This window comes from Watersipora subatra, chromosome 10 (genome assembly GCF_963576615.1).
Source record: "Watersipora subatra chromosome 10, tzWatSuba1.1, whole genome shotgun sequence".
In the NCBI taxonomy this organism is placed as follows: Eukaryota; Metazoa; Bryozoa; class Gymnolaemata; order Cheilostomatida; family Watersiporidae; genus Watersipora; species Watersipora subatra.
In genome coordinates this window covers 849,399-1,137,756 of record NC_088717.1, presented here as the reverse complement: position 1 = coordinate 1,137,756, position 288,358 = coordinate 849,399, and the positions used below count along the sequence as shown (strand labels likewise).

Genomic DNA, 288,358 nt, shown 5'->3' with positions numbered 1-288,358 from the left:
TGGTGCAAATACTTTTTTAATACTCGAAAATACTTGGCATTCAGGACATATATATATATATATATATATATATATATATATATATATATATATATATATACATATATATACGATGTTGATGCTAACTACATTGGGCTAACAAACACTGCATTTAAAACACCCGATAACAACCACAAAGCGCCGTTCACACAACGAAACAAAAGAACTGCCACCAAGCTCAGCAAGCACATATGGCAATTAAAAGGCTCCAAGACCAATTTTTCCATCAACTAGAGAATACTGGAGCAGTCTATTCTAATCACTAATGGCTCTAAAACTGTGCCTTATGTCTAAAAAAAAGCTATACATCATGTGCAGGCAACATCTAGCATTACTAAACAAACGTAATGAACTCATCAGTGCATGTAGACACGCTAGCAAATTCTTACTGTCAATTTTTAAAACCGGATGTTTCTATGAATCCTTTAAAAACCATAATTATTCAGCTACAAAGTTTTAGGAGTTTTAATAGTTTTAGCTGTATATAAGAAACCAAAACTGATACAAACACTATATCTGAAGATTTCTTTTACCAAGCATGAAACTAATTGTAACTAGAAATTCCCCTATCATACAGCCAACGACCAAAGTGATATTGGAAAAAGAAAGGGTACTATTATCTAGATTTCAATTCTTAAATTATAAATTTTAAATTATCTAGATTCTGGTAAGTTTTATGGTTAATAAACTGAATGCATGTTTACCATTAGTGCAAAAATGTAGTTCTGAGAAAACTGGTGTTAAAGTTTGAGAAACGAAAACCATTGCGCAATTTTGTTTATATTTCAAGACGTCATAGCAACCAATATCAAGAAATTGTGATATTTATTTAGATTTCTGTATTTATACGCAAAACGTTATGCTGAATTTAAAAATATAAACAGATTTTAGCTGGTTGTCATAAAAATAGATGTATATTTATAAAAAAAATGTAAGCCTGTTACTAAATTGTGCGGATATTAAAAACGGCTTGGCAGTACCGCGATATTAGGCACAGCCATAGTATCATTAACAAAATCTTTAGAAAAATAATAACAGTAACATATTGCACACTGTGTGTCACTGCATACTTGGATCTTGTAAATTTGAATGATTATTCTTATAACTAAATCTGATAATAATCTTATAAAATCAAATAATTATTCTTACAATAAAATATTGCAATAATTTTATAAGAATCGTTAAAAAAATATCATAGTCATTTTCTTCACTTTTACTGCTTTGGACATCAGTTGGAATACCAAAGTACTCACTATGCGTGTCCAAAATGTCAGAGTCCGGCAGAATCGGCAAAAAAGAAACGATTACTTTTCAATACTTCTACGTTTATTACAGAAACCTTCGGCAATTGGACAATGCCATAGACTGGTGAAATGTGCACGTTTTTCTTTTGAGATGCGCATGGCTTAGTTTGATGGTCGGTCTTAATTTTGATTAAAAAGGCTTGTCAAATTTTAATGGGGATTTTAGGCCAAATTAATCTTTCTATTTATATATAATCCGATCAGATGGGTAAGTTTTAGGATATTGTCCACAATTTTCAAAGACTTGGTAACATATTTAAATAGGTTTATATGTGTTTTGTATCATTATTATATTTGAACGACTCCAAACAAAAATGGTTAAATTTCTGGATGAGATTTCTGTAGAAGGGTTTGGGTACGGTCGATGATGAATAATTTTCGTGAGTTGTGTGCACATATGCATTTATCATAAAGCTTCCAAACAATCACTTCGTTCGTGTTTGGTTATGGGATGAAGTGTTTTATCTAAAATTATAGTCTATTTTATTGATATATAAATAAATATATATATAATCGTTACAAATACTTCAATCCTATTTTCACAAAAGGCGCCAAAAGGTCGTCATGAATGACAAGGAATCATTGACACTAGATATTGATGTTGGTGTTCCACAGAGGTCACTCATTGCGCCAGTATTATTTTTAATATATATAAATGATCTTCTTAGACTTTTTCCAAAAGGCTTTGCCTACGCCAATGATACTGTTTTTGTCAGTTATCACAAAGATGTGCAACTTCTTGAGACGAACTGCAATCTCATCATGCAAATTATCAGACACTGGTGTACAGCAAATCATATGACAATCAATTTACAAAAATCACACTTTCTTCTTTATAATACTGATGAAAACTTTCGAAACAGCTTTACTCTTAAGTTTAACAGTCAATCCATCACTTGTAGACATGAGACAAAATTGTTAGGATTTGTTTTGACAGATCGACTCTCATGGAATAATCATGTCGACACTATTTGTAGTAAGGTCACGAAGTCGTTGACTCTGCTCCAGTTTTGCAAGCCATACATGAACTCAAAATCTGCTATTGTATTTTATTATCAGTTTATATTTTGCCATATTATTTATGGTATCCACATTTAGTATAATCTAGCTCCAAGATATGTCACTAAGGATTTATTTTTGGTGCAAAAAAGAGCATTTCGACTCATGGCAAATTTACATCATATGCCTGCATATATTATTCCAACAAATGATCTTTCCACATCTTTGCGTCTTCTTACTCTGCCTATGCTACATGTTTATTTTACTTCAATTCAATGTTTCAAGATTTTTCATGGTTTGCGTCCTCGTTTTTTACATGACAATTACAGGTTCTCAACTCATTTCAACTTACGTGTTATGAACAAATTGCATACAATCACTAACAATCATTTTGAAAATGTCATTGCCAGCTGCTTTAACAATCTTCCACCTAATATCTGTTCTCTTAGCAGAGAAAAGCATTTTAAACACTATTTGTCAGACTATTTATTCAATTTTAATGGCTAACTGTTGCTTTTTTTCCCCTTTTTTTTGTTTTACTATTGTTGTATGGCCTAATTTGAAAAACATTTCTATTTGTGAAATGAAATTAATGCCAATAAAGTACTATATATATAAGTATATATCATAAATATATAAACCTAGATTGGCCAATAGGGGAAAAGCCTGTCAGACTTAAATAGCATGACGTAACGTCATTGTATTGTACCTCATGCTTGACTGCACTGTTGTTTCCAATGGAGCTAATGAAGAAAAGGTGACAAAAACACATTTATTTTCACATAAAAACCTTCTTGTATACATAATCCAGTAAACTAAAGCAGTTCTGTGATAATATCTGATAACCACCATATATTAAAAGTATAAAAGCTATGAAATTTTGCACACAAATCATGAGCCATCAGTGCTTTATTTGCCACTTTCTCCTATCCCCATTCTCTCTTTTCCCCTTCTCCAAAGAAGAAGTGAGAAGGGAAAAAGAGAGAAGGGAGAAAGGAGAAGGGGGGGCAAATAGCCCACCTACCTGAAGAGCCAGACCCTGGCTAGGGAAAAAGACTAATATCATGTTGAACTAAGCATGACTAAATATGATGAGCCTATGAAGTTTTGATCTGATCAGGGAAATGGAATCAATGGCTTTCTTAGCTAGAGCTGGAACGAGACCAAGGAATGCAGGGTCGAACCAGAGTCAGGGTCAGCAATGAGGGTCAAGATCGGGTTGAACCGGGTCAGCACGCGCAATTTTTTATTCATTTAAGGTTAAGAGATAGTTCTATTACAGCCTAATGTTGTGACATCAATAAACTAAGATAAGAAAAACCATTATCACATCAATCATTATATTTTGTGGCTTGGTTTATAGATGTAATCTACAATTTATGGATAGACATTGGTGGATCGATGCTATTCAACGGGTGATAGATTAATGGCATGATTTGGCTAGTGTTTCTATTACAGATTTTATTTTCAACTGCTATTATAACCAACAAGAGATTAGTTAAGAAATACTTTACAAATATAGAAATAGATAACCCAGCATAGGGGAAAGCAAAAATCCATCACTTTCCTAAAACTTCTGGTATTAGTGAACGAAACTAAAAATAAAATAAATTTGTTGGATTGAAGGTTCTTAGATGCGCTTTTAAGTTTCTCATGATGCCCTCGTTGTAAATGCCTCAATAGTATTGAGGTGGACTTTTCTTTGTAGCTTAAGGGTTGACTTGAAAAAAAATTTACTTTACAGGTATTTGGCATCAAAAGATTCACCATGTCTTACTCTGGTGTGTTGTAGGTGTCAAATATGTGGAAATGTAATTACAAGCTCTTAAAAGCTCAAAAAACGAAAAGCCGCCGTAGATTGGAATCTGTTTATTTCTCTGACGTAGTCATTACAGTTTGGTTATCGTCTTATCACGTGATGTTCTCACGTGAATTGAAACGCCAATAAAAAGCTCAAAATAAAACTTATCGTAGCACTAGTTTATGACAAACACTTCGGGTTTTACCGAATACCCCGTATCAAATATAGATGCTCGCTACTTTACAGTTTGGTTTTGGCATTATTCAACCGTCAAGTCGTAATCTGATCACGTGACCCAATACTTCGAAGATAATTTCTGCAGCACTTTTCGATTATCACAGGTGACCAACAGGCTCGTCATAATTATTAGACAATGATATGTACTTCTTCGAGCTAAGGTTAAAAAGTTTAACGATTTTTAATGGTATAAGTTATAAGATATCAGTGCTAAAAGTGACAGTATTAACATGACAATAAAACAGACGTGTAAGAACAATAGAGATGGTTTTATTGAATGTGTGAAGTATATTTGTGAAAATATTTCGACGAATGAGGTTGCATGAAAGTGTAAACAGAAACCATCCTGTAACAGCTACAGCCCATTTGAGCCATTTTGGAAAGTGAGTTCAAACTACAGTGGTCTCGTGTGGCTGCGATTAACTGTTCGTTTTTTAGCTTTTAAGAGCTTGTAATCACATTCTCATATATTTCACACCTACAACACAACAAAGTAAGACATGGTGAATCTTATTATACCAAATAACTGTAATGTGAATTTTGTTGCAAGTCAACCTTTAACTTGCTTTTGCATATTGTACAAATAACTTGGTATTTTCCTTTCGTGACTGGTTTCTTCATGAACTCCCAGCCCTCCGACATGTTGACTATTTCTTACCAAAAATGTTGTAAAACCTATAGTCCAAAGACTATTGTTGCAGATGTAAAAATATAGTCTTGACTCACCTTGTTTTATTTCGCCTGATCATTCTGCGCTAGGACTATATGCGACTCCATTTCAATCGCACTTTAAAAGTGATATACAACCGCTGTTGTTTAGCCATAAACCTACTCGTGTCTTTGTATAGGAAGACCCGAGGGTCGGGTGGCCCGACACGGGCACCTCTGACCCAGTGGGTCAAGACCAGATGAGCTACTAGTGCCAGCTCTATTCTTAGCTTCATAATGCGCCCTAATCGAAATATATCTCTTTACTATCTCACGAGCTAGGCTACTAGCTTGATGATTACACTTAAACACTAGCATGATGTTGAACGTCAGCAACTTCTTTATGGTGGCAATTAGTGTTAGCCTGGGAAAGTTTTTCACCAATCCAGCACTACTAAGCAACACTCTCGTCGCTTTCTCACTGTGGTTGCAAACCTCAATCACCACAGGCGAAGGCAAAGTCAAGCCACCACGATTCTTAACTGTGATTAGGGAATTTGTTGCTTGGTTTACATCACAGTTGGTAACATCCACGATGCTAGTGATACAATCATTACACTTCAGATTTGGTGACCTAGCCAGCTACATAGCCAGCTGTAAAATAATCATTCTGTCTCATTTTTGAGTTAAGACATACTTGCATACTCATCATATTTAGTCATGTTTATTTCAGCATGATATTAGTCTATTTACCTAGCCACGGTCTGACTCTTTGAGTGGGTGGGCTATTTGCCTCCCCTTTTCCTTTCCCCCTTCTCTCTTTTCCCTTCTCACTTCTTCTTTGGAGAAGGGGGAAAGAGGGAATGGGGATAGGAGAGGGTGGCAAATAAAGCCCCGATGGCTCATGATTTGTGTGCAACAATTCATAGCTTTTATAGTTTTAATCTATGGTGGTTATCATATGTTATCACAGAATTGCTTTAGTTTACTGAATTAGGTATCCAAGAAGGTTTTTATGTGAAAATAAATGTGATTTTGTCACCTAATCCTCATTCGCTCCATTGTTAACAACAGTGCAGCAGTCAAGCATGAGGTACAATACAATGAAGTTACGTCATGCTATTTAAGTCTGACAAGGCAACTGATGGGAATAGCTATTATTGGCCAATCTAGGTTTATATATCTATGGTATATATATTTACAAAATGGTAAAGATGATGCGAGTGGGTCAGCTGATTTATGGCTTGTAGCCAAAATTTAACTGCTCTAAAGCAAGGAAATAGAAATCTGTTGAACACGAAATACGAAAAAAATAAACTGTTAAAAAAATAACCGCCAAAAAATAAAAGAAACAGATTTATTATGTTTACAGCATTTTTCAAAGAATTACGATACAACATCTAAAGGTATTACAGACAACATAAAGTGCCTGCCTTATTTTATTGAGGTAATAATGTGTATCTGTTGCTAAGCTGCTGTTACCTGTTGCTTATTCGTATTGATTACTCGTTATTTTACTTGATATCAGCCAAACAATTTGCTCAAAAAGGTTATCAAAGTTCATAGTTAAGGTTATACATCAAACTGGGTGAAGACTACATCAGAGTTGCCAGACACTTTCAAAGGCAGGAAGCATGAACATAAAATTACGTGAAATGTTGAAGAATTGAAAAGATCCCTGTAATAGTCTTAAATCAATTTCATTTTCTTGGTCAAAGTTTATTTCACGACTGAAAAAGTAGACCTGTAATAAAAATGTAGCAATTTTGAGAAATGTGAACAAACATATGTATATCTTCAGTAAAAGTGAGAAATCACTTTTTTACATTGTCTTGAAAAAAGAAGTGATGGTAACTTATGAAACGATGACGCTACTAACTGCCTTTCTCGACTAGCTGTGCTAACCGTTATTCTACATCTGACCTTATGATCTCTATAGTTTTGTTTAAAAGAATTGCAATAAGTGTTTGTACTATTGCCAAAAAAACTCATGTATTTGAGTCACATGTGAAATTTCTGTAGGAAAATACACAAAACGCAAAGACAATGCGTCTCAAAGTTTAGTTATAAGTTAGAATGCCGTAAGAAGAAGCTGAGAAAATGCAGTAAAGTTCTATTCTTGTTTCTTCTTCAAATCTCCAAATTCAATTTAATGGTTCTTGCATTACCAAACTCCAAAATGGTTTGTCATGAAAATGTATGACTAAGGGCTGGTGCTTGCAGCAATCTGTTGAACAGGCGATGCAATCATAAGAGACGAATGAAGTACTGAACTGTTTCCATTCCCTTAAGAAGTCTACACCAAATAAGGTGGTTTGTTCAATCTCAACTGGCATGATTTACCAATCTTCTTCCTATAAGTATCAGCAATGTATTCACTTCTCAATTTCGAAAAATAGATGTAGTAAAACCAACGATATACAGCCCCCATAGGGGCTGTATATCATTGGTAAAACTGACTCAGGTGATAGTAGGACAGTAAAACTAATACAAGTGCTAGTAAGATAGTAAAACTAATACATGTGCTAGTAGAATAGTAAAGCTAATACAGGTACTAGCAGGGTAGTAAAACTAATACAAGTGCCAGTAGAATAGTAAAACTAATACAGGTGCTAGTAGGATAGTAAAACTAATACAGGTACTAGTAGGATAGTAAAACTAATACAGGTACTAGTAGGATAGTAAAACTAAGCAAGTGCTAGTAGGATAGTAAGACTAATACAGGTGCTAGTAGGACAGTGAGACGAATACATGTGCTAGTAGGTTAGTAATACTAATACAGGTACTATTAAAACAGTAAAACTACTACAGGTGCTAGTAGGATAGTAAAACTAATACAGGTGCTAGTAGAAGAGTAAAACTAATACAGGGGCTGATAAAACAGTAAAACTACGACAGGTGCTAGTAGGATAGTAAAACTAATACAGATGCTAGCAGGATAGTAAGACTAATACAGGTGCTAGTAGGATAGTGAAACTAATACAGGTACTAATAGGATAGTAAAACTAATAGAGGTGCTAGTAGGATAGTAAAACTAATACAGGTGCTAGTAGGATAGTAAGACTAATACAGGTGCTAATAGGATAGTAAAACTAATACAGGTACGAGTGGGATAGTAAGACTGATACAGGTGCTAGTAGGATAGTAAAACTAATACAGGTGCTAGAAGGATAGTAAAACTAATACAGGTGCTAGTGGGATAGTAAAACTAATACATGTACTAGTAGGATAGTAAACTAATACAAGTGCTAGTAAGATAGTTAAACTAATACAGGTACTAGTTGGGTAGTAAAACTAATACAAGTACTAGTAGGATGGTAAGACTAATACAGGTGCTAGTAGGATAGTTAAACTAATACAGGTACTAGTAGGATAGTAAAACCAATACAGGTGCTAATAGGATAGTAAAACTAATACAGGTGCTAGTAGAATAGTAAAACTAATACATGTACTAGTAGGATAGTAAACTAATACAAGTGCTAGTAAGATAGTTAAACTAATACAGGTACTAGTTGGGTAGTAAAACTAATACAAGTACTAGTAGGATGGTAAGACTAATACAGGTGCTAGTAGGATAGTTAAACTAATACAGGTACTAATAGGATAGTAAAACTAATAGAGGTGCTAGTAGGATAGTAAAACTAATACAGGTACTAGTAGGATAGTAAAACTAATACAGGTTTTAGTAGAATAGTAAAACTAATACATGTACTAGTAGGATAGTAAAACTAATGCAGGTACTAGTAGGATAATAAAACTACTACAGGTGCTGGTAGGATAGTAAAACTAATACAGGTGCTAGTAGGATAGTAAAACTAATGCAGGTACTAGTAGGATAATAAAACTAATACAGGTACTAGTAGGATAGTAAAACTAATACAGGTGCTAGTAAGATAGTAAAACTAGTACAGGTGCTAGTAGGATTGTAAAACTAACACAGGTGCTAGTAGGATAGGAAAACTTATGCAGGAACTAGTAGGGTAGTAAAATTAACCCAGGTACTAGTAATTTAGTGAAACTAATGCAGGAACTAGTTGGGTATTATAACTAATACAAGTTTTCGTAAGATAGTAGAAGTAATACAGGTCCTAGTAAAATAGTAATATTATTGTAAATGCTTGAAGCGGATACAATTGGAGTTACTGTACCATACATGCCTCACCTCATCGATATCAGTTTCATGTGTTTCAGAAAAGCAGTCCTGTCCAAAAGAATCATCGTCATTTTCATCCTCCTACAATTAGCATTTAAACATTTATTATTTCTTTGTTATTTTTTGTAGGGCAAATCGTAGTATGATAATTAAACCAATTCAGATGCTAGGAGAATAGTATGACTACTACAGTTACTAGTAGGATAGTAAAACTAATACAGTTGCTAGTAGAATAGTAAAACTATTACAGGTGCTAGTAGGATAGTAAAACTAATACAGGTACTAATAGGATAGTAAAACTAATAGAAGTACTGGTAGGATAGTAAAACTAATACAGATGCTAGTAGGATAGTAATACTAATACAGGTACTAGTGGGATAGTAAAACTAATACAGGTGCTAGTAGGATAGTAAAACTAATACAGGTACTAATAGGATAGTAAAACTAATAGAAGTACTGGTAGGATAGTAAAACTAATACAGATGCTAGTAGAATAGTAATACTAATACAGGTACTAGTGGGATAGTAAAACTAATACAGATGCTAGTAGGATAGTTAAACTAATACAGGTACTAGTAGGGTAGTAAAACTAATACAGGTACTAGTAGGATAGTAAAACTAATACAGGTGCTAGTAGAATAGTGAAACTAATACAGGTGCTAGTAGTATAGTAAAACTATTACAGGTGTTAGTAGGATAGTAAAAGTCATACTTGTACTAGTAGGTTAGTAAAACTAATAGAGGTACTAGTAGGATAGTAAAACTAATACCGGTGCTAGTGGGATAATTAAACTACTACAGGTGCTAGTAGGATAGTGAACCTAATACAGGTGCTAGTAGGATAGTAATACTAATACAGGTACTAGTGGGATAGTAAAACTAATACAGATGCTAGTATGATAGTAAAACTAATAGAGGTGCTAGTAGGATAGTAAAACTAATACAGGTACTAGTAGGATAGTAAAACTAATACAGGTTTTAGTAAGATAGTAAAACTAATACATGTACTAGTAGAATAGTAAAACTAATACCGGTGCTAGTAAGATAGTTAAACTAATACAGGTACTAGTAGGGTAGTAAAACTAATACAATTACTAGTAGGATAGTAAAACTAATACAGTTAGTAGTAGGATAGTAAAACTAATACAGGTGCTAGTAGAATAATAAAACTAATACAGGCGCCAGTAGGATAGTAAAACTAATGGAGGTACTAGTAGGATAGTAAAACTATTACAGGTGCTACTAGGATAGTAAAACTAGTACAGGTGCTAGTATGATAGTAAAATTAATGCAGCAACTAGTACGGTATTATAACTAATACAAGTTTTCGGAAGATAGTAAAAGTAATACAGGTGCTAGTAAAATAGTAATATTAATGTAATTGTTTGAAAAAGAAACAATTGGAGTTACTGTACCATACATGCCTCACCTCATCGCAATCAGTTTCATGTGTTTCAGAAAAGCAGTCCTGTCCAAAAGAATCATCGTCAATTTCATCCTCCTACAATTAGCATTTAAACATTTATTATTTCTTTGTTATTTTTCGTAGGGCAAGTGGTAGTATGATAATTAAACCAATTCAGATGCTAGGAGAATAGTATGACTACTATAGTTACTAGTAGGATAGTAAAACTCATACATATGCTGGTAGAATAGTAAAACTAATACAGGTACGAGTGGGATAGTAAGGCTGATACAGGTGCTAGTAGGATAGTAAAACTAATACAGGTGCTAGAAGGATAGTAAAACTAATACAGGTGCTAGTAGGATAGTAAAACTAATACAGGTGCTAGTAGGATAGTAATACTAACACAGGTGCTAGTAAAATAGTAAAACTAATACAGGGGCTGATAAAACAGTAAAACTACTACAAGTGCTAGTAAGATAGTAAAACTGATGCACGTACTAATAGGATAGTAAAACCAATACAGGTGCTAGTAGGATAGTAAGACTAATACAGGTCCTAGTAGGATAGTAAATTTAATACAAGTACGAGTGGGATAGTAAGACTGATACAGGTGCTAGTAGGATAGTAAAACTACTACAGGGGCTAGTAGAATAGTAAAACTAATACATGTACTAGTAGGATAGTAAAACTAATACAGGTACTAATAGGATAGTAAAACCAATACAGGTGCTAATAGGATAGTAAAACTAATACAGGTGCTAGTAGGATAGTAAAACTAATACATGTACTAGTAGGATAGTAAACTAATACAAGTGCTAGTAAGATAGTTAAACTAATACAGGTACTAGTTGGGTAGTAAAACTAATACAAGTACTAGTAGGATGGTAAGACTAATACAGGTGCTAGTAGGATAGTTAAACTAATACAGGTACTAATAGGATAGTAAAACTAATAGAGGTGCTAGTAGGATAGTAAAACTAATACAGGTACTAGTAGGATAGTAAAACTAATACAGGTTTTAGTAGAATAGTAAAACTAATACATGTACTAGTAGGATAGTAAAACTAATACATGTACTAGTAGGATAGTAAAACTAATACAGGTGCTAGTAGGGTAGTAAAACTAATACATGTACTAGTAGGATAGTAAAACTAATAAAGGTGCTAGTAAGATAGTTAAACTAATACAGGTACTAGTAGGGTAGTAAAACTAATACAGGTACTAGTAGGATGGTAAGACTAATACAGGTGCTAATAGGATAGTTAAACTAATACAGGTACTAATAGGATAGTAAAACTAATAGAGGTGCTAGTAGGATAGTAAAACTAATACAGGTACTAGTAGGATAGTAAAACTAATACAGGTTTTAGTAAGATAGTAAAACTAATACATGTACTAGTAGAATAGTAAAACTAATACCGGTGCTAGTAAGATAGTTAAACTAATACAGGTACTAGTAGGGTAGTAAAACTAATACAATTACTAGTAGGATAGTAAAACTAATACAGTTAGTAGTAGGATAGTAAAACTAATACAGGTGCTAGTAGAATAATAAAACTAATACAGGCGCCAGTAGGATAGTAAAACTAATGGAGGTACTAGTAGGATGGTAAAACTATTACAGGTGCTACTAGGATAGTAAAACTAGTACAGGTGCTAGTATGATAGTAAAATTAATGCATCAACTAGTAGGGTATTATAACTAATACAAGTTTTCGGAAGATAGTAAAAGTAATACAGGTGCTAGTAAAATAGTAATATTAATGTAATTGTTTGAAAAAGATACAATTGGAGTTACTGTACCATACATGCCTCACCTCATCGCAATCAGTTTCATGTGTTTCAGAAAAGCAGTCCTGTCCAAAAGAATCATCGTCAATTTCATCCTCCTACAATTAGCATTTAAACATTTATTATTTCTTTGTTATTTTTCGTAGGGCAAGTGGTAGTATGATAATTAAACCAATTCAGATGCTAGGAGAATAGTATGACTACTATAGTTACTAGTAGGATAGTAAAACTCATACATATGCTGGTAGAATAGTAAAACTAATACAGTTACTAGTAGGATAGTAAGACTAATACAGGTGCTAGTGAGATAGTTAAACTAATACAGGTACTAGTAGGATAGTAAAACTAACACAGGTACTAGTAGGATAGTAAAACTGATACAGGTGCTAGTAGAATAGTAAAACTAATACTGGTACTAGTAGGATAGTAAGACTAATACAGGTGCTAGTGAGATAGTTAAACTAATACAGGTACTAGTAGGATAGTAAAACTAACACAGGTACTAGTAGGATAGTAAAACTGATACAGGTGCTAGTAGGACTGTAAAACTAATACAGGTGCTAGTATGATAGTAAAACTAATACAGGTACTAGTAGGATAGTAAAACTAATACAAGTGCTAGTAAGATAGTAAAACTGATACAGGTGCTAGTAGGGTAGTAAAACTAATACATGTACTAGGAGGATAGTAAAACTAATACAGGTGCTAGTAAGATAATAACACTAATACAGGTGCTAGTAGGATAGTAAGACTAATACAGGTGCTAGTAAGATAGTAAAACTTATGCAGGAACTAGTAGGGTAGTAAAATTAACCCAGGTATTAGTAATTTAGTGAAACTCATGCAGGAACTAGTAAGGTATTATAACTAATACAAGTTTTCGTAAGATAGTAAAAGTAATACAGGTGCTAGTAAAATAGTAATATTAATGTAATTGTTTGAAACAGATACAATTGGAGTTACTGTACCATACATTCCTTACCTCATCGCAATCAGTTTCATGTGTTTCAGAAAAACAGTCCTGTCCAAAAGAATCATCGTCATTTTCATCCTCCTACAATTAGCATTTAAACATTTATTATTTCTTTGTTATTTTTCGTAGGGCAAATGGTAGTATGATAATTAAACCAATTCAGATGCTAGGAGAATAGTATGACTACTATAGTTACTAGTAGGATAGTAAAACTCATATATATGCTGGTAGAATAGTAAAACTAATACAGTTACTAGTAGGATAGTAAAACTAATACTGGTACTAATAGGATAATAAAACTAATACAGGTGCTAGTAGAATAGTAAAACTAATACATGTACATACTAGTAGGATAGTTAAACTAATACAGGTGCTAGTAAGATAGTTAAACTAATACAGGTACTAGTAGGGTAGTAAAACTAATACAGGTGCTAGTAGGATAATAAAACTAATACATGTACTAGTAAGATAGTAAAACTAATACATGTACTAGTAGAATAGTAAAACTAATACCGGTGCTAGTAAGATAGTTAAACTAATACAGGTACTAGTAGGGTAGTAAAACTAATAACGTTACTAGTTGGATAGTAAAACCAATATAGGTGGTAGTAGGATAGTAAAACTAATACAGGTGTTAGTAGGATAGTAAAACTAATGCAGGTACTAGTAGGATAATAAAACTACTACAGGTGCTGGTAGGATAGTAAAACTAATACAGGTGCTAGTAGGATAGTAAAACTAATGCAGGTACTGGTAGGATAATAAAACTAATACAGGTACTAGTAGGATAGTAAAACTAATACAGATGCTAGTTGGATAGTAAAACCAATATAGGTGGTAGTAGGATAGTAAAACTAATACAGGTGCTAGTATGATAGTCAAACTAATACAGGTGCTAGTAGGATAATAAAACTAATACAAGTGCTGGTAGGGTAGTAAAACTAATACAGGTGCCAGTAGAATAGTAAAACTAATACAGGTGCTAGTAGGATAGTGAAACTAATGGAGGTGCTAGCAGAATAGTAAAACAAATACAGGTACTAGTAGAACAGTAAAACTATCACAGGCGCCAGTTGGATACTAAAGCAGCTACAGGCATTTTATTGAGAGTTAGGGTGCTGCTCTTGCTGCCACTAGTGTTTGCATAATAGCTTGTCATCCCAATTAACAAGTTTAAAATTTCCTACAAAATCCAAGACAGGTACCAGTGACTGCACAGATTCTTTTCCTAAAATTCGTTGGTGTTTAGATTTCTTTTTGACTGATCTGGCTTTTCTTTTCCTTTTTTTGCGGCTTTGTTGAGCTAAGTTGTTCTTCGCCATTTCTTCTTTTTCTTTGAGAGAGAGAAGGTCTTTGTAGCCTTTGACACCTGTAAACATTTTTTGCATATTCTGCAGTATTGTATGCAGTGAAGATTTACAATTCTTTCATGCTCAAGCTCTTCTTGAATGTGTTATTGTTTAATTACGCTTTTTCAGAGGAATCATTCAACATTGCAAATAGACTTTCTTTGATTGGCTCACAAGGTTTTTACTTTGCAACTTGCATTGATCTATGCCACTTCACAAGTTAATGTGAAGTAGATTCAAACAAACATTTAATAAGCATGACTTGAGTTGGCTCACTACCACCTGTCACCACCTGTCACCACCTCTCACCCTTCCCACTCTCATAAGAGAAAAGAGTTGACAACGGATAAGTTCTAGTAGATTAGAGTTTGGTCAAATAGAGGCAGTGGTATATCCCTGACCATAGTCAGCATATTTAACTCTTCTGTTTTGAAGATAGTTTTGCATTTCTTGACTGAGGTGAAGAGGCCATTTTCTTGGACATATTCAAAGCAGAGGTTGAAAAGTTTGCTACAGAAATGAGTTTTAAAAAGGCTATATCTAAAAACAAGAAGGCTGTCTAACATCTAAACAGCTCTCTGTCTTTCTCTCCGTCCCTTTCCCTCTCTTCTCTTTCCGTCTCTCCATTTTCTTTTTCTCCCTCTCTTCTCTCTCTGTCTCTCCCTCTCTTTTTCTCTCCCTCTCTCCCTCTCTTCCTCTCTCTCTCTTCCCCTCTCTCTCTCCCTTTCTCTCCCTCTTTTTCTCTCTCCCTCTCTCTCTCTCCCTCTTTCTCTCTCCCTCTCTCTCCCTCTCTCTTTCCTCTCTTTTTCTTTTTCTCTCTTCCTCTCTCTCTCCCTCTTTCTCTCTCTCTCTCTCTCTCTCTCTCTCTCTCTCTCTCTCCCTCTTTCTTTCCTCTCTTTTTCTTTTTCTCTCTTCCTCTCTCTCTCTCCCTCTCTCTCCCTCTCTCTCTCTCTCCCTCCCTCCCTCCCTCTCTCTCTCTCTCTTCCCCTCTTTCTCCCTCTCTCCTTCTCTCCCTCTTTCCCTCTTTCCGTCTCTCCTTCTCTTCCTCTCTCTCTCTTTCCTTCTTTCTCTCTCTCTCCCTCTTTCTCTCTGTCAAAACTGTAATGCTGAGTTGTCTGCTCACTAAAAGGCAATCCCCATCTGGTGTTTGGTAAGCTAAGGAAAATAGACCGCACATATAGTAAGTCACATTCAATTGCAGTTGAATAAAGTTCGTCATTAAAAAAAACAGTCTGAGCATGCAGGGAAAACAGCCCTTGGGACGCAACAACCCAACTCAGAGGCTATGCTGCTAAATCAACCAGCAGCAGGATAGCACACTTGCCTACTCTCCCTATACAAGTATTTAGTCTGGCTTTTTATGTTTAAACACCGGTGTCTCTCCAGATTTGGCTAGTAACTTTTACAACATTAGGGGGTCTACAGCAAATTCATAGAGATATTATCAAGTTAGTTTGTATCAATCATTTGCGTATGTACCTCTGCCGTCACTAATTTAAACTCTACCCAACATATGCTGAGATATAGTGTTCATCACTCTCATTTGCTCAAATCGGTTTCAATAAATATGTAGAATTTGTGGATCAGATGCCAACTTCATTCACATGTCTTTTTTTATTGAACAAAAGTGTCGCATAGGTTGTCTGGATACACTAGTTCACAAGCCAAATGATAAGAGTTGAGAACTAAATAATAACAATATCAGTAACGATTTCATAATAGTAATGATAATGATTATGATGATGATAGTTATAATAATAATGATTGTAGATTGCAAATATTCTAGGTCAAGCTAGCACAAGTTAGAGCTTTAGCATGCTAGTCACCTGAGTAAGTCAATCACCTGAGTAAGTCAATCACTTAATGTTCTCCCATATACTTTAGACACACATATCTTACTATCGTCACTTCCTGTTATTCTTTACCGTTATTAGTTCTACTATTTCATCTCTTATCCTTCTTACTATTTCTCTCATGAGAATATTCGTTATATGTTCAGAGTTAATTTGGTGGCAAGGTTGAACCAAGGCCATATAGAGTCACAAGGTCATTTGACACATTTGTCCTTTACCTCATGTACTTTCCCAGTATACGGGTACATGTAAGTAAGGTATACCAGCTTCACAGGGACAGTCGCTTATACTGACCTCCACTGTTGGTATAAAGATATATTATTATTTTAACGCTTCCATAAAACTTTTCAGACCGGGTCTCAATGTTTTTTCTCCATACTTGACAACTGTGTCTAAACTCAACTTGGCATTGAAGGCTGGAATTAATTTTTTTACACAAATATCTCTCTATGTGCAATAAATTTTATTATAAGAACTATTTTCTTTCAGCTCGTATATTGGCTATAGAAAGCAATGTCAGGCCTTAAAATAGTATTATAAAGATATACAGTTTTAGAACATTTACTCAATTTAATTCCAACTGACTCATTTTTGCTTATCCTGTTGCGGTAGCAAGACTCTCAACCACTACATCACATTGACTCACCATTCTTTGCTATCCGTCTGAGATAACCTGATATTTTGACCAACTGTTCTTTCTTATATTCATCTAACAGATTGATGCTTTGGTTAAAAAAAGCAGGCAGCCTTCCATCAGCCAGACAGTCTCGTAGTGCCATGATCATATCCATGAACCTACAACAAGTCATTCATCTGATTATTTATTTTATTTAGTTGTATCAGTATTGATTAGAATGATTGTTACTTGATTCGACTTCTAATGCGTATTATGAACTATAGGCTATGACTAAAATTATAAAACTTAATTCGGCAACCCGTTACGTAAATATCTTTAACAAAACTTGGTACTGTTCACAAATTGTTTAGGAATACGTAGGCAACCAAATGGTAACTTCTCAAGTTCTATTATGGCATCAACTAAACATGGAAATGAATTTTGGAATTTTATAATTTTGTTTTGAAGTATTTATTGTAAATATCCCATTTGTTGGGAATTTCAGCTTTAGTTTTTTCAGGTTTGTCAGCAATTTTAATTATACAATTGTGCTCTGATTTTGTTTTTCTCTAAGATGGCTGTACAAATAAAAATTAATGTAAGTCACTTTATGCTCTAGCAAAATGTTGAAGTAAGTTACTCTAAACTCTAGTATAAGTTGAAGTAAGTTGATCTAAACTCTAGTATAAACTGAAGTAAGTTGCTCTAAACTCTAGTATAAGTTGAAGTAAGTTGCTCTAAACTGTAGTATAAGTTGAAGTAAGTTACTCTAAACTCTAGTATAAGTTGAAGTAAGTTACTCTAAACTCTAGTATAAGTTGAAGTAAGTTACTCTAAACTCTAGTATAAGTTGAAGTAAGTTGCTCTAAACTGTAGTATAAGTTGAAGTAGGTTACTTTAAACTCTAGTATAAGTTGAAGTAAGTTACTCTAAACTCTAGTATAAGTTGAAGTAAGTTACTCTAGACTCTAGTTTAAGTTGAAGTAAGTTGCTCTAGACTCTAGTATAAGTTGAAGTAAGTTGCTCTAGACTCTAGTTTAAGTTGAAGTAAGTTACTCTAAACTCTAGTATAAGTTGAAGTAAGTTACTCTAAACTCTAGTATAAGTTGAAGTAAGTTACTCTAGACTCTAGTTTAAGTTGAAGTAAGTTGCTCTAAACTCTAGTATAAGTTGAAGTAAGTTGCTCTAGACTCTAGTTTAAGTTGAAGTAAGTTGCTCTAGACTCTAGTTTAAGTTGAAGTAAGTTGCTCTAGACTCTAGTATGAGTTGAAGTAAGTTGCTCGAAACTCTAGTATGAGTTGAAGTAGGTTACTTTAAACTCTGGTAAAAGTTGAAATAAGTTGCTCTAAACTATAGTTTAAGTTGAAGTAAGTCACTCTAAACTGTAGTATAAGCTGAAGTAAGCCACTTTAAACTTTGGTGTAAGTTGAAGTAAGTTATATGACATATATCTACACTCACTAAGGTAAGTAACAATAAATGTCTTTTTACTGCATATTACTTGCCTTCAGTTTTTACATATAATTTTGTTTCTACATTTTTTTGGCTATAAAACAAGTTTATAAAGGAGCAGTGTATTTTTACAAGAATACCCGCTTCAAAAAGAATTTCAACAAATGAAACCATTTTTGGAATTATTTAGAAAGATAAACTGTATAACGCGATCTTTTGTAAGTTAGCAATGTATACTGCTATGCAATAAGACGATATACTTATGCAGATAACACTTCTGCAGATTGAACAAAACATCTTAATTAGATCTGCAAAGTGGAATCAAACTTACCTTTCAGGTAAAAACTTTTCCTCCCATCGTAATTCAGGTACATGTGACAGAAAGAGAAGAGCGTTTTTGTAAATGTATGATTTGAGGCATTTTAGCTGTGACTGATTTGCTCTGAGAATCTTGAAAATTCGCAACACTCTCCTGCGAACCCTGAAAATGTTATAAAGAGAAGTTATTATTTTTTACTAGAAATGTATGCTGTGATCTCTTCGAACCCTTTAGCTCATAGAGATGAAAATAATTCTGACTCATTTAAACAACTGGACTAAGCTCACAGGTAAGCATAGAGTTCAACACTAGTAGTATGATACTAATTAACTGTTACGGTAGCATCTTTGTCATGGCAGTCTGTTAAAACAACCTCCCACTCGTAACACATCATCTTACTCACGTATTGCCAGCGTCAATTCCTTTAAACTCCTTGCTTTCTTTTCTTGAATAAGATCGCCTCCATAAATGCTGGTAGTTTGGTGTAAAAGCATTTTGCTTGTCAATTGGTTTAGCCACGAAATCACTTCCCTGTCTCCTCTTCTTCGATCTACAGTGAAATAGAACTAGTGTCTACAAGGGTAGATGATAACTATTAGGTATGGTATGTTGACAGTGGATAAGCAGCATTACAAGTTATAGCCTGACATCTTTACAAATATTTTAACGTTTTTAGTCTACGATTACCAAGCCCTGGTCTTATAACAAACATGTTCCATTGAGTAGTTACTGAAAGCTGCAAGTGGAAGATAATTCCAAGTTTATGGAAGAGTGTAGGAATAAACAAGTGCATCTCACATACTTTTTGCTTAAAAGTTTTTTTTTCAATATCTCGTCAAGCAACCTACATACATACATACATGTACATGTATGTACATGTATGTACATACATGTACATGTTTCGTCAAGCAACCCTTCTAGCGTTCCTAGCAAATCTATAAGTACCCTTAATACAGTTCCAGCTTGCCAAACTCCCACCAATAACATCACAAAGTCTTTGACCTTGCATCTTATTTCAAACTTGCTCATTTCTGCATTTGTTTTCAAAATTCTGGGCATAAAATATGACCTGAATATTTGTATTCATCCTCCCACACATAGGACAAACATCATTATCCTCTCACACATAGGACAAACATCATTATCCTCTCACACATAGGACAAGCATCAGTTTCTATTTCATGACACCAACATACTGCATCCGCCATTGCATGCTTCAGTCTATGAACTCTCACAATCCAAATCACCCTGACTCCTTCACATTACTATTAGATTACCAACTTCTAGAACACAACTGCTCAACTCACACAATAATTCATGATTTTTGTCTTTTCATTTTTGTTTTGACATGTAATGAAAAACACCATTTTGTTGCTGGTTACTAATGACTACAAAAAGTTATACGTACGTGTACATACATACATTTACATGCATACATGTACATACATACATGTACATGTATGTACATGTACATACATGTACATGTATGCTACTCAACTACATACATGTACATACATACATGTACATACATACATGTACATACATGTACATGTATATATGTACAAGTATGTACATACATGTACATACATACATGTACATGTATGTACATGTACATATGTACATGTATGTACATGTACATACATGTACATGTATATATGTACATCTATGTACATACATGTACATATATACATGTACATGTATGTACATGTATGTACATGTATGTACATGTATGTATGTACATGTATGTATGTACATGTATGTATGTACATGTATGTATGTACATGTATGTATGTACATGTACATACATGTACATGTATGCACATGTACATGCATACATGTATATATGTACATGTATGTACATACATGTACACATATGTACATACATGTATGTACATACATCACACAATGTACATCATCACAAATGAGCAACCAGACTTTGATTCGATATAATAAACAGACCATACCTCAAGTGAGAATCGTGGACGCAGTTGACAATGTCGAGAGTAAAGACGGGAACTTTTAAATCCTCACAAGACAAAACTAGAGTGGTGGCAGGACCTCTCTGCCTGCGTGACACTCTTACAAACACAGATCTGTCTTTGTCTTTGTATTCCAGTGGATACCTCTTCTTTATGATTTTGTCTATTTTGCTGGTGAAAAACTTTCTCACCTACATCAATATTAAAAATGCAAGGTCGGTTGAAATAAAAGAGAAGTTTTGGGTTTGAATCAATATTTAAGCACATATGTGCATATTTATGTGGTTGGGTTAGAGTGCATGTCTATCCATGTGTGCATGTGAGTGTGCATGTGAGTGTGCATGAGTGTGCATGTTTGCATGTATCCATGTGTGTGGGAATGCGCGTGTTTGTGTGTGTATGAGTGTGTGTGTGCGTGTGTGTATGTGTGTGAACCTGCATGCGTTTGTATGTCCGTGTATGAGTATGTGTGTGTGTGTGCTTGCGTGCATGTGTGTGTGTGTGCCTGCGCACGCGTGTGTGTGTGAACCTGCATGTGTGTGTATGTCCGTGTATGAGTATGTGTGTGCGTGTGTGAACCTGCATGTGTGTATATCCGTGTATGAGTATGTGCGTGTGAACCTGCATGCATGTGTATGTCCGTGAATGAGTACATGTGCGTGTGTACGTTTTTGAAATACAATCGGAGATTAACATCATCATTTACGTCACAGATGGGAGACTTGCTAAAATTGAGGATTTCCTTAAAGGTTGACTTGCAACAAAATTCACATTACAGTTAGTTGGTATCAAAAGATTCACCATGTCTTACTCTGTTGTGTTGTAGGTGCCAAATATGTGGAAATGTGATTACAAGCTCTTAAAAGCTCATAAACGAAAAGCCGCCGTAGATTGGAATTCGTTTATTTCTCTGACGTAGCCATGATAGTTTGGTTATTGTCTTGTCACGTGATGTTCTCACGTGAATTGAAAGGCCAATACCAAGCTCAATATAAAACTTATCGTAGCACTAGTTTATGACAAACACTTCGGGTTTTACCGAAGACCCCGTATCATATATAAATGCTCGCTACTTTACAGTTTTGTTTCGGCTTAAACTAATCGTCGAGTCGTAATCTGATCATGTGACCCAATACTTCGAAAATAATTTTTGCAGCACTTTTCGATTATCACAGGTGACCAACAGGCTCGTCTTGATTATCATACAATGATATGTACTCCGTTGAGGTAAGGTACAAAAATTGAATGAATTTTTACGGTAAGTTATAAGATATCAGTGCTAAAAGTGACAGCATTACAATGACGATAAAACAGACGCATAAGAATGATAGACATAGTTTTATTGAATGCGTGAAGTATATTTGTGAAAATATTTAGACGAATGAGGTTGCATGAAAGTGTAAACAGAAACCATCTACCACAGCTACGTCAGATTTGAGCCATTTTGGAAAGAGAATCCAAACTACGGCGGTCTCATGTGGCTGCGATTAACTGTTTGTTTTTGAGCTTTTAAGAGCTTGTAATCACATTTCTACATATTTTGTACCTACAGTACAACACAACATGGGAATTTTGTTGCAGGTCAACCTTTAAACCTCGTATAATTTATATCTTATAAATAATCAATATTATTTGTCACTTAAGATCAACTCTTGCTCTAGTCTAATAACCTTCAATTTCTTATATTTGTCTAACAGTGTATGGCTCAAATATCAGCAGTGAGATCTCAGCCGCAATCTCACTGACCAAAAGTTTCAAACTTGACATTTGCAATGCATTCTGAGATGGTTTTAATCAACTCTTGCACTGATCACTGACAGCAAAGGACAGAACTTAGATGATAGACTTTGGTTTTATGGCAATGGTTTGGTGAGCGTGTCGCTGATACTAACAGCCATAGTGAGAACCAGGCTGTAAGAGCTGTGAGGAACATAAATACTGAAGAAAATTTGTTCCTTCAAACCATAAAACAAACAGCTGCGAGGCAATCAAGGAATGTATGCCACTTATAAAATGCAGCAGGTTAGGAGCTGTCATCTGTCACCTTTTACTTGTCAGCCTTTTTTGTCATTTGCCATCAATCATCAATGCAGACAAATGACATCTGTCACATTTCACTTGTCACCTCATTTCGGTCAACTTATTCTTGCCACTTGCTGCTACTTACCTTAAGTGCCGACAGATAATGCTTCTCATCTAGTAGTTGATATAAAAAATGTTTCTTCTTGCTTTTCTTGAACTTTTTAGGGTTTTCTTTTCCTGCTTTCTCTTTAGGGATATCGCGCAGTTTTAATAATTTTAAAGTCGAAAACCCAGGCTTTTTGTCATCTTCCACTTTCCAAATACCTTTGGAGATATCTAAGAAGACCATGACATCAAAATCTGTTGCCTCTCCTGCTTGTACTCGTTCATACGCGCTGCCAGCCTTGAAAGGTTTCGGTTTTATCACCCTTTTTAGTTTTGGGTCATCAAACAGCAGTTTCAGAATCCAATCAACCAGATCTGAAAACAAATCATAGTATGATATTGAAATTGTAAGTCTTATTGAAATTCATAGACCAGCAAAATCCTTACTGTTACCCTGTTTACAGCTTTTAGCAAATCCTATAAACTCTGTTCTCTGAACAGATTCCCTTGTTTCCACTAACTTGCAGTTTTTCATGTAAATGAAAAACTGTACCTGCCGAACTGCCCTGCACAACCGCATACTCTAAACCTGGGATGGCCAAATGATTTTGGCAATGATCCACTACAGCCAAATCTGACAAATTAAATGTCCTCAACGAGCGCAAGATGTGCCTTTTTTCTCTTTCACCAAATAAAAGCTTGCAATAATTTGTGTATAGCTGAAAATAAAGCATGAAATACAAAATTGAAAAAATTTATTAATATACATAATAATAGTCAGCCACATACTCTACACTATCATAGACTTACATGGAGTCAACCACAAACTCTAGACTATCATACACGTACATAGAGTCAACCACATACTCTACACTATCATAGACTTACATAGAGTCAACCACATACTCTACACTATCATAGACTTACATAGAGTCAACCACATACTCTACACTATCATAGACTTACATACAGTCAACCACATACTCTACACTATCATAGACTTACATAGAGTCAACCACATACTCTACACTATCATAGGCCATTTACATTTTCATATGCTTATAATTCATGAACAAGCAAATGATTTTAGATTCATCTTAAGTTTTTTAGACTCTCACATCTTTTTCTAGGTCCTTGACCTATGAAGTCTAAGATACATAAATACTAGTAATACAGTTCAGAGGCTGAACAAATCATCGGAATCTCTCAAGCTTTTAATTAACTCTTACAAAGTTCTACTTGAATGACTTAAAAAATTGGGAATAAGACTTGAGATGTGTTCTGATACAATAGCATGCCCTGCTAAGTCTTCAAACAGATGATTTATTCTACCTCTTTTGCGACTTATTTCTTCCGGTGAGATCTTAGTGTTGTCATCTAATTTAGCAAGCTCCTTTCTTAGCTCTTCCATTTCCTCATCTTTCAAGTGACAGCACTTTGTGCAGGTTTCATAACGAGAAACTGTAAATTTAGAGTTACCTTTATCCATTTGTCACAAGCTAAATGAGATTGCGTGATTGAGCAGAGAGCTGGCTAGTACTACTAACATAAGCAAGCTATTGATTGAAATGAATGCGGACTTTTGTAGTCATAGTATTGATTGATTAGCTCTTACTAGATAATCAATTGAAAGAGTGTTGGGTTATTCATCTATAAGGACACGCCCACCAAGGCAGCATATACATACATCTATGTTAGTCGATTTGGGCTCAAAAGGCTAATTTTTTGTTAGTGTTATGACAGGAAACACTAGCTTCTTTGTTCAATTGCTTTGTAATCATTCTGTATAAAAATGTTGAGCTCCATAAGAGACTCGTCTGTAGTTTTCTTTTACTTCCCTCTCTCCCTCCTCTCTCTCTCTCACTCTCCCACTCTCTCCCTCTGTTTCCCTCTTTTTCCCTCTCTCTCTCCCTCTCTCCCTCTCTCTCACTTCCTCTCTCTCACTCCCTCTCTCTCCCTTTCCCTCCGATGTTGTACTGGTTTTTACTGGTTTGCTCTCACTTAGTGTGTTAGTACATGTGCTCTGACCACTAAAGTTTTTAACTTGAGCTCCCGAAGACAGTTTACATGTATTCAAAGCAACCATTCTCTGATCAAAATCTCTACTAGAGTGTAATCACCAAGAACACGTGAACATCATTCATTATAGCTACAGGTAGCCTATGTTTTAACATTTTGCATATCTATATTTTGAATGTCACCTTTTCAGTGTAATTAGATATTTTCTTACCTACTACTCTCTCATTGGTCAACAAGAAAAGGCAGTGACTGGCATGCCATCCGGTTTATTTCAAAGTCCGACAAAGTAAAATGGTCAAATATGTGCAGTGTAAGTTAGTCAGGAAGTTGATCTAGCAACAGGCAGCCTTCCAAGAGCACTAGGTTACATTGGAAGCGCAACTCCTATCATAGTGCACACACTGCTCTCCTCTTTTACTAATGACCTGAAGCAGACAGCCATCTCTACGCTGCAGCCTGCAGACATGCAGAGCTAATGCGCTCAAGTTGCACCATCTTTATGATAGAAAAAATAAATTATGTGTAGTAAAAAATGTTAGAAAAGCAACTTTGAAAATTATGCTTATCGTTTGGCACACCATTTCTATGGTGTAGGATCTTTCACCATGTCTTGTCTTCTCAAAAAATTAAAGTTTTTATGAATGTTTGATGCAAAATCTATGATAAATATAAATCAATATGCCGGTGTATCCATAAATATGTATAATTTTAAGTCTTTCTGTAACGTCAAGTCATACAACAATCTTTTGCAATCAATTGAAATATAGTGACAAAACACATGCGATTCATTTATAGCTAGCTGAGTATATAGCGTAGCCTTAGTTCTAAGCAACATATAATATAAGCTGCTGATAACTATATGGTGATTGGAGAGTCAATATGGATCAATTCTAGGCTACTATTTGAATGCAAAATCTAGGTAAAAAGTACCATAAGAAAACCAATGTTTATGTTGTAACTTTGACCAATCATTCCAGACAAAACACAATATCAAAACAAAACATTTTCGCATAGAGTTTGACCAGTGACTTAACTCTAGAAACTGTTAGAGTGTGATAAATTGGAAACTTCTCTACATACTGTCGGAGTTGTCTACACTCATTGACTCACTCATTAACTCTCTCTCGTACACCCAATTGTATACTCATTGTGCACTAAGTCATATGCTATCTCATACACTTTGGCAAGCACTCAATCGTAGCTTTGGTGTTGGACTCTCATACATTGGGTAGCTCTTGCAGTGGTTTACACACTAGGTTGTAGGCACTCCCTTGTACATCCTGTCGTTCCCTTAATTGTACACTCAGTCAAACACATGTTTGTACCCCTAGCTGTAGCTTTGCTTGTACAACCAGTCATACACTTGCTTGTACACTTAGTCATAGCCTTACTTGTACACTCGACTGTACACTTACTTGTACACTCGACCGTACACTTACTTGTACACTCGACCATACACTTACTTGTACACTCGACCGTACACTTACTTGTACACTCGACTGTACACTTACTTGTACACTCAACCATACACTTACTTGTACACTCGACCGTACACTTACTTGTACACTCAACCGTACACTTACTTGTACACTCGACCGTACACTCACTTGTGCACTCAGTCATATAATCACTTTTGTACATTCAATCATAGATTTGTTTCAAGTCTTATTAAAATCCCAAAGCTAACGTTATAAAGCTCGCAACTCCAACATGATGCCCGTTCACGCTGTCATTCCTTTTATAAGACCGTAAATCAGCTACACTTGCTCAAAAGCAAAATCAATTTTTTTTGTTACTGCTTAATGCCCAGCGTTGCACAGTAATAAAATAATAAAGACATTTTTGCACAAAAAATTTATTTTTAATCAACATATGCAGCATTTACCATTTTAATTTTTAAAATTCAGGTGTTAGTTTATTTTTGTGTATGCTATAAGGTTAATTAAGCTTATGTAATATACATGTACATATATATTTATAGCATTTTCAGGAAGTCTTAAAACTTATTTTTCTTTTAGTAGTTTAGCTTGCTGAGGGTTGGAGCATACAGGTTTTAACCAATCGCTATTAAAGGTTGGCAGGTGTAATAAGTATGACTACAATTAGTCCGCAGTTTGGCAAGAAGGCCATGTAGTGTAGTGGATAGCGCACTTGTCTGCAGATGAAATGTTTCCAAGTTCATTTCCAGTTCAAAGTGGTTTTGTTCGTGCGTATTTTATTGCTATAACTGGACATATGACGGACAGACAAACAAAATCTTAGATTTATGTATACGTATAGATTCATAGTTAGCATAGTTATTGTTGCGTTATTGCATTGATCTCTAGAAAAATATTGTTTTAGGAGCAAATAGTCAGTGAAGAATTGAATAAGGTCACTGGTGCTCCATAGCAGACATCTGCTCCAGGACAACACTTGTGCTGAACTTAAGAAGTTAAACAGATATGAGTTGCTAAAAGTTTGCTGCTCTTTAAATGAGTTGCTGGTTGACTGCTAACTGTTCAATTCTGTTTGGGTTCCGCTAGTTTGATACAAGTGTGAATCCCATTGTCGGTAGTTATCTCCTCCAGCATGTGAAGGGATTTTTTTCGATGGATCACACCAACTATAAGTGGCTTGGGCTTACAGCTGCAATTCAAGCTAGTTAACAATTATCCAACTAGTTAACCAGTTAACAGTTAATTGTAAGTGTAAGAAAAGTTTAGCTTATTTAAAATCCTTTTTTACTTACTCTTACAACCACGGTTTAAACAATGACAAAGGCCGTGTATTGTTGCAATGCCAGTTTGTAGAACCTTAAGAGGTGACTAACGACATACAAAAAGCTCCTGGTACAGCTACTAATAAAATGTCTAATTGTTTGGATATCAGTCGCCTATTGCGGTCTATTTTAAGCACAATAGCCATCATTTCAACTGTGCAGCAACCCGATGCAACAGATGTGCCTGTGCTTCCTAAAGGTTAGATAACAATGTATTCTCAATTCTGCATTGTCTCTCTAGTTGAAGTACTAGATAGCTATTTTAAAGAAATCTTGCTAGGAGTTCAGAAACTAGAAATACTTCCATCATATATAGTATGTCAGATGTTCTAGAAACCTCATGAATGGAGGAATGGTTAGCGTCTTACAATGAGCATCGTTACAATAAACACCAGGCTAAAGGGCTGGTACAGCTAAATCTATGTATTTTACACACAGCTAGATCTTCGGCAATCTTCCGACTTGATATGATTTTCATCGTTTAAGATGCATATAGACTCTCTATGCGAACCCTAGAGGCATGCATGCTGCTTCAAGAGAGAGACAAGTGTTGCGTCGAGAGAGATACGTGCTGCTTCCAGAGAGATACATGCTGCGTCGAGAGAGATACATGCTGCGTCGAGAGAGATACGCGCTGCTTCGAGAGAGAGCGAGAGATACGGGCTGCGTCGAGAGAGATACGCGCTGCGTCGAGAGAGATACGTGCTGCATCAAGAGAGATACCCGCTGCGTCTGTTGCTTGTTGGTTGAGTATACCAGATCTCACAATTGTAGATGTGTGAATGTGCGCATGTATTTCCTTTGACTGCAAACTTACAACATAAAATGAATGTATTAAGAGCCGTTATGTAATATGTATAACAAAGTGAGTTTGACATGAAGACTATTTAACAACTGTAAATGCAATTTCACCTAATCGGTATTGCTTATGATATAAAAAAGGAAGAGAAGATGTCGGCCTAATTATTCAGTTTACAAACAACATTCGATTGTCTCTCGACTCTATTAATTTAATTTTAGGCAATTTTTTAGATTTTTCCAAGACTTTTAATACCATAAATCATCAAATATTGCTAATTCCAATCTTGTTCTCCCAATCCTCTGTAGAGCTCATTAAAAGCTATCTCATGTGAAGCACGCAAATGATGGTCATAAACAACTGTCAGTAAACCGCCGTTTAAATTGCATGCGCCGTCTCACAAGGATCCATCTTAGGAACCACTTTAAGTTTCTTTTCTATATAAAAGACTTAGTAAATCATGCAGATGACATAAGCCTATTTTTCTAAAGTAAAAGCTTAATTCTGACATTGATAACATATATGGAGCGTTTACACTCATTAGACTCTGGTGCCTTGCTAACAAATTAACAATAAATTTTGATAAAACAAATTTCATTATTATTAATACCCTCAAAACAAGTTTACCTTCACCCAAAAAAATTACCTTAAATGAGTCTGTGCTGCCTATCCCTCTAGGGGGAGATAACTCTATGGTCTGTACTGCCTATAATTCAGTCCATAAAATTTCTAGTCGTAAAAAATCGATTAAAAATTAAATAGGTCATCAGACATGGAAAATCTTCGAAAGCAATGAAGACAAAGCTATGGGCTGATCCAGCAAGCCTCCTTAGTTCTTCCATGCAGTTGACTAGTTTTGCTTTACAGTAGCCTTATGAACAGTAAATTGGTGTTGAAGATAAGGGAGACCCGTCAGCTACCAACCTACAAAAATATTAACAATTCAGAAATAAACTTTACGTGTTATATTTCACTTGATTTCACAAACATGCTGCATTTCATGCTGCCTCCTTAATTAAAATCTAAAATTTACCAATTCAACAACCATACACCCACAGACTTTGTCTCTTGTCTCACTCTGTTCATGTGAATAAACTAAATGACAAACCATACTACGCTACTTACAGCCATAAGCTATCATTTAGACCCAATTTCCTGTCTGCGTGTGGCCAGAGACTCTATGTCTGTATGTCTGTTGCTACTGGCTTTCCGATGCATGCAACTCTCTACCAGTTTACAAAAGAGAGATAAGGGATACATATAACTTTGGCGTATCTCTCTAAAAGTACCTGATGGACTCACTCACATAGTGTATGTGCAGCCTTGAGTTGCCAACTCTTCACACGTGCTCCTTACACGTTGCCAACTCTTCCCATGTGCTCCTTACACGTTGCCAACTCTTCACACGTGTTCCTCACACGTAGCCAACTTTTCACACGTGCTCCTCACGCGTTGCCAACTCTTCACATGTGTTCCTCACACGTAGCCAACTTTTCACACGTGCTCCTTACATGTTGCCAACTCTTCACAGGTGCTCCTTACACGTTGCCAACTTTTCACACGTGCTCCTTACACGTTGCCAACTCTTCCCATGTGCTCCTTACACGTTGCCAACTCTTCACACGTGTTCCTCACACGTAGCCAACTTTTCACACGTGCTCCTTACATGTTGCCAACTTTTCACAGGTGCTCCTTACGCGTTGCCAACTCTTCCCATGTGCTCCTTACACGTTGCCAACTCTTCACACGTGTTCCTCACACGTAGCCAACTTTTCACACGTGCTCCTCACGCGTTGCTAACTCCTTATGACTAGGCATGCTATTGTACAATGAACCCTCATCATCTTTATACTTTTTCCTTGTTTTCAGAGAAAAGTATAATAATATATAAAAGTAATAATATTTGACGTAAACAAAACAAACAAACCAACAAGAGACGAAGTCATACATTATGGGTGAAACAGCCAGCCTATCCTCCAGTCATACAGATGAGCAAAGGTGTAGATACAGTTCTTACCAAAAGCGTATTATGAAATCAAAGAGGGAAATGCTCCTTTGTTGAAATCTGCGTTTGTCCTGTCAGCAAAGCTGTGATGTGGACCATTTTTACGGCACGCCTTAGGTTAATCCTAAGGATTTGTATTAAAGGTAGACTTGTAACACAATTCACGTTACAATTATTTGGTATCAAAAGATTCCCCATGTCTTACTCTGCTGCGTTGTAGGTGCAAAATATGTGGAAATGTGATTACAAGCTCTTAAAAGCTCAAAAACAAACAGTTAATCCCAGCCATCACGAAAACTCAGTCGGTTGGAATCTCTCTCCAGAATGGCTCAAATTGGACATAGTCAAAAAATATGTGCTTCTGTTTACACTTTCATGCAACCTCATTCATCAAAATATTTTCACAAATATACTTCACGCATTCAATAAAATCATGTCTATTGTCCTTACGGGTCTATTTCATCATCATTGTAATGCTGTCACTTTGAGCACTGCTACATCAAAACTTAGCCTAAAAATTAGATGAATTTTTTAAACTTAGCTCGGAGGAGTGCATATTATTCTCTGATAAACATGAAGAGCCTTTTGGTCATAGTCGAAAAATGCTGCAAAAATCGTTCGCGGCATTTGGCAAGAAGTATGGGTCACATTATCAGATTATGACTAGACGATTAGACCAAGCTGGAACGAAACTGTAAAGTAGCGAGCATCTATATTTGATAAGGGCTTTCCAGTAGAACCCGAAGTGTTTGTCATAAACTAGTACTACAAGGCGTTTTATATTCAGCCTTTTATTGGCCTTTTATTTCACGTGATAACATCACGTGTCAAAACAAAACCACGTTGAGTTGAGTACGTCATCGAAATAAAGGGATTCCAACCTACAGCGTTTTCGTCATGGCTGCGATTAACTGTTCGTTCTTGAGCTTTCAAGAGCTTGTAATCACATTTCCACATATTTTGCACCTACAACACAGCAGAGTAAGACATGGTGAACCTTTTGATACCATATAACTGTAATGCGAACTTTGTTGCAAGTAAACCTTCAATCTGAAGGACATTAGCGTATAATAAAGGATTGAACCCTGGAACATGCAAGGATGGCATTTGGGAGCATGCTTGCACACAACTGGAGAAAAAACACTGATGACCTCCGTTACAATACTTGTGAAAACTACAAAATACGTAAAAACTAAAGGTAGTAGGACACTAGTTAAGTACTTGTTAAGTACCCTGCTCAGATCCAAAAACTTATAGTTATTCACTCTCTGCAAGGTTTGACTAACAAAAATCATTTTATCAATAATCCCTGAATGGCTCAATTAAAGTATTTTTAGCGTAAACCTGAGCATTTGTTGTAAAACAAATGTTCAGGTTTCTACAAATTTTCAAACTCTCAACATGTCTTTGATTAGGGAATCTCAAAGCATCCTAACTGACAGCAGAAGTTGTACATGGCTAGGACTCCATGACCTTGGTCAGGTGTTTCTAGGTCAACGGTTGGATACCGTTTATGGTTACTAAAGGAATAAACTATGTTTCTCTTGATTTGAGACAGACAAACTAATGAATGCATTTTTCTCTATGATGCCATTGAGAATGTTTTAGAATATTGCACTTTCTGTTTTGAAGGTCAAGAAAGTGTAGTCAGTTTTGTACCCTACACAACAAAGAATCTCACATCCACCTCCTTTCTCCTCTCATTCACCGTAGAAGATAAGTCTCAGCAACTGATACTAACTCAGCGGAAGACTACCCAACACATAGATGCCTATGTGATACAGAAAAATAATTCTCTCCATAAAGTCAACTTTGAGGTAAAAAAACAGATTTCTGCAACAAAGACTTTGAAAGTTTCTCTTTATCCTTTTTGCTGAAAATAATGTCAGATCATTTTGAATTTGTTATCTTTTCTTCCAAAAAGACAGGAGTGGAATTTCAAGGTCATGACCTAAACAGCAGTTACAGTATCTTCCTGGTCAATGGCGAAGTTAGCTTCGGTGTGATTATTAGTAAAGAGAGTTATGTGCACCTGGAAAGGAATGATAATGGAATACTGAGGCTGGAAAAACATATTGGCTCTATCAAAGATGGTGAGAAAATGTGTCTAATACTTTTTAATCAAAAGCTTTGCATGAATGTAAATTTTTAAAAACAAATTCAATGAGAAACAAAAGAGAAATACAAATGTGCAAAAATATTTAAAAAATTATCACATGGAGTGGCTTCAGATTGCATAATATGCTTTTATAAATAAAAATAGTAAATAAACGCAAAGATCTACATTTTTAAAACATTTAATAACCTACCAAACTTCAAATCATGTCAGCAGTTTTGAAAATTAATTTTTATTAAATAAACTAAATATGTAAAAATCAATTGATATTTATACTTATAGTATGATCTCGATTGCCTAAACATTACTATAATTATGATATTTTCTTATAGTGGACATAATTAATTATCGTATTATAATGAATTCCAAGTGAGAAGTATTAATATATAGTCAAGTCTAATATAAATATTTATTTACGGAGACTACACTAAAATGGTTAATAATAACATAATAAAAAATGAGGCCAACTCTAACTGGATTAGTCTTAATAAAAGATATGCAAAATTCTTTTTAAAAATATGTTATCTTTTTGTTTCTTGTTTTTGTAAAAGTTGTCTCTTTCATTTCGGATTGCATAAAACTTCTAAGTCTCTAAAAACTAGAACTAATAAATATAAATAAATAAACAATGGAACTGTTTTCGTTCTTTATTTATCAGTCTTGTAAGTTGCAGTCAATTCTTATACTCAACCAATTAAATGACTTCCATAGATGACCATAGTATGTTGCCGACATTCGTCTTACACAAAAACTTCAAGGTGTTTGTTTCAGCCAACCAATTCTTAGAAAAGCTGCCTGTGCCAGGAAGAAAAAGGCCAAAAGTGAAAAGGTCAACAGATGAGTCAAAGCGTGTTGGCAAAAGTGTCGAGTTTATAATTTTCACAGAACATCTACTTTTTCTTAAGTACTGTGAGTTGTACTCTCCTACAGATGTTGATTGCGCAGAAGGGATGAGACAACTCTCACTCTATGCCATCACCATGGCAGTTGGGGTAAGATGAGTCTGGTTTCAAATGAAAAGCAAATCATGTCATTTACCTGCATGACAGTTAACAGCAGGTGAATGTTGTTTGTTATAGGCAAAACTCTATTTCGATCGAATTGATAACAAACGGCTAAGATTGCTGGTGGAACTAGGGTTAATTATACATGATGTAAGAAAGATTGATTCATATTCAAATGAAGAAAGGTCTCTTTTTTATGGTATCGAGACACAATTCATCAATTCTGAGGGAGAGCGTGAACTTCAAGTAAGTAATAGATGCTCATATGTGTTAACCAATCAGCTTGAAAATTCTTAAATGAATCCAACTACTTGGCTAGAAAGCTGCTAGAAGCCGGTAAAAGAAGGTAAATGTTTATCTATAAAGCTGGTAGAAACCAGTAGAAAATGGTAAAAGCTGCTAGAAGTTGGTAAAAGCCGTTAAAAGAGGGTAAAAGCCAATAGAAGTGAGTGAAATGAATGATAGTTAAAATTTGAAGTTTTTGGCAGTTTAATAATAGTTTATTACTTTTGGAGGTGTAAAAACGTTTGTAAGCTAATATATGTAAGTTAATATTCGTAAGTTAATATTCGTAAGTTAATATTCGTAAGTTAATATTCAAACATTAATATTCGGAAGTTAATATTCATATATTAACATTCGTAAGTTAATATTCGTAAGTTAATATTCGTAATTTAATATTTGTAAGTTAATATTCGTAAGTTAATATTCGTAAGTTAACATTCGTAAGTTAATATTCGTAAGTTAATATTCGTTAGTTAATATTCGTAAGTTAATATTCGTAATTTAGTATTTGTAAGTTAATATTCGTAAGTTAATATTCGTAAGTTAATATTCGTAATTTAATATTTGTAAGTTAATATTCGTAAGTTAATATTCGTAAGTTAACATTCGTAAGTTAATATTCGTAAATTAATATTCGTTAGTTAATATTCGTAAGTTAATATTTGTAATTTAGTATTTGTAAGTTAATATTCGTAAGTTAATATTCGTAAGTTTGTATTCGTAAGTTAATATTCGTAAGTTAATATTCGTAAGTTAATATTCATAAGTTAACATTCATAAGTTAACATTCATAAGTTAATATTCGTAAGTTAATATTCGTAATTTAATATTCGTAAGTTAATATTCGTAAGTTAATATTCGTAAGTTAACATTCGTAAGTTAATATTCGTAAGTTAATATTTGTAAATTAATATTCGTTAGTTAATTTCGTAAGTTAATATTCGTAAGTTAACATTCGTAAGTTAATATTCGTAAGGTAATATTCGTAAATTAATATTCGTTAGTTAGTATTCGTAAGTTAATATTCGTAAATTAATATTCGTTAGTTAATATTCATAAGTTAATATTTGTAAGTTAACATTCGTAAGTTAACATTCATAAGTTAACATTCATAAGTTAACATTCATAAGTTAACATTCATAAGTTAATATTCGTAAGTTAATATTCGTAAGTTAACATTCGTAAGTTGATGGTCACTGCAGGTAGACTCAGCTGATGCACTTGATCGTTTTGCTGAATTTCAACATGAGTTCTTCTCCACTTACAACAAAAGCTTTGATCAGGCAACACTGTTAACTCTGTAAGTATTATCTGTTTGATCTACAGCCAAGAATGTTCCTAACACTCTGCCACATGTATCTAAACATTGTGATACAACAGATAACTATACAGATACAGTGTAACTAAACTCAATGTTAGAATTGAACATCTGCCATAAATATTTATAGAAATCCGATTGGGTCATGCGTAGATTCTAAGCTATGTATTACATCTGCACTGATAAGCCTAACTTATATTCCATTTATTGGCCACAAGAAGTAAGGAGTGTTACAATCGATGTTAATTCTATGAGGTAAAACGTGTGCAACTTACATATTGAACTGACATCATGAAATTCTTCAACCATTTTATCAAACTTTTGAATCAAATTCAATGATTTTTAAAGTTCCTAATGTTGCAAGCACTGACATAATTTCTGTAAACATTTATCCAATGTGTGTGGAATGCAATGAGTTTTTGGCTTTTCCTTCAACTTATGAAGCCTATGAACTATGAAACTCACTAAGCAAAACTTGTCACCAAATAACTAAGGATGCTACATAAGCTTACAGTTTGAATATTTAGCATTTCTTGAAACTCTAGTTTCTTGTGGCTGTTTTGCATTGTATTTGAACAGTAGATTAACTCTGTCTTTTGTTTTAACTTTATTATGATTATGTTGAAATAAAAAAAAACTTTCACTCTATATTTCATTGAAAGCAATAGACATCATAGACATCTTGTTGTGATGAGCTTTGGCTTGTTTACCTAAGATTTAGTAAAATTGCTAAAAGGGCATTTTCTAATCTTGAATCTAATAACTTCATTTTAGAAGGCCTTCTGTTTCTTTCCCATTAGCTCTCACTTGGATACACCGTATGTAAATACTGGAGGTAGGGCTGCAGTAAATGTAATTTCTTATGTGTCATATTCTCAGCCTTTGCTCTTGCTTGCTAAATATTAGCAGAGCAACATCCAGCTATTAGGGATCAAATTGCAGGCATTTGGCTGTTTATGGGATGTTACCTCTATAGTTTTGTCAATTTCATTGTAAATCATGCCAGAGAGCTATTGCACAATTCAATTGTTCAAAGACTGCAACCAATCAACTTCTAATAAGACAAAGATTATGACAAACAAATAGAGAAAGTTGTCTATCTTGAAGAAGCTTATAAGTATGACAACGTCTGAATATTAAGTATTGTGGTACTTCTATGTGGTACATCTATGTGGTACATCTATGTGGTACATCTATGAGGGACATCTATGTGGTACATCTATGTGGGACATCTGTGTGGTACCTATGTGGGACATCTATGTGGTCTCCGTGGACATCTATGTTATCGACATTAATATAATTTCCAGCAAACATACAAAGCCTGGTAAATCATGGACAACTAGGGATCTTTCTTGGATGATTAAAAAAAATGTCAAGCTTATAGAAAACTATGAAATACTCCAATAAACCCTGATTTGAGAAGGAAGTATACCATGCTTAGAAATGATTTAAGTGCAAAATTGAAGAATGCAAGGTTTAGCTACTTTTCATAAGCTTTTGATCAATGTAGTAATTCTAAGCACATTTGGAATGTTATAAACAACAAGCTTTTAAATAAACCAAGTTGTGCAAAACGTAAACTACCATCAAAATTGATTAGCTTTAAAAATCCTTCTAGTATAGCTTCAAGTGATTATGATACAGCTAATGAATTTAACTTATATTTCTGTAGCATTGGAAAGCATTTGGCTTCTAAATTTAATAGCAATGCTACGCAGCCTGAAAGCAGTCCTGAAGCTGAGGTCAATAACGATTCTTTAGTTTTCCAATTTAAACATACAGGTAAAACTGAAGTTCTAAAACAAATATCAATTATGAATTCAAATAAATCTTCTGGACTTGATAATTTTTCTGTTAAATTTACCAGATCTATATCTTATGGTATAGCTGAGCCACTATCTAAAATAATAAATTCTTCATTTGAATCTAGGAAAGTTCCTGCACAATTATAAACTGCGAAAGTTATTCCATTAAATAAGAAAGAATCTTGTGACGAATGCGCTAATTATCGTCCTATTTCTATCTTACCTATTTTTAGTAAGATAATGGAAAAACTTGTAAATCATCAAATTCTTGATTTTTTAGAATCCAACAACCTTATCAATCAAAATCAATTTGGCTTTAGACGGGAAAGAGGCACATCGGATGCAATTTCATTTTTTACTGATCAAATTCTGGAGTCTTTTAATAAAAGTGAATGTGTAATTAGTATTTTCATAGATTTTAGAAAGGAATTTGACACCATTGATCATAATACCTGTATATGACTTGACAAGTTGAACAATTATAATTTTAATTCATTGACTATTAATTGGATCCATAGTTATCTGTCGAATAGAACTCAGGTTACACAAATAAATGATTCATATTTTAATTCCAGCGATATAACATGCGGTGAGCCTCAGGGTTCTGTGTTAGGGCCAACTCTGTTCTTACTATATATAAATGATCTAATTTTATATGCTGATGACACAAATTTGTTTTTTCTTCTTCTGATCTAAATGAATCGGACACAAAAATTAATTCTGATCTTCAAAGACTGACTAACTGGTGTCAAGCAAATAAACTAACAATTAATTGTGAAAAAACAGCTTACATTGTTTTCAAAAACCAACAAAACAGATTTAAATTTGAACACATATTAACTTTAAATGATAAAAATATTGTTGAGGTAGATGAAATTAAATTTTTAGGCATTACAATTGGCAAGAATTTGAGTTGGTCCTCACACACACGCAATTTACTGATTGACTTAAGACCTATTTCAGGACTGTTTTTTCGATTAAGCACTACTGTTCCAAGAAAGATTCTGATAATGCTTTACTACTCTTTTATTCACTCTAAATTATGCTACTCTATAGAATCGTGAGGAAAAGCTTCTTGGGTTCACCTTGACAAATTAATTAAGTTTCAAAAGAAAATATTGCGTATTGTTTATAAAAAGCCTTTTGGTTACCCAACTTTTTATTTATTTCACGACTCTAAGATTTTAACTGCTGATAGAATGTATCATTACAAATCACTTAATAGAGCACACAAACTGTATCATTCACAAAAATTTTCCAAACCTTCACATTATCGTACCCGATTTCAATCATCCTCACTTCCTACTCCTTTTTATTTTTCATCTGCTGGTCAACGAACATCTAACTTTGTGATGTCTGCACTGTGGAATAAATTTCCAGCGGCGTTGAAATTAATAAAACCTATTGGTGAGTTTAAGACGGAGATAAGGTTTCACTTTAGCTCTGCTTGGTGAACATTAGTGTCTATGCCTTATGCTGTCGACTTGGGCCTGCGACCGGTTTAGCTCTGCTATTTCGCACTGGCCCCATCATCACCGCTTTTGTTTGATTATTGATATACAATTGTTTGAAACTTTTCTTTGTTTTCTTTTTCGTATGTATGCAATTGTATGTACTGTGTATTTGATGAAATAAATCACCCACGCGCGCACGCGCGCACACACATCTATGTGGTACATCTATGTGGTACATCTATGTGGTACATCTATGTGGTACATCTATGTGGGATATAGACAATTACTATTTTTATGCAAACATCATCAACAGCGTTTAGTTTACATATCATAAACATTGGCCTGACGAATGGTAAACTAAAGAAAATTTTTATTTCAATATTTCAGCTTGACCTGATTTGATGTTGTTGTCGTTGCCAATCATTAAATCTTTTGTCTAATTTTTTTATTGCCACATTCTATTGGCTGGGGCTGGGTAAGCAGTATTCCAATTGGCTGTGACTGTGTCATGCTTTACTCTTATTGGCCAACCTGCATAGCTCAAGTTAAAGATTTAATTTCGACCTTGATAGACATGGTCTCGGAAACAACAAGTCTCCGGGAAAAACGACTATCGGAATAGCCTATGTGCAAGGTATATGTGACGAACATTACAAGGTAGCTGTGTGCCAGTATAAACCGAGGGAGTATGGCTGGAACACCGTTCAGATCCTCACTCATGAGATCGGACACAGGTGAGAATCAGGATTACCTCTCAACTTCCTTCTCCACAGTTTATCAAAATGTATAATCCATTATTATTCTGTATTATTAAATTTTGCAAGTATTTACGTAATATTGCATTAAACAACAACCCTTGCAGAATATTACATTGAAATTTATAAGTAATCACATAATTTTCCATGAAGCTCAAAAAGTAATTACGTAATATTACATTAATTTTACAGCTTCAAAATGAGCTGTCATTAGCTGTCATTTTAGAGCTGTCAAATAATGCTTTGAATTTATGAACTAAATGGTGGTAAAACTACAATTATTGTGCTCAAATTAAAAAAGACAATGCTGCTGAGTACAGATAACTCCTAATGCTAGCATTTTTTACAACTGATATTTTGCTTGAGGGTGTCATTAGCTACCACTCAACTATCTCTGAGTTTGTTATTTGTCATCTGTGGATGTTATAAACGTATCAAGATTAACATTTCATTGCTTGTTTTTACTGAACGAAGATTTTATGGTAATATTATGTAATTACTTATAAACCTGATGTAATTTTAGGTAATTACTTGTAAACTATGTAATATTATGTAGTACTTGTAAACTTGATGCAATATGATGTAATTACTTTTAAACTTGATGGAATATCATGTAATTACTTGTAAACTTGATGGAATATTATGTAATTGTTTGTAAACTTGATGTAATATTATATAATTACTTGTATAAAACACCCCTTATCTTGTATACCTTATCCATCTAAAAATTTAGATAGTTAAATAAATGTTGAAGGTTAGAAACATTACAGGTAGATCAAGACCAGGCAGAACAAGTTCTATAAGCGTGTCCACTACTGTATATGTAAGTGAGAACAGTTAAAAAGTCTTTCTAGGAAGTAACTCTTTATTTTGTTACATTTAAATTTTTATGTATAGCCTTTGCTTTTACATAGTTTAGGGGCTACCCATGATGGCGGGTATGAGGAGTGTCCGGAGAGTTTCAACTATATCATGTCTAGCCACAATCAGAAAACAAACTTGGTCAATCTTAACTATTTCTCCTGCTGTTCTCTCAGAGAGATCGCTAACACTGTTTAGTAAGTAACCATGTTCCTTGACAGCTACAGGTGTGAAATTTCAGCTAGTGTCGAAACCAAATTTTTGCTAATACTCTTGTAGAGCAGTTCATCGCTAGAAGATAACTGAAGGTGTGCCTAGACCGCATATGTTTATGTTTTGCCAGAAACATTTTGCAGTGTTTACTCAAATTAGACTTGATTTTTATGCTTTACATAAAACTGTTATTTTTATATGGTATCTGCACTGTTTATGTATTGACCAACCAATTATGCCTTCAAAGCACAATATCTTTGAAAGTGCTTTGCTTTATTTGTTAAACATGAACATGACTATCACAACGTAACTTACTCATTCCAATTAAAACTACAAAAGTACAATATTTTGTTGTTCACGCTTTACCAGTTGAGGGGCATATTTAAAGTTTAAAAACTTGTAGTAAAACAGTTCTCATCTTTAAATAGTTGCTTACATAAAGACTGTTATTAAATCTTTCTATTTCAAGTTTGCCCTGTTGTAGCAGCGAGTCTGTTCTGTTATAGTAGCAAGTCTGTCTTGTTGTAGTAGCTAGTCTGTTTTGTTGTAACAGCAAGTCTGTTCTGGTGTAGTAATGAGTCTGTTCTGTTGTAGCGGAGAGTCTGTATTGGTGTAGTAGCGAGTCTGTTCTGTTGTAGTAGCAAGTCTGTTCTGTTGTCCCAGCGAGTCGATTCAATTGTAGTAGCGAGTCTGTTCCGTTGTAGTAGCGAGTCTGTTCTGTTGTAGTAGCGAGTCTGTTCTGTTGTAGTAGCGAGTCTGTCCTGTTGTAGTAGCGAGTCTGTCCTGTTGTAGTAGCGAGTCTGTCTTGTTGTAGTAGCGGGTCTGTTCTGTTGTAGTAGCAAGTCTGTCCTGTTGTAGTAGCGAGTCTGTCCTGTTGTAGTAGCGAGTCTGTCTTGTTGTAGCAGCGAGTCTGTTCTGTTATAGTAGCAAGTCTGTCTTGTTGTAGTAGCTAGTCTGTTTTGTTGTAACAGCAAGTCTGTTCTGGTGTAGTAATGAGTCTGTTCTGTTGTAGTAGCGAGTCTGTCCTGTTGTAGCGGAGAGTCTGTATTGGTGTAGTAGCGAGTCTGTTCTGTTGTAGTAGCAAGTCTGTTCTGTTGTAGTAGCGAGTCTGTTATGTTGTAGCAGTGAGTCTGTCCTGTTGTCCCAGCGAGTCGATTCAATTGTAGTAGCGAGTCTGTTCCGTTGTAGTAGCAAGTCTGTTCTGTTGTAGTAGCGAGTCTGTTCTGTTGTAGTAGCGAGTCTGTCCTGTTGTAGTAGCGAGTCTGTTTGGTTGTAGTAGCGAGTCTGTTCTGTTGTAGTAGCGAGTCTGTTATGTTGTAGCAGTGAGTCTGTCTTGTTGTAGTAGCAAGTATGCCTTGTTGTAGTAGCTAGTCTGTTTTGTTGTAACAGCAAATCTGTCCTGTTGTAGCAGCGAGTCTGTCCTGGGGTAGCAGTGAGTCTGTCTTATTGTACAGTAGTAGCGAGTATGCCTTGTTGTAGTAGCTAGTCTGTTTTGTTGTAACTGCAAGTCTGTCCTGTTGTAGCAGCGAGTCTGTTCTGTTGTAGCAGCAAATCTGTTCTGTTGTAGCAGCGAGTCTGTCCTGGGGTAGCAGTGAGTCTGTCTTGTTGTACAGTAGTAGCGAGTATGCCTTGTTGTAGTAGCTAGTCTGTTTTGTTGTAACTGCAAGTCTGTCCTGTTGTAGCAGCGAGTCTGTCCTGTTGTAGCAGCGAGTCTGTCCTGGGGTAGCAGTGAGTCTGTCATGTTGTAGTAACGAGTCTGTCTTGGTGTAGCAGTGAGTCTGCTCTGTTGCAGTAATGAGTCTGTTCTGTTGTAGTAGCTAGTCTGTCTTGTTGTAGTAGCGAGTCTGTCCTGTTGTAGCAGCGGGTCTGTTCTGTTGTAGTAGCGAATACGGCGAATGTCTTGGAGACTGGGATGAAGGGCCAGAGTTCTCCGAGTTTGTAAGCTATATGCCAGGAGTGCAATATGACCGGTTCAATCAGTGCAAGTCTGAATTTAATGAGAATTATCTCCCCTGTCACACCGCAGATTTCACAGTTGAAAGTGATACAGAAACGGACCACAAAGCCAGCTTTCAAGTATGTAATACTGATAAAATTTGTCTTTTTAGTATAGGACTATCAGCTTCCTCGTTTCACTCCACTTATTGCAGCCTGACTATATAAATGTTTAGAGTTCTCAGCTTCTTTCAACAGAGCTACGTGAAGGAATACCGAGAAGCTGTTGGAGTTAACGAATGTTTGGCCCATTGGTGCTACAATCCAGCAAATGGAGAGTGCGAACTTAGCAAAACAAACCCTATCCTTTCTGGAACTTGGTGCGGAGTCGGCATGTGGTGCATCGAAGGGCAGTGCATTCCCAATACCAGCCTTTCAGCAGGACCACAAAGGCCTCAGTGCAATCGTAAGTAGAAGATGGATAGTAGTCGATGAGACCAACCAAAGAGTTGCTGCATGACCTATAGCTTGCTCTTATAAACACTGGTTAATAAATGTTAACAAGTGTTAACAAGTACTAGCCACTGTTAACCAATATTAACAGTGGTTAAAATTCGCCTTAATTAACACTGGTTAATGCTTCTTAACATCTATCAACATCTTTTAACAAGTGTTAACAAGTGTCAGACAGTATAAAAAGGTTTTAAATTTTGTAAATAAGTGTTAACCAGCATTAACAAGTGGTAATCTATGTTAATCAGTTTATTATCTGAATAATATTCAAAATATGGATTTGTGACCAATCAAAAGGATTAGTATGTAGTTAACTAGCCACTTGGATTTCACAGAGCAATAATATCAAGATGTACCTTCACTGAGCACTACTACAATAGAACTTTGACTATGCTACACTTCCATGCATATAATGTAATAGATAATATGTAATATAATATATAATGTATTTATGCATTTTGTAAATCAGACAGACATTGTTTCAATAATTATAATCCAAACAAACTTGGCATTTCCTATCATCTAATTTGCTTTGAATGGCCTTGACCTGTGATAGTAAAGTTTATATTTATATATTAAGTTTGTTTATTTCATTCAAATAATTCCTGCTTGGTGTAATAAATTTCGTGTTCTCAAGCACTCAAGCACCTTGTGAAGGATTATTATGTTTGTCGTGCTTGTTATGATGTCATAACGCTTAAGTTAATACAGGTGATCCTGTGATTGGCTAATAACTAGGAGTCCAAAAACTTGCTACTAGTTAGTTGGATGAGGCCACTTTCCCTGCCAGCAGTTTAAGAACCTGCAGTATATTAATACTGGGTCATGTCTTTGTAGTCAGCAGCCAGAGTTTGACCGCTGACTTTCGAGTTGAAGTCACAACTAAGGAGATAGTTACGACCAAACTCTATGGTAAGATTATAAAAATGTAAGCATGCTTTGCTTGAATACGTAGAATAAATTTACATCAGCTAGTTAAAGAACATTTTGTTTTGCATTGCTGTTATTTTAATACAGCTGCTTTAATAACACAAATAATCGAGTTACTAAAAATTTTCTTAAATGATTGTATTATTTAACCGATTTTCAATGTCAGGTTCAAAAAGATCATTGGTAAAAATCTCAGGCTACAGCTTTTGCTGATACATCACCATATTAATGCTTGTCTGCTGCCATTAGATCCTACATCACCTCAAGACAAAAATGACTGTTATTCTCTCAAAATTGTTAAGAGTACGTAGTTAGACAGCCTCACACGTGCCACAATTTTTTACTCCAGTTGCTGAGGATCCTGATAGCACCTAACAAAAACTAGATGCTTGCCTTAAAACAAATTTACGTTTGCTAAAAATTCTTTACTGGATCGATTTTGATCGCTTTTGGCCACGGGTCATCGATAGGGTAATTATCATGTCAGTCACGTATCGCTAAAGATGATATATAGAGAATAACTTCAAAAGGTGACATATAGAGGATAACTCCAAAAGGTGACATATAGACGATAACTCCAAGTTTATGGATGTCAGCAAATGATTATCCAATATTATATTTCACAATAAAGATGTCTGACATTCTCTTATCAGCAGCCTCTTTAGCGTGAGGTTAGCAGAATTCATTCTATAAAATTTAAAACACGACTGGAAAATTTGTAAAGAAGACGCTGATTTGTTAACCTCAGCTACTTAGCTGGAATTGTCTATCACTATATTTCCATGATGCGCATTTGGAGCTGTGAACTTGCTTGATGTCATCTTTTTCACCAACCTTCAACCGTGTCTTTGGACATTCGGACACGTAACGGTTGTTATTCTCATAAAGATTCTAAGTTGTGAAAACACATTAAATTGTCGATAAAAAGCAAAGTTTAAAATACTTTGGGAACCTGAGCTTATCTTTCGTTACTAAAATATTACTAATCACTAAATGAGTACAATGTATTTTAGTCCAATTTGGAGTAACGCTACTTCGGCTTGTCTCTTTGTTCCGCTACTTATGATAACAAAGTTAGCTCATCGGATTGCAATTATGACACATGTCACTCCTCTTAGTGACACATGTCACTAAGAGGAGTGACATGTGTCACTTATGATAACAAAGTTAGCTCATCGGATTGCAATTATGACACATGTCACTAAGAGGAGCTCTTAGAGTTGTGCTGGCTATAAAATAATGTCAGATGTCACATCTGACATCAGCAGACGGGTTTCAAGCACTATCTCAATTATTCTTTGACTACAAAAGTCATGCTATAATCAAAGCATGTTACAGCATCTACTGCTATAACTAAACTCTGCTTTTTAGAGAAATTGTAGCAATAGGTTTAAAAGTGGTTTATTTTACTGAAATTTAAAATAAGAAATCGCGAGAGATTTTTATACAGAAACATTTACAAAGCTTTTACTATAGATTATACTGTTGTATTGTATTGAATCAAATACATGCGTACTTAGATTTAAGTGGTAGCTTGGGTCTGTATTCTTATTTTGAAGCGAGCTAGTATACTATAGCATAGAGATATAACAGTTTGTATTCATATGTAGTTTGCCCTATATGAATATGAGAAAAAGCATTTCAGCATTTTTAGAAAACAACAATATATATCTCACTGGTTTGTACATTGTATTCCAGCAGACACTGTGGTGGGCTTCAAGGAATGTACGATACCTTTACAGACACCATTAGCCAATCAGGTCATCAGCTTGATTATGAGCTGATCTGATTGGCCAGTAGTAAAACTATATACAGTACTTATAATGGTAATCTATTTTTTGACATGGAAGACCTACACTGATGAATGTACTTGTAGAAACCGGAGATCTGCTAGGAAGGTTCGCCGGCGTTATAGTTGGAGCTGTCTTCTTCATAGTAGGCACCCTTAGCTCTTGTCTCAGGCGTCGTAGAAGACCCAGAGGGACATCAGAGGCTAAAAACATACCTAATGCTAGCTTTAACAACTCAGAGTTTCAGGCAATGATGGTCACCGTGCCGCATCAATATCACGTAAGTATAGGAGTGTAAACTTGAGAAGATAATTCAACAACTCTGTCCTTTTAAATTTGGGAGCCAATATGATAGTTGCTGGCAATTGAATCGCCATATTATTAGCACACATTCTAGAACATGTTAAAGTGGGCATGTCTCTAAAAACCATCTTTGAAACCTTCTCAGGCGGTGAGAGAAGATATTTGTGTCTGAATATATGGAATGGAGTTCGTTAAGCCAAATCTTTTCATTCTTTGAGTTACAGGAAATTTGTTCCTTTTCTACTTTTTTCTGACCTACTTTCTCAGATACTTTATCTGTAATTAGGTCAAAGATAGGCATACTACTATAAAGCATCAGAAGATTTTTCATGCTAGATATAAAGCATATCATCAAATATGTCTGGCAACAGCTTAAGTCAGACCAAAGACTATGAAGCTTAGAGGGAGAGGCTAGTTGATTGTAAATAATTTTTCATGAAGATGGAGCCCTAGGAAGGTATGACCTACGCGAGTCTATGTCCCCTATAATGCAAAGTCTTTGATTTGCAGTATTGTAGTATGGCATTAGCTTTGTAAAATCGCCTCTTCACAGTTGAGCTCCATCAAGCAGTTCTCGTGCAGTATACTTTTTACATTTCTCTGACCGAGCAGATCTAGTAGTACTAAATGCTGCAGTTTCCATGGAATTCCGTAAACTGATAAACTGCTGTTTGAAGTGAACTAAATTGCTATTTTGTAGAAAGCTCTAAAGAAACAAGACGTTCCTGAATATTATGATGTAAAAGGCTATCAGAAGCGGATACAAAAGTTATTTAGAAAGTAAAGGGACTCATCTGCATAAGTTGTCCTTAAGCAAATGAAACACGCGTAGCAATTGACATCGTTACACACTTGAGAGCCTGACTTCAACTTTTTCGGACGCCTATGAGTACAGAAAACCTTCTAACTTTAGCAACTGCTTCTTGTGGGTGCTAGTTCTAGTTCTCTGAAATAGTTTGTAAATGCATGTTTGCGAGTGTACAGTTACTATTTCTTTCAATATACGTATAAATTCTCTAAGACTGACTCTTTTGAAATAGTTCAACTGAAGAATAAATACATTTATATACTAACTCCATAAGATTAACTAAGAACATATCAACAAAAAAGATATGTCTATATTCAGATATACAAGCATGTAGAATGCTATTTAGTTATGTAATATTATGACAAAGATGAAATCTACACACAGAGAAGATTAAATATAGAGGTTGACTAGCTGCCCCTCCCGGCGTTGCACGGGTATTAATAGTCAGCTTATAAACAATGAGAAGTAATATAGTTGCCTGCCACTTGCTATTAGCCTGGCACATTGACAATGGCTAATTTGAGTAAGCTTACTAATAAGAGCTAACTATTTAACTAGCCATGTCCTTAGCTCTCCATGACGTTAAGGCGTAACGTCATTGTGAGTGGTAGCGTATTTACACCCATATAACGAAATATACTGCCCAATGAATTCATTAAGCTCGTGTGGCTTAACTGTTAAGGGTTTGGACTGACCAACAGGAAGCCCAGAGATCAAATCTGATATGATACAAATTCTTTTTTCCAATATTTTAATAGCTATAGCTGGACAAACATACAAACAGAAACACAGACAAACTTTGAGAAATATATAGATTGTCTTGTACTCGAGTAGTTTGTTTCTTTGTAGAGCAAGTAGAATAACTTGGTTGGTTCTTTTACAATACATCTATTGTACTCTTGCATCTGGTTATAGGCGGGTCCTGTTTTAAGTGTCAGCAGTATAGAACTCTGTGTAACCTAACCCCAAATAAGCAATCCTAATCTTTTCAAATCAAGTCTCAAGCATCACCTCAATTCACTCAAATATTCGCTGTGTATTTTTTTCATCTCAATAAATTAACTGCTAACTAGGGTCCAGTGCCATGACTAGCTACACTACTGTGCATGTGGGTCCTCATTGCACCTACTCTTTTTTATTTCTCCCAGTTCTTTTCTCTTTTTTTTGATAAAATAAAAACACCACTTTAATTCTGTTCTGTTACACACTCCTATATATGTTACCTATTACACAGCCCAGTCCTTTTATTCTAGGAGCCGTCATGAAACTATTTCCAAGAGGCCTACAATAATTTCATATGCTCCAACATTTTATCATTGAACAACAGATCTGTTCCCTAACAATTTTATACAATTCAACAAAGCATTACTTAGATTCTAAAGATTTCTAAAAACTATATCAGTAATTCACCTAGTCTTCCATATAACTTCAGAAGGGCAGGAATGCTGACTGTTTCATTAAGATTATCGTTGGGCGCGTTACATTTGTGCGTGATGCCAAGCTTTGCTTCCGATGCTCATCTGTTTGATGGAAACAGTGAGTAATAACCCTTGGGTTTTCCTGAACTGTATCTATGATCTAAAATAATGAGTACAGCGAGAAAAAAAACAGGAAACGCGCAGTTTGAATTAATAGTTCAGCTCTAAATAGACAGCCATAAAATAAATTAAGAGCTCTAAATAGTTTCCAGATGTGTAAGAGACCAATGCTGTATTGTTTGGTGATTTATTAATTATAGACAGTAAGTAATAAACTTGACAGAGTTATAGAAAGCATATAATGATTTGACAGAGTTATAGAGATTATGTAATGATTTGACAGAGTTATAGAAAGTATGTAATAACTTGACAGAGTTGAAGAGAGTATGTAATAACTTGACAGAGTTATTATAGCGATTATGTAATGATTTGACAGAATTATAGAGATTATGTAATGACTTGATAGAGTTATAGAAATTATGTAATGACTTGAGTTACAAAGAATACTCAATAAATTTATGTAATAGAGATGTCCATCTTATATTAGTTGTCAAGATTAACTCAAGAACTTAGCTTTTGAAACCTCAAATAGAAATACGAAACGGAACACATTTTCCATACAGAAGCACTTGTTGTTAGGCAGTTGAAAGAAATCTAGGTCCGCTCATATGCCTGTCTATCTATTGTTAGATATTCTGGGCAATGTGACATACGGATGTGGAGAAACGGTACTTAGCTGTCGCCCCAGTCAAGATGTAAATATTACCAGCGAAAGCAGCTGTTCATGCAGCACTAACAGAACACCTGACGACTGGGGGAGATATGTGAGTGTGATATGGGTAGGTATGTATAATACGTTGCTTTAGTTCTCTCTGCCTTAGCAACTTTAGCTAAAAACTGAATTCTAGACAACAATCAGCAAGTTTTGGTCAGAACCTCAATCACAGGTTTGAGATAATTGAAAACCAATAGCACAATTGATCCAATTTACGGCATGTGTTCAGTTTATATTCAGAAACCAATCAGGAGTGAGCAGTTTTATTTCAGCAGCAAAGCCCAGCGTCACCGTTGAGCTTTTTGTGGGTTACCTTCCAATTAGTAGATGTATGCATAGCAGCCTGCTGTTTTAAAACAATTGTTTTTATAAAATTTGATTTCAATTTAAAGAACTTTAAATTAAAAATTTCAATTAAAATTTAATCACATTTTTTAAAAAGTCTTTCAAGGAAGTTTTCAATTAAAATTCAATTCTAAATTTTATAAAATTTGAAAATAAATTTTAATTTAAAATTTATCATAAATATGATAGCAAACTTGATCATAAATTTTAAAATAAGAGGATGGTGATACAGGGGGCTTTCACACATAGCTGATAGTTGAAAGTGTTTACCTTGATGAGCACAGCCGTTTATTTTAAATCATAATGTAAAATTTACAATTCAAATATTATTAAACTGAAATTTTAAATTTAATCCTTCTACCATTTGTGGTCATCTGTCTACAGTTGTAGGCAAAATTATGCAATAAATGAAAACCAAGGTTCAATCTGGAGTTCATATCTACAGATAAATCTATGTTTTTTACTCACAATGCCTCAGGGAGTTGCTTAAAATTGTCAGTTTTGAAATCATTTTCCTCTAAATGCTGTGTAAACTAATAAGTACTTGATGTCGATAAGACCGTATGTTTATCACTAGCTGAATGTCCGGCGTTGCACTGGTAATAAAAAGCAGTTTATAAACAGCAGCAGGTAACTTATTTATAGTAATGTAGTAGCGATCAGGTAAGTTTCTTTACTCAATCAATTTGAAGTATTTGAAACTGATTGAAAATGTAAATATTTACTATCCGTACCTTGTGGTTGCGCGCATTTGTTAGGAAACTTGCAACTTGAGTGTAGCGGGTTCAAATTCAGTATAAAAGTGTTTTTTCATTGCTAAAACTTTATGGCTATAACTAGACAGACGAACAAAAGACAGACTTAGATATATTGACTTTATATAGATATATAATATTTATGAACGAATAATGAAAAAATTTAAATTGATAAAAATCTAGCTTCACTTCTTGAGAAAATTATTTAAAATTTGATGCAAGTGACTCTAATGTTATAAGTTGCTTAAACCTGCTTTAACCAGATTACACTTTGTCTAATTGTCTACTAACCATGTTATAGGTATTTAACCTAACCACATTCTAATTGACGCAACTATCTGCAAATTATATTATAGACTACGCAGCTATCAGCCAATGTTTATTTGCCACGCAACTATTTTTTAATCATTAGCTTACCTCGTTATTTACAAATGAGGTTATAGGTTAATTATCTACATAGTCATAATTATACTAATCATGGTGAAAAACATTCAGTAATTATCTATCATTAATATGCATCTAACCGTTTAAGGATTTGCACTCTACTGTGAACTATGTATCTGATACAGGTGCCTGTTATCGCATTATTTGATAATTTATCTACATGTATTGGACTAGTATTGACCAATAAAAAACAGTATTAAACATTTTTATTGATTGTGGATAGAAATACGTATGGTATTTGGTAAAATTGATATGAGTTCATATTGCAAGATAAAAAAATGAGTTTAACTTGATGTTAGTAATCAATCACTCAACTAGTAACCAATCACTCAACTAGTAACCAATCACTCAACTATTAACCAATCACTCAACTAGTAACCAGTCAGTCAACTAGTAATCAATCACTCAACTAGTAACCAGTCAGTCAACTAGTAATCAATCACTCAACTAGTAACCAGTCAGTCAACTAGTAACCAATCAGTCAACTAGTAACCAATCACTCAACTAGTAACCAATCACTTAACTAGTAACCAATCACTCAACTAGTAACCAATCACTCAACTATTAACCAGTCAGTCAACTAGTAACCAATCACTCAACTAGTAACCAATCACTCAACTAGTAACCAATCACTCAACTAGTAACCAATCAGTCAACTAGTAACCAGTCAGTCAACTAGTAACCAATCAGTCAACTAGTAACCAATCACTCAGCTAGTAATCAATCTGTAGCGAAAATGCCACGAATCGAGATGACGGCAGGTTTTGCGGTGGTTTAAACTGAACTGATCGTATTCTGGTAGATATGACTGTTTATTTTACTGATAACCAGAATAGACCGTGAAGTCTACAAAAGTACATGTCACAATAAAACTACAGTGTAAAGCATAATAACATAAAACAAACATTATATAATTGACATGAAAGTCACATTAAAACAAAAGCATTCAATTTAGTCAAATAAAATACATATAGGTATATAATAAAACTGACCTTTTGCCTCTGTAGGCCTGCTAGTCTCTCACTTATAGTTTTGTCACTTATTGATAATAAAACTTTTTGTGCTGGGTTACTTGCTGCCCACAGCACTAAAACTGCTACTGTGTGGCTAATCTGAAACTGGCTATATATATGTAAAGGCAAATGTGAGTCAGCAAACAATGTCACCATTAAGGAAACCAGTGGAAGTCGTTTAGAAAAACCGTTTCCAGTGCGCGCAGCATGAGTATGTTTTAATAAGCAGTGTAATTATGGCATAACTGATATTTTAATGTGTTTCGGCAAGGTTAATGTGTTTCATGCGTGGCCCGGTGGTGGCAGCGAACTATAGACATTACAATTAACTGTAATTTGTGAGTGCATAGGAAATGGTACTAGCTGACTTTACACTGCACACTCCCACCTAAATTTTCATTAAATTTAAGATGAAGGGTGTTCAAGTTTTGTTTTGTATTATGTAAATATAATTGACCAGTAATATGAATTCACTATTTAAGTTGCATATGATCATACGATAAAATGGACTATAAGCAATTGAATAAGTGTACTAGATAAAATTCTTAAGGTGACACAAGCAGGATCAGTTTCTGTACTGGTCTATCTATAACCTTTCTATTGTCGATAGGTTTTCCCTTAGCGTCCAGATCTGGTGTTGCAAGCATTACTGTTGTTTTTCTTACTCGTGAGTCAGCTCCGAAATGTAAGGCAACTATCTTTCCAGTTGACCAAAAGTTCCTAGGCTGGTTTTCGTCTATGATCAAAACAACATCTCCCACCTTGAGGTTTGGCTGCGGATGCTGCCATTTACTTCTCGTTTCAATTTTGCTTAAATATTGACTGTTCCACATTTCCCAGAACTCTTGTGCTAGCTGTTGGGTTTTCCTATACATGTGCCTTCCATACAGCTCATCCGATGTGAATTCTCCTGGGGGTGGTAAAATATTCTGAGATTTGCCCGTCAGTAGATGGTTGATCGTTATAACTGGTTCGGTGTCCGTTGCACTTATGGTTGAAAGAGGCCTGTTGTTTATGGCTGCTGTAATTTCCATGAAGGCTGTATGCAAACTTTCTGTGGTTAGTCGTCCGGAATACTTTGGAGTCATGCTGTTGAGGATACTTCGGATTGTGCGTATTTGTCTTTCCCACAAGCCCCCCTGATGACTTGCTGAAGGCGTATTCATTTTGAACTGTATTTTGTTGTCTAATAAAAATTGTTTGGCTCTGGAGTCTTTCATTTCTAATAGATCCCTTTCTAGATGATTTCTCCCACCAACAAAATTTGTGCCATTATCGCAGAATATTGTTCGTACTTGTCCTCTTATGGCTTGAAATCTTCTCAAAGCTTGCAAGAAACTATCAGTTGTCAAGTTGTCAATCAGTTCAATATGGATACCTCTGGTATAAGTACATGTGAACACTATGCCCCATCTTTTAATCTCTGACCTACGCTCTTTGACAAGAAAGTGACCAAATACGTCGAGCCCAACGTGAGTAAATGGAGGAGAAGGGGTGGTGCGTTCTTCAGGTAGCAATCCCATGATCTGCTCTGTCAGTCTGCTTCGCTGTAGACGGCACTTGACGCAGTTAAAAACAATTGATCTCGCTAGGGCTGTAGCTCCTGTGACCCAGTAGCCAGCTTGTCTGACTGCTGACACAGTCACATTAGTGCCTGAATGATGAGTGGACTGGTAATAGTGGCTGATGAGCAGTTTGGCTAACTCTGTCTTGGGAATGATTAGCGGCCGCTTTTCTTGGAAGGTTAAGATAGACGTCGACCTACTATTGACTCGTAGCAATCCAGACTCATCAAGAAATGGTGTCAAACTGCGGATTTTGCTGTCCTTGTTGATTTGTTTCCCAGCTGCTAACTTCTTGATTTCTTGCAAATAAGTTGTTTGTTGTAGTAGTCGAACTACAGCTGTCTCAGCGTCTTGTATTTGTTCTACAGAAAGTTTCAACGAAACTTTCTTCAAGCTCTTGTTTCTTAAAATGGATTGAACGTTTGCTATGGCCCTAACGAAACGTCTCCACGAGCTGAATTTCTTTGAAATCGTCTCAATGAAGGATTCTGAAGTACTTTTGGCCATTAGCGCTGTTTTAAGGTTCTTTACCTCTGGGTCATTTTTTAAAGTTTCTTGATAGTCTTTGTCACTCTTTACTTGTTCATCGATAGTGAGTTGCTGGAGAAAGGCTGGTCCTTTGTACCAATTGCTTGCTGCTAGTTGTTCGGCTGAAGCACCCCGTGATACAATGTCGGCTGGATTTTCAACTCCTGAGATATGGTACCACTGGTTGGTGTTGCTGCTCTCTCGGATCTCATTAACTCTGTTTGTTGTGAACATGCGGAATTGAGTATCACTGTTCTTAATATATCCCAAGGTGGTTGTAGAGTCTGACCAAAAATACTCTTGGTCAATATGTGTCTGCAGCTCTGTTCTAATAAAGTTGGCAAGTCTCACCGCTTCCACTGCTGCTTGTAACTCTAAGCGAGGAATCGTTAGCCCTTTGACAGGTACTACTCTAGATTTAGCAGAGATCAGTGCAACGTGCACTCTTTGTTCTTTGTTGATAATCCTCAAATAGGCACAGGCACCAAAACCTTGCAAACTTGCATCACCGAAATAATGCAGCTCACTTCTGAGAGCCTCTCCAAAACTAGCTGGTTTTAGACACCTTGGTATTTTAATGTTTTGGAGTTGGTCAAAACCACCATTCCATTTTCTCCATTTTTCTTGTAAATCAGGGGATACGGTTTGGTCCCAACTTTTCTCCTCTTTACAAGACTGCTGCATCAAGATTTTTCCTTGAAGGGTAAAAGGTGCGATAAGACCAATAGGATCGTACAATTGGGATACAGAAGAAAGAATGCCCCTTTTAGTAGGTGGCTTCTCAGTCTTATTGTTAGTAAAAGTGAAGGTGTCACTGTCTGTGCACCATTCCAGGCCAAGTGTTCTTTCTGAAGGTAGCTTGTCTTTGTAGATGTCGAGTCCTTGCAAGTTCTTGCTTACTTCAGTGTTTGGGATGGTTTCAAGCACATTTCTGTTGTTGCTGAGAAACTTGTGCAAACGAAGGTTGACTTTTTTGCATATGCTCACTGCATTTTCGATCAAGTCTGTGGCTTCCTGTTCGGTTTTGACGCTAGTTATGCCATCATCTACATAAAAGTCATTTATGATGAACTTTGCTGCTTCGGGATATTTGTCTGAAGAGTCGGCTGCTACCTTGTTTAGAGCAAAGGTAGCTACTCCTGGAGAGCTTGTAGCTCCGAATAGATGTACAGTCATCCGATACTCTTTGACAGTCTGCAAATCAGCCTCTACCCACAAAAACCGTAAATAGTTTCTATCTTTTTCGTCGACTTTGAAATTGTGAAACATCTTCTGTATGTCGCATGATATGGCTATAGGTTCGCGACGAAATCTTAATAAAATTCCACGCAAGCTGTTCATTTGGTCAGGCCCAGATAGCAATTCTTCATTGAGACTTCTGTTTCCATACCTTGCACTGGCATCAAATGCAACTCGAACACTTTGCTTTTTAGGATGAAATACAGCAAAATGTGGTAAATACCATGTCTGCCCTTCAGGTGTGCTTCCGTCAGGCACAGGTTCTGCGTGTCCACTGTTTATCATATCCTGCATAAACTTGCAGTACTCATTCTTTAGAGTGGCATCACCCTGCAATCTTTTGATGAGCTGTTTAAGTCTTTTCAAGGCTTGAGACTTGTTGTTTGGCATGTATGGAGTAGTAGTAAAAGGTAATGGTAATGAAAGAGAACCATCATCTGTCATTTTAGTTCCACTTTCTAGTATTTTGAGGAAGGTCATGTCATTTTGCGACATCTTACTTTGATCGCTTATGTCATGAAACTCGTCGCTTTGTGTGGCGAAACAGCTCAATGGGAGTGCATCAGCGCTCGGATTTCCTCCACATAGTGTCCAACCTAAAACTGTTCTTATAGCAAACGGCTCTGACGCATCTGCAATTATCGACTCATGGGGTGCTAATAAGTGAGAATTGTCTCGTCCAATCAGCATGTCTACTGTAACAGCAAGGTCCAGCTTTGGTGAGATGAGGTGGGCAATATGACTCAAATGAGGAATGGACTTTGCTACCTTTTCAGTTGTTGTTTGGTTCTCATTGTGAGGTATAGTTTTCTGCTCTAGCGCAATAATTGAAAAACTAGAGCTATTTGCCGCTGGTCCTGTTCCTTTAATGGAGAACTTATACTTCTTTCTGTACCTAGTTTCTTCTCCTGCCAAAGTACATATTGTAACCTTTTCTGGTTCACCATAGGATTTCAGCTTTATCTGATCTACAGCATTTTCTGTGATATATGTTGTGTCAGATCCATTGTCTAGTAACGCATAGACTGTCGTCTCATGTCCATTTTCTGATAAGATCGTTACTGGAAGAAGCATACTTAGTAGTCCAATTTGGTTGGGTTGTTTAGCCATAGCAACAATATGTTGCTTAGATGGTTGAGCTGAGTCTTTAGGGCTTGCTTGTGAACTCTGAACTACAGGCATATTTTCTGTTTTGTTGTACTACTGAGGCTTTTCACTTTCCCAATCGCTGCGTAATTTATGGAGACAATCTGGATGTCCACGCTTACAGACCTTGCACTTCCACCGATAGGAGCATTCATTGTGTTTGTGATTACCCTTTCCACAATGGAAACATAGGTAATTTTCCTTAAAGAACTGTAAGGCTTCTTCGTATGTGGCCTTGACAAGCAAATTACACTGGGCTGTATAGTGATTGTATTGATCACACTTCTTGCAATATTTGGTCGATTGTTCTGTTGTCATGCTTTTCCTGTCTTTCGATGTTGAAGCTTGCAATGTTTGCAACTGCTTCGAATTTGCTCTTCTATTTAGCTCCGAAAACTTGTCACTGCGTGTACTTTCTTTGGTTCCCAAGATGTTAGCTGTTGAAGCTTCCTCATTAATAAACTCCTTGAATACACTGAAGGGAGGGTAGTCATCATGGTCTTTTTCATACTTACGTATTTGGTACTTCCACTTGATCTTTAACCAGTCAGGCAGCTTCTCGAGCATTTCTTCGTTGCTTTCAGATTCATCAAGACTGTTCAACTGTGAGACTGTTTGCTTTGCGCTAAGTAGATGACTGAGAAAGTCTGCAAATTGTTGCAATGCTTGACCATCCCTGTTTCCTATTTTAAGCCAATCTTTGAGTTTCTTCTTCAGATGACGAGCTATGTTCACCTTTTTCCCAAATCGTTCTTGTAAGAGTTTTCTTGCTTCAGTATACGAATTTAATGAGTCATCCAGCAAAAAGCCTTCAACACATCGGCGGGCATCGCCACTGATAAACTTCTTGAGTATGCGCATCTTTCTAGCACTTGTTGTGATGCCTTCTGCATCGAGAAATTCATCAAAATCGGATTCCCAATCTCTAAACTTCATCGGGTTGCCGTAGAAGATTGTGGGTTCAACTATAGTACGTTTTGTAATTTTTACTGCTTCTGTGATGGAGTTTGTTAGTCGTTCTAGAGCACCGTACTCATGACTTGTGCTTGTGAGCTTCGGTGTCGATTCCTGTGAGAGGCGATTGCTTGTGTGTTGTGTTGGCGACGACTTCACAACTGACTTAGAGAAAACTGGCTGCTCACTTAAACTTCGAGAAGGAGACTGCATATCAATGGTTGTTGGCATCTCCACTTCTACTGATTGGTCAAGTTCAACACTGAGTGGTTGACTAGTAACTCTTCTCAGCGTTGGGTTCAACCGTTCTTGAAATGCTCTTCTTGCTTCTGCTTGCCTCTTCCTTTGCTCCTCCAGCATTGCTAGCCGTCTCTCCATCTCTTGCTCTGTTAAAGCTTTCTCCTCCTCTTCCTTAGCTTCGATCTCATCCAAAAGCGCATTTAATGATGCAACATTTTCTTCTCGCTCGCTGCGATAAATTGCTCTCAGGTTTTCAACTTGTTCATCTGTTTTATTATTACACAGAGTATAAAATTCTTCACAAAGCAATTGTATTTCACTACCATCATCTTTTTCAAGGTAAGACAAATAGGTATACAATGCATCATAATCAGTTCTGTCTATGCTAGAAAAACTCTTTTCAAAAGAATCTAGCTTTGAGCTAATCACACTGATTATTTCTGTTTTTAGTTGGCTGGCTTTATTCTGTTTACTTTTTTCAGATGGTTTTCTATAGCTTCGCTGTTTTACAACATCTATACTGCTCAAATGTGTCGTACTTTGTTCACTAGCTGCCATGCTTACAGATGGTGCCTCTGCACTTTCTGTTTCAGTTACATTTTCAAAAGAATTTGTGGCATGATTTTCTTCATCAGCCATCGTTACTCAACACGGTGGCACACCAAATATTATGTGTAAAATCAAAGTTTCTAATAGCTGTGATGAGTATTGCACCTGCCAAATCTGCACGATATTACCCACAATGCCGCGGCAGCAAACCACAAAATATGTAAGGATTGCGATGAGTTTGTGCCAATATTAATAGCCTAATAATTCATCTCACGCGCAAGCGACAATAGAACGGCTGACTAAACTTCTTCCACCGTAACCACAAACGCTGGTGACACTCTAGCTGCTTTTAACAATTAACGAACACAAATTTTCATGTAACTGCCTTTCAGATTAGCCAGCACGGTTTACAATATGATTCTAAATAAATCAAAACCAAATTGTCTAAACAAAGACTGATAGCAAGCTTGTTCCACGTTACTAAAGCTGGAGTTGATTGCAAGTTTGAAAAGAAAGCTTGCAAAAACACTGATTGAAAAATAAGAATAGAAGTAAATTGCTTATCTGTCCTGTTGAGGAGAGTTGGGATGCTGTGGTTTTCTGCTGATGCAATAGGTAACTGCCTGTTGCTGAGTTGACTGCTTTTAAGACGATAATGTCCTGTACTGATAAATGTTACGTATGCTGATTCTCTGGATATACTGATCGACTGCTGTGGTTCTTTCGTTCCACGAATAACTGATTGTTCAACAATTCTAACGATATGTCTCTTACATTGAATAGCTGACTGTTTTCTGATGATCCAGAAGATTTGTTGCTTCTGTGCTGATTTACTGATTGTTTCTTATTCCACCATAGGATAAGACTTCACTGTAGCGAAAATGCCACGAATCAAGATGACAGCAGGTTTTGCGGTGGTTTAAACTGAACTGATCGTATTCTGGTAGATATGACTGTTTATTTTACTGATAACCAGAATAGACCGTGAAGTCTACAAAAGTACATGTCACAATAAAACTACAGTGTAAAGCATAATAACATAAAACAAACATTATATAATTGACATGAAAGTCACATTAAAACAAAAGCATTCAATTTAGTCAAATAAAATACATATAGGTATATAATAAAACTGACCTTTTGCCTCCGTAGGCCTGCTAGTCTCTCACTTATAGTTTTGTCACTTATTGATAATAAAACTTTTTGTGCTGGGTTACTTGCTGCCCACAGCACTAAAACTGCTACTGTGTGGCTAATCTGAAACTGGCGTATATATATGTAAAGGCAAATGTGAGTCAGCAAACAATGTCACCATTAAGGAAACCAGTGGAAGTCGTTTAGAAAAACTGTTTCCAGTGCGCGCAGCATGAGTATGTTTTAATAAGCAGTGTAATTATGGCATAACTGATATTTTAATGTGTTTCGGCAAGGTTAATGTGTTTCATGCGTGGCCCGGTGGTGGCAGCGAACTATAGACATTACAATTAACTGTAATTTGTGAGTGCATAGGAAATGGTACTAGCTGACTTTACACTGCACACAATCACTCAACTAGTAACCAATCACTTAACTAGTAACCAATCACTCAACTAGTAACCAGTCAGTCAATTAGTAACCAGTCACTCAACTAGTAACCAATCACTCAACTAGTAACCAGTCAGGCAATTAGTAACCAGTCACTCAATTAGTAACCAATCACCCAACTAGTAACCAATCACTTAACTAGTAACCAATCACTCAACTAGTAACCAGTCAGTCGACTAGTAACCAGTCAGTCAACTAGTAACCAGTCAGTCAACTAGTAATCAGTCACTCAACTAGTAACCAATCACTCAACTAAAAACCAGTCAGTCAACTAGTAACCAGTCAGTCAACTAGTAACCAGTCAGTCAACTAGTAACCAATCACTCAACTAGCAACCAGTCAGTCAACTAGTAACCAGTCACTCAACTAGTAACCAATCACTCAACTAGTAACCAGTCAGTCAACTAGTAACCAATCACTCAAATAGTAACCAGTCAGTCAACTAGTAATCAGTCAGTCGACTAGTAATCAATCACTCAACTAGTAACCAGTCAGTCAAATAGTAACCAGTCAGTCAACTAGTAACCAATCACTCAACTAGTAACCAATCACTCAACTAGTAACCAGTCAGTCAACTAGTAATCAATCACTCAACTAGTAATCAATCACAAGTTGTCATGACCAATTCAGACTTGCCTTCAAGTATTTTATTTGCTAGGAAACCTAGATGTTTTTTCTAGACAGTGTTAAGATAGCCATATATGTAAACATCTCTCTTTTGTTTTTAGGAAGGAGAGACAACCAAAAGCTGCCAGATAACAAAGAGTTATCCCAAGGGTTGTTTGAATCTAACTTTCGTGTACCCGACCACAAAAGCAGCGGTAGTTACGTGTGTTGTAAGTGAGAGCACCGAATATAACAACACCTTCTATCTAAGCAAATCTTGCGGGCCTTTACCATTTCAGTCATCCTTTGCACATGTCTCGGTACGAGCCAAAACCACTAAGGCCTCGATCTTTAATTGTCCAAGACCTGAAGGGACTTCAGAACACTTTGACTACAAATGGTATAAAAGCCATCGTAGAAAGGATAGCTTGATCTCATCAGTTAGAAAACTCACATATTATACAAATAAGCTACCAATCCAGTACACTTGTGTGGTGACCAATAGACTGACTGGAGTAGAGGTAGAATTTACTCTCGGACTTTCAAGAAGTGAAAAAAAAGGAGAAATATCTATCGCGTGGATATTAGTACCAGCTGTACTGATAGTGTTAACTATTCCAGCCGTTTACCTCGCTTATCTATCTCACATCGGACATCGATCGAGCTTTTGTGCTAATAAGACTCTGGAAGATCAGGTTGATTATATGGTCACTCAAACTGGTGGAGAAGAAATAACAAATGTGTCCAAAGATAAGAACAAAAAACCAGCGAACAAATTCTTCAAGACAGCAATGAAAGGAATGTCCGATGCGGTCGAGAGAATCAGCAGCACTATCAATATTCAGGCCACAGTCATGGTCTCGCTGCCTATTCCAGAGAATCCCGAAGCAATAAGAATTTCAAAGATATTTCGCAACAAAAGAGCCCACATATTAAGATCAGAAAGAATATCGCCTATGTTTAAAAGGCAAAGCCGCAAAATTTGTAAGCAAAGTACAAAGGGATTCGCAAAAGATCACGATGCCGCCTGGATGCTACAAGGCATACACAAAGTGGAAAACTGGAAAATTCAAGCATTATCGCCAAGCAGGGGTTCAATAGATAGCGTGGAAGAGACCCTAAATACATCCTATCGACTAAAAAACTATAGTCGGAAGTTTACCGACCATGTACGACTGTTAACAAAAAATACGCTGCCATGCTCAGAAGATGAGTGGCTTAGGCAGCACAGAATGGAAGAATCTCAAATAGCAAACAGCTCAGAAGAGCCATTTACAAATGAGCAGCATATCATTGACCTTTCCGATCGGCTTATGGAAATGTATATGATCGCCAAACCTCACAAAACATACTTTCCAACAGTTAAAAAGATTGGAGATCCCTTTCACGCCATCCTCGTCGATAATTCCCATCCGAGTCATCGAGTTACTAAAAACATGTGGGACGAGTACATGGACAGGATGTTTGCCATGGCAGCAGATGTTGGCACTCTCAATCGCCTCTGCAAGAAGGTTCTTGAACGCACATTGGGTACATACGGCAATCCTTTGAAGATGAAGCGAATCAATTCTATGCTTAAGAGCTCCGTGCAGTAATATTCGATTTTTGAAAATTTGTCACTTTATTGTTCTTTATTTGATACAGTTGTGCATAATTTTACATTCTCATTAAAATATGGATGTTTTAATGATTCAGGAAGTGGCATATGTGATTGTTTTAATTGTCTACTTCTTGTTAGACAAAAGCAGGTCGATCAATTCATAATAAAGCAGGCATCTTTTAAACTGCCAATTCATAACAAAACCATGATTTATTGGCAGCTACTGTAGAAAAACTGACCCGCTTGAGTTAGTCAATGTTTGTGATAGTTGTAATTTGCTCTGGCTTAAAACACTGTCTTGATAGACCATGTATTTAACCTGTGGAATCACCTGGTGCTACAAACACAGTGTCACCACCAAATGTATAATACGAGGCATCCGGAGATGTAATACCTCTGTAGACTAGTAAACCCTGCAGTTTTAGAAATAAGTTAGCCATTTTAAAGTCTCTCTTTAAAGTCTCTCAACTCTTTTTAAAGTCCAATTCTGAAATAACAAACCATAAGGATTGTTGACTGCACTTGCGATAAAGAAGACCAATAGAAGAGTTTTAGTGGCATATCTTTTATCTACTCATATCATTAACCGATTATTTTATAACTAAATTCAAACGGAAAGGATTGTCCAAGTATTTTATTACCCTTGGCCATTTTAAATGAAATTTAACTAGCCAATATCGTGCTTAGACAAGCTCCAAGTCGTATTTAAAACAAACTAAAAGTAATCACAACAGAAAGTTGCCCTTCTGAATTGGCAAGTGCAGACCTGCCATACCATATCTTTCAGCCTTCTCTTTTCTACAGACATGACAAGAGTTTAAAGGAAACAGGCGGATTATAAAAACTAATAATTTATTTGTGATAATGTACTTAATACAGCAAAATCACTTGCTTAAATATTTGATAAACCTAATAAAACCCGTGGCATGTGAGCAGAGGGCTAGCGCCTAGCGAGATTTCACAGCACCTCGTTTCTTCGACTTTGCCGCCTCTTCATATATCATTGTGGTGAACGGCCTGCAAGAAATAAATACTGTAGATATCTTACAGGCAGCATTATATGCAGGTGCTATTACATTATATGCAGGTGCTACTACATTATATGCAGGTGCTACTACATTATATGCAGGTGCTAGTACATTAGGGGTTAAATTTACAATGCAGGTGACAGCCTACTATATGTCTAATACCTACTTGTCCATATCTCATACCTACTTGTCCATATCTCATACCTACTTGTCCATATCTCATACCTACTTGTCCATATCTCATACCTACTTGTACATATCTCATAACTACTTGTACATATCTCATACCTACTTGTATATATCTCATACCTACTTGTACATATCTCATACCTACTTGTATATATCTCATACCTACTTGTATATATCTCATACCTACTTGTATATATCTCATACCTACTTGTCCATATCTCATACCTACTTGTACATATCTCATACCTAGTTGTACATATCTCATACCTACTTGTACATATCTCACACCTACTTGTCCATATCTCATACCTAATTGTACATATCTCATACCTACTTGTACATATCTCATACCTACTTGTACATATCTCATAGCTACTTGTACATATCTCATACCTACTTGTACATATCTCATACCTACTTGTACATATATCATACCTACTTGTATATATCTCATACCTACTTGTATATATCTCATACCTACTTGTATATATCTCATACCTACTTGTACATATCTCATACCTACTTGTACATATCTCATACCTACTTGTACATATCTCATACCTACTTGTACATATATCATACCTACTTGTATATTCTCATACCTACTTGTATATATCTCATACCTACTTGTATATATCTCATACCTACTTGTACATATCTCATACCTACTTGTACATATATCATACCTACTTGTACACGCCACATACCTACTCATGTATACCTGTATATAATTTAGGGTTACAGATAGCCTGCGGCGTAACATCAACTCACCCCTCAACCATTTCAGTGACCTTGTAGACAAGCTGTGTAAAGAAGGCCAGACCTAATCCAGCAATGCTACGCTTGCTGAAATAGACACAACATCTGTTAAAAATATATATACAACAATTTGGTAAAGTTTCTAGGTATATGATATATAGCTACGCAACAGTCTGTCAAAATTAGGCAAGTGAGATCCAGTAAAACAGTTATGTACATCAACAAATGAAAAACATGGTACAACTTCCAAAGTTGTAAAAGTGTTAATTAAATTGATGGAAGTAGCGGATTAGGTGAGGATCTTGAAGCGAAATAGCAGATGAGCACCAACTAGTTGGACTGACCGACTAGTTGGACTGACCGACTAGTTGGACTGACCGACTAGTTGCACTGACCGACTAGTTGCACTGACCGACTAGTTGCACTGACCGACTAGTTGCACTGACCGACTAGTTGCACTGACCGACTAGTTGCACTGACCGACTAGTTGCACTGACCGACTAGTTGCACTGACCGACTAGTTGCACTGACCGACTAGTTGCACTGACCGACTAGTTGCACTGACCGACTAGTTGCACTGACCGACTAGTTGCACTTACCGACTAGTTGCACTAACCAACTAGTTGCACTGATTGACTAGTTGCACTGACCGACTAGTTGGACTGACCGACTAGTTGGACTGACCGACTAGTTGCACTGACTGACTAGTTGCACTGACCAACTAGTTGCACTGACCAACTAGTTGCACTGACCGAATGATTAACAAAGGAAAAAACACCTTTGAACATTCGCATAACATACAGTTATAGACCTGAGGAGCTTCCCGATGTACCTGACACAGAACATGACTCTGTAAGTTGGACAGACAACATGTCCAAGTTAAATTAAACCAGCTGATATTCTAGAATGAAATATTCACAGATGGCATTGCTGTTACAGGCCCCTAACTAGATCCTTGGGTGATCCAAGTTCAAACGATGTAATATGTGATAAAAGCTATAAATTATATTTTCGTGTTTGAAACAAAAATCAATGAATTTTAGTCCTCAGTTTCCCAATTACGAAAATTTCCCAACATGAAACCTCGATAACCTTGACATTCTGAGACAATTCAGTGTGATGAAAAGCAATTAGAAGCAACAAAAAAAAGGGGTGATATACGTAGGTAAGCAGCAGTACTAACAAACAGAAGCCACTATCACAAGCAGGAGGGCACAACTTCACAACTAAAATATTCATTAAACTCAGCATACACTGTAAATTATAGCTGTAATGAATTAAAAGCAACCCAAGTCGAATAAAAACACAACTGAGAACTTTTCTGGCGCTTTTAATGAATATGAACAATCGAATGCATCAACGATTTAAAAGTACATTTGTGTTCTGGAGAAAACGCTAAAGGATCTATGGATTCTCTGACCTAATAATATAAATGAAGAAAGAGAGGCTATTTTTTTTTCAAACTAAATCCGTCAACTAGGTGATGCTTGCAGTGGTGCTCTTTATAGTGACTCCAATTCGAGATGTAAATAGCATCTAATCCAGGGGTTCCCAATTAGGTTCGCTGGTTTCCCCCTTCCAGACTACGAAAACTCTATTTCCCCCCTATTCTATCAGGTTTCGCTTTGCTTTCAATCTGCATACTTCTTCATATTTTGTCATTTCTGCATTCCACAGCACAAAATATTAAGTATCACAGCATTTAGTAATTTAACTATTTTTATAAAGGTCTGGTCAGCATCTTATTGGTGAAAAGGAAGTAGAAAATCCCCAAAGTTATAGAAAGTATGATGAAACTATGAATCACAAAATAGTACACAATGTAATAATCACACAGTGTATTAACAACAAACATCAATATGCAGCATGTAACTATTATGCACAGCCTTAGCTCTTACTGAGCATTAAGAAGAATTAGAAGACTCCTTTGATGGATGATTACATCTATACTTAGAAATCAGGCTAAAATCTCCACTGTTTTGAAAACAGGCAACCTGCCAAATGTATTAACAACGTAACTGCAGTGTTTGGACACGTGCTTGCATCATCAAACGCACCGTAAAACCCCTATTTGAATGCCATCGTGCTCTATTCTTTAACCCTTCTCCTATAGTGGCGGTTTATTAGAGGTGTCGTTTAAATAGAGGTCGACGCTGTATTTTTCTTCTAGCTCATCAGAATTTTGGGAAGATCAATTTAACCCTTTTACAAGTGAAGTGATGCTAATGTCGCCGATATTTTGCACTCTCCTTCAGGCCGATCGGCATTACTCCTGTCGGCCTCGGCATTTTTGCTAAACCATTTTTCACATATGCTGAAGTATCAAACCGAGTTGAACGAGGAACTACTTTTATTATAAAATACTAGCGTGGTACTGTTATTAATTATTTCAATGATGTCGCTTTCAAAGTTTTGAAGAAAAAGACGTAGAGCTTTGGATGTAGAAAACAGACATAACTTTTTTAACGTTTCAAGGTTGGAATACACCATAACAACGGCGTATTATTATAACCATATTACGTCATACGGTGCCCCTGAAGAGTGTTCTCATCATTCATCAAAATGCTTTAAAGTTTTCAGGTAAGATTGTAAACCACATGATAGACATATCTAAAAACAATGGATAGGATTTAGATCTTAGTGACTTCGTATTTTTTATTATGGCTTCGTAAAGATCAAAGAATGTCAAAGTGACCTGTCAAATGGAAGTAGCGTTCAATTAAGAGGTAGCGCTGTAATTTTCAACCCTCCTCCTATAGTGGCGTTCTATTTGAGGTAGCATTTAAATAAAGGTGGCGTTCAAATAGAGGTTTTACAATAGATGAGAATAATATCTGAATGCGACAGTTATGCAACGGCATTAACAAAAATAGCACATAAGTACTCAATGACAAGATGAAAATATTATCAGTCAGAAAGATAAATAGGTAGAGAAAGGACAAATAGAACAAATTAAATAAACAAAAATACATAAATAAACTTAATATTGAACCATTACTTTATGCATAGCATGTCTTTACTCGTATGCTGAAACTAGAATTTTATGAGCCATAAATTATACGTAACTAAGTCCCCGTGTACTACATTTTTACTCGGTCAATTGGAACCACTCCATTGTTGTCTAAAAATAATCATTTTTCACTGCTGATTTTTAATAGTATCACAAATCGAGCTTGGTATCGTGGCAATAATTTTACAGCATATGAATGTCTATGAGCACTTGGAAACAAAAAATACTGAAAGAAAGACGTGGGTCATATTTCAACTCATTCTGTAGAAGCTAACATGAAGCAGAAAATGCAAAAATGCCAAACTTACCCGATTCCCATGCCAATAAATATCAGGACAGCCCCGTCATACATTGGATCATCCAAAACGTTGAAGGGAAAGCCGGTGACTCTTTCAGACAGAAGTATTCCGAAGTGGTCCCCTAAACAGAATACTCTTCAAGGAAGAAAGCCAAGAAAAATCATCTCTATGATATCACAGCATGAGAGAGTACCTTAATGATGTCCTTTTTAGGATTGATAAAGTTGGAGCAGAGAGCAGATTAAAAGCATGCACCGACTAGCAACTCATGAGAGTAAGATAGAACAGAGTCAAACTACTAACCATGCCAAGTGCCAAACCAGCCGAGCCTGAGGAAACTAGTAACAACAAACATGGCTCCCACTCCCATAATGCAGTAGCCAACTACCATCAGCTCGTCGTTAAATGGTGTCTCAAACTTGGGCTGTTTATCGACAGCCTCATTGATGCTAAAAAGCAGGTTTGCCTAGTTGAAATCAAATCATAGCATCTTTTTCAAAGTGCCACGTAAGTAAAGACAAACATTAAATAAGAGGTGGTACCACTACTAAGATGCACCTAATGAGGCATCAGACAAAAATCTCTAACTTTACTTTGTGTAGCTAATCTGAAAAAACAGTAATTGGCACATTTCAAAAAACAAAACACATGGAAAATAATTCAACTAAAATCTAAAGACGCAGCAGTACAATTATGTCTTATTATAAATGCTTGATATGATACGCTCTGCTAATGACACAAGATAAAAATAAGGTTGAAATCGATTGCATTGAGTTTATGTATGATGTACCTTTCTATTTGTAAACTTACTTCATTTCTTAATTTACAAAAAGACACTATTATGTTGAGTATAGTATAGTTGAGTATATATGTTGAGTACAAGGATGTATTGGAAACATACATGTACAAACATTTGATATATTTTATACCAAACAATAGGCAAAAACCCTCAATAAGTAGAAGCTAAAATTACCTACAGAGAATAACTCAAAACGAGTTACTAGTATTTGTGATTACTTACTAATAATTCCGCGTGTTCGAGCAAAGAATTTGGAATATGCTACAGAATACACATGCCACCTTTGCTGAACCAAATAGCTTGCTGACTGATTTCGTCTTGTATTCATAGGTGCAAACCTAAGAAATGACATGTATAACTAATGTAGGCTTCAAACAACAAAGATATCTATCAAAAAGTCAGCTTTAACAAGTAGACATACGAAAATATTATTAGTATGGTTTGATTGTCAAAATTAAGGTTAAGATGAATAGACACAAAGCAAATACATGTATATCTTTTTCTTTCAGTCAAAAAAGGTGGAAAAAATTTCTGTTGATTACTGTTCAAAGCATAACAAAATCTAGCAAAAACAAAAAATTGCTATGTCTACCAAAGCTGGAAACGCAATTAATCACACCGAGTCTTCTTCAGGTTCTGATGTGTAGGTATTATTAATTATTATTATTCATACAAGCAACCACATAAAGAAAGGTTTTATGTAACTCAAGCACCAGTTATGCAAATGCTTGTTGTATATAACTTACTATTTTTTACCTAATGATAAATACATGTAACGCTTATGAGGCAGCCGTTGCATGCTCATCCCTACAGAAGTTTTAGCAATAACTACATCCAGTTTTTTAATGTATCTATTAGAAATGTCCAAATGTATTTGAATCAAAAATATTTGTAACTGTCTATAGCCAACAACATTATTCAAAAAAGTCATAGCTTTGCTTTTCAGCTTGAGCTGTGTAAAAGAGCTTTGTTGAAAGTGCATGCACCTTCTATCTTCAGCCATACAGCTATAAACTTTGGGGTTTTCAATGCAATCATGAATCCTTCACATTAGCATATTATTGACTGAGAAACTATAGGAAGAATTTTTTTGAACTACCACATCTGCAAAATGAACATATTTTAACTAATAGATGGTAAGGCTCCTCTTTTTTTCTAAGTAATGAGGAGTTCAAATATTACATGACATGACAGGTTGCATATTTTTAGAGGGGGCAAACTAGGCAGATCTCCAACATCTAACCTGATTGCTGGCTGTTTATAGTTATTTTCTTCGTCATGTGCTTTACAGTAACAAGCTATTGAAAAAATGATGTCTTTTTTCTCTCAGGCATAGGGAGGACACTGTAGAAATTCATTAGTTAAAACAGGCATAGTCGCTTCTTTTTCACATTGCTCTGACGTTCACCTCTAAATTGAAGTGGCTGTTCGTTATTGAGAAAAGCTACGACCTATTTTGTTTTTGTGCTACATGCTGCTTAATTAAGGTGTACCGGGTTTGGAAAAGGAGCAGTACCAAGATTCTTGGTGAACTCTTATCAAACTGAAAGTTTGCACAAACCTTTTCATGGCATTACATTATTCACAAATACTTTCAAAATGTTATACACTGTAAACGTATTAGTACTTTCAGCGAATTAAAAACAGGAATAATAGGGTATGAGTTCGGCTCACCAAGTTAAACAGAAGAGGTGTAAGAATGATAAAAACAACACTCAAAATATTGCTTTGGTCGCTAACATGAACAAAAGTAGCCACGTCGCCTATTGACTTTGGAAACCGCCAAAGCGTTTCGGCGTGCGTTTCTTCTGTCATTTTTAATTTGTTCTTCTTGCACTCCTGACATTAACTTGCACAAGTACCCACCTACAGCACGGTACAAAGTCCCTTTTGGCGTAGCTACGATATTCAAGAAGTTGAATCGTATACAAAATACAGATTCAAGGCTAATACGGTAAAATATCAAGCGATTGTTCCCCCAACAAAAAGACAATTCCGAAAAAGCCGAAAGCGTATGTTGCTAGAAACTAAAATTTCGATATTTATGATGGCATGTTAGTTCCTAAAAATATAGCTTGTTATGTTGCAACTATAGATATTGAATACAATAAATAAAATTATTAATTATTTATTTTATGCAAGGTTATCCTGCTAATAATATTCATAAAATCAGAGCGGAACAAAAAGATTTTCTCACTATTTGGGCAAGGTTTTTCATGTGGTTGAAATTTGTGAAGGCGGGTGGTCGCAAAAATAGACGCACGCGTAAGCTACATACATGGCCTCGCTCTAGAAATTTGTAACTTTACGGTTTTGAGTGTAACCTATAGTTTTTATATAAGTCGGAGGAACCACATAACCCGCATTCAGCATAAAAAAGAACTTGAAAACTCAACTGCATGATTGGACGAATAACATTTTCTCGCGCGATATTATAATAGCGCGGGATTATAAAAAGCTTAGGACTAAAATGGTGAAGGTCAATCGTTTTTTTACACGGCTTCTCAAAATATACCCTGTGAAATATCCATAATTTATATGGCTTTACGATGGAACACAATCCATTAATAGTAGAAGTTCTTTTAATATATTTTTATATTTGAATGTAATTGCGTATGTAGTCTTTTGTGTTTAGTGTTTCGCAAATCTAAGGGCTATCATCCTATATTGCACACCTAGGTTTAGGGGTTATCTCGATATAATCTGAAATTACATAATTTAAAGAGTATAAACGTGATAATAATTATGAGGCACTATAAACAAGTTGCCTAGTTTTGTAGTGGAACAAGCTAAAATCGCGTTCATGGCAAAGAAAAACCTGTATCTAGGTAGATATCTAAGCTTATGTCTAACAAGGTAAACCTGGAAAAGCTTACTACACTAATAACATATTTGAGAATATGTCATAACATAAAATATCACTACATATTATAACATAAAATACTGTAAATACACCATCGACACACTAGTAACTTAGTGGTATTGTTATGTTGAATTAGTGAGAAATTGTGTCACACAATCCGCATTCGCCCTCACATCAGTGTTGAATTTGCTTTGTCATTTTACTTTATTTTGACTGTTTCGTTTGTGCACTTTTGCTTAGGTTCTGTGTACTAATTTGATTATTACTAGTTAAGACACTAGTGAAGGTGCTAAGCTGTTATCAGCAATACTGATATTTACCAGTAAAAGATACTTCTTTATTCTCTAAGTCCAACATTTGAAGCACACAGCCAACAAAATTCTAAAACAATAGTATCAATGACAAAATGTTAAAAACTGTCATGAACGGTACCCTTTGAATGTTACCTCGGATGGTCGTTCATGTTCTTTTGCTCAGTAGTCAGTACCATACGGCTGTGAGTCTTGACCGTCAAACAAGAATCAGACCGTCTATAGAAAAGTTGGCACAAAAGTTGAGATACTGTAGGAGCCTTGACAGCGAAGGATAAGTGTTAGCAGACGACGATAGAGAAAAAGACTCCGCAAACGGAAGGGAAAAAGACAGAATTATTGGAGCTGTTTTCTCTTATAGATGTCTCAGTTAGCGTGTGAGAAGATGTTTAGGCGCTCAAGTTCTATCCTTTGTGTTTATAGGAATGGTAATTGAGCAAACTTGTCTGGAGTACATCATGGGAATGTACTGGTGAAAATTGATGAATAACTCTTTTTATTTCTGTCATTTTGATTGTGTGTAGTAAGATTTGGCGACAGAGCTGAGTGCGTGTATTGCCACAAATGTCTTTTAATGGCTTTTTTGCAGGCCAATTGATGCATCTTCTCAGATAGATTACTTCCTCTGAAGGTTTCTAATCTCCTTGGGGATGTGTGTATGATGATTGCTTTTCGTGACAGTCCTTTGTTGTTCTAGGTGTTTTTGTTTGTTGTAATTTTGCGTACATCTTTTGCAGTTTAAGCGTTGTTTCCTTCTATTATCTGCTTTTGCTAATTTTTCCATACAACATAACAGGCATGACTGTAAAATTTTGTGCAAAGTATAAATTATCAAATGTTGAGCCTTTGAGTTAGGATGGTACAGAAACACATGATAATTAATCTCACTTTATTTCACAACAAGGTATAATGACTGATACTAACTGTAGCCCAAATAACTATTTGCAATATCCTAATGAACCAAATCGATGGTGAGGAAACAGCTACAATGAGTTGGCAAGTGTTAATTAATGAACATTTATGTCAAGTCACAAACATCAAATTTACTGAATAGGATTGCGAAAATTTATTACAAAACACCAGCTCCAGGGTTGCCTATGTTAAAGAAGGCTCCTTTACTATTGAAAGATTGATGGCAAAAATCTTGATAGGTGAAAAAGTTTAAAAGAACCTAATTTTAAGCTACAAACAACCAAACACCTGCAATAAATACATGAGATAGCCTTCATCAAGTTCCATTAACAAAATTTCGAGTCACGCAATTTTCTTGTTTTAAAGTTAATACTAGAGGAACTAAACGCTGTGCTGGATTCTATACTGATATGCTATGTCAAACTGTTCCAATGTTCAACATCTACATTGAATGTGCATCAAATTTCAAAGGTGAACCAGCAGATGGACTTGCAATAATCTATATATATTTCTCAAAGTATGTCGTCTGTCTGTCATTTCAGCAATAGCTATTAAATAGCTATTGCTGAAATTAGTATTAGTAAGTACAGTTTATGGTGTGAAATGTAAAATACTTTACCGAAGTTGTTTTCTCGCTTTGGAATGGATTAAAATCAATATACATTTATTCTAATGGAAAGAATTGTTTCGGATCTCGAACAACTCGGTTTTCAAACAACCTTCCGGAACGGATTATGTTTGAGAACCGAGGTTCCGCTGTATGATATTAAAAGATATACGTCGCTGAACATTATAAAGTTTTAAATTTACAGTGGTTTGAACCTTTACAGCTGTTTTATTTATGTTTAATTTAGTGGTCCTGCACAAAACTGTGTCCTCATGGTATGAAGTTTGAAAGTTACAGTTGTTTGACAAGTTTGAAAACTTTATTTTAATTTTCTCTTCTACTTTATTTCAACTACACAAAACACTTCTCTCATGATATTTAGTTTCAAAGTTAGAATGGCAAATGTTGTTACATGTTAAATACAAATAAATTTTCTGTTCAAAGACTTTTTTATTACCCGGGCAACGCCGAGTAGCACAGCTAATTTCAAACAATTCTACAATTGTAGAATTGTTGCATTGTATTTGCTTGTAGGCCTTTCATTAAAATAACCTCAGGCTACCAGCTGAGGCTACCAACCTCAGGCTACCAGCTGCTTAACTAGTCACATGAAATTTTCCATTTGATCCACCATGGCATCGAGGAAGCTATCCAATAAAATGACATTTGCTAATGAGGTTAGATTTACAAGCCACAAAGCTACGAATACATAATGGTCTAGAGAGCCTATAGGTCGATGTTGCGAGTCATGCGGTAGGGGTGACTCAGGGTTATAAATTTAATGTGGGTTTGTACATTTTTCATTTGTTTTAATGTTATATGTAATTACATAAAATATTTATTGTTTTGTTTTGGAACTAATTAATTAAAACAATGTTTTTTTTTTATAACAATATTCGCTCCAACGTGAAGGCTTTGTCTTACGAAGCTAATATTGGGATGGATCAACTCGGTATGTCAAGCGCTGACTGTACCGACTTGTTCTAACTGTATTTTTATTATCAGCTTATTGCTATAAATGATCTATCATCTCATTTTAGATAATGGCAGAAGATGATTTCATGGAAAATGATGGTGAGGGGCAAGCACCTGTTGACACCTTTGACATCGACAACTTGGCACCTATTGCTGTTCCCGACCCTTTACCCGTAGCGGCTTGTGGTGATGGGGAAAAAGGTCGGCTCATCATCAGCCACATAACAAACATCAATTTCAAGTCATATGCAGGAACGACAGTGCTTGGTCCATTTCAGAAGGTAAGTCTAGGAGAAAACATAATAAACCGAATTCCATCGTATGTTATCTCTTTTCATGTGGTCATTCTCTTTGTGAAAGATATTTGCTTTTGTCATTCTAGCATCTGGAAATGTCAGTCAAAAATAGGTTTCCTCTGCCAACATTCTTATCTTCTGGTTGGGTTCTGAGAATCCAACAATACTAGTCATTCTGTATATTTTCTTTTATACAGAGCTTCACCTGTATTGTCGGACCAAACGGTAGTGGCAAGTCGAACGTTATTGATGCCATGTTGTTTGTCTTTGGATTCCGAGCAAACAAGATTCGCTCAAAAAAGTTGAGCGTATTGATTCACAACAGTGAAAGACATAGTAACATCACGAGTTGTACTGTAAAGGTGCACTTTCAGCGAATCATCGACACCGGGGTTTGTATTTTAACTTTGTGTGACTGCTGTGTGGGTGGTAGAGATCGCTGGTAAATACTTCATTGGTTTTTGAAAGTAAACTACAGTAGACGCTCTTATATCGTAAATAATCCATTCCAGGAACATTTTCGTTATAGGGAATTTACGTTATAAGAACAGTAAAATATGTGTCAATTGCCTAATCCATTCCAAGATCTTTCCAAACTCTCCCCTTAAGCCCTGCAAAAAGGAAAAACTTTACTCAACTCTTTTAATTTGCGTAACTGCAGAATTGTTGGTTTGCATCAACAACTTTTCTCCTTTTGATGATCAATCTCCCTGGTTTTATAGACCATGCTTGCGGTAAATTTACAACAAGTTGATAGGCACTGCACATTTTTGACGTTCATTTACAACAATTTGCTTAATTTTCTAAACAGCGAAGTCTATTCTGCAAAGTAAAGCTAATAACAAATATTTTGTACGTCTAAAATAAGGCAAAACAACAAAATATTTTTACTATAAAAAGCAGTTGTACCTGTTCAGTTGTCTATCACTATCCAAGTGTCAAGGTTAGGATAAAGATAATTTTCGACGATACTCCAACTCGTGGCATTAGAGTGATAGGCCGACACTGTAATACCTGCACCAATCGATCGCTTTTGCATTTATGAATAATTGCGCAGCTATTCTATTCGCCCATTTGTCGACACATTTAACGATCTATTACGACAAACTAGAATGGCGCGAAAGTTAGCTATATAAAATATATATATAACACTAAACGCACGCTGTTTTTTCTTTCGCAAGTACGGCGAAATAAACTAACATTCAAATCGATTTGGAAAACTCGCCCGACTTGACACTTTACGTTACATGTATTTTTTTACGTAGTAGGAAGCAAAAAGTTCAGATAATTTTTTTACGTTACAGGAGTATCTACTGTAATCTCTTTTTCCGTGGTTTCTCCCACACAAGGTGAAAATCCATGAAATAGAAACTAATACAATCATATTTAATGAAGCCACTTTTTCATTAATTGTAAACGTGTTACTCTTTGCCTTAAGTTCATGTGATGTAATGATCTGACACTGAGCTACATCTATATACATATTACAGGTACTATTATATAATATATAGTATTACAGGTATTATTATATAATATATACATATTACAGGTATTATTTTATAATATATAGTATTACAGGTATTATTATATAATATATGGTATTACAGGTATTATTATATAATATATGGTATTACAGGTATTATTATATAATATATATATTACAGGTATTATTATATAATATATATATTACAGGTATTATTATATAATATATGGTATTACATGTATTATTATATAATATATAGTATTACAGGTATTATTATATAATATATAGTATTACAGGTATTATTATATAATATATAGTATTACAGGTATTATTATATAATATATATATTACAGGTATTATTATATAATATATATATATTACAGGTATTATACATGTATTATTATATAATATATAGTATTACAGGTATTATTATATAATATATAGTATTATAGGTATTATTATATAATATATGGTATTACAGGTATTATTATATAATATCTAGTGTTACAGGTATTATTATATAATATATAGTATTACAGGTATTATTATATAATATATGGTATTACAGGTATTATTATATAATATCTAGTGTTACAGGTATTATTATATAATATATAGTATTACAGGTATTATTATATAATATATAGTATTACGGGTATTATTATATAATATATAGTATTACAGGTATTATTATATAGTATATATTACAGGTATTACACATGTATTATTATATAATATATAGTATTACAGGTATTATTATATAACATATAGTATTACAGGTATTATTATATAACATATAGTATTACAGGTATTATATTCCTTAGTGACTAGTAGTTAGTTAATGTCGTAGTACAATATGGGTAGTTGAGATGGTTGGGAAAATAACAGAGTAGAGTAAAAGCTCAGTCTGGATTAGCTTCTTCTTTTACCACCTAGGTGATATGTTTATACTCATAGAGCCATAAAGGTTTGCCTTTTCAAATTCTATTTTTTTCTAAAATCGGCTTTTTCAATGTTTGAGTATTTTTGTGGGATTAAAAACCTAACATGAAAAACAATATAAACCTTTCACATTTGCCTAATAGCTATTTTAATATATAATAATATAATATATAATAGCTATAATACCGGTAGCTATTTTACATTTAATTTTATGTTTATATCACACCAGATAAAAATAAAGTTATATTTGAGAAGTTTAAAGAAAAACATAAGCTAGCGCTATAGATAGTGAGGAAGCCTAGTGATAAGAGTTGTCTAGTCGTAGTCACCGTATATAATATAAGTTCTAAGGCTATATTCTCTTGATTACGAATAGAGCTAGACTGATTGTAGCCAGAAGACGACGATTACACAGTAGTGCCCAACACAGAGTTTACTGTAGCGCGAACCGTCACCAAGGAAAACACGTCCGTCTATCAAATCAACGATAAAAAAGCCACAGCCAAAGATGTCATCAAGCTGCTCCTTTCGCACGGCATCGACTTGGACCATAACAGGTTTCTTATCCTCCAGGTAAAAGTTACTCATGCGATATCGTTATTAAAAATAGTTGATGGTCAACATTTGCTGGTATCCATTGTCAGTTGTCTTCTCTCACCCGCTTGTGACTCATTAGATATTCTCCAGTTGATGTTAGTCACAGTAATTCATGTAGGATTAAAACAAATGAAGGCCGTTTGCGTTTCATCAATCAGTCAGTTGTCTTCTCTCTCTTCACTCCTTTGAATGATATAAAGTACTTAGGATGTCTGTACAGTTTTTCGAAGTTGCAATATCAGTTAACATTATGAATTGTTAAAATAATTCTAAAAGTATCATTTAGCAACAATTTTAAGGGTGTTTAATTTTAAAGGTGAAATAGTTTAAGAACATATGAAAGAATCGCTTTCATCGTGCGGCTTTCGTGTCTTTTGTCAACTTTTGCATTGATTTGTTCGCTATCCTTGACCTTTGACCTCACATTCTTTCAAAGTTTTCTAAGGTTTTTAGTATGACTCAAAGAAAAATGTTTCACTAAAACTTGACATATTTTCACCATTTGTCACCCTTTGAGGAGGCAGCTAGTGGCAGTGAAACGCTGGAGCCTTCACGGTCTAGGTGTGTCCAAAGACGTATGATTACTAGAAGTTAACTTTTAGCGTGTACAGGTGCACACAATTACCTAATTTATATTTGCCAGGGGGAAGTAGAAATGATATCAATGATGAAGGCGAAGGCACAAACCGAACATGAAGAAGGCATGTTAGAATACCTCGAAGACATCATTGGCAGTAATCGTTTTAAAGAGCCCATTGAGCTGCTCACCAAGCGCATCGACAAGATTCACGAAGTTCGGTCAGAGAAGGTGAGACACTGTTTGCTTCCACTTGGACCACGCATGGTAGAGTATGAACTGGCTTCATCTCTTCAGTCACTCCCATTAATTATATTTTTTCTTAATGTAAAACTTTAATGTAATAAGATAATGATATAATAAGAATGATACAATGATTTATACTATTAGAATTTTATATCCTCATTTATATTATTATTCATATCTTTATCACAATTGTTAGTCTATTCAGCTGATTGGCACCAGAGACTTTAACAAGTTGTTTGAGATCTTACCTGGTTCATTGGTCGCTCAGTCTACTGTTCTCCTCTGTACGTGGAACACAAGTTTAGAGGTCAGAAAAGAGTCACAACAGTATCATAAACTCTAATATTTGGCTCTATTGAGATGTGGAAGCCTTAAAAATAAACTTATACGAAATTTTAGTAGATTTTATTAAAAATTATCAGTATTTTTTTCTCATTTGCAATCGTTTTTGAATTTGTAGGTAATCTGGCTGCCAGGATGTTTTAAGATTAAAATTGACAAAACTTGATTACAGTTAAAATGCTCAAGCAAAAAAATACATACTCAAGTGACGCCATTAGTTGCTCAGCTGTCTGTCTTTCTCTCGTTTATGATATTGTCTATTTAAAACTACTATGATGGAGTAAAGTTATATTTCTGATGTTTAGTTGACCAGAGTGAGAGTGGCCGAGAAGGACAAGAACATTCTGGAAGGACCGAGAAACGAAGCTATCGCCTACCTTACTGCTGAGAATGAGATGACTCTAAAGAAGAACTGTTTGTTGCAAGCATACATGTATGTCTAAAGTTCTCGTGCAACTAAAGAAAGCAGGGGAAGATAACTCTAAGTTGTTTCAAATATGTAGTTCCCCCATTGTTGATTTATATTTTATTCATCTTCAAATCTATCTCCAAATACTCTATGAAAGCCAAGTGATCTGTCTATTCTCTTTATTTAATGTCTGGCTGGCAGCACCACTTCAACCCTGGAGTTGTCTCCTTTGTACCGCACATAGAGTAGTTTTTGCACACATTTTTCTATTTTGGATTAAAGATATGATGCTGAGTCAAACCTGACAGTGGCCAATGAAAAAGTGTCAAAGGTTAAGGACATCGCTGACAGCATAAGTAGTGAAATGGCTAGCTTGGAGTCAGTGAAGAAGGAAGAACAGAAGAAGAGTAAAACTATAGTCAAGTAAGGTTACTACTTTGTTTTCATCTACTATCATACTAGAGTAGAGATGTAGCAGGAATTGTTTAAAGGTTGACTTGCAACAAAATTCACATTACAGTTATTTGGTATCATAAGATTTACCATGTCTTACTCTGTTGTGTTGTAGGTGCAAAATATATGGGAATGTGATTACACGCTCTCAAAAGCTAAAAAAAATGAACAGTTAATCGCAGTCACACGAGACCGCCGTAGTTTGGATTCGCTTTTCAAAACGGCTCAAATGGGACATAGTTGTTACAGGATGGTTTCTGTTTACACTTTCATGCAACCTTATTCGTCGAAATATTTTCACAAATATACTTCACGCATTCAATAAAACCATGTCTATTGTTCTTACGCGTCTGTTTTATCGTCATTGTAATGCTGTCACTTTTAGCAGTGATATCTTATAACTTACCGTGAAAATTCATTTAATTTTTTAACCTTACCTCGAAAGAGCACATATCATTGTCTGATTATCATGACGAGCATGTTGATCACCTGTGTTAATCGAAAAGCGCCGCAGAAATTATTTGCGAAGTATTGGGTCACATGATCAGATTACGACTTGACGATTAGATAATGCCGAAAGAAAACGGTAAAGTAGCGAGCATCTATATTTGATACCGGGTCTTCAGTAAAACCCGAAGTGTTTGTCATAAACTAGTGCTACGATAAGTTTTATATTGAGCTTTTTATTGGCCTTTCAATTCACATGAGAACATCACGTGAAAAAACGATAACCAAACTGTAATGAATACGTCAGAGAAATAAACATTCCAATATACGGCGGCATTTCGTTTTTGAGCTTTTAAGAGCTTGTAATCACATTTCCACATATTTGGCACCTACAACACAACAGAGTAAGACATGGTGAATCTTTTGATACCATATAACTGTAATGTGAATTTTGTTGCGACTCAACCTTTAACAGTAGACCGCGACGTGATCGCAAGTCACCACCATATCTTGGCAAAATCGAAAAGACAAATCGAAAAGTATCGTAAAGACAAATCCTTACATTTTAAATTGTGATGTTACTACCTTGTTCTCATCTACTCATTATATATTTTTTACGTTTCACCTTAATTTGCATTTTTTATGTTATTTAGAAATTTACGTTCAGTTTTTTGCGTGGTTATATAATGTAATTCAATTATCATTGTTTTGCACTCTGGGACAAATTAAACAAAATATGTATTCTTATAAGAATATTTGCTCCAACATACAATGGTTTTGACATACAAAGCAAATATTTGGATTGGATTAACTTAGCTTGTTGTGGTTTGACTGTACGCATTTACATAAAAATAAAATGTGTAGAATTGAGTAAGAATTTTCATCTCCAAAGTGATTTACAACATGGCGCCAGAAGATGTCGGAACGTTGCATTGTAGCTGATTGTCTACTCTCAAGTTTTATTTTCTCTCCATCCTCAGCTATCAGTTTAGAACTTTATTTGTTAGTTTAAAGACATATTACAGTCGATGAGGTCACTGCTGCCTCGCTGTCGAAGCTAAAATAAAATTGAGTTGTACCTCTATTAAATCCAATTAGTCTGCTTTATTCATTCTCAAAATGGATCGGAGTGAAGATACAGAACACTTGCATACCCTGCTGGATGAAATTATTTGATGGATTTAATTATTCGCGAATTTGCGTACAGTCAATTTTGCGAATTATTAGTTTTACTTTTTAAAGCAAGGGAGAATAACTACTGCCTCAAATTACAAACTAGCCGCTATGCGAAGTTAGCAAACGTAGCTGAGTTACAAACTCTTTTAAATAGTAACCTAAACACGTGGTATACCCATGTGAAGGTTTTACTCTATTGCTAGATGCATTCACGGACTAATGTATTCGCGAATGTGTTCATCCGCGAATAAATTAGTCCTCGAATATGCGTGCAAAGACAATTGTCGTGAAATTTAACTCCGCAAATACTTTCATCCTGTAGAGTGTAAATATCACATATGCTACGTACGTATAGCTGGCAGCGCTTATGTGTGAGATTGCTTAAAGGGCAGCCAACCTAAATGGAGCAAGTAAAATTTAGTGTGTGATTTAATAAGAAAGAGAATATCAAGAAGGCATTCCATGGAACTATTGAAGGTGGTTGTTGTTGTTGATAGTCCTTGACCTTCCCCATACATTATCCAATCGTAGGGAGTTTGAGCGCCTCAAGTCACTCTGCGAAGACGGCAACACACAGTACGGAGAGCTTCAACTGAAGGCCACAAAGGCAGCTGAAGATCTCAAACATCTCTCAAACAAGGTTGGCAACTCAGTTTCAATAGTCTTGTATTCCTGTGGTTTTCACAAGGAGACGGCCGGGGAGCTCCCATGTCAGTGAGCTCGATGTCTAGCAATTCTGATGAGTTGTCTTCTCTATATAATAGAGCAGATAATTCAATCTATAGAAAAGATAGCCTGTTGTTAAAAACATAAAGGAATAATGTTAGATTAAGGTGTGAAACAATATTATATTTCTATACAAGATTCTTAGCAGTTTTTCAAGCTAATAAAAGCGTCTAAACAGAGGAAGTCCTCCTAAAGATGAAATTCATACATTAAAAAATTCATTCTTTTTTCAACGATTTACGATTGCCTTTGTTTTATTGCAGATCAAAAAGCTGGAGAAAAGTCTGGAGGCTGAGGGCAAGAAGGTGATGGAGCTGCAGCAGGCTCCCGCAAAGTGTGCAGAAGAGATACAACAGCTGGAAGAGTTACAGGAAGATCTACTCGAAAGGAAGGCGCAGGAAGAAAAAGCTGTCGAGAAAGTTATGGAGAACATCAAGTTAGAGACGGCGGTAGGTTGTTGACATTGAGGTGTGATACTGTGTTATCTGTTTGGTTGACATTATGTCATGTATAAAGGAGGGCCTGTGTACATAACAAGGCGTAGGGTTTTCTAACAAGTTTGAAGAATCGTCAGTATGTCAAACCTCGACTGGTAGTTCCAGTCAAACCTTAACTTGTGGGTGCAAACTTCGACTCGTAGTAAAATCAAACCTTACTTCTAGCTTCAGTCAATTCCTGACTTCTAGTTACAGTCAAGCCCTGATTTCTAGCTACAGTCAACCTCTCCCTTCTAGCTACTGTCAAACCTTTGGTTTCTTATGAATAACAATTAGCGAATTAAATTTGCATTTAGAGGCCTTGCTTTCTATTTAAAACATGTCAATGTGTTTCACATGTCAATATCCCAGCCCATGCATCAGTTGTCCATGAAAAGAGTTGGTATACTTTTACAGACAGAGTATTGACATGTTTTAACTGAGCTCACATTGATGAGGCTCAACATGTATTTTTATTGCTTCCAGATCTTGTCTCTGCTAGTAGCGTTTTGCTAAATTTTTCGCTAAAATTTAATGAAAGTTACAAATTTCTTGTGTTGAGTGAAATGATCAGAATTTAAATATTTCAAAAGAATTTGAAATTTGAATTTATCACTAAATGGGTCACTTACGGTGAGCTATGTAACTTTTTATTCGAATTTTATATCAATAATGATTAATCAGTCATAAATAATCCCACGACCAAACGAGCGGAGCGAAGTTTGAGAGTTTTTATTATAAATGCATGTGCACACAACTTACGACAATTATTCATCAACAATGAGACGAACCCTTGTTTTGAAATCTCATCAACAACTTTAACCATCGTTTTGTAGAGTCGTTAAAGTATAATAACGATACAAAACACATTTAAGCCTATTTAAATATGTTACCAAGTCTTTGTAAACCGTCAGCATTATCTTAAAACTTACCCATCTGATCGGATTATACACAAATAGACAGATTAATTTGGACGAAAATCGCCACAAAACGCTTGAAAAGCTTGGTTTGATAAAAGTTAAGACCGGCCTACGATACGCCAATAAAGCCGTGCGACAGATAGTAGAACTATTTAGCAGTGCGCATTTCACCAGAAAACCGTGCTCATTTCACCAGTCTATTGCATTGTTTACTTGTAATCGAATTTATTCGAAGGTTTCTGTAATAAACGTAGACCGTTTGAAGCGTAGACCGAATTACAGGTACGAAATTGTGGTACAGTTTATCAGCTTATGTTTTTTGTCCAACCACCGAAGGTTTCAATATTTAAAACGTTAGCAGAAATTCTTTACAACTTATGTACAAGCTAGGGCGAAACTACAACGCCCCTTTATGACGAGAACATTTTTTATTTTGCTGCAGTTTCAGACGCGTGAATGCTCATACTTGCTTTTTGTTAAAGATCGCTATTAAAACCATTCTACATTCAACGCAGCCAACTTTCAAACTGTGTATAGTACACAGTAGCTTGCCATTTTACTTCTAATTTTGCATTTCAGAGTTATAATAAACATTTTTCCTTATTGTTGTTGAATTACATACATTACAGTAGATTAGGCCTACAGCTTTATAACACTTTTATAACCGCTTTTATTTTGCTGCAGTCTGCAGAAATCTTCCAGACGCGTGAACGCTCATACTTGCTTTCTTTTAAAGATCGCTATCAAAACCATTCTACATTCAACACAACCAACTTTCAAACTGTGTATAGTACACAGTAGCTTGCCATTTTACATATATTTTTGCATTTCAGAGTTATAATAAACATATTTCCTTATCGTTGTTGTTAAAATACATACATTACAGTAGGTTAGACCTAGAGCTGTTCGATGTCTACCTGCACTATGCATTCAATTTCAGAGTTGTATTCTCCTGAAAGCTGAATGAAACCGAATCTTCATTTATTACTTCGGTTTACTCATATGGGCATTATGAACCGCATCGAATCGAGATTTGTATATTTATTAATAAATAGTAAACTAATAATTAATATTTGCAAAAAATGTTCAAGTAATGGTGTCATTTTCAATTATAGTAATATTAAATAACCAATACGATTTGAAAAATGTTATCCTCTTTAAAATTTAATGAATCAACATCAAATTAATTAATTTAAAAACAATCGAATAAATATAAATAAAAAAATTACAATATGCTCAGGACAAATACAATCAATGAAGATTAATACCATAATAAGATATTACAAATATGAGTCTCTTAACTACAAAACATCACATGAGTTAATTTGGCAAGAGTCAAGACTATTGCTACAATTTGGATGAAAAAAAACTCCAAACACATTTGCTGACCGATCGATGCTTTCACGAAGCTTTGTTTAGGAAGCTGCTGCATGGGCATGCGCAAACACTGAATCGAATCGTGATGTAAAATTCGGTTCATACGCAGTTGTCTGCTCCTTCTGAATCGGTGAACCGAAAGAGAATAACTATCGAAAAACTGAATGCACTCGATTCGTTATCCGGCACTAGTTAGGCCTACAGCCTAAATTAATTTTTTTATCGTTGTAAAACAGGTTTGAGATAGTAGTAGATTAGGTGTGATTTTTTGTGTGATTAGGTGTGATTTATTACTGTATTAAACCAAGCTTTTCAAGCTATTTCTAGAGCATTTCTATTTCAAACAAGTCTCATTTACATTTCACACTATACTCTGTCAATTCCTGCTGAGAACTACTTTTTCAACAATCAACAGTACCCTTTCTTTTTTCCATTATCACTTTTGTCGTGGGCTGTATGACAGTGGAATTTCTAGTCAATAAATATTAAAGTTGCAGTGAGTTTTTAATGAAGCCCAGTTTATGATACAGCGAATAAAGATGCGAGTATCCACTGTACGTTTATAGCTAACATATAGCTGCGCGTTTATAGCTAACATATAACTGTACGTTTATAGCTAGCATATAACTGTATGTTTATAGCTAACATTCAACTGTACGTTTATAGCTAACATATAGCTGTACGTTTATAGCTAACATATAACTGCACATTTATAGCTAACATATAGCTGTATGTTTATAGCTAACATATAACTGTACATTTATAGCTAACATATAGCTGTACATTTATAGCTAACATATAACTGTACATTTATAACTAACATATAACTGTACATTTATAGCTAACATATAGCTGTACATTTATAGCTAACATATAACCATACATTTATAGCTAACATATAGCTGTACATTTATAGCTAACATTCAACTGTACGTTTATAGCTAACATATAGCTGTACGTTTATAGCTAACATATAATTGTACATTTATAGCTAACATTCAACTGTATGTTTATAGCTAACATATAACTGCACATTTATAGCTAACATATAACTGTACTTTTATAGCTAACATATAACTGTACAGTTATAGCTAACATTCAACTGTAACAGATCTTCCTCAACTAGAACCTTGGTGAAGATAACCGTTTGGAACTAAGTGTTAGTTGTTAAAAACAGCCATGTCAATTAGTGAGTTCATTTGGAGCATTTTGTTGTGACTATCAGTGCTCACAAGCTTTACAGTGGATGTGGGAGTTGTGATCCCATTATTAGAATCATGATTCCTATTACCGCAGCAACAAAAACCCTGTTGCGCACTAATAAATTTAATTGTTAAATAATGTTGAACGAATGAAGATAGGATGAATGAAAAGGATGAATGTTGTGTTGTTACTTTTGAGCCGTCGCAATAGCAATGTGATCATAACTATGGACGTAATTAACTATGGATGTAATAACTTAATATATTGCTGACAAGTAAAGTAGTTATAAGTAGATGTTAGTGTGTGTCAATAGCTGCAGGTGCCATGGCTCTGATTGGTTCCGCAGGTTCCACAGCTCTGATTGGTTTATGTGCCTACGCTGTTACTTGAAGAAAACCTGACGAGTAGAGAAATGCTTCGCTAGAAACTTACCAACTCAACACTTGTACTAGTGTGACTGTTCGAAGTTAGTCTTGTCCAGTTACCTCCTCGAGTTGACCCAGGCCATCTTTTAGTGTACTGGCCAGTAAGCACCTGCCACTCATTGTCATTGTGCTCCACCCCGCAGGATCTGCAAAAGCAGAAGACAAAGCTGGAAGAGAAGTTGCTCTCCTACCAGGAGGAACTCAATGGAAAGAAGTCTAAATCGGATGTAGCAAAAGCTGAGTTAGACCTTGCCAAATCCTCGTACCAAACTGAGAAGGACACGCTTGATCGGATGGTCTCTACCTTCTCTGAGGCAGGCACGAGCATAGAAACACACAGCAAGTATGAATCACTTTCTTGTGTCACGTCATTGACAACGCGTCTTACGGTGCACCCTTTCTTCCTTCATCCCTTAACTTTGTCATTACGGAATATTTGGCTCGTCCTGACGGAATTAATTCATGCTGACAAATTTTTTGTTTAAGTAGACTCATTATTTTTGCTGTAAAAATCTCAAGTTGTTCGTAGTCAGCAGAAAATTCGGCGCAAAAATAATGCATTTGACAAACAAAAGCCGTGTTTAATATTTTTTAATTTAGTGAGACCGCCCTAAAAAATGCTATCGTTTTCGCAGTTTGACCAAAACGCAGACCCCATTTTCTAATATAAAAATATAGTTATCAGAAATATCTGACGCCCGACATTGAAGAAATTTCACAAAAATACATTTAGGTCCCTATTTACGTTTTCTCGTTTCATCATCTTAAATCAAAAATAAAAACTTTGGAAACCACGATATTATGTCGGGAATTCTGAGTAGAAAGAAAAACTAACTGGTTTATTTTTCCCAAGATGATAATCCAATATCCTAAATTTGGTGTGGCAAAATTTTGGGTGGATCTGTTAACTTTGTCAACCTTGATCAATGGTTTTGTGAAAGTACGAAGGTGAGCCATTACAAAGGCTATCCATAGCGAAAGAGTTAGTATATAGAGTAAGCTAGCAGCTCTAATCTAGTCTACTAGCAGCTCTAATCTAGTCTACTAGCGAGCACAATGCTCACATTTAAACTGAAGGTTGTTTCTTTGCCCTTTCAAGTCATGAGTGTAACTTCACCATTAGAGAACTGCTCCGCATTATGGCATTTGGATGTGTTATGCTTGAGCTATTGGAGTTGCCTTCCTAATGCTGCTGTTTTAGACTCATGGTTGATTTAAAAAAGAGAATTCCCGACACTGAGAAATACGTGCAAGAGACCGCAGAGCAGCTGGAAGCAGTCATCAAGGCCGAAGAGGAACTCCATGAAAAGGTAATTTGTCTGCTCCAGCTTCCATCAGATGTTGTAAGTTTCTCTCACTCAACATTAAACCATAACTGTCACGAACAACTTTTATCGTTTTTACTAGGTAAATCAGACACGCTGATTCCGATTTTGTACTCAAAATAAAGATTAGTCCACTAACCTTCAAAGTCATTTAGGCTTTTTTAAAGCGTTTCAATATCCGTTTCGAAAACAACACAATCGGCATTACAAGCTCCGCCCATAAATATGTGACGAAACCTAGCTTTTTCAGAAACGGAAGTTAGGAATGTTTAGTCCGATTTAGAATAATAGAGATGGGTGTCTTAAAACCCATTATTATCTAAATCCAGCCTGTAAAATAATTTCAGTTTTTTATGAAAGGGATATAAACTATTTAAAATTGCTCGCAGCTTGTTACATGACGTTTAAATGGGCTGGACACCGAGAAAAATGAGCTCAAAAAGCGCGGTTTTATCACAAGCTCGCGTTGTTATCGCGCTTTTTAAATATGCAATGCTAAATAGCTTATCTACCTTTCAGAAAAGACTGATATTATTTTTAAGGCTGAATTTAGATATTAATGGATTTTAAAACACCCATCTCTATTATTCTAAATCGGTCTAAACATCCCTACGTAACTTCTGTGCCTAAAAAGCTAGGTTACATCACGTATTTATGGGCGGAGCTTGTTATGCCGATCGTGTTGTTTTTGAGACCGATATTAAAACGCTATAAAAAATCCTTCATTACCCTAAAAGTTAGTGGCCTAATCTTTATTTTGATTACAAAATCGGAATCAGCGTGTCTGATTTACCTAATAAATACGATAAAAGTTGTACGTGACAGTTATGGTTTAAGTGAGGAGTTTTGTTCAACTGCTAATTTATAGCGCTATTACTTTGTTTTACTAAATTTCAGCCTTGAATTTGTCAGTTGTTTGCTTGAGAGTGCTGCAATAGCTCTGGTTGTGTGTACTAGTCTGCTCTGGGAGGAGTAAAAATTCTTGCTCAGCAATCAAAATGCAAGTCAAGTTTAAATGTGGCAATATTTACATTAATTAAAAAGTATTTGTAAACTGCTCACATTGAGCAGGTAACTCCCAGTGTGTTAATTAGCCTTTCAAATCTAAGCAGTCTAGCGTACCAGCCAGCTGACCGGCTGACACCTTCGCAACTTGTCACTATGTCTACAGCTGCAAATGCTCGGTACCAAGTTCAGGGAGTGCTCTAGCCAGGCCGCCAGCCGCCGGAGTCAGTCCGCTCAGCTGCAAGGGCTCATGGAGCAGAAGCGTTCTGGGAGTATTCCTGGAATTGTGGGACGCCTCGGTGACCTCGGTAGGTAGCTCTAGACTATGTGTCTCTTGTTGCCACCTTTACAGTGTTTCCATTTGAACCTGATAATGAGTACAAGTTGGAGTCGTTCTATCACTTACCTCGTGCCTCACTCTACTTGGGTAATGTTTTTTATTACGAGAATCGTTAGATTTCTAAACCTATTAAAATTTGATTGAAAATATTTTTTAACATGTTATTGTGCAAAAAAGTTTTTCATTTTCATAGTATCCACATTTTATTCTATCATAAACTGTACAATATAATGAATATTAACTTAAAATTGAAAATACATGTTTTGTTGGTTGTTGAAGGCACGGTGGTAGTGCATCCGGTGGTAGTGCATCCGGTGGTAGTGCATCCGGTGGTAGTGCATCCGGTGGTAGTGCATACGGTGGTAGTGCATCCGGTGGTAGTGCATCCGGTGGTAGTGCATCCGGAGGTAGTGCATCCGGTGGTAGTGCATCCGGTGGTAGTGCATCCGGAAGTATTACTCAGTTATATTACTGTAGTTCCCTGTTTAAAGATAAAATATAATTTCCAAAATGTTCTCTAAGTAAAACAACTTTTGTTATAGTTTAAATATAATTCGCAAGCATTTTAATCTCCAAGCACCAGTTGTACCGTTATTAACACCTGTAATACAGTGTCATGCTGGTCATTCAAATTTGCCCTGATAGTAATAGTCTCGCTCATAAAAATTATTATAATTACCTCACTAATCCATCCAGACAGACTTTTGTGTAAAATAGAAAATTTGACAATTCTAGCAACTTTTTCACTAATAATTGATCTTGAGACACAAGCATTGCAAAAAATTTACATCATGATCCTGGCACCCTTATTTAACTATGATTACGACAGCCTCCATCTTCAACATTGAGAAAAAGCGTTATACGCTTCATTGGCAAAATTGAATATAGCACTAATTGCAGAAGAGATCATTGAGATTTGCTCCCTATTGGCTTCAATGAGATAGATCGACTTGACAACTTTTAAATGTAGTAATACTGATGAAGGTGTGTATAAACAAGATCGTCACAGTCCCCACTCTTTAATGTATAACTACATTTCTGTTAGCGATTTGCAATGTGAACAATTACCAAGACTGGCTGTAAATTTTCATTTATAGTTAAGTTTTTATATAAAATACTGTTTAGTGTTCACTACATGCTAGCCTGTCTTGACAAACTGTTGGTTTTGTGGAGTTGTCCCCTGGCGAGCAAAACAACGGCTTGTCACAAGGCACACTGCACTTGATGCATCAGCTGCACTGAAAGGGAGTTGTTCTCTTCCGTCTATGAGGCTTGACTGCGATGTTATGCCGGTCGCTCCATTGGTAATCATAACGGATTTCGGGCAAAAATTTATTTAAAAAAAAATCGTTTAACTAGAGACCAGTCTCTGCGGCAAACTTTAGTAGAGCTCAGGCAACAACAGCAACTAAACATGTTGTTATTTGTGCGCTCAGTCAGTTTTATTTCTATTTTTGTATGATTCAGTTTTATTTGTTTTTATTGATTTTATTTTTAATTTTATTCTCAAGTTCTACTAAAGTTTACCGCAGAGACTGGACTCTGGTTAAACGTTTATATCTTGTTTTTTTCTGCATAAATTTTTGCGCTAAATCCGTTATGATTACCAATAGAGCGACCGACATAACATCGCAGCCAAGCCGCCTAGGCGGAAGAGAACAACTCCCTTTCAGTGCAGCTGGTGCATCAGGTGCAGTGCGTCTTGTGACAAGCTGTTGTTTTGCTCGCCTCGCTCAAAGGGGACAACTCCACAAAAACAACAGTTTGTCAAGACCATAGAGTTATCTCCCCCTAGAGTGATAACTACACGAGCATTTCCGGTGCCAACAAGGAGCGTTTAGGCCACGCCTCTTTTTTGTGCTAGTCAGTCGTAGTGATTGACTAGATCAATAACATCAGCCATGAGAAGGGTTAAACAAGGATCATGAATTCCAGTTGAGATAGTAATTAATGCTCATATTAAAAAAATGATGATTATAGTTTATTACTTTAATATATGCTTATTATTTAAAGCAATTCAATACCTACCAGGGATTGCTAAACATATTATGGAAATGTTTACTTTTTCATTTCCATAAACATAAATATTTCCATAATTTTAGGGAAATGGATATGGAAATTTTATTTTACAAGTATGGAAATAGTATGAAAATGGAAATGAATTATGGAAATGCTATGGAAATGGAAATGAATTATGGAAATGGAATTAATATGGAAATGAATTATGGAACTTTTATGGAAATGGAAATAATATGGAAATGAATTATGGAAATGTTATGGAAATAGAAATAATATGGAAATGAATTATGGAAATGGAAATGAATTATGAAAATGGAAATTGTGACATACACGTAATCCCTGATACCTACATGACTTGCCAAGGCACTGAATAGATAGTGAGTGAAAGTGAAGGTAATGCAAGCAGTTACTCATAGATAACATACATAGTCATACTGGGGTTGTATTACATTGGTGTGATGGGAAGCTAATCAACTGCCATCAACTATGAGCTGTACTACCCGGTGTTGCCCGAGTAATAAAAAAGTATTTGGACAGAAAATTTATTTTTATGTAACATTTACTATTCTAACTTTTAAACTTCATATCATGAGAAAATATTTTTAAGCAGTTTAAATGAATTAAGAGGAAAAAGAAAACAACTCTAAAGGTTTGCAAGCTTTTTCAAACAACTTCAACTTTTAAATTCATATCATGAAAGAAGTGTTTTGTTGAAATAAATTAGGAAAAAAAATAAAACTGTAAATGTGTTTAAATGTAAAATAATTATCAAGTAATGGCTAAATATAATCTATTTAGCTATGATTACAATAAAAAATTATATAATAAATAAGGTAATAAAAAAGTCTATTTTATTTTTATATAATTATAGTTAGTAGAATTAAGTATAATTTATTTTTATTTAACATATAACAACATTTACCACTTTAACTTTCAAACTACATATTATGAAAAGTGTTTTGTGTAATTGAAATAAATGAAGAGAAGAGAGAAAATAAAAACAACTGTAAATGTTTTCAAGCTTTTTCAAACAACTACCACTTTTAAATTTCATATCATGAAAGAAATTTTTTGTTAAAATGAATTAAGAAGAAAAATGAAACTGCAAATGTGTTTAAATGTAAAATAATTAGCGAGTAATGCTAAATATAATCTGTTTAGCTGTGATTACAATAAAAAATTATTGTAATCATAGCTAATTTTTATTACTTTATTTAATAAATAAAGTAATTCACAACTACTTTTTATTACTTTATTTAATAAATAAAGTAATAAAAAGTCTATTTTATTTTTAAATAATTATAATTTAGTATAATTAAGTATAATTTATTTTTATCTAACATATAACAACATTTGCCACTCTAACTTTCAAACTTTTTGCTTGCTTACATCAAGCAAAGATGTCCACTAACTAGTGGACATCTTTGCTTCAAGCTAGTCTATGTATTTGATTGATATGTATTGAAATCTAATATTACATGCAAGGGCTGTTTGTGAACTGAGGTGACAATGAATCACTCTATCACCATACAATGTCAATACTTTCAGTTGATGGCAGTCGATTAGCTTCCCATCACACCAATGTAATACAACCCCAGTATGACTATCTATCTTATCTATGAATAACCAATGATATACAGCCCCTCATGTGTGGGGGCTGTATATCATTGGAGTAACTGATTGCATTAACTCACTTACTTAACACTATCTATTCAGTGCCTTTGCAATGCATGTAGGTATTGAATTGCTTTAAATAATAAGCATATATTAGAGTAATAAACTATAATCATCATTTCTTTAATATGAGCAATAATTACTATCTTAACTGGAAATTCATGATCATTCTCATGGCTGACAATATTGTTCTATCGATCACTACGATTGACTAGTACAAAAAAGGGGCGTGGCCTAAACGCTCCTTATTGGCACCGGAAACGCTCGTGTTGTTGAGTGCACAGTTATCACTCTAGGGGGAGATAACTCTATGGTCAAGACAGGCTAACTACATGCTTGCCTTACACCAATAAGTAAGTTAATAAGTAATAACACTAATGAGTAATTTAATGTGCCTTTGAGATCTTAAGTGACTTCTTATCTTTTTGGTAAATAACGATAGAGCAAAGATTAAAAAACACTAAATGATTTCACTTTACGAGTCTTTATGAGTCACTCTATGAATATAAATATTATATGTTTCTAAATTATAACTTTTACATTCGCATGAAATTGAATAGTTATTTTTAAATATAATATCTAACAAGTAATGTAGTTCATTTTTATTTCTAATGTTTTACATTATATTCATCGCTTATTTGATTTTAATTATTCATTTACATTTATTATCTAAATAGTAATTATTATATTATTTATAAAATTATATAATAATATTAGTAGTAGTTACATTAATAATAATTTAGTAATAAATAGCACAACACTACATAAAAGTATCACCTCTTATGCTCAGATTTTAGCTGCCGTTAGTGAATATTTATTGTTCATATTTAATAAAATATTTATTATTAGTGTTTCAAATGGTTTTGGTCAACCATTTAACCAACAATCACAAAAAGAGTTACTAATTCTTAGTGAAAAAAATAAAAAAATAAATTTTGAGTATTATTCAATAAATATCAACAGATTTATTGACTGCAACATCTGTATATTGATGTGATTTTATTTAAATTGAACCTCTTCTAATTTATTAATGGATATGTTATTAATTTCTGTACATCAGCTAAGCAATAATTTTTTTATCTAGATCGGCTTAGGAATAAACTACTATAGTAGTTATGCAGGCTAATATAATATTATAATAATATAACCTGGTATAATATTATAATAATATTATAATAATGTACCCTGGTATAGTATAACATAACAATATTATAATAATATAACCTGGTATAATATAACCTGGTATAATATAATAATATAACTTGGTATATTATTATGTAATAATATTATTATAATAATATAACCTGGTGTAATATAATAATGCAACACGCTACTAATGCAACTAATAAGTCTTTTTAAATTGGCGTTCCCGAAAAATGTCGCTTAAATTGAAAAAATGTTAAAGTTACCAAAAGCTTTGCAAAGAACAGTAAGAAAAAGCTGAAAACAATAGCCAGTGGTGTCGTAATTATTATTAGAATATGGCTGAGGAGAAGAGACAAGCTGAGGCAGCAAGTATACAAAACACCAAAACAGTGTATTATATTCCTGCAAGTCGGTAAACACAGGGTGCAACATCACGTCATGCTACTGAGTTCATCAGTGTTTTATTACTATCATGTTGTACATACCGACGAGACATCACAAAATTATCAATATATACTGGACCAATAGGCCGATTTTGAAATTTTATTTTCAAGTTTTAGATAGATGAGATGTTATATTATGATATAATTAAATTTGTGAAGGTTTAAAAACCTCGGAAAAATTCACTAAATTTTACGCAGGACTCTCATAATAACAATCTTACCCACTTGTATAACAAGCGAATTATTTTCACTTAAAATAGTTGAATATAGTGCATATTATATTAGTGCTTTCCAGACCTCCAAATATCACTGTAAGTTACAAATTTAAACATGTTTTTAAGTAAAACATTTCTGCATACTTTACTAACTCATGGTCACAATGAAGGAGCAAGATATATAATATGACTAGCTCTGCTACCCGCCGTTGCCCGGGTATTAAAAATCAGCTTATAAACAATGAAAGGTAATGAGAGTTGCCTGCCACTTGCTATTAGCCTGGCACATTGCCAATGGATAATTTGAGTAAGTTTACTAATAAGAGCTACCGCTTTCCATGATGTTACACCATAACTTTGCGTCGTGACGGAAAGCGGTAGCGTATTTGCTACCATATAGGGACATATATCGTCTAATGAATACTTCATGCTTGTGTGGCTTAATTGGTAAGGCGTCGGACTGGCGAATCAAAGGGCACGAGATTAAATCTTCTGCGTTAAATATTCTTTATTTCAAGATTTTAATAGCTATAGCTGGACAAACGCAGACACATATACACCTTTATAATGTTTTATGTTTTTGTAATAATATTTTAAGTACTTTTAGATGACACTAACGCAAGTAAAAGCCATCATCACGGAAACTTGGATGTTATTAAAACAAGTAATACATTCACACAAAGAGCATCATCATACCGAAGCATTTTAATAGCTTGTCTGATTCGAAGAGAATTGACACAAAAGACTCTTACGGCTGTGTATAGATGGTTTCTCAGTAGTTAAAGAACTCTCAAATAGTAACTCTGGTGTATATATACGAGGAGTTGTCAGCACAACTAGATATAAATTTATTACAAATGGTTTGTCAAGTTGAGTCACAGATGGCTGTCGTGTATTGACTTTTGATGTAAGAAGTAAATAAGTACAGGGTTGGTCATGCATTCGGTCGTAAGCTGAATGGCCATGCCATAAGTTAACTCAGTTAATTTTTTTTAAATGGAGTGTGCATTTGAAGTGGTTGACTCATACCTAGTCAACTGTCAGCATTTGTTATATTGCATTTGTTTTAGCATTATGTCTCAATGAGTGCAGTATTATTTTTTCATCGCAAGCAAGCTCGTGGTTTAACTCATCGTCTTCCCATTCATTTTTTTGAACGAGTTGAATTCAACACAAAGTGTGCTCACCGCTAACAAAATTCACCAAATAGAAGTTATAATGCTAATTTTTTCTGAGCACAAATATACAGGAACGATTGCTTATGCGATCATCGTTGGTAAACATCAACCCTTTTAACATTCTCCTAAATATTAACCCATAATCTTATCAGATTGTTTGAGACAAAATTACCAAGCATAGGCCAAGAACAACAGAAAAATGATATTCAATCCACCTGGATACATTCCCACATAAATACTAAAAAGATCACCTCGGGTAAACGATTCAAGGGTTATAATACGACCTGTGTTAGTAATAGCGTAGCTATGAGTTTCTAATGAGATCCAATCATGGCTTTGCGTTTGAAGATTATGGTAAAAAGAGTTTTTATTGACACATAGCTTATTTATCAAGTAGTTACAGTTGCATCATGCATAGTCGAAAGGTATGGCACTCTCTTTTAGTAGATAGACTAGGTGAATGCCCTGCGTTGCACAGGAAATAAAAAACAGCTTATAAACATTACATTACCTTTACACTACCTGCAACTGTTTTATATCCCGTGCAATGCCAGTTGTTCACCTAGGGAGACCAGTTGCTAATCTTGTAGCGAATAACTTCACCATTATTGATGGTGAAGTTGAACGCCGTAGTCTATTGGCTAAGCTCCAGAACTAGAGGTTTTGAGATTGAATCCTCTGGGAAGCAGATGTTTCGTTACTAAAACTTTATCGCTATAACTGGACAGACACTCACATCTATGTATATACTGTATATATTTCTCAAAGTTGGTTGTATCTGTATTCGTCGTATCGATTGTCTAGCTATAGCTATTATTTTAGCGCCGCGCCCACATGGTACGATGCCTCTGTCTATACGTACATATATATTTTTCAAAGTTGGTGTGTCTGTCCGTACGTGTGTCTCTCTGACTATAGCTACAGCGCACACTGATTATTTTCCGAATGCAGCTACGCATTACGGCGCCCTTGTTAAAAAATATTTTTGGTAAGGTTCAATTACTATATCTGGGGTCAAGGCCAATTCCTCTCACACGGACAAATATACTGTATTCATAAGAAGAGCCTCGACATTCTCTTTCCTTTCGGTCAGAAAAAGTACGATATCTCATTTTTACATTTGTAACAGTATCGAGAGATAATAGTATCGCCATATTCAAAGTTTTGATGGATATTTTCTGTGGAACAGTAACCTTTTTCAAACACACACGCTTCTATGCAAGAGTTTCAATTACCAAAAATGAACATCTTTGTGTAAGTTTTATGTAAATACCTCCCTAGTTAGAAAACGGATTGGCAGTGTTTTTTAACATATTGGAAAAAAAAGATATGTAACAAAAATGTTCTAGATAAAGTTTGAAATTGAAAAAATATGGTTTACATATCATGAAGCAGTATTGGCATTTTTCGGTAAAATGGCTGGCTGTAGGCCGATAGCTAAATTTGTACATGGATGGCAGTCAAAGGGTTAAACACACACTCCTATACAAGAATTGTTATTATCAATTCAACATATTCAGGATTTTTATTTTGTTTTCCCAGTTCGTAATAATTGTATCATTACCGAATCATCCTTCATTGTAATCGTAGTGAAACCGACTTAATTTAGCTATTACTTGCTAATTATTTCACATTTATATCTAAACCCTTTTATAGTTGTTTTATTATTTGTAATTTATTTTACCTGCACAAAACTTTTTCCTCATGATATGAAGTTTGAAAGTTACAGTTGTTTGACAAAGTTTAAAAACCTTTGCAGTTGTTTTTATTTTCTATTAAATTATTTCAACTACACAAAACACTTCTTTCATGATATGCAGTTTGAAAGTTAGAATGGCAAATGTTGTTATATATTAAATACAAATCAATTTTCTGACCAAAGACTTTTTTATTACCCGGGCAACACCGGGTAGCGCAGCTAGTTTATATGCCAAGTCAGTTGCTTCGGGTGACAAGTTGTGGGGAGTTGGCATTTCAGCAGTTTTCGTCGTTAGTTTAAACACTCCTCAAGTTGTTGTTATTTGGAATTCTGTAAAAAAAGCTTTTGTACTCATTCCTTTAGCTTTGTTAAATTTTCCCCAATAAAATTTTGAATAATTGATACGATTATTAGTGTGTATTGATTTTCCAAAACATACTTTACCTTTCAACAAGTCATCTGCCTAGCAACATAGACCTAGACATAATTGAAGGTAAATTTCACTTAATCAGGTATTTAACTAGTAATACAGCATTCATTTAAAACCGATTTAACAGGAAAATAAATACAACTATTTCTTAACTTATAATTTGATGTTATGCAACTTGTTCTAAAGAAAGTTTTGCTCAAGAGAAATCAAATAGGTGTTTTTGGTGGGAAATTGGATGGCACAGTGGGTCTTTAATGCTTTTTTATCGCATTCTATGAAGAGCCTCGACAAGTAAAGTTGGAGAGTAGCCTGCTGGGTGTTTGTTATGACAGAAGCTAACAAATTATTAATATATTAGTGATTACTATAAAATATGGAGTGCAATTAAATACGATAGATCAGGTGAAGTTTGCTAGGGTGACATCACAGAGTTAACCTTTCTTGCATGCGTTCAGTCCGTAGCCTAGAGCGCTCTATTGTTTAGTTTCTTGTATCACGCTATTTTTGTGTTGCATTCAAAGACCAATTTTGTTAAGTGTCACTGGAGTAAGTTGTTTTGCCAGCCAATGCGAATTAAGATGGCTTATGGTTGGTGTGCAGGAGCGATAGACGATAAATACGATGTGGCCATCTCGACAGCCTGCGGGCCACTTGACAATATTGTGGTCGATGCCCTCGAGACAGGTCAGAAGTGTGTGGATTACCTGAAGAAGGCCAACCTTGGCGTCTGTACATTTATTCTGCTTGATAAAATGGAGCAATGGGTGACAAAAGCAAACAAGCCAATCAGCACGTGAGTAACTATCCTATCATATAACTATATCTTATGAGCGTGTTCAACATCCTCACTTCGTGTAACATAATTAGTTAACCATGTAGGATCAGCTACTGCTTCTCCTAATGACAGTTTATTGTAGTTGATTGATGATTGGTTGTCTCTCATGGATGAATGGCCTTTAATATAGCAGCATATAATAATAACACAATTCTACTATTAGAGTTAGTTTCTGTTTCTAAATAGTACCGAATTAGTGCAGGAGAACCTCTACTTACAAAATTAATAGTACTGAACTAGTGCAGGGGAACCTCTACTTACAAAATTAATAGTACGGAACTAGTGCAGGGGAACCTCTACTTACAAAATTAATAATACTGAACTAGTGCAGGGAACCTCTACTTACAAAATTAATAATACTGAACTAGTGCAGGGGAACCTCTACTTACAAAATTAATAATACTGAATTAGTGCAGGGGAACCTCTACTTACAAAATCAATTCGTTCTGGATGCTGTTTCGTAGGTAGAAAACTTAATTATGTAGAAACTGATTTTACTACATAAATGCCCTAATCCGTTCCAAGCCTCCTCAAAACTGATATTTGTATAAATTATAAATACATGAAATGGTTCAAGTCGGCAAAAAATGCATGTTATAATTGTATTACAACATAATAAATAAAAAAGCACACACTCAAAGAAGAAAGAACAAAGAAATAACGAATAAAAATTATGAACAGTTTGTTTGTTTAAATTTTGTGTGGGCCGTCTGGACGAGACTAAGCGAAGACTGCAGGAGTGGGAGAGTGGCGGTCAGAGGAGGTTGGTGTTGTATTGCCGTCTTGGTTTTGTTCTGATCAGAATAAATGTTTTAAGAACATAAGTAGAGACATTTATTTTCATCAGCACAAACTAAAAACTGCGTCATCATAAAAAAAACATACAATTTGAATTGCTAAAAACTTGAGTTGTCCTGCTCCATATGGGATATGGGAAAACTTACAATTGTACAACAGCGGGTGGAGGCAGTCAACAGTTGACACCTGAAAGAAAACACTATATACGAAAATGAATCCATGCTCTAAAGTCAAAGTAAAGTATTCACAGTAAATATTTTGTTTTTTTGTTGTTTTGCGTTTCAAACAAAGGGATCGAAATATGAAAGGCATTCCGGTCGCTTGTATGTAAAAGCATCTTTCATAAGTCAAAGCAATATTTTTATTAAAAGACATTTCATAATTTGAAAATTCTGTATGTAGTCTTTTGCAAGTAGCTGTTCCCCTGCATCCACTAGCAATGGCGATGCTGACTGGCAAACTGCCAAATCTTAGGCTAAAAACTTATCAAAAAATCTACTTTGTCCACTTGTTGAGGGCGGGTACTAGTTAGGTTTGTTCGTGGAGTTTTCATATGATTGTAACCATAAGAATAGTTTCAATTGCGCTTTTGGTATGTTTATGATTGCTTATCTGTTAATGCAGCCCAAACAATGCCCCAAGACTGTTCGATTTAATTAAGTACAAGGACGCCAGGCTAAAGGGAGCATTCTACTACGCCCTCAGGGATACTCTTGTAGCGGATGACCTCCAGCAGGCGTCTAAGATCGCTTTTGGTAAGTAGACTGGTTTGTATTTTGATGTTCTATCGTAACTTTGCAGTACCTTCTGGCTTTCCTATAGGTAGGCGAATATAGTTATTCAGTTTGAAATTTGAATGGTTTGTACCTGCAGGAGCTACGAGGTATAGAGTCGTTACTCTTGCTGGTCAGCTCATAGAGATCTCCGGGGCCATGTCAGGTGGTGGACGGCCTTCTAAAGGACGCATGGGCTCATCGGTGTCGAACGCGGATGAAGTTTCTCCTGAGAAGCTAAAGGAGATGGAGACGAAGCTGTGCAAAGGACGGGAGAAGTTGCAGAGTCAGGGGTAAGTCATCTAACATCTTAGGTAATGTTCACTCTCACCCTAATACTATCTCTGGTCTAGATACTTCAATCCTTTCTTGTTCTCTCATTGTTCTATTCTCATTATCTCTTTTTTTCCTTCCCCCTTCTTAATCTCTCACTGACATTCTCTCCTACCTCTCTCCTTCCCTCTTACTCTCCCCTTGCCCTCTATCCTCATTCTCTCTCTTCCTTCCCCCTTCTTAATCTCTCACTGACATTCTCTCCTACCTCTCCTTCCCTCTTACACTCCCCTTGCCCTCTATTCCCATTCTCTCTCTTCCTTCCCCCTTCTTAATCTCTCACTGACATTCTCTCCTACCTCTCTCCTTCCCTTTTTCTCTCCCCTTGCCCTCTATCCCCATTCTCTCTTTCTTCCTTCCCCCTTCTTAATCTCTCACTGACATTCTCTCCTACCTCTCTTCTTCCCTCTTACTCTCCCCTTGCCCTCTATCCCCATTCTCTCTCTTCCTTCCCCCTTCTTAATCTCTCACTGACATTCTCTCCTACCTCTCTCCTTCCGTTTTTCTCTCCCCTTGCCCTCTATCCCCATTCTCTCTTTCTTCCTTCCCCCTTCTTAATCTCTCACTGACATTCTCTCCTACCTCTCTTCTTCCCTCTTACTCTCCCCTTGCCCTCTATCCCCATTCTCTCTCTTCCTTCCCCCTTCTTAATCTCTCACTGACATTCTCTCCTACCTCTCTCCTTCCCTTTTTCTCTCCCCTTGCCCTCTATCCCCATTCTCTCTTTCTTCCTTCCCCCTTCTTAATCTCTCACTGACATTCTCTCCTACCTCTCTTCTTCCCTCTTACTCTCCCCTTGCCCTCTATCCCCATTCTCTCTCTTCCTTCCCCCTTCTTAATCTCTCACTGACATTCTCTCCTACCTCTCTCCTTCCCTTTTTCTCTCCCCTTGCCCTCTATCCCCATTCTCTCTTTCTTCCTTCCCCCTTCTTAATCTCTCACTGACATTCTCTCCTACCTCTCTCCTTCCCTCTTACTCTCCCCTTGTCCTCTATCCTCATTCTCACTCTTCCTTCCTTCCCCTTCTTAATCTCTCACTGACATTCTCTCCTACCTCTCTCCTTCCCTCTTACTCTTCCCTTGCCCTCTATCCTTATTCTCTCTCTTCACTCTTCCCCTTCCCCCCTCGCTCTCTCCCCTTTTCTCTCTCTCCACCCCCTCCGCTCTCTCTCCCTAATCTCTCTCTACCTCTGTGCCACCTCTACTTACAAAAATGTTTGCATCAACGTTAAAGGGTTTTGACGTACAAAGCAAATTTTTTATATAGGTTTGACTGTAACTTCATATGTAGAGGTTTGACTGTAACTTCATATGTAGAGGTTTGACTGTAACTTCATATGTAGAGGTTTGACTATAACTTCATATGTAGAAGTTTGACTGTAACTCCTTATGTAGAAGTTTGACTGTAACTTCATATGTGGAGGTTTTATTGTAATTTCATATGTAGATGTTTGGCTGTAAATTCATATGTAGAGGTTTGACTGTAACTTCATATGTAGAAGTTTGACTGTAACTTCATATGTAGAGGTTTGGCTGTAACTTCATATGTAGAGGTTTGATTGTAACTTCATATGTAGAGGTTTGATTGTAACTTCATATGTAAAGGTTTGACTGTAACTTCATATGTAGAGGTTTGGCTGTAACTTCATATGTAGAGGTTTGATTGTAACTTCATATGTAGAGGTTTGATTGTAACTTCATATGTAGAGGTTTGATTGTAACTTCATATGTAGAGGTTTGCTTGTAACTTCATATGTAGAGGTTTGATTGTAACTTCATATGTAGAGGTTTGGCTGTAACTTCATATGTAGAGGTTTGATTGTAACTTCATATGTAGAGGTTTGATTGTAACTTCATATGTAAAGGTTTGACTGTAACTTCATATGTAGAGGTTTGACTGTAACTTCATATGTAGAGGTTTGGCTGTAACTTCATATGTAGAGGTTTGATTGTAACTTCATATGTAGAGGTTTGATTGTAACTTCATATGTAGAGGTTTGATTGTAACTTCATATGTAGAGGTTTGCTTGTAACTTCATATGTAGAGGTTTGATTGTAACTTCATATGTAGAGGTTTGATTGTAACTTCATATGTAGAGGTTTGATTGTAACTTCATATGTAGAGGTTTGCTTGTAACTTCATATGTAGAGGTTTGATTGTAACTTCATATGTAGAGGTTTGACTGTAACTTCATATGTAGAGGTTTTACTGTAACTTCATATGTAAAGGTTTGATTGTAACTTCATATGTGGAAGTTTGACTGTAACTTCGTATGTAAAGGTTTGACTGTAACTCTATATGCAGAGGTTTGACTGTAACTCCATATGCAGAGGTTTGACTGTAACTTCATATGTAGAGGTTTGATTATAACTTCATATGTAGAGGTTTGACTGTAACTTCATATGTAGAGGTTTGACTGTAACTTCATATGTAGAGGTTTGACTGTAACTTCATATGTAGAGGTTTGACTGTAACTTCATATGTAGAGGTTTGACTGTAACTTCATACGTAGAAGTCGGACTGTAACTTCATATGTGGAAGTTTGACTATAACTTCATATGTAGGTTTGACTGTAACTTCATATGTAGAGGTTTTACTGTAACTTCATATGCAGAGGTTTGACTATAATTTCATATGTCGAGGTTTGACTGTAACTTCGTATGTAAAGGTTTGACTGTAACTCCATATGTAGAGGTTTGACTACTCTCATTTGGCACATCCTACTCATCTTTTTGCAGTACTAAAAAAGCCGATTTGACCAGAAAAAAAGAGGCTCTTTCTGATGAGCTTGTAAAGCTGAGGGCGTCTCTTGAAACAAGCTCCATGGAACTTAAGGTATGTTTTCATCCATCTTTTGCATAGTCAGAGTCGCTATCATATTCCTCTATGTTAAAAATTGTGTTTAAATAACTTCCATTGCGGCTTGACAGCGGACCCCTTACCTTTTATAGTTTGGCTATAAATGCTCATTTTATTTTTAGTATTCTAAGTTTTTCATGATTTTTCAAGCTAACAACTACTCGTTATCCTGTTTTGGTCGTATTCTCATGTTGATTGATTGGCTATCAGTAGACAATTCATCTGATTGGTCCTGCACTGCGCCATTCTTTCGGACAAACAAAACAAATGATCACGCTCAAACACAGGCACCTGCATAAGCATGTCATTGTTGGATTTATTATGTACATTACATTCTTTGCAGGTCTGTAAAAATGACTTGGTTTTGCCATTCAAACCCAAACTATAAAAAGGAATGATTGATGCGGTACAAACAGTTGTTTTATGCATCATGCGATTTTACTCCTCGGATGTGCTCTGCGTGGTGTTTTAAGTATTCCTACCAATACATTAGTTAGTCCCTGTGATGGCTCTTAGATGTATTTACCCTGTTTGCCCCATGTGTTCATAGATGTATTTATCCTGTTTGCTCCATCTGTTCATAGATGTATTTTTTATCCTGTTTGCTCCATCTGTTCATAGATGTATTTTTTATCCTGTTTGCCCCATCTGTTCATAGATGTTTTTTTCATCCTGTTTGCCCCATCTGTTCATAGATGTTTTTTTCATCCTGTTTGACCCTTCTGTTCAGAGATGTATTTTGTATCCTGTTTGCCCCATCTGTTCATAGATGTATTTATCCTGTTTGCCCCATCTGTTCATAGATGTATTTATCCTGTTTGCCCCATCTGTTCATAGATGTATTTATCCTTTTTGCCCCATCTGTTCATAGATGTACTTTTTATCCTGTTTGCCCCATCTGTTCATAGATGTATTTTCTTCATCCTGTTTGCCCCATCTGTTCATAGATGTTTTTTTTCATCCTGTTTGACCCTTCTGTTCAGAGATGTATTTTGTATCCTGTTTGCCCCATCTGTTCATAGATGTATTTTTTCATCCTGTTTGCCCCATCTGTTCATAGATGTATTTTTTTATCCTGTTTGCCCCATCTGTTCATAGATGTATTTTCTTCATCCTGTTTGCCCCATCTGTTCATAGATATATTTATCCTGTTTGCCCCATCTGTTCATAGATGTACTTTTTATCCTTTTTGCCCCATCTGTTCATAGATGTACTTTTTATCCTGTTTGCCCCATCTGTTCATAGATGTATTTTCTTCATCCTGTTTGCCCCATCTGTTCATAGATGTATTTTTTTATCCTGTTTGCCCCATCTGTTCATAGATGTATTTTCTTCATCCTGTTTGCCCCATCTGTTCATAGATATATTTATCCTGTTTGCCCCATCTGTTCATAGATGTACTTTTTATCCTGTTTGCCCCATCTGTTCATAGATGTATTTTCTTCATCCTGTTTGCCCCATCTGTTCATAGATGTTTTTTTCATCCTGTTTGACCCTTCTGTTCAGAGATGTATTTTGTATCCTGTTTGCCCCATCTGTTCATAGATGTATTTTTTCATCCTGTTTGCCCCATCTGTTCATAGATGTATTTTTTTATCCTGTTTGCCCCATCTGTTCATAGATGTATTTTCTTCATCCTGTTTGCCCCATCTGTTCATAGATGTTTTTTTCATCCTGTTTGACCCTTCTGTTCAGAGATGTATTTTGTATCCTGTTTGCCCCATCTGTTCTTAGATGTATTTATCCTGTTTGCCCCATCTGTTCATAGATGTATTTATCCTGTTTGCCCCATCTGTTCATAGATGTATTTATCCTTTTTGCCCCATCTGTTCATAGATGTACTTTTTATCCTGTTTGCCCCATCTGTTCATAGATGTATTTTCTTCATCCTGTTTGCCCCATCTGTTCATAGATGTTTTTTTTCATCCTGTTTGACCCTTCTGTTCAGAGATGTATTTTGTATCCTGTTTGCCCCATCTGTTCATAGATGTATTTTTTCATCCTGTTTGCCCCATCTGTTCATAGATGTATTTTTTTATCCTGTTTGCCCCATCTGTTCATAGATGTATTTTCTTCATCCTGTTTGCCCCATCTGTTCATAGATATATTTATCCTGTTTGCCCCATCTGTTCATAGATGTACTTTTTATCCTGTTTGCCCCATCTGTTCATAGATGTTTTTTTTTTCATCCTGTTTGACCCTTCTGTTCAGAGATGTATTTTGTATCCTGTTTGCCCCATCTGTTCATAGATGTATTTTTTCATCCTGTTTGCCCCATCTGTTCATAGAAGTATTTTTTTATCCTGTTTGCCCCATCTGTTCATAGATGTATTTTCTTCATCCTGTTTGCCCCATCTGTTCATAGATGTTTTTTTCATCCTGTTTGACCCTTCTGTTCAGAGATGTATTTTGTATCCTGTTTGCCCCATCTGTTCTTAGATGTATTTTGTATCCTGTTTGCCCCATCTGTTCTTAGATGTATTTTGTATCCTGTTTGCCCCATCTGTTCATAGATGTATTTATCCTGTTTGTCCCATCTGTTCATAGATGTATTTATCCTGTTTGCCCCATCTGTTCATAGATGTATTTTTTCATCCTGTTTGCCCCATCTGTTCATAGATGTATTTTTATCCTGTTTGCCTCATCTGTTCAGAGATGTATTTTGTATCCTGTTTGCCCCATCTGTTCATAGATGTATTTTTTATTCTGTTTGCCCCATCTGTTCATAGATGTATCAGTTGTTGTAAAGCATCGTAGATCTGTTTTGCCTATAGATGTATGAGGAGCAGAGAGCCACCTTAAAAACTGAAATCAAGCGACAAGATCAGATTGTGAAAAAGTCGCAGCCAGATCCTAAAATTGTTGGAAGACTGGAAGATAACTACAGAAAGTTCAATGATGGCAAGTTCTTTTCAACCATTTCTTGACTGTGACTTGCTTGACTGTGTGGTGTCGATCAACCGTGAAACATCTCTTTACTTTCTTGTAACCATCTCCTCACTCTTATTCGCCCTTCACTCACTTAGCCTTGGAACCACTGAGCCTGGAGCCTTAAGCCGTGGTCACACGGGCACCGAACCGAACTAAATGATGCAAAACGACGTCGTTTTCAGCTCTAAAAAGTTCGGCTGAGGACATTTCTGGCCGAAACGAACTATTTCGGTACTGCTCGAAATTTCGTGCCGAACCCTTGCTCTTATTGGCTGGTTAAAATTCTAGAATTCTAGCGAGCACGCGTCACATTTCTTCTTACGTGCGTGTGAGTAAAGTTAAAAAAGAAATGGGACGATACTTTTATTTCGTTAAATAAACAACATGAAGCAATTTACGACAAGCTTCACCCGGACTTGTGATTGGGTTGCATAAATGTAAGATGTTGCACTTAAGTTTTGCATAAATGTAAGGGAATGGTTGTGATTTTCTTTCGTGTAGAATATAAGTAATGTGTCATATTCATCCTGATGAACTATCGTTGACTGATTTATTTATGTAAAACCACAGTACTATGATAAAGACTGTTTTTGTTTGTTATGTACTCAGCATAGAAAAACATTCATATGTTAATAAAAAAATATAATTATGTTGATGGGAAGGGTTAGCAAAATATTTGTATCGAGTGATTTATTTTGAGCAGCCGAACGATCTTCTGATAAATCTGCTGTGTAATTATAATTTATAATTGTTCCTCAAAGTTTTTTGTTTACAATAGAAATATTTAACTCAAATACATAACAACTACTAATGAAACCGTGTCCTGTCTCTATACGTATGGTATCTTAGGAAGCGAAGTTACTTCGGTGGCCGTGTGACATGTGCCACGAACCGAACCAGCCTCCGAACCGAACCGATCCTACGTCGGTTCGGTGCTCGTGTGACCACGCCTTTAGAGCTTTCAGTCACTTAGCCTTGGAACCATCAGGATTGCTTCGTCAAACAGATTCGAGTGTACAGTGAACCCTCGCCATACGGCGTTAATTCGTTCCAGTGTTGGCATTGTAAGGCGAAAATTTCGTATGGAGGAGTGTAAAAATCCATAGTAATCATCTAATGCAGCCACCCCTGGTGAAAACATCAAACATTATATACGTACTGTACATATTAAAAATTAATAACAAAATATTGTTTTAACCTTAGTAACTATAGTTACGTTCAGTAACTTTAGTGTATTTTGTGGTTATGATCCGCAATAAAATGTAACATTACGATGTACTATGCGCAGTATGTACCGTAGGGAGTTCTTACCTTCGAGGCAGATGTATAACATAAATGTTGAATTTAACTCAAATGAATTTAGCTTACTAAACATACTTGAAGCTAAGTTTTAGTAGGTGTTTTACTAAACGTCAACTTTGTCATAGACTAAAATTTCATCGCTGATCTATTTCCGGTTTTGTTTTCACCATAACTTATAACAAATAACGTTAAAATGAGAAAGACCGAGCATCTTATCTCTTTCAGGCTTTTTGGGAGAGATTTCGACAAATAGCATATCAGCATCTTTGTTATTCCTAAATATTCGGCACACCAACTGCCACATTTGTATTTCGAAAAAATAATTCGTTGATTTCATATGGTGAAGAAAATGTTGAATGGGGGTGAAAAAAACATCTTGTTCCTCGTCGTAAGGCAGAAAAACCGTATAACAAGTTAGTCATAATCCAGGGGGCACTGTACTTCAGCATTTCAGTCGGAGTTGTTTTTCCTATTAAATGTTTGTGTGTAGTTGTTCTTCCTGTTAACTAAGCATCTGGAGTTGTTTTTCCTATTTAATGTTCTTGTGGAGTTGTTTTTCCTATTGCATGTGCTTGTGGAGTTGTTCTTCCTATTGCATGTGCCTGCAGAGTTGTCCGTATTATATTAAATATGCTTGTAGAGTTGTTTTTATTAAATGTCCATATAGGAAAATTTATGCACCAAATGATTAAAATTTACATCTCCTTTCAAATTCATTGGCACATGTTCATGAGTTAATATCCATGACAGACATCTGACGGAGACATAATTTAATTAACCAATTTATAGGTCAAGGTCACTAGTTGTTAAAATTGTTCATGGCAGTATTTCTTGTACCATTAGGCAATATTGTTGGGTTGTTTTGGAAGTCTGAATATCGTTAACAGGAAACATCTTTATTCTAGTTTGAATAGTTCTGTTATAAGTGCTCTGAGATGGGTTTATGCAAATTCAGAGAGTATTCGACCTAAGTCCTAATAGATAGCCATAGATTTAAAAGATTAGCAGCAATGCTTTAGTACGGTACTATTTTGAGCCTTCCATAACATTGGAGGTATTAGTTAGGTTGGTTAATACTTTTTCTATTGTGTGCAATCGATTTCTGTTCCAAAAGTTGCAACTAAAATGTTTATCGCTTAACTTCGGTAATCTGCACCCATGTCATCATTTTCGATTATTAGCATCGGTGAAAACACTCATGATGAGGATTCGTGTCATTTTAGCGATGTTAACTGTGCCTCTTGGTCCATATTATCCCTGGCTTACCTGGTAAAGCCATTACGAGTTACATTACTGTCTCGTTAAAAGTATTCCTGATGAAATGTGTTTGAATTATTTTTTAGGTACAAACACTTTTCACAAGTACAAATGTCACAACTTTTTTCAGGATAGAACATCTGTAGAGTTGTTCAATACTGAATACAGCATTTAGTGCAGGGAGTTTTTCAAAAACTTAATTTTTTATAAGGAGTTGTTTTTTTTGCACAATTTCTGTGGTGCCAGATATACTTAGGAATATCCAACAGTTTGCGATTCTTTAAAAATCATAATAAAAAGTTGGTCTTGTTGCAGGAACAAGAATTTTTATGCTTAAAGGCTAGAAAACGCAGACCTGTGACTTTATTTCGAAAGAGATTCTTAGTTTTATATCAGTTTACTAGGTTTGGTATTCACTCATAATCATTTCATAAAGATATGGTTGCTAGCCGATAGAATTTCATATAACAGCGGTTGCTAGCCAATAGAATTTCATAAAGCCATGGTTGCTAGCAAATAGAATTTCATATAGCAGCGGTTGCTAGCCAATAGAATTTCGTAAAACCACAGTTACTAGCCAATAAAGCTTCGTAAAGAAACAAAGAAATGTTGCTGGCACTTTAGGGTCAAATGCTTGCAATTGCTCACTAGCATTTTCCTATATGCAGACTACGAGGCTCTGCATAGCAAGACCTCAGTCATTGAAGAGAAATCTCAGGAACTGCATCGCCGAATCGTAGAGCTGAGCGAAAACAAGGTGAAGGCCGCTCAGGAAAGGCTCACAAAGGTTACCAAGGAGCTTGAGGCTAACAAGGTCAAGGTCAACAAATTGAATGTTGCCATCAAGTCTAACAGCCGGTATGAAATGTTCATGAGCGTACCTGTGTTAGTGTATTCCTGCTTTTCAAGTAATGTGTTAAGCAGTTTTCTTTTCGTTATGGGTGAGACAACTCTTAATTAGTGGTTATGTTCCAAATGTTATTGCTGGTCGGCTACTATTTACCAGAGCGCAACAAACTTCACCTTGACCTCTAGCTCATCTTGACCTTTAATTCATCCGAACAGCTAGCTATGTCTTTGGAACAAATTGGTGAATTTTTGTTGAATACGAGATTTACCTTACCTGATGATCCTGAAATGCTCTATACTTTAGCGCAATCGTTTTCAAGGCTTCCACTTGTGCTGCAGTAACCTAAAGCGAGCCGAGGATAAAGAAAAGTCGCTTACTGAGGAGCTGATAGAAAGTCGATCTCAGGAAGAGGATATCAGCAATAATCAGCTGTCACGTCTGCAGAAATCCAGCGAGGAGATGCTGCAGACGTACAACGATAACCTTGAGAAATGCAAGGTACTCGGTCTGCTGCTTGCCAATAATGAACATATAACATGTTTGTAACACATTTGCGACATGTCAGTAAATGTACATGTAACATGTCTGTAACACACTTGCAACATGTCAGTGATGTATAAATAACATGTCTGTAACACACTTGCAACATGTCAGTGATGTACATGTAACATATCAGTAACACACTTGCAACATGTCAGTGATGTACATGTAACATATCAGTAACACACTTGCAACATGTCAGTGATGTACATGTAACATATCAGTAACACACTTGTAACATGTCAGTGATGTACATGTAACATGTCAGTAACACACTTGCAACATGTCAGTGATGTACATGTAACATGTCAGTAATATATATGTACATCTCTATCATTTATGTAATGTATCTGTAGCATATCAGTGATAAACCTGTTGTGTTTAATAATATACCTGCCCGCAACGGATTCCTATAAAACCAGCAACATGTAGTAGGAGACCTGCAGATAGTAGCATCGTCATATGATTATACGGATGGCATATCAGTAATGTCACTGCAGCTATAAGGGTGTTAGCAACTCCTCAAAGTTAAAGTGTGAGGTCTGCTTAGCTTACTGCAAGCAGAGGTTGTGCCTGTTTTTAAGAGCATTGATGCACAAACAATGACTCTGTGATCTTGACTGGACGTGTCTGAGTCTGGTGGCAAGGGAACCCAGACAACTGAAAACGTGGCCAGTTACGGAGAGCTATTTAATGTTGGGTGTCATTTTTTGGGATATCAACCCCAACACGTTGTTTGCAGGTCACACATTCTAGACCACTAGGGTTACTACTACTAGCACACGGATTCTCTCTGTAAGATGTAATTAGCTAAAGCTCAACTCCTTGCTCAAACATCTGTTGACATACTGGTGTTGTGTTAGGAGGGGACAACTCTATTGTTTATTGCAGGAGGTAGATGAGAAGGTAAAAGAGTGCAAGACTAAGATTGATGAGATTGAACAAAAGCAGGACAGTTTGAAGGTGGGCCTATCTTAGCATGGCTACTGCAATGTGTGCGTTTCTGTACGAAATGCTTTTAAAATCATGAGTGTACCTTGACCTTGGTCATTTGCAGCATTCGGTAGGTGAGAGTCGACGGGAACTCGAAAAGCACCAAGCGGCGGTGACAGGGTTTGAGTCCACAAGAAATCGATTGCAGAGACAGCTTGACAATCTTTCAATCCACAAATTGCCGGGGGAGAAGGAAACTCAGGTGCTTGAGAAACTCGCTGACGAGGAAAGGTAAAAAATTGAACTTCAGTAGTTGAAGGAGTTCTTTCTTAGCAAAATGTAGAATATTATTTTTGTAACGTAGTGGAATGCTGTCGTTTAAGGGCTGTCAAACAAGCTGTTTTTGACACCGGAGGTGGTACCTGGTGTTGGTTTAGAATACTTTCTATGAGGCATTCTCTTTGCAGTTGAGAAAGTTGTAATAGTCTTGAGAATAGAGATGGCTCATTGCGGGTAGCCTTCAGCGCATAACAATATAAAATCAGCGGAGATATTATTCTAAAGTTCTGACTCAGTATGCGACATGGAGAAAACATAATCATCTAAAATACAGTAGACGCTGCAATAACGTAAATATCGAATGTTCACGTTACGGAAATTTTACATTTTTCGAAAATATATACAGGTCACCCTCAGGATACGATTACCTTGATATCCTATTTTTTCACCTTACAAAGTGGAACATGATGATTTTTTCACCGTGCCATAATTAATCTTATTTCAACATACGGATTTAACAAAATCTTTCTCTCGAGTTCAATTGTGGCAGTCGTTGCACTTATTACGTACGTCAAAATACTAAAGACACCGAAATGGTGTTCGTCGTAAATATTTTTACAGCGTCTGAAAGAGATATGACTGATTTCTCTCAGTTCAGTAATTCTCAAGTGTAAAATTGTAATACAGTGAAACATGGATAACTCGCCCTCGGATATAGCGAACACATGGTTAACTCGACTGGATTTGCTTGGTCCGTTCCCACGCAATGATAAATGGCTCTATATAACTCGAACTCAACACTGTTATAACGAACTGTTTTTTGCCCAACGGCTACCGAAACGGTTGCTATCGCTTTAGAAAATCACTTTATTCCAAGCCATAGAGGTAAACCTCAACTTTTCGTAATTCATAAGCGTCGTTATTACCTCCATCGGCAAAATATTTTTGTCAACGACTGTTCTAAAGGTTTGGTGAAATTTGATTTATACTGCTATACGATGAATAGCACGGACTAGCCGGGTCACGAGCGCAAGGATTTTCGCCACGCACATACAAAACAAAAACAGCATGTTGTTTTTGTTTTGTATTTGCGTGGCGAAAATCCTTGAGTGCGTGACCCGGCTAGCCCGTGATGAATAGTTTTCCGACGTTGATTCCGTGTTGAATTAACGTCGGAATGTTGAATGTTTAAAACGTCTTAAAAATTGTAATTAAACGTATACGTTGTCTTAGCTAAAAAAACTATTCATCGTTTGACCTAAACACAAAATACGTGTGTACATTCAATAAGTATCCATTCAAAAAGCGTGAGTGATATACAATGTACCGTAAAACTTTTAATTGAACTGCCTCGGAGTGTTGCTCTTAATGAATCCCAGATAAAGTAAGGTAATCTTTGCATAAACTTCAAGAAAGATCGGCAAAATTGATCGTGGGTAAAACGCTCAAAAGAAAAAGATGTCTTTTCTTTGAGCATTGCAGCAACGATCAAGTTTTGCCAATGTCAATCTAAAAAACGTCCTGGCAATAACATCACCTCAAACAACAAACCAATCTCAAGTGATAGAAAAATCTCTATAATTTTTGATAAAAACGTTTTAAACTTTACATTAGAAGCATTTAATTTGAAACAAGCCATTTGTGCTTTTGATGTATATTATAGTTTGTATATGTTCATGTATCTACTAATAAATAAGTAAATACATGGACTTGTGACAGTGCTCTGATAACTTGAACACTCTGATAATTCGAACACTTTTGCTCGGTCCCTTGAAGTTTGAGTTATCCGAGTTTCACTGTACTTTCCCTTCCAAACCTGTAGCAAAGAGCAAAGTTGGAGTTGTAATCCCTTCATACAAAAGGTCCTGTGGTCAGACAACTTCTCTTAAACTTCTAATAAAATTCCACTTCATTACGAAAACCACATTGCTCAGATTTTTTTGCCTAATTAGGTTAAAAAAGCTTTAAGCAGGTCCGCTAAGAGTTTTAGTATAAGCGAAGACAAACTGATGAGTGTTAAAATTTTAGTGATAAAAAGTTGAAATTCAATAAAATAGTTGAAAATACGTACTAAAACTTAACTCTACGTGTGGGTGTTTAGTAAGCTAAACTTATTTGAAGTAAATTCAAAGTTTTTGTTATACACACATTTATCTCGAAGGTAAGAAGTTTCTATGATACGTAGTACTGCTCATAGACATTGTAACGTTACATTTTAATGCAGATCATAACCAATAAATACACTAAATATAATAAAGTTACTGTAGGTAACTATAGTTACTGTAGGTAACTATAGTTACTGTAGGTAACTATAGTTACTGTAGGTAACTATAGTTACTGTAGGTAACTATAGTTACTGTAGGTAACTATAGTTACTGTAGGTAACTAGAGTTACTGTAGGTAACTAGAGTTACTGTAGGTAACTAGAGTTACCTACAGTAACTATAGTTACCTACAGTAACTATAGTTACCTACAGTAACTATAGTTACTGTAGGTAACTAAAGTTACTGTAGGTAACTATAGTTACTAAGGCTAACATGTGACTTCGTTACTAATTCTTAATATGTACAGCGCTTATATAAAATTTTGACGGTTTTTACCAGGCATTATGTTAGCATTATATAATTTCTATGGTTTCCTTATCCCTACATACAAATTTTCACCATACAATGCCAACCCTGAAACAGATCAAAATCGTATCTTGAGGGTGCACTGTACATGTCATCCATTCCAAGATCTTCTCAAACTCATCTCTTTGGCCTTTAAAGATATGACAACTCCTTAAAGATATGATTGCATCAAGTTTTAGTTGAGTTAAAAAGAAAGCATATTTTTTTCTCTATCAGTTGAGATGTTGTTTGTTGTGTTAGGCGATCTCATTGTCAAGATATTTGAAGATTAAAATCGAAAAAAAATTGATCACAGTAAAAACGCTCAGGCCAAAAAAACATGCCCAGACTTGCCCAAAACTATTTACGAGTGATACAACCTGTCTCTATTTCTCGTATTCACATCGGCTATTGCGATAAAAGTCTAGTCCTACGCGGCTCTATTGGCGTATATTTTATTTTGTATTTGCTCATGATTGCTAGAATAAAATTTTAAATCCGGTTACAGATACATTATTATGAATGTCTCAAACGCCTCAAATAAGGGAAATTAAAAACTTGTCATATTAGCTTCCTCTAAATGCTGTGTAAACATCTGAGTACCAAATACAATGCTGTCGGTCTACGGTAATTAGGTCGTCGAGTTTACTTATTTCATCGCGGCTGTTTAATCAGATAAGTTCTCAATTGCTACCCTCACCGAATTCTAGCTACGAAACAAAATAAGCACGCCGCCATCTTTAAAAAGAATATGTTGGAATATATGGTGAAACCAACTGCATCCTAAAAAGTCATGTATAGTCAACGTTATCTAGTCATTAGCAGTATCAATTTGTAGAAAATATTTACTGGTCACATTCGATTAGTTAATTCAACTACAAAACAAATGGTTTTATGAGTTGGCGGAAATAGTGAACACAAAACAACGTCAATTTCATTGAAATCAATTAACCCACCGATTCTGGCAAAGGATTACTGAAGCCATTTTTGCACTTGGTTGGCGATTTGTGGACTCACCTGTTTTCACTTAGTAGGGTGGAGCATAAAATTTTTTCAACTTAATATTTGGTCCATTGGAATTGAGTCGAGCTGTTCAAAAGTACCTTTCAATACAGCTCTGATTACACTTCATAAATCCATCTATCAGAGAAGATTTCAGCGCAGATGGAAGCAGGGCTATGATGTATTCAATATGTTCTGCAAGTCATTTTTTGCATTGTCTTTAACAATAAAATTTTATTATATAAGTTTTACAAGCCAAAAAGTTTTTCATGGCAGCACAAAGTTTTTATTAAAAACATTCATCCAAGTTGTGGCCATTGACATAGTTCTAGCTCATATAATAAGACAAATTAATCTACTGCAGCAAACTCAAACAAAACATTATGGTTTGTGCAGCACACATTCGTGTCTCTCTTTCCGCTTTATGCCAGTTTCCAGACCGACACGACTGCTCCCCTAGTGAACCACATAAACATCCTGTAACAATAAACAAACATAATAAATGTCATTCATATATATGTAGTTCTAAAGCGTATCTACTGAAAGCCTTCAATTTGAGAGTTGGATGAATTGCGAGTGGAATAATAAAAATGAATAAATGTTTTACAAAACATAAATACGCAAAGCCATTTTGAAGCTTTGTTTCTGAGAGTTGAAGGTGAGCATTGATCAATCGATGTTCCTCACTTTCTACAAGTGAGAAATGAACATAAATTCTAATCATGAATCTAAATTACCAGCTAAAAATGCCAAAGAAAATTTTAAGCAAATTTTTTAGCTAGGTGGAACGATAAAAAGTTATGAAACGATGATTGGGGATAGCAAAAGTTATAATTTCACTTATTAGTAGATGTATTCATGAGTACTAAAATTATTACCATTATTTTAGTATATATGTAAAGGATACTCAAAGTTAAAGATAAATTTACTTCCATTCTCCTATCTTTCTCTGCAGCATAACGCTGTTGACGCCTGTCAGCTCTAACCATAACCTGTCTGCCCCAATCTTTAATCACCTGACGCTCAGAAAACTTTGAGTCACCTTCGCTGAACTAAGCATTGTTACAATTCTGTTGTTCGTCAAGAAAACGTGTTGGTGCAGTAATTCAGTAATTTAACGATGTCAATTGAATCAGTAAATTAAATATCAATGTCGATGCACGTAGCTACTAGAATCTACTACTAGTCCATGTGCGTAACTAACTATTAATAGAGTAAGATCTCTAACAACGAGAATCTTCGAAATCACAGACAAACCATTTTACGAGCGATAACATTTAATATGACCTATATAAAAATTTTGTGCTGATGATTGGCTAATGAAGAGATCTTATATTTATTGTTCTTGTACTCTTTTCACATGTATCACTCGTTACATCACGAATGAAGCACCTGCTCGAGTCTGAGCTTTTTAAAAGATGGCCTCATTCAAACGCTTATATCTCTGGACAGGGTTAGTCTATAAAGGCAAAAATGACATCAAATTGTAGCTGATGTTTTAGCCTTTTATTGGTCTCACTTTCATTAAATCCACCTTTTTGACGCAATTACATCTTTAAAAAAGGAAAAGCTAAACTTAACTTTTTGATTTAATGTAACGTAGCTATAGTATTATTTGTTGTGAGAGCTTTTCTCCTTTTAGTATTTTCACGCGATTTATGGTGGGTGATTTTACGATAAGTTGATAGAAGCGCACACCAATGTTTATTCACATCCATCTTTTCTTCTTTTGTTAGACTGCAAAGTCTATTATACAAAAGAAAAACATTAAAAAGGAGGATCAATCATTAAAAAACATAGAAAATAAAGTAAAACAAAAATGTATCTTTACCATAATAAAACCGGTGTCTTTCTGTCCATCCATCGCAAGGTTCAAGGTTAGGATAAAAGATCATTTTCGACGATACTTCAATTCGTGACATGCTGACTAGTAGACTGGCACCTGCACTAATCGATCGCCTTTAAGTATTTCAGAATAATTGTGCACCTACTTATTATCTGTGTTTTATCGACACACATGATCATCTCTCATCACTAGACTGTCAGCTCGCTAGTACATATAATAGAGAGGTACGTCGTTTTCTCTCCCAAGTGTGGCAAGAACGACAGCAATATTTTAAAGGCTAAGTACCAAATTCTCAATATTCACATCAACTTTGAGAACTTGTATCGACTTGACATATCAAATTAGAGAACTTGTATTGACTTGTCATCAAATTTAGTACTGGATACTCCATGTATGGAAAATGCTGTGAGGGTTTGCTGTTCTCTTAGATCAATGCCTGTCACTTTTAGTCAGAGAATATTGCAGGCCATTTTTAATGGGAATACACTGCTGTACTGTGCACACATTCAGGCCACAAGCTAAAAGCTAGCCGAGCACGTATCAGTAGCGAGTCAATGAGCTGTCAAAATGTCATCAGTTATCCCTGGTTGTTGCAGACAAGCTATCAATGTGAAAACTATCCAATATGAAATATGTATCTTGGAGGACAAGCTGGGCAAGATGAAATTTAACATGACAGCCATCGCGGAGTACAGGTGAGAGTGTGAACTTTGTTTCTTAGCTTTTGGGAACAAGCTTAGTTGGGGAGTGTGTAGTCTCATAGGGCGGGGTAGCCTGAGAGAGCCTAATCCACAATTGTTATTTCCACTTACACTGAGGCTACAACTGGTTTCGGAGCATTAGTATTTTATTCTGGGGAACCTTTAAGAGTATGGCTGCTGAAGTTAGCCTTTTGATTATTTCTACTGAGTTTAGGGGTGTCTCATTGGTCTAACGTAATAAGAATGCAGTCTGTAAGAGTATGAGAACTCAGGCTATATTTAATAGGAAAAAGGAAGAGCAATACATTGAGCGGGTGGCAGAGCTCGACCGAGTGACAGATATCAGAAACCAGCAGCGAGACTTGTGTGAGGAGATGAAGAGGCAGCGACTACAAGAGTTTATGGCGGTCAGTCTCACTGTTCCTTTGAAACTACCAGTTGAATTAGCAGCTCTAGCTTGTCTAAAGTACACTCACTGATTCACCTAGCTCTCAACCGCAGTAAAAATCTTTGTCAGGCCACACGTATGTCACAGATAGCGAGTATTGTCAGGCCACATGTATGTCACAGATAGCGAGTATTGTCAGATCACACATAATGTCACAGATAGCGAGTATTGTCAGGCCACACGTATGTCACAGATAGCGAGTATTGTCAGACCACACATAATGTCACAGATAGCGAGTACAAAAAAGCTCACAGTACCGATGGTTCAGCATTTTTAACACACTGGTCATATAGAATGACTAAAGATACAAAGGCATCCCTCAAACAATATCGTTGCAGATTCAGTTAGTTAAAAGTGAACTCTCAAACTTTTAGTTGATTTTAGCAAAAAATTCGTATTTTTATTATTTGCGATTGTTATTGATGTTTGAGATAGTCTGACTGCCAGGATGTTTCAAGATTGAAATTGACAAAACTTGTTTGAAATGGTTAAATTGGTTAAAATTCTCAGATAAAGCGTAAGTACGATGGTGATGTCTTAAGTTGCTAATAGGCCGACAGGAAAGGGATACACAACTCTGCAACTTGAACACAATAGCTGATATCAACTATTGAAAGGATAAGAACTAGTGATGTCATTTCGGCACGTATTTTTCTTGAGCATTTTAACCGTGATCAAGTTTTGTTGATTTTAATCCTAAAACATCCTGGCAGTCAGATCACCTCTCACATCATATAATCACAAAAGATAAAAGTACTGATACTTTCAGATAAATCTACTAAAATTTTGTGTATGTTCATCTTTAATGGAATTGAGTCAGAAAATAGAGGGATGCTTCCTCAATATCATAGATTCATTGAGCTGCGGGTCGATATATTACGGCAGCATTTGGTGGAACAACATTAGCCTAATTGACCAAATTTACCAATTGGAAACACCAACATCACATCAACCAGTAAAATATTAATATGATTTACTCCTCTCATTTAGGTTTTTCTCCCACAAATTTGAGTTTCAAATGAGTCAAACCACATTCATATAAAACAGGCTGTTGGCACGGTGATATTCAGCAGAGTTTAATCAACAAATTTCAGACCATTTGAACTATATTTTTGTAACATGTTAAAATTTACACTCATGAATGTCTCTAATTTGAGAAACACCTGCTGTCTCATCCAGCCAGTTGATGGCAAATCTGAGAGGTCATATGCATTATCCTGAATTTCGTGTTGATAGGTCTTGTAAAACTGACCACTGAATAACTCACCTATGGTGCTGAATCAAAGTAAGACAACTCCGCGGCTGATAAGACCTACCTCATCTGTATATCCTTGAATAATTTCTTATCTCAGTTATTCAATTAATTTCAATACTTCTATGTACAGCGGTACTTCTATGTACAGCGGTACTTCTATGTACAGCGGTACTTTTATGTACAGTAGTACTTCTATGTGCAGCGGTACTTCTATATAAAAAATTACTTGGTTCAAAAAGCTGCTTCATAACATGAAATTTTCACAAATGAAGTCACTGCGCTAATCTGCAAAGTTTGATCATGATTGGTTGAAGCAAGTGCGAACCCAGATCAACATTTTGTAAACACGAGCACTTGATATCAACATCAAATGACTGGCTGAGACCCATAGATGTTAGCATGAGACCAATGTTTCAAATAGATTTGGAATTTGTGATATGTATAGGTAAAAGACTACTGCTCCAGTACATAACATGGTGTTAACATAACATGGTGTTAACATAACATGATGTTCACATAACATGGTGTTAACATAAAATGGTGTTAACATAACATGATGTTCACATAACATGGTGTTTATGCAACATGGTGTTAACATAACATGGTAATAACGTAACATGGTGTTAACATTTTTTTGCATAAACATGGTGTCAAGGTATGGTTTAACTGCAGCCAGAAAGCGTGTATTTTAACCAAGTCTACCTTAGTTTGCCATGAGAGGCCACATCTGAGTGAACATCTCTCAAGAAAGCAACACGGTTTCAGCTACTTCCTTCTCATAGTCATGCGCCTCCATGTTGTATTCTTAATCGTGACTGGATCAACTGTTGGTGAAGAGATGATAGAAGTATTCAATTCACTAATAAAAGATAGTCCAGTCAAACGCCAGCATGCAATTGGTTGTAATCACACAGAGCGGGAGCGTGTGTGACTTCAAAGCTACTTGGCTTAAAACTGTTAGATTCAGTTCCAAATTGCTGTACCGGTTGCCATGTAATCGCCCTGTAATAATCAACCTAATATCTTAGTTCATGTTCCAGTTGTACAATGGCCAACATAATTAAATATAAATTCCTCTGGCTGGTAGACAGACCATTGTATGACTTGTTTGTTGATCTAACATGGTCTAATGAAACATTGTCAAGCGGAGAGTTATTTTCAATATTGATATTGGCTCCCACCACTGATGTACCAGGAGTATCTTCCTCAACTGGCACAAAGCTGATTCTAGGCGAATCTAGAGGCTTATCAACAACCACATAGCAGTTGTCTGGTATCTCTAGTACGTCATACCTTGACATACAACCTAAATGGGTTCTGAGATTGAACTTGTATGTCAATTGTCCCGTATCTCAAGGCAATATTTCCTATATAAAGTAATCAAATACAAATTAATCCGTTCCCATATTATGAAAAACCACATGAAACAGGATAGTATGATGAAAATAATTGTTTTTAATTGTAATTCAGTACCTACGCTAAAAAAGTAAAAATACTGTACCTATTTAGTGGTTATGATCTGCAATAAAATGTCCCTAACTTTTTTATGTACAGTATTGTATGGAGTTCTTACCTACGAGATAGGCTTAGTACAGTATTGTATGGAGTTCTTACCTACGAGATAGGCTTAGTACAGTATTGTATGGAGTTCTTACCTACGAGATAGGCTTAGTACAGTATTGTATGGAGTTCTTACCTACGAGATAGGCTTAGTACAGTATTGCATGTAGTTCTTACCTACAAGATAGGCTTAGTACAGTATTGTATGGAGTTCTTACCTACGAGATAGGCTTAGTACAGTATTGTATGGAGTTCTTACCTACGAGATAGGCTTAGTACAGTATTGTATGGAGTTCTTACCTACGAGATAGGCTTAGTACAGTATTGCATGTAGTTCTTACCTACGAGATAGGCTTAGTACAGTATTGTATGGAGTTCTTACCTACGAGATAGGCTTAGTACAGTATTGTATGGAGTTCTTACCTACGAGATAGGCTTAGTACAGTATTGCATGTAGTTCTTACCTACAAGATAGGCTTAGTACAGTATTGTATGGAGTTCTTACCTACGAGATAGGCTTAGTACAGTATTGTATGGAGTTCTTACCTACGAGATAGGCTTAGTACAGTATTGTATGGAGTTCTTACCTACGAGATAGGCTTAGTACAGTATTGCATGTAGTTCTTACCTCCGAGATAGGCTTAGTACAGTATTGTATGTAGTTCTTACCTACGAGATAGGCTTAGTAGCTAATAGTGGTGTGGGAGAGACTTGACAGCAATGTGTTTAGTACAATAGAGTTTTATGATGTTACGTAACATACAGTCAAACTTTGAATTTCACCTAAAATAACTTAGCTTACTAAACACACAACTGAAGCTAACATTTAATCTTCTGCTCATGTTTAATTTTGTCTTCGTCTTAATTTTCAATATCTGTTTCCGGTTTGACACTTTTTGCCCCATTTTTGCTATAACTTTTTCAAACTGATTTGAGGAGAAAGACTGAGCGATGCTGTTTTCGAAAATGACCTCTCGCATACTTGGGCATATATAGTGGCCTTTGAGAACCTGCTTGTAGCTCCAAGGTTTCTCGTATCTCAAGGAAGAAACTTGCTCAAAATTGTGCTTATTTCTCGATTTTGTCATATGGTGGGGCACTCATATGTCGAGGTACTACTGTATGTTATATATATAGTCGTGCTTCGGCAGTTATATATACAATTTATGTGTCATCCTACCAATTTTTTATAGTTTGTTAATTCGCTGTTGTTCCTTTCCTGCAGTGGGTGTTCTTAAATTTTGTATTGGCTCTGTCCTATACAATTCATCAAACTGCTGTATGACAGACATTGGTAGCAGACCCATCACTTGACTTGCATGAATAGGTTGTTGATTGTAGGGTTTCTCTCTGATCACCAGTAAGCTCAAGGAAATGTACCAGATGATTACTCTCGGTGGAGACGCAGAACTAGAACTTGTCGATACTCTGGATCCATTCTCTGAAGGCATCGTCTTCAGGTTGGCGCAATTGCGATTTCCTCCTCCCCAAATTCTATTGTTTACTTTTTCATCTTGTACGTTTCACTATGGTGAAAGTACCTCTTGTGAAAGTCATTGTTAGCTTCTTGTGTGTCTTTAAAGCGTTCGACCACCGAAGAAGTCGTGGAAGAATATATCCAACTTGTCAGGAGGAGAGAAGACTCTGAGCTCTCTCGCCCTCGTCTTCGCGCTGCACCACTACCGGCCAACCCCTCTCTACGTCATGGATGAGATTGATGCTGCGCTTGATTTTAAAAATGTATCGATAGTAGCCAACTATATCAAGGTAATTTACTATGTGGCCAATACTGGTCAAGTCTCCATGCTGGCATTTTAATAGCATGTCAAATTTTAAATCTGGCATGAGTCTGCAGTCATTAATGACAGGTGTTAATAGTCATTACTGAGATATATTAATATTTAGTACTAACTAGCAATAAAAACTTGTAATACCTGAATGTCTGAATGTGGATACAGTGCACCCTCGAGATACGATGTTAATCTGTTCCAAGACTGGCATCGTATGGCGAGAAAAATCATATGTCGGGGTATAGAAACCATTGTAATTATACAATGAAAAAATGCAAGGTAAAAATCGTCCAAAATTTTATAAAAATGCGGTACATATTGAAAATTAATAACAAAATAGTATGTTAATTTATGTTTTAGTATGTATTTTGAATTAGTTTACTGAATTTCAACTTATTATCACAAGATTTTTACCCTTCATAAGTTTCTGTCTTCACTTTCATTATAAAATTTAGCGTTTCTGGCTGAAACCTTTTTCAACCAGAATTCAATAAGAAATGCCGAGCGATACAGTTATCGAAAGCGGCCTTTCACACACCTGACCATTTAATGGCTACCGAAAAGAAAAATGAAATTTTATTTACTATTATACAGGACGTACATACCTTTGGAGTAACGTGACTTTAGCTGGTACATGTAGCGAATAAAGCAGAGGGGAGGTAAAAACGTATCAATGTTAATTATGTTGCTGTACACTTGAAGGTCAATTTAATACGTAATGAAATGGAATTTTTAGCAGGCGAAGGAAAGTTGTCTAGTCCTGTCCAATTTTTCTTCTGATTTAAAAGAAAAAATGCTGGTGCAATGCAGAAAACTGCTAGCTAGCTAACGCTTGTAGAAGGATCCAGAGAAGGTGCTACAGTAGCTTTTCTTGTATGAAACGTGCACAAGAATCAATGTAACCATACGTACAAAGTTTGTACGTATTTATACACTAAAGGACAAGGCTTTAACAAGTTTCAGAAAGTAATGTGAATGCATCAACCATCTTGAGTAGCTAGTTATATGAGTTACATACATACGATGAATTGTATTCACATAGGAGATAACAAGCCCATCCGCAAAGACATGGTTAAACAAGAAAATAAAACAAAATCAAAAGGAAACAAATAAACTGAATAAAATATGAAAAACGTGGCACACAAGAGATAAATAATATATATTATACATGTATTGTTTTAATGTACCATTCCACTTTTTTTTCTGTATCTTCTACCTCTTCGCCCTTATTAATTGGTTGCTCCTTTTGAATGCTGATCGCGTGCATGGCCTTCTAACTCCTTCAAATCTTCAGTCGAAAGCTTCTTCTTGTGCTTGCTTTGATGGAGTTCTTGTTTTAATAATAATTGCAAATGCTGATTGGTTGCAATCATATTCCTTGACTATGTTAATAATACAGGTGCCTTCTTATTTACGACATCCAACTTTGTTGACATAGAAATCATTTTTCCTTCGTTTTGTAGCAGGCTCAGATTCCATAGCTAACGAATGACATGTAGATACTCTTAGTTATATACGTATGCTGACTAAAAGTTAATAGTAAAAGATATTATAACGCTACAAATGAATATTTCCTTAGCCTGTCTTGACAAGCTGTTGTTTTTGCGTAGTTGTCCCCCCGTCGAGCGGCGAGCAACAACAGCTTGTCACAAGATGTACTGCACCTGATGCATCAGCTGCACTTATAGGGAGTTGTTCTCTTCCGTCTACGCGGCTTGGCCGCGATGTTATGTCGGTCGCTCCATTGGTAATCATAAGGGATTTAACGCAAAAATTTATGTAAAAAAACCAAGATTACAACGTTTAACCAAAGACCAGTTTCTGTGATAAACTTTAGTAGAACTTGAGAATAAAATAAACTCAAAATAAAATCCATAAGAACAAATAAAACTGACTGATACAAAAATAGAAATAAAACTGACTGAGCGCACAAATAATGACATGTTTAGTCGCTGTTGTTGCCTAAGTTCTCAAATTCTAATAAAGTTTACTGCAGAGAGGGGTCGCCAGTTAAACGTTCTTATCTTAATTTTTCTAAATAAATTTTTGTGTGAAATCCGTTATGATTACCAATGGAGCGACCGGAATAACATCGCAGCCGAGCCGCGTAGACGGAAGAGAACAACTCCCTATAAGTGCAGCTGATGCATCAGGTGCAGTACGTCTTGTGACAAGCTGTTGTTGCTCGCCGCTCGACGGGGGGACAACTACGCAAAAACAACAGCTTGTCAAGACAGGCTAATATTTCCTCTGCCTTGAGTATTTTACACGAAATTTTCCACGCAGAATTCTGACATAAGAGAAGTCGATCATGTCTCTTCTAAACGTTCTGAAAATGTTTTCGGCACACTATGTTTCGGTGTCTTTTTTTATTTCGACGTGCGTTATGAGCACACCGACCGCCAAATTTTAACTCGGGCGAAACTTTTCTCACAATCATTTGGTGAAATAAAATTCGTATAGCGAGGTGAAGATCTCACAATGTTTGACTTCGTAAGGTGAAAAAATCGTATATCAGGGTACTCGTATCTCGAGGGTACACTGTAATTCTAAATAGTAATATCCTATAATTTTATGCATATGTTTAATATGTACATGTAGTTTATATAGAATATTTACGTAATATATTCTATAATTCTTCATAATAATGTTTTTATTAAATCCTAAGAGCTCACATTTCAAGAATCAATTTTGACATTGTCACTATTGGCTTATGTTAATACTGGTTACTGTCAATACTTTATCGCTGACATGTGTCAACAGTTGATAATGGCATGTGTCAACGGTTACTATTGACATGTGTCAAATTTCAATACTCTCGCTTATCAATACTGACTAATCAATAAAATAACCAATAACAGGAACATTCAAACTGTCTGTTAGCGTTTATCTAACTCGCCGTCTATTCTTTCGTAGGACAGGACAAAGAATGCTCAGTTCATCATCATCTCATTGAGAGACAACATGTTTGAGCAGGGAAACCGACTTGTAGGCATCTATAAAACGCATGACGCGACCAAAACTGTTGTGCTTGCTGTCAAGGACAGTGGCTTCGCTGCCATACCAGGTAAAGCGTGATGCAAGCACTGAACAAGTATTGTCATTATCTCTAGTTGGTAAATGATAGCGGAGCCGCCCTTGTCACGAAGCATCGTGTCATGCAAATTGAGAGTAAGAGAGCACTGGTTCGTTTTTGTTGTCTTATGACATGACTCAGATGGAGTATTTATCGACTTTTTGTTATTACATCATGCTTGGCTTAATTTTTTTCATTTTATATTCTTGATAGACCGAAAACTATCGCCTTTAGGGATTCGTAAACATGTATTCTAGAACTCGAATTCTTGTGTTTTTTATTTTTAGTAAACTCTCACTTCCTCTGCACCTCATTATATCATATTACATAAACTACTAACCCAATGTTTTAACATCATTTCTGTCATCGAGTTTTTACTGTTTGCGATGTTGCTTTGGTTAGGTATCTATTCCTCAATATATGGACATTGGTGTATTTTATGCCGGAATTCTAATACGAATACAAAGATTGCTATCATTCACCTCTTCAGTCGATACACTTTTAGTCGATGATATTGCTACGGTGTTCACTGTTGTCAACGCTGGGCTTGAAGCTAAATAGTTGAGGAATTAGCTGTCACCATCATATCGATATCAACACTTTCTAGGAAACAAGTTCATAGATCAAGGACTAGTGCTTCACTTACAATTGTCTCCCCCATATCTGCTAATCGATCATAAACATTTAGTTCCTGAGTTGATGTGATTTTACTGTTTATCAATCAGTTTTACTGCTTTCTCTGCCTACTATTAAGTCATTAGTTATTCAAAAAAGACTCAAGCACAATTGTTCTTTTTTAGCGCTTATATTGTTGAGTTGAGTCACGTACAGAGAGATCACAGGCTAAGGGATACAGCCAATCTTTAATAACTATTCGCTTGCTCAAGGATGTCCATTTTCAGTTGCACTCTAACACCTTTCAAACGCACACCGTGAATGCTTTGAGGGCACCTGTCAGTTAGTGTCAGCGATGTATTTAGGAGATTGGATAAACACGGATGAGAAGACAACTCATAGTTCTATAGTTTGTCAGTATTAAACACGAGTAGTATCGTCAATGTAATAAAATGAGTATTTGGTTATACGCTATCTACATTGTATATATAACATGGAAACGTGGGGTGTAAGGAAATATTAGGAAGACAACTACGAAAGGAATATAGTAAGTTGAACTAGATCTAAGAGTAATATGTAGAAATAAATGTTTTAATAAAAATAATATAGAGCCCCATTTTAGTTCTTACAATTATAACCAGCAGTTTCTGTGTCACTAAAAGCCAACGTTTACGTGGCAGTCGCGCATACTCCATAAGCTCCACCTACATCCGCATTCGTTCTAAGGCAACTGTAAAAGGCCTGACACGGACAGGCAGCGACGGTTTTCGTTACGAACAGCTCATCCTGTGGTATGCACAAGTCTCCAAGGCTAGAGAAGGGTGTGCAGATACCATCCTGATCATCACCGGGTGCTGTCCTATAACAGAAATCAGGTCATTGAGAGTCAATCCACCTTAATATCGTACTTGATGTGAATTATCACGCAAAATGCATGTTTGTCTTCCTTTGCATATAGCTGATTAAATTTTATTGATTATAACCACATAATACTCTAACTTTTCCATGTTTCACCTCTGTCTATAGATTTCTGTATTGTTTTAAGCCATGTTTTTTCGTAGCTAATCCTGTATGCCAACTTATCCTGGAATCCCTAACTGTATCCTGAAAATTTACTTGCTCACACTTTTTTATACTGTAACTAAATAAGCTGACCTCAGGTTGTCCTTCCTCCCTTGAAGTTAGTGCAATAGCATAGATTATTAGAACTCATTCAAAATAAATGTCATCATTTGTTTCATTTAATTATCAATGAGCATGTTGGATTTCGGGATAAAAAAGAGGGAATACAACTCCGCTTACACTACAACTTGGTGAACGTAAGTGTTACATTAAATCGTTTAATTTAAAGTGAAGAAGAAGTAAATACAAAAGTGTTAATGTAAAAGTAAAAATTTCACAAATTCATTGTATTTATTACTTTTCACTATCATGACTTTGTTTTTACTCAATATTAGTTTTTTAAATAAATAAATAATGTTGAGAATAAAATAGAGCTTAACAAAAAGAACCTGAGATTCAGTGCTGGTGACTCACCTGGAGCAACATTGAAAGAAAGGACAGTCGAGGTGACTACTGCAGGGTGTTGAAGGCTCTGTACTGTTACCTTCAGGTACAGGAGGGGTGGCGACTTGTGTTGTTGTCATGTTAGCCTCGAGTCCATCGGTTCCTGCAATAGAATCATTTATAATATCAGTGTATTAATATAATATATAATATTTGTATTAACTGCTAAAGGGATAATAGGACTATCTATGTTGGTTTTGGAATTTGTTTGTTTAAAAAGCTGTTTGTTAGCAGTTATTGATAGAAGCAAAGCAGAAAATGGTAGCGATATTTGTTGAGAGCGGGCAACTCTCAAAATGCATCAAACTGTTTTGAGCATTTCTGACAGAAAACCCAAAAGCTGTTAGTGTGAAATTTTAACTTAACAATAATTCATAAAACAGACAGAAGACAAGGACATATTTCTCTTTCTGAATTAAAGGTATTACAATGCGTATTTTCATAAAACTTTACAAAGCAGATCAAGGCACAATTGTTGCAGACTTGCAGTTAGTAAAATCATAAAAATAAGCTGAAACTATTAAACATGAACCTAAGGATATTTAGGCTAGTTGATTATATAATATAATTACATAATCTTTACTATAATAAGAGCTGTGTCCATATGTCCGAAGCCACGCTAAGAGCTTTAATAAAAAAGATAGCACTGCGCGAGAATCAAACCCAGATATCTGGATTTTCCATCAGGCATGCTGCCATCTCTGCCACTCAACAACCTTTCCACATTTACGAATAATTGTGCACATAATTATTACATGATGACCTCTCACTGCTCAGGGACATGCTTGGCTACTAGTATATAATCATATGATGCAATATAACCAAAGATCATATAATACAATCTTCTATAATGCAATATCATATAATATAATAATACAGTATGGTATAGTACAATACGGTACAATATAATATATATAACCAAATATAATACAATATGACATAAAATAACAAAATATATTCTTATATAGTAATTATTTTCAACATTCTTGATCTAAGCATAAAATGCTTCCTTTTGTGTCACACACTTTTTATTTAATCTGAGATTGAATTGTGTTAATAATAAATAAAAGTAAGTTTGTTGCATCTTATCTTGTGATGTTTCTATAATGCAGCATGATTAAACTTTCTGGACTCTTTTCACAAGGGAAGCGTGATATACGAGGACATCCATCAAACACCCTGACCGTTTATAAGAAATAAGACCGCCCTTTCACATTAAAGCTCAGTGTCGCAGGGAGCGTATGACATATGTGACATAGTAACACATACATGTATGTCATATGTGTTACTTCCATGTTAAAAACAGTTTCCAATATAATTGTATTTGGTACTTTCTGATTGTGACTATAAACACCCACTATTTATAAAGCAGGTACACAGCAAACATTATGAAGCGAATGCCAAGGTACTCGTGATGAGTTATTCACGAGTCAAGAGCTGACCCCGTAGTTCAATCATCAGCCAATCGCAGAATGTTTTACATGAACTGAAGACTGTATCTGGTCAACACACACATGACCAGCTTACTAAAACAGTTTGTGCACTTTAATAACGATGTCTGACAAAAGTGTCTGACCATGATCTTTGACAAAAATCGAGCATCTTATTTTGATTCCTCAGTTATTTTTTCTGAGAGAAGCGCTCCAGTAATCTTTTTCTCCACAAACTCCTCCTTAAAAAGCCTCGTCTCGCTATTCTTTAACTTTCTGATGAGTGTTTGATGGACCCATAAGTAAGGCTCATAAAATGCAAACTTTCTATGCATTCTCTCCGTAATCTCTGAGCTTTTTTACGTCTAGAACAGCTAATGCTTGAACAGTTTATCGCTATGATGTAATTAACTTGGTTGTAAGCAAATTGTTTCATCTAAGAACTAAGATACTTTTTGACACATTTGTTTGACACGTGTCAAACAAATGTGTCAAATACATGTGTTTGACACATGAATTTGACACATTTGTTTGACACGTGTCAAACAACTGTGTCAAATACATGTGTTTGACACATGTGCTGAAATGAAAAGCTTGTCTAGGGAAGAACAGCAAAAAGTGTGCTTTTCAATTTTGAGATGCTCTTATAAAGACAATAGATAGCGAACGGTCCAGCAGCTGATTCTAATTTGCTTTAAATACCCAATAAAAATTATTTTGCTTTGCATTATACTTTCTCACAACAAAACCAACTCGGCTTGATATTGATGGTTGAACACTTTTTAATAGCATATACTCACCACTACTAGAGATTTCAGCTGGAGTTGTTTCATAGCTTCTCTCCACGCTGCAGACTCCAATTATTTCCTAAAATTGTTAGAATTGACTAGCTTGAATGGTTCTCAGACCCTGGGTGAGACGGAAGATATGCAGAGCAGAACTCTAAATTCGATAATGCTTAAGTTGAAAACAGAAGTGTTAAAAAAACTCAATTTAGTTTTACCAAAGAAATTTTGAACTGTTTTACTTCATATATTCTCATAATTTTAATATTTTTTATTTTATTTATAGTCTTTTCCAGCTTTTTCACTTGTACATGAAAATTTGTTTTAAAAACTTGTATGTTGGAACTTTCTTCCAACATACAAGTTTTTTCTCTTTTACAGCTTTGAAAAACTCATCCATTGATTTGATCGGAAGTAAATGTTTAATGGTATTTCTTGGCTCAGTTGATATGGTTTGACTGAAATCTTTAATTTTTAATTATTGTTCAAGGCTGCGCTAAAAACTTGTTCTATCATCGTAAACAATTCAAAATCTCAAAAAAATTCAAAATTTAGTAACGCAGCTTTTGTGGTCAAACCTGGTTCAGATCAATAACATATGTATAGCATGCGAGGTGCTGCCCCCTGTTATGCAAGCTTACGCAGGTGTGTGATTGATGTGTACCAAATAACTATGAAATCACAGGATTACGCAGCTAAATTCTGCGTGCAACACACAAGAGCATTGTTCAGCTCGGTCTTGTATAGTCGTGGGCTCGCTACGCTAGGATTGATGTGAATCGAGTGCACAGCGTAATCTCAGACTCATTGCGTGTTCTGCCAGTGGAAAGTAAAAACATGGTGTAGCTATCAATTGTGCTTGTAACGACATATCTTTCTGCAGGATGCAATAAGGTGTCATCCATGAACGTACGATACTGGTCTGAAACTCTGAACCAGGGCTAGCATAACGACTAATTAAGCATCAGGTTACAGGGTGAGAATGAGAGGACAACTGCTAAAGGGCTAAAATATTTTATGCACTGCTCAAACTCTTTTTAAACTCTCAATAATGAAAATCATGTCCACCGATTTGCTGTCTTCATGACTTTATAATGCTATGTAACCTTATGTGACCTTAGGTGACCTTATGTGACCTTATGTGACCTTAGGTTAGTTATGCACACTATTACGAGGCCCATGTATCATGTTGCACAAGGCCTGCTTACAATGTTTACTGCAACACAAAGCTTCAGCAGTCCGTATAGTGATACCGCTGTAAATTTCCTTACGTATGGCTTGGTGTAGGATTTGTCTCCACGATATAATCCAACAATCTTCCACATCGAGTTATATCTGCTGACACACTCAAGACCTGATCGACATGGACAGGAATCACTTGGCAGCACTTGCTGCTGATTTTCTGACCAGTACTCTGGCTTTGTACAATATTCCCCTTCTTTGCTGTATCCCGTGCAAAATAACCCTGATACACCTCTACAAGATTACGCACTAGGTCAAGGCCTCAAGTACATGACATCTATCTCATGCACTTTTAGGCGAAAAAATCAAAGATATATATTACTAAAGGAACAGCAACATGGAAAGCATCACATGTTTATTGACTACTATGTGTTTAGTTGTAAAATAATTATGTTTATATCTTAATAATTTTATTTATTGAAAATAATATTTAAAGATGTGTCTAATTGTGTTATAAATTGCATCAGTTATATCAAAGATTTTGTAAAGGTGAATGTCCTAAAAACAAATATCTTGTTACAAGGTTTCAATTATTTGTACTAGCTATTTAGGCATCAATACGATAACCTGGTGTGGACCATGCATACAGGCGATAGTTAGGCAAGAATGTAAAAAGTTGTATGACGCTTAGTATAGTCATGTTCTACGCACAATCGATGTGTGTGCGTTATAATGTACATACAACTAGATTTGTATCATCATTATGACATTCCTTATATGGGTTGGTTAAGGCTTATGTATAAGTCTATAGCCATATGTGTGGGCACACAACTTCTACGTGTCACACGTTTCCAGCCATAGTTTTAGTAAAAACAAATAGTAAAATGCCATATTTTTTCTGCATCTAAAATAAGACTTTTGCATTTTTATCTCAAACAGTTTACTTTCTTAGTCTTCTGACACATGGTCAGATAACTCCATGTATATTGCAGATTACAACTTCTCTAAAACTAGTCTACCTTGTCACATACTAGCATGAGTTGCTGAAAAAAATTGAGGGCTTTTATTATTTTATAGTCCTACCGTCTCGCTGTCAAAGCACAACATTCATCTGAACCACAGTCCATGTTACTTCTGCAAGTCCTCGAATCCTGATAGGTGGTGGTCATTGGCTCCTGCGTTGTAGCCGTTGCATTGCTTTCATAAGGGTCTGTTGTGTTCACCTGGCTCTCATTGTAACTGTTACAGTAAATATAACTCCAAATGTGATCTGTTATCCAAAAGATAGTAGACTTGATTCAAACATGGAGATTATTTTTCTCAACAAGGTAAAAACTGTAGAGGATTTTTGTCCAAGGTGAATCAAGCAATAGGTTTCACAATGCAGCCCAACTTATAACCAGCTATTTGTGGTTAGTAAAAACGAGCTAAAAAAATTGTGTTACTATGCTTAAGGGGTGCTCGTATGGCACCCCTTACAGTTGAGAAATGGCAGTAGCTTTTGATGATTGTGGTCCAAAATCGAGAGAGAGAGGGTAACTCCAAGATTTGTTGTCTCAACTATTGCGCAACGCATACTCTCAGAGGACTGAGTGTAAGTAATCTGAAAGTAACCTTTGTCTAAAACATCCTCAACGTTGCAAAGAGATTAACTCTTTCACAATAAAGTTTGTTTCTCATTCTGATGCAATTAGTTCATGATTAAAAATCTTAGCTGACTTACATTAGGTATTTTTGATGCTTTTTAGAATCAGCAGAAATTTTGTCATAAGAATCAATGCATTTGAAAAACAAAAGCTGTGTTCAATATTTTTTTCAGTTTAGTGAAACCGCATGCAGAAGTAGAATGCTATCATTTTTGTAGCTGACCTAAACACAGACCCCTATTCTCTAAAATTATAATATAGCTATCAGATATAACTGAGGCCCAACGTTGAAGAATTTTACTTTGCATTGCAAAAATTCATTTAGGTCGCAGTTTACTATCTTTGTTTCCAACCATCCTAAACTGAAAATATAAAATTTGAAACTCGTGATATTATGTTGTGACTTCTGAGTGAAAAAAAACTAACTGGCCTGTTATTTTGGCAAAAGAATAATCCAATACATGTATCCTAAATCTATTGTGGCAAAACTTTAGTTTGATCTGTTACATCTGTAATCCGTGATAAATGTTTTTCTATCAATACTAAGTCGAGTCGTTATAAAGGCGTGCGAGCGAAAAGAACACAAGCCGTTATAAAGGTGAAAATATTAATAATTGCAGCAGTGACGATTAAGAATTGCTTATGAAAGCCAAATAGGAAATCAGTTACTTTCTATGCTATAGTTGCTAGGCTATGACAAGTAAAGCCTATACTGGCTACCTGCACATGATGCCACTCCAGCTTACAACCTGCTTGCACTTGTCCAGTATCATTTCACTTCTATCTTTATTGCTGGGCCGCCTTAGTAAACCTGTAAATATAATATTTAGTTTATCTAGCAAATCCATATCAAACAGGAACAGCTATGCTACGTACATAAGAGAACAGTATAACAGTGAGTCCACTATTACACTGTTTATAGTCTAGCAATGTGTCAGTTAGTTTTTAGTTGTACCTATAAAGCACGCTAATAAAATTTCAAAAGCTTTTAAATGCTGAAAAAATACTTTGATATTGCTAAGCTTTGTTGTAACGATGCGACACTAAAACTTTAAATGTTGAACATTTATACATATTAGATATCATTTTATTGCCAATAAAGTAATATATAACATATATAAGTGTTTATTTACATTTTTCTATGAATAAACTCTCTTTACCTGTCAATGAAAACAGCTGATAAAAGTTTTTTTGACTCGAAGCCCATTTCTGACACCATCTTTCGCACCATCCCACAGTTATTCTTTCCCATGAATAATCTTCCTCAGAAGACATCGATGAAGATTCGCTTTCACTCTCAGAACCCTTCCACCAGTTTTTCCATGATGGACCTTTCCAATGTTTCTCATGACTCTCTGCGCTGTCGGAGTTGTCCTCCGATTCTTGAGAATGTTTAGTTTTTCTTGAACCAACTGAAAACCAGAAACCATTCTCAGCCGATTTCTCGCTAGAATCGATATTTTCAACACTCTCACTGTTTTCAAACCATCTGTTAAACCTCCCATTCTTCCTGTTCCACCACTTCCTGCTGCTGTCTGTCTGTCTGTCCCACCACTTTCTGTGGCTGTCTTTGAAATTTCTTCCCCAGTTTTGCCATCCAGTCTCCTCCTGATCCCCCATTGAATCATCCGATTTCGTCTGGTACCATCGTGACCACCTATTCAGTAAAAGCTATAACGTCTCCGGTTTATGAAAAGTTGGCCTTAACCAAAGTTTTACATTATAATAAAAAGTTGGTACCTTGAATTTACTACAGGAACTCTCATTTTCTGAATAATTTGTATGTGATAGACATACCAATATTTTACATATGTCAAAACTTTATTAGAATCTAGAAACTGTTTTAAACAGCATAGATTGATGGCAAATTTACTCAAAGATGGCCCGTCAGATGCCTAAAACTTCATATGATAGTATATGATGATACTGATGTGAATGGACATACAGATGTAAACATACAGACATAGACGCATACAGACATTTATATATAATTCTCAGTGTTTGTGTCTGTCATTCTGTTATTGTGCACTTCGGTGTCTCAGACTATAGCTATTAAAATTTTGGAACGAAAAGCTTGCATCGCGCTGGATTTGAACTCATGAAGATTGCACCCGCATTTTTGTTGAAACCAAATATCTAACCACAAGTCTACAAAAGTTTTTACGATACCATCGCTCTTTCTATATACTGTATGTACACCCTTTTTCCGATTTCACACGCTAAATGATGTATTAATTGATACAATGCGCCTACGGGTTACGATGCCCCTGTTATAAAATATTTTTCACCTAACTCTATAAAACACGATGCTTTTTCGTTCTCGCCATACTAGAGCAAATTGTTTTCGCGCCATTGATATCAACAAAAAAATTTCTCGAAATTAAACGTTGACGATTTGTGTACTGATTATATACATTATTAGAAGGTATACATTGCTCGTCATGGCGAGTTCAGCGTTATCCTTTATGGTAAAAACGGATTCGCAAACAGATAAGTGATAAAACTTTAGTTAGAAGTTTACTAAAATACATACCAAAACTTTTTTAAGCATGTGTTTAGGAAGCTAAATTTATTTAAATTAGACTCAGCATATATGTCACACATCTGTCTCGAAGGTGAAAACTCTCCACGGTACACTCTGCGCGTAGTACATTGTAATGTTACATTTTCATGCACATCATAACCTCAAAATGCACTGAAGTTATTATAGGTAACTATACTTACTAAGGTTAACATATTGTTTTGTTGCTATTGCTTAAGGATGGTGGTTTTGATTATTTTTACCAGGTGTTTGCATTAGATAATTACTTGGGTTCTATACCACTCTATACGATATATTTGCCTTATGATGCCAACACTGAAACAAACTAAAGTCGTATAATTGTATACCAAACAATTTTTCATTGTAATCATAACAAAGCAGACTGTATTTAGCCATTACTTGAGAATGATTTCACACTTACATTTAAACACCATTACAATTTTATTTTTCCTCCTAATATATTTCACCAAAGCACTTCTTTCATTATATGAAGTTTAAAAGTTACAGTTGTTTCAAAAGTTGGAAAACCTTTACAGTTGTTTTATTTTTTCTCTTAATTTATTTGAACTGCGCAAAAAAAACACATTTCTCATGATATGAAGTTTAAAAGTTAGCATGGTAAATGTTAAATAAAAATAAATTTTTGTCCCAAGACTTTTTTATTACTCGGGCATGCACCTAGTAGACATATATTTATATAGACATGGACATATATACATATAGACATGGACATATATACATATAGACATAAAGATAGACCAAGACATAGACATGCATACCTGTTCATAGACCTTGAAACTTGGTTACCCGAATAGTCTCCTTCCTCTAGTCCACCTTGTCTATTCTTATTGCCTGTGTTCAGATATTATATATGTACAGTCTAGATATATTACGTATTATATTATTATATACGAGTGATAAAGATTGAGTCGCTGACTGAAACCAGACTACCCGTGTCATGGCTGTCTCTCTTACCTTTAAACAAACTCCTATCAGCTGGCTTGTTTCTCTCCTTCTTTCCCTGAGCTGTACAAATCTAATCAGCAACAGGAACAAATTAAACATAGAAATAATTAGCCAGTTAGGAAGATCTAACGGCCCTTAAATAAAACCATTTACAGAAATAAGAAACATGACAGATCAAAAGAATTCAGTTCTTATTAATATCAATAACATCATTGTTAAACTATACTAGTGTATTTGCTTCTATTAGACTCTCCCTTTTAGGGCTCGCCAAAGCAAATAGTATACCCCCTGGAACTAGATATACTGTGACCATCTACACAAGGGCAATTGTGGCTGGATGCCCTTCCTAATACCACTAATGGTCCTTCTGAGATTCAAGCCCCTGACCTCCTGATTGTATGCCAGCGGCTAACCACAGAATCACGGCTGCTCCCTACACAATGCTAGTGTTTAGTATCTTCAAATTAGGCTCGAGGCTAGTGGACTGGCGCAACTTTCAAGTTTGTTAAACTAAGCATTAACCCAGCATCATTGAATTTTCCATAATGTAGGCTTTTCTCAAGGTGAGTGCTGACTTATGCGATGAGGTTTGCTTTAAGAAGAGAAAATTTTTTTACGTTGACAGAGTTCATACTAATCAGGAAGAAAATCAACAGAAATGAAGTTCTAGTCCACATATGTGGTACAAGCTCTGTAATATATTTTAGTGACCATATAAGGTAGTACCCACCAGCCCTGCTATGAGAAGAAAGCAGATTAACCCTAAGACTTTCATTTCTCTTGTTGCTTTGCTGCCCCTCCTAAATACCTGTGTGTCACACTTCTGAGCTGACTGCTAGTTTTATAACTCAACGGTGCTGCTTTCGGAGTCAACAGGTCTACAGGTCATGCACCTTGGAAGGATCTAGTTCCATTCTCCGGTTGAGCAACATGGTGTTTGTTTATATTAACAGCAACTGCTTTCAATCATTGGCAATATAATATTTTATTAGGAACAGGCAGAATACATAGACTTGTTAAGGACAGTCACCACAGAGTAGGGCCATTTGACTACTCCCCGCAGTGGGAACAGGTGATAGGTGATAACTTAGCGCACACCTTGTGACGGCTGAATCATCGCTAGTCTAACCAAAAGGAAACAATCTCATGTCATAAGTAACCAAACTGTCCGTGCTTATGTACTAGGAACCAAGGTCAAATGTCAGAGCTTACAGACGCAGAACAGATAAGACAGCGGTAAGACAGGTGTGAACAGCGCAGCACCGTAGCGTTGCACATGACATAGCGCTGCACATGACGTAGGGCAGTAAATGTGTACATTAAAACAAAAATAGTAAACGATTTGCAAATGTTGTATTTCTTTCTTTGGTACATAAATTTCTTATTCAGTAGTGGTTTGAAAATGTGTTATCGATTTTTACTATTGCAATAATGAAAAACATGAGGTATAAAAAATTGTAGATCTTTTAACTAGCTGTCATACAACCGGTGTAAAAGTATATACATTTTAATAAATAAAAGGGAGAATGATGGTGAAGACATTTCAGTCGCGATAATTCGACTCTGTATCTGCGACTCTAAATTCCAACAGATTAGAGACTGAGATTGCTTAGTTTTCTAGCATTTCTCCGATAAATATACCAAAAATAATTATAAAAAATTAAAGACTTATAATGCATGAACATCTGTTAAATTCTCCTCCGCGATTGGAGGTTGACACCAGGAGGGATCGGATGGCGTTGAACTGTGACTACTCGTGACAGGCGGTGGCAGGTAATCGTCATACTCATAGCTGTCAGATGTGGTGTTAGAATTTGACATGATTGTGTCATCTGCTTTTCTCACATGCAGTAAGCCCGGTGGTTCTCGAGGTTTGCTAGATAAACTCAACATAGCTTTAGAGTCAGCAAAGTTTAGGGGTGGTTCCAGAGTTGTTGAATGACTGGTTGGGCAAGAATGATTGACAAAGTAAGGATCACGCTGGGGTAGCGAGCATTCCTCATCACTCTCACCATCCGGTTTGTTTAATGGACAGGTGATATGCGATAGTTGCAGCTCATTCGCTGCATATGGAGTGCTGCCACGGCATGAACTCTGCTTCCCCTGCTGTGGAGAAGCAATACTGCAGTTATGAGAGCTGGGGCGCTGCGGAGTTCTATTATCTATTGAAGAGGAACGATCAGAGGAACCTGGTCGCTCCTTAATTTGGTTGAGTCTTTGGGTTGTGGGCGGCTCTCTGTCTCGAGAGGAAAGATTTGATTGCGTTGAGCCAGTGTTGGCCAATGAGTTGTACCCATCATCTAAACATGGTGACCTGGTAGAATCAAAAGCGCAGAGCTAAATACTGATTTTCAAGGTAGATGAATTTGTTAACACGTTTTATGAACACTAGAAATGTAGAAAATATATTTTTATGTGAAAAGTTCTCATAAAATTTGAGCTTTCCCTAAACATACATCTTAAACGGCTAGTGAACTCGTGATCTATTCAAACAGGTGTGAAACTGAAGCTAAAAAAAGGTAAGAAAAGACCAACAGTCAACTTAGCAAAGCTTACCTCTGGCCATTGATAGCATCAGGGGACACAAGCGGAGACAACTCATGACTTGTGTTCTCTACAGGTGTGGTATGAGGTACAGGGTGCACTTCTGCTGATGTATCTATCAAGGTGCTTTGGTTATGGGAGCCAGTTGAAGAGAGCTGATTAATGAGGGCTCTATACTCGCTGTTGAAGAGAATGAAAAACCAAAACTGAATATATATTGTGATACAGAAGATTGGTTAATAGGTCACTTTGACATATTTCTGAACCATCGGTATACGAGTCTAAATTAAGAGTCCTAGCATATTATGATTCTTAACACTTTTGCAATTTGAATTTTGCAATTTTGTTCAATTCATCTCCTAATTATAAACGACTGTGACACCAGTAATACTATCGGTGCCATATGTGTCACAGTCATATATGACACAGTGTCATATATGACTTTGACGCATATGCCACTGATAGTGTCATATGTGTCACAGTCACATATGACACTATCAGTGTCATATGTGTCAAAGTCATATATGACACATAGTGTCATATATGACTGTGACAAATATGACACTGATAGTGTCATATGTGTCACAGTCCTATATGACACTATCAGTATCATATTTTACAATATATGGCTCATAGTGTCACATATTGTAAAATATGACACTATGTGTTGTTTAGCATATGACACATAGTGTCATATGCTAAACAATCAACGAAAATTGATTGTTTTAAAAATTAGCATTAGACAAAAACTACAAAAACTATATAACTGGCTGAAAGCCATGTCATATATATGTATTTATGCCTCTATATACACTTAGAGGATGTCCTTGACCTATAAGTATGACTTATATACAAATAGCAAGCGTGTACAACAATCCATTTTTAAGCCGCAACACTAGTAAATATTGCTTTACACAACATGAACATATATAAAACAGGTTAATCACTAGACACCTGCCTGCAGCGGGTTAACTTAGCTGAAAGCTGTTTGCAGTTTTGAGATCACATGACTGTTTCATGCATGGGATGAGAGTACATTACTGTTTCAAGCGTGTCATAAGGTCACATGACTGTTTCATGCATGACTGTCTCATGAGGTCACATGACTGTTTCATGCATGGGGTGAGAGCACATTACTTTTTCATGCGTGTCATGAGGTCACATGACCACTAGGTGTACTTTACGAGGTCACATAACAGCGAACTTACGGGATTGCTAGAAGAGGAAAACTGTCCGAGCTGTGAAAAAAAGTCAAGAAATGCTAGACAGGCATTATTCTTTTGTTTCTAGTTACGAAAAAGTTCAAACAGTTGCCATACAGGAAACATAGTTTATTTAGAGTTCTGCGTTTAGAATATTATTAATTATTTGTATCTGTAGCTATTTAGTAGAGATACAGTAAAGTGCAAAGTACTCTTCACTCTCATCTTTACTATAGTAAGAGCAGTGTTCATCCCACCGAACCACGGCTGGAAGTTGCGAAAACATATCGCATCATTAGAGGATTTAAAGTCGAAATTTTCAGTTTGGTCCAACATTCTAACACCTGAGGAAATCGACCATTTTCGAGCATTTTCAAATAATTGCGCTCATCCTTATTCTCTGCACTTTATTAGCATACTTGATGTCTCACGGCACACTTGATGTCTCACGGCACACTTGATGTCTCACGGCAAACTTGATGTCTCGCGGCACACTTGATGTCTCACGGCACACTTGATGTCTCACGGCACACTTGATGTCTCACGGCATACTTGATGTCTCACGGCAAACTTGATGTCTCACGGCACACTTGATGTCTCACGGCACACTTGATGTCTCACGGCAAACTTGATGTCTCACGGCACACTTGATGTCTCACGGCAAACTTGATGTCTCACGGCACACTTGATGTCTCACGGCATACTTGATGTCTCACGGCACACTTGATGTCTCACGGCACACTTGATGTCTCACGGCACACTTGATGTCTCACGGCAAACCGAAATGCCAGGGTACTAGTTTATGATAAGATTAAAGGTTTTATACAATTGTGGGCCTTCCTACAAATTCTGTTAAACCTATTTTTACAAAGAACAAGAGTATGTAAGAGTCAAGCTCGTGAGTGTAAAGGAGGCAAAGGGCGTACCTATCTGGATCCACCGGAGGAACTGAGGCATATCGTTTGCCAGTTGGAGCAACTGGAAGGCTATTAATGAGATTATCTACTTCCTGAGGATCTTCATATGGTCCTTGCTTTGACCTGAGTCGTCTCCTCTTATGCTTCTACAAAAGTTAGCTCTTTGTAATCAATGTCGTACATCGACAAACATAATTTTTATTCTAGTAAAAGTTACTCAGCAGATAAGACAACTCGCTGTCAGTCCTGACCTTAGCCTTTCGCTTTGCTCCACCTTTTTCTGGAGGGATATTCAGATTGAGGGGATGCTGGCTGCCGGCTATCGGAGTACTCAAGTGCAGCAGGTCGCTCGCGTGAAGGAAGTCCTCAGGTTTCACATGGTATGGATCCGGGAGGGTTATACCTGGCCCCTCATCTTCTCTTATACCTGTTGACAAACTTGTTCATTAGAGAAACAGTTGTGTTCCAACATTCAAGAGTAGCTGAATCCAAGATTAAATTTCTGACTGTGCACAGGTGATGAAAACTTGGATATTTAAATTATACTGTATTCATTACCGTCATAAGGCAGCATAAGGTAAACCTTTAAGTAAACCCTCACCTTCCAGGATTTTTAGATTTCTTATGAAAAACCCTTCAAGTTACACATGAATATAACTGTTAGTTAGTAATTGAAAGATAGTGAATAATCAGTGAGACTGACACATATTCATAAACTTGGAGTTATCTTCTACTCTTTCAATAATAAGCACTCATCACAGTAACTACTTTATTGATGAGACAACGCGCTGACAATTCCAATAATGGATATTTTATTGTTCATCAAACACACTTCTCATGTGTGCTGCAAGTGTTTTCATCCATTATAAACATAAAATATTGACAAAGATCTTGGTGATGCGTCCCAGTGACATGCGTACCTACTGTTGAAGAGTTCTGTATGTCTAGGCTTTTGCGTACTATGGTGCACCCAATCATAGCAAAAACTACTGTAATGTTCTTACAATTATGAGAGACCTGGAGTAAAAATTGTCCCAGAGTCTGTGAACCCAATCATTGCAAAAACTACAATAATATCTCTACAATTATCGAGACTTGGGAGCACAAAATATTCCATAGTCTGTATACCCAATCGTTGCAAAAACTACTGTAATGTCTCCACTATCATCAAGAGTAAGAAAGACCACAGAGTCTGTGTACCCAATCATTGCAAAAACTACTGTAATGCCTCTACAATTATGAGAGGTAGGAGTACAAAATATCACAGAGTCTGTATACCCAATCGTTGCAAAAACTACTGTAATGTCTCCACTATCATCAAGAGTAGGAAAGACCACAGAGTGTGTGTACCCAATCATTGCAAAAACTACTGTAATGCCTCTACAATTATGCGAGGTAGGAGTAATGTACAAAATATCACAGAGTCTGTGTACACAATTGTTGCAAAAAATACTGTAATACCTCTATATTTATCAGGGGTATGAAGTATAAAATATTCCAGTGTTTACACTCTTTGGTAAACTTCTGTAGTAAAACACTATTTCTCTCTCATTATAGTTATGGTGATCACAAAAGGTTTAAAATGCTGCAAATAAAAAAAGATTAAAAACATTTTCAAAGTCAGATTTCAATTTCCACAGTGAAATAAACGTACAGTATTGGTGAGTGAGCTTCAACTTACTCAAATTTTAGACTTTGTTACGTTCTTTACATTTGAAACATTTAAAACAATCTAATATTCTGGGCAACTACATGTACAACCTTGCACACTACCGATGAAATCCCTACTTTGTTATAAGTTACGATTAGAGATGATGGCCACCACCGTTGTTATCGCCTACAAACCTTGTAGTTTATTTCGATGATTAGTACGATGAATTTTGGCTCGTTGGTCCCGCCTAGAATGTCTAGCAGTCGAGGTATGAGTTTTCTCTCCACCACGGCCACTCCTCACGGTTTGCACCGAAGGAGTTATGTCCCCAAAGTTTGTGTACTCTCCTGATTGAACCTGTCGGTGAAATGTGAATGTTACAGAACGTTTTCCGGCTCAGAAGTCGGAGCGTTCCTCTTACAATGAACTAGTTAAAGCCTCGCCAGGCTATAGAAATAGCCTGTGGCCTAGCAATTCCAAACCTACAGACTTAAACTGACGGGTTTTGGTCGCACAGATTTATATTGCATATAAAACTGTAAAAATCTAATGTGATGGTCACACAGGAAATTGACTAGATAGCTTATGACTGATGAAGTGAAAACATACTGGGGAAGACGTTTGCGGTACAATTAGACATTGTGCATCTCAGATTGATATCATTTAGTTTGTAGTATACTTCAGTTACTTATAAGCAGTGTATTTGAAAGAGTGTCATAGAAGTGACCAAGCAAAAACCAATTTTGCTACTTATTGGGAGTGATCTTTTCATAAAAAAGGAAAGACAACTCAAATATAAATCTCACAACACTACTTATTGTCACAATTATTTTACAGCCAAGAAGATTCCATAAGCAGTAAATTCTTGCCTGCATAACCACATGATTGGGGCTGGTATTTTGTGCTTGCGCTCGTTTGATCACTTGAGCCACTCGTATTCTCCGATAGGCATACGCAGCGAGGAATGTGAAGATGAGAACTGCACTTGTTACAGATCCACCAATTATGGCTGGCAGCCTCCATTTTTGATTCTCACTTTGATTTGTAGTCGCCTGTCCTTGTAATAAATATGACTCTCCAGCTGCTAAAATAAAAACTCAATGCTTATAAACCGCGAGGAAACAGCGAAAGCTAATTAAAAAAAGACAAAAAATATGCCTACAGACAAATATTTATCATCTGGTTCTGTGGGAATAAAACTTTATTTTCAACAGTAAACAAGTAAACATACATATACCAAGTGACGCCAAATAAACAACATATAATAGTACGTAGAAGTAGAAATTGGGTCACTGACCGTAATATGTGCTGTAAGATATGATAAATAGGTCAAAGTCATAAGGCACTTCTTCTCCTGACATGAATTCGACATGGAGGTAGTTACTGGAAGATATGACATGCTGTTCATCATGGTCCTCATTACCTCTGAGATCCATGAGCAGGAGACTGCTGTATGTCAAACCGTCCCTCACCTGACAGATGGAACCAATGCCACAGTTTTTTAAATATTCAGTTTTTAAATTAACACATTGCTGCAATACATATTGACTTATACATTGTACTAGGCTAAGTTATAACCTGCTAATCAAAAAAAAACAAACAATGGTCTAGTAATCTATAATATTACTATCTTTGTATTATAATAAGCAAACAAACAGTCTTAGTAAGAAGGCGTTTGCTTGTAATCTGACAGCTTCTCGGCTTTATTAAAAGTTGCTTACCTTTAAAATTTGGCTACCGTGATTCCATTTAAACTCTGACACATTCAGCTGGATTTGTGAACCCTTTTCTGTTGTGATGTGCCATACCATGTGCACAAAATAGTTTGCATCTCCCTTGCAGCGTCTGTAAGACAACTTTTCATTTAGTAAGTGGTTTTGTACAAAAACATTCTTTTTGGAAATTGGTAAACAGGTTGAACTATCCTGTGATTTTTGTTGTCAACTTGTCAGACTCTTTTGCTAATATGGATGTTGCTTTATGTTGTTTAGATGTCGAAACCTTTTATACCACATACGTACTGTTATTACATCGGGTGTGATAGTGTCGCAAGTCTCTGAGTGCATCATTTGTAAAAAGAAGAATCTAGAATGTTTCTGGAGTAAGCCAACTAACTGACTTGCCTATGAATTACCACTAGTAGACCACTATGCATGTATGTGAAAAAAACAGTGATTCTCATCGCAATTCGTTTGTTTATAACGCCATGTTGGTTCAAAAGAAATTGTAAAATCGATGAGGCTAGCGACTTGAAGTAATTAACGGGAAGAAGCCATGATGTGCTTCTCTGCAGCACTTGAAATTTACAACAAAAATAGCTACATGTTATTCACACGATGCTCAAAATTTATTAGTAGCTCTTGTCTTATAAGATTTGTGGTACTGTCAGAGATCTGCTCGTTACTACAGCTTAAGGCAGGTCTAGTAAGCTACTACTTTACTAGTTCCTACTTTACTGTTCTATTGTGCAGACTGTTTTATTATTAAATGTGTAGTGAAGGGTAGAAAATGATAGTTCTTAACATAAACATTCTGTCAGCACTAAACTCCCTTGATAACGAGTTTGAGGGAGTGGGAGAAAGCAACTCCCACAAAGCACTAAACTCTTTCTCTTGATAGCAAGTTTGAGGGAGTGGGAGAATGCAACTCCCACAAAGCACTAAACTCTTCCTCTTGGTAGCAAGTTTGAGAGAGTGGGAGAATGCAACTCCCACAAAGCACTAAACTCTTTCTCTTGATAGCAAGTTTGAGGGAGTGGGAGAACGCAACTCCCACAAAGCACTAAACTCTTCCTCTTGGTAGCAAGTTTGAGAGAGTGGGAGAATGCAACTCCCACAAAGCACTAAACTCTTTCTCTTGATAGCAAGTTTGAGGGAGTGAGAGAATGCAACTCCTACAAGTTTATGCCAACACCAGCAAGACTCAGCTATTCATATAGCCACTTTACTGTAACATGTTTATGTTGCACTCTTCATGTTTCTGCCTTCAATATGCTTGTATAGAGTAACTCGCTCACCTTCCTGGTATAATTATTCCAGAAGAGTCTGAAAGAGGGCAACCGCACCAGCATTTTGGTATTCTATGGCGTGGTCTACTGGTAACAGGTCCTGTTCTAAGAAGAGGAGCTGAAATGAGATGAAAGAAAAACTAAATACAATTAACAAGACTAGAATCTGTTAAAAAATTCCAATTTTGAAAACTTTAGCTGAAACAACAATCTAACTACAGTCCGGAGTTGTCTTATGCATTTCTAAAAGTTTCCCACATCCATCTAGCTATGAAAGAGTTGTTCATGAAAATGAGCAAAAACGTTGAGATATAAAATCACATGAGAGCACTGATTGCATGTTCTGCTGCCTGGTTTCTATAACTTTTTTTCACAATTTAAATAAACAAAATCTCCCAAAAACTAATAATGAAGTTGTCAAATACTTCTGCATTACGCAGAGACGCGATAGAACACCCAAGCTCATCAATCAATCACAGTGCTCCAGTCAATTTGTAGAGGCACTGAAGGCCACTTGTGACATGTCTAGCAGGTGCTTCTGTAGATTTATTATTTATGAGCCATCGCTGGACCTCAACAACAAAGATTAGTGCCTGATAGACAGAAATCAGAAAAACTTGCTTGTCTCAAATATCATAATTCAATATTATTCTCTCAACTACATGGACATCTAGTGAACCCGTATTTTTTGAGAAGCTGCATGTTCTTTTATCATTTTGCATCATCTTGCAGGATCAACATTATTTTCTATTTTACGACACCAACATACCGCATCCACCATCATATGTGTCGGTTTATGAACTTTCTGTAACTGCAACCTTCAATTCACTATCCCGATTCCTCAGCAATACTATCAGATTACCAACTTTTAAAACATGTTTGTTCCACTCACTCAATAATTCCTGATTTCTGTTTTTTTACTGAAAAAACATCATTTTGTTGATGATTACCAATGCCAATGGAAAGTTATACAAACATAGAGTTATACAAACATAGAGTTATACAAACATAGAGTTATACAAACATAGAGTTATACAAACAGAGTTATACAAAGATAGAGTTATACAAAGATAGAGTTATACAAACATAGAGTTATACAAACATAAAGTTATACAAACATAGAGTTATCTTGTTATGCTAGTCAGAAGCTATACCTGATCAGGGTCAAGGTCTACCCGTTTACACCAACCCGTGCTACAGGTACTTACCAGTCTTACAGCTGCTCTCGCACACCCGCCAATCTACGGAGACACCGCCATCACAGAACTTGCCTCCATTAGCCGGCGATGGACTGTTGCAATATCTGACACGGGACTGCCGCCCGTACTCGCAGTTACCCGAGCACTCAGACCACTTGTACCATTGGGACCACTGGCCATCCACAGGCAGCCCTGCGAGTATGCATTTATAAAAGAAATTGTTAAGCTATTTGATAAAAGATATGTGTGTCTAAAATATATCTATGACTAGAGAAAAACATGCAAAATCTACAGCTAATAATTTGTCATATCTAAGAAGGAAGTAGAGCCTACTACAGACATCGATAATATTAGACAAGGTGCGGAAAACAGAAAACTAGAAACAGCCTAGTTATTTGACTTTACCTGGCAAATGCAAAGCTTTTTTCATTTGTCACAGTTTGCATTTTAAATGACATCATTTTAGCGACCAAAATATCACAAAAGTTAATAATAATCACAAAAATGTTAAAAAGTTATGCTATATTGCAATATATTATAGAATTATATTGCAATATATTATATAACTACATGTATATTGCAATATATTATATAATTATATTGCAATATATTATATAATTATATTGCAATATATTATATAGTTATATTATATTAACAGTAGACCTGGTGCTGCTCAGGATTTCCTCATTTTCAATGCACATGTCGACATTCATTTTGTGACATTGACATGACATGTGACATCCATGAACAGGTTCAATGAATGCCGTTCTTTTTAGTTTCTAATCTAATAGATTGTGGATCATTTATAAAAAAACGAAACTACTCAGATTGCCAATTGAGCCCTGCGCTGTCTGAAGGAGTCTGTTTTTTCACATTAAATAAGCGTTATTTGAACATTTAATACTTTAATACTATATGAAAAATGTTTAATGTTTTAATTATGTAAACGTTTAAATGTTTACATTTAAATGTTATAGGTCCAACCATTTATTTAACTTTATTGGCTAACTGATGCCCTCTGAATTGTTTTATGATTTTTGTAAGGTATAATTTTGAAAACGTTTCTGTTTGAAATGAAATGATTGTCAATAAAGTGATATATAATATTAGCAGTAGATAATGCACGAATCTCTTCTCTCATGAAAGATTTTTTTTATGTCACCAATTACCGTAATTATTATAGTAAAGATTGTTAGGTAAATCCTAAACGTGGTCAATTTAAGCGTGGTTAGCTGAGGGTTTCAATATTGTGAGTTCGAGTCCCCGTACAGACAAAACCTTTTATGAAACACTTTAATTTTGACCAAAACTATTTTCTCAGTGCGACAGTATCGAGCAAGATTACAAGACTATTATATATTCATTATTGTATAAATAAATGGCAATACATTATATTATGCTATATCAGTTTACATTGTTATAATATAGTCTAACACCTACATAAAAAATTGATATGCTCTGAGATTTTCTCTGTATATCAAGTCTGTCATGTGTTGGAGCGCATATCTTTATAAGAATACATTATTGTTTGTTTAAGATGTTCCATAGCCTTAAAACCTAACAATAAATACTTCAGCTATTAATCGAAAGCGTTATACAAACTTTGTAAAGAGGTTCAGAGGTGTAGGTTTAGAGATGTAGGTTTAGAGATATAGGTTCAGAGGTGCAAGTTTAGAGATGTAGGTTTAGAGATGTAGGTTTAGAGATGTAGGTTCAGAGATGCAAGTTTAGAGATGTAGGTTCAGAGGTGTAGGTTTAGAGATATAGGTTCAGAGGTGCAAGTTTAGAGATGTAAGTTCAGAGGTGTAGGTTTAGAGATGTAGGTTCAGAGGTGCAAGTTTAGCGATGTAGGTTCAGAGGTGTAGGTTTAGAAGTGTAGGTTTGGCGTTGTGTAGACTCAGAGGTGGGTGCAGCTTACTTTAACTTAGACTATTAACAAGTTTAAACTGAATTTATACATATTGAAGTATTTTACCCTACAGGATGAAAATATTCGTTGGTTATAAAAATTCGCGATTGCGCGAACAGTCAATTCCGCGAATTATTAAATTCCGTGAATAATTAGTTCTATTTTTAATCACAAGGGAGAATAACTACTGCATCAAATTAAAAACTAGCCGTTAGGCATAAATACTAAACGTAATTGAGTTCTAAAACATTTTTAAAATCATTGCCTGGGCTTTGAGCTAACACCATTGCCAATGCATCACATTTCTTTACAAAATTATTCAAGGTTGTCACAAGATATGCAAAATGGCGTCATTGCAAAAATAGACGCTAGGCAGAAGTACTAAACGTAGCCAAGTTCCAAAACTTCTTTAAAATCATCACGGGCTTCAAGTTTTATTGCCATTGCATCAAACTTTACAAAATTATTCAAGGTTTTCACAAGCTATTCGGCATGGCTTCGTCATCGCAAAAAATCTCTCCTAGTCTTTTTACATTGAAATCAACTCCATCAATCTCTAATACCGAAGTTGAGGATGATCATGATTCTGATCTGGACATTATGGTATGTATTTGATTTGCAGTGCAGATACGTTTTTCCATAATTAACTGCATTAGTTAATTCTTTTGTTTAAAAACTGATCACTTTCATTAAATACTTTAGCTATTGTTTTTGCACTTCTGTACCACAGCACGTTTTTGCACTTATTAATGTTTTCTTTTTGTGTTTACTGCAGATTGAGAATGAAACAACCTACTCTGATTACGAAAACTAGAGACAAGTCGTAATATTCATCAAGGCAGGAATATTGGCAGAGAAGCAACCAGTCAACCTAGACCCCTTCATCGACAACAACTCATTGATATCGCTGCAACAAACACGATTATATTATATATTTTATTTCGTGTATAGATATATTATAATTTATTACAAACTTGAGTACAAATAAAATAGTTCAAATAAAAATAAAATTTTACAAATGATGGAGTAAATATAAACAGTTTAGTCCATATGGCGGTTGTCTAACAATAAAATTGAACTGGTACTCTTGATAAGTGAATACTAGAGTGTAATGGTGCTCTCTGACTAGTTATTTTGGTAATAGCAGCTCTATATCGCTGTCACTGTCTTGGGTAGATGTTAAAGGCGATTCTATCGCTACTGCATGACTGGTAAGGAAGTTATCATCAGAACTCTCCTCGTGGCTTACTATTGCAAAGTTCTGCCGGTTGGCCAAAAATTTGTGCTCGTAAAGGCGTTTTTGTTCCTTTTTTAAAACAGATATATTCTTCTCGTTAGCAGCTGCAGTCACTTCTACCTAATTTCAAGACCTCCCTGAATGATTGGTGATCTTCTAAGAATGACATCTACCACCCTTGTAGTCATGGTGCCTCCGTGTACGATGAAAAATCTTTCTCACACTAAAACAAATAACGAAGCGGTAGGGATGGAAAAAATAAATATTGCGTTTTACCGAAAAGCCAAAGTGAAATTCAACTAATTTAGTAAATGGTTTTGAAAAAACTCATTACTTACCACAAATTGTTGGTTCATCAAAGGCCTCCAAATTGATGAATATTCGTGAAAACCTCTGAGTGCAGCAAAAAATTTATAGCTTAGCATGGTTGATTCGTAGTTGGAAGCTGTGGTGTATACCGCGTTTCGGTGTATGAGCACACGCAATGCGCGCATGCGTATAATTAACTCTGTTGTAAGACGCAATAGAGTTAACTCTTCATAGAGAGTGACAGTTTTTAGCCGCGAATAAATTAATCCGCGAGTATGCATGAAATAACAATTTTCGCATATTATAACTCCGCGAATAAATTCATCCTGTACGGTAATATATTTCTATATAAATATAGTATTAATATATATATTAATTTAGTATGCTTATATATGCATTTAATTATTTTAGTATGTTTATATATCTTATTATAATATATTCATTTATTATTATATTATTTTAATTTGTTTATAAATATATTATTATAATATGTTTATACATGTTATATATACTGTATATATTGAAGCATAATGAACTCATAATTAGTGAGTCTTAGGAAGCCTTAAGCGTTGATCATGCTTGCTGCTTTATATTAGGGCTCGTATTTATATACCCCCATTCCTTTTGCCTAACATCCCAGCTAAGTGTAAACGAAGCTGCAGATCAGAGGCTACCAATAAGTGTTGATCGTTGCTTACCAATGCTGCTGTTAATGGGAAGGCAGAATAGACTGTGGTCCACCACAGCTTGGTTAGAGGCTACACTCTGGTATCTGAAGCAATAGGCAGTTGGGCTGTTGGCCCAATGGTAACGCCTGATGTCATCACAACTGAAGGAGACTGAGGTCTTGTTGATCATGGCCTTAGCTTCATACATGTAGGAGAGTTCTTGCTACAAACAATCATTATCGATTGTTTTCAGCATTCTTTGCACGCTGCCAATATGTGGATGAGAAATAAAATTTTATGCCACTGGGAAGTCAAAATATATAAATTTTTACCAGCAGGTAGCTTTTGCTAGGTCATTGAGGTGTAATACTAACAGCCAAATGATACGACTAATTCTCACCACGAGTCACTTGTACACAACCAAAACACAAACCAAGACAGCTGGAATGATATTCTTTTTGTAAACTGAGAATTCTGACAGCTCTGAGATGGCAGCGAGCCCGGCAGCGTGCGCGGCAGCAAGGAAGTTGTGACCAAACTTGAGCAATTGAGGTAAAAATAATTAACCACCTCATTTGTAAGTTTAGAAGCAAATGCGACTAACAGACTAACAGATACATATCGTGCAAGATGATAAATATAATGGGAATAAATATATTCTCTACACTTAGTCAATAATAAAGAGACAATGAAGTGACAGAGAATCATGTTAATTAACATAATTTTCTCACAATTTGTGTGAATTCACATTGCGTGCAAGCTTCTAAGGCTATGCAACTTAAAAGCCCATTTACTATGTCTATGCATAGAGCTACCAAAGCAAACTAATCATTCTTACTCGTCCCTGTGAAATCTGACTCCTATTACGTTGCAGTTTCTTCTGGTAAGAAAACATCAATATTTCTGTGTTAATCAAAGTGAGAAAAAATTAAAGCTAAAGTATACATGAAATTTGAGACTGGCAGGCAAACAGAGCAACGCGTTGAGTAAGCAAACAGGTGATCACAGGTGCTTCGGTGAAATAAAAGCTCTGTAATTCAGCCCATTATCCGGAATACTTGAGTACTGAATGGGCCAGAAATAACTCTTACATCTTTCTATTGTTTTCTAAATGTTCCTCAAGACAATGAAAACATTTTAGATTATGCAATGAATTGGAAGAGAAAGGGATTTATAATTTATTATTGAGGGATGGTACAGTTGCTTGGCTATAAATGATTTCCATGTGAAGAAATGATCACCTGGTGAAAATAATATCACCAGGTGAAGATATAATCACCAAGTGAAGATATGATCACCAGGTAAAGATATTGTCACCAGGTGAAGATATTGTCACCAGGTGAAGATATAATTATCAGGTGAAGATATGATCACCAGGTGAAGATACGATCACCAGGTGAAGATAGAATCATCAGGTGAAGATATGATCACCAGGTGAAGATATGATCACCAGGTGACAAGTGAAGATATGATCACCAGGTGAAGATATGATCACCGGATGAAGATATGATCACCGGGTGAAGATATGATCACCAGATGAACATATGATCACCATATCACGACTCTTTGTAAAAATGTTTAAGATAACGACAATCAGTCAGCAGTCAAGATTTCCGAGTTATAACTAACCTGTCCTGTCTTGTCCAACCTCGTTGCATACATATGTATGTTATCCGCCATTGTGATACAGTCTGGTCTTGTGAAGGTAATAACCAGCTGGTCAGCACATGGAAAGACTTTAGTTTGAACACTTGAAAGTTCGTAGTAGTCTCCCCATGTTACTGTCATAGTGTTAGATGTGCTGACATAACTCTCTGACTCGCGTTGCCTTAGTACAACTCTATAGAAACCTGCAGAAACAGCTCAGTAAAGAACTTTGGGTATTATCATAATTTTGGAACTGATTTTGGACAAACTAAACATATACACATTTCAGCGATTACATTCTCATGTAAACGAATAGACATCTTGAAACTCTTCATTCTATCATGATTATGACAGTTAGCCAATTACTACAAGTTTCATATTAGTACATATTCAAATTATCCATTCACAGCTGATTAATCCGTGACAAACATACTATTAACTACTATCTAAAAGTTCTAGTTTTCTGAAATGAGAAGGTAATTGTAATAGGTAGGATTAGTCTGCAGTCAGAGTGATAAGCTGAGAAGACAATCGATACTCCTCTATGCCAAAGGCATGTGTCAATCATGCCTAATCAATAAACCATCAATAACACGACTTTTTTATTTGACGGTTAAGAGGACAGTCGTAGCTTTTGCTCTTTTTTCAAACGCACTCACGATCGGATTAATAGCTCAAATAATAAAAAACTTAGAAATTCTTTAGAAGAGCAAGTCGCAATTCCTCAAACTATAGATTAGTAAAGGTAAGAAGCGGATAGCTAGCTATCAACCGTGATGGCAATGCTTGAATAGGTCGACTTACTGCTTCATCCTGACTATTGATCTGACGGTCAATAGATTCTGTCTCACCAAACACGTCTTTGTTAAGCTTCAATATATTTATAAATAAAGACTTGCATGAATGTTTGTACATTCACACAAGAAGTGAAATGAAAGCGTGGCATCCTTTGACAACGTCCGCATCACTTATTTATAATACTCAAGATTCTTCTACTCCAGGCATCTTACATCGCGCTGCCTATCGTCATCCGTCATCGTCATCCGTTGCATCTGGAGATGTTCAGTACTTTTGACCCTATCTCTACTTTTACTAGCGGCACACGCTGAGCTGACGATACGCTGACAATACGGTGAAGCTACTACTATCACTAATAAACTAGCTTAACAAAGGTGAAGGTAAGATAGATACAAAAGAGAAAAGATAAGTTTTAGGTGCAGAAACCAAGTCCTTGGAAAGGTTCCAGTTCAAAACGAAAGCAACTATTAGAAGAGAAAAAGGAAAGAAGACAGGTTTTTTTTATTGGTAAACATCAATTTTGTATCCCAGCTGCACTAATTATAGAATGCAATTGTTACTTGTCGAGGTTTGTAGCTTTTGTCTGACATGTATCAAGTACTCAGCATGGCCTCCTCCCTCCCCCCCCCCCTCCCCCCTCCGCCTTTTAAATATCTGGAGCTCAAAATGAGCGTTAAGCTTATGTCAACTTGAGCCCAGAATGCGTGATTACATGGGTAATGTGTAATTACATGGTCAACAAGATGCAATTAACAGTTCTAAAAGGATGTCATTACTAAGCAGGAGCCATTAATCCCTGCCATTTTGGCTCAAGATTTTAATTGTATCCTTGCTGGGTTTGAACATTTGACAAGATTAGAGCGAACCAAGCAGGATACTAGCAAGTACGGTCATTTTGGGATTCACTAGCTGCGTACGATCACAACATATTGACAACATCCCTAGCATTACACGGTATAAAAGGCTGAACTGGCCTAACTGGAACTCTTACAACCTTGTATAGACTTTCATCTGAACACAAATATTTTATCTAACTTACAGCTGTGTTAGAGGGCGATTGTTAATCCTTTGATTAAAAGCAGATTCTTTGCATGTACGACAGCGGCTTATCACACTAGAGTGCATAGCTGTTTTACTAAGGCTTAAGGGGCTCCTCAAGGTGCAATAACGCCGGTATAACTCGGGTACAATATTTACTGGATATTGAGTAACATTGATAATGAACACACACATCTACAGAAGAGCTGGGGCTGTGCTAGGTTGCTGGTTCTGACAATCCTTCTTTGACATAGTGACATTACGTTACACCCAGCTGAGAGGACAGGGCTCAGCCGAGTGACTGCAGCTCTATATCTAGCTGATGATCGAATGAAATACAATTGTAGTTATATAAGGTTTAGTATTTGATTGAAATACCTATATCATATATCCGATTGTGTAGATTATCCTGGCACGCAAAGGCCATTTGTAGCTAGTAAAGCTCTAAGTAAACTAAAAAAAATACAGAGCTGATTCTTGACATTGAACACTCATACATGTGTGTGTATTAGGAGCGCTTGATGTTCAAGCCTGGTTCCCATATACGCAACAAGCACCGGCGATAGCACCGCAGGGCTACCAGCGGTGAAATGTGAACCTACATGCCGAGTAGCGCCGAGTATTGCCGGTAGTTGCCGGCGGTCAATGCAAGAGTTCAGCGTTGTTCAACCTTCGTGAAGAGCCGCAGGCAAAACCTTCCCGAAATGCACTGGGCAGGTGAAGGTCAGCATTATCGAAACGGCATGGCAAGCGAATATTTTTTATGCGATTATTAGTGATGCAGCTTTATGTGAACAGAAACCGCCGAGCCTAGCGACGCAAGCGTTTTGCTGCGCAAGATTACCGCCGGAGTCACGCTATCGATATGTGAACCAGGCTTAAGCCTGTATTTTTGTTGTGATTGGTTGGCTGATCATCAGACTGTGTGTTTTAAAATGAAACTTTAAATTTACTGAAAGAATGTAGTTCAACTTCTAAAAAAACTTAGAAGTTGAACTACATCGCCCTAACATAACGTAATGACATTCGGACCAAAAATTACTTTGAAAATAAAGTTATCAAAATCAAACACTAAAAGATTTTTACTTTGTAATTCAAACATCTTAATCCAAACTGTTTTATTTAATGCAAAGGACAAATCATGCCTCCAGAATGTTTTGCAGAGCTTTCGTTGTAACGCTAGCGATAGTGCTAGAGTTTCATTTCACCTCTGGTTTTGTCTCCAGTATGTTAGCCTTACTACAGACAGTTTCAGAGTGTGCAATGTTGCAAACATAGATATACTGACTTCATTTATTCTTAGTCTACAGACACCTCTTTGTTACGACAGTATCTTCCACGCTCCCACAAACTTCTTCCACCTTTTTAAGGATCTCAGACCGTACTTATAAAACTAACCTGCTCGATCGAACAGCTGACATGGCAAATCACGAGCATCGTTGTTTAACGTTTTCAGTTGTATATCTTCCTCCAGGTGGACTACTTGAATGTCTGTAAAACTCTCTTCTTCAGAATATTGTACCTGCCAAGGACAACCGAGCTCTACATATACCAGTACATGCGTTGTTATAAGACTTGCATTTTACCCTGAGCAGCGAAAGGAAAATCTTCGGTGTAAGGAGAATGTTTACCAGAGAAACATGACGCAAAACAGGTCAAAAGAATTCCTACTAGCTAACACACAAAACTGGCATCCTTACCTCCAAGTAAAATGACGTCTCCCGTCCTTGTGTCCTGCAGGTTATTTTTTGATTGAGATAGACAGAGATAAGCTGGAGTTGTGTCGCCTCTTGGGCTATGTGTTTATTTGGAAGGGTGAGGCTAAACTGAGGCCAGACGGCTGTAATTTGAGAGGCTTTACCCAAAGGAAGAACTTCTCCGGAGGAACTAAATAGTTTTACGTCATAAACTCCAGGATAGAGGATTGTGTAACATGGGAATTGCACGATTCCTATCAAAAGATGAGAAAAGATAAGATTAAGAGGGAGGTATCTGCCACCCTTAGTGTCACTCAATGTTAGAAAAGCAAAGACCTTTACATTACCCTGTTTTGGTGGTATCTTTGAATCTAGATGATCAGGTACAAAAAGTTGAGTTTTGTTCAATTTATTCGGAACTCAGGTAATTTCTGAACAGTATTAGCTGATCAAAAACCTTCTCTTTAGCGTCTAAAGGTTTCAAAGTTTCAGTAAACACTATAAAAAGAAAGTTCAGGGAAATAGTGATTTTAATACTCCTTTTACGACTAGAACATTAGAAGCTCTTTTTAGCGACTGCTTTGAATTTAAAATATCAAGCTAATACACGCAAAAGGCTCACACTGCGAAATTTTTTGTCGTATCAGCAAGGATTTTCGTACAACCTCAGTACTATAAACCGTAGGGTGGTGTGCAGCGCGTGACATATGATTTATCAACAACAAACGCTGTAAGACAAGTTCGATTAACTCGACATTGTCACATGATCGTATGCATATGCTAACTTACTTTTTTTACCTTCACTAATAAAATTGTAGGTCAAGGTTATGCATACAATTCCAGTTTTCCTTTGCAATCAACAATGCAAACAAGTAGAATTATTGTACTTTTCTAAGAACAAACTCAAGCATGCTATCTATGAACCGAATCAAGTATTTGTGTCTTGTGATACATTGTGATGCACATGTTGGCCACATACACGCTCAGGAAGCAGATGGGAAGCAGATTTATGTAATAGTATAACATTCTCATCCGATAGTTGCAGCAGAATCATAATCTACCCAGATTAAGTATAGTGTACCCAGATACTAATCTAAAGCATTATTGACTAGAGGTATGTAATTGACACTGATAGTTGGTATGACATCATAGATATGGCTATATGAAGTCAGTTGAGCTGACAGTTTACTCCGTTGACTGATCTCAGGAATCAATAGAGTATGCAGACTGGATAGTCATAGCCTTAGGTTCCTACAGTCATAGCCTTAGGTTCCTATAGTCATAGTCTTAGGTTCCTATAGTCATAGCCTTAGGTTTCTATACTCATAGCCTTAGGTATCTAGAGACATAGCCAGGTAAAGATAGTCATAGCCTTAGGTATGGATAGACAGCCTTAGGTACCGACAGGCATAGCCTTAGATATCTATAGACATAGCCTTATATAAAGATGGTCATAGCCTTAGGTATTTATAGCCATAGCCTTAGGTATCTATAGTCATAGTCTTTGGTATAGATCTATAGACATGGCCTTATCTATAGTCTTATGAACAACTTGCGATACCTAAGGCTGTCTATAGACATGGCCTTATCTATAGACATGGCCTTATCTATAGACAGCCTTAAGTATTTATAGACATAGTCTTAGGTATGGGTAATCATAGCCTTAGGTATGGATAGAATCCGATAGATATAGCCTTAGGTATGGATAGACATAGCCTTAGGTTTCTAAAATCATAGCCTTAGGTATCTAGAGACATAACCTTAGGTATTTATAGTCATAGCCTTATGTATAAATATGAAAACTTTTGCATATTCATGTAAGAATAACTCAATACCTTAAATTCCGCTACCAAGCAATAACACTGTTTATAAGATGCTTGTTAAAGCTTGCTACTAAAGAGAGATAAACGAGTGCTCTTGAGTTTGTGTAGTTCATCGCTTAGTAAGACTAGTAACTGTCAGTCCACCACTTCCTGCTAAAATGGTAAATTCATGATTAGCACATCTAATTAAGCCGCACAAACATTACTTCTTAGTACACGGACCCGCAATCCTGCATTGAGCCAAACCTTAGCTACTCTCCGCTCTTCTCCACATTTGAAAAATTGTTTTCTCTCAACACTTTGGCTACGGCAGGAGTAGTTATACACTAATTGAACTTTAGTAGTTTTATTGCAGCATCATTTGAGTTTTGACAAAAAGCGGCAACCTTTTCCCCGCTTAAATTAGGCTAAGTTGGCTTTGCCTCCTCTAGCTTATCTTTCTCCTGATTATACACTCAATACACCGAGCATTGATGACTCTACCGGTCACAGTAACTTGTACAAGTCTGGGAAGTTAAGAGAGTTGTCTTTCCTATATGTTCCAAGGGTGAATTCTTGCCTTTTTTCTTGAGTCATATTTAAACTTATTTCATAGACCATGTTACCATTGTGTAGATGCTGATTTGGAGTTGTGTGTACATTGAGGTGGTAAGTTGTTTTAATGGACATTTTTGCATGTTACGGGTTAAAGCGTGTGCTTTGTTAAAAAAGATAAAGGAATTCTATACCAGAAGCCATCGCGGTACATTACTGCCTTGCTAAAATCTAAATAGAAATAAATTAAGTATGGAAAATGTTTAAAATGGAATAGCTTGTGTGGCATTTCCTGCACGTCATTCGCAAGTGCTGTTTCCATCTTTTGCAAGCATGAAGCATTTGATAACAATTTGCGAGTAACTAAACTCGTTTGACTTGTGGGCTTTTGCTGTTTCCATTCTGCGGATTTAACCGTGTCATGAAAACATACTGATATAATTATATATAGGCCTACATAAGCTGTGTGACATTTCTATATGATAAGGCGAGGCATCACCATTGCGACGAGTTACACAATAACTCCGAAATATTCAGAGCATTTGACTACAAGAACATGAGGAAGGATCAGGAACATGCTGTGTAATGGCCATCAAGAATATTCTCAATTACTATTTTCTATCAGTGACTATTAAATATACAATAAGTAGGTTTACCGCTGATAAAGATGTCTGACAAGTGATTCAAAAACACTATGACATGAGATGAACAGCCAGTTTGTGTCACCATTTCATTAGATGCGTGAATAGTATAATAAACAGAAGGTAAGGTGTAGTGAGGGAAAAACACCCGTCTCTAATTGAAAAGAAAAGGCGGATGAGGCATGTTTCCCACAATTACCATTTGGCTGTTTCAAGCATTTCCTCCTGTTGCCAATGAAGAAAGTGACACTATATAATCCGACTGGCATTTGCACTCAAATCAGGAACAGTAGCAAAGGCGTTATGTAACATTTAACTAGCATATGTTTTCCTAGCTTACCTGTTTTTATTTGCTGGACAACTTCTCTAGCGATTTCATCATTAGAGCCTTGTTTGTATAGACCGAGATACATGCCTGGCAGGGGATTGATAAGGCTGTATTGTACTGGAATATTGCCTCCTAATATCACGTAATCTGTGGACGGCCCAGTTACCAAGTTAGCTGGAACTAGAAGGCTTTCTGCAATATATTGATAAACACATGGCTGACATACCACTATATGTCAGCACTCATAGAGATGGTCCATAAGCGCAGCTGAGTAGGTCTACGACAGAGGCTAAGTTGGGCCAACTATTTTATATTCCTTTATTTCTGCTGATCTAGAGTCAGCATTGCATCTAACACAACATGGCCATCAACAGATTTAAACAAATGCAAACATACCGAAGCACCAAAACCAGTACTACTCAATATGCTCAAAAGTGGCTGAACTAAAAAGGACTGGCTCTAACTAGGACAGGAATTCCCGATTACGGGTGTGAGCTGTTGTTCGAGGAAGGGGGGGAGGGGGGGTTTGGGGGGGGGGTTAGGTGCAGAAATAAATTTTCATCTCTTCCATACATCAGAAATATATATCGTAACGCCATCAATCATGAAAACGATCTGTCTCTCTCACCCACAAGTAACTACATTTTTATCAGATAGCAGAGAAGAGACAGAGAAACAGCCAATCATAAAGTGAGTTGTGTATATGTTGCTGGTGTGTGAAAATATTAGACTCTTTTTGGAATGACCTTCCAATAACATATTGTTTTTATATATTCCAAATATGTCTTTTTTTCATTATGTTTTAGCCTTTTTGCTTCATTCTAAACAAGGGTTTGCGAGATTGTCCTCGGCAGACGAAGGACATGCGGCGATGAGAACGAATAAGAAGAAAGTGAAATAGGAGAGCGCCCTGCCCGTTGCAAGGATTAGAAACAGGGCTGAACATGGACACAGAGTAATAATAATAGGATTTCCTTAAAAGATCAGAAAGGAGTATTAGTTAGTTAAAAACCAAAAACTTCTTTAACCCTTCACTAAGATGCACAGACCTTTTCAACAATCTCAGAACTACAGGCTACATAAATGCACTTTTGAACTAGGATAAACCTATGAAAAACTAGTCATGGTGAGAGGAAGTTGCATATGCTGCTGATGGGTAAACCTAAAGGGGTGCTGCTGATATCAAAGTAAAAATTTTAATCCTCCAATGAATTCTATTCAGGAGACTTAAACACACCGATATGACTAGTAGTTTGTTAGTCAATTAGTTTGCCAGTGTTTGTAGTCTGGCCTTTCCATTCACCGTCATTGAACCGCAATTACACACAGGTATTTGAATATCACAATTGAAGCTTGCTGTACATTAGCAGGCTTCAATTGAAACACACAATGTCAAACGCACAAATAATTCAAAACAGATAAGCTCGGACTGCGCTGGAAATCCTAATCGATAAAGTTCAGCAATTACAAAGGACTGCCGAAGCTTAGGCATTACTATGATGAAAACCCGCTTAAACAATGCATTGTTTAAGCGCACGCCTCTAGTCTGATGTTATCCATGGGAACTCGGAGATGTCATGGCCAAACCATGCACTGAGTTACCCCCCCCCCCCCCCCCCCCCCCGGATGCATTTTAACAATATATACATAAGTTTAGTATTGCGAAAATGCTAACTAGAGACATTGGAGAAATAATTTCCGTGGAGTAAAACAACAAATATATGGACAAGAGGAAAAACTACTCAGCTAAAAATCACTACAAATCTATTTCGTGCTCGTTAGGTGACAAGTAGGGACAAGTGACTCGGTGACAAGTAGGGAATCAGTATTTACTTACTACCTAAAAGGTTCGGTTTAGTGAAACAGATTTATAGTGACATTTTTAGGGAAGCATTTTTTTCTCCTCCTCATACTATTATTAATATATTTATGTCATTTCAAAAAAAATTAAAAAAAAAAACTCAAAGCTACAAGTTGAATATATTAAAACTAAACGGTTTTTGACTAAAAATTCCTGTGGCGGCTAAAACACTGTTTCACGCTAGGCGCTATATATATATGCTTATACATGTACATATATGTATATAAACTTATATATATGCTGATACATATATTTATATAAACCTATATATATATGCTTATACATAAATGTATATATACATAAATATATATATTGAAATGTATAATACTTAGAACTAAAATCAGAGTGCTCAACATAAGATTAAACAGAGTTGAAGTCTACAGCCTGAAGAATGCACCAGCAGGAAACTGTCAGTAGCTGAAAGATAAGTGAACTATTTAATTTTCCAATATATATAAAATAAATTGACTGGCGTATGAAACCTCTTCATGGTGCTTACCACCGACAAATATCTAATGTTGGCGATCTTCACCAGACTTATATGTGGCTGAACAGCGGAAACCTAACGGCCAATACAGAGTCGCTAATCATGGCAGCCCAGGAGCAAGTGCTTCCAACAAAGCAAATCTAAACAAAAATCTATCACACTAGAGACGATCCTAGATGCAGACTGCAAAGATGCACCTGAAACCATCCAACACATCATCAGTGGATGCAAGCAGCTAGCAGGAAACCATACACTGAGCTGCATAATCATGACGCAGGTGTTGTGTATAGAAGTCTATGTGATGAGTATGGCCTTAATAAACCGCAACACTGGTGGGAAACTCCTGGTAAGGTCAATGAAAATGACCACGCTAAGATCCTCTGGGACTTCTACATCCGGACTGACAAGCATGTCCTAGCAAACCAACTAGATATAGTGATGGTGGACAAGGAGAACAAGAGGGCTACTATAATAGATATAGCAGTACCCAATGACTACAATATAGCCAACAAAGAAAAAGAAAAGGTAGAGAAATATCTCCCTCTTGGAGAAGAGATTGAAAAATGCTGGAATGTAAGAACAACTGTAATCCCAGTAGTCCTTGGGGAACTGGGCGCAATAACACCAGTGCATAAAATGTGGCTTGCCCAAATACCGACAGCAATCAACTAAGGTGAGTTGCAGAAAAGTGCGCTATTGGGAACAGGTAAGATCTTGCGGCGAGTGCTCAAACTCTCAGGTCTCTGGTAGGAGACCCGAGTTGGAGCAGAAATTACCACCCATACGGGTTAACCGGGGTGAGGAAACAATTTTATATATATATATATAGTTGTATAGGAGTTGAGGTCTACCGCCTGATGAATGCACAAGCACGAAACTAATAGTAGCTAACCAAGCTAGGTATTCTAATTCTCTACTACTTTATACTGCTCCAAGTTGTATAAAGTAAGACTTTATTCCCTTCGCTACACTTGTGTCGGCACATCACAAGAATATCACAACCTCTAGCAGGACGACTCTATTAACTAGTTTTTGTATATCTATTAATAAGTGTTTCTCACTTGATCCCGTCTGGATAATAAGTTTCATAGAAGCTGCCTGGCTGCCTTTTAGTAAGTTTCTTTAAATATCATTTTTACCGTGGATCGTTTGACCTAATAAAACTGAATCCAACGATAATATATATGACCTATGACCTATGAACTTTTTGTTTGGGATTAGAATACCTAAAAGTGTTAACATTGGCTCGTTGTCATAGTAACGCACTCATGCTTATAAAACTAAGGCCTTCAGTCTGGCCAATGCCTTCAGTCAGTAAGTCACATGAGACTCACTTATACGCAATACTCTTCAGACAGAATGTCTTCAGCTAATAACGCTATAGAAGCGTTCAGTTTCCTCTAAATCGAAATTATTTCCATAATGCAATAATTTTATTGCAAATTATCCCAAGCGTTGTATGAAAGTCATTCAAAGATATTTAAATAAAAAGTTGGCTGTAACAATAGAATCACAGCATTTAGAAAAGAGGCTCTAGTCAACATTTGATGTATTATTTAATAGAGGGGAATTATGATGTGACACATGTTCAGCGTAAACACCGTATACACATAGTGCTGAACAAAACAAATAATTTTGTCTTTAAATTTTTTTGCTTGCAATCGAAGCACACTAAAACCCTTGTGCACCATTTATTTTACTCCATGCACCGCAGGAGTATAGCGGGTTAAAACATGAAACCATGTTTTATGTTTCAGCACACCTGTTTCGTGTGCTGAAACATAAACACATGTTTTGACAAGATGCCTGATGACTAATTCTTTTCATAGCTCAAGACTTACATTACCTTCTCAACGGTGATGGGTATTCCAAGTATGGATGTGTATGTAAGGGTTATGGTGGGAATTAAGCTTGAGACAAACTCCTTATACTGAGGTGCAGAGATTAAAATACATTTATAAAATAATAAATAAAATGTTTTATTGTTACTTTACCTTAAAACCAAGCAGACAGAAGCAAAGGCTAGACAATGTGTAAAGGTAGGGGTGACAGCAGAAGTACAGGGTAATTTACTTCTAGACTATGTCAAGTGTAAATAAACTTACTTTATATGTTTTCTCTTTATACATTTGAGTTTTTTTTAATTCTCGTTAATTTTTCAATTTTTTGTAATAAAAAACACGATATAAAAAAATCACAAGTTGTTTTAAAAACTCCTTTGGGTGCAAAGTCAAATCTTTGCTAGAGTTTTATACCGCAAATGGGAAGACCCATATGTAAAAGCAACAGCGAAGGAGTTTTGACAATATGACGAGCTGTAAAGCCTGGTTGCCATATTGATCGCGAGACCCCACGGAAATCTTGCGCAGCAAAACGCTTGCGATGCTAGGCTCGGCGGCTTTTGTTCACCTAAAGCTGCATCGCTAACAATCGCATAAAAGATGTTCGCTCGCCATGCCGTTTCAAAAATGCCCACCTTTACCTGTACAGTGCATTTCGGGAAGGTTTTGACTGCTACTCTTCGTGAAAGTTGAACAACGCTGAACTCTTGCATTGACCGCTGGAAACTACCGGTGATATTCGGCGGTACTCGGCACGTAGGTTCACATTTCACCGCTGATAGCCCTGGGGTGCTGTCGCCAGTGCTTGCGGCGCATACGGAAACCAGGCTTTAGCGTCAGATATCAGCTCCTATACATATTTGATGTTTGTATCTAATATCATCTCATGGTTCTTAAGTGTATCCGGTATCCAAGAGCATATGGTAACCCATCAAGATTTAGTTAAACGATTTTTGTTACAAAATAAAAAAGTTAGACATAATTATTAAGAGAAATTATTAAAAAATCTAAAATACATGAATATAAATACATCAATACCTGAATACAAACATGTGACTTCCTTCTCACAAGTTAATCACAAGTACAAATATTCAGACCAGATGCGTGTTGTACATTTTAACTAGCCTGTTAACTAGCCTGTTTACTAGGAGTAAGTGTTATGAAGTCCAAACTATGCCCATACTAAGTAAACTAGTGCATTCTCTGACTTAAAATATTGTAACTGAGGTTGAAATATAACTGGAAGTCGATCAAGATAACTTCAGTTTAGCTATAAATTAGGAAATAGACACAATATGCTTAAGAAGCAGTTTAACTTTTCTGGTGTTAAAATTTTGGCTTATACATACAGTTCTTTAAAAAGTCAGTTTCTAAATCATGGATTTTCTCAATTAACTGCAAAAAATGAGAACTTACTGTAGCGACGTTCAGTTCACGCTTTTCTTTACTAATAGCTTGCTAAGCAATATATTGTTTTAGTGAATATCTAAAAAATTAAAAATGATTTGTGTTTTCTTTTGCATAAAGGTTTGTGCAGTTTTTTTTCTTTGCAAAACTCGTAAATAGAATGTAATATGAATAAAAAAGCCAGCTGTAGGTCGGCGTGTAAATTTCATAAATTGAAACACTCAGAAGCGATGGTGATCCTGTAATGGCACTAATAAGCAAACTAAGTGTAATCACTGAAACTCTGATCCGTCATTGGTCAATTAATTATGACATGTCAGTCCAACTCGGCAGATGGATTGCTAGGAATTACTGTGAGTGTCAGTTTTTCAATTGACTGCTTTTGCAAGAGATATTGAATTTGAATGTAATTTGAGATTATAAAATTGTTTGAAAAGTTGTCTGGTGCTACTCACCATCAGTGAAGTTTGTTGGCACCTATGAGTGCAAACATGACTAATATTTGTAAATTAGCTTGCAGATGTATCAGGAAATGCCAATTATTTTACAGATCAGTAGATATATATGTTTGTAATTATTGCAGATAATGACGCGTTTCTCATAGAAAATCCGGAGGTGGACCGGCAGATAAAAAGAGACATCCAATATGGCTCCCTATATGGAAAAGATCCTTAGTAAAATCTGCTAGCGCAGCAAAGACAAACTTGCAAGCATTCTTCCTTGCAGCCATCCAAAAGTGTGCAGCTTAAGTTTAATAACTTGATCATGACTATTATGCTGAAGTTCACAGGCTATGAAATCATGCTGTGGTTAAACAATCTGTGGTTTATATCTTCACACTTATAGCAAGTTTGAGTACATTTTATTTAAAAATAGTTAGTAATATCTTAATGGCACTTTTTGTTTTAAGTTTAGTTTATGTTAAATAAAACCTTTATGTACCAAACTGATATGGATATCTGTTAAGCTTTTGGAGTATGGCGTTTTTAATAAAAACCGTATATCTCTGCTATAGCAGTTACAATATTTGAATATATTGTAACTGCTAGCAGAGCTATTTGCCTATCCGTCGTAAGATCTGTTGTTCAAAAAGTAAACATCGTACCAACAAGTTATTTAAAAATTTAAATCTTAATATTTTTGTCTGGTATCGGCACGGAAAGATGAAAAAAACAGCTGTTTATTGATGATTGTTGTTTTCCTTGAGCTCGTCTCAAGCTTTGAAGTATTTCAGGAGCAGCTTTACAAGAACTCTTATCTGGGCTACACGTATGTTCTGGAGATTTTAGAACTTAGACTAGACTAGAGAACATTAGACTGGGAACTTACATAAATTATTTTTAATAACTAATAAGATTGCTGAGTCGTGAAGCCATGACGTGACACCACAAGAAAAGTGCCCTTTCTCCAAAATTGTTTGTTGACATTTGAAGCGGTCTCCATTAATGAAATGATTAGTGGTTAGTTGTCTAGTGCTAGAGTGATTGTAACAGTAAAGGACTTGAGTCAACAACTAGGAACTAACTAGCTGTACACAAAACTGTTTGTTCCCCAAAGTTCACAGGTTCACAGGAAGCAAGAGATAAACGATCATATCAGATACTATTTGCTTATTAACCTAATATTAAGTCCTTTCTAAAGATAACTACACCAATCCCCATTTTAGGACTACTGCGGGATTATGGGAAGGGTTGAACGACTAGAGCACCAGCATGGCTTCAGTAACAGCTCTTTGTGTATATACAATTGACTCGAGCATCGCATAGAAAAGCGTGTATTGACAGATTGCGTGTGGCAGGTGGTAGTTTTCTCTGAGGCGAGCTTTAGTAATAAAGTAGACACGAGTAAATCACACGATTAATCACTCCGAGTGTTTTCACTTCGAGTCCAGCTGCTTGTATTTCACAGCGCAATCACTAAACTGTAGCCTGATAAATTAACCGTTAATAGCATTTCGATGCATCATTACTTACAAGAATGGCTTTATGCGAGATTTATAGGAGAAAGAATCGAGAGGTGTAGGTGTCGAAATGACACTTAAGACCAAGGTTTACCAGTAGCGGTTGCCAGACCAGATATGCTCCATTTCTTAGGGAACTGGCCAAAACTGAATGGTAGATTTAGTCCTGAATAATTCCATTAGAGTAAAGTTGTTGTTTACCTATGTCACCAGGCTAATGAGACAACTGTATGAACAGCTCTATGACATTTAAATTAAGTTTAAGCAGACAAAACTATGGACAGCTCTATGGAATTTTCAGTAGGTTCTTTTTAATTCTTTTCTGATTAAGAACACCAAAGCTCTATACCCTTTCGGCAAAGACTTGGGACCTAACAATGATACGCAATGTTCAAAGCCATTAGCTGCCTACACTCCAACCGAAAATCGTTTCACGCGGCAATTTTTTTGTAGGTGAAGCGAAAGTATGTTTGAGTTGGAGCTTATAAAAGGAGAACAACCTAATCTGTTAGATTTATCAAGATTTGTACATCAAATGTTTCTGTAGCTCATATAGCAGCGGCAGCAGAATCACTGGTGGCACTAGTCAGCAGGTGTGTTATTAGCTAAAACTAAAAACCCTTCTATCTTAGTGCATTTGCGCTAGGTATATATGATACAGCCAGAGTTCTACAAACAAAGTATGCAAACTTACCTAATTGTGTTATGACTATTTGTAAGTATACAGCGATAATAATCCTTAATCTCCACATAGCTCAATCGAGACTTCAAATTTTTCGATTGCTCATTGGCACAGCAATATTGGCAATATCCAACCAACTGGTGATACAAAAAAGCTGTCTCAGCTCTGTAGCATACTGAACTATCAGACCAGACGCTGGCTCGATGTTCTATCTGGCACCAGCTGTTCGCTTATCGATTCTCAAATTCCTTCAGATGGAGTCTTGCAGTTGTACTGTCATGTAGAGCATATAGTAAGTGACGCTGTCCATGAAGGTCTCTTTACATTCTGAGCTTCAATAAATGTTTATTGTGTATTGTCGTATCATTCATTCTCTTTGTATTCGTGCATTGCATTCGCACGCTATAAAAAGGTGTTGGGAGCCAATGAAATTATAGATGCTGTATGGTAGTCAAACCTTGAACCCGCCTACTAGTTTCAGGTGAAGACAACTTTGAATTGGACATGCAGGGCGACGAGTCTCTCCGCTTCATTAGCCTAAGATCTTCGGGTTTGCTGTTGTGTTGGTCACTATTAGTAAACGACGTGATATAAAAGCAGAAACTCAAAATAGCCGGATACAACAGTTACTCCGCTATGATAAGACATTTTAAACCAAAGGCATGTTCGCCCCACAGCTGATTGGCTGCATCTATATGATCGGTTAAACATTTTTGTTGCTCTATAGTTGATCATACTTTTTTTGTGCCTTAAAATACATCAAAAAAAATTTCATTTAACATTTAATGTTCTGCAACAAAAAATTGTAAATATTGTTTCAAAATAAAGTGCATCGAAAACCACATTATTGTTAGCCAATCATAGAGAGTATATAAAATCCTGAAGCTAGAATGTGTTGATTTGTTTGCTCGTGCCGGTGTAGCTAGACTGATTAGATTTGTATTTTCGTGTCGCACACAAAATGCAAAGAATACCCAACGCATTAAGGGCTTCGGCCAAAGCTTTTCGTACGTATTTCATTATTAATTTTCAGCAATTAATATTCCATCATTTTTCGTTACCGAGTGCAAAACTGATATATGAATTTCGGCCGGTGGTAAGGAAGTAAAAATGAACTCCAAATTCAGTTGTCTTAATATTGCAGTTGGTGATTTATCTCGTATTAAATTTTTATAAGTTTATTTAGTTTGTTAAAATGTTGTGTATATTATTAGTTGCACATTTATTGTTTAGGTAGTTACTGTATGTAATTGCAAATTAAAACCAGTTAGTGTTTTAATGGGGCGTAACATTAATGACAAGTGCGCGTAAAGTCGATTCAATATACTTAATATGTACGCTCAATGCAGTCTGATTGGGAATAATTCTAAACAGAATTTCTTATATATTTGTTTATATTTTATACAACATTTCAGATGCTTTTTAAAAGATGCTTCAAGTAGCACGAGTAGCTAATTGGTATATTATCCACGTTTGCTTCGTTCAGTGGATCTGTCAAAACCACGTCAGTCAGGATGTAAGCGTGACGTTTAAAGACATAATGGGAAATTCTGAGCGCTATATTCAAACTAACGTTTTTTATTGTAAAACTGAAGGGTTGTTTTGAAGAGGAAGTTTCGAAACTGGAACGCTACCCCATACCATAATGTTTACGACTTTTCTCACGTAAATTGGGCAGTACTTACTTTCAAGTATGATAACACAAAAATTTTATTAAATAAAATTGAAAAGTTGGCAAATGGTGAAAAAAGGTTGGTCAACTAAAATCTGTGTTAGGCCTATTCTTCAAGTTCACTCTAGATAACATTTGTCTAACATATTCTCCAGATCACCGATAAATCTTCTTATTTAAAGTAAACTGAACCTTTCAGCGATTAGCAAATATTAAAAATATAATGTTAATCTTGCAGCAAGTAGCATTAAAAAGAAATAAAGGCATGTGTATATCATTATCAAATGAAATGCGCTTTGCAATGAATATTATAGGAAAATTGCTAAATCGTGTTCTCTATGATTGAAAATGCAATATGGAACAAAAAATTAGATATGACTTCAAACATATTATAAAAAGTACATACGCCAATTTTGTGGAAAAGTGTGGCCATGCAACAGCAAAGCAATGGTGTTGATAAATACTGAACGCTATGCGAGCCCAACCGTTTGCATAGAAAATAACTGTTGCAGCAAAATTCTAGTGCCCAAACCACATCCTTGTCATTTCAAGCAGACGTTTTAATAAAACCAAAATCAGTTATGCACTTTAACAACAACCCATAATGAATATAACAATGCGGACCACAGATGCGATAACAGAAGGAGAAAGCAATTGTATTACATTTTAGATTTTATCAGATATTTTGCTTAAAATACTGTAATTTCCGAAGAAATATGGATTAAATTTATCATAAATTTAGATTTGCCAATCTCATGTATTATAGACGTCATCCAGAACAAGACCAAGTTAGGATAGATATTCAATATGAAAATGTGATGTGATCAGATTTACATAAAGCTAAAGCTGGCAAAAAGACCGAGGTTTTTTATACTTCGTACCTGCATTTGGCACCCTGCCAAATCAAAGAGTTTTATTTCATTAGCCGATTGAGAACACATGGGCTCATACAGCTGCATGCTGTGAAATATCTAAAAATGGCAAATTTCAGGTAACAGTAAGCATAGTTGTCAGGCTCTATGGTCTGTAGCTCTAATAGGTCATGTTTGCCTCTCTATTTTTGAAAGACGCCAATCTTTGTCAGAATAGGTTTAAGTATGTCAACCAGCAAAACAAAAAGTTGTTAGAAAAAACTATGTTGTCTTCCAATTCCTGTACACAAAAACACTTCATGTGTTCATTATTTGTGTTAAAGTGTGTAGTTGACCTGTAAAGGCTTGCGAAATGAATTGGTCATTTATAATTGCTGCAGGAGTGCAAGCTAGACGAAGTTATGGGCATGGTGAGGTAAAAACCTGGAAAGAAGTCGACGAGATGTTCAAGGCCACAATGGACCACCTTCCCAAGCCTTCAGGCTCGTGGGAGGCAGGCTATCGGGCTAAGAGTCGCATTGGAAACATCGCTTTTGGCACCTCTATTCTCGTCTTCATTGCTACACTAATCTGGGTGAGTGATATTGCGTTTATAAGTGGAGTTGTCTTTTCCAAGTACATTCATTGAGCAGAGGTTTACTATATTGTACGTTCAGACAAAGCAAATGTAGCAATAACATCTCTGTACAGTCGTACCTCGACTTACGAGTGCCCGAAAATTTAACAAATTTGAGATCCGAGCAGAATTTCAAGCAAGCTTTTCCCTTGGGATTAATAGACAGGTTTGAGATGCAGCCAAGCGAGGCCGTTTGCTAGAACAGCATTACTCTGTCATTCTCTTCGGATTAGTTTGAAAAATTGTTAGGTTATGTTATCGGTTTGAATTATGAAAGTTTACCATTGACTGGCAAGAATCCTTGCCATTATATAGACTAAATATTCATTTCACAGTTAAAAGTGATTCATTGTTGTTTAATACAACGATTTATATTGCGTAGCAAATTTTGGAAGTTTCTGCTCAAGCCCATTCCTGTGTTTCTGATTCATATCCTTTCTCCTTACAATTTCTCTTTTGTTGATGTTCTCCACCTCCCCCTGCTTTTACCAAATGAAGGAAAGCTATGTATCGCCTGTTCCTCAGAGTTCCCTTTGATATTATGGGCATGTTGTCCTGCAAGGGAGTTGACAAGCCTGCAAATTATGGCGCCTTACAGTGCCTCGCGTTGCGTGTTTGCAACTCGAGTTGATCAACTCGAGTTGCACAACTCGAGTTGTGAACGCGCAACACGACTTTTCAAAAGTAAGGTGCAATATATTAGTATTACGGTAGCATAACCGTAGATATGGTTATATTAACGATGGTATATCAATAGGCACCCGTTAGCTAATAGAAATTAAACTATGTGTGTACTGTAAAACTAGAACTAATAGCGAATTATTAGAATTATACTGTGCCGAGTTTGCAACTCGAGTTCTACAACTCGAGTTGCAGAACTCGAGTTGTACAACTCGAGTTTGTAAATATAACTCGAGTTGTACAACTCGAGTTGCACAACTCGAGTTCATCAAAACCCAAGCCGAGTTCTTTCAACAGCAACTCGAGTTCAACAACTCGGCTTGAGAACATCTCATCATTTTATTTTCTCTAGCAATATTTTCTATATACGGAATTTATTTTGGTGCATCATTAAACGCCGTTGAAATAATTTCTATGTTCATTTTCGGTGTTCATTCAGTTTCTTGTCAGATTCTAGAGAGATGACCCTTTTTTCAAATGAAAAAGAAGTTGCCCGGCTGGCTGCGAATTTCTTTTTCCCAAACAGGTTTACATACGGCAGTAAAATTTTGGCTCATGATTGGCGTTAGTAATTGAGTTTTAGTAACCAAAACTTACATCATTACATTAGAAATCAATAGTTATAATTAGAAAGGAACACAAAATTCTAAATAACGTAGCAAAACTGATGTTATCATTCAAAAAGTGCTGTTAAAACGTAAGAGGCGCTCACTTAAAACTCATTAATTTAAGCCATTTTGAATAATATTTTGGAATTTTGTGTTCCTCTCTAATTATAACTATTGACTTTCAATGTAATGATGTAGGTTTTGATTACTAAAACTCGATTACTAAAGCCAATCATGAGCCAAAATTTTACTGCCGTATGTAAACCTGTTTGGGAATAAAAAATTCGTTGCTCGGTTCTCATATACATTCTACAATTGTTTTTGTCTCTTTATATTTATAGAAATGAATATGCGCAAATCTCGCCAATATATAATTTAAATATGTATACATATTTAAATCATTATTAATATTAAATTTCTGTAAATGAGACACCCCAATTACTCACTTTGCTTTCTTTACGAACCCGTGTTAGTTTTGCGTATAGGTAAAACAACTCGAGGTCATAAACCCAGGCCGAGTTGTACAATTCGGCAACTCGAGTTGTACAACTCGAGTTGTGAACGCGCAACGCGAGGCACTGTAAGGCGCCATATGCAACTAGTTTGTATAGCTAAGAACAACTTCTCTCTTCGTTTAGGCTGAGCGAGAGGGACAATTTGACTTGATGGTGAATCCAGCAAACTGGTCTGATCGCCAGATAAAGAGACAGGCCGAGTATTATGAGAGAGGAGCCAAATGGAGGAAGGTTGAAGAGGAGGATGAGGAGGAAGAGGATGACGAGTAAATTAACTTATATCAGTTATAAAGTATATATGGTATTCATGTAGATTGAAACTGGAATCAGAGCCGCTTTCTGTCTGTCACACGCCTAGCTCAATGTTTTATCTCTGGTTGAGTTGGTTATTGTTTATGATTGTTGTACAAATAAATTTAGCCATCTAATTATTACACCATCGTGTTCATGGCGTGCATCGTGTGTCAAAAAGGATAGGCAATAAAACAATAAGTTATATTAATGTAATGCTACACAAAAAAGCTTTCCCTTCACATTTGTAAAGAGGGATTGTTTACCCACACAGCATAATTACCAACTGTATACACAATTGCATGAAAGAAGACTTGAAACCAGAATATCTTATTAACTGTTGGCCATGCCGAGATAACTACAGTTAGTCTAATCAAGTCATTTCATATTGCCAATCTAAGAGAGTCATCATTGCTAGCGCCATTCCATCTGGGCAACCAATACAGGTCTAGTGTAAACCCTCGTATAGAGACCAACTTGTCCTTGAACCATATTCAGCGCAGCTTGTTATCTGTAGACTGTATATATATAGATGGAAGATGCGGACCAGATTCCAACGAAGCACGAGGCTGATAATGTAGAAAATAGCGAGTACGGTGAAAGGAAACAGTAAGAGCTTCGTCTTTCTTAGTATGGGTAGTGCTGTAAAAGAGGACCAGTGCCTACCTCAGTATGACACTAATGATATAACAATATAACACTAATAATGCCTCAGTAATACTATAGGAATAGTTACAATCAAGAACATAGAGGTGCGCATTAATAGACAGCTGTAACATTCTCCATGGCTTTGGTGCCATGGAGAATCACTAGAAGTGGAAAGAAGGCATTCAAGTGAACATCAAAGCAGTAGCCCCACTCGACCTTATCCTGGGTCGCTGGTGTTACGAGGAAATAATGGTTGGCTAGCAACCTTGCAAATATGAAATACCTGTGATATATATACATGTATATATATACACAAATTTACACACATACAGACTTACAACATATACAGGCTACCACAAATATGAAAGCAGTAAAAATAATAAAAGCAGTAAAGGGTACATTAGGTATGTTGGCTAGCATTTTACCTACTATAAGCTAAGGTAAGTCACTCTGCATGTCTTCATCACCACCTTCACCTCTGAACCTGTGAATCGCCTAGTCTACACTTCTGTTCGCATACTTCTTGTTATAAATTATATTATTACATTTATTTAGTATTTTACACTTATATAGACTTACACATATATACAGACTTACACATATACAGACTTACACATATCCAGACTTACACATATATACAGACTTACACACATATACAAACTTACACATATATACAGACTTACACATATATACAGACTTACACATATATACAGACTTACACATATATACAGACTTACACATATATACAGACTTACACATATATACAGACTTACACATATATACAGACTTACACATATATAAAGACTTACACATATATACAGACTTACACATATATACAGACTTACACATATATACAGACTTACACATATATACAGACTTACACATATATACAGACTTACACATATATACAGACTTACATATATATACAGACTTACACATATATACAGACTTACACACATACAGACTTACACATATATACAGACTTACACATATATACAGACTTACACACATATACAGACTTACACATACATACAGACTTACATATATATACAGACTTACACATATATAACGACTTACACATATATACAGACTTACACATATATACAGACTTACACATATATACAGACTTACACATATATACAGACTTACACATATATACAGACTTACACATATATACAGACTTACACATATATACAGACTTACACATATATACAGACTTACACATATATACAGACTTACACATATATACAGACTTACACATATATACAGACTTACACATATATACAGACTTACACATATATACAGACTTACACACATATACAGACTTACACATATATACAGACTTACACATATATACAGACTTACACACATATACAGACTTACACATATATACAGACTTACACATATATACAGACTTACACATATATACAGACTTACACACATATACAGACTTACACATATATATATATAGACTTACACATATATACAGACTTACACATACATACAGACTTCCACATATATACAGACTTACACATATATACTGACTTAGCCTGATCTAGATGACCAACACCGTAGGTAAACAAACAAACTTTAGTTGTTGTTTTTATTCATTATTTTTCTGTTCGTTTATTCATCCATGTGTACTATTTTATATATTTTTGTAGAAATATAATTCCACCATGTATTTGTTACAGGTTTCAACCATCTCACACATTTATAGTTTGTTAAAATATTATGTCTGAGTTTTGTGGAGGCTTGGGCCAGGTTAGGGCATTCATATGGTAGAATCCGTTTCTACTTATAAGATCTTATACTTAGGAAACGGCCTGTGGAACGAATTATTTCATAAGTAGAGGTTACACTGTACATGAATCTCAGGCACATCATAAGTAAAGGTTCCACTGTAAATGAATCTCAGGTACATCGTAAGTAGAGGTTCCACTGTACATTAATCTCAGGTATATCATAAGTAGAGGTTACACTGTACATGAATCTCAGGCGCATCATAAGTAGAGGTTCCACTGTACATGAATCTCAGGTACATCATAAGTAGAGGTTCCACTGTACATGAATCTCAGGTACATCATAAGTGGAGGTTCCTTTGTACATGAATCTCAGGCACATCATAAGTAGAGGCTCCACTGTACATGAATCTCAGGCACATCATAAGTAGAGGCTCCACTGTGCATGAATCTCAGGCACATCATAAGTAGAGGTTCCACTGTACATGAATCTCAGGTACATCATAAGTAGAGGCTCCACTGTACATGAATCTCAGGTACATCATAAGTAGAGGTTCCAGTATACATGAATCTCAGGCACATCATAAGTAGAGGTTCCACTGTACATGAATCTTAGGCACATCATAAGTAGAGGTTCCACTGTACATTAATCTCAGGTATATCATAAGTAGAGGTTACACTGTACATGAATCTCAGGCGCATCATAAGTAGAGGTTCCACTGTACATGAATCTCAGGTACATCATAAGTAGAGGTTCCATTGTATATGAATCTCAGGTACATCATAAGTGGAGGTTCCTTTGTACATGAATCTCAGGCACATCATAAGTAGAGGCTCCACTGTACATGAATCTCAGGCACATCATAAGTAGAGGCTCCACTGTGCATGAATCTCAGGCACATCATAAGTAGAGGTTCCACTGTACATGAATCTCAGGCACATCATAAGTAGAGGTTCCACTGTACATGAATCTCATACACATCATAAGTAGAGGTTCCACTGTACATGAATCTCATACACATCATAAGTAGAGGTTCCACTGTACATGTATCTCAGGCACATCATAAGTAGAGGTTCCAGTATACATGAATCTCAGGCACATCATAAGTAGAGGTTCCACTGTACATGAATCTTAGGCACATCATAAGTAAAGGTTCCACTGTACATGAATCTTAGGTACATCATAAGTAGAGGTTCCATTGTACATGAATCTCAGGTACATCATAAGTAGAGGCTCCACTGTACATGAATCTCATACACATCATAAGTAGAGGTTCCACTGTACATGAATCTCATACACATCATAAGTAGAGGTTCCACTGTACATGTATCTCAGGCACATCATAAGTAGAGGTTCCAGTATACATGAATCTCAGGCACATCATAAGTAGAGGTTCCACTGTACATGAATCTTAGGCACATCATAAGTAAAGGTTCCACTGTACATGAATCTTAGGTACATCATAAGTAGAGGTTCCATTGTACATGAATCTCAGGTACATCATAAGTAGAGGCTCCACTGTACATGAATCTTAGGCACATCATAAGTAAAGGTTCCACTGTACATGAATCTTAGGTACATCATAAGTAGAGGTTCCATTGTACATGAATCTCAGGTACATCATAAGTAGAGGCTCCACTGTACATGAATCTCAGGTACATCATAAGTAGAGGCTCCACTGTACATGAATCTCAGGCACATCATAAGTAGAGGTTCCAGTATACATGAATCTCAGGCACATCATAAGTAGAGGTTCCACTGTACATGAATCTTAGGCACATCATAGGTAGAGGTTCCATTGTACATGAATCTCAGGTACATCATAAGTAGAGGCTCCACTGTACATGAATCTCAGGTACATCATAAGTAGAGGTTCCAGTATACATGAATCTCAGGCACATCATAAGTAGAGGTTCCACTGTACATGAATCTTAGGCACATCATAAGTAGAGGTTCCACTGTACATGAATCTCAGGCACATCTGCAATTTTCTGTTTTGAAACACTAAAATATAGAATACCTGTTGTTACACAGGGTCGTATCCTCCTATACTGCAGCTACTGCCATGGCAGTACCATTTTTTGAGGCTTAAAATTTGCTTGATTTTAACACTTTGGCTGGGGAAATGGCCAAAATGTCATTTATCGGTTGTGTGGGGAAACGGCATTTACGTCGCTTTTAGTATAAAGCCGCCGTCTCGCAACGTTAAACAAAGGATATGAATGCTAGTAAATTTTAAATATCATCAACAAGATATTAGTCGATAAATTAAGATATGAAACGATAATCCGAAAGGCGTTGCTTTATGCCAATGAAATAACGCCTCCTTGGAAAAGAATAAAAACTGGAAATACCAGTCAACATCGGCTCGACTTTCAAAACGGTAAAATAAAATATTATTTGATTCTCCGATTGTAAGTGATTTTTTGGTGTGATTAGAATAACAATAATTCAGATGATGGAAGTGATTTAAAATTTTTAGACTTTTATAATACTTGGAATATACAGAGAAAAACGATCGTTGTGGTAGCTCGCACGGCAACGTTATAGCGTTGGACTCTACCGAAAAGAATGCTTCCAAGCATTTCATACAGAGACAATTATACATGGGGGTGTTTTTTGTAGTAGTAGATATGTAAATGAATGCTTATGTACAAAAGACTTTGTTCGTAGAAATAAATTAAGTTTAAGCTATGCATGTAACATGCATAGCTTAAACTTAAATCTACTAGGTACTACTTGCTCAGTATTATAGACTATAGTATAAGTACATTATTTTTAACATGGTGCTCTATTAATTTTACTTTTTAACTCTACAATTTTCTCTACAACTCATTTCATAGGAGACTACTCATCTCCTACACCATTCAGCATTGTACCCGGTGATAATTCTACCTCATGCTAGCTGTGGCCGACCCCTTTAGCAGCTCTCATTCACATTATATTTTTAATAAGCATTGTTAAAGACAATCTCAATAAACAGTTTTATATTTAGAAAACTGGATTATAATGTCAATTTTTCTGTTAGAACATGTGCCCCATCAGGAGCCAAGTGTGCTAGATTTGCACCATTTTGACTAGTTATACTAAAAATTTTCCCAGGGGAGAACCCCCGGACCCTCCTCCCCCCACCAAGAGGGCACTCGGTACCCCTTTTGGACTCTCTCTGCAGTACCATTTTCAAACAGGTGGATACTGCCCTGTAGAATACCTGTTGTTATAAGATTATCACTAAACCCATCTGGGAAGTCTTAGTATTATAGTGCTAAACGGGTGCATCCTTTATTATACTACCCATATTAATTATACGTGGTTTAATTATGAGCCTGATATATCTGATGTGACTGTTTGGTGTTTTTTTTAGCTGAGTCAAGAGATACTGACATACTAGTACAAACTGGTAAACCTCCATATATTACATGCAAGTTAATTGGTTCTGAGATCTACTTCTAAACAGTATATATAAATCTCAAAGTTTGTGTGCATGCATTCATGTGTGTGTGTGTGATTCTGTGTGTCCAGCTATAGCTATTAAAATCTTGGAATGAAGAATTTGTATCACAGAAGATTTGATCTTGGAACCTCCCATTCTTCAGACAACATACTAAACCATTGAGCTACGCAAGATTCATGAATTCATTGGGCGATATATGTCGCTATGTGGGTAAAAATATGCATACTGCGCTGCATTATGACGCAACTTCATTTTATGCTTGCTTTCACGGCTCTTATTAGTAAGTTTAACAATATGAATACTAGCTTACTCAAATTAGCCATTGGCAATGTGCCAGGTCAATGGCAAGTGACAGGCAACTTACATTACCTCTCTTTTTTTAAGTTGATTTTTAATACTAGCGCAGCACAGGGCATTCCGCTAGTAATATAATAAAAGGATTGAATGTTGAAGGAAATTAGAATACAGTGTAACCTGTTTAAGTCACTCAGTTCATAAGTTACAGTAACCCGTTTAAGCCACTCAGTTCATAAGTTACAGTAACCCGTTTAAGTCACTCAGTTCATAAGTTACAGCAACTTGTTTTAGTCACGCAGTTCATAAGTTACAGTAACTTGTTTAAGTCACGCAGTTCATAAGTTACAGTAAACTGTTTAAGTCACTCAGTTCATAAGTTACAGTAACATGTTTAAGTCACTCAGTTCATAAGTTACAGTAACCCGTTTAAATCACTCAGTTCATAAGTTACAGTAACTTGTTTAAGTCACTCAGTTCATAAGTTACAGTAACATGTTTACGTCACCCAGTTCATAAGTTACAGTAACCTGTTTAAGTCACGCAGTTCATAAGTTGCAGTAAACTGTATAAGTCACTCAGTTCATAAGTTACAGTAACATGTTTAAGTCACTCAGTTCATAAGTTACAGTAACATGTTTAAGCCACTCAGTTCATAAGTTGCAGTAACCCGTTTAAGTCACTCAGCTCATAAGTTACAGTAGCCCGTTTAAGTCACTCAGCTCATAAGTTACAGTAACCTGTTTAAGTCACTCAGTTCATAAGTTACAGTAATCCGTTTAAGTTACTCAGTTCATAAGTTACAGTAACCTGTTTAAGTCACTCAGTTCATAAGTTACAGTAACCTGTTTAAGTCACTCAGTTCATAAGTTACAGTAACCTGTTTAAGTCACTCAGTTCATAAGTTACAGTAAACTGTTTAAGTCACTCAGTGCATAGGTTACAGTAATCTGTATAAGTCACTCAGCTCATAAGTTACAGTAACTTGCTAATTACTAAACAGATATGGCAGTTAATTACACACAACACCAAAACAAGCTTATTAAATATATCTAAATAAAAATTAAATTTAAAAAAATTAATTATATTTACAAGAAAACTAGATTAATTCATGTAAAATGGTGATTTTATAGTTAGTTACCTTACCATTAAGGCACATGAACAAGACTGTAAGCTCTACAATGCACTTGTTCAGAAGTAATGAAAGGGATACATGGTAAAATTTACTATAGCTTAGATAGCATACAGTTTAAAAATTTAGTTTTTATATTTTAGTATTTCAATGTATTTCTAGATTTTAAGTTTTCATTTTTTTAATTAGCAGTTTCAATAATTTAAATAATTAGTTATTTAGTGAGACTTTTACACCAACTTAACCTTGACTAAACAAACAAAGATGGAGACCCACTTGCCTCAGGCAGTACTTAGTAGCATTACTGCAATATTGTTAGGATTTTCAAGTTCGACTCGCCAACACTGGTTCAAAGAATTTGTCTTTGCTTTTTGCATTATTTTCTAGCTATCTATTTTTCGCTTTCGTGTATGTATTCCACTCAGCTGTTTATTTTTACTGTCAAGTTTCATATCCATGCTTAACTTCATGTAGAGTGAATCTTGTGAACATAAAAGCTGACAAACATACATTGATTGTACTGCAGCCTAGATACAGACTCATTGTTTGTACATCTACCTATTATAAAGTTGTTTACCCTTGGATATTTAGTTAAAGGAGTAAACAACTCCTGTTTGCCTTTATAACATACATACATAATTACATACATGTACTTTATTATCGGTTAACTGGGCTAATTAACTATTATCTCACTGGTTCTTTGTGTTCTTTTGCGCATGCTCGTTATTGTACTAAACTTCCTGGTCAGTTCCAGTTATAATTCTCAGCAGCAACATACCAATCATACTATATTAATTTCTGGCTCTAGCTACACATGTTCTGACTAGCTCTACAATTCTGTGTAACATTGAATTAGGCAAAAACTGACAAAAGCAATGAACTAATAGAAAATCATATTAAAATGGTAACAAAAACAACTTTCCATACTAAAACACAGAAAATTCAATTTGTATAGGTATGCTCCAGCAGTCTCTGTTAAAAGACTGCACAGACCATGAACTCGGTGACTGTTTATAAGAGCAGCTAGAGGGATACCATAGCTCGGTGAAATGAGATGTTTGTATGTTTCACTATAGGTTATAATCAACTAGTTATATCTAAGGGTTTAACCATTATCATGTCTTCACTGTTTTACATGTTTCTTGCTATTATACTACTATACTTATCGGTTTATAGTTATTAGAGATAATTTTCGTTGTGACATTAGCATCCCCTTCTCTCCGTGAATTCATAACTTTTTGAACAAACGCTAAATGACCTTTATGACCTCTAAATACACTTTAGCACTGTCTAAGGAATGTTTCTAATATAATCTTTGTAGTAGACTAACTGTTTAATAAAGTTTTCTTTGGCCATTGTAAAAGGTCATGCTTGATAGCGAACTCTCGCACATGCTCCTCAATATCATTTCTCCAGTCGTCAGAGACATATATTAGGTCACAATATATTTGAACTCGCCATGTCTTGACAGTCGGATGATGCCTGACAATGTTAATTACATGGAAGTATTTCTTTGGATTTATTGGGAGCACGAATCTCTCCTTTTGCCATGCCAGACATTTCTTGGTACTTAATATTTTTAATACTTATTACTCTGTGACCTGGTAATGAAAACAGTGGGCTGGGGTTCAATTCCCAACAAAGGCTACTGATAGTGACAGGAATGACATCCAACCTTAAAGTGTTCTCTGCAACTGAGTGTGCCTCTAATCGATGAGGTACCCTTGCTATTGGACTCAGACATGTCCAGCTAAGATGACAGAGCCATTGTTTGTGCAACACTGGCTCTTTATAATACCCACAGCCTCCGCTTGCATAGGCAGACCTCAAATTAGATCTTCGAGGAGTTGCTTACACATGCTTGTATCTCAAATCTTCAAGTTATTGCGGAGTATCAAAGGCTTTCAGTCTGTTTGTCTTGTATTTGTCTTTTTATCAACTACCGTAATTAATGTTCTCCAGCACATATGATTGCGGTGTCAACAGGTGTCGACAGGTGTCAACAGGTGTGAACATGTGTCAACAGATGTCAATATGTGTCAACAGGTGTCAACAGCCACTGTAAATATAGCACTATTTCCTCACCTCTCTTGGCAATGGCATAAAAATCTGTTGGAATATTTATTTAATTTTCAAGGTTACTTTACTGTGTTTGTAAATTGATTCTGAAGTAGCATGCAAAACTGTTTAATTATCCATTCTATCTAATCAGCAGCTTTTCCACCTTTGACTTTTTGTTTTAAATTATTTTTTTCTAATTGTTGCTTAATGAAAGCCGCTGTGGGAATGTTAAATTATGCTGAATTATCGTCATCTTGGGTGATTGTAGTCAGAGTCTGGCTCCTTTTGATGCGATAAGCTGTAGAAAGTCACAGTAGAAGCTTCTGGACCACAGAAGAATAGCAACAGCGTTGATGTTTTACTGATTTATCAAGGATTAGTACAAGTTAGTCAGCTGTTGTTAGAACAGAAAGAGAGAGAGAGAGGGAAATAATCTAACATGTGACAATGACAGAGTCAGTGTCCATCTGTGGGAAAACCTGTAGCAACAGTCATGGCTCCCATCCACCAACACAGATCCTGCCCAAACTCACTGGATACCAGAAGAGCAGAAACAGGTGTTTTTAGGGATGCTAAGGAAGTCCGAAGAGGACAAACTAGGTACCCGGTGCAGTTGACAGTCACTGATCTAATGACTTAGGCAGCGAAAGAAAGAAATGTTTCACCGCTAGACTAGATTGGGAGAACATGTGTAAGGAAGCATTCAGTTATTCAGAAGTTGATTCATTATTGCAGACAGAATTGAAAAAAGAATGCATTCTGCATTTAAAACTGTCCAATAGCATTCAGTGTTTATGGTGCCCAAAAGGGATCCTTCACTTGAGCATCATTATCTGCTGATTAGTGTCAGGAGAGAACTGTCGAGTGCGGTGGAGTTAGTAATAACCAGAGAGTACAAATACAGATCAGCTTTGTGCTGAGGGTTGGCAAGTGACGGGCACCCAGTGTCTATCATCAGTTCATATAAATGCTCATGCTTTCTTCTACTGAACACCCACCTAAACGCCTTCTTGTTGATCCTTTCCTACCGTTTATTTAGCTTTGTCCTGTAGTGGAGCCAGTAGAAGGAGATTACTCTAAAACAGGCCTACATATAGAAGTGTGCATCTGGTTTTTTGAGATTCTTCATCAGCGTGTGGAGGGTTTTGGTGGTTTAGCTACATACGTGTATGTATTAGACATGCATTTCCATTGAGAGCTGGTTGTCAATGAACACGCCGAGGTATTTAATACAGTTTATGTATTGTAAAGCCTTGCTGTTAAAGAAGTAATGATTGGGAGGTGTTTGCTTCCTGAGAGATTTTCATTCTCTCACACTTGTTGACATTTAATGCCAGGTGCCAAATGTGGCACCATTCGGAGAAAGAGTCAAGATCAGATTGGAATTTGCAAGCATCCAGAAAGACAATGACCTGGATGCTTGCAACAGTGCCTATCAGACAGTGCCGCTGATAGGCACTGTCTGCAAATAAAATTTATGTTAACCAAATTGGTGCGATGTGGCGTCATTGATATGTAGGAAGAAAAGTAGAGGACCTAGAACCCTGATATGTGGCATGACAAACAGTACCTGTTTCCTTTTCGTATTGTCCTCATCAAAATGACTGACAAGGTTCTGTTGGAGACCCAGTCTACTTCTGAGTAGTTTGATAGCAACCTAGAAAAGCCAGTGTGAGCACTAGCTTCCGATGAGAAGCAACTACTAAGTCTCTTTACAGCAACATCGTAGCAACATACCCCCGTATGCCACTGCAATTTCACCATAGCTGTATCGCTATTATTCTGTCATGATTCAGTATCGCTGTTGGGAAGTGAAACACCGGTACGATGCATGCAACCAATAACATCGCACTTGTTTGTGTGTAGGCTCTTAAAGATAAAACCTTGATATAAGGCGCTGCACAACCATCGCTTTACTATAACACTCTATAGCTTGTAGCACCCGTAGCACCACTCTTTGGCAATGACGCACCCAGGTATCGGTACACTATTGCTATATGAAAACTTAGTCAATGTCAAAAGCTTTCACGAAGTCGGGCACAACAATGTTGATAGGAATGCTGTGTAGGTACAGTTCACTACTATTTAAACCTGAGAAGACTTTTGTACACTCGCTTTCGTATACTTCTATTCCCGTTTGATTTTACTGTTTTCACATTCTTGATATCTATTGAAAACCAGATTGAAACCATATGTTATGTTCCTATGAATCAAGAGATAAAGATCATCAAACATAAATATAGAATCTTCATGGTCTTACAAGTGAATCAGGTGTTGATAGGTCCAGAACAAGAATCACTCCCTCATTTAAACAACTAAGTTTGTCTTTCAACGTCTCTAAACAAAAGTGCTATGTCAGCTTTGTTGTAATAGTTGAGATCTTGTACTGTTTGCATTTTTATTTTTGACTCAGATACTTTTCCAAAACTTCAAATATTTGTCTGAGCTGTGCTTTTCTATTAGTATATTGCATAATCCCTTTTTAGTGGAAAGTCTGTTTACCTTAACACATTGATGGATGCAAATCGTTAATAAATCGCATAAAGCTTTTCAGTCTTTACGCCTATCGCCTTTAAATTTATTATATTTTTTTTCAAAGTCACTAATTGTAATTCCATGGGTTGCAAGACACTCTTGTCCCTAGTCCTCAGTCTAGCATTTCTAAGCTTGCAATAAAAATATAATATTCTAATATAGTAATTGTAATCTGTGATAGCACATGTTAGAAAGAGATTTTAGATACAGCATCAATCAGTTTATCACTTAATATTACATACTTATTGTCATCGTTGAGACAAGTGTTTGTAGCTGTAGTGTGTATCCAGCAATGTCAGAACACCTGACACAACGCTACACATTTTCATCTCACATTCAAAGACAGTCATAAACGGATACTGCTTACAACTTACAACAATACCAACATCATTGAGCTTTGGAAGTGAGTATACACGCACGCACGCACGCAGGCACACATCTGATAAATGTATGAGTTCTGATAATAGATTATGTACACATTCATGGGGGTTTAGCAGTCGTAAAGAAGGTGGTAGTTCTGAACAGAATAATCACTTTCATGATCCCACGACCAAACATGAGCAAAGCGATTGTTTGGGAGATTTATGATAAATGCATATGTGCACACAACTCACAAAAATTATTCATCAACGGCCGTCGCAAACCCTTGTACCAAAATCTCATCAACAAATTTAACCATTCTTTAATGAAGTCGTTTAAGTATAATAACATTACAAAACACATAAAAATCTATTTAAATATGTTACCAAGTCTTTGTAAATTGTCGACAAAATCTTAAAACTTACCCATCTGATCGGATTATACACAAATAGACAGATTCATTTTGCCAAAAATCGTTATTAAAACTAGCCAAGCCTTGCTTTTATCAAAATTAAGACCGGCAATTGAAACGCTGAGCGACAGAGAATAGAACATTAAGCATATAGCATTGTCGAATTGCCGAATTGCCGAAGGTTTCTGTAATTAACGTAGAAGTACTGAAAAGTAATCGTTTCTTTTTTGCCGATTTTAAAGTAACTGAAATTTTGGACACTTATAATGAGTACTTTGGTATTCCAACTGATGTCCAAAGCAGTGAAAGTAAAAGAAATGACGATGATATTTTTCTAATGATTCTTATAAGATTATTACAATTTTTAATTATAAGAATAATTATTCGATTTTATAAGATTTAATTATAAGAATAGTCATTCGAATTTACAAGATAGAAGTATATAGTGACCGATGTTGGGCAATATGTTACTGTTATTATTTTTTAAAATAATTTTGTTAAATAGATTTTCTAAAAATCTACATAAATATCACAACTTCTTGATATTGGTTGCTATGATATTTAAAATGTAAACAAAATTTTGCAAAGGTTTATCTATTATTACTGTATTATTATATTAATAATATTGGTTATTCTAATAATATCAGTAATAAATCATTTTACATCTAATATCGCATTTCTCCTATTGCAGGGGGAACATATAAACATATAATATTTTCCTTTCATTATTGCTGTTTGTTGTCCATAGTAACACCCAATACATTACAGCTACCATTGCAGTTATTCTATTGCACCGCAGCGCCATTTGACTGCTAATATTGCATTTCCCAACCATCAGTACCCTTTCTTTTTTCCATTATCACTTTGGTCGTGGGCTGTATGACAGGGGAATTTCTAGTTTAGTATATTATCATAAATAGATATCCAGAGTGTTTGTCTTGTATGCGTAAATTGAGAGTTTTAAAAGTAGTTACACTGTGATCAATAAACTATATGTCGAGCAGCTGTAAAGGAGTCGTCATCTCTTCAATGTTTGATGAATTGTCTCTGAAACTTCTAACAATCACGATGTCAAAAGGTCTACTTCAGCCTCTTCCTCTACAGTTGAGTGTTGAGACTGGGCTCATTCTATTATCATTAATTGTAGCCTGTGATCCTTTGCTAAGCTTATTTGTTAGAGTTTTATTCCCAGTCGTACATGGCATTATGAAACCTGTTGCATGTGAGCCACAAACACTACCTGGTCTATAAACTGTACATTCAAACAATGTTAGTAAGTTGAATGAATTTGTGATAAACATTTTATTAATAGAGATAGGTAGTATAGTACAGTAGGAACATAAACTTATCTTTCAGATTATTCCTTCAGAGGGTGGGCTACTTAAACAGAGACGTTTCATAGTTAGACATTTATGCTGAATTCAATTATAATGTTTCTACACCTATGTATTTCGACATTTCTGAGCTAGAAAGCACTTTTGAAATGGGAGGGGGCAACTCCAAGTTTGCTTGGAAAACATTTACATAGCAGACAAAGAAAACTATTTTAAAATCTCGAAAAATAATAAATGCTTTTATTTGAGATTAGGTGAGTCAACTCTCAGCATTTCTTAATCCATGCCAAGGATGCAGCAAGACTGCTTGTTTCACTATCTTGATCAGTCTGTGAACGAAACCTTTGTCAGAATGATTAAAGTTCAATTTGAGACAGCCAAACAGTATTCAAACAGATGGTTGATGGTTGATATTGGAAAAAGAGAGCATTCAATGTGAAATTGTTCAAAAATTGCTAAGCATTGAGAACTTTGATTAAAGTTCAGACTTGTTATGTCGTTATTCCTGTTATAAAAAGCATTGTAGCAATTTCGTTTTGCCTATGACCGCACAAACTACGCTAGATATGGGTAGCTGTACTTAGCCTGTCTTGACAAACTGTTGTTTTTGCGAAGTTGTCGGCTAACTATTTTTAAGGATATGAACCTGTATTTCTAAAGAAATACAGGTTCATACCTTTAAAAATAGTTAGCCCTTTGTATATGTTCTACTGGAACCAATTCGCATCTGTGTTGTGAACTACCCGATCAACTTGGAGTTGTATACACTGCGCAAAAAGTTATAGTAGCCCTTACCATGAGTAACAAGCATTATGCTCATCCAAAGAATGAATGCCCAATGCTGCACTCTGACATATTTTGTAATATTTTTGAAATCTCAAAATTATAGATTTTTGTTTGTTTCAAATGACTACAAAGATTATTTAAACCTGTTTTTTAAACAAATACAAAACAATAAATTCTAAAATAAAAAGTTAGCATATATTTTGAGCCAATGGGCTTGCTAAAAACATCTTATGTGTCACATAAATGATTGATGCTCTCATCCTGTTTCAGGATTTAGTTTGTATCATAACAATTATTATTGCTGGGTAGCTGGTCTTGTGGTTATTAACTAACAACTTCCCTGTATTTTGTAACAAACAGAATTTGTCATGTCTAACAGAAGACACTCTCAATTTCACTGCGGGTTGAAGCCTGAGAGCTAGAATGCTGACATGCCTCTTTTAGAAAGGTCAGCAAGCCTAACACATCGCTGGTATCATGTGACTTGAACGTAACAAGTGTCAGGTCTGGCATGTGTCATCGGCAGCAACCTACCACGGGGTGGGTCAGAATGGAGTAGATAGCTGGATTATGGACTTACAGTGCCAAAGCTTGCAGTTCAAACCTCAGGGTAATTTCCAATAGCGACGGCTAGTGCTTCATATGTCCAACCAATTGTATATACCGCAAAACCTGTATTTAAACACCACCTTTATTTGAATGCCACTGTAGGAGAAGGGTTGAAAAATAGAGTGCCACCCTTTAATTGAACGCCACTTCTATGTGTCTGCCACTTCTATTTGACCGACATTATTTGACATTCTTAATCTACACGAACCTATAATAGCGAGTGATCAGTAGAAAAGTGTCTACAAAACAAAACAGTACTAATAATGACTCAATTACATCAATAACAATTAAAATTCTTTCGTTGTTTCTGTTCATATCAAAGACCGTTTTCCAACTCTAAGTCTTCAAGCTTCTTCGTTAAAAACTTTGATTGCAACACCTAAGAAATAATTAGTCGCTTTATCAGGTTAATAGTAGTTCCTTTTTTAACGCTGTCTCGATACTTCGATGTACATGTATGTGACAAAAAGTTTTTGCATTTATGATGGAAAATGTGCTATAACGTATTTTGAAGCTATTTTGATTACACGCAATTTCTCTTTATTCAAGCTAAAAGTGTCTATTCAAAATGGCATCATGTAAGTTTTGCTCTGATAAAAATTGTTTGGACACTAATATTGACTAGCTCAGCTGTGCAGAAGGGGAGTTGACTTCAGAAGTCATTGTGGAAGGCATTGAACAACCAGAAGAATATGAAATGGTTTCAAATGAAGGCAACAATCAGAATGCAACTGCCGAAGCAAACGATGCTAATATTTTTGTTTGAAAAATGTTAATATTTGTTTTAGAAAGTTAAAGTTTGGTGCTACATGTATTATAATTATGGTTTGTCACTTATTATTGAATATATATTTGAAACATTTGATACACTATTATTATGAAACTCATAAATTTGCATATTCATAGCATATTATTAAGGGGATGCTCGGCGTTGCCCGAGTAATAAAAAGTCTTTGCCCAGAAAATTTATTTCTATTTAGCATATAACAGCAGCTACCATTCTAACTTTCAAACTTAATATCATGAAAAAAGTGTTTTGTGCAGTTTAAACAAATTAAGAGAAAAAATGAAGCGACTTTAAAGGTTTTCAAACTTTTTCGAACAACTGTAACTTTTGAATTTCATATCATGAAAGAAGTGTCTTGTTGAAATAAATTAACAAAAAAAATAAAACAACTGCATAAGTGTTCAAAGGTAAATGTGAAATAACTAGCAAGTAATGGCTAAATAAAGTCTGTTTTGCTACATATGAAATGAAAAGTTATTGGTTATACCATGTATGCTTTTAGTTAGTTTCAGTTTTGTTGCAAAAATATTGTATAGAGTGGTATAGAGTGGTATAGAAACCCATAGTATCAATCTGATGCAAACACCTCCTGATAAAAATGATCACAATTTTATTTATGTGCTGTACATATTAAAAATGAGTAACAGTACAATATGTTACCTTAGTAACTATAATTACCTATAGTAACTTCAGTGTACTATTTAATTATGATCGGCAAAAAAATGTGACATTACAATGTATTACGTGCAGGATGCACCGTAGGAAGCTCTAACCTTTGAGGCAGACGTACAACATAAAAGTTGAATTTAACTTAAATGGATTTAGCTTACAAAACACAAAGCTAAAGCTAAATTTCAGTATGCATTTTACGAAACTAAACTTCAACTTTAAACAAGAATTTTATCACATATCTGTTTTCGAATTTGTTTTTATTATAACTTATAACCAGTAACGCTGAACTGAGACAGCAAGCAACATATATTTTTTCAGGCGTTGTGGGAGGGATTTCAGCGAATAACATATCGGCATGTTTATTATTCTGTCATAACCAGTACACCAACTACCAAATTTTAATTTGGAGAGAACTTTTTGTTGCTATCGTATGGCAGAAAACAAATTTGCCCTAGTATGGCGAATACAAAAAAGCATCGTGTTTCATAGAGTAAAGCTAAGAGAATCTTATATTAGGAGCATTGTAGCCCGTGGGCGCCCGTATTAATTAATAATTTTGTGTTTGCAATCACGAAAAGGGTATACAGTATATGGTAAGTGCGATAGTTAAGGTAGAAACACTATAATAGCCTTATGGTTAGGAGCGCTTGTTTACAAACTTGCATTTGCGACTTGAATGAGTTCAAATCCAGTACGAAGCACAATTTTCATTGCTAGATTGTAATCAGCTATAGCTGGATAGACAGTGAACAGCAGATGACAAACTTTGAGATATATAGACTTGATAGCATGCTTGCAGTAATCTGAACTCAGCTTATGATGGATCAACGCTCGTAACTCCTGTTCTATTGCACAGAAAGCCAGTTTTGGCTGCAAACTGTAACAAACATATCAATGAGTGCAATGAGTTTTTATGCAACCTTATTGAATATAGTTATAAAGTAAAAACATACCCTCAAATTTAAAATGTAATAAAAAACTCAAAAGCTCCAACAAATTGCAACGCAGGCTATAAGATCATTGTTGGTCCATTGCAAGCAATAGATGTCAACTGGTAGAGACATGTATCAGCTTCCTCGTGCATCTTTATTTAAAAAATCTATTGCAAGTTGGAAGTAGTATAGTGAGAGCAGATCTACACACACTAGGCGGAGCTTAGGGAGCAGGAAGTGACATCACATCAGGATATGTTTGATTGACAGTTGGGGGGCGGAGCTAGGCGGTGTTGAGTCATGGTGTGAGTCATGGCGAGCTGTGTGATTCGTGGTGCGAGTAATGGTGTGAGTTGGTTGGTGACGTCGCGGTGGTGGTGTCGGTGGCCGAGTGGTGAGTCGGGCCGCGAGACGATTCGCGGTTGTATTTGGGATTATCGGATTTCGTTGGCGTCCGGTAGAGGTCGCTCTTCCGTGCCGTTTCGGGGATTGACGGAGAGCTCGGTGGCGACGGGTTGACGGACGGTGGCGGATGGATTTCGAGATCGTCGGAGCTTGTATGTATTTTCTTTTTTCCGATCCCGAATGAGAATGATGTGTCTGCGAACGAATATTCATTTTGATTGTAAACTTCATAAATTCTGAAATTATCCATCGCTGTTATGGTTCCACTACTTTTTTAAAGATAATGTATAAATTTATGAAGTACTATTAGTTAGTGTTGATTGTTACTGGAGCTTCTGAGGAGTCAACTTCCAATAGTATGAATATCGACATTATTTCTGAAAGAACTTCCCAATTGAATATGAAACAAAGAGAGTATAGAAGACCAACCAAGTCTAGATTGAACAGAACTACGTCATTACGAAGATCATCAAGAAAAAGTTCGGTAGTAAAGCGGTTATTCGAATCCAAGGAAAATTATATGGAAGGAGATGAGAAAATTACGTCACCTATTGCAACAGTTTTTAAAACCGAGGAAATGCAAGAACCATGGAAATGGATTGATCTAAAAGTTTTGGATATTCCAGCTTCGTTAGAAGTAATACAAGCAAATAAGTCTGAAGAAAATGACAATTGTGAGATTTCGTTGCAATTCTTCGTTGAACGTAAGGGAGAGCGTGTGGTATTATGTTCGATCATCAATCCTCAAAAGTATAACATTCCCTCATCATTTCAATGGTTGACACCAGCTCTCATGATATTGGATCGAAGTGAGATTTACATGAACTCTAAGTCTTCATCAGGATTAAAACTTTTCAGAATTGACGGAGCATGCAATCTGAAGGAATTCAGAGAGAAATTAAACAAAGATTATAAACTCTGTATATCAAGACAGTAATGAGTTAAGGAAATGATATTATGATTAAATTTTATATAGTTTATTTGATGATATATCATAGGGATTTAAACTTACTATCAATGGATATGTTATTGAATAAAAGTTTTGTATATAAAAATGCTAAAACATAATATAAAAAAGACTATTGAATTTCATTCAATCCCAATGTTCTTCTTCTTTCATTGTCGAATGAGAATGAACTGTCTACAATCAAAACATACATTATTTTTAGTGAGATATAGTAAAAGTAAGACATACAATCAGATTAGATCATTCATTCAAACTAAAAATCAAATATAATGTAATACTTACTGAAGAAGAAGAAGATCCATCCTTTTTCTGAATGGAATCTTCCTGTTGAGATACGGGAGCCTGCAATTGCAATGATTACAGTCAGGATGGTTTACTATAACCTTGCTGAGATAGTAGACTCTACATTCACAATGGACTCCAACTTAAATTGTAAATTTCAATTGCATTAGTCATCGAATCATAGAATGATATGCAAGATGTAATGCAGACAGAATAGGATATGCAATCAGCTAGAGTAGGACATACAGACAATAAGAAAAACAAATATGTTACATCACATAGTCAGACTAGGACACACAGACAGAGGAGGATATTCAGTTAAAATAAAGAAATAAATATAATGTACTACTTACTGAAGATTCAAATTCATAAAGCCTTCTCCGAAAAGGACTATATTTAGTTCGGTGATGCCCAGGATCCTACAATTGCATTGATTATAGTCAGAGTAGAACATGCAGACAAATTAAAACACAGTCAGGTCTTACTTTGAATTTCAATTCCAACTCCTTTTGTTTTAAAGTGGAGTTATACAAAATATTAATTACTGTTTTCACAGATTGATACTCATTTTAACATTCCTACATACCAATTGGAGTGAATTTTGTTGAATGTATTTGATCTTTAGTTACATGTTTTATCATTATACAACGATATTAGACGAAATAAATATAATGTAATACTTACTTTTAAAGTCAATGTAACATCGAAGTTACGAAAGAACTCCTCTCTTTGCTGCTGCATGACCAATGATTTCTACAATAATTTCCAAAATTACTTTGTATAATTTAATTGTTTCATTTAAGCAAACCCTATAATTCGAAATATATTTAATATGTAGTTTATATTCTCAAGTTTCCTTTAATCAAAAATATAATTTAGTAAAATATTATAATGTAGTACTTACTTTCTTTTGAAGCTTGATCTTGAATCGAAAAGCCTTCTGTTTTTCAGGAACCTCTCTACCCCAAGGGCAGTAGCCCCATATCTCAACACACGTGTCGATGCATTTTGTCTGAGTTAGGAGTCTATCCACGTTTTTGTCTCGAGCACACATTGTAAACTATTATAAATAAAATGAGATGAAAAACTTATTCTTTCTCGTTGCTTATATAGTAAGCAGAATCAATATTATGGTTGATTAAACTTGTGTAATTTATGATCACGAAATTGTAAAATCAGCTAAACAGATTTCGCGAAATTCAATTTCGCGAAAGTTGACTATATAATATATATAATATGTAGTTTCGCGAAATCCATTTTCGCGAAATTCAATTTCGCGAAATTCAATTTCGCGAAAGTTGACTATATAATATATAATGTGTAATTTCGCGAAAGTTGACTATATAATATATATAATGTGTAATTTCGCGAAATTCAATTTCGCGAAATTGTATTTCGCGAAATTACACATTATATATATTATATAGTCAACTTTCGCGAAATTGAATTTCGCGAAATTGCACATTATATATATTATATAGTCAACTTTCGTTGACTATATAATATATATAATGTGTAATTTCGCGAAAGTTGACTATATAATATATATAATGTGTAATTTCGCGAAATTCAATCTCGCGAAATTGTATTTCGCGAAATTACACATTATATATATTATATAGTCAACTTTCGCGAAATTGAATTTCGCGAAATTACACATTATATATATTATATAGTCAACTTTCGTTGACTATATAATATATATAATGTGTAATTTCGCGAAAGTTGACTATATAATATATATAATGTGTAATTTCGCGAAATTCACTTTCGCAAAATTCAATTTCGCGAAATTGGATTTCGCGAAATTACACATTATATATATTATATAGTCAACTTTCGCGAAATTGAATTTCGCGAAATTACACATTATATATATTATATAGTCAACTTTCGTTGACTATATAATATATATAATGTGTAATTTCGCGAAAGTTGACTATATAATATATATAATGTGTAATTTCGCGAAATTCAATTTCGCGAAATTACACATTATATATATTATATAGTCAACTTTCGCGAAATTGGATTTCGCGAAATTACATATTATATATATTATATAGTAAACTTTCGTGAAATTGAATTTCGCGAAATTCCACAATATATATATTATATAGTCAACTTTCGTTGACTATATAATATATATAATGTGTAATTTCGCGAAAGTTGACTATATAATATATATAATGTAGTACTTTCGCGAAATTCAAGTTCGCGAAAGTTGACTATGTAATGTATAATATGTAATTTTCGCGAAATCCAATTTCGCGAAATTCACTTCGCGAAATTCGATTTCACGAAACTTGACTATATAATATATAATGTGTAATTTCGCGAATTCCAATTTCGCGAAATTCACTTTCGCGTTGATGTACAAGTGAGCCGTGATTTATAAATGTATATATAATAATAAAATGTGAGTAAGATAAAAGCTACTGAAGATACAATAAACAACGCTAGGATTGTGCTAGTCTATGTTAATATACAAGTGAGCAGTGATTATAATTGTATATAATAATAAAATGTGAGTAAGATAAAAGCTAGGGTTGTGCTAGTCCATGTTAATGTACAAGTGAGCAGTGATTATAAATGTATATATAATAATAAAATGTGAGTAAGATAAAAAGCTACTGAAGATAGAATAAACAAAGCTAGGATTGTGCTAGTCCATGTTAATATACAAGTGAGCAGTGATTATAAATGAATATATAATAATAAAACGTGAGTAAGATAAAAAGCTACTGAAGATACAATAAACAAAGCTAGGATTGTGCTAGGCCGTGTCAATATACAAGTGAGCAGTGATTATAAATGAATATATAATAATAAAACGTGAGTAAGATAAAAAGCTACTGAAGATACAATAAACAAAGCTAGGATTGTGCTAGGCCGTGTTAATATACAAGTGAGCAGTGATTATAAATGTATATATAATATTAAAATGTGAGTAAGATAAAAACTACTAAAGATACAATAAGCAAAACTAGGATTGTGCTAGGCCATGTTGATATACAAGTGAGCAATGATTATAAATGTATATATAATAATAAAATGTGAGTAAGATAAAAGCTAGGGTTGTGCTAGTCCATGTTAATATACAAGTGAGCAGTGATTATAAGTGTATATATAATAATAAAATGTGAGTAAGATAAAAGTTACTGAAGATACAATAAACAGAGCTAGGATTGAGCTAGTCTATGTTAACATACAAGTGAGCAGCGAATATAAATGAATATATAATAATAAAACGTGAGTAAGATAAAAGCTACTGAAGATACAATAAACAAAGCTAGGATTGTGCTAGACCATGTTGATGTACAAGTGAGCAATGATTATAAATGTATATATAATAATAAAATGTGAGTGAGATAAAAGCTACTGAAGATACAATAAACAAAGCTAGGATTGTGCTAGTCCATGTTGATATACAAGTGAGCAGTGATTATAAATGTATATATAATATTAAAATGTGAGTAAGATAAAAACTACTAAAGATACAATAAGCAAAACTAGGATTGTGCTAGGCCATGTTGATATACAAGTGAGCAATGATTATAAATGTATATATAATAATAAAATGTGAGTAAGATAAAAGCTAGGGTTGTGCTAGTCCATGTTAATGTACAAGTGAGCAGTGATTATAAATGTATATATAATAATAAAATGTGAGTAAGATAAAAGCTACTCAAGATAGAATAAACAAAGCTAGGATTGTGCTAGTCCATGTTAATATACAAGTGAGCAGTGATTATAAATGTATATATAATAATAAAATGTGAGTAAGATAAAAGTTACTGAAGATACAATAAACAGAGCTAGGATTGTGCTAGTCTATGTTAATATACAAGTGAGCAGCGAATATAAATGAATATATAATAATAAAACGTGAGTAAGATAAAAGATACTGAAGATACAATAAACAAAGCTAGGATTGTGCTAGACCCTGTTGATGTACAACTGAGCAATGATTATAAATGTATATATAATAAAATGTGAGTAAGATAAAAGCTACTGAAGATACAATAAACAAAGTTAGGATTGTGCTAGGCCATGTTAATATACAAGTGAGCAGTGATTATAAATGTATATATAATAATAAAATGTGAGTAAGATAAAATCTACTAAAGATACAATAAGCAAAACTAGGATTGTGCTAGGCCATGCTGATATACAAGTGAGCAATGATTATAAATGTATATATAATAATAAAATGTGAGTAAGATAAAAGCTACTGAAGATACAAACAAAGCTAGGATTGTACTAGTCCATGATGATATACAAGGGAGCAGTGATTATAAATATATATAATAATAAAATGTGAGTAAGATAAAAGCTACTGAAGATACAATAAACAAAAAACTAGGATTGTACTAGTCTATGTTGGTGTACAAGTGAGCAATGATTATAAATGTATATATAATAATAAAATGTGAGTAAGATAAAAGCTACTGAAGATACAATAAACAAAGCTAGGACTGTGCTAGTCCATGTTAATATACAAGTGAGCAGTAATTATAAATATATATAATAATAAAATGTATTATTATATATACTCACATTACTTACTCTCATTTTATTATTATATGTATATTTATAATCACTGCTCACTTGTATATTAACATGGACTAGCACAGTCCTAGCTTTGTTTATTGTATCTTCAGTAGCTTTTATCTTACTCACATTTTATTATTATATATACATTTATAATCATTGCCCACTTGTACATCAACATAGACTAGTACAATCCTGCTTTGATTATTGTATCTTCAGTAGCTTTTATCTTACTCACGATTTATTATATATATATATATATATATATATATATTTATAATCACTGCTCCCTTGTATATCAACATGGACTAGCACAATCCTAGCTTTGTTTATTGTATCTTCAGTAGCTTTTATCTTACTCACATTTTATTATTATATATACATTTATAATCACTGCTCACTTGTATATTAACTCTTTCGCTACCACGTTAATTGTTGACCAAACGATTATTCTGCCCAAGTTAATTCAAACGGATTTTCTAAAAAATCCGATATACCGTTAGTATTTAAGCAATATCTCAAAAAATGAAAACATATATCGTTTTACTTTTAAATGTATCTTATTCAGAACAAAATTTTCCACAAGATAGGTGTAAAATTGTTTAGCAACTCTTACTCTCACAAAATTCCTGACGCTTTTCTTTGCGTTGAACAAACTCGGTGTGTTTCTTATTGTCATGACGATAACGGTCTGGTTTTACCGTTTTTGAAAAAATAATTAGAAATGGAATTGTTGAACCAAAAATTTAGTTGCACGTCATTGGCAACAAGGTTGTTTCATTGGAAACAAAATTTGATTGGCCTAGCTGATGTGTGGGATTTGTAATTAAAAGAAAAAGTGAAACCCTATTGATGAGTCGATACACCGTCTGATTGTCTGTATTTATATTACCGCGAATTGATGGAAATGTTCAACAAAAAAAACAAAAAAATTTTTTTTTTTTTTTTTTTTATTGGTTACACCTGATTGGCAAAAAGGTTGTTTTATTGGAAACAATTCTTTCAACAACATGTGGAGATTACTGTCTTCTCTTTGCAATATTTTGGAGCAGAGGATGTTCAATAGAAGATTTTCTAACAGTTATGCTAAAAATTTCTGAAACAGATACACGAGATCATGTAGTTCGAAAAACTATACTAGATAGATATGATTGAAATGAAAAAAAAATTAGTAAAAGTCTTAATAACGAAGAAAATGAAGGTGTTGACAATGTACATATTCAAGGAACTTCCCAAATTGTTAAATTACTAGAAGATCTGACATAAATTTTTTTTTTCTATATTTTACAATTGAATATACATATATACTTTATATCGAAATAAAGTTGGTAACAAATACAACCGAATATTATTTACTTTTTGATATAAGTTTTATATATTGATATACTCACACTGAGTTGGAGCTATCCTCAAAATAATCCACATATTAATCCATGTATGCCCCTTTACTAGTTCATCATCTTCATCTATTTACTGGTCGAGAGACTGTTATGGAATGGTTAAGCCAAACCAAACAGGAGAATTCCATAGGTAAACCTAGGAAAACAATCAGGTCGAATGCCAAGGCGCTTGTCCACACAACAGCCTCTGAAAACAGCGACACTCAACGAACTTAATCGCGAGTAGCCGGCTAACAGAATTCTAGCTGAAGCATACAAGCCTTATGGTATCAACACTCGATCGACCCAAATTCTCAAATATAAGTAGGCATCAAGAGATGGTTAATGAGGCAGAATATTCCATCAGATTATGCAACGCTTATATAGTGAATTGAAGAATGATGGGTGTGTCCAAAGGAATTAATGAAGCGAAAATAGTAAACAGATTTTCGCGAAATTGAATTTCGCGAAAGTGAATTTCGCGAAATTGAATTTCGCGAAATTGAATTTCGCGAAATTACACATTATATATATTATATAGTCAACTTTCGCGAAAGTGAATTTCGCGAAATTCAATTTCGCGAAATTACACATTATATATATTATATAGTCAACTTTCGCGAAATTACACATTATATATATTATATAGTCAACTTTCGCGAAATTACACATTATATATATTATATAGTCAACTTTCGCGAAATTGAATTTCGCGAAATTACACATGATATATATTATATAGTCAACTTTCGCGAAATTGAATTTCGCGAAATTACACATTATATATATTATATAGTCAACTTTCGCGAAAGTGAATTTCGCGAAATTACACATTATATATATTATATAGTCAACTTTCGCGAAATTGAATTTCGCGAAAGTGAATTTCGCAAAATTACACATTATATATATTATATAGTCAATTTTCGCGAAATTGAATTTCGCGAAAGTGAATTTCGCGAAATTGAATTTCGCGAAAACTGTTTATATATATCATTAGATCACAAAATTATTGAACCGCGACAACACTTCTACTTGTTATAAAACCTTCGAGCGAATATGCCTTTTCAATTCAGTTCATAACTTCACAATGAGTACCAGAGACAACAGAAAAAGGAAATTTCAAGAACGATTACAATGTGTAGATAAATGTGTGAAGCGATGGGGTTACTGCTCTCATGGAATGAAAATAAGCGATCGGAAGCGAAAAGCTTGTCGATTTCTCTTACGTGAAAAGTTCTATCAAGATCTCAACGAAAGATTACGGTTTACAGTAAGTACTACAAATTCAATCTAGATGTTATGTAGGAATGATACAATGAATCTTCTCTTCTGAGTAGTAACTATGTGTTCTAGGCTGATTGTATTCATTGCAATTGCAAACTCCAATATCTTAGCAAAGTGTATGTTATATCCCTACTCAGATTAAAACAGATTATTTTAACTGAATATCCTCCTCTGTCTGTGTGTCCTAGTCTGACTATGTGATGTAACATATTTGTTTTTCTTATTGTCTGTATGTCCTACTCTAGCTGATTGCATATCCTATTCTGTCTGCATTACATCTTGCATATCATTCTATGATTCGATGACTAATGCAATTGAAATTTACAATTTAAGTTGGAGTCCATTGTGAATGTAGAGTCTACTATCTCAGCAAGGTTATAGTAAACCATCCTGACTGTAATCATTGCAATTGCAGGCTCCCGTATCTCAACAGGAAGATTCCATTCAGAAAAAGGATGGATCTTCTTCTTCTTCTTCAGTAAGTATTACATTATATTTGATTTTTAGTTTGAATGAATGATCTAATCTGATTGTATGTCTTACTTTTACTATATCTCACTAAAAATAATGTATGTTTTGATTGTAGACAGTTCATTCTCATTCGACAATGAAAGAAAAAGAAGAAAATTGGGATTGAATGAAATTCAATAGTCTTTTTTATATTATGTTTTAGCATTTTTATATACAAAACTTTTATTCAATAACATATCCATTGATAGTAAGTTTAAATCCCTATGATATATCATCAAATAAACTATATAAAATTTAATCATAATATCATTTCCTTAACTCATTACTGTCTTGATATACAGAGTTTATAATCTTTGTTTTAATTTCTCTCTGAATTCCTTCAGATTGCATGCTCCGTCAATTCTGAAAAGTTTTAATCCTGATGAAGACTTAGAGGCGATGGATAATTTCAGAATTTATGAAGTTTACAATCAAAATGAATATTCATTCGCAGACACATCATTCTCATTCGGGATCGGAAAAAAGAAAATACATACAAGCTCCGACGATCTCGAAATCCATCCGCCACCGTCCGTCAACCCGTCGCCACCGAGCTCTCCGTCAATCCCCGAAACAGCACGGAAGAGCGACCTCTACCGGACGCCAACGAAATCCGATAATCCCAAATACAACCGCGAATCGTCTCGCGGCCCGACTCACCACTCGGCCACCGACACCACCACCGCGACGTCACCAACCAACTCACACCATTACTCGCACCACGAATCACACAGCTCGCCATGACTCACACCATGACTCAACACCGCCTAGCTCCGCCCCCCAACTGTCAATCAAACAGATCCTGATGTGATGTCACTTCCTGCTCCCTAAGCTCCGCCTAGTGTGTGTAGATCTGCTCTCACTATACTACTGTTGGAGATGAGTTAGCCAATTTCTTGCTTCCAAAAGGGTTAATGTCGCACTACCTGAAGGAGGGTGCAAAATATAGGCGACATTCGATTCACCTGTGAAAGGTTAAATTGATCTTCTCAACATCCTGAGGAGGTGTTTGGAAAATAGAATGCCACCCTTTATTTGAATGTCACCTCTAATAAAGCGCCACCCTAAGGGAAGTTACTTAGAAAACTTTTACTGTTGGCTTGTTTGAGCATTTTAAATGAACTACCAATACAATTGGTAGTTTATTTAAAACACTTTATCTAAAGATTTACTATGAAATCTCAGTTGCAGCTGAGATTTCGTAGAGAGCAGTTCAGCTTTTTGAGCTCATTACACAATCACATAAAGCATTTAGAACTAGCTGTTATTACAAGCTTAAATCTTTTACTCACGACAGTCTTCCAGAGATACAGCAGCGGATCGAGTCTTGTCAACATAAAGAGGTGGGGTATATCTACATGAGCCAGTCTCAAACTGGGTAAGCCCCTAACACATGCTTAAATATGGAAGGACCTAGCAAGGGCACAAGAAGTAACTCTGAGAGTGAAAGTACTGCAACTATCAAGGAGTCTCTGCCCGCTATCAAAGATGAAGTAGATGAACAAGATCTTGTTCTTTTAAATAAGTCTGTAGACATTCAAGGTGTACCACATCACGCTAATCAATCTCCCAACGATACGGTGATAAAATGGCGGAGTTGAGAAACATTCCAATTACTCCCGACAACATCGACATAGCATATAGAAACAAATCTAAACAGTCTGTAGTAGTGCACTTTATTCAAACTCATGTGCGAAATAGCTTTGTACAGGCTTTTAGAACTTCTAGCTCTCCACCCATGAAAACAAAAGATATTGGATTCAACAGAACTAATAGTAACATATTTGTAAATGACCTTTCTTTTTCAACTCGTAAACTGTTTTACTTAGCCAGAACTTTTAAAAAGAGCCATGATTATAAGGAGATGTGGACAAACATTATTATATGTTTGGACAAAAACCAAAATGTGTATCTTCGAAAAGTTCAGAATTCAGCAGCAACTCTAATTAAATCCGAAAAGGACATTAAAGATCTGAGTATTGATTAAAATGTAATAAATAACACACTGTATTTAAGTTTTTGATGAACCTGATTTTATTTTCATGAATTCGGAATGAATTCATGAAAATAAATATCTCATCACATCTCTATATGGTACTCCATCTGCTGACACCGATAGGTTCTCAATTGATTTAGATCGGTATATGACACCTCCTAGTGTGAGGCGGGTGGACCATGTGATGGTTGGTGATTTTAATATTAATTAATACTATGTCTACTAACTCAGCTGATTATCTTCATTTAATTCACCAGTATAATTACCAAAATATTATAGATATCCCAACCCGCAAAACTTCCTATTCGACTACTTGTATAGATCATATATTAATTATTTTTTATGATTTAAATATTGTTTGTGGCCCAGTAGAAAAATACACATTTGACCACCAACCTATAATGGCCCGTTTTGATGAATGTGTCTGAAAAAATTCTTAGACGGAGTCATAAAAACTTTAATCCAACCTATGGCCGTTTTCATGATGGCTGCGATCAGCTGTTCATTTTTGAGCTTTTGAGAGCTTGTAATCACATTTCCACATATTTCTGATCTACGACACAGCTGACTAAAACAAGGTGAATCTTTTGATACAAAATAACTATAACGTGAACTTTGTTGCAAGTCAACCTTTAAACTACTTCTATTTATTTTTTGCTCCTCATAAAAATATCTTGTTAAAAAAAATTCAAATTTCTTGGCTCTTATGTCAATGTATATAAAAAATAAACTTAAATATCCCAAAAAGATTTGACTCTCCTTATAAATATCTCCATCAAAATTACACAAGTTAGAAATATGAACACGCTAAAAAACATGGAAATATACATAAAATGTGTGCTGTTCAGCAATAACAATTTAAATCATTCAGTTTTCTTTACTCTTATGACTTTGGTCTGATTGTATCATTTGACCGAAGCAACAAATTCATTTACGTTCAGTGTAATGTCCTGTGTTGGGGAGATTCTCAGAATAGACAGCAGCTCTCATCAGGCTAACTGCTATAGACCTTTTAAGCATCAACAACCCTCAAAGTATGCATAAATGCAATCAATTGTAAGCGCTAAAATCTACATAAATATATTGTTCATGGTAGGCAAAACATTTTCTTTATTCAACGAACGATATAAAACTCATGACACTACAGATTTCTGTAAGGGACATTGACAGAACAAGAGCTATCACTTCTTTATTGCAATAGCTCTTGTTCTGTCAATGTGTCCATGGCAGAAATCTTTCACAACTGATTTTGTATCTATTTCAACATCTTTATCCCACGACCAAACACGAGTTAAGCAATTGGTTTGGGAGATTTATGATAAATGCACATGTGCACACAACTCCTGAAATATCATCAGTTAACGGCCGTCACCAAACCCTTGTAACGAAATTTTATCAACAAATTTAACTATTTTTTTGTAAAGTTGTTTAAGTATAATAATAATACAAAACGCATAAAAACCTATTTAAATATGTTACCAAGCCTTTGAAAGGTTACCGCAAATTCCTAAAACTAACCCATCTGATCGGATCATACATAAATAGACATATTTATTTGGCCGAAAATCGTTATTAAAACTTGCTAAGCCTCACTTTTATTAAAGTTAAGACCGGAAATTAAAACGCCGAGCGAGAGAGAATAGAACGATTAAGTCGTGAATGAAAGTCCGAATGAAACCATGTTTATTGTCCTCAAGCGTCTATTTCACTATCATTTTAATGCTGTCACTTTGAGCTCAAATATCCCAAAACCTAGCGTAAAAATCAGTTTAGTTTTTTTACCTTAGCTCAAGGGGGTGCATATCATCCCCTGATAAACATGAGGAGCCTGTTGGTCAGCTGTGATAGCCAACAAATGCTGCAGAAATTGTTCGCACCATATAGCGGGAAATATGGGTCACATGATCATATTACGACTAGATGATTAGATCGAGTTGAAACGAAACTTTTAAGTAGTGAGCATCTATATTTGATAAGGGCTTTCTTGTAGAGCCCGAAGTGTTTGTCATAAACTAGTGCCATGAGATGTTTTATATTGAGCCTTTAATTGGTATTTGATTTCACATGATAACATTACATGTCAAAATAATAACTTTGTCGAGTTGAGTACGTTGTCAAAATATGGGATTCCAGCCTACAACCACTTTTTTTAACTGTTCATTTTTGAGCTTTTAAGAGATTGTGATCACGTTTCCACATATTTTGAACCTGCAAAATGGCAGAGTAAGACAGGGTGAATCTTAACATACCAAATAACTGTAATATAAATTTTGTTGCAAGTCAACCTTTACAGTTTAAGTTTGTTTCAGAATAATATTCCTGTTTGTTTTTATTCGTATTTATGTTCCAAAAAATTTAGTTTTAGTGTGTTGAATAAATGTTTATCTTATTCGGCCTGCGACCTAAAGTATGTTTTGAATTTTGGCCCCTTTTACAATTGAGTTTGACACCCCTGGTTTAAACAGAGCAGCCAGACTGTGCCAGAGTACCATCTGACATGACCTGAAATTGCATGTTATTATTATTTATTAGATTATGTTATCGTTTTGAATTGTGAAAGTTTACCATTGACTGACAATAATGCTTGCCAATAATGCTCGCCAATATCAAAACTAAGTATTCATTTCACAGTTAAAAGTGTTGTATAACTTGGTTATTCTATCGAGTTAAGGAATATGACTTCTAGAGAATACGGACTTCCGGTTGAGATCCGAAATAAAGTTGGCCGCACTATTCACTTTTATTAATTATTTATCTAGACGCATCGCCCTTACTACCCATATTCACACATGGTGGCAGCGGTATATTTGTGAAATGGGAGATGAAGAAGACGCCCAACAACCACAAACCGTTATCGTACAACGAAATGCTCCTAGAATTGAGCCTCCTGGTGAAATCGTTCTTGATTGTGAACTTGAGCTTAACTTTAGACGTTTTAAGAGAAGGTGGCAGTCATATTACATTTTGTTTAGGCTTTCAGAAGAGAAGGAAGATTACCAGCGTGCTCTGCTATTATATACAATTGGTGACAATGCTGCTAGAGTAGTTGAAAATAGCGATAAATACACAACAGACCAGTCACTCAACACTATATTAGATATTCTTGAACAGTATTGTATAGGCGACAGAAACATTGTACATGAGCGTTACAAATTTAACGTGCGAAATCAACTACCTAATGAGCCATTTGATGCCTTTTATGCTGACTTACGTTCGTTGGCAGACAAATGTGCATACAACTACCGTCCTGCAACTACAGGGGGAGTTGCTCCACTAGACGAGATGTTGAGAGATCGTATAGCGCTAGGTATTGTAGATGATAATGTAAGAAAGAAACTAATTTCTCAAGGCAACAATTTGACACTAGCTGAAGCAGTTAGGGTTTGCAGAAGCAATGAGGTTACGTCGGCTGTCATACAATCGGTGGCAAAAAGCACAGGACCTGGGGCAATAGATCCTGTAGTAAAAAGGTCAAGTATTGCATCACAAGGACAGAGGCCTAGCCAACCAACAAGACAAAGAGACTATAACCAACACACTTCATAAACACAACAGCAACAGCCTCGAGTTGCTCCACTCAGCACCAACACATACCAAAGCCAATGCTATCGATGTGGGAAGCAATCTCATGCTAAAAGAGATTGTCATGCTAAAAAGGCGAAATGCAGAAACTGTGGCAAGCTTGGTGACTGGCAGGCTATGTGTAGGAGTAGAGCGATACATGAAGCTTCTGTAAAGATTGATCAGGAGTTTTCGTTTACTGGAAAACTCTGTATAAATCAAAGTACTGAGAAGACTTGGATGGCTGAAGTAGATGTTAATGGAAATAAAACCAAATTCAAACTAGACACTGGTGCTGATGGTACCATTATTGGTGATCAAGAGGCATGGCTAAAAAACCAACAACTGGAGAAATCACATGTTACTTTACTAGGACCAGGTCGCAAACGACTTCCTGTTCTAGGTACCCTGAAGGCTCGGCTGACTTACAAGGAAAGATCTATAACAGAAACAGCATACGTCATCAAAGACCAACCAGTTTCGCTTCTGAGTAGACATGCCTGTGAGAAGCTAAAGCTGGTCACTTGTCACATCAAAGACCAACTGGAAGTGACAAAGGAAATTCGAGCTAATTTTCCAAATCTGTTTAGAGGGATTGGACTTCTAAAAGGTTATTGTTACAAAATCTCACTTCAACATGAGAGCAAATCAGTCTGTATATTCACACCAAGGAAGGTACCACTGCCTCTAAGAGATAAAGCTAGACTAAAACTTGAGGAGATGGTACACCAAGGGGTGATATTCCCTATGACTGAGGCCACGGACTGGTGCAGTGGCATGGTGCCAGTTTTAAAACCTTCAGGCAAAGTACGAATCTGTGTGGACCTAACTGGCCTAAACAGAGCTGTTAAAAGAGAAATGTTTCCTATGCCAGCAGTTGATGATAGCATAGCTCTCTTAGGAAACAGCAAAGTATTCTTGAAACTTGATGCCAACAGTGAGTTTTGGCAGATATGTCTAGATGAAAGCTCCAGAAAGCTCACAACGTTTTTGACACCGTTTTGCCGGTACTGTTATAACAGATTACCTTTTGGAATTTCCAGTGCTCTTAAAATATTCTCATGAGCCATGTCAGGGTTACTAACGAGCATAGATAATGTTATATGTCACATGGAAGACATCTTAGTTCACGGTGCTGATGCCGAGAGTCATGACAGAACTCTGCGCTTGGTGTTAGCTAGGTTGGAACACGCAGGGCTCACCCTCAATGAAGCAAAATGTGACATCGGCAAGACTTCTGTAAAGTTTCTTGGTCACATAATTGATGCTGGAGGAGTGAGCGCAGATTCTGCTAAGATAAAGGCCATACAAGAGTATTCAGCGCCGACTAACAAGACTGAGCTAAGAAGATTAAATGGAATGCTCAATCAGCTAGCTCGCTTTATACCTCATCTTTCATCAATGAATGCACCAATGAGGGAATTGTTAAAAGAGATCAAGACAGGTCTGGGGACTCCCACAATAAGAAGCGTTTCAGGAGATTAAAAAGGTCCTCACCTCAACAGCAGTCATGTCTCATTATGACTGTTCACTACTATTGTTTATGTAGTTTTTTATAGAAATCATATCATGTTTACAGTTTGAAGTTGTTTCCTCATGTTAATCAATGGAGGGGCAACTCCCTATAATACTCTTGCTTTTATCTGTGCAAACCTCTCTTAGTTTACTGTTTCCTGTTCTCTCTGTATTTAACTGTTTGAATGAATACAAGACTGTGAGAGCCTAATCTTAACTAACTAGTAAATTACTACAGGTTATGGGCCCAGGAACGTTATATGTACTGTGTAACTAGTTAGATTAGTCATCTGTGATCATTATGGACGATAAATGGAGTGTAGACAAACTTTCTAGCAGCAACTATGCCACATGGAAGTTCAAGATTAAGCATCTGCTGATTGCTAAGGAGCTATTTGGATATATTGATGGAACTACAGTTGCTCCGGCAAGCACAGCTGATGGGGCTGTGAAAGCTACCTATAATAAGAACTCGAGCAAGGCATTATCTCATATTGTGCTTGCGGTTGGCGATGAGTTGCTCTACCTTATAACTGAATGTGAAACGGCCAAGGAGGCATGGGACAAACTGTCTAAACATTTTGAGAGAGACACTTTAGCTAATAAAATGTTCTTGAAGAAGCGCTACTTTCGCTCAGTAATGTCTGAGAGCGCATCAATTGAAGGTCATCTAAAGAATATGAAAGATCTCACGAATCGGCTAGCTGCTATCAAATCACCTATTGCTGAAGAGGACCAAGTTGTAACCCTTCTAGGCTCCCTTCCAGAGAGTTATTCAACTGTAGTTACTGCTCTCGAAACGCAGAAAGATACGCCATCGCTAGAATTTGTTCAACAAACTCTTTTAAACGAAGAGCAGAAACGAAAAGAACATAGCTCTGTATCAGCTTCTAGTGAAAGAAATGCTGTCGCCAACCCTGATACTGCTCTCTTGGCTACTAGACCGCAAATTAGACGCCAGGTTACCTGCTGGTACTGTAATAAAATTGGCCACGTTCAACGTTTCTGTAGAGAGCGAAACGGAGAGAGAAAAAATGCAGAACCCAAAGATGTTCTACACCAAGCTAAGCATGCAGCAGATAACTATCCTGACACGGGTGAGTCAGCCTTTTTGGCTGGTACGGGTAGTGACTCCACCGATAAAATTAATCAACGCTGGCTGATAGATTCAGGGGCTACAAAGCACATGACTCCTCATAAAAGCTTGTTCAGCGAGTTCACTCAATTTGACAAACCTCATAAAGTAGAAGTAGCTGATGGAAGCTCTGTAGACGCCATTGGAATAGGTAACATTAAAGTATCAATGCAGTTAGGTCGTAGAGTGAATCGCAAAGCTGTGTTATATGATGTTCTGTACATACCTGACCTAAGCACAAACCTGTTCTCTGTTCGCGCTGTAGCCTCTAAGGGCTTGATTATTCAATTTGGACATAGTCGATGTTGGATTAAAAACCAACGAAAACAAGTATGTGGCCGAGGAACACTCATAGATAAACTGTATTACCTGGATATAGAAACTTCAAATGACAGTGCGCACATCACTTCTCACAGCGGTGAGCTATGGCATCAACGCCTTGGTCATGTTCATGAAGCCGCTATACATCGTATGGACAGGGAACAACTGGTGAGTGGCGCTAATCTCTCTGGTGTAAAACTAGGTTTGTGTGAACCATGTGTAAAAGGAAAAATGTCGAGAAAACCCTTTAACCCCAATAGCGACATCAAGTCCACGCGTCTCCTTGAACTTGTACACACAGATGTGTGTGGTCCTATGCAAACACAATCCATAGGAGGTAGTAAATACTTCGTTACTTTTATCGATGATTTCAGTAGATATACCCATACATTTTTTATACGAGATAAGTCTGATGTATTTTCTAGATTCTGTGAGTTTGCAGCTTTAGTAACCAACCAAACCGGAAAATCAATCCATTCAATACGCTCTGATCGAGGTGGCGAGTATATCTCTACAGAATTCGAAAACCATCTAAAGTCCCAAGGAATCCGTCATGAACTAACTGTTAGACATACTCCAGAGCAAAATGGTGTGGCTGAACGTTATAACAGAACGGTATGTGAATCTGCTCGTGCTATGATCATAAATGCAAATCTTCCCAAATCTCTATGGGCTGAGGCTGTTGCCACCGCTGTTTATTTAAGGAACAGAATTCCGACTCGCACACACAAAGCACCTACAACACCTTATCAGATATGGTATGGTGAGAAACCTGATATAGATCACCTTCGAGTATTCGGCTGCATGGCATATGCGCACATACCAGACGCTATTCGTAGAAAGCTTGACGACAAAGCTGAATCCATGACATTTGTGGGCTATAGTGTAAGGTCTAAAGGTTATCGCTTGTACGACCATCAATCTAATTCTGTGGTTGTGAGAAGGGATGTTATGTTCAATGAACAACAGTTGGGTATCAAAGATGAATCGTGTATCCCAGCCGCAAGTCCAAGGGTGGACAACCCTGCTACTGTAACAGTAAATATTTGCAGTGCTGACAAAACTCAACTTCGCCGATCTGACCGCCCTCGCAAATCACCACAGCGCCTAGGTATAGACACCGCTTGTCATGTTAGGGAGATTGTTGAACCATTGAACCTTATCGAAGTAGAAAAGTGTGAGCAGCGAGATGAATGGTTAGCTGCAGCTGAGAAGGAGTATGATGCTCTCATGAGCAATGAAACATGGACACTCGTAGAACTGCCTTCACAACGTAAATCAATTGGATGCAAATGGGTATTTAAGGCGAAGTACAATGCCGATGGTCAAGTCGATCGTTTCAAAGCTCGCCTTGTAGCGAAAGGATATGCGCAAAAGGCTGGCATCGATTATGATGAAACATACTCTCCAGTAGTTCGACACTCATCTCTCAGAGCTGCACTTGCTCAGGCCGTAGATCGAGGTATGCTAGTGCACCAGATGGACGTTGTGACGGCATTTTTAAATGGCAAACTCGAGGAAGAAATTTATATGTGTCAGCCACCAGGCTTTGAGAAGACAGGAAAAGAACACCTAGTCTGTAAGCTCAGTAAGTCGTTGTACGGTTTAAAGCAGTCTCCTAGGTGTTGGAACATTGTGTTAGATAACTTTCTCAAATCTCTTGGTTTCAGTAATTCAAATGCTGATCATTGTGTGTATGTACGCAACATATGTGAAGTGAAAACCATCATTGCTGTATACGTCGATGACCTAATTATTATGTCAGATACTGAATGTGAGATGAGCAAGATTAAACAAGCGTTAGCCTCAGAGTATCAGATGAAAGATCTTGGAAGTTTGCACTACTGTCTGGGAATTTCCATCCACCAAAGTGAAACCGCCATCACGCTAAGTCAAAAACATTATATCGAGCAAGTTCTACGCAAATATGGAATGGAAAATGCTAACTCTGTTTCTACCCCGATGGCTACCGATGTGAAGTTTATGAAAGACGATGGTAGTAAGCTAGCAAATGCATGTGTGTACCAATCGATGGTAGGTAGCCTTTTGTATGCGGCATCTGCTACTCGTCCTGATATATCTCATGCGGTGGGAGTGTTATCTAGGTACAACTCATCACCAACCGAAACGCACATGACAGCTGTAAAACGAGTACTCCGATATCTCAAAGGCAGTATAGACATCTGTCTTCACATTGAAAAACATAACATTGGTGAACTGTTCGGGTATACAGATTCTAGTTGGGCGGACAATTGTGATAACCGACACTCAACCTCCGGATTAGTATTCATGCACGGCGGTACACATGTTAGCTGGTTCAGTAAATCGCAGAGTATTGTTGCCGTATCTACCGCCGAAGCAGAATATGTAGCGCTGTATGATGCTGCAAAGGAGGCCACATGGCTTCGTCAGCTATACGACACTGTCACCAACTGCCCGACTCCAGCGATTAATGTCTATGTTGACAACCAGTCAACTATCACAATAGCAAACTCAGGTTCAAACACGAAACGAACTAAACACATTGACATAAAGTATCACTACTGTAGAGAAGCTATCACAAACGGTGTCATAGTAACTTCTTATTGCCCGACTGAGAAAAACATAGCTGACATTTTCACAAAACCGCTCGCTCGACCCCGATTTGAAGAGCTCCGTAAACTACTCGTTCATTGACAATAATAATTCACTCGTTGGTTACGTGTATCAATTATTTTCCTCTGCTAATTGTAAAAACTATGTAGGAGTATTGTTTATGTAGTTTTTTATAGAAATCATATCATGTTTACAGTTTGAAGTTGTTTCCTCATGTTAATCGATGGAGGGGCAACTCCCTATAATACTCTTGTTTTTATCTGTGCAAACCTCTCTTAGTTTACTGTTTCCTGTTCTCTCTGTATTTAACTGTTTGAATGAATACAAGACTGTGAGAGCCTAATCTTAACTAACTAGTAAATTACTACAACTACAAACCATTGTAACTACTGATGCTAGCCGATACGGAATCGGGGCCACCATGTTCCAGATTCAAAAGGATGGAACAAGGAGGCCAGTTTATTATGCATCTAGATCTCTGACTGACGTTGAAAGAAACTATGCAGTGATTGAGAAGGAGGCCCTGGCGATAGCTTGGGCTTGTGACAAGTTAGATCAGTTCTTGAGAGGTCTAGTTTTTACAGTGGAAACTGACCCCAAGCCGCTCGTTCAGCTTATGAATGTGAAAGACCTGGATCAGGTGCCAGCCAGAGTTTTGAGAATGAGTCTCAGATTGATGCGATATGCTCTCAAAGTTGAGTATGTTCGAGGCAGTCAGAATCATCTCTCTGACGCTCTATTTAGGGCACCTGTTGAGGAACCTTCTGTCGTAGATCTTGCCTTTGTCTCAGAACTGAATATCTGTACTACACCTATAGTAATTGAAGATCCACAGATTAGCAAGATCAAAGAAGCACAGCGTATTGACACTATCTGTCAGGAGGTTCTGAAGTCAATGAGACTAGGATGGTCCACTTACAAGACAGACGCCAACACGGCGTTACACCCGTACTGGGACGAGAAGGAACACTTCACGGAGGTTGATGGCTTACTGTTATATAATCAACGGATTGTTATTCCCATCGAGATGCAGATAGAGGTTTTGGATCAGATTCACCAGGCTCACCAGGGCATTACAAAATGTCTAGGAAGAACCAGGAGATCTGTTTGGTGGCCAGGAATGTCAGCTCAGATAAAAGAAATGGTACAAAGCTGCCACCAATGCAAGATCAACTCACCCACTCCTGTTGAGCCTCTCAATCATTCAAGGTTTCCTGACAGTGCTTGGTTGAGACTGGGGGCAGACATATTTGAGTTTAAGAAACAACAATATCTATTGGTTGTGGACTATTATAGTCGCTATATAGAGGTCAGACGATTGGACTCAATGGGGACTCTTACTGTCATAGACAAACTTAAGGCTATCTTTTCAGCGCATGGCATTCCACAACTCATGATATCTGATAATGGCCCCAGTTTAGCTCAAAAGAATTTTATGAGTTCTTTCGTTTTTATGGCTTTTAGCATATTACTAGCTCTCCTCGCTATCCTAAGTCAAACGGAGAAGCTGAGAGAGCTGTTGGCATTGTGAAGGGGATGTGGACGAAATCAGCAGATCCCTATTTGAGCTTAATGATCTACAAAGCTACACCCTTAGAGAATGGCTTTACTCCATCGGAGCTCTTGATGGGCCGACTTCTCAGAACTGCTCTGCCGATCCTTCTTGCCCAATGTTCTCTGCAGAGGGGCACTGAATCAGTAGTTGACAAAGAGAAGGAAATAAGAGAACGGACCATGATGAACTACAACAAAAGACACAGAGCACACCAGTTACCGGAGCTCAAGCCTGGCTCACCAGTTTATGTTAGGGACATGAAACAGGAAGGCACAGTACTAAGTAACATTGCTCCACGTTCTTACAATGTGCAGACTGCTAAGAGAACAATCAGAAGAAACAGGAGTGCTCTGGTGTCTGTCCGGGAGGAGAGCCCCGAGGTGCCATCACCTAAAGCTTCACCGCCGGGTCCTGAGAGTACAGAGGTGCCAGGTCCTATGATTAACATTGAGGCCGACTCTTCAGGACTGCAGGCACCTGATCTGGATAGCGCAGAGGGCACGAGTTCGCATTTAACTCACTCCGCCAGTTATCCTAGATCAGGTAAGGGTTATGCTCTAGCTAGAGAGCGAAGAATACCTAAAAGACTAGAGGATTACCAGCTCTATTAATATGGACATGCATTTTAAAGACAATCAATGCTACATGCTACCTACCACTTAACTTTCGTCAAAGATAGCCAACCCTTAATACTCGAGGATAGCAATTAACACAACCTTAACTAAGACTCATTTTACTGTTTACTTTACTACTATTTGTTCAAGTTGTATACTTACTTTATAAGCTTTCAAGTGGTACGCTTACTTTAGCCTCTGTATTTAGTTTTCCCAAAAGTGCTTGTGCGATTCATTTAGTTCAGATGGTTACCCGCTTAGAAAGGGGAATGTTGTATAACTTGGTTATTCTATCGAGTCAAGGAATATGACTTCTAGAGAATACGGACTTGCGGTTGAGATCCGAAATAAAGTTGGCCGCACTATTCACTCTTATTAATTATTGATCTAGACGCATCGCCCTTACTACCCATATTCACACAAAAAGTGATTTGTTTTTTTAATACAACGATTTATATCGGGTAGCAAATTTTGGAATTCTTTGCTCAAACCCATTCCTGTGTTTTTTATTCATATCCTTTTGCCTTACAATTTCTCTTTTGTTGATGTCCTCCACCTCCCCTGCTTTTACCAAATGATGGAAAGCTGTGTACCGTCTGTTCCACAGAGTTTCCTTCGATATTATGAGCATTTTGTCCTGCAAGGGCAAGCCTGCGAATAGTGTGTATGGCAAAAAACAACTTCTCTCTTCGTTTAGGCTGAGAGAGAGGGACAATTTGACTTGATGGTGAATCTAGCCAATTGGTCTGATCGCCAGGTAAAGAGACAGGCCGAGTATTATGAGAGAGTAGCCAAGTGGAGGAAGGTTGAAGAGGAAGAGGAGGATGATGAGTAGATTAATTTAAATCAGTTATTAAGTATATATGGTATATACATCTCTGGTTGAGTTGGTTATTGTTTATGTTTGTTGTACAAATAAATTTAGCCATCTAATTATGACACCATCGTGTTCATGGCGTGCATCGCGTGTCAAAAAGGATAGGCAATAAAACAATAAGTTATATTAATGTAACGCTACACAAAAAAGCTTTCCCGTCACAATTGTAAAGAGGGAGTTGTTTACTCACACAGCATAATTAATTACCAACTGTATACACAATTGCATGAAAGAAGACTTGAAACCAGAATATCTTATTAACTGTTGGCCATGCCGAGATAATTACAGTTAGTCTAATCAAGTCATTTCATATTGCCAATCTAAGAGAGTCCTCATTGCTAGCGCCATTCCATCCTGGCAACCAATACAGGTCTAGTGTAACCTTCGTATAGAGACCAACTTGTCCTTGAACCATATTCAGCGCAGCTTGTTATCTGTAGACTGTATATATAGATGGAAGATGCGGACCAGATTCCAACGAAGCGCGAGGCTGATAATGTAGAAAATAGCGAGTACGGTAAAAGGAAACAGTAAGAGCTTCGTCTTTCTTAGTATGGGCAGTGCTGTAAAAGAGGACCAGTGCCTGCCTCAGTATGACACATAATAATATAGGAATAGTTACAATCAAGAACATACAGGTACGCATTAATAGAGAGCTGTAATATAGAAATACTTACAATCGTAACCGAGAAATGTGATATAGAAGTAATATGAGAAGGAGATGAGTAGCAGTGTGTTTCCAAGGATGGTTAGTATAACTCCTTCACTACCCAAAACAACTGCAACACGAATATAAACTGGTCACATGACAAGCAAAGACCCTGAACCATCGTAGTAACTGGCCAATCGAAGGTAACTAGGGAGGCTAGTAAAAGTGCTAAGGAAGGTATGGCCGAGACTCACCGTAAATAATGGCACCAAAGCCATGGAGAATTACTAGAAGTGGAAAGAAGGCGTTCAAGTGAACATCAAAGCAGTAGCCCCACTCGACCTTATCTTGGGTCGCTGGTGTTACAAGGAAATAATGGTTGGCTAGCAACCTGCAAATATATAAAATACCTGTATATACGTATATATATATAATATACATGTATATAATATCTACAATATATATAATATACATAATATATATATATATATATATATACAGATTTACACATATACAGACTTACAACATAGACAGACTAACACACATATGAAAGCAGTAAAAACAATAAAAGCGGTAAAGGGTACATTAGGTATGTTGGCTAGCATTTTACCTACTATAAGCTAAGGTAAGTCACTCTGCATGTCTTCATCACCACCTTCACCTCTGAACCTGTGAATCGCCTATTCTACACTTCTGTTCGCATGCTTCTTGTTATAAATTATATTATTATATTTATTTAGTGTTTTACATATTTTCATATAACCTATTTGTTTAATGTCATGTTAAATTATCAACAAAATTATAAGTATTAGAGATTTTTGAAATCCATTAAATACATAAGTGTATACATTAGTCTGAGAATACATAAGTGTATGTATTCTCAGACTAACATTGGACGAGTCCTACCATAGAACATGTTAATAAAAACAGCAAGAAACAATCCATTAACTACATAAGTGTATGTATTCTCAGACTAACATTGGACGAATCCTACCATAGAACATGTTAATAGAAACAGCAAGAAACAATGTGGCATATTGATTATTAAAACTGGGTATAACGCAAGAAAAGAATTGTCAGAGAACAATGCTATGTGTATGAGCACCTACCATCCTATAGACGCTATAACTACGCCAACACCGATACAGTCGAGGAAGACTGATCGAAGGGTGAACCCGAGGAATCCTGTGAATGTCATTCGGAATATGACGGCATAGGTTATTGACGTTACTGCAACATAACAGATAAGTGGTATGTATATTCATAACTCATCTATAGAGCTGATAAACTCTAAAGATCTAAACTACACATTTATAGAACAAACAAAATCTATAGAGTTGACGACGATGTCTATAAATCTAAACTACTTTTCTGTAAGGTTGATGACAACTCTAGTTATTTGGACTAACCTACTTATCAGCACTGTTCCTCAAACACTACATCAAATAAAACAACATTTTTGACAACTATGCAAACAATGGCGGCCTATAGAATACGATGTAAGTACCGGTGAAAGGTAAAATTCTAAAAGCATTTAATATCTTATCCAGCCGTACTTCTCACTTGCATCTGAAAGTGCATGAAAAGGAAACAGCTAGTTGACTATGGAGAAGGCTAAACCAGGGTACTCACAGCATAGACATAGGCTTAGTAAGACGAGGAATGCTGGATCATCCCTGGCCCACTGATTCTTGGACTCTACAAGCGTGAGAGAATACAACTAACAAGTTGCAGGGTATGTACATAGTACAGCAACACCGCAACAGCATTCTTAAAGTTAAAAAAAGGCTAACAGGTAATCGCAGGTGTGTCCACTCACGTTTACGATAGCTGAAGTTCCTATAGACTTTCTGAGGAGAGATAAAGAGATAGAGCATTTGCCAGAGAGCGTACTGAAAGTCCATTTGCCTGTATCTACAGATAGATATCTATAGATCAACAGATAGATACCTATTATAGATCTACAGATAGATACCTACTTTTTTATTATAGAACCTCAAAACACCACATATGTGAAAGAAAATTGCTGTGATTGGTCCACAGGTGTATTATTTTCAATCCATGCACAAGAAAATCACAATAGATGTTAAAAGTTGTTCAAAAAATTGTTGGTTTTTTCAATGATAAAAAAAAACAAAACAACTCACTAGGTAAATGCGATTAGCTGGAAGCATGACTCCTAAAGGAACCCATGTTCATTCTTAAAAAAAAACTCTGTAAACACCACGTAGAGCAGCAGAGACAGATGCAAATTGCAGGCCATTCAATTTATCAGTCCTCCTAGAAAGTGATAAAACGTATGCATGTTTGGGACTTAGAAAACAACAACTGTCTCCAAACGATCATTTGATGCCACGCATTTAGCCAGCTGCTCTTTTGCTTGACCATAGAGAAATGAATCGACAGAATGCCAACCTTATGTGTAAAAGAAACATACTTTGCTATTGGATAATGCTAAATCATTAAAGAAGCAAATAAGGGACCCCCTTTACTTCTACTTCTCTTTCCATCCTTATAATATGACTCACTCATTACATACAAATTTGTATCATTCAAGTTGGATATGCTTGCTAAGCATTTTAGGTCGAATCTTGCACGTATTCCATCACGCAGTTTCATGCTTCCTTAATAGATACGGTGATTATTCATTGGTGAAACATTTAGCAGACAGTATTTTGTGAGCAATAACGCAGGGCGGTGCATACACCACCAAATGACTGGCTGGGAGAATAAATGTTTTTCAAGTTGCTGCCAAACATTTTAGCAAGTTACAAAAACTGATCTTTCAAATGACCTGAAGGTTAAATATTCTTTGTAAAAGCTCTGCTGCATAACACGACGTTTCCAGATTATTTTATACGAACATGACTTGATAGGACCTTAAACTCATCAGTTGATCAACAAACTGTGGTGCATTGTTAGCTACTGTTCCTGATACTGCTCTAATTAAACAAACTAAAAACCTTAGTCTTCTAAGTACCAACATCCCACTGACTTCACAGATGCTCAAAGAAAAGAATCATACTTAAATATCCGACGGAAGTACTTCCATCGCTTGTTGGCTGCTGATGAACATGTTAATTTTCCATCATTATGGCTGAGTGATGGGGAAAGAGGAGGGGAAATGTCGTACTCTGAATGAGGAGAGGATCTCTGTGTTTGGACTGCGCTTGGGTGGGAATACATCTACAAGTTTTAATGAAATCTAAATGAAAAGATAAGCAATCACAAACCATTTCTCAGAATTAACTAAAAATAGTGTCACAAGGTTCCGCGATCGCAATGCAACCTTTCTACTATCTAAAACGCAATCAAAGTGTCAAGAAAAAAACCTCTGTATTGTTTAAAGTTACTATGAATTAACAAAGTTGAAATCTTTTGTTGCAATTTTCGGTATGCATGTGGGCAGAGAGGATCATGATATGTGTGCAGAGGATCATGATGCTTTACATGCAAGTACTATCATCCTATTTTTAGCAATAGTTTCGACTGGATTGGTCTCCACGAATAAGCATCCGTTGACCCTTCTTTAAAGAACTGATTGGGATTCACTAATTAGTCAAAAGCTAGTCCATCTTGTGAGACAAGCAAGCTTCTAATCCCTGGCTCCAGAAATCAGTTGAACTTTTTCTCAGCTATGACATACAAATGAAGTTATGAGCAAAAGTATTAGGCTCTTTAGGAGAGAACAATTCGTGAAAAGATTTGAGCGGAAAGAAAAAGATAGTCTGATACATTTTGATGAATATATGAATAATATATAATATGAATAATGATATAATAATATGAATAATAATAATCAATGACGGCGTGAGCAAACTTTACCTTGCATAAACTATGATAGTATGTTTAAACAAGAAAATAATGAACAATATAAGCATCACACTCATGAGGAAAATCATAAATTAATGATCTTGTTCTGAATATTATTAATACTATATTAATAATATTGTCATTAAAAACTGTAAAGAACTGAATGCTTCGCAAAACCTGTAAATTTATGAAACCACTTATTCTACGAATATTTTTTATAAATGTATAAAATATAAATCATGTTATAAAATATATCCATGACTCGCTGCTTTATTTATTTGTAACCAGTTATTCTAAGATGTCTATTTTATAAATGCATACTCGTTATAAAATATATTCATTGCTAAAGTTATAAAGTTATATATATAATTATACTTATAAATGCTATATAAGTATAGCAAATGTTTACTTACAATTGATTGGCTACAAAGTATTATTATTTTATATCAGTGTTGTAAAAAATATAACCGTTGCTAAAAAGAATATTGGTACATCAGTTTTATTAATTGACCAGACAGCTTGAAAAATAAGAATGTCTTTGAAGCCTTGACCATCACTGGTTTCTGAGCAGTACTGTCCTATTAGGAGACTCCGGAACCATCCGGAGCACTTTTCTTCTGTCAAAATCTCGGAAATTGCGAAATCTGCATAGTGTACATGGTGGAAGTCATTACGTGACACTAAAATTCTCAGGCCCGGATTCCCTGAGGCAGCTGGGCAGCTGAGTCGCCCCAACTTTTTAGTGATCTTCGGCGGCTAATTAGTAAGAATTTCGGTCTAAGCTCATTCACTTGGAATTTCCAACAACTACTTACCTAGCGTTCTAGCGCTACTAGCGATGAAGTAGAGAGGCTCACTAATCTAGTATTGGTTTTGCCTGCCCCCAATGCAGTGGGTGAGAGATATTTTTCTGCATTGAAACAAATCCAAACATCGATGGGGAACACCATAGGGCAGGCTGTCTAAATAATCTTCTAATATTACACATATATAAAGATGTTGATATAGATACAGAATCAGTTGTGAACGATTACTGCCATGGACACATTGACGGAAGAAGAGCTTTCTAAAAGACAAGTGTCAAGCTATAACAGTCAATCTTTTATGTACACATGTACATGTATGTTTGTGTTTGCAGGCCAAGTCTGTTGCTCATTGTATTCCTAGGTGGCCATAATTTAAACAGTAAGTTTTAACCAGGCCAAGTAATATATTTGTTGTCTTTCCCTGGTGCATGTAATATATTATTTAAACTTATTTTTGTAACGGAAACAAGTGCTCTTAAATTTTGTTTTAAAAGACAAGTGTCAAGCTATAACAATCAATCTTTTATGTACACATGTACATGTATGTATATTTATGAACATAAATGTAAATATACATATATGGTTACAACTCAAAACCATGTAACTCTGTAGCTAGCTCTCTTTGCAAGACTTGAAATGACTCATCTTGGCAGGACCTGGATATCCACCTTAAATAATATGAGATACACTTTAAAATGTTCTGATTTTGTTCTAATTCTCAAAATTCTCTCGGGGGAGGGCCCCCCAAACCTCCCTTCTCTGAGAGGGCGCTTCAGCTCCGCTCCCAGACCCTCCCCGCATGACCGAGTCGAGCCTCTGGCAACTACTAATTGACAGTCTCCTGACCACTTTTTCTTTGGACAATACAGCCCTGTTTCTGAGTACAATGTCACATACCAGTTTTTGTAATTAAAGTTATCGTAAAAGCTAAGCCTAAGGAAAAGAATTTTTACCATAAATTTATCACCATTTAGTAGCCATAGACTATCCCATTGAAAACTGCCAATTTAAGTTAACTATACTTGAGGTAACAATAGTGGGATTGCCGATGACAATCTTGTATTCTACATCCAAGGACGACCATCTTTTTGTGCAATTTTCCTAGTTAGATATGGCGCAGTGGTTATACATAAGCTGTTTTTAAAATTATTAGACTAACCTTGATTTTATGCCGTATGACCTCTTATCAGGGAAGCTACTAGCAGCTTAAAAACATATCGCTTCTCTGCCCTAACCACAACATACACATGCTACCAACCTAAGCGACTACTACTGCAAGAGCTATTTTGCTCTCAACAATTGCGAGTGCTGTCAACTATAAAACACTTTTACATAACATTAACCATGTCAGCAAAGCTTTACAAAAATTCGTATTGCTTTACAAAAAACTGCTTGATCAAACAACAAACATGATTAAGATAAACGAACCTTGTACAAAGCAATGCTTTTTTATTTTGGCTTCCTCGCTAAAAAAAACTAGCAGAGCATTTTATATTAAACACACCAATGACAAAAAAACGCAACTTTAAGTCACTCCACTTTTGATTTATGAAAGGTCTATAATGGTCAAAACAAAAATTAAATAATAACTAAACAATTTAGTAGTTTAGGAACTCCAACTAATTCGGCGCAGAAATATTTTACTTCCGCTGTAGTTCTACTGCAGAACACCACTGAGGCTTACCGGAAGTCTCGATGCGAACGCTGGGTTGCTAAGTTACTTTTTGATGCAGAGCATGTTGCACGACGTAACTTTTGTTAACCTAGTGGTATGTTACACAACGTAACGTTTATCTACCTAGTGGTACGTAGTGTTTTGTTATTTTTTGTTTTGCTTTTATTAAGGCTTTTTTTCTAACTAGACATATTTCAGTCAGCTTTACATTGCTAGTTCAAAAAACTCTACTCAACTGTGGTAGGCTGTTCATACATTTTGTAACTATAGATTTCCAGATAAAATGAGCTAGACTGCACAACTACTACAAACTAGATAATACAACTTCTACGCAGTAAACAGTTTTGCAGCAGACTAAACACTGCATTAATATTGACTAGCTAAGATATTCTTTTTGGCCAAGAAGTCCGTGCCGAGATTGAGTAGCTAGCTTGTTCCGCTATTTTTTTACCTCCAATGGAGCGTCCTATTCGGAAAAGTTTATTTGATCTGATTTAATTCGTAGCTATGCACAACTAATTTTACTGTTACTATATTATCAATTATGTCTATCACTTATTTTACTCATAATGATTTTCATTTTTTCCTTTTGTTTATAAATTTCAGGATGAAAGAAGTACATTTACAAATTCTAAATAAGCATGGCTGATTCTGAAAAGAAATCGGCTGCAGGCTCTCGAAAATCTACAGCAAAATCAAACAAAGCTGGATCAACAGGTCGGAAAACACCGCAGTCTGGCCGATCCTCGCCTGGAAAGAAATCTCCTGGAAAAAAGACGCCAACAGGAAAGACTCCAGAACCTACACAAGATGTTGATACTGGTAAAAATTGCATTTATGATCATAAGTAGCTAGACAACTGATATTTTTGTTGCCTTTGAGTTCAACTTACGTATGCTCTGATTTTAGCAGCAGAGCCAGTTGTCACGCAAGAGCCATTGGCTGAAGAAGAGTTAGAAGTGCCAGAACCAGTTGCCCTTGATCCAGCAGACATTATGGTACAAATTCAAGGCTGACTCATTTTATGTTTTTATGGTTGCTCTGAAATAACATAGAGTGAATTAAAAATAGTTAATAATCTAAATTTGATGTTTTGGCGAACTACATCAGCTGTGATCTTGCATGAATGATTTTTCACTCGATAAAATAAACTAAATGAGAATCTGTTATTTGTATGTCCGAGCGTTTGTGTTTGAGTGTGTCACAAAAGGTCTTAATCTAAACAGACTAAAATAAATACTAAGGCATACATGCATGAGGTTGTATGACAGGTGGTGATGTTAAAAGACAGAGTTGTGCTAGACGGACTGTCGGCAGATATGTGGCTTGACGAACATGTCCAGCAGGCCAAGAGGTTTATCACAAATCCTGATGATAAAATACTAGTGCTGAGAGTGGTTAATGAATCCTTGGTAAGTGTAATCCTGTTGCAGGATCTAGAATTTTTAACGTTATTTCGCAATGTGCTCAGTGTTACGCTTCTCCAACTATGCGAGTTTAGAAATCACCAAAAATATTGGTTAACTTTGTTTTTGCTTTTTAATATAGACGGGCTTATGACTAACTTTTAAGCTATTTGTAAATCAAGGTTGTTACTTGTAGAGTATATTTTAGGTGCTAACTTCAGAGATTCCCACGCTGCCTTGCGAGGAGCTGACATATTTTATAAAAAATCGAGACTCAAGCAGTCACTATTATACAGAGCCTGAGGCCCTCAATCCAGACACATTTCTTAAAAAGCTCCAGTATGGCACTATAAAAGGTAAATTCTTGGGCTATTTAATGCCACTTGTTGCAGCAGTAGACTAACAGCAGTATTTAGTCGGTTTCCTCATTACGAACTAGTATAGAGGGAGGTATAGGGGAGGTAACAGACTCATCCTTTTTATCTTTGTTATTGAGGGATTGTGCATACACTACACAATACCTTCACTTGTGTAAGTCCTTATGGTGGATGCATCTATCAATAGCGTTGCTTCAGCTAGTTCTGCTTGGCAAAAAGGCTTTAGCCAGAATAAGCAAGCATCAAATTTGCAATTGTCTTCACCTGTCTTCTCCTGTAGGAAACAACATTGAGAGCTTAATGAGGGTCATGAACAATATTTTTGCTCCGATATTCTTTGAGAATACGAGTTGGCCTGACAGCATAAAAAACGACTTTTCTGCGCAGCTACACAAGTTCTTGGCTACTCTCACTGATACCAGGTATGTCACCTGTAATTTTGAAAAGAAGCCAAGTTACATTGTATGTCAAAAGTGTGTGTGTAATTACTTTAGGTATTGGAAGTTGGCAGATGTTGTTATAGTAAATTAAAATTTACTCAGTTTGTCTTTTTGACTAAACTTACTAAAAGATCTCTGAAAATTTTTTCAGCCAGCTCGATAGCTTCTCATTCAGGCTGTTTAGATGGTTTTTGACAATTTTTCTTGTGGTGTCAGTAGACATTTTTATTTGTTCAGGTGGAAGATGGAGGGGAAGACTGTGTTGTATATTCCATCAGAAGGGCAAAAAGGCGACCCAGAGGTCTCTAGTAGAGATAAGGAGCTCGTGGGGAGACTCGAGAGTAAGTATATTACATTATCTATAGTTTTAGCTAGTCCATAGTAATATCTATAGTTTTAGCTTGTCCATAGTAATATCTATAGTTTTAGCTTGTCCATAGTAAAATCTATAGTTTTAGTTTGTACATAGTAATATCTATAGTTTTAGCTAGTCCATAGTAATATCTATAGTTTTAGCTTGTCCATAGTAATATCTATAGTTTTAGCTTGTCCACAGTTACATCTATAGTTTTAGCTAGTCCATAGTAATATCTATAGTTTTAGCTAGTCCATAGTAATATCTATAGTTTCAGCTTGTCCATAGTAAAATCTATAGTTTTAGCTTGTCCATAGTAATATCTATAGTTTTAGCTAGTCCATAGTAATATCTATAGTTTTAGCTTATACATAATAATATCTATAGTTTTAGCTTGTACATAATAATATCTATAGTTTTAGCTTGTCTATAGTAAAATCTATAGTTTTAGCTTGTCCATAGTAATATCTATAGTTTTAGCTTGTCCATAATAATATCTATAGTTTTAGCTTTTCCATAGTAACATCTATAGTTTTGGCTTGTCTATAGTAAAATCTATAGTTTTAGCTAGTCCATAGTAAAATCTATAGTTTTAGCTTGTTTAATAGAGAGTAACAGGGAGTATTATTAACAATTATCTAGCAAGAAGCGTTCATAAACCTCTTTTATGTACTCCGGAAATTCAATGCATTCTATGTCATGATAGTGAGTGCTGCCGGTGAAGTCAGCATTCTATTTTTAACTAGTGTATCAATAGAAAGTCAGGGATAACTGGAGACCTGCCAAGTAAGAACACTTTATCATTTTTAATCAATAGGATGATAGGAGCAGAAACCATGCATCAATTTAAATTTACAGATGCCATGCTAGTCCATTGTTCTAATTTAACTCTTGGCTCTCATTTTATTAATGTACTAGCTGAATATCCGGCGTTGCTCGGGTATTCAGCTAGTACATTTATTAATTTCCCAAACATCTCTCCATATTCTATTTGCCTTTAAAACACAAGTACTTATGGATACTGACAGTTGATGTTTTCTGTGCAGCGGCCATGATTCATTGGACCCGGCAAATTAAAGAGGTGCTCAGCTCGCAGGACAACTTTGAGATGTCAGAGAACTCAGGGCCCCTTGATGAGATCGAATTCTGGAAGAATCGTTGCTCAGACCTGTCAGGCATCAGTTCACAGCTTGACAAACCCGGTGTGAAACGAATCTCACACATCCTCGAGTTGGCGAAGAGCTCATATGTAGCTCCTTTCACCAAGCTCTCTGGTCAAATAAAGGTTGGATTATCTTCTCACAATTTACTCATGCGTCATATTTTACATGCAGGCCTTCCCCTAGGGCATGTTCATCACTGGATTTGAAGATTTCTTCTGTTTAGCTTTGTCTGTGTGAGCAGACAATTCATCAAAGATTGAGTATGGTATTTGCTTAGCTTACTGCAAGCAGAGGTTGTGTGTTTTGAAAAGCTTTATTACACAAACAATGACTCTGTGATCTTTGCTAGACATGTCCGGAGTCGAGTGGCAAGGGAATCTCAACAACCAGAGACGCGCCCATTGGTAGAGAGTAATTTAAGGTTGAATGTTATTTGTGTCACCACCAGTGGCCTTTTTGTAAATTCAACCCGACCTGTTGTTTGCAGGTTGGTTGTTCTAGATCGCTAGATTACAGCTGCTCACGGTTGTCTCAAAGAATTACTGTTGTTGAATTTTTAGGAAGGTTCCAGACAGGCGGAAAGCAATCTCAAGTTTCTTCACATTCTTAAAGACCCTTGCGCTGACCTTGCCGAGGCCAAACCCGCTGATATTCCAAATATGCTGCCAAAAATACTCAACCTCATCAGGATGATCTGGGTGAACAGCGACTTCTATAAAACAAGAGAACGGCTGACGGGTCTTCTGAGAAAGGTCAGTTTAACTGCAGCTTGTCTGTCGTAAAGTTTAACAGATCGGTGAAGGATTCTAGAAACCATATGGATGGCATTTAACTTATACTTCACCAACCCTAGAACTTCTCCAACCCCAGAACCTCACCAACCCTAGAACCTCACCAACTCCAGAACTTTAAACATGTGTAACATATTTATTACTAACCAGTGTTTTTTACTCTTTGTCGATCTTTACAGCTGAGCAATGAAATCATAAAGAGATGCTGTGCAGAGATTTCATTAGATAGCATTTTTGACGGCTACGTCGTCTCGTCGATGGCAACGCTGAACAGCAGTATTGAGTGCTGTGAGAAGTGGAAGTCGATCTATGACAAGACATCACAGCTGCACCATAAGCTCAGTCAAGTTGGCTGGGTTCTTGACAAGTCGAGCATCTTTGCTCAAGTTGATGCTTTCGTACAGAGGTGCAAGGACTTGTTAGAGGTGAGTGAGAAGTCTCGAGTTCAAACATTGTTGAGGAGGCTTGTCTTCTCTCAATGTTATTTACAGGATTCCAGGCAGAGAAGTGTCACTATTTGTCAAACAACACATTATAGAGTCTATGTACAAGAGGTTATATAACCTACATACGCAATAAAAACAGGTCACTCAGGTGCTCTAACGGTTCACATCTAACTGACAGGTGTGCGAGTGTCAAGTACTCTTCAGACGCATGGAAGATGGCAATCAGAAAGAAATGCCTCATTTCATTGGTCAGCGGGGCCCTGAGATAGCTCGAAGTCTCGTTGAAATTGAGGGCTCTTTTGACCGAAACCTCAACCACCTCAGACTTGTGAAGAAGAGCATTCTAGATGTCAAGGCCACCTCATGGCATGATGACTACAACAGGTAGAGTAGTCCAGCAAACAGCCTTGTATTGTTTTTATCTGCCTTTTTGTATCAAACATACAAATGTAGGTTATATATTATGACTTGCAGATTCCGTGCTGGAATGAAAGACTTGGAAGTGATGATGATAAATACAATATCTTCGGCCTTTGAGACCATCTCTACGGTGGAGCAGGGAGTCGAACTTCTCGACATCTTTATGCACCTGCAAGTTCGCGAGGTGAGCATTTTGTAGCTCGTCACCTCTCTGTTGCTTAGTTCTCTTCCATTGTCATCCGGTGTGCAATTTTTATTGTGTAATTTTGTCTATGATGTGTGTTTTAGCTAAGACTTGATGTGTTTGCGTTTATATGGTGATTGACACCGGGTGCACTAGATACCAATATAGAACATCATTTGTTACTTGCTGTAGATAACATCTGTATCTGTTAACATTAGAGTTATTGGTAACTCGCTGTACTTAATATCTGTATCAGTTAACCTTATGGTTATTTGCTAATTGCTATAGTTAACATTTGCGTTAGTCCGTGTTTGCATTAGTTAACTGTGTAAATTGCAGCCAATAAAACGGGCGCTAGATAAGAGGACGGTAGAGGTCTACACACTGTTTAATGATGAATTGAATGCCGTGAAGAAGGAACTGACTTCCAAGGGCTCCCCTCTGCCCTTCAACCACCCCAAGTTTGCAGGAAATGCTCAATGGTGCCGTCTGCTGAAAAAGCGTATCGAAAGAGAGATGATGATATTAGATAGAGCTCACTTCCTGCCTCATATGGGTAAAGTTTCATCTTCGATACACCGTGGATGTATGGATAAATATATATAAATGATATCCAGTGGAATTCAAAAGAACACAAATATAGAAAAGATACGGGTATAATATATTGCGCGGGTTGTTTACAGGTATTGGCGAGGAGACGAGAACACAGTATCAGCAGTTGTGTCAGGCTTTAGATGAGTACATCAGAAAGACATTCCAAGAATGGGGCCAAACTGTAGACCGAGATCCTGCTAAGCTTCTCGAGGTGCCACTGATGGCCCGCAGTACAGAACAGCCTCCTATGATTGACATCAATTTCAGCAAGTCAGTTAATAACACACGTGTCATTTATTGTGTTGCTTCTGCTATTGTGTTAAAACAGTTTTCTTTAGGAAGGGCTTATTCTCACTGGTAAGTTAGTGGTTAGTCACATAATTACTTTTATCTGTTTATTTTAAACCTCCTGTTTATACTCAGCAAAAGTGGTAAACTGATTACAAAGTCTTCAAATGATGTCGGCAACAATGATGAATAAGAAATTACTCTAATTGGCACAAGCAACGCTTTAGTAAAGCAAACTAAATTTAAGGCAATGCAGTCATTTTTAGTGGGAGCTTGCTTTTCGTAGTGCTTAAAGGGGAAGCAACTCCAGCATTTTTGCCAATGCTGGTTTGATAAGCACTATTACATTACATACATTGTAGGTCTCTGACGAAGATGTTCCAAGAGATCGCCTACTGGGAGCGACTGCTCTTCGAAATCCCTCACTACGCAACAGACACATACGGCAAGTGCGAGGAATTGCGCATACTCAAAGAGCACGTCCTTCTTGTTATCAGAGACTACAACAGAATAATCTCCGCTCTCAGCCTCGAGGAAAGAAGGTGAGCAGCCGTTCTGTAGTTTTATAGTCTTATTTTGTAGCTTTTGTTGCCTTAATCTTCGTGTCTTTAAAGGGTGGCTCGCTGAACACCCTGTCAACACTCGCATAGACTGTAAGTAAGAACTACGTATTCGCTGTTTGCAGTCTGTTCAAGGAGAGAATCAAGTTTTTGGATAAGAAGATTCATCCTGGTCTGACAAAACTTACATGGGGAGCGAAAAACATATCTGACTACTTTATCAAGGACTGTCGTGTGCATGCCAGCAGGGTAGGAATATTATTGCCCCCTTACACATCCTCTCCAGTTTTTCTCTTTTTTATGTTACAGTCATATTATTTACATTACTTAGAATTAAACATGTTTTTATGTTCAACTCAAGGATGAGTAAACTAGAAGATATCGCTGTATATTATTATATTCAGATCCAGACGATTGTGAACGACTACAAGAGAGCGAACAGTTCAATATCGGATGACTGCAGGAAGATTTCAGAAATGTTGCTCGTCAGAATTGATGGCAAGAAGGTGTACGAGAACCTCGAGGTAGGCTAGTAAAAACTAAGCTTTCAAATGTAAAAGCCTAGCTTTAACTTTTTTTAAATGAGTTTTATTTTTCTCAAATGTAATGACATAATCGGAAAATGTCTGGTGTTGCTAAACGCAGAACACACGGTCTGATAGTCGACACAGCCAAGTCAGTCTTGCGGTGTAATAAGTTATAAATGAGTCCATCAGGCCATGAAAGAGAGATGATAACTTTACTAGAGAGATGATAACTTTTGTAGTTTGATGATGACCAGCAAAAGCATAGAGCTACTACAAAGGAGAGGCTCCTCGCCATCCATTCCGATGTCATAGCAACCATGCGACAGACATACGAAGTCTTCAAAGCCGATGCTTCCGACGTGAGTAATTTTATTTCTCCCAACGCATACATAGATTATGCCCTGAAGCTAAAATCTGTTGGTGCAGAAACTAACTAAGACTGGAACCAAAACTTTCAGTAGCGACGAGGTGCTTGCTGAGGAACTTTAAATGTAAAATGGGACACGTGCAACATACCACTTACATTACATACTACTTGTGTAACATATCATTAAAATAACATATCACAAATGCAGGTTACTGAAAGTGTTACACATGCACAGTACAGCTCACCCACCAAATATGTAACATATTTCAAGTACAGAGTGCCACAGGTGTAACATAGCAATAGTCCTACATGTATAAAACATTCCTAGACATGCTGCAAGTACAGTATGGCATGTGTGGACATTCTGCAAGTGCAACATGCCACATTTATAACATATTACAAATGTGACGTGTTGCATATTCAACCAGTGCTACCTGCCGCATTTGTAACATATCATGAAACATATGGCAAGTACATGGTGCCATTGTTAACAAGCTGCAGTGCAATACGTTACATGTGTAACAAGCTGCAGTTCAACATGTTACATGTGTAACAAGCTGCAATGCAACATGTTACATGTGTAACAAGCTGCAGTGCAACATGTTACATGTGTAATAAGCTGTAGTGCAAAAAGTTACATGTGTAACCAGCTGTAGTGCAACATGTTACATGTGTAACCAGCTGTAGTGCAACATGTTACATGTGTAACTGGCCACAAGGATTATTCAGTTATTATTCTATAAGAGAAATTTTGAATATTGCAGCCCATGTTATGGCATTGCAGGTACAAACTCAATGGGTAAAGTACACAGAGAAGATGGACAGAATGGTTGAGGAAGCGTTCCGATTAAATGTCAAATGGTCCCTCCAGGAGCTCTCTAGGGCTATTAATGGTACGCCACTCTATGATTATTATGTATTGTTTGCATTCATATGATTCTGGAATGTCTTCAGCAAATTCTCCTTTATCGTACATAATGTACTAGATAAGCAAGTTGAAAAGTTTGTGTTCTACAGTGATAATATCATTGTCCAAGTGCATCGAATTCATCTATGCGGCGGGGACTGTTAGTGCGGAGTCGCTATACCTTGCTTTAAAGGAGCTTTCTAGCCAATCATCTTTGTTTCTAACTTCAATCAGTTTTTACATGCCTACGGTTTATGATGCAGGTGATGGCAAGAGCGCTCCCAATCCCTTGTTTAGAGTCAAGGTCATACTCGAAGGAGACAAAGTTGAGTTCTCACCGACTTTGAAACAGCTAGCTCTAATTGTCGGCAGCATTGGTCAGCACCTGACGGAAGCTATTGCTGGTATCCGCAGGCTGCCGGACATACTCACGAAGAAACGCTCGCACAAAGAGGTATGACAACTCTAAAACGTTTTAATGGAGTCATCAGTGACAGATTCAGAGCTTGGTTCTAAACCTCCGCAGAACTGAGAATTCCTATAGCCTTCTACTACAAAAGCCATATATGAATATTTTTATATATTTGTTATGTAATTTTAAACTATTAATAAATAAATTATTGTTATTGCTGTTAAAGCAATGCCAGGTTGGCTCACGACTCAGTTGTTTCCCCCTACATTTGCAGCCAATACACGTAATCATAGAGAAGGATGAGGACACGCACAAGATACAGAAGGTTGTCAACCAGGGGATGCAGGACAATGCACAGAACCTGCAAAACTACCTTCTAACGTGGGACAACTACCGGGAGATATGGGAAATCAGAAAGGATGCGTTCATCAGACGTTACCAGCGTCTCAACCCTCAAGTATCATCATTTGATGCTGACATTGCCAGGTAACACTGGTAGTTTTAGTCGCAAGTTTCTGCTGACATTGCCAAGTAACACTGGTAGTTTTAGTCGCAAGTTGCTTACTGACAGCATAACTATTGTACTTCCTTGTTGAGCTGGTGCTGGTAGAGCTCTTTCAAAGTCTGTCGGTAAAGCTGAAAAGGCATGAACCCTTCAAGTTCTGTGATTTTCAGTGAGTTGCAGGTTTATAGTGTGTTGTTAAAGTCGAAATGTAAACCTTTTGGATTCGAGCTAATTTTTAATAAAAAAGTGCTTACATTATTTAGATGTTTTTTTTATGATTTTACATTCTTAAACTGCTTTTAAAATCTCATATCCTAGCAGTGAATAATGAATATCCAATTTTTTTTGTAAGAACTCATTTGGATAGTTAAAACATTAAACTTTTAGATCTCTCCAAACATCAAATTTTTAAAGTTTTCATTGTCGTTTGAGCAATTAAATTTTTCCTTGACCTAAGTGATAAATAGGCTTCAACGAGTTGTCAAGAGACAGGTGGAGACTTGTTGTCCTTGTCACAGGTACACGGAGGTAGCAAACAATGTTGCTACTCAAGAGACAGTACTTAACATACAGTTTGTGTTACTCGACTGTTCTCCTCTCAAGTTTGCTATTCTTGGCCACTGTCAAGAGTGGCAGAACAAGTTCACAGAGCTGCTCAGCGAGATAGCAACAACGCGTCTTACTGAACTCAACACCTTCCTTATTTCTATGGCAGAAAGGTGAGGCTATCTATCGCCTAATCCATGACCTAATTATTGTTCTGTGTCCTAACTATTGCTCTGTGACCTAATTATTACTCTGTGTCCTAATTATTGTTTTTTGACTTAATTATTTCTCTCTGACCTAATTTATTGATCTGTGACCTAATTATCACTCTGACTTTTTTTCTTAATTATGATATCTATTTTTAACATATCTGAGTGACCTATATTTTAGTGACCTATATTTTATAAGAGGCATTTTATAAAACTTTTTATGAGTATTATTTTACCACGAGCCTGTTGTCTGATGGCTTTCATTTGTGACAACTTTTCGTGAATCTATCATGGATTCTTGCTAATAAGGCTCACAAATGTGATTATTGGCTTCATCATGGAGTGTTTGTTTTAGGGTGAGCAAGCCTCCTCAGACTTTAGATGAGCTGGGAGAGTCATTGGAACTTTGGAGCAAACTGGACACAGAAAAGCCAGAGACAGAAGCTAAATTTGCACCTCTAGATGATCAGTTTACAATCCTTGGCAAATATGAAGTACCTGTGTCTGAGGAGGTAGAGTCCTTGTTCTTCTCTTCACGTTTGTTTTTTTAGTTCACTCACTTCCTATACCATAGCTCAAACACATTTTGTTAGTCCAAAAATTGCATCTATTCCATAGGTGATCATCTTGACCCTTTTATTCATTTTATGATTGCATGTCATTTGATGCTGGTCAAACCTCCTACACTCCGCTACAGATTCAAGGGACTCTAGATGGATTGAGTGGGCAGTGGACAAAGTTTACAGATGCTCTTGTTGAGTCTGAAGGAATGCTGAAGAAACACAAAGAGAAGTTCAAGACAAGTCTCTTGGGCCAGGCTGAAGACTTCAAGAAGCAGGTACTTCTCTTTTTGCCACTGACTGAACATATTTACCTGCGATTTACCTTCTCTGTGAGCTCAGTCTTTTTTTAGTAACATATAATCTAAAAAAAATTGTTTTCAAGGTCGTTTGAGAGTCACTAGGAAGTAACAAAACTGGACAGCTTCATCTCTATTTTAGGTGCACGGTTTAGTAGAGAACTTTAAAAGTGGCGGACCTTTCAGCGCTTCCCTCAGCTGCGCTGACGCCCTTGAGAAGGTTGGTGGGTTCAAGGACAGTGTGACAGCATTGAAGGAGCAGGAAGCACAGATACGCAGAGGCCTAGGTATTTTTAAGATAGAGCAACCTCCCAACAAAGATATCGCTGTGCTTGACAAGGTAAGACAATTTCTTGTCATACTTCTGTCATATAGTGAATTGTTTTTTATTTTTTCCACAGAAATACAATTATTAAAAATATGTTTTAAAGTTTTCTGTTTTCTGTCGTATTTATTTGACTCTGGAAAAGTTGAGACTATGACGTTATGTCGTTATGACATAATGAAAAAGGCAAAGGTCGTATGCTTGTCATTCAAAACTGGTTTATGGCTTCATTTGGTTTCTCAGCAATAGGTCATTCTCCAGACAGCCTTTTGGTAGGATAGGCTATTATTATGTATCTATTCAAACGCTCTATTAGCTGTTTATATGGTTTGCTGTACCTTCAGGACCTCGACTACATAGAGCAAGTCTGGCAGCTGACCCAAGAGTGGGAGGGAAACTGGGACTCATGGAAGTCAGGAAGGTTCACCGAGCTCCAAACTAGCGAGATGGAGAATGCCTCCCTCACAGCATTTAAGAAACTCGCTAAACTCTCTCGTGAGCTTAAGGTAGCCAGTTTTTCACTTACTCATGTTGCTAAACTCATGGCTCTATACAAACCACCCATGGTTTGTAGCGAGTGCGCATTAAGTTCCCGTATGAAAACGGTCGTTTGTATTAATCTAGCCTCATTTACAAGTTGGATGCCTTCCAAATGGTAAATTTAAAACCTGCTCATCAAGTCTTCCAGTAATAAGATTTTCATATTGTTGGTTCAGATAAGCATTCGGCAAGCAGCAGTAAGATATGACTATGATTCAAGGAATTGTCTCCTTGCTCTTAATAAAAATTAAAGAGGGAACAACTCTTATCTCTTAAAAAAAGTCCGAGTGCTCAGTAAACGGGTTGCGAATTCTTTAATTTAGTTTTCTGAATATTTTAGTACTTATCGACGTGTCATAGCATGTTTCAAACTGTCGAGAATAAGCTGGTGATGCTAGTTATGTTGCACGTGAGCCTGTTTAGAAGATGTGAACCAGTCATTGTCTTTTTCTCATGTATAGCGTCGACAAGAAGTTGATGACGATAGGCCGAGTGGTCGGTTTAGTCGTCCATCTACTTCAAAGACCGACAGTGAGGTATAAACTGTGTCCTTATCTACTATTTACACACACAGTCCTTCTTCATCATACATTATACTTTATTCTCTCTTCCTTTATTATGGTTTCCTACCAAATGTTCAAAAATTGGCACCAGTAATTAGACGCTGTAGATCACCGTTTCATCATTTCCTGTAACAAAATGCAGAGAACAGTCTGGTTTTAGAGTTAGTCTACACAATGATATTTTCCAAGCATTTGAAATGACAACAGTGAATTTGGTCTTTCCTGGTGTCTATGGTCTTCCTATTCATTTGGTGCGCTGCCTTTGTTATAGTTTATCAGTTATTGTATGCATGCCGCTTGTTGTTTCAGTTTCAACATAATATGGACTAGTCCTGTTTTATCCTCTGTATATAGAGAACTGTTTGCATGCTTTCATCAGTTCACTGGTGATAAAGAAGAGATGCCCTCACCTTTTGGAAATATATTCAATGAAAGCAATGCAATATATAGTGCAATAATATTAAGACTTTTATCGATTTAATTCTTCATAGTCGTATACTTTAAATCTTATCATGATTTAGAACTCATGATTTTTCTTGCTGTAACAAATATTAAGTGAGTAGTATGTTTGCAGGAGAGAAACTGGGAAATTGTCGAGGTAAGCAAAGGAAAAGTGGACACCTTCAAGAGAACAATGCCCCTCATCACTGACCTCAAGAACAAGGCCATGCGTGATCGACACTGGAACCAAATCAAGGTCAGCTGCTGTTAGAAAATCAATGTCTAGTAGCAAGCTCACAGTAATTGTGTTAAACCAGCAAAAATTCTGGTGCATGACAGGTGTGTGCAAGTGCGTGATAGGTATGGGCAAGCGCATGACAAGTATGGGAAGCGCATGACAGCTATGTTCAAGTGCATGACAGGTATGGGAAGCACATGACAAGTATGTGCAAGTGCATGACAGGTATAGAGAGCACTTGACAGGTATGTGTAAGTGTATGACAGGTATGGGCAGGTGCATGACAGACATGTTTGAGTTTCTGTAGCTGTCTGTTGATTGTCAAATGGACAGTAACTTATTCCATATTTTAAAATAATTACAGCTTATTTGTCATGAAAGAATAGTTAAGGTGTAATATTATATGCAATATATAATAAAATATATAATGTTTATAATGCATTATATATAACTGCTGGTGCTTTCTTTAAGGTTTGTATAGAACTTCATTAAATTGTTCTACTTTTCTGGTCATATTTTATTAGCTGTCAAACATCAGGATTTAATTTCTACTCTGATTATGATGGCAAGCAGTTGCTAACTCATCACCCATGAGCAGACAATTCTAGCAATAAGTTTTTGAATCATCTCCTTCTGACTGTATTCTTAGGTTTTTTGCACTGTAAAAAGCAGTTAGTGTAAAAGCAATTACATTGTTTTAAATAATCTATTATGATAAAATCTTTCACATTCTATTTGAAAATATTTCGATCCAAAACCTTTGAATTATGTGAACAGGTTTGTCAGAGTTTTTTCTTTGTTAGAAAAATGCACCATGTCCAAAAATTAAAAATAAAGTTGTTTTTTTTGTATAAGAATACTCTTAAAGATGCTGCTAAAAGATATCAAAATAAATTTATAGAAAAGCTAAGAAGTATTGAAAACTATAATTAAAATTATAGACCAGAAGTATTGCTGACCTTATTAAACATTTAAAAATTAATATTGAATCTGGAGTTTTGCTTAAGAGGTAATTTAAACTATTCAAAATCTGCATAGTTTATATTAAATCTGTTTGTTTACTACAGTGTGATGTCCCTTGATATGGCAAGGTATGACAACTTCAACATGGCTACATTTTGAATCACTACTCCATTCTTTAATCATCACTCTTTAATCAAAATTTTAATTATTGAACAGAAAAAGCAGTCCAAGTTTTGATTGGATCTTTTTATTGCTAAGATTTATACTGGTAAACTCTCTGGTCTAGAAATAGATTCAATATTTTAGAATACTTGAAGGTGTAGTCTCTGTGACTGGTTTGTTTTTCATATTAGCTCATATTACGAGGGCATCTTATTTCTTCTAGAACGAGATGCAGAAACAGTTTGAGGAAACCAGCGAAGAGTTCACGCTTGAAAGAATTATCAATTTCGGATTTGATCAGCACGCTGAGTACATCAACGAGGTCTCGAGCGCTGCCACAAAGGAGCTGGCCATCGAGAACAGCCTCAAGGCCATCAGCGAGGCCTGGGAGACCATTGAACTTGTGATGGCCCCTTACAAGGACAAAGGACACTACAAATTAGCGTGAGTAGAAATTATTAGTAACAACTAATACTGTTACTGAGGGCTACTCTGAATAGCCCTAATAAGGTCCTTTGAAAGTAGATTGGAGCTTAGGCTATTGTTCTTGACATTTACAGGACAACAGAGGACGTGTTTGTCGCGCTAGAAGACCACCAAGTACAGTTGTCTACGATGAAGGCTTCGAGGTTTGTGAAGGCATTTGAGATGGAGGTGGATCGGTGGGAAAGAACTCTCAGCCACATTCTAGAGGTCGTTGAGATGCTGCTGACAGTTCAGAGGCAGTGGATGTACCTTGAGGTACGTGTCAGTCAACTGCTCAGCATCACTGACAAGTGCAAATAAAGTACCATATCTGAAATTAAAAAATGCTGTCATAGTCTTCTTGTTTGGTCATCTTTCCTATTTCAAGTTTTGTGTTCGTCTGTAGCTCTACATAGCTATATAGCTACTATAGTCAGATAGCAGAATCAGTAGATGGGGCAAGTGAGGACTTCTCACTCAGTCTACCTATGTTATTTTAACTTCAAAGAATCAGTATGTTTTAGCTTAGCCTGTGCTCAGACAAACACCAAAACCTCGTTTTCTCAGTAACTATATTACCATTTATTTTTTAATTCTCACAGAATATATTTTTGGGAGAGGACATCAGAAAACAGCTGCCGAGAGAGTCTGCTGACTTTGACAATATCAATGCCAACTGGAAAGTCATCATGGTGAGGCTTTTCAAAGACAAAAATGCCCTTCGTGGAACGCATTTCAAAGGTAGGCTTATAATCCTCGTATATACTTTTAACTTTTTCTCCTTTTCTTCACTTTCCCCTGTTTGACCTCCGTAAGTCCTTGAACTCTGCTTGTTCGCCTTTTGTGAGTCCTTGAACTCACTTGTTTGCCCTCTGTAGGTCTTCAACTCTACTTGTTTGCCCTCTGTGAGTCCTTGAACTCTATTTGTTTGCTCTCTGTGAGTCCTTGAACTCACTTGTTTGCCCTCTGTAGGTCTTCAACTCTACTTGTTTGCCCTCTGTGAGTCCTTGAACTCTATTTGTTTGCCCTCTGTGAGTCCTTGAACTCACTTGTTTGCCCTCTGCGAGTCCTTGAACTCACTTGTTTGCTCTCTGTGAGTCCTTGAACTCACTTGTTTGCCCTCTGTGAGTCCTTGAACTCACTTGTTTGCCCTCTGTGAGTCCTTGAACTCACTTGTTTGCCCTCTGCGAATTCTTTAACGATACTTCTATGCTCTCTATATCTCCTTGTCATAGATATCTGTAATTCCTTATGAGGTGTCAAATGGAGCAGATGTCAACACTACTTTACATACGAGACCAAGACTCCGGTTTTCTGGAATGCCTTGTCATTACTATGCTTTTTCTTACCAAAGTTTGCCTTGTGTCCACAAGGTTCGCTCGAGTATAGAATTGCTTGGGGTATTTTCCACACTTTCTTGTTCATCATACGGAATAGTGATGACCTATCGTCATGGGTTACCACTGTTACCATGGGTTACCACTATTACCATGGGTTACCACTGTTACCATGTGTTACCACTGTTACCATTGGTTACCACTGTTACCATGGGTTACCATTGTTACCATGGGTTACCACTGTTACCATGGGTTACTATTGTTACCATTGGTTACCACTGTTATCATTGGTTACCACTGTTACCATGGGTTACCATTGTTACCATGGGTTACCACTGTTATCATGGGTTACCACTGTTACCATGGGTTACCACGGTTACCATGGGTTACCATTGTTACCATGGGTTACCACTGTTATCATGGGTTACCACCGTTACCATGGGTTATCACTGTTACCATGGGTTACCATTATTACCATGGGTTACCACTGTTACCATGGGTTACCACTGTTACCATGTGTTACCGCTGCTACCATGGGCTACCACTGTTACCATGTGTTACCGCTGCTACCATGGGTTACCACTGTTACCATGGGTTACCACTGTTACCATGGGTTACCACTGTTACCATGTGTTACCACTGTTACCGTGGGTTACCAGTAAGTAAAATATTTTTTATTAAGAGAAGATGCTCAAGTCACAATTAGAGTTCCAGCTTACAACATAAACTGTAGTTATAGTACATGACCTTGACCTTGCTTATGGCAGGTCTGCTGGAGCAACTCAACGAGATGAATCTGAAGTTGGAGGAAATACAGAAGTCACTCGACATGTACTTGGAGACAAAGAGACAAATATTCCCCCGTTTCTATTTCCTGTCCAACGACGACTTGCTTGAGATACTTGGCCAGAGCAAGAATCCCGAGGCTGTGCAGCCCCATCTCAAGAAATGCTTTGACAATATTGTGAAGCTCAAAATTAGTAAGGTAAGAGAAGTGCCTGAACTAAACAGGTGCCAACAGGTGTCTGCGGACGATGTAGACATACATTCGGTTAACCCTAGTTTTCACCTATCGGTATTATATAAAATTATAGCATAAGTTTAGAGGTTTTTAGTTGGACTCTTTGTTTAATGCTTAAAAGGTTCGCTAACAAATCTAATCCAACACCTGCCCTTTCAGACATCCATCACCCAGAAGTTTGAGGCTAACGGGATGTTCTCAGCTGATGGCGAGTACGTCGAGTACTCCCACCCGACCTTGCTCGAGGGGCCGGTGGAGGCGTGGCTATGTGATATCGAGCGTATGATGCGCTGGACTCTCAAAGAAGTGCTCAAGAACTGTAGAGTCGCTCTCAAGAAAAACCTGAGCAAGCGAGACAAGTGGATCAAGGACTGGTGTGGCCAGGTAACTCGATATGGTTGCATGGAGGTTGGGTGTGTCAATATAAGCATTTTATAATACATACTGCTTGAACACTGACTGAAGCTTGTACATCTTCACTTTGTCGAAGGCATTAGCCTAGGTGTAGGTGTTATTTAGAAAGAATTTTAGGCTATATGTATTGCTCATAGGCAGTACTATTAGCCCAAGTGTTCTTTGTAAATTGAAATCCTTTATAAAGCGCACACTATTTACACAACAGCATTGAACGTGTCGGTAAGCTCCCGATCTATTTTGTTCGGTAATACGACGAGAATGTATCGGTTGTCAGGATGGCCGAGTGGTCTAAGGCGCTGCGTTCAGGTCGCAGTCTACTCTTGTAGGCGTGGGTTCGAATCCCACTTCTGACAAATATTTTGCACTGATCGTTTTTAAATTTTGGGCCGCATCCACATCAGCCATTTTAGCTATTTAAATTTTCCTACAAATTGGATAAGTCTCCTAAAAATTTTATACTTTTTAGCTTTGCATCACATCATCCCAGATGCAATGGACAGCTGACACAACCAAGGCACTTGCTTCAACCAAAGAAAGAGGTGACAAAAAGGCGCTAAAAAGCTTGAAGAGGAAACAGGTAAAGAAAGCGGTTTATAAGATGCACGAAAGGTCTTATTAAGAAGTAGCGCACTCTGATGCATTTTCAGGCTGTTTTGTGAGAATTCCTAACAAATCTTTTTTATGAATGGTTAGGTGGCAATGCTGAGCAAGTTCTCTGAGGCCATTCGAACCAACCTCACCAAAATCCAGCGTCTCAAGATAGTTGGCCTAGTGACTATAGAGGTACACGCGAGAGACATCTTGGAGAAGCTAATCAAGAGTGGATGCAATGATGTGACAGCCTTTGAGTGGCTGAGTCAGCTGAGAGTTTACTGGGACAGAGTGAGTGCCTGTTGACAGTTGTCACGCGATGTTATCCCGAGGTTATTGTCAGTAAGCACTGGGTATGCCGTCGGAGATGTCAGTTTTGTTTGTGGATAATACTCACAAGTGTTGCAGTAAAATATATTGCCGAGGAAGGTTATCGCTGACCCATAAATACAGAGTAAGTGATGGACACGCAGCCACCAAACTAACGCTTTGGAAAAACTTATATTTAGCCCGGAGCAGCCTCCATAGGTCAAAATATTTCAAAAAATCATGCTGTTTCATGTTCCATACTGATGCTTTTTTAAAGAAATTTTTATGTTATGAAAATTGATCCTAGTAATTCACCTATGGATCTTGGATTTTCAACTTGCTTTCAAACTGTGTATGAAGACATTGTGAGTTTCAGATTACAAATCTCTTGTCTCTCCTTAGGAAATCGATGACTGTGTGGTGAGGCAAACCAACACCCAGTTCCAGTACGGCTATGAATATCTGGGAAACTCGGGACGTCTGGTCATCACCCCGTTGACTGATCGGTGCTACATGACTTTAACCACCGCTCTGCATCTGCACAGAGGTGGCTCTCCTAAGGGGCCTGCAGGTTGGTACACAACTCTCAGTCTATTGTGAGTGTAGTGTTTAACGGAAGTCAGTCTAGACACTAGCTGTCAGGCTCTCTGTTTAAGTATGTTTTAGTATGCTGTGCAGCACTAGATGGCAATTTGTACTAACAATCTACAGAGCAGCTGTAGTATCCTGCTGTTTCATGGTAGTGTTTACTCCTCTCATGAATCTGTGCACCAAATTTCTATTGTGTGGAAAATAAACATTTTTTCTGCCAGATGAGTCTTTAATCCATATGTTGATTTGTCTTACCGATAATCAACTCACAACCATTGTTTCAGCTGGCAGCAATTGAAATAGATAGTTATGTAGTCATAAGTGCTGTAGGGGGTCAAACTGAGTTGATAATTTCTGTTTGTGAGGCTGGGATTATACGTCAGCCTTGTTTACTTGCTTTTAACAGGAACTCAGACAATGATATTAGTCAAGAATTAAGGGTTAAATATCTTGCTACCTATTGAATAACTCGAGCTAAAAACATACATTAGCACTTTAGACTAAACCTCCAAACTTGCTGTGGGCTGCATTGCAATTCATCTATTAGTCTCTTACTCAAATAACACTGCCCTAGCACGTATTCAGTTGTTCTATGTATTTGTGCTGTGTCAAAAGTCATCCGTGATAGTTTCTAGGATCAAACCTCAGATCTCTCGCCTTTACCTATGTTATTACCAAAGGTTGTTCTTAATCGTTGATAGTTTGAACTCAACTTACTCAATTTTTTAAAGAATGAGGCATTAATAGGAGAATGTGTATTGCAATCGTACTCCAGGGCCTTGACTTAGCAACACCTACACTACTTTACTTTATGAATAGTGGAGGGTGCGCAAGATTATACAGATAGTTCCATTATTTCCCATAATCCTCTAATTGGTCGCTGTTGGGTGATGCGTTGCAGGAACTGGGAAAACCGAGACAGTGAAGGACTTAGGCAAGGCATTGGGCAACTATGTGATTGTGGTCAACTGCTCCGAAGGCCTTGACTATAAGTCTATGGGTCGAATGTTCTCTGGCCTCGCGCAGACCGGTGCCTGGGGCTGCTTTGACGAGTTCAACAGAATTAACATTGAGGTAAACTCCGTGAATTGGCCATTCTCTTTGCTGACTTCTTTCCGTCTGCTGCATCTGTGTTAAGTGGTTGTCAGAGCAAACATCATTTTGGACTCTATCTCATAGACGCCTTTAAGTTGAGTCATTCTGCTGACAGGTGCTGTCAGTGGTAGCCCAGCAAATCCTCAGCATCCTTTCTGCACTCGCCGCTGGTTCAACAAGGTTTGTGTTTGAAGGTCGAGAGATCAACCTGGTCTGGAGTTGTGGAATCTTCATCACCATGAATCCAGGTCAGCGTTTTTATCTGTAAATTTGCATATTTCCGATCTTTGCTATGTTTTCTACATTATTATACCCCGTCATCTGCACTAGAATGTGTTCTCGTGCTTTGGTTTGTTTTCTGTGTTCTGCCATATTGTCTGCACTCTGGTATATTGTCTGTACTTTGGTATATTGTCTGTACTCTGGTATATTGTCTGTACTCTGATATATTGTCTGTACTTTAGTATATTGTCTGTACTCTGGTATATTGTCTGTGCTCTGGCATATTGTCTGTACTCCGGTATATTGTCTGTACTCTTGTATATTGTCTGTACTCTGGCATATTGTCCGTACTCTTGTACATTGTCTGTACTGTGGTATATTGTTTGCACTCTGGTATATTGTTTGCACTCTGGTATATTGTCTGCACTCTGATATATTGTCTGTACTCTGGTATATTGTTTGCACTCTGGTATATTGTCTGCACTCTGGTATATGGTCTGTACTCTGGCATATTGTCTGTACTCTGGCATATTGTCTGTACTCTGGTGTGTCACTGTTCCTTGTATTTGCTAGTATTGTTATGTATTAGGTATTGTTATTATTAAATATTAAACCTTATTGTTATGTTATCAACATTTGGTCACAACTTTTGCTCGCATCTCAGTCGACTTGTTGTTTACTCTAGAACAGTGCGATTTCATTTATTCTTTGTTTCAGGTTACGCTGGACGTACTGAGTTACCCGACAATCTCAAGTCTATGTTCCGACCAATTTCGATGGTGGTGCCTGACTCCAACCTCATCGCGGAAATCATTCTCTTCGGTGAAGGCTTTAACAACACCAAGGTAGAACAGATTCCATGACTGTCCTAGTTGATTATGAACCTGGATAGAATACAAAGTAGGGTAGCTTTACGCGTATCATCAATCTGTAGATCAATGCTCAACTAGCTCGTATACTTTGCAGGCTTTAGCGAGGAAAGTATTCACACTCTACTCACTAGCTGTCCAGCAGCTCTCTAAACAGGACCACTATGACTTTGGCCTCCGCGCTCTCACCTCTGTCCTCAGATATGCTGGCAAGAAGAAGAGGACTAATCCTACCATGGCCGTCAGTCTACTCACCTGATTCTCTTATTTTTACAATCAGAAGGAATAAAACCATCTACATGCACAAATGAGTGGAAAAAACGAATTACATTTTGTTAGAAGAAAAAGATTTAAAAGTCAAAAGTTGTCTTCCCTCTTGTTTGTAGGATGAAGAGCTGCTGTTACTGTCAATGAAAGACATGAACATAGCTAAGCTGACGTCTGTCGATCTGCCATTGTTTAATGGAATTGTCTCCGATCTGTTCCCTGGCATAGAGACGCCCACAATAGACTACAGCAAGTTTAAGACTACTATAGAAAGTCAATTCAAGGCCAACTCTTTGCAGCCTATCCCTTGGGCCGTTACCAAAGTCATTCAGGTAGGTCAGACAACTCTGACAATCCATCTTATAGTGCCTTGAATTAAACGCTATGTTCAGTTTAGAGATGTAGGGCGGCCAATAAAGTGTTCGTCATTTATATGCATGTGTATGTGCTTAGTGATTTGAAATTCAAAATGATTTGAACTAGGAAAAATCTTTTAGACATCGGTTTAGCAGCGTGCATCACAACAACCGGCCAACCAATCGATGGCATTTCAGAGTTACCATGGCAAACTAACTACAATTTGTCAAAGTTGTTATTTGATTTGTCAGTGTTCTTACAATGTCGTGGTAATATCAAGTAGATTCTGTGAAATATTTAAGGGGTTCGCACTGAATTTAAATCAATTGATTTAAAAGTAATTACATTAATTACTAAGTATGTCTGCTTATCATGATTTGATCTTAATTTTATTTCTTTAGCCAATGCGGACGAATCAGGCCGTGTGAAAAAATAACAATATTAACGCGGGAATTCAATAGCATTTAAAAGAGAAACTTTTAAGATATAAGATGTTCTGAATATAAGACAGGGAAAATGTTTATGTCTGGTGAACTCAGTGGTTTGTGTCTGTGGGGCGTAGCTATGAAGTTAGTGGTTGGGTATAGGGTGAGTCTACTAGCTGTGAAGTTAGTGGTTGGGTATACGGCTGAGTCTACTAGCTGTGAAGTTAGTGGTTGGGTATACGGGTGAGTCTACTAGCTATGAAGTTAGTGGTTGGGCACACGGCTGAGTCTACTAGCTGTGAAGTTAGTGGTTGGGTATAGAGTGAGTCTACTAGCTGTGAAGTTAGTGGTTGGGTATATGGTAGCCTAGCCTGTCTTGACAAACTGTTGTTTTTGCGGAGTTGTCCCCCGTCGAGCGAGCGAGCAACACAACAGCTTGTCACAAGACGTACTGCACCTGATGCATCAGCTGCACTTATAGGGAGTTGTTTTCTTCCGTCTATGCGGCTTGGTTGCGATGTTATGTCGGTCGCTCCATTGATAATCATAACGGATTTCGCGCAAAAATTTATTTAAAAAAAATATTACAACATCTAACCAGCGACCAGTCTCTGCGGTAAACTTTAGTAGAACTTGAGAACTTAGGCAACAACAGCGACTAAACATGTTGTTATTTGTGTGCTCAGTCAGTTTAATTTCTATTTTTGTATCAGCCAGTTTTATTTGTTCTTATGGATTTTATTTTCAATTTATATTATTCTTAAGTTCTACTAAAGTTTGCAGCAGAGTTGTAAACAACCAACAGTCTTTGGTTAAACGTTGTAATCTTATTTTTTTATACATACATTTTTGCGCGAAATCAGTTATGATTACCAGTGGAGCGACCGACATAACATCGCAACCAAGCCGCATAGACGGAAGAGAACAACTCCTTATAAGTGCAGCTGATGCATCAGGTGCAGTACGTCTTGTGACAAGCTGTTGTGTTGCTCGCCCGCTTGACGGGGGACAACTTCGCAAAAACAACAGTTTGTCAAGACAGGCTAGGTATACGGGTGAGTCTACTAGCTATGAAGTTAGTGGTTGGGTATACGGGTGAGTCTACTAGCTGTGAAGTTAGTAGTTGGGTATACGGGTGAGTCTACTAGCTGTGAAGTTAGTGGTTGGGTACACGGGTGAGTCTACTAGCTATGAAGTTAGTGGTTGGGTATACGGCTGAGTCTACTAGCGTACTTTAGAGAGCAGAAATTCAGAAATCCCGGAATTCATCGATCTCAAGGGCCTCCAATCGTTAATCATAATTCTCCAAATGAAGCATCAAATGCGGTATATATAATAATATATATGATATTATATACGAAAAGGTTGTAAAATTTGTGTTTATGAAATGGATTTTTATAGTTTAGTCTATTTTTACCAGCTGTATGAGACAAAGAATTCACGTCATTCTACTATGATAGTGGGGAAGACACAGTCTGCTAAATCTGTGACATGGAGAATACTGCAGGGTGCCTGCTCTCAGATGCACAATGATGGTGAGTTTGTACCATGTCATTCTCTCTTGTGTCACTTGGGTCATTCTGTGAGAAGTTTATAACTGATAGTTTATAATACCATAGACATGTGACAATAGATTGTTTTAATGCCATAGACATGTGACAATAGATTGTCTTAATACCATAGACATGTGATGATAGATTGTTTTAATACCATAGACGTGTGATGGTAGATTGTTTTAATACTATAGATATGTGACGATAGGTTTTTTAATACCATAGACATGTGACGATAGACTGTTTCAATACCATAGACATGTGATGATAGACTGTTTTAATACCATCGACATGTGACGATATTTTATACTACTCAATGTCATGTTAGTCAATCTATTCCGTTTAAACAAGCTAATTCTGATACTGTCAGGTGACAGCAACTACAATGTAGTCAAGGAATATGTACTCAATCCCAAGTCAGTGTCTCTGGGAGAGCTTTACGGTGAATTTGACTTGAGCACCAATGAATGGACTGATGGAATTTTATCAAGTGTTATGAGAGTCACCTGCTCAGGTATGTCGTTTTTGGTTTATGACATGTCAAGGGAAGTTGTGGATTTTGTTCTATGTTCTGGTACGTCGTTTTAGAAAACTATAGTTGTGTCTCTTGAGAGCTATCATTGCTGATATAACGCAGAAGTTGAGAATGGAATATGAGTCTTTTTACAGTGGTTTGTGTGCATGCTGATTGTACTCTCTGTAAGTCTGTTGCGGTTTGAAGGTCCACAACGAGGCAAGTAGGTATTTAGTGAACTGTTGCATCTGCGCTAAGAGTTGTCATCTCTATATGCTCAAGATGTAAAGTTGGCACTGTTCCATGGAGATAAATGATATAGCGTCAATGGTTACTTGTATTCTTAGTCACAGTTGAAGGCAGGTCCTTAAATTAAAGAGTTATGTTACCCTTTTGTTTCCCAAAAAGAGATTGTCAGATTTTTTGAAGTATATAATGTACTGTTTATGCTGCAGGGATAGACCAAGTGACTCACAGTAAGATGCATCTCTGACCTTTTTACAACTTAGTATAACTTTCTTTTCCCTTTGTAGGCCCATAGCTCACACAACGGGCATCGGTTAGCTCATTCATGCGTTTAGTAGACACAGTTCAAACTGTCCTCAGTTCAGACACTTTGTATTCCTAGTCTGAGACAGCTCTTATCCACTGCTGTGGTATTAGGACTTGTTTCAAACTAGGAGTTGTTCTCACTACGAGAGAGTTTGAGCTGTACCCCTGTAACCGCTTGCTATAAAGAAAAAGCTATGTAAGCTATGTTGCATCGCTATATGGCAACATATATTAGCAGAGCTTCTTAGTGGCTAGTTACCTAGAAAAGCTACATAGCGACAGTTGCCTAGCAAGGCTCCTCTTGCTATACGCTATCTCTTAACACTCTTCCTTGGTGCATCATTGCTTCTCCCAACAACTCTCTGGCATATTACTCTGCATGGTTATCATTCCCTTATCATTATTATTAATAGCATATGTGTCTAAACATATTGTGTAGTTTAGTGTTTTAGGGTTGCTCATAACATGTAATCTAAAAGTAAATTGATAGACATCCTGCCTGAACATTAAAAGTATATTTTTCTTCTTGTTTATTTTGCTCCTGTTTCTCGATGTTTATGGGATAAGCTATTGTTTGCAGATGAAAAGCCTGAAGAGAAGTGGATAACATTTGATGGGCCGGTAGACACTCTGTGGATCGAGAGCATGAACTCTGTCATGGATGATAACAAGGTGCTCACTCTAATCAACGGAGAGCGAATCGCCATGCCTGAACAAGTTTCTCTGCTTTTCGAGGTAAGTCTCTCTGCTCCTTGAGGTAAATTTTTCTGCTCTTTGCTGTAAGTCTTTTTGCTCTTTGAGGTAAGTCTTTTTTCTCATAGAGGTAAGCTTTTCTGCTTTTTGAGGTAAATCTCTCGGCTCTTTGATGTAAATATTTCTCTTTAGGGCAAGTCTTTCTACTTTTGATGTAAGTTTTTTTGGCTTTTTGAGGTAATTTTTTCTGTTTTTTTGTGGTAAATCTTTCAAAAAGCAGAAGAAAGTTTCTCTTCTTCATGAGCTAAGTCTCTCTGTTGTTTGAGGTAAGTCTTTTTGCTATTTGAGGTAAGTCTCTTTGATCTTTGAGGTAAGTCTCTCTGCTCTTTGTGGTAAGTAGGTCACTAAAGGTCACAAAACTATAAGTCACTTCAAATATTTGTATTCAGCTGATTTGTGTCGTTGCTCTGATTAAATGTTCCATTTTTGTTTTTATTTCCTTTCAATAAAATAAATATAAATATAAATTACTGACAAATGATGAGTTGATGTAAGTCTGGCTTCTGCTCTAAATATAGGGCCTTTATGATCTCTAACATATTCTACTAGTTTATACGCAACTCCCACTCTCCGCTATCTCTTACACTTCAGCCAATGGGAGGCTGCAAACCTCGCTATCTCTTACACTTCAGCCAATGGGAGGCTGCAAACCTGCACATAAATCTGCTGTGATAAGCACACATATGTTCATCAAATTGCTGGAATATTTCTGCATAATAATTGTTTTCTGGCAGACAACACATGAGACTTTTGCAGGTAGAAGATTTGGCTGTCGCTTCCCCTGCCACTGTTTCTCGTTGCGGAATGGTGTACAACGATGCTGTTGACCTCGGTGTCCAGCCCTTCATTGACTCTTGGCTTGAGAAGAAAGACAAGGGTACGTGTAAATTTATTGCTTTTTGACAATAAAATAATTTCATTGCTCATTCTAATTATAAACCACTTCAATACTCAAACACTTGTACACATGTAAGGAACCGCCTCTAGGAAGTTGCATCATACCTCTCCCCTCACCAGTATGTAGAGCTCTACTATTTTCACTGATCTTACCACGACTTTTGTAGCCCTCAGTGACCTGCTCAAGCAGATGTTTGAGAAGTACTTAGCAAAGATTACCGAGTTCAGAAAGCGCAACTGTAACGAGCTGGTTCCGATCGCTGAGCTAAATGGAGTTGTCTCCCTTACTAGGCTCTTCGACGCTCTTGCCACAACTTCTAATGGGGTGAGACTCTATCAGATCATAGTTAAAACCCTGCTGACTTACCGCTGCTTTCTCATATAGCATATAGACTTTAGAGTCATTTTAATCTGCTAGAGTGCATTGCACTAGGATGGGCTGCATTAAGGTGTATTGCATTAGAGTGCATTGTGCTGAAATGTATTGCATTAAATTATATTGCACAATAGCACATTGAGATAGAGTACATTGTATTAAAAAACACTACATTTAAGCGTGTGATGCTGAGTATTTTTGAGCTAAAGTGTACTGCCATAGAGTGCGTTGTGCTGAAATTTATTACAGTGTACTATATACATTCTGGCCTTGCGCCAGTATGTATATAGTACATTTAGAATTACCCTTTAATGCAATACATTCTGGCCTTGCGCCAGAATGTATTGCATTAAAGGGTAATTCTTTAGAGTTTATTGCATTTGGGTGTATTGGTTTATTATACATTTTGCTACAATGCATTATATTTTAGTCCATTGAGTTAAAATTTATCTTATTTATTACCAGAGAGCTTGAGACCTTGAAGTGCATGCAATTATTACATAGCCCTTGTAATACATGACTTCTGAGGATACTGCATTATAGTTTAGTAGAGTGTTCTGGAAATGTGCTTTTGCTATGAGTATTAAACTCTCATTCGATGGCAACCATAGTAGCAATTAGTTATGGTATGATATCATAGACTACTCCAAAGCACAATCAGGTCTGGGGCTGGGACGGTAAGTCGGTCTGCCGCCAACGTGCTCTAACAGAAACACGAGCTATACTCAAATAACTATTGCACAGGTGGACCCACATGACACAGACAATTTCTCCAAGATGGTAGAGCTGTGGTTTCAGTACTGCCTCATCTGGTCAATCTGTGCACCGGTTGATGAGGATGGCAGAAAGAAACTTGATAATTATATCCGGTAGGCAATAGTTTTACTTCGCTTTCACTTACTGAGGCTATCTTTACATTTTACTTTCTTGCTGTTTAAGGGTGCTCGTACAGGTGTCACTCTTTGTGTCTGTGTTATTTAGACTCACAGGTGTCACTGTTTGTGTCTGTGTTATTTAGACTCACAGGTGTCGCTCTTTGTGTCTGTGTTATTTAGACTCACAAGTGTCACTCTTTGTGTCTGTGTTATTTAGACTTACAGGTGTCACTCTTTGTGTCTGTGTTATTTAGACTCACAGGTGTCGCTCTTTGTGTCTGTGTTATTTAGACTCACAGGTGTCGCTCTTTGTGTCTGTGTTATTTAGACTTACAAGTGTCACTCTTTGTGTCTGTGTTATTTAGACTCACAGGTGTCGCTCTTTGTGTCTGTGTTATTTAGACTTACAAGGGTCACTCTTTGTGTCTGTGTTATTTAGACTCACAGGTGTCACTCTTTGTGTCTGTGTTATTTAGACTCACAAGTGTCACTCTTTGTGTCTGTGTTATTTAAACTCACAGGTGTCACTCTTTGTGTCTGTGTTATTTAGACTCACAGGTGTCACTGTTTGTGTCTGTGTTATTTAGACTCACAGGTGTCGCTCTTTGTGTCTGTGTTATTTAGACTCACAAGTGTCACTCTTTGTGTCTGTGTTATTTAGACTTACAGGTGTCACTCTTTGTGTCTGTGTTATTTAGACTCACAGGTGTCACTGTTTGTGTCTGTGTTATTTAGACTTACAAGTGTCGCTCTTTGTGTCTGTGTTATTTAGACTTACAAGTGTCACTCTTTGTGTCTGTGTTATTTAGACTCACAAGTGTCACTCTTTGTGTCCGTGTTATTTAGACTCACAGGTGTCGCTCTTTGTGTCTGTGTTATTTAGACTTACAAGTGTCACTCTTTGTGTCTGTGTTATTTAGACTCACAGGTGTCGCTCTTTGTGTCTGTGTTATTTAGACTTACAAGGGTCACTCTTTGTGTCTGTGTTATTTAGACTCACAGGTGTCACTCTTTGTGTCTGTGTTATTTAGACTCACAAGTGTCACTCTTTGTGTCTGTGTTATTTAAACTCACAGGTGTCACTCTTTGTGTCTGTGTTATTTAGACTTACAAGTGTCACTCTTTGTGTCTGTGTTATTTAGAGATGGTCGCAACCTCTTGCTAAGCTCTTACTTAACGCTTGAAGCACCAGTTGCTACTAAAGTACATAGTTTATAAACAATTGGTAGTAGATTTATTACAGTAGGTGGCAGGGGCATTACAATTAGTCATATGTGCAGTTTAGTTGGTGGTAGGTACATTACAGTAGGTGGTAGGTGCAGTAGTATGAGTAGCAAGTACATTACAGTAAGTGGTAGGTACATTACAGTTGGTGGTAAGTACATTACAGTTGGTGTTAGGTACATTACAGTAGGTGGTAGGTACATTACAGTTAGTGGTAGGTACATTACAGTTGTGACAGGTGCATTACAGTTGTGGCAGGTTAGGATGGTTGACTTCAATCTGTAACCATAGCAGAGTCGGAGACTGCAACTGTATACTCGTCTGCTTTAGAGAGATGGAGGGCACGTTTCCTAACAAAGACAGCATTTATGAATATGTGGTGGACCCGAAGAGCAAGTCGTGGGTTCACTGGGAGGAGAAGCTCAGGAGTGGCTGGAAGTACAATGCGAGGTAGTCACCTTTTAACAAGAATGTTTTGTATTGAAGTATGAACTGCTATAAGCAACAGGATTTCTTAGCCTAAGGCGCAGCCTCAATTTGCAAAGGGCTCTCATAAGTCATCCTCTCAAATAGGAATAGTCTTTGAGCTAAATTTCTAAATACAAAGAATAGCACCGTTTCACTTTAGAAAAGAGGCGAATGGATTTTGTCTGTTTGTAGCCTCCCATTCTACAGAATAATAGTGCCGACCGTTGACACGGTCCGATACAACTTCTTAGTGTCTACACTTGTCGACAACTTTCACCCAGTCATGCTCGTTGGACCAGTCGGCACAGGCAAAACGTCTGTCGTTTCCGAGGTGCTCAACAAGGTTGATCCCTCCAGGTAGGTCAATTTATTTGTTCATCATATTAATATTTTCCTCTTCTTTACCTCTTTGTTTAAGAACTTTCCATCCCAGTATTCTGATTATGAACCAGTCTCAGGGGTTTCTGCTGATAAAACTTTGCAAGTAAAATATTTTCTAATTTTGTCTTCAGCATGATTGTTATGGTATCACATTTGCTTCAGCAGTCATAGCCCATAGCATAGACCTATTAACTATACTTAATATAGTTAATAGTTTTAACGTTAACCGTTAGTTAGTATAGTTAATAAGTTTATGGCCCATAGATAGTACCTTTAGACTGTGCTCTTCAAACTCGGCATTCATCCCCGCTGTTTATATTGTGCCTTTAGCTACAACTGGTTCAGACACGGAATATAAATGTGACGGTCCAACAAGAAGTATTTACATATACAGCGATGACAGGACGGAGCCTCTGATTCTTGTTTTTTGCCAAAGCTGGTAGTGTGTAACTACTGATATCGGTGTTTTTTATAGGTACAACGTGCTAACAGTGAACATGTCCGCGCAGACGACGTCTAATAATGTGCAGGATATCATTGAGTCACGAGTGGAGAAGCGGACAAAAGGAGTTTACGTACCTCTTGGTGGAAAGAAGCTACTGACATTTATGGACGATTTCAACATGCCTGCCAAGGACACCTTTGGGTCACAGCCCCCTCTTGAGCTCATTAAGGTACTCCCAGCCACCCTTCTATGTTTTGTTTGTATTCAGTACTATTGTAGTTTTTAAACTTTCAGCTATCCTGAATATAAACTGCAATTCGAGTATACTGAAAACTGCTCTGAATGGTCTAACCTGCTTTTTTATTATTGCTATGTAGTTGTCTTCTCTTAGTAGTTGTAGTAAGACAATTACTAACCAATAATTAATAGTTTTGAATGGATGTAAAATAACAATTTTTGAGATAGTTTGTTTTTATTTGAAAACAGCATCAATCTAAGAATGTAAAAATCAGTTCTTTTTCTAACATGCGCGGAAAAATAGCTAAGAGATTTTTGATAGTGGAAGGTACATCGACTATGTATCACTGCTTAATAGGTCCACATTTGTTGGTGATTATTTGATGAAGTTGAAACAAAAAGAAATTTTATTGTTTTTAATTTTAACACTGAATTTGAGCTTCTTTGTTCTAACTTGTAATCACTTCATAAATACAAAAAACAGCTCTAAAAAATTTTTAGTACATGTACTTTGGTTTTTGAATAAAATTTTCGCTCATAATATATCAAATTTGTGATTTTATACGCTCTAAATATAGAAAATGTTTGTCAGCTTGACTAAGGTTTTTTTATTATGATATTTTTACTTTGTTCATGCTACAGCTTTGAACAGCATCGTTACTTCAACATCCAGATTTGTTTCTTTACAGTTAAAGCACCAACTCATGCGGCTCTTTGGCGTCAGCATACCCTTGTAGTAATAACTGACTCGCTGTCTTTCTGACTCTGCTGCTGTGTTCACGCTGACTTTAGCTCTTTCTATAACCCACGATATAGGAAGTTGGTAGAGGAAGTGACAGCCAATAGTTGCAATAGTTGTATTTATGAGAACACCTTATCGCACTTTCTTGTTAAAATTGACCTACTATAACTTTATGGAGTTATCCTTTCTTGTTACAAAGTTGCCGAACAGCTGTTGCCTTTTGATGTGTAGCATTTTTTGCCAATTCGCTTTCAGCTTTGGCTCGACTATGGCTTCTGGTATGACAGACTGAAGCAGACAGTAAAGCATATCAAGGACATGTTTGTGGTCGTGTCCATGGGCCCTCCCGGTGGCGGAAGGCAGGCTATTTCTAGACGCCTGCAGAGCAAGTTCAATCTCATAAATATGACTTTCCCCTCGGTAAGTTTCACGCTAAAATTATCATCTTTTAGCAGCTAGTGTCAATTCTCATCGTCATCGGCAACTGTATTGTCTCATTTGAAATCTTATCAATTACCAATACTATTATAAGTGATAACTCTATTGCCACTGATGTTAACTGAGTGGGAGCTCGGTATCTGTTCTATTAGCGGAAGCTCTATTGGCATTAGTGGCAGTTGTATTGTCGCTATAGATAACTTTATTACAATCAGTGATCACTTTGTAGCCATCAGTGGTAACTCTATCGCTTTCAGAGGTAGCTCTATCGCCACTAAAAGTCACTCTATTTCTGTTAATGGTAACTTCTTTGCCATCAGTGATAGCTCTATTGTGACTATTGACAACTCTCTCACTAGGTGTGGTAGCTCTATTGCAACTAGTAATAGCTCTATTATCGTCTTTTCTTAATTTACAGGACTCAACGATCAAGCGAATTTTCGGAACGATGATCAACCAGAAGCTGCAGGACTTTGAGGAGGATGTGAAGCCAATTGGAGATCTGATGACCCAGGGAACCCTTGAGGTTTATCAGGCTGTTGTGGCGAGATTCCTGCCAACTCCAGCAAAGATTCATTACCTGTTCAACATGAGAGACATCTCTAAGGTACCCACGAGTCACCATTTTCTGTTACTACCTACTATATGAGTGACATCTCTAAGGTATCCATTAGTCACCATTTCCTGTTGCTACCTACTATATGAGTGACATCTCTAAGGTATTCTTTAATCACCATTTCCTGTTACTACCTACTATATGAGAGACATCTCTAAGGTATACATTAGTCACCATTTCCTGTTACTACCTACTATATGAGTGACATCTCTAAGGTATCCATTAGTCACCATTTCCTGTTACTACCTACTATATGAGTGACATCTCTAAGGTATCCATTAGTCACCATTTTCTGTTACTACCTACTATATGAGAGACATCTCTAAGGTATCCATTACTCACCATTTCCTGCTACTACCTACTACATGAGAGACATCTCTAAGGTACCCATTAGTCACCATTTCCTGTTACTACCTACTATATGAGTGACATCTCTAAGGTACCCATTAGTCACCATTTCCTGTTGCTACCTATTATATGGGTGACATCTCTAAGGTATCCATTAGTCACAATTTCCTGTTGCTACCTATTATATGAGTGACATCTCTAAGGTATCCATTACTCACCATTTCCTGTTGCTATCTATGATGTTTATTGCATATCTACAGTTGGTGTGCATTTTATATGTACAGTTGATGTGTATTTTATATGTACAGTTGATGTGCACTTTATACATATAGTTTATGTGTCTACAGTATACGTACCGTAAATGTGTATTGTATACATACAGTTGATGGTGTATTGTATACATAGAGGAAATGTGTATTGTTTGTATACATGCAGTTTATGGGTATTGTATAAATACCGTTGGTGTGTACTGTATACATACAATTGATGTGTATTGTACATCTATATGTACAGTTGGTGTATTGTATATGTACAGTTGATGTTATTGTATATGTACAGTTGATGTGCTGTGTATGTACAGTTGATGTATTGTATATGTGTAGTTGATGTATTGTATATGTACAGTTGATGTATTGTATATGTACAGTTTATGTTCACCCCTATAGATCTTCCAAGGCCTACTGAGAGCCAACCGCAACGAGCATGACACCAAGTTAGCAATGACCCGTCTTTGGCTGCACGAGTGCTTCCGAGTTTTTTCCGACCGTCTAGTCGACTCAAAAGATCAAGAGGCTTTCATCAACATCATCACCGATAAACTTGGTAGCGTCTTTGATCAGACTTTCCACAATATTTGCTCTAACAAACAGAGTCCCATCTTCGGTGACTACATCAGCGCAGATCTGGTGAGTTCCACTGACATACAATGACTTGTAATTATGTCTCATAGCTCATCGGGGTTCCTCAGTCCTCAGGGTATCAGACGTAACAGACGTGACGCTTCCTTAAGAAGGAATCATGAGAGATCTACATAGACTAGAATCTAGCAATAAATAAGGCCTGAGGCTAGCTAAATAAGAATAGCGACACTCAAGTTAATTTTATGAAAAATGCATGAAGTCGGGCTGTTGTATTCCATAGGTATATGAAGACATTCAGAACATGGATAAGCTGAAAAAACAGATGACAGACTACCTGGAGGAGTACAACAGCGCCCCGGGAGTTGTCTCTATGGATCTAGTTCTTTTCAAAGATGCTATAGAGCACTGTAAGACTATTTTAATGCTACAACTCACACGGTTTAGAGCATCCCTTACTGCCAGATGGGTCCTTAATCCATATGTTGATTTGTCTTTCCAATAATCAACTCACAACCATTGGTTCAGCTGGCAGCAATTGAAGTAGGTAGTTATGTAGTCATAAATGCAGCAGGGCTCTAACTGAGTTGATATTTTCTGTTTGTGAGGCTGGAATTATACGCCAGCCTTATTTACTCGCTTCTAACAGGAACTCAAATAACACTGCCCTAGCACGCATTCAGTTGTTTTATGTATCTTTGCAGTGTCGAAAATCATCCGTGTAATTCGGCAGCCCAGAGGAAATATGCTGCTCATCGGCATTGGAGGCAGCGGTCGACAGTCACTCACTCGTTTGTCTTCTTACATTTGTGACTACACTACCTTCCAGATTGAGGTGACAAGAAACTACAGAAAGCAGGAGTTCAGAGAAGGTTTGTGTTACGACACATTAACTGATTAATTGTTTATTCTGTTCTCATTGCTGCCTAAAGAAGCTGCCTAACAAAGGGATAACTTCTGTTCCCATTGCTGTCTACAGAAGTTGCCTAACAAAGGGATAACGCCTATCTAGTGTCAGCAGCTGTTCATAATTGGGTTTTTATTGTTAATAATGCTGATCTTTTCTTTAGTAGTTGAGTGCAAGACTATGTCTATTAGAACTTCATAACATGGCCATTTTAGTGTTTGATGGCAATTTTGAAGGTAGACGGTTTGAAAATCGCCACTACTTAGTGAGATATCACCAATCGTATAAATGATATAATCGTGTAATAACTATTTATTTTACACCTGACGATTTTCAGAGTGAGCGATACTGGAACTACAACACACAGGTTGTATAATACCCTCATTTCATGTCCTTTCACGCGCACGGGCGACCATGAAATAAATGTTCCTAATTATCACAAACACAAAACGGTTTCTTTTAAATTAAAATACACAAATAAATCTTAATAAAAATTACAAGTCTTTTTACATAATAATAATAATAATATCACGATACACTGCGTATCATCTATGATTAAACAATCTGCTATATATTGCCATTCGATTCAATATTGCAAATTTGCCATAATTTTATTGAATCGTCTGGTGATTTTGAAAAATTTTGAAGCTTTAATGTCTGGCATATAACCTCAGGTCAACATAGTGGTTGATTTATGTAGATCTAAAGAGGCTTTATTTCACTGCCGGTGTGGAGAACAAGCCAACTGTTTTCCTTTTCAATGATGTCCAAGTCGTGGAGGAGGCATTCCTAGAAGACATCAACAACATCTTGAGCTCAGGGGAGGTGCCCAATTTGTACAAACCTGATGAATTTGAAGAGGTAGGAATATCACGAATACTAAATTTATAACATAAGCTAAAGTCTCAAACGAAATAATGAATGTGCACTGTGTTCCTCTCTGGTAGGTCCGGAATAGTTTAGCTGATGAGGTGAAAAAGTTGGGAGTGGAAGATACACCGCAGGCAGTATTCGCATTTCTCATAGACAGAGTGCGATCTAATCTGCATGTCGTGCTCTGCATGAGTCCTGTAGGAGAGCCATTCCGTAACAGGATTCGGCAATACCCAGCTTTCGTTAACTGTACGACCATCGACTGGTTCTGTGAGTGGCCGCAGGATGCTCTTCTTGAGGTGGCCGAGAAATACCTCGAAGGTAAATATTTATATATATACACATATTTTTTACTTTTCATTTGAAACTGGTGTTTTCATAGTCAAAATGATGAACAAGAATTAATTTTCCTTGATGTCTCATAGTAGAAACACATTAAGTCTTTATGAATAAGGTCCTAGATGTCATGGTTAGGCAAAGTTTTTATACTGGACCTGCTCTTGGCTGTAGACGCAAGGTTTACAGATGCGTACTAGTACTGGCTATCATCGCCGCTACAAGCTGGTATAAACCAATTTTTACACCGAGGTTTCTTGTTATGAATACAAGTTATGGCCGGAAGTTATAGCTGTAATACCATTGGAAAGTTATGAACTTTATTTATAAACATACGTTACAAATACCGTTCATACTCGCATACTATCCTTATACAGTATGACCATCAAGTGTTAATATATTATGTGATCAGAAAACATATGAATACTCACATCTAGAAATTGTCTTTGATTTAATATTTATTTTGTCTTGGGTAGAATAACATTCTATTTTTAGCTTTTGTGGAATAGTTAGTTGCTCACAGTTCTCCAACTTTTATGCATTTACATAAAAAGGTATTCCTTGTTTCCCATGTGTAACTCCATCCTCTCTCCTTATCACGCCAGGCTGGAAAACTGGAGTAGTATTTCCTGGTAGGTCTGTGTATGAATCTGACTTCTTAGCCCAGCGTCCAATCAGCAGCAAGTTTTATACCCTGCCTCCAATCAGCTGGCTGATCTATTGCTAGGCTACATCAAGTCGCTTTGGGAGTGTAGCTGTGATTTTTCAATTTGCGCAGTTAAAATTCTTTCCGATTACTACTGCATACAATGATTAGAGTCTAGTTAAATTCATTTTAGAGCATGTAAGGTATGATAACTCCCAAACTGACCAAGATCGATGTAGCCTGTTCAATAGAAATTTTCTTTCTCTTCTTAGAGCTGCTAACTATTTCTGTCCATGTAATCGCTAGACCATGCGCTGTCTATCCTGTCCCGCGGCAGACCGGTCTGCCGGATTCAATGTCTAAAGAGGTCATCGTCTCAAGAGGTTGATGCTTCTCTGAGGCCCATGTCTCAGGTGGCTAACACCCGCAGTACCATTGAATAAATGTTCAAATGTTTCTTCAAATGTCTCCAGTTTAGGTGTGCTCCTATGATCATGCGATACATTTTGTTATGATCATGTGATATACTTTGTTTTGATCATGTGATCAATCTGTTACCCTTAGCAACAGTTAAACATGAGATAATGTGGTGATAATAAGTTGAACAACTTTGCGCAGACTGTACACTATGATTGGCTGGTCTTCAGGGCAGACTGCTTTAATTCTGTTTACAATACAACTTTCTAGATGATTTTTTAGACAACTTTATTCTGCTTCCCTAACAAATTTAACACATGGAATACTAGAGTACACCGTGAGCATTCTGTAAGCTTTAACTTAACTGGGGTTCACTTTCCAAATTAAAATCTTCTATGTCAGAAAGAAAATTTATAAGTTGTCCTCTCGTGAAAGCCTAAATACTTTCCACAAAATTCAGTAGTTAGTCATCAGTTAAGTCACTGTTGGGTGTGATCAGGGATGCAAGTGGAGGAGGAGGAAGAGAAACTGAAGCCTGCCATCGCTAAGATGTTCTCCATTATGCATAAGAGTGTGAGTGAGTACAGTCAGAAGATGCTGGATGAGTTGAAGAGATACAACTATGTTACGCCTACCAACTACCTCGAGCTTGTCTCTGGTTACAAATCGTACGTCTTGCCTTTCTTACTTTCTACCTCGTCGTCCTTCGAACAGTTTCATTGGTTCAACTGATTTGGCCTAGTAGATATATTTGTTTGCTCATGAAGGTGTACAGTAAGTTTCAGGGGAGACAATCTTTAGTGTAATAATTACTGTAATATTTGTGTTTTAAATTAAAATTATAAACTGTGGAAAAATGTTGATAGTTTTAATGGTAGACATTGCACAAAGGTTGCAGCTGCAACTGTAGGCGGGAAGACACGCAGTAGCTGTTACTGTATTAGCTACTAGCATGTATTATTAATATCCAGCATCATGGCTTTGTGTGGACCAAGAGAGATGTTTAAGACTGGCTGATTAATTACACCTCAGAATAGTAACGATTCTGTTTCTGTCGGGAGTCGTCTCATGTTCAATTAATAGTTTGAACACTACCTGTGCCCACATGACTTTGGAATTGCTAATTGGAAAGGTTGGGCGCAGGTTTTGGTGCTTTGTATAAACGTTCAGAAAGAGGCTCATATGTTTAGCAGCTGAATGCATTTTACAGTCTGCTTTATGAAAAGAAGAAGGAACTCGGAGACTCTCGTGACAAACTCAAGAACGGCCTGTTCAAAATTGATGAAACGCGAGAGAAGGTCGAGGCCATGTCAATCGAGCTTGAAGATGCAAAAGTCAAAGTAGCGCTATTTCAGAAGCAGTGTGAGGAGTACTTGGTTGTGCTCGTGCAGCAGAAGAGAGAGGCAGATGAACAGCAGAAGTCTGTGAGTCCTATAGAAACTAGGGTTTCCTGTGTTGTAATGACCATTTATGCTGTTATTTATCATTATTTGTAGTTTGAAATTAATTCATTTGACTTCTGTTTCAAGGGTGAAATCGACTTATAATTGATATATTTCTAGGTCACCCAAACGAGCTTGAAGATTGGAGAAGAGGAGGTCAAATGTCAGAAAATGGCAGATCTTGCTCAGGCAGACCTTGCGGAAGCAATGCCTGCTTTGGAGGAGGCGCGGAAAGCTTTGGAGGCTCTCAATAAAAAGGTGATTGGTCAATTTGGCAGCAAAATCATTCATGATAGGTCAAGGTCATTGTACTTTTGACGGTTTTGTAGTATCAGGTTTGTTTGGATTGCAAGAAGTAATTATAAGCTAGCTGTAGCCTCAGAGAGTACAATATTGGATGGTTTATTTATAGAGAGACCAATCTTTGTAAATAATCTAACAATCCAGTAATCCATCAATTGTTTGATGGCTTTCACAACTTATCAGATGTTGAATGCTGCTCATGCATACTGCGGTTTTACCAACAGGATATCAGTGAAGTGAAGGCTTATGGGAGACCACCCACACTTGTAGAAACAGTCATGCAGGCTGTGATGATACTAAAAGGTTGCGACCCATCCTGGGCAGAAGCCAAACGTCAACTTGGTAGGTCCTACAAGTAAATTCCACGCTACTAAGCGTGCTTCCAAATGAAAACAAAAAGTTTTTGCCAGTTCATCCAGCCATCATACGCTGGTATGTTCACTTGTTCGTCTGCAGAAAGCTAAATCGTTCGCCCACCTTTGAATGAGTATGTTTTGTTGATGCTTCTGCAGGCGACAACAATTTCATCAAATCTCTTGTTAACTTTGACAAGGACAACATATCAGATCGGGTGTTGAAAAAGATTGGACAATACTGTGCAATGCCTGATTTTCTACCAGAGACTGTGGGTCGTGTCTCTGGTGCTGCTCAGTCATTGTGTTTATGGGTAAGGACTTCTGTCTCTCAGCTTAAATCTCTTTTGTGTAGTTTAGAACATATAATAATCTCTTAGTTTTAGTTATGCTGATTTGCTATTCGTTATCTTTTTGACTAATGGCAGCCTAGACCCTTGTGTGAAAGTTATATGTTTTTGCAACAGCTCTCAGTTGTCTTCCTTTCACCATGAGACAATGTGGGTAACACGACTCCTTGTAGGTACGAGCTATGGAGATGTATGGCAGGATCTTCAGAGTGGTTGAGCCTAAGAAACAGCGTCTCAATGCTGCGATGAATCAACTGAAAGAGAAACAGAACTTGCTTGCAGATGCCAAGGCTAAGCTTGCAGAGGTATGTGACTCCAGCTTTTTTTACAATCTCTTTGTTTAGATAATTCTATAGATGTAACAAGTCTCTTTTACATGTATCAGTTGTTTACAGAAGTTGCTTCTCATTGATCAAGGGATCAGGCTACGAAATTGGTACAATATCGGAGATTTAATTAGGACTATTAGGAGTGTATAGTGTTTGAAAAGTAAGACTCTTGACCTTTGACAGACAATGTTAAATATAATTAAAATATTATGTTAAATAATATTAGAAACAATAATAAATAAAAAATAATAATAATGTTAAATACTTGTGCCATGAATAAGTGTCAGTAAGACAAAGAGTGCCATTTACTTGATGTGTCGCTACTAATAAAGGATGGCAAGTCAACCACAGGCGTTGTACTTGTTAAATTGTGCCATGATTAAGTGTCAGTGAGACAAGAAGTGTCACTCGCTTGATATGTCACTCTTAATAAAGGTTGTCAACCACAGATGTAGCACCTGTTAAATTGTGCCATGATTAAGTGTCAGTGAGACAAGAAGTGTCACTCGCTTGATATGTCACTCTTAATAAAGGTTGTCAACCACAGGTGTAGCACCTGTTAAATGTTGACATGAACAAGTCTTAATAAGACAAAGAGTGCCGTGTACCTTTGGTATTGAAGTAAATGTAGTTAGAGCATAGAATGACAATATGGGAGAACAGATTGTTAAAGTTTATGTTGTGTTAAAAATAACACATCAAATTGTGACTTGACATTAAGTAGTCGCATGCTGGCATGTATGATGACAGGTAGAGAAAAAGATGTCCGAGTTGAAGGAAGAGTATGACAGCAAGCTGGCACAGAAAGAGGAACTGAGGAGAAAAGCCGAGCAAACGGAGCTGATGTTGGAAAGAGCTGGAAAGTTGGTCTCCGGTAAGAGAGGCAGATAGCGCAATCAGCTACTCCTACAAGCGTCTCTTTGTTCTCACACACTAATTAGATATGCTGATCATAACATAAAAATTAGACTTGATACCCTCTAGTTGGTGCTTTTATTATTAGACATCTTAACCGGTATGGAACATTTTTATCATGGTTTAGTTGTTGTTAAGCCATGTCAGAGTGTTTCTATTGCATTGGCTACATATGAGTATTTTTACTGAGAACTATAGAATAATTCTTTTGGTATATATCGGTTTCTGGAGCTGTCAAGTTTGACACTTTGTGCTAGCTGTTTAGGATTGACTACAACCATTTCATTGACCCATATAGGTTTGGCTGGCGAAAAGGTGAGGTGGGAGGAGACCGTCTCTGTATTGGAAGAGAAGATTGGGTATCTTATGGGTGACTGTCTCGTAGCCTCAGCCTTCATGTCCTACATGGGCCCCTTCCTCAGCAACTACAGGGATGACCTCTCTAAGAACAAATGGATTGAAGAGGTGATAATAAATTTATAATCATTGTAAGCTGTGATTTACAGCAAATCTACTGAATAGTTGGAGCGATTTGGTAGCTCTATGTTTCTGTTATTCTAAATAATTTGAGCAACTTAGTATCTCTATGTTTTGTTATACTGGATAGTTTGAGAACTTTGGTAGATTTATGATTTTGTTGTAGGCCACCAAGCTACTTATCCCAGTTTCACCAGAATTTAACTTCTGCGAGTTTATGGCTAAGCCAACTCAGGTGAGAGACTGGACTATTCAAGGCCTCCCATCCGATGCTTTCAGCACTGAAAACGGCATCATCACGACAGCAGGAAAGCGCTGGCCCCTTATGATTGACCCTCAAGGTATGTGAAGCTGACGTTAAGGGTTTGTTGCAGCACTCATCTGCAGCTCATGATGAAATATCAACTAGTTTTAGTAGGGTATGAACAAGTTAGAATGTATCTGTTACGTCTCATCTGATAGGTCAAGCTATCAAGTGGATAAAGAACATGGAGTCAAAGAGAGGCCTGAAGATAATCGACCTGCAGATGTCTGACTACATGAGAACCCTTGAGACCTGTGTACAGTACGGCTTCCCTGTCATACTGCAGAATGTACAAGAAAAGCTTGACCCATCTCTTGATTCTATACTCAACAAGGCCATCGTCAAAATAGGTCAGATTTGTGGTATCGCACTATGTAGTCTAAATTGATTATTCTACTTAGAAATAACACTTACATTCTTAGTAGCTTTAGTACTCTGCTATAGAATACTGAACATTCTTTATGTTTAGTTTATGTCACTCAGCATGATTGTCTATGGTCACCCTGGCTCCTTCTACGACTGTGTTAGCGTATCTCTGACTCCATAACCTATGGCAGGCGGTGCTTTGATGATAAGACTCGGTGACAAGGAGGTCGAGTACAATGAAGACTTCAGATTCTATGTAACTACTAAACTGAGCAACCCTCACTACGCTCCTGAGATTAGCACAAAGACGACTCTTGTTAACTTCGCCATCAAAGAGCAAGGTTTGGAGGCACAGTTACTCGGTATAGTAGTGAAGAAGGAATCACCTGAACTTGAGAAACAGAAAGATGACCTTGTGCTCAAGATTGCGGCTGGAAAAAAGAAGCTTGTGGAGCTGGAAGATGAGATTCTCAGGTGAATTCTCTTACAATTACTACTGCCTTGTTTGTTGGTGCTAGTTTACTGGAATATTTCTCCGGTGAAGGAAGTGAAAAGTCCTTTTTTAGGAATAAAATGCATTGTAGTTTAATTGCTTTTAGTGAAGATATGGTCTAATCAGATTGAGTTAGAGAGAGAGAAATGGTTTCTAATGGATCTCACAGAGTTCTACAATTAGTTTTTATTTATATATTATACTAGCTGTGCCTCCCGGCGTCGTCCGGGTATTAAAAATCAGCTTATGAACAATAAGAGGTGATGAGAGTTGCCTACCACTTCCTCACTTGCTCACCTACCACTATTAGCCTGGCACATTGCCAATGGAAAGTTCCAGTAAGCTACCTGTAGTTAATAAGCGCTAGGCTTCTAATAACAGTAAGCCATGACGTTGCGTAAGCATTGTCCAGCTAAGCTATTCTAATACGTAATAGCTATGGCTGGAGGGACACACATACACTCATACTTTGAGAAATATATATGTAGATGTATTTATACATATCATATGTATTACACATATAATTATAAGTTATATACATGTATATAAATTATATATTATACAATGTGTATAATAAATAATTTATAATATATATATATAACATACGATATATATATTTATATATAATAAATATGTTTAATATATATTTTATATATAACTATATATAATTGTATACATAATAATTAATTATATATTATATATATTATACATGTAAATAGAAATAATTTTTTTTACTTTTTCAATGTTAGATTTTTTCGTAACATTATTTTAAAAACATCTAAAAAGTCATTGTATTTTACAGGCTGCTAAACGAAGCGAAAGGATCCCTGCTCGATGATGAGCAGCTGGTAAATACTCTGCAGACGTCTAAAACGACCTCACAGGAAGTCTCTGAGCAGCTAACTATTGCTGAGCAGACAGAGATAAAGATCGACAATGCGAGAGAAGGTGAGAAATAGTTTGGATTTCTTTAACGCAGTTTTAGTTTTTAGTATTTCCAAATAATTGATCATCAATTTGGTTCACAGGCTACAGACCGTGCGCTTCAAGAGCTTCGACTCTCTTCTTTGTTCTTAATGACCTTGGAAGGATTGACCCTATGTACCAGTTCTCGCTCGACTCGTACATAGAGTTATTCAACCTCTCCATAGACAAGAGTCAGCGCAGCAGCAAGCTCGAGGAAAGAATCACCAACCTCAATGACTACCACACCTTTGCTGTTTACAGGTATGTTATAGTCAGCGGCTATAGTCAGCCTTCCATTAACAACGACACTAGTTTTTTAATGTTGTTACTGTTACTATTAATATTAATATTATTGGGCAGATGAATAAGACAGCTTTTCATCAATATTTATTTTGACTGTTGACCGACCGTGTGCAATGATTTTGGTGCCAACCAATATCATTTATTAAGTATACTGGTTTTTTGTTAGAATTGTTCATTTTTTCAATCGTTCACTTCTTCCTTGTTTTTCTATATAGTTTTTTGTCGATAGATACACGTGCCGAGGACTTTTCGAGAAACACAAACTCCTATTCTCATTCCAAATTTGTACAAAGATTCTTGAGGCGGCTGGCAAACTCAACATGGATGAGTACAGCTTCTTCTTGAGGGGTGGCATTGTGAGTCATAGACATACGTATTGACACGCGTATGATTAATACAGAACTTGTGTGCATAGATAGAATTTGTGTGCATAGACAGAACTATAGCACCTATCTCTTACTTGCTGTAGGTTATTGATAGAGAGAATCAGATGGACAATCCGTGTACGGGCTGGTTGTCCGATGCTGCTTGGGATAACATCACTGAGCTTGACAAACTCACCAACTTTCATGGCATAATCACTGCCTTCGAGCAATACCCTCGAGACTGGAATGTCTGGTATACGAGGTATGCAATAACTGGCCCTGTAACTGTGCCTAACTTTTAAAATATAATCATATATGACCTTTATAAGGCCATCCAAGATGCTAAAATGTAGAAATCTGGTGAAATCTTTTAGGTTTTTTTGCAGCATTACAGTTGAGTATACAGCTACTCCCTCATAAATCATGGCCTGTTTTATGAACATCGAAATATATATACATTATATCTAAGTTGTGATGAGATCATAATGCAAGCAGAGAGATATATGTGAGAGCATGTGAAGGGTAACTCTCTGGCTAATAGGAAGCTTAACCAAAGGCCCCCTTGTACTAGATTTAATTTTGTCGCTCCGTAACTTTGTATCTAAGCTTGCTGACATGGCAGCTTAGCAAACAAACTTAACTAAACATAATGTTGGAGCTCTTATCTCCATACAGTTCAGAGCCGGAGACAGCGCCGCTGCCAGGAGAGTGGGACAATGCCTGTAATGAACTGCAAAGAATGCTCATTGTGAGGTCTCTACGTCCTGATCGTGTTGCCTTCTGTGCCACCTCCTTCATCGTCAACAATTTAGGGTCAAAGTTCACAGAACCTCCTGTTCTTGACATGCAGCAGGTAGGTGTTTTATTCACACAAGATATAGCTTGCATTTAACATGAGGAGGAGCCTCTGGCTAAATCCTTGTATCGATGTTTTAATATAAAATTCAAACCTTGCTCAAGATCTCCGATATAAATCTAATATTGCGGAGAAAGTTACTCACTATGTCCAGTAAATATGTGTGTTTCATCACCATTGTAATGCCGGTAGAATTTTTTTGTGTTTATTGTAGTTAGGTCACATTAATTGGGTTAAAAGAGGGAAGAGAGGGCCTGCACCAATCACGCCGCAGTTCACGGCACACAAAAATATGCAAAAAGCGCTCAAATGTTCATAAGTGTTTAGCTCATGAGCAGCTCTGACCAGCTGGGTACAAGACACTTTGCCATCTGATAGTTTTCATGAGCTTATCAATATCTTCAGGTGGTAGAGGACTCGACTACCAAAACTCCTCTCATATTCGTACTTTCACCGGGAGTTGACCCGACGAGCGCTCTCCTTCAGCTTGCCGAAAGTAGTGGCATGGCCTCCAGGTTTCACGCCCTTTCCCTTGGCCAAGGTCAAGCGCCCATTGCTACTCGTATGATCAAGGAAGGAGTTAATGAGGTAAATTTGACTCAGCTCATAGACTGTCACAAGTAGCTAAAATACTAGTGTGGTGCCTCATCAACATCTCATGGTGTACTCATTATCTTTTGGTTTTTAGGGTAACTGGGTGTTCCTGGCCAACTGTCATCTCTCTCTCAGTTGGATGCCGCAGTTGGATAAGCTGGTGGAGCAGCTGCAGGTGCAGAAGACGCACCCAGACTTCCGATTGTGGCTTTCAAGCTCACCTCACCCGCAGTTCCCGATTAGCATTCTTCAGGCTGGCATCAAGATGACTACAGAGCCTCCCAAGGTGGGCATTTTTTCTATATACAATTTTGTTTTTGGGTGAGACGTGGTTTTTTGGGTTTAGCGCTGCCCATACCATGATCTTGTGATAAAAAAACCTCAGTAAAAAGCAGAAAAGCAAGCATTGATAAAATATGTTGTGGTTGTCATTCTCAGTTACCCCTTGTATCTGTTGTTATTTACTAACACAAACATCTAAATTTAAGTTCAAACCTTTTTTTTATTCACAGTCCTCACTATCTAGTTTATTTTAACAGTGAATATGGCGTTCCCGGTGCTCCAGTTGTATTATATTTATTTTATCTTTAGAGTTTTCTCCCCTACCAAAGCTGCATTACTATTCTTGTCTTTCTATTGTTAACCAATGGCTGTTGTTGCTGCAGGGTCTGAAAGCCAACCTCAAGCGTCTCTATCACCTCATCACAGAGCAGCAGTTTGCTCGCTGCCAGAAGCAGGACAAGTACCGAAAACTTTTATTCTGCCTCTGCTTCTTCCACTCTGTACGTGCTTTGTGCTTGTTTAATTACATTAGATCATATATAGCCATTCTATTAGCTTTGTAGCATTCTAGATAACTCTATAGTTTTTAGATAGCTTTCTAGCCGTTCAGGTAGCTTTATGATTGTCTATGTGGCTCTATGGCTGTTTAGGTGACTCTATAACTGTTTAGGTAGTTTTATGGCTCTCTATGTAGCTCTATAGCTGTTTAGGTAATTCTGTGGATGTTTAGGTACTTTATCTTTGTTTAGATAACTCTATTACTAAGTAGCTTTATGACTGTCTAGGTAATTTTATAGCTGTCTAGATAACTTTATGGCGGTCTAGGTAACTCTGTGGCTGTCTAGGTAACTCTATGGCTGTCTAGGTAACTCTATGGCTGTCTAGGTAACTACATGGCTGTCTAGGTAGCTCTATGCTTATTTAGGTAACTCTGTGGCTGTCTAGGTACTTTATTTTTGTCTAGATAGCTCTATTACTAAGTAGCTCTATGGCTGTCTAGGTAACTCTGTGGCTGTTTTGGTAACTCTATGGCTGTCTTGATAACTCTGTGGCTGTCTAGGTTACTTTATTTTTGTTTAGATAGCTCTATTACGAAGTAGCTCTATGACTGTGCAGATAAGTCTATGGCCGTCTAAGTAGCTCTATGAATGTCTAAGAGTGCTATGATTGTACCCTGAACCGTGTGGTTGTTCAAATAGCTCTATGATTGTCTTAATAGCTCTTTTACACTTTAGGTAGCTCCACAGATGTCTAGGTGCTTTTAAGGCTGTCAAGGTCATTTTCTGGCTCTACGGAGAAGTTTAATGATCATCTAAGTAGCTCCATGGTTTTCTAAATAATTTTATAACTTTTTCAGTAACTTTATGAATACGGGCAGTATTGTTGGTAAACTTATGTTTGCGTGTATTGCTTCATCAAGGCCAATTTGTGATTTTCAAAGTTTAAGTCAGAAACTGTCCGAATTGGTTATTTTAGTAAAGTACTTAGTAAGTTAGCATTCTACATGTACAATGTAGAAAACAACCTGTCTTGTTGGTCCGCTTACTTCTTCATACCTCACACCTCATTTTGTACGAATGCAATCAACAATGTTTCCTCTGTATTTTTAATAAAAGTGCGTGACAAATAAACTGAAAATCACAGGCTAAATTTTGCTGATTCCATTCACAGGTTCTTCTCGAGCGGCGCAAGTTCTTGATGCTTGGTTGGAATATTCCATATGACTTCAATGACTCAGACTTTGAAGTGTCTGAGAATCTCCTCTCTATCTACTTGGATGAATATGAGGATACACCCTGGGACGCCCTTAAATATCTTATAGCTGGCATCAACTACGGAGGTCAGTACTCAAGCTAGACTGATGTCTAGTCAGTTTTTTAAGTACCCAAACTATGGAATGCGTTTAGTATTCAAAACTAGTAGAGTTTTAATACAAGAGGGTGCTGAATGTATAACGGTAGATGACTAGTAACTTCTCAAGAATACACATCACTGATTGGTTTACAGGTCATGTGACTGACGATTGGGACAGAAGACTACTTCTCACCTACATTAACGATTTCTTCAAGGATGAGGCAACGTCTGCACCTTTTTTCAAACTGTCAGCTCTTCCAACATATTACGTGCCTAAGGTAAGTCGGCAGCCTATAGAAAGTCAGCAACCTATAGTAAGTCAGCAGATTAAGGCGAGTCAGCGGATTAAAGTAAGTCAACATATTTGCTGACCTAGATAATGTACCCTTTCTTGGTGGTCCTTAGATTAGAAATTCTCACTTCAGTCTCATCGGTGGTATATCGTGTCAAAAAAGTATTTTGTAAGTGATTGTTAGAAGAGCGGAGTTGTGTTATCATTGAACTAGCATAGGATAGTCTAAAACCATCTGAATAGAGGGGTGGGTTATATCTGCACTGATCTCGTGAGAGATCGGTTTTTAACGGTGTAAAAGTTAAAAGTGTCCAAAAGAATTAGATACTTCCATGATAAGACATCAGCTGCAGATTGCTTCATCGTCATGTTATACTCGGAGGTATAGATAGCCAATCAAAAGGAAGAATCAGTGTACTTATGCAAATTAGTTGATATAATATATTATTTTATCAAGACAGTCTTTTTCATTCAAAGATTCAATTTTCTGATTTGATTCGCTCAGGAGAACATTATGTAGGAAATAAGATCGCTAGTTGTTCTCGTTGCTATAGTTGATATCAGGTCTTTGCAACCAAAGACGTCATAGTCACACTTTCATTTGATCGGAGCGTTTTAACCACCATCAACTTTTGTCCATTTCAGTTGTGAAATATCATAGCAGTCAGATCACCTCAATCAAAATCAATCGCAAACGATAGGAAAATACTGAAACTTTCGGATAAAATCTACTTAAGTTTTGCGCAGGTTCATTCCAAATTAACTCTGGCTGCATGTTGCATAAAGCAGGTAAAGACTAGTGGGAATATCTGACTCCATCATTTTACAATAGAGCTCACTGAAATTCATAACTTGGGTAGGTTCACTCAAGGTGTTAACGTCATCTTGCATCGTGTAATGTTAAAGCTCGTCTTACATAAAATTTGTCGTATATTTGTGATGCGAAAATAGCTGCCTCACAAAGTCACTGTTTGTTGTGTTACTTTGTCAGGATGGTCCGCTGACCGCATATAAAGAGTATGTGTCTATGCTGCCGGGAATGGACCACCCAGAAGCCTTTGGACAGCATCCTAATGCAGACATTACCTCACAGATTCAAGAAACTCGTAGGATGTTTGAGACTCTTCTGTCCCTGCAGGCAGCCGCCGGCGCCAGTTCATCATCTGATAATCGTGAAGAGAAGGTTTGCTTGCGCTTACTTATTCTCTGTCTCCGAGCTGCTGAAGTGATAGATTTTAAAACATTTCAGAAACCAAAGGATTTCGTGATTTGTCATAACTTATGATAAATTTTATTCCACAATATGAATACCTGTAAATAGTAGAAGGCTTAACAAATAGGGACTCAACTTTTTGACAAATAAAAATGTGTAATCTTTGGATTCCATATGTTTTTTGTTTAAACTAGGGAATTTTCTTACAAGGTGAACTGCAAATAACTATCTTATACCAGCCCTACCTCGTGGAATATAAACGGCTTACAAGCATTCCCTCCTTTTTTAGCTAAGTTGTTTTCATTTGAGCAGAAATAAATTCTTGTCTCTTCTTCAAGTCACATTTAAAACGAATTTCTTAGAATTCTTTTTAAAGTCTGTTTATATAAATCGGTAAACATCTCGGAGACTGATTCGGAAACCGTCTGCTTGTTGTTTACTTTCCATACATGTCTGCGGCTCACTGAGCTAGGTACAGGCATGCGAGACTATAGCTTTGTTCGTATGTATTGTAAATAAGTCAAAGTTTTGGTGTGTTACCATATGAACAGGTGCTCGAGCTCGCTGCCAACATTACCAGCCAGCTGCCAGAGAATATAGACTATGAGACGACAGTGAAGATTCTCTCGGTAGATCCTTCGCCTATCAACGTCGTGCTGTTGCAGGAGGTTTGTTGCTATTTTTTATTAGCCTGAGTTCCGTTGGTTAGTACTGAAGTATAGTCACCAACTCCGGATGTATCGTAAAACAGAAAAACGGACAGCTTGTCAGCATGTGACTCAACGTAATTGTGTCTCATTTCAGATTGAACGCTACAACGCTCTTTTGAATGAAATCCGTCAGTCCCTTCATGACCTTGAAAAGGGTATCCAAGGTCTGGTCGTCATGTCTTCAGAGCTTGAAGATATATTCACGTGTCTGTATGACGCGAGAGTGCCGCCATCTTGGTCTCAAGCCTATCCATCTATGAAACCTCTTGCTTCGTGGACCAGAGATTTAGTCAGCAGAATGGACCAGCTGGAGAAATGGGCGACCACCGCTCACCCTCCTATTATATTCTGGATGTCGGGCTTTACCTTTCCTACCGGATTTCTGACAGCCATTTTGCAGGTATAACTGTGGATACGCGCTGTTTGCTGTGACCAGATTTGAAGCTTCTAAACACGAGTAATTCAAACTGATTGTTTAATAATTTAAAGTGATTTATTGAAAAATGAGCCAGCCAATGTCTCTATATGTTCACTGGGTACAGAACTTGTCTCTATATGTTCACTGGGTACAGAACTTGTCTCTATATGTTCACTGGGTACAGAACTTGTCCCTATATGTTCACTGGGTACAGAACTTGTCCCTATATGTTCACTGGGTACAGAACTTGTCTCTATATGTTCACTGGGTACAAAACTAGAAACGTGTTAAATCGGATCTGATGCTAGTCACTAACGAGGGAATCCTTTATACTTTACATAATGAGCTGCTCCAAACTTGGTCTGCTATTAATAGCCTAAGCTCTTTAATAATTAAACGATTTCTTGAGAATCATTGTAAAGTTTGTCAACGAGTTGCAGCAATTCTTGAAAATTAAATCGTAAACTGCCGTGGCAGGTGTATCAGTAGTCATTGTATTGCATTAATGGGAGCCATGGTGTACTTGGAAACGGTAGTTTACCTATATTAATAACTCGACGTGTGGATGGTCGTTGATATTGGACAGCTAGCAAGGTCTGAGATGTCTATGAGGGTGTGACTGTTTCCTCTCAGACTGTTTTACTACATTTCGATAATGTCTAGCGGAGAGGACGAGATGTTTACTAATTCTAATGATAACTAATGATGATGGTTCCAATTACATTGATCTGAAGCTGATATTTTTAGCCAGTGTTCTATGTTTGTTTCCAGGAAAACCCATTATCACTTTATCTATTTGAAATGCAAGTTTGTCGTGTTGTGTCGAACAGTATTTGAATTCAATTAGTAAAACTCTCATTAACCCAAACATTTTTTACAGCGCCAGGTAAACTCTTTGTTCTATCTGCTCAAGTACTGGTCATCGTGCTCATCCACAGTCCATTAAACGTTGCACTGACTTTTACAGCCTAATCCTTGGTGCCTGATGTTCTTAGCATCTCGTAAATATATTCAACTTACCGAGAATTGCACACAAATTTATAAAATCCGGTTGATTTAATTCCTATTGCTTAGATACTAGTAATCTCAAAAATCTATAAAAAAAATTCGCAATATTGAGTTGTGAAAAAACATCGTCCCTGGGTGGGCTTGAACCACCAACCTTTCGGTTAACAGCCGAACGCGCTAACCGATTGCGCCACAGAGACAACATGAAGAGCTCTGTTATTAATTTATGATAAGTCTATATAGTGAATACCGTTATCTCATACCATATGATTCATTTGTTCCAATCAAGCGTGACCTTGCAAACTGACGAATACGCAGTTTTTTGATGACGTCTCAATTGTTTCCTTTTGTAGACATCCGCACGACAGAACAACGTGTCTGTTGATTCATTGAGCTGGGAATTCGCTGTTCTCACAGTTGATGATAATAACATCATGGGACCTCCGAAGGTAGGCTTCAACATCCAGCTGTACCGCAACCTGTTGATGACAGACATGACATATGTCTAACTTTGACCTGCATGTATACGCATATTATCATAACTTTCAACGATAATTCATACGTTTGACATAATTATGTGGGTTTTGTGTCTCCAGTCTAACATGAGCCGAGATGTTATGGCCCCTACTTTTGGTAACACCCCTTACCATGGAGAGGTAACTCCTGTCAAACTGTTTTATTCATGTACTCTTCACGGTAGATACTCGATAGCACACCAAGGTTTTAGTTTTTATATAGACAATATTCGTTCAGCTTCGCCTGAAAATTAGAATAGTTTAAAGAATATTCTTTACTAGTTACCGTATATATTTTATTATTTAAAATTAAATTTAAAGTTAAATGCTTGATTTTGCCCATATCAAAATTTGTTTAAATTGGGTTTCATACAAAATTAAATTTTTTAAATTTTTGTGTATAAAGCTGTTGTGTGTTTTATGAGTATACGGTGTCACATGATTTAAGCGCCTGATTGGACTTGCTTAAAGAGTAATATTAACAGTTACTGCAGGTGCTAGACGACAGACTTACATCCATGTATAATTACATCGCCATATATGCAAGTGTCATTCAAATGGCCTATTCGTAAATGTGTTCCGATTGAATCTCCAAATGTCATGTAAAAGTTATTTAAAGGCAACGATGTTTGCAATATATCATATTTTAATAAATATGTGATAACGAACCTTCGACTGGTTTTTGTGAAAAATCTCTAGCTCATCATAAACAGAGGGACAAATGTAAAAATGTTTATCCACGATTGTAAACTAGGTAGATATCTAGTCGTTTTGAAGCGGTAGCGCCAACTGGGTCTATACTCAATTTCTGTTAGCGGCTGTATCATTTTACTATAGTAAGCTTAAGAGAAACAAAACTAACATCGCCACAACACCATGTCTGTCGCACGAGTCATTCGTTCCTTATCTCAGACATACTGTAGTATGTCTCTGACAGTCGCTTCGTGTGTGTAGCCAATGCTTGTTTTTCAGGATGGAGTTTACATCAAGGGCCTCTTTCTGCAAGGCGCTGGTTGGGACAAGAAGGGGGCGTGTCTTGTAGAAGCGGAACCGATGCAACTTGTTTGCCCGATCCCGACTATTCACTTTAAGCCGGTAGAGAACAAGAGAAGGGTGCAGAAGGGTGCGTAGCTCACGCCCTCCTTACTATATGAACCCAGGCTCTTGATGCTCTAACCTTATTGGATAATCAGTATTTCCAAACTTAACCAATTCCCCTGTTTTTTGATTTCAGTGGAATCATTTGTGGTAAAAGGATCCACGTGTCATCAAAGGGATAAACATAATTTAACAGACATGCAGATAGCCTTGGAATCTATATCAAGTCTTGTATTACCATCATTTCAGGCTATGCACTATTTTGTAGGTATCTACGCCTGTCCTTGCTACTACTACCCTAATAGAGCGGGTGGCAGTGGACGCGCCTCCTTCATTGTAGCTGTAGATCTTAAGGCTGGGGATATGGCAGCTGACCATTGGACAAAGCGTGGAACCGCCCTTCTTATGAGCCTTGACAGCTAGTCCAACTTGACTTGGTTGCATATAGAGTGTTGAATTCATATCAAATGAATTACATTGCTCAACTCCCTTGAGCGTTAATCAGTTGCTTTGCAAGATGCTACACATGCCTGTATTTATTATCAACAGAGTTAGGTTACTGCGGATATGTTTCCGTCTTTTTTATCTGTTTTTTCAAAGTTATACAATTGTTAATAGTTTTGATTTATTTTATTCCGTCCAGTGATGGTTTTGTTTTTGTCAATATTTAAAATATTAAAGTTATATTATGAATCAACTGCACCTTTCCTCATCATAATTGTGAGACTTACATTTGCGTGCAGAAATCATCCCCTCGATGACATTTAAATCATAAAAATTGGAATGAAAAAAACAGTGGATCAATCTACCTCAATGAAAACACCAACATGGCTAAAAATATTCAAGTTGGGAGCATTTTTTAAAGAGGGATACAATGTGTGGCTTCCAATACTATATTGCATGACTCACCTTTTGATTCCGTAAAGGCACCGTAATATTATTATTATATCATAAATACAAGACCAGAGCTTAATAGATTTGGGTTTCGTGATACAACAGATGGCATATAGACAACGGATAACTGAAGAGTGCGATTTCTTTTTCAGCTAATTTATTTCATTAAAAACGTAACAGTATGAGACAATGAAAGTACACAAAAAGATGAAAATCAATAAAAGTATTTAAAACAGCAAACATTGAAACAGTATAACATTTTACTAAGTAATAGTGGTAATAATGAAACCATTAACGCAACAGAGATCTAAAAGTGCCTCGCCCTACAATAGTCATAAACAAAGCAAACTGAAAGCTTTGCCACTGCAAGCAATATTCAAAGTGAAAACAACAAAATCTCGAACATCTACAAGCGCGCAGTGGCGTAGGACTGAATAAAACTAGCAGTTATAGAACAACTAACAGTGAACAAAGTATTGTAACAAAATGTCAGGTTTGTTTCAAGGCTCAAAGTGTCAACAGCGTTAATAACAGGTAAAGATACGACCAAAAGGAATGTTAAGCGTAAATAATAAACAATTATGCAAATATGCACGCAGACAACCCAGGCCCATCCGGAAAGCAATCATAACTTGGTAAACAAAACGGAAAAAACACAAAAATGAACAGTAAGATGATACGAACTAGACTTTCAAAGCTGTTTAAAAACTAGTGATTGTCAACAAATTGACAAATTATCAACTACAAAATCAAAAGTTATTTTTGGCAATTTTAAAATACTATATAAAGTTAATAGGAAGCAAAATGAACACAGCCTTGTTCAAGCTCGGACAAGCATCCGCGAGTCACCGAGTGCAAACTAAACCAGGTAACAAAAGCAATTGACATGCCTGTATAACTATAAGACTATCAAAATCATGCACAGTAAGAAATGTCAAAGGTCAACTATCAAATATGTAAACCGTACTTGCACAGCCAGGCCATATAATATAAAATAGATAAAAACGTCTACTCGTTTTCGTCTCCTAGCTAAGGCTGAAAATCAACAATCAGGGGAATCACTAGTGATTAAAGTTGGCCAACATGCATGAGCGGATAATCTGGTTAATGTTTGATTGAACACTGATCCCAAACAGAGTATAAAGGAAGCACAGTTGATATGAGAAAGGTCTATGAAAATAAGGGTACCACATGGCATTGCGAAAAACCTTCACAAAATGGTCAAAACAAAAGATATTACAAAGATTAGCCAACATATGGCACTGGCACAATTCTTAGCTAAAAAGCCGACTATACGGTCGACTATAAAATCCTGCAAGAGCAAGAAATGAACTGAATGCGAAACATGCATGCGGCACAGAGTTAAAACAGCTTAACAAATACCTAGAGGTGAGAGATAGAGTACATGTAAGACAAAGCGATAGTTACCGCTTTACCCAGTTAACAAGTTAATAAAAAGCAACAAACGGCCAATCACCTACTGGCGATATTTAAAAGTTAAAAAGACAGGCTAAACAAGGTCCTTAACAAGAAAGCGGGTAGATGCTATCTAAAAGCACCGACTAAGACGGGATTAACACCCTTCTAACGAAAGGACTCCATGAGAGAAGGAAAGCCCTCAGGCATGCTGTAGGGGAGAGGGGAGACAGGGACGTGCGATCCTTGAGCATAACGATATATGTATAGCCTGTAATCCTTGCTCGCCAGCACGATGGAGTTATCATCTAAGAGAGCTACGTCAAAGCACTGCGCGTGCTTCACCTTGCTCTCCAGGGCATTTTGTATTTGTCCATCCTGAACAGAAAAGGGGTGCTAGGAAATGTAATTTAAAACTAATGAATAAATCCAAGGTGAGATTATGCTGGTCAGTCAGTTAACAAGGCATTAGATTTGAGAGTAAATTAAATTATAACACCAGTTAGAGAGATTCTGTCAAACCTTGATGCAGCGGTTTGATATATGATATTTGTACTGATATATGATATTTGTACCGTATGTCGAGGATTTGTTTGCAAATCGAATACTTTTCGTTTGTCTTTTCTCATCACTACCACTTGGATTAGTTTGTCGTTGTTCCGTAATTTTTAAATCCAAATAAGGAACAAGGCTATTGGATATTATTCAAGTTGAGAAGTTGAGACTTTGGACATTATGTTGTGAATTACTTGCCAAGTCAAGAAACGTACATATGTACATACAAAAATGTACATACTATCGTGTAGGTAGAAATGATCATAGGTCAGAGCGCGGGGATTTGTAAGAGGATAAGCTAGCAGCTGTAAGAATGATTCGGTACAACTTACCTGGTTGAAGACGGTCAAGTTGAAGTTGTTATGATTGTCAGCAATGAGGATGTCCCCGGCGCTGTTGATACCCACTCCAATGGGATAGTTACTGATGCCCTCCCCTCCGATCTGCCTTGTGAATAGCCCTACTCAACAAATGTAACTCGTTAAACAAGACGACATAAACAAGCCTGAATCGAACAGCACGGTCATCCGAGCACAGCTGCATCGTACATCGTCATACCTTGATAGTTGAAGACCTTGACGCAGTGAGCCCGGTTATCGCTGATAAAGATTTCTTCCTGGTCATTGACTACGACGCCGTTAGGAAACTCCAGGTGTTTCGAGCAACTGAACTTTTGTAGCATGTTGCCGAAGAGGTCAAATATTATCACCCGCATTACCTGCAATAACGCCGTCTGTCAGCTAAACACACACATTCAAAATGCTCAGCCGATGGGTTACACAAAGGGCAAACCAAACTGAAAATGTTTCACGAAGTCCACAACCAGATTTGGGTTCATCATTACAAGTAACGCTACCCACCTTGCACTCTACAATGATGATGCGACCCATGTGGTCCACCGTGACGCCCCTCGGGTGCTGCAAGACGTTAGCCCCAAACTTTCTAACAAACTGCCCGTACTGATTGAATATTTGGACCTGATGGGTGGGACTCCTCTCAGTTACCACTATGTCACCTGAAACCATTCTATTAAATATGAGCCAAAATATGAGCCAAAATATGAAGGAGAAAATTAGCGAAGATAGTGGAAAATGATATGCTTTGGTAAAAGGAACACATCCGTTAACAAGATGTACAGAAAAGGAGTGCCAAGAAAGATTAAAATACAGTTTTAAACACATTGAGTACCACACCACTATTCTAGGATGGTCTAAATATACCTACCCGTCTGCTTGACAACAGCCACCCTATTGGGGTACAGCAACTGACCATCCCTCTTCCCACACTCTCCAAACTGAAACTTGAACCTGCCCTCCTTGTCAAATATCTGAATCCTATGATTGTTAGTGTCGGCTACTATGATGTCATTCTGAGCGTTAACAGCGACGCCACTAGGCTCTGTGAATTGCCCTACAAAACGCATCATCCATTGCGGTTAAACGGTGTAGTTGAAAATTGGACACAGTCAGTTACTGAGAGTGCTGTACATCTCGGGAACAAAACTGAAGCTTTCCGAGGCTGACATGTTGCGCCAAAACCAAAATATATGGACACAACGCAAACAGACTATAGAAGGAGGTATGATAGTTTATACATACTCTGCAACGAACAGCTTTTTGGGGTGGGAAGATCTTTGAAATATTTAAAAATCTACAAATGTTTTTCTTTGCGGCGAGTCAAACATTTTAAGCTGTCAACAGTTGGCAGTTTATGCGAAGCATTATATATACATTTAACACCATGCGTTTCATTTCAAAGTAAACGCTAGTAATACTAGCTTCCAAACTATGTTATAGGCACAAATCAGTCGATTAGGACTACAAAAGGAAGACTCAATATTTGCATATAGTTTAGTGCTATCATGCTTTATTACCACATACAACACACACTGGCATCAACATTCTAAATTTTGGGAGTTGTCCCGAAAGTTACAATCATTGGGATTGGAATCCCTTCCTGAACCCTGATATTTCGAGCACCTACAGGAAATCAAGAGGGGAAAACTGTTTGCTAAGATGAACCACCGGGATTTGATACTCCTACTATCCCTTTATAACCAGATTGAGAGAAATACCTAATAACCCAAACACTTCCTCAGGCCCTCCTTCCTCTAAACCAATAATTCATGATTAGTACACAGTACATTATTAGTACACAGTACGTTGACGACCCAATTAATAATTTGTTTATAACTGAAGCCGTGGTTATTAACCACAACAAAGAGCCTAGCAAAAATAACCCCTTGATGGATTACGCCAAAGACACAAATAACTATCACGTTGGGAAATGCCAAGGTGGCAGTGCCGACACGACTTACAGAGTATTACGTATAAGTTAAATGCGTTTACAGTAGGTCCAACTAGAAGTACACCTACAAAAAGTGCATAGCACACTACACGAGCCACAGCTCTATCAACACGAGGGTAAATACTCTGCTCATACCTTCCAGAACTCCAAATTCTCCAAATTTGCAATGGTAGATCATTTTCTGGCGCTTTATTTGTGACTTGGGTGGGTAGAAATTGGCACCAAGTCTATTCATACCATCGGTTATCTCTGGGGTGCCGATGCCAACAGTCAAGGGAAACAACTCCGGGGCTGTTGTGATCGATCGCTGGCTGTTGGTGTCCAGTGCTGGAAACAAAATAAATGGATTGTCAGATCTGCCTTTGGGAATGTAAGTCCGAGGTTAGCCTCGCTACCAAACATCAGTAGGCCCGAGGTTAGCCGCGATACCAAACGGCAAACCTTCATTTTTTGTAATGTCAGTGGTTCGTCTTGTAACTATGCATAAAATATGGTGGGCATTTGCAACTAACAGAAATGCTATATTTGTCCGAGTTATAAGATTACATAAACGATAAGCCATACTGTCAACTAAAAACAACACCGGCTTTCATTTGACAAATACAATCAAATTTTTAAAGCACAATTTAATTTAAAACCATCACGGGTTAAAAACCCGAGATTTAATTTAAAACCATCCCATAAAGTGTCCCAGATTTAATGCAGCTTGTTGAAACGCTGCCCACTCTAAGAAAACAATCCTACTCCGATAGAGATTCTTGTAAGGAGTTGCTAGTTTTGCATTTGTCAACAGGAAGCAGAAGGTAAATGGAACTTCCTTATAATTATTTTAGCCGGATATTATAAATGAAACTGACTCGCTTATGAGTGATTACTTTCTTATTGAATACCAAATCATGCGAATTAATAAAAAACACAAAATATGTAAGATCTTAGGCTAACTTTCAAATTCCAGATTCTAATAGACTGTTCAAGATTCACTTGTCACATTCTTAGACTCATTGAAATCTCATTTTCCTGCTAGCCTTACAGCAGATCCCTAGAGAAGCCTTCATGGGATACATCACTAGTTCATGTTATTGTGCAGCTGTTAAACTGTGAATTTCATTGGAATATCAGTGTTGATAACTTCTACATGTCAAATCACACGCGTATATAACTCCACCAATAATTTCAATCGTAATGAAATTGTTACTCGAACGATTTCTTCCTAAAACTTGAAGTTTTTTATTACTAGCGTAAGTGCAATACATTAAATGCAAGGCTCAATTATAACTGAAGAAGCTGTTGTCTCCATACGTCAGGCGATGTAAAAACCCGACAATGAAGGCAGCACATATGGCCTTCACCTATTAGTTATTGCCGGTAAAGGAGAGACACGACAGTAAAGCAAACCAATGAACTGATAGGACGTACTTGTTGGCCATGCCTCATAAGCTGCAGCCGCTGTCGTCTCAGCTGTCGAGTTGAAAGAGAAACCATTGAGCGAACTGAGTGAGGTGTTGCTGCCGCCAAACTTGCCTGAAACTAGCCAACAAAACTTAGAGCTAGACAAGTCATTAGGTATACAAAAGGTATACAAAAGGAAACAAACAGACACATGTCTAGATTAATTGATCAAGTGCCAGGTAAGATGTTGAGAACTGTAGTGAAATAATCACCAACAGTTTGGCCCAAATTTACCGCTGCCCTTGATTATACAAACTGGAGCTGTAAGATACCAACATTGATTGGAATGAGTTACTACTATATAATACTTCCTCCTCCGACTTCCAACCATTCTGTCAAGTTACTATTTCAGATCTGCATTGCTAAACCCAACCACTGCCCTTCAAAATCGTCTTCAGTTGTTAGAGTTGAAAACATGAATACAGTTCTAAAAACAACCTTTGACAAACAGAAAACCTCGTATTAACAAAAAAACCTTATATTAATAGAGATGGAAGAGTAGGTTATTACTTTAAAGCCCTAATTCCGTTTTCTGATTACCACAAGCCGTCAAAACTAACCAAAAAACGAACTAAAGGTCATTTAGTTCAGCAATGCTGAGATAAGAACAACCATGATCCTTGCTACACGACGCTGCCCTACATTCTGGTTACCGGTGGCAATGCTGTCCTACGTTGTCAGAACCAAAAACTATATACGATGGCTGAATATTCCAACAGCCAGTTTTAATTAACGATGGCCTGCTGTCGATCAGCAGCACCAAGCTGTTGTTAATGAAACGTATTCCGCATGGCAATGGGCACTCGACCGACCAATAGGCGCAATAAAAGTTTCTTATAAACTAAGATATTAAATGTAGCCAAAATCATTTTTTATGATCAGTTAAACAACTCGTATCTACCATGAGTTACGCTACGCTCCAACCAGATTTCTATACAGGGTGTATATATGTGAATCGTTCAAGCCATGTCGATTCTTAACACATTCTTAACATGCTCAATTCATTAATAGGTGAAATATCTTAGTCGTAGCAAAATAATAGAAATAATGTTTAGACACTCACTCGTTCCTATTTTAGACCAAGTATTTCCAAAAGCACGTATTTTTAAATAATTCAACGCTGTGTAATGGTACCAATTACAATAAGCTCTTGAAGCAACTTATTCGAATGTACTGCAAAACCTTTTTGTAATCCACAGACACACTAAGTGGTTCAGAGAGAACTTTTTGACTTACAAGGTGATACACGACTGGATTTCCATAAAAGATAGCATCTGCTGGCTTTGGCCTTGCCAAAAATCACATTTTCACAAAGCAATTTAAAGAAGAATTTCAGGTTTAAGCCTGACAGGTTTAAGGATTACGGCTTGCGATCGCTACGGCGTTAAGGATCAGCATGTGATCAATGCATATGCATTACACTTGTCGTAATTGCGATCTGGACCGCAATGAAAGTTGTCACTGGTAGGTGTCCACTAGAGCGGTATTAAAGCCTGTCAGGGATTAAGCCTTACGCAATTGATAGAGCTAATGCATGACCACTTGCTAAGTAGGAATGCATATGTCACAAGTCCTCCTCTACCACCAGTGGCTGTTATATCTATAAGCATATTGGCTATTGCTTAAATGCTGAATTTAATGTAATCAGGTACTAATCACAGGTGTGAAGTACTCTCCTAGTCACTTAGTTTTAACACACTGTAAATAATAAAATTGAGGAACAGAATACTGGCCAATTTAATAAGCTTATCTTATCGCAGTTGATATGAATAAAATCTCTAAACTATCAAGATCAGTCAGATCAAGATCAAGTCTGTCTAAACAGTTTAGGATTATCACATGACCGCCATACCATACAACTACAGTCAAACCTCAACATGACAAAGCCGTTTGAGATTGGAAAAATATTCTTATAAGGCGTTAGATTTAGTTTAAAATTCGTTTCAAAACCTGCGTTAATTTGTTTGCAACTGCGATACAAAAACAGAATTTCAAATGTAAAGACTTTTGTTCCAGCTAATATGCATAGAAAACACTAGCTAGAAAAACACACACTATAAGTCAGCCACAACATGCGAGAGAAAGATGGCGGCCACAACCCGCGAGAGAAAGATGTCAGCCACAACACGCGAGAAATAAAAGTCAGCCACAACCCGTGAGAAATAAAAGTCGGCCACAACCCGCGAGAAATAAAAGTCGGCCACAACACGCGGGAGAAAGATGTCGGCCACAACACGCGGGAGAAAGATGTCGGCCACAACACGCGAGAGAAAGATGTCAGCCACAACACGCGAGAAATAAAAGTCGGCCACAACCCGCGAGAAATAAAAGTCTGCCACAACACGCGAGAGAAAGATGTCATCCACAACACACGAGAAAGAAGTCATCCACAACACGCAAAAAAGAAATCGACCAAAAGAGAAGTCATCAAGAGCACACGAAAGCTAAGACAATTGTGAAAAGCATATACTCGTTAGCATATCTCAAATCAAGCTGAAACAGTTCGGATGAGCTGAGGAGGACCCATACCTATATTGTCCAGCGAGTTGTTCAATGTCTTAGACACACTGCGAGTGAGAGGAACGCTGTAGTGGATTGGTCGAGCTATCGGCTGTGGTTTTGCCGATCCCTCACTGCTGGCATGCCTCACATAACCAAATGTGTTTTTCACCCCCACCTGTATCGCCTGCAATACATCTAGTAATCAGCATCATGAGGGTATACTAGATCAGCGAGCAATGTACCCTGACAAGTGCCGGGTAATGTACTGAGACACTTAGATGAATCATTTTATGGTATGTTTCTGTACTAAAAAGTTTCATATTGACAGCACCGCATACCAAACACCAAGAGTTTCAGTGCTGATGAGACAACCTAAACTCTAGCTGTATGACGGGAGTGAAACCGTTTAGGAGGTATAACTCCATGGCCCATCCTCAAATTACATACATATTATTACTGGACATATTTGCTACGCTAACTAATAAAGCAAGCTACAGCACAATAACATAAATTAGACCATAAAACCAAAACTAAGTAAAATTAACTGATAGAAAAGTCACAGAAAATACCAGCTATAGAGTGCCACTGTATTTAGCAACGCTAGACACCAGATATGGAGTGCCACTGTATTTAGCAACGCTAGACACCAGCTATAAGGTACCACTGTATTTAGCAACGCTAGACACCAGCTATAAGGTGCCACTGTAATTAGCGACGCTAGACACCAGCTATAAGGTGCCACTGTATTTAGCGACGCTAGACACCAGCTATAGAGTGCCACTGTATTTAGCGACGCTAGACACCAGCTATAGAGTGCCACTGTATTTAGCAATGCTAGACACCAGCTATAAGGTACCACTGTATTTAGCAACGCTAGACACCAGCTATAAGGTGCCACTGTATTTAGCGACGCTAGACACCAGCTATAAGGTGCCACTGTATTTAGCGACGCTAGACACCAGCTATAGAGTGCCACTGTATTTAGCGACGCTAGACACCAGCTATAGAGTGCCACTGTATTTAGCAACGCTAGACACCAGCTATAGAGTGCCACTGTATTTAGCAACGCTAGACACCAGCTTTAAGGTGCCACTGTATTTAGCAATGCTAGACACCAGCTATAGAGTGCCACTGTATTTAGCAACGCTAGACACCAGCTTTAAGGTGCCACTGTATTTAGCAACGCTAGACGCCAGCTATAAGGTGCCACTGTATTTAGCGACGCTAGACACCAGCTATAAGGTACCACTGTATTTAGCGACGCTAGACACCAGCTATAAGGTGCCACTGTATTTAGCGACGCTAGACACCAGCTATAAGATACCACTGTATTTAGCGACGCTAGACACCAGCTATAAGATACCACTGTATTTAGCGACGCTAGACACCAGCTATAAGGTGCCACTGTATTTAGCGACGCTAGACACCAGCTATAAGGTACCACTGTATTTAGCAACGCTAGACACCAGCTATAAGGTGCCACTGTATTTAGCAACGTTACACACCAGCTATGAGGTGCCACTGTATTAGAAATGCTACAGACCCAAGAATAAGTTTTATGGAGATTACTAATAGCTATGCAGTGATACTGTTATAAAAAGCAGATAGCTGTACGATTAACAATTCAGAATGACGACTACGGACTCCGTCCAGACTCCCATGTAAAATGAACCAGTTTTATCTCACACTCGGGTCTCTTTAAACCATTACACGTTCAGACAATCTTATTTCTTGCGGTATCTTCGTACAAAACCAGATATTCTGTTGAAAACAGTCGAGGTTTCCAAATAATTTTGTTCATATCTGATTTGAAGAAGGCCGGCAGCATGTTCTTATAACTTGAAACTTCATTTTCCTTCAACTACTAATTATCACTTCCAAGGTGTTGCAATCAACTGCAGCACCTTGGAAGTTCCTTAATCTCCGCCTAAAGACCTGCCATCCCTCCCATTCAATTGCCTGTTCAATACTCTCCATGTCCTGTTAGCTAAACCAACGCATACCTGAAAGTTGGAGACAAACTCGAGGTCAGACCTGCCAGATGATAAGGCATTGCTGTCATCCGGTTGGAAGGCCAACAGCTCCTTGACCCGGGAACTGACGAGCTTTTTCTGGCTCAGGGCTTCAGTTGCTGGAGCGTGTTTGATGAGTTTGTCAATGAACTCGCACCCCATGTACAGACGGTCGATATAGGATTGCATGCTCGCTACCTGGCCACGCAGTGTCACCTGGTAACAAAATAGAGCCCCTTTTAGTAATACCGGTGAGTGATAAACGCAGTAAAGCTTTCATGTACATAAGCAAGAGTTATGGCTGATTAACACCGGCTCAAGTCAACTACTGAAGAGAAATTAAAAAGCTTAGCGGTGCATGAGTGAGTGAGTATGAGGTGTATGCTCAAAGGCAATCATGTATGAAATACTGGCATGGCTGGGAGATGAAGAGGGATATGAAACTCTAGTTTACTCGACATGTTTACTCGACATGTTTACTCGACATGTTTACTCGACATGTTTACTCGACATGTTTACTCGACATGTTTACTCGACATGTTTACTCGACATGTTTACTCGACATGTTTACTCGACATGTTTACTCGACATGTTTACTCGACATGTTTACTCGACATGTTTACTCGACATGTTTACTCGACATGTTTACTCGACATGTTTACTCGACATGTTTACTCGACATGTTTACGGGGCACATCACGTGTTACAATGAAGTGATGAGCGGCTGTAGCTGTAACTGCTGCTCAACTAACTGAAAGCCTTCATAATGGGATAGATGAATGAATGCGAGGAAATGAGGTCGTTGACACTGTCGCCTTTGGGTCATCGTTACAGTTACAGAAAGCTTAAATTTTATACAAGTTTACACCCATTAAGTAATTTACTAAAACAGTATGCACAAGTTGAGGCAGTCTAACCTACATGAGCGCAACTGGCTCTACACTAACCCCTCGAGTGGCGAGACTTACTTGTTTGGTCTTGTAGGTAGATTCGAGTTCCTTGAGTATTTCCTCCTGTCGGTCCTCGAGAGCCGTCTTGTAAAAGGCAAAGGTTTCCTTCACTTCGGCCTGGGCTCTCTCAAACTGCACCACCAGTCTGAGAAACAAACAGCATATTTAGTGATTCTCCGACTACTTTCGGTGCGCTGATTATCATAAGCGCCATTGATGAGCCAACTAACCACTAAACTAAGAATCCGCTACCTGTTGGAGGAGTGCTCCACTCCCTTTTTGGAACTACGAATGTGGTTGGCCTTCACCTTGGCCGAGCCAACCATATGCCGCATCTCATCGAGCAGGCCAGGGCTGCACTCCGCAAGTAGTTCTGTGTTGTGCAACTGCGAGAAAAACGGAACAAGTCTTGAGCAGACATGACAAGCAGCCAATAAAAATAACAAAAAGGACTCGGTCTACAAGGTCAAGGTTACTTATGCCTTGCCTCCACCACCTCGATGAGCAGCCCAGTCTTTAAGACATCTCCATACCGCATATTGTAGCGACTATAAACACGTTTGCTAGTTTGAAAGGTGCTGCAACCGAAACATGAAAAAGTATGAGGATGAAGTCGAACTTGTTACTAAACAATCAAATTTTGGTGAGCAGTTGTGACTACCATGCCTTGAGCTTGTCAGTGTTGTTGCTAACTTCTAAGCACCCGGTTATAGTCTCTTTGAAACCTACGCTATTAATTTCACATAACCATAAAATCTCATTATAAAATTAGCATAAATATTTGAGAAGTCAGATAGCTTTGTGTCGAAGGGCTCACCTTGTGCACACTTTCACAGAGCTCACACAGAGGCACATCACAATCTTTGCAGAAGGTCTTGAGGGCTTTCACCTTGTGTTCCTCACAGTACACCGCTTTACCAAGGCCTGTGAATAACAATATCCAGTCTCGACAATTTAATTGGGTCTACCATAAAACTACTTCGTGTGACTTGATGAAAAATGACAAGAACATCCAAGAAGCTAACAATAGTAACAACTTCGCTAATTGACCAAAAGCGCAGGTTTAATGCATCATGCTGTAAATAAGAGGCCAGTTTATCATGATAAATGAGTCTGTGACATCTGCTGGTAGATTGGCGAGAGGTTTAGCAAGACGGGTGAGAGACTCAGTTATACCAACATGTCAGGACACTCACCATCCTCGGATTCACTATTTTCCAGGTGTTCTAACGTCTGCACCCGGTGGCCCTCAAAACAGTGCATGAACTTGTGGGCAGTTACGCAGTTGGGACAGAGATAGTTGGCACAATCATGGCAGCTAGCGATGGCTCCGGTGTCACGACTCTTACAGCCAGTGCAATTGACCAGCGCACTGTCACCTACTGCAACATGCCGTGCCTCATTTAGAAGGTTCCATGATTCAGCACAATGCAAACGATAGAAATACACAATACTTGTATATGGTCTAGCTATCCTTACCGCGAGGCTCTAGCACGGCATTTATGGCATAGTCGGCAGGAAGACACGACAGCCCACCACTCGGTATGCTCGACACAAACTGGCAGTCAGGACACTGGATCGTCTGGTTCACCACAGACTGTTTCTCCAAGCAGACTTGGCAAAAGGTATGGAAACATTCCAAGACCTGCATACAGCCACCATAACTAGCGTTGCAACTGACGATAGAGCGCTTAAGCGATGAGCATAAACCAAACTAGTGACACTAAGCAGCCACTTAATCCCTTTCTTAATCAGGATAATCCCAACAATTAACAATCATGCATGAGATTACCGATTTCAGTCGCTTCAATAACTCCTATAAATCTTGACAACTTGCGCAACTGAAATCATTGCAGGGCATTTTTATTTATTTTATTTTAGAAGAAAAATCTAGCAATTGTCTATAGACAAACCTTGGGAAAAGTGTAAGTGTCGAAGCAAACATTACATTTAGTTGAAAGAGTTGTGCTGAGGAGGCCCTCTGTACTGCTTGAGGTGCCACTGCTTAGGTCTACCCCGCTTGTAGAGTTGCAATGGTTTGAGTCGGCGCCACTGTGATGTGAGTCTGTACCACATAAAGAGCTCGGATTTGTACTTGTGTAATTTGGGGAAGAACCACTGCTTCCATTCATCCCGAATTTGTTCTTGAGATATTCTGTCAAACAAAACCAGCGTTTCTGCTGCCATCTGTACACTCAACATCAGTGAAAGTTACCCCAAAGCTCACCTCAATGTAAGCCAAATGAAAGAAAATAGGTCAAAACATGTCAGAAATAAAAAAATACACCATTGACATTACAAATTAGATACGTTACCAGCCAAATTATCAAGGCGAACAATATGTTCTCAACGCTTCAAATTGAGAGTAAATATTCAGATCTTAAGGCCTAGAGCAAGCATTAATAGCCGCAAATGATAAATCCGAGACTGAACACCAGAATAACATTTCTTTATGGCAATAATAGCTAAATTTTAATCAATTCTCGTTCTGAAATGATATTAGCTACTTAGCATTCTAAGCTGACCTAATACTTCTAAAACCCTGATTAAGTTAAGGATTAATGATTCCATAATAGTAGAAAAATCTACTGTGCTTTAACGAATGATTCACAAACCCGTCATGAGAAATCTGAAGAAGCTTGCTTACCTGTTTTCAAAGTATAAACAAACCTATATGACAAAAATATGCTCCGGTAACATTGAGACAAAAAATAATGTGCAAATATTGAGTCAAAAAGAGCCCACAACGAATCGTTAAATGGTTTGTGTCCCTCACTATTCAAAATAATCTGAAGATACAACCTATAAAAAGTAAAACCTTGGGCAGTTTTAGTGTAGCTTACAAGGCTGTCTAAATAAATCTGTCAACTACTATATGCATAAATGTAAATTTCCACAAAACAGCTCCGTTGAATACAACCTCGTCAAGGGGTGCATATATTGATAAACCAGTCCCGCTACGATGGAAGTATAATGCACACATCGT

At 36.7% G+C, this 288,358-nt stretch overlaps 11 protein-coding genes, 1 long non-coding RNA gene and 2 other non-coding genes across 18 annotated transcripts; 6 read left to right on the top strand and 8 right to left on the bottom strand.

Moving 5' to 3' along the window:
• The first annotated feature begins 40,437 nt into the window (after nt 1–40,437).
• LOC137406170 (uncharacterized) lies at nt 40,438–46,698 on the top strand. Its single transcript, XM_068092704.1, has 6 exons — nt 40,438–40,457; nt 42,324–42,519; nt 42,637–42,844; nt 43,729–43,803; nt 45,698–45,891; nt 46,615–46,698. The coding sequence occupies exons 1-6, from the start codon at nt 40,438–40,440 to the stop codon at nt 46,696–46,698; spliced, it is 777 nt and encodes a 258-aa protein (XP_067948805.1).
• Nucleotides 46,699–52,077: 5,379 nt separating this feature from the next.
• Nucleotides 52,078–56,046, bottom strand: LOC137406169 (uncharacterized). The gene has a single exon (XM_068092702.1). It carries the CDS (start codon nt 56,044–56,046, stop codon nt 52,078–52,080), a length of 3,969 nt encoding a protein of 1,322 aa, XP_067948803.1.
• A 1,900-nt stretch (nt 56,047–57,946) lies between these two features.
• Nucleotides 57,947–61,538, top strand: LOC137406167 (uncharacterized). Its single transcript, XM_068092700.1, has 2 exons — nt 57,947–57,973; nt 60,066–61,538. Exons 1-2 carry the CDS (start codon nt 57,947–57,949, stop codon nt 61,536–61,538), a joined length of 1,500 nt encoding a protein of 499 aa, XP_067948801.1.
• An 840-nt stretch (nt 61,539–62,378) lies between these two features.
• On the bottom strand, nt 62,379–69,488 carry LOC137406412 (phosphatidylethanolamine N-methyltransferase-like). The gene is made up of 6 exons (XM_068092987.1): nt 69,302–69,488; nt 67,850–67,965; nt 67,132–67,277; nt 66,838–66,949; nt 63,532–63,606; nt 62,379–62,560 (listed from the first exon to the last, which is right to left on the bottom strand). The coding sequence occupies exons 1-6, from the start codon at nt 69,440–69,442 to the stop codon at nt 62,491–62,493; spliced, it is 660 nt and encodes a 219-aa protein (XP_067949088.1). The 5' UTR covers nt 69,443–69,488; the 3' UTR covers nt 62,379–62,490.
• A 3,947-nt stretch (nt 69,489–73,435) lies between these two features.
• LOC137406668 (structural maintenance of chromosomes protein 4-like) lies at nt 73,436–125,324 on the top strand. The gene is made up of 25 exons (XM_068093279.1): nt 73,436–73,576; nt 73,789–73,983; nt 76,410–76,589; nt 77,257–77,421; nt 78,084–78,211; nt 78,470–78,610; nt 80,795–80,903; nt 81,253–81,438; nt 85,534–85,733; nt 86,592–86,700; nt 87,887–88,028; nt 97,465–97,657; nt 99,122–99,252; nt 99,371–99,563; nt 102,343–102,439; nt 105,238–105,364; nt 108,622–108,811; nt 109,142–109,301; nt 110,235–110,306; nt 110,401–110,567; nt 116,610–116,708; nt 117,001–117,121; nt 121,319–121,437; nt 121,561–121,744; nt 124,684–125,324. Exons 2-25 carry the CDS (start codon nt 73,846–73,848, stop codon nt 124,843–124,845), a joined length of 3,513 nt encoding a protein of 1,170 aa, XP_067949380.1. The 5' UTR covers nt 73,436–73,576; nt 73,789–73,845; the 3' UTR covers nt 124,846–125,324.
• A 473-nt stretch (nt 125,325–125,797) lies between these two features.
• On the bottom strand, nt 125,798–136,443 carry LOC137406042 (uncharacterized). Its single transcript, XM_068092561.1, has 10 exons — nt 136,306–136,443; nt 135,585–135,645; nt 135,389–135,461; nt 133,228–133,724; nt 132,788–132,878; nt 131,505–131,660; nt 130,511–130,715; nt 129,255–129,321; nt 126,995–127,127; nt 125,798–126,317 (listed from the first exon to the last, which is right to left on the bottom strand). Exons 1-10 carry the CDS (start codon nt 136,348–136,350, stop codon nt 126,128–126,130), a joined length of 1,518 nt encoding a protein of 505 aa, XP_067948662.1. The 5' UTR covers nt 136,351–136,443; the 3' UTR covers nt 125,798–126,127.
• A 475-nt stretch (nt 136,444–136,918) lies between these two features.
• On the bottom strand, nt 136,919–167,117 carry LOC137405960 (uncharacterized). Of its 3 annotated transcripts, none has more exons than XM_068092443.1 (17): nt 166,975–167,117; nt 158,737–158,916; nt 155,402–155,652; nt 155,100–155,223; nt 151,848–152,068; nt 150,249–150,441; nt 146,105–146,287; nt 144,906–145,014; nt 143,611–143,734; nt 143,187–143,361; nt 142,759–142,973; nt 142,084–142,246; nt 140,490–140,665; nt 140,248–140,384; nt 139,328–139,357; nt 138,132–138,299; nt 136,919–137,889 (listed from the first exon to the last, which is right to left on the bottom strand). In XM_068092443.1, exons 1-17 carry the CDS (start codon nt 167,030–167,032, stop codon nt 137,244–137,246), a joined length of 3,153 nt encoding a protein of 1,050 aa, XP_067948544.1. In that variant the 5' UTR covers nt 167,033–167,117; the 3' UTR covers nt 136,919–137,243. The 3 variants fall into 3 exon arrangements, with proteins under 3 accessions (XP_067948544.1, XP_067948545.1, XP_067948547.1); XM_068092444.1 differs by having other exon boundaries at nt 142,759–142,970; XM_068092446.1 differs by lacking the exon at nt 139,328–139,357.
• Nucleotides 167,118–167,833: 716 nt separating this feature from the next.
• LOC137407336 (uncharacterized) lies at nt 167,834–172,358 on the top strand. Its single transcript, XM_068093958.1, has 3 exons — nt 167,834–167,969; nt 169,887–170,080; nt 172,050–172,358. Exons 1-3 carry the CDS (start codon nt 167,924–167,926, stop codon nt 172,194–172,196), a joined length of 387 nt encoding a protein of 128 aa, XP_067950059.1. The 5' UTR covers nt 167,834–167,923; the 3' UTR covers nt 172,197–172,358.
• A 120-nt stretch (nt 172,359–172,478) lies between these two features.
• On the bottom strand, nt 172,479–220,414 carry LOC137407335 (protein unc-50 homolog). Of its 2 annotated transcripts, none has more exons than XM_068093955.1 (8): nt 220,226–220,414; nt 217,204–217,364; nt 215,998–216,092; nt 215,811–215,876; nt 215,288–215,408; nt 214,433–214,569; nt 214,207–214,308; nt 172,479–172,859 (listed from the first exon to the last, which is right to left on the bottom strand). In XM_068093955.1, the coding sequence occupies exons 2-8, from the start codon at nt 217,362–217,364 to the stop codon at nt 172,666–172,668; spliced, it is 876 nt and encodes a 291-aa protein (XP_067950056.1). In that variant the 5' UTR covers nt 220,226–220,414; the 3' UTR covers nt 172,479–172,665. The 2 variants fall into 2 exon arrangements, with proteins under 2 accessions (XP_067950056.1, XP_067950058.1); XM_068093957.1 differs by lacking the exon at nt 172,479–172,859 and adding an exon at nt 213,535–214,092 and having other exon boundaries at nt 220,226–220,410.
• LOC137405620 (uncharacterized) lies at nt 191,631–192,394 on the bottom strand. The gene is made up of 3 exons (XR_010979788.1): nt 192,315–192,394; nt 191,984–192,049; nt 191,631–191,690 (listed from the first exon to the last, which is right to left on the bottom strand). It is a non-coding gene; the product is annotated as an uncharacterized lncRNA (long non-coding RNA).
• A 1,335-nt stretch (nt 220,415–221,749) lies between the features above and the next one.
• On the top strand, nt 221,750–273,978 carry LOC137405943 (dynein axonemal heavy chain 2-like). Its single transcript, XM_068092419.1, has 80 exons — nt 221,750–221,884; nt 222,087–222,234; nt 222,536–222,677; nt 222,933–223,036; nt 224,097–224,335; nt 224,774–224,965; nt 225,184–225,429; nt 225,629–225,834; nt 225,925–226,054; nt 226,394–226,610; nt 226,738–226,918; nt 227,299–227,478; nt 227,622–227,745; nt 227,901–228,020; nt 228,263–228,382; nt 229,175–229,283; nt 229,561–229,751; nt 229,984–230,195; nt 230,733–230,933; nt 231,325–231,481; nt 231,667–231,807; nt 231,971–232,168; nt 232,498–232,659; nt 233,831–233,953; nt 235,284–235,504; nt 235,621–235,801; nt 236,128–236,266; nt 237,630–237,847; nt 238,043–238,267; nt 238,767–238,877; nt 238,994–239,182; nt 239,603–239,771; nt 240,693–240,865; nt 241,002–241,134; nt 241,826–241,953; nt 242,075–242,218; nt 242,364–242,576; nt 244,447–244,576; nt 244,950–245,093; nt 246,226–246,380; nt 247,155–247,275; nt 247,463–247,620; nt 248,416–248,540; nt 250,101–250,220; nt 250,431–250,595; nt 251,095–251,293; nt 252,299–252,463; nt 252,900–253,088; nt 254,111–254,350; nt 254,586–254,712; nt 255,007–255,174; nt 255,910–256,070; nt 256,157–256,403; nt 257,981–258,149; nt 258,692–258,905; nt 259,044–259,181; nt 259,451–259,568; nt 259,739–259,893; nt 260,103–260,234; nt 261,009–261,132; nt 261,472–261,638; nt 261,817–261,991; nt 262,113–262,304; nt 262,512–262,794; nt 263,616–263,761; nt 263,842–264,040; nt 264,312–264,438; nt 264,552–264,709; nt 265,123–265,300; nt 265,709–265,891; nt 265,992–266,183; nt 266,563–266,679; nt 267,851–268,019; nt 268,187–268,311; nt 269,317–269,508; nt 270,090–270,206; nt 270,343–270,648; nt 272,028–272,123; nt 273,162–273,312; nt 273,556–273,978. The coding sequence occupies exons 1-80, from the start codon at nt 221,750–221,752 to the stop codon at nt 273,708–273,710; spliced, it is 13,314 nt and encodes a 4,437-aa protein (XP_067948520.1). The 3' UTR covers nt 273,711–273,978.
• Nucleotides 238,570–238,653, top strand: Trnal-cag (transfer RNA leucine (anticodon CAG)). The gene has a single exon. It is a non-coding gene; the product is annotated as a tRNA-Leu (tRNA).
• On the bottom strand, nt 271,801–271,874 carry Trnan-guu (transfer RNA asparagine (anticodon GUU)). The gene has a single exon. It is a non-coding gene; the product is annotated as a tRNA-Asn (tRNA).
• A 349-nt stretch (nt 273,979–274,327) lies between the features above and the next one.
• On the bottom strand, nt 274,328–287,510 carry LOC137407399 (brain tumor protein-like). 2 transcript variants are annotated; one of them, XM_068094046.1, is made up of 15 exons: nt 287,286–287,510; nt 286,852–287,017; nt 286,569–286,754; nt 286,190–286,296; nt 285,625–285,758; nt 285,391–285,517; nt 284,414–284,638; nt 282,438–282,594; nt 279,876–279,986; nt 278,595–278,786; nt 277,377–277,562; nt 277,013–277,167; nt 276,711–276,870; nt 276,485–276,612; nt 274,328–275,975 (listed from the first exon to the last, which is right to left on the bottom strand). In XM_068094046.1, exons 1-15 carry the CDS (start codon nt 287,502–287,504, stop codon nt 275,766–275,768), a joined length of 2,463 nt encoding a protein of 820 aa, XP_067950147.1. In that variant the 5' UTR covers nt 287,505–287,510; the 3' UTR covers nt 274,328–275,765. The 2 variants fall into 2 exon arrangements, with proteins under 2 accessions (XP_067950147.1, XP_067950148.1); XM_068094047.1 differs by having other exon boundaries at nt 286,569–286,751.
• Nucleotides 287,511–288,358: the final 848 nt, after the last annotated feature.

Excerpts from the sequence above, each read along its gene's own strand:
- LOC137406170 (XM_068092704.1), top strand. The coding sequence starts at position 40,438 with ATGTTCCTTGACAGCTACAG. Across the intron at positions 43,804-45,697 it reads AGTTACGACCAAACTCTATG|AAACCGGAGATCTGCTAGGA; the intron begins GTAAGATTATAA and ends ATGTACTTGTAG. Across the intron at positions 45,892-46,614 it reads CCGTGCCGCATCAATATCAC|AAAGCTCTAAAGAAACAAGA; the intron begins GTAAGTATAGGA and ends GCTATTTTGTAG.
- LOC137406169 (XM_068092702.1), bottom strand. The coding sequence starts at position 56,046 with ATGCCTGTAGTTCAGAGTTCACAAGCAAGCCCTAAAGACTCAGCTCAA.
- LOC137406167 (XM_068092700.1), top strand. The coding sequence starts at position 57,947 with ATGCCGCGGCAGCAAACCACAAAATAT. Across the intron at positions 57,974-60,065 it reads GGCAGCAAACCACAAAATAT|GAAGGAGAGACAACCAAAAG; the intron begins GTAAGGATTGCG and ends TTTTGTTTTTAG.
- LOC137406412 (XM_068092987.1), bottom strand. The coding sequence starts at position 69,442 with ATGACAGAAGAAACGCACGCCGAAACGCTTTGGCGGTTTCCAAAGTCA. Across the intron at positions 67,966-69,301 it reads CACCTCTTCTGTTTAACTTG|GTTTGCACCTATGAATACAA; the intron begins GTGAGCCGAACT and ends GTCATTTCTTAG. Across the intron at positions 66,950-67,131 it reads CTGGTTTGGCACTTGGCATG|GGGACCACTTCGGAATACTT; the intron begins GTTAGTAGTTTG and ends TATTCTGTTTAG.
- LOC137406668 (XM_068093279.1), top strand. The coding sequence starts at position 73,846 with ATGTTGTTTGTCTTTGGATTCCGAGCAAACAAGATTCGCTCAAAAAAG. Across the intron at positions 116,709-117,000 it reads ACAGCCATCGCGGAGTACAG|GAAAAAGGAAGAGCAATACA; the intron begins GTGAGAGTGTGA and ends TATATTTAATAG. Across the intron at positions 117,122-121,318 it reads GACTACAAGAGTTTATGGCG|GGTTTCTCTCTGATCACCAG; the intron begins GTCAGTCTCACT and ends TGTTGATTGTAG.
- LOC137406042 (XM_068092561.1), bottom strand. The coding sequence starts at position 136,350 with ATGAAAGTCTTAGGGTTAATCTGCTTTCTTCTCATAGCAGGGCTG. Across the intron at positions 135,646-136,305 it reads TTCTTCTCATAGCAGGGCTG|ATTTGTACAGCTCAGGGAAA; the intron begins GTGGGTACTACC and ends GTTGCTGATTAG. Across the intron at positions 135,462-135,584 it reads TGATAGGAGTTTGTTTAAAG|GCAATAAGAATAGACAAGGT; the intron begins GTAAGAGAGACA and ends ATCTGAACACAG.
- LOC137405960 (XM_068092443.1), bottom strand. The coding sequence starts at position 167,032 with ATGTGGAGATTAAGGATTATTATCGCTGTATACTTACAAATAGTCATA. Across the intron at positions 158,917-166,974 it reads AATAGTCATAACACAATTAG|AAAGCCTTCTAGTTCCAGCT; the intron begins GTAAGTTTGCAT and ends AATATATTGCAG. Across the intron at positions 137,890-138,131 it reads GATGCTATCAATGGCCAGAG|GTCACCATGTTTAGATGATG; the intron begins GTAAGCTTTGCT and ends TGATTCTACCAG.
- LOC137407336 (XM_068093958.1), top strand. The coding sequence starts at position 167,924 with ATGCAAAGAATACCCAACGCATTAAGGGCTTCGGCCAAAGCTTTTC. Across the intron at positions 167,970-169,886 it reads GGCTTCGGCCAAAGCTTTTC|GAGTGCAAGCTAGACGAAGT; the intron begins GTACGTATTTCA and ends TAATTGCTGCAG. Across the intron at positions 170,081-172,049 it reads TCATTGCTACACTAATCTGG|GCTGAGCGAGAGGGACAATT; the intron begins GTGAGTGATATT and ends CTCTTCGTTTAG.
- LOC137407335 (XM_068093955.1), bottom strand. The coding sequence starts at position 217,364 with ATGTATTCCCACCCAAGCGCAGTCCAAACACAGAGATCCTCTCCTCAT. Across the intron at positions 215,877-215,997 it reads GAACTTCAGCTATCGTAAAC|AGTCCAAGAATCAGTGGGCC; the intron begins GTGAGTGGACAC and ends TCACGCTTGTAG. Across the intron at positions 172,860-214,206 it reads CACATTTCTCGGTTACGATT|CACTACCCATACTAAGAAAG; the intron begins GTAAGTATTTCT and ends CCTCTTTTACAG.
- LOC137405943 (XM_068092419.1), top strand. The coding sequence starts at position 221,750 with ATGTTAAAAGACAGAGTTGTGCTAGACGGACTGTCGGCAGATATGTGG. Across the intron at positions 250,221-250,430 it reads GGCTGGAAGTACAATGCGAG|CCTCCCATTCTACAGAATAA; the intron begins GTAGTCACCTTT and ends GTCTGTTTGTAG. Across the intron at positions 254,713-255,006 it reads CAAAGATGCTATAGAGCACT|TGTCGAAAATCATCCGTGTA; the intron begins GTAAGACTATTT and ends GTATCTTTGCAG.
- LOC137407399 (XM_068094046.1), bottom strand. The coding sequence starts at position 287,504 with ATGAATGGAAGCAGTGGTTCTTCCCCAAATTACACAAGTACAAATCCG. Across the intron at positions 286,297-286,568 it reads AAATAGTGAATCCGAGGATG|GCCTTGGTAAAGCGGTGTAC; the intron begins GTGAGTGTCCTG and ends TGTTATTCACAG. Across the intron at positions 285,518-285,624 it reads GTGGAGCACTCCTCCAACAG|ACTGGTGGTGCAGTTTGAGA; the intron begins GTAGCGGATTCT and ends TTTGTTTCTCAG.